General features: G+C 36.5%; 2 protein-coding genes across 3 annotated transcripts; one reads left to right on the forward strand and one right to left on the reverse strand.

Annotated features, from left to right (window-relative positions):
* Positions 1-5215: 5215 nt before the first annotated feature.
* LOC149782530 (fatty acid synthase-like) lies at positions 5216-212857 on the forward strand. 2 transcript variants are annotated; one of them, XM_089933967.1, is made up of 35 exons: positions 5216-5259; positions 8119-8321; positions 9523-9669; positions 16587-16761; positions 26015-26173; positions 27131-27275; positions 32632-32708; positions 34487-34602; positions 45494-45608; positions 49516-49659; positions 51115-51396; positions 63473-63621; positions 71179-71290; positions 76609-76776; positions 81967-82128; positions 83956-84070; positions 86162-86454; positions 91936-92073; positions 101154-101272; positions 106659-106797; positions 112658-112772; positions 122191-122381; positions 123565-123801; positions 130670-130819; positions 137299-137502; positions 150207-150421; positions 155269-155475; positions 176114-176270; positions 180220-180678; positions 183488-183593; positions 184501-184621; positions 189403-189504; positions 200600-200760; positions 202749-202945; positions 211683-212857. In XM_089933967.1, exons 2-35 carry the CDS (start codon positions 8241-8243, stop codon positions 211880-211882), a joined length of 5658 nt encoding a protein of 1885 aa, XP_089790093.1. In that variant the 5' UTR covers positions 5216-5259; positions 8119-8240; the 3' UTR covers positions 211883-212857. The 2 variants fall into 2 exon arrangements, with proteins under 2 accessions (XP_089790093.1, XP_089790094.1); XM_089933968.1 differs by lacking the exon at positions 5216-5259 and adding an exon at positions 5267-5363.
* Positions 212858-237779: 24922 nt separating this feature from the next.
* Positions 237780-238616, reverse strand: LOC149782531 (uncharacterized). Its single transcript, XM_089935152.1, has one exon. The coding sequence runs from the start codon at positions 238614-238616 to the stop codon at positions 237780-237782; it is 837 nt and encodes a 278-aa protein (XP_089791278.1).
* Between the last annotated feature and the right edge of the window lie 41554 nt (positions 238617-280170).

Genomic DNA, 280170 nt, shown 5'->3' on the forward strand with positions numbered 1-280170 from the left:
CATCATCAGCTGACTAAACTTTTGCGCCGAAAATGTTCAATTTGTCATTATGAGCAAGAATTACGCAGAGAATTAACTCATGATACATTCATAATTTTTTTATTGAATACGTTATCACTAAAATAAAATCTGAGAAAGTTTATAACAGATAACTTCAGGATTTTTTTCCACCACAAAATCTGCTTAATTTTCTTGCTCATTAAAATATTACTGAGATCGCTTTGTATTCTAGAGCGAAAATAACAAAAGAGTTAGCATGTTTGCATTGACAGCTATTTCAACCATTCCATCTTTTTATACGCCAACTATAGGGTGCAGTGTATTGTGGTATGATGTCCGTCAGTCCTCCTGTCTGTTACCAATTTAGTTTCTGCACAATAACTCCAACATTTATTGTTACCAAACACTGTGAACTGCTTGCACTTAAGGTAAAGAAAAAGCCTATCAATTTTGGGATCAAAGGTCAAAGGCCAAGGTCACTATGATTGAAAAAAAGACAAATGACTTCTGCACAACATGGTTGGTTTTCACATCATAGACCTAACTAAACTTTGTGGATGACTTACACTTGGGGATAAGGAAAAAGCCTTTTGATGTTAGTGTCAGTCAAAGGTCTAGGTCACTGTGATTGGACGAAACAAATATGGTTGTTTCATACAAGTTAAATTATCTACATACGGGAATATTAATCAAGGGGCAGGCGTATAATGTGCAGTTGTCTACAATCTTATTAAAACTGAGTTGCAAAAATGTTGCGGAGGGGTAATATTGCTGGACTTCTGACGTTTATCTTTAGTCAAATAGTTTTGATTTTAACAGTTGTGTTGCCTTATGATTTACGAGGACAGCATTGGCATATATTCATATTTTGTAGTGGTTAAATGCATTTATTGTAACATCCTTTTACTGAGACACTTTTTCTCAAAGTTGTGACCAAATTGACCGTTTATACTGTTTGAACTAACCAATCAAAGTTTCTAACGAGAGACATATATGTTGTAACCAGTGCTAGAGTATGTGCGTATGCATAAAGTGCCATAAGATAAGAACTCAAAATTAATAACTCAAAAAGTTACTAACTGGAAATTTCGAGATACCTATTGGAAATCTCTAGATACTAAGCCGACATTTCGAAATAAAACCTCGACATTTCGAGATAGTAACTCCAAATTTCGACTTACTCGGTACAAGATAATTAATTTCACTTAGCCCTAATGCTACTTTGTACTTTTTAGATTCCACGGCCTGGCTCTTTCGTGTTCGGTGTACTACGAAAACATTATATTCAACATACATACATACATACATACATACATACATACACCCATCGGGCGGAATCACGTGGCTGAAACTTTGACGCTAGCGCATGTATCCCCTCCTCCGGCACCATTTTTCCCAAGCCCTTTACATCTTTTGTGAACAAGCGACATTTTTTGGGACTTCACCAGCTTCCAGCAACCTGTCAACGTGCTGTCGAAGACGATCCACCTCCTCCTGGAACGTCCGTCCAATATCAACATCAGATGCAGCACAGAACAACTGATAGTGGCAGGGAAACATATCCACCTTTCTTCCCTGTTATTCAAAGAGTATTCTTTCGATTCCTGTTCAGTTCTTCCAAATAATTTGGTACTCGATGCTGCCACTTCGTATTTTGAGGACAACGAATGGTCGTATTCCCATCCATGTCGACGACTATCCGGCTTTTTCTACGACAAAAATGCTTGTTCCAGCATTAATAGTGTGATTATCTACAGTTTCATTCTGTATCAGTACTGGCAAATTCCTTTTCCGGCTCTGACCAGTGTCCTCGAAATTAGGATGTCGTGGCGCTTTCCACCCAAACTTCTGATATTACTCACCATTCCAATTTCCGGAACTGTTGAATACAGCAGCTTGTCAGATTTTCCTGGGATGATCATTTCCTCCATCGCAGGAAAGTTTACTATTTCAGCGACAATTATTCTGGCGCATCCTACCTGTTTTTTTTTTTTTTTTTTTTTAAATGTACAAGGTAAATTCTCCTTGCCGATGGAAAGGCGACTCTTATTAACGTCATGCCGACACGAGTTGAATTTGAGAAACCCCAATACAAACAAATTCCCTCTGCCGATATGTCAGCAACTTGCATTGTATGTTGTCAAAGATCCACATATAGGTTTATTTCGAAATGTCGTTTCACAACAACGCACTTGGATCTTCCGTCTGCGAGACTGACATTTCCTCTTACATGCATCAGGTTTGGCCTTTTCTCAGGTTTGATCGTCTGATAGACTTCTCTAGATAGGATATATACGGTAGCACCCGTATCAGACATGAGGTCGACATCAGTACCTTCACCGGTGCCTGCTACATACAACCAGACGTCCTCGTCCAATGATATGTTTCCACGTCGATAAGTTGCTTTGTTCCTCTTGCGTCTTTGCTTTTTGTTCCTGTCGTATCTCATGCGACTTCGCCAGCTGTGAGGTTGGTTGCGATACACGACTTCTACGCAGGGCAGTCTTGCAATGTCCTAGTTCTCCGCATCTGTAACAAATACGTTCGTCAAGATGATTGTTTCTGCGTCGCTCTCGGACTGGTCTCGATTTCTCCGTACTCATTACGTCACTCTTGAATTCAGCGACCAATTTCCTTAGCTCCAAGATTCGCTCTCTCAATTCTTTGATTGCTGGCCCTTATTCTTCTTCGTGTGCCGACACTCCACGGACATGCTATTTCCTTCCCTGTCGTTGTAGCTCAGCTCTAGCAAATGCCTCTAACTCGAATGCTGTCCGTACATCATAGTTAATCGTCGATGTCTAACATACACTAGAAAGACCATGACCCATTGTATCGAACATATCATTGATGAGGAAAAAAGCTAGCTTTACCTTCCCAGACAGTCTGCATTTGACAACATTCTCAATTCAAACTCGTTAGATACATGGTATATAAAACCATAGTGTCTGTTTTAATACTTTGTAATCGTCGCGTTCCGCGAAAGCTTCATTAGTATGAACAGCAATTTATTTCTTCAATATTCAAACAATAATAACTTAAATAAACTACACGTACGGCTGAATGTCTGAAACTATATCCAAGAAACTTTCAGTTAACCCAAGTGACTTTACTTTTCCTGTCTACAGAGACAGAATACGTGTACAGTGTCATTATTGCTCTAAGCCTTCAAGGGACATATGCAGTCTGCCTCACCATATTCATCAGACACATCCAAACAAATGAACTACTAAAAAAAAAAACACGGACTTTGGCAGCGGAAAGACAAAAGGACAATATTTTACCAACTAAAGCAATGCTAGGAAAGTCTGGCAAATACAGTTTATAGAAAAATGGCTACCGAGGGGACCTATAATTTACTGTCGAACGAAATTAAGTTTAAAGAAACAAAAATCGATATTTTATTCCACAAGCTATTTTAGATCGAAGAAATTTGTATTGTACTGATATATTAAAAGAAATATAACGAAATGGAATTTGAATATGATGTTGTTGACATTTAAAGCAAATATTTTAAAGTCTCAAAGACGAATTTAGAGTTAAGCAGATAACAAAATAACGAAGACTGTCGACTACGACATTGTTGGAAGGCAAATAAATAAATTATCATAACAGAAAAACCTACGAACCGACTTGTGAGTATGCATAGACCAAAACAGATCGCTTGTGAATAGATGAAAAAGCCTGTCGGTTTATCAATCTGTCCGTTTCTATAACGGAAGATTGTTTATTTTTATCGTTTAATTCAGGAGTTCTGTCGCTTATATAGTTTTGAAGATTAAAGAAAAATACATACATGTATTGTGCAAGAACTCTCATTTTCATAACTGTTTTTGTGGAATAATAGATATAACGACCACTACATTTCTTTTACGCAAGTAAGGAGGAGGGTTGTTTGAGGTTGGATGAACAAACTGAGTTGCCATAGTTTCGCTTCATAAACGCACAGATGATCAAAAAGGTATTTGGGTGAGACGACTCTTAAATTCGAATGATGTTTCCATGTCCCCTTAACGAGAAGATTATTGTTCACAGACATTGTTCTCGAACTGAGGAATGAAGGATTAGAAAAACAGCAACACAGGCGGAACATGGTTAGCCAGATTTCTTATTCTAAAATGAATACTGAGCTCTTTTGCACACGAACATAAGAGAACATCTTACTAGTGTTTAAGTGAGTATATGAAAATAAGCCGCTTCAAAACGGCCTCTGCTCATCTATAAACTGATAGCCAATCATGGACGGGTTATATATTTTTATAATTTTGTAGCATTTAGCCAAATGACAAAATTTAAATTGCAATTTACGAGCATGGCGGCTTATTTTGACATTGACCTTGAAACTCAGATACAGTTGCATATGAAATTATCAATTCAATCAAAAAACAATTTACTTGCTGTACAGTTTAATTTTGATTGGAAATTTGACGCAAATCTAAGAACACGTAAATGGAATGTATATTAAAAAGGGGCAATCTTGGCTTTTGTTCTTCACAAATTACATATCAAAACTGAGATGAACAAGTTTGCTTCCGTAAAGTGTACATGATAAGCTTTCTAATGATACTACTTAGCTTATGTTCTTTCTTGAGTATAGGTATGGAGTCAAAACTGTCCCTGACCGGTAACCTATTATTGTCTCTTTTAACTTCCCCGAGAGACCTATAAAAGCTATAAAAAAAACAACGTGTTTATGTACATGTGCTTTAAATAAATATCGTGTTCAGTTTGTAAAGCACGGGACATGCAAGAATATCTCTTGTCTTCAAAAGGATACTTAAAAAAAAAAAAAAAACAGCATTCAACAATCTAGATAAAAGGACCAGGTACATAATATAATTGATATATGCAGCGTAACTTGTATTTGATTTGAAATATGTGTTTCAAAGTACGCAACAATGTGAGTAAAAGGGTAGTGGAATACTATAAAAACGGAAGTGTGTGTGTGTTGCTATTATATTCAAATGAGAGAGAAACGCACAAGAAAGGAAACATCACAATGTATAACTACCAAGAATAAGATGATAAACAAGAATGCAAAGATCTTGAATATACTGGAATTGTTTTAAGTTGACAAGCACTTTTTAAGGAACTTTGCATTTGAAATTGAATCATTCAATATATAATTTGTACGCTATTCTTCTTCGTCGTTTTGCAGGTCTCTGTTGCGGACCGGCAACGTTTCATTGCTCAGTTTTGAAAGATCCCGAAACCTCACAGGCCATGCACGTGGTAAGCGGGGACGCAACTTAAATTGATGTAGGTGGCAAGGAGTTGTTGTTTTGAATCGCTTGAAAGTGATTTTCCTATTTTAATTATATCAGAAGTATTTTTGAGTTGGAATGAAAGACCTTTCCGCCCAGGTTTGAAGGAAACACCATTTATTTTTCATAAGTGTATACTTAAAATTAGGCACAGCCGGTTTAGTTGGGGGTGGGCGTGTGAGTGGGCAGTTGAGGTAGACACGAAAGTGAACATCTTTGTTATGTTATTTAGTTATTGCTGGTTATTATTTAAGCCCCGCCATTAATGTGTAAGGTCCATATGTTACCCATGTTCTTCCGTAAGTCCCATTATCATGTAGTAGTCTGTTCGTTGTGTTGCACACAGAAGGCAGTTTGCCAGATACAGTTGGCCATACATTCGTACAACGTTTTTGTGCTCATTCTTGTTCACGAATACAAAACCATTTCATAAAATCAGACCACTTCGACGTGAAATTAACATGCCGATGAATTGGTAAGTCCTATGTTCGCCCACCTAATGTCCCATGTTGTGTAAATTGTGTTGCATTTCATTGTAAAATCACGGGTTGGATTTGAGTGGGCCAAAATAGGACATTCATAGTACACTATTTTGTGCACCACATTGCTCATATATTTCGTTTGTTCACAAAAGATGGGAGAGAGAGAGAGAGACGGCATTGATGTAATTCATTCTGACATTGAAGCAAAAGTTTGGGAAAAATAAGCAAAAATAATCTTAAAAGGAAATGTGCACAATGTCTTTTTCGTAAACAGCATTACAAGATTTGTTTGTGTACTGAAAATAAGTCCCTTCACCTGCCATATTCCCACATATGTGGCAGGTATAAAAAACTTATGGAGAGTTCAGAAGCAAAACCTGTCTGTTTGACCTTATGATTTTTGTGAGACTGGCATGTCACCAACTTTCTTGGGAAGTGTTAGGTTCAAACCATATTAAAAGAATCCCATGGTCGGGCAATCTATTGCATATCTTTCCATATGTGTGTGTGTGTGTATACGTATATAGACAGACACACACACTGTACATCTCTTGGATTGTCACATGACTTGTGCCTCAATTGTCTCTTTGAGGTGACCACTGTCATGTGTAGCTCTGAGAAGGTAGTTATAAAGTGGCCCAAAATAGGGTACATTTTCTGAAGCACATGGATTCCAGCGATAAATAAATCCATGACGACATGTTGTATCATGGTAATGTACGGCAAATCTCTTTCCAGCAAACCCTGGCAAAAGGTGTTGATTTTTCTAAAGACATCACAAAGTGCAGCAAGAACATGAATTTGTGTGATGAATTGGTTGAATTGCCATAAAGTCTCAACCTTAGACATGCTAAGACCCAGCTGATTGTTGATCATTATCTTAGACATGCCCCACAGCCATCCAGCATACTTGGTGGACCTCTTGGGGGTGTCAGCACTGGGTGCCCAGTAGCCATCCAGCATACTCAGTGGACCTCTTGAGATGATAGCATGGGGTACTCAGTAAATTGTTTATCATAAATCAGAGTACACAAAGATGTGTTGGAGATGCCTTGTAGGTATGAACATACTGAGTCTCTTATGTAGTGCATCTTTGGCAGTCTTAAGGGCACCAATACATGTAAATAAGTCTAAGGATCACACAATGCTTTTAACTAAACAGGGCAAGTTTCTTTAAGAAAATATGACAAATCTCCACTTCATTTTGCTGTAGATTTTGTTTGCATCTAATCCATTCAACTTAAAATGTCTTGGGTGTCTTGATGTAATGGTGAGATCATCAGTGGCTGGTAAATTTTTCAGCTTTTGTTTGACACAGAGGATGTGATTTCCCATTGGTCACATAAAAAATAAAGAAAATCAGATGCATTTTTGCTGCATGATTTGTTGATTTTTCAAGAGTTATTCCAATTGTTTACTGGTGCCTTGGAGTATTCTCCAGCTTTGCAGGCATGATACTAATGAATTCAGAAGAAGATTGATGGCGTGTGGTGATAGTGTTTTTTTGATTGAGAAAGCTCATTGATTGATTCAGAGTTGTTAATAGACATGCTGTCTTTTGCAGCGTACTACTCATTCTTGAAATAAGTGCAAATTGATTCATTCTCTTTCTGCAATATTTTGTCAATGTCAGCGGCTTGTTGTTATTGACCATATTTTCAGTTTCCAACAATCTGACATGGTCTTTGCATGCAGCATGCTCCACACATGCCAATTTTTGGGTGAAAGAGTTGATTTTATGATGTTTGTGACAGAGTTCACAAGGTGTAAAACTGGGGCTGATGTAATGACTTGGCCAAGGACATAGTTTGATTAAATGCTGAAGCTTTCTTAGTTGGGTTGCTGTTTTCATCCCTATTATGTTTACATCTGCATGTAGTCCTTTCTTGGACATGAAAACGTAGATACTTATTATTGGCTCATCTAAATTTTTGCTGAGAAGTCCATCGTTGAAATTTACCAGACCATTGTTCACAAAAGCATCAGGTAGTTGAGCTGGTGCAAACTAAAGTTGGTGAATGCTTGAGTTCCTGGCATTTCATTTTGGACAATGGAGTGTCAGTCTCTGCGAGAGATGATAATAATAATAATAATAATAATAATGACTTATTTAAAGAGAGTGACACGGTTGTATGGAGCTAATCCTCATTGTGGAACTCTATCATAATATATGCATATTTGGAATCAGAATACACATACACACACACACACACACAGACATCTATATTTATATATTGACATAATAAAGTTAGTGAATTTATACTTGTGTTTGTCACTGAATTTGATTATAATTAAATGCATTTATATTTGTTGCTTGTTTTAAGTTTGTTACAATATAATAGTTCTTTCAATGCCTGCTTTTGTATATAAAGGTATTGTATGGCTTTCGGTGAAATGATGTAAAAACCTGAGGAAGAAATCCGAGATTCTCCAATAAACAAGTGTGGAACAGGTTTTAGGGATACACACATTGAATTGTTGCAGTTTGATAGCTATGACTACCATGGGGAATAGAGCACCAAAAGCATACATTGGAGGTCTGGCCTGTAGGCTTCCTATGTCCAGAAATGCAGAGGTAATTGAGTGATATCTAATATTCAGAGAGTAATATTTTTTTGGTCCCATTTTGAAGGTAGCTACAAAATATCATGTTATAATGTGTAATGCATGTATTACCTTGGGTCAGAATATTTTCTTTGATATATGTCTTGACATGATATTCTAAGTATTCCAAGTTCTCTTCTAGAATGTTAAAGACTTTTTCTTCCTTTTTGGAGAAGATATTATGGCATAATTTTCTAGATTTTGCTATGTGCAGATACCATCATGAACTTGGAATATTATCCTTCAAAACTTTGTAATAATATCACTTATTAATAATTGAGATGAATTATTTATAATGTAATTCTTAAAATATGAATAATTTATGGCTTGTGATGTAGAAAAAGATTTTTAGTTTGTAGTTGATTGTTTGGACCATATTAGGAATTCTGGTTATTGTCAGAGAAGCAGTAGTTATTTACAGATTACATTCTGTGGCCCTGAATGGTCTAAAGCGCTCACCGTTATGTATCACTGCCATCTCACCTCTGTCTGCATAGGTTTGAGTCTTGGGCTCAGCCATCGTGGGTATGTGAGAAAGCTTGCTGGTAGCTTCTTATGGGTTGGTGGATCCTTTGGGGTTTTCCCGGGTTCTTCCTCCATCATTGATACTGGCCACCGTGTGTAGCCCATCTTGTGCTGAAAAATGGTGTTAAACCCTACAACAACAACAAGGTACATTCCAAAAGCAAGCTTCAGAAGAAACACTGTTCATTAGGCATTTGAAATATTTGAAACTGGATAATAATATTAATGATAATAATAGTTGCTGTTGTTGTTGTAGGGTTTAACGCCATTTTCCAGCACACGATAGGCTATACATGGCGGCCAGTATTAATGGTGGAGGAAGAACTGGGAAAACCCCGGAAAGAACCACCGACCCACGAGAAGCTAATAATAATAATAGCTGTACTACATATATACTAACTTGTAAGTTAATTCCATCTACAAACAACATAGTAATATATCATCACATTGTGTTCAGGCAGATCAGGATCTGCATTATTTGTTCTACTGAGTACACCTAACAAACTGCGTAGACCCAGGTTTGTTGGCACATTATGTGATAGCAGATCTGAATCTGTTTGCATTTTTACACATAAGTGAGTATATATGGTACTCTATTATTATTTATTTATTTGTTATTATTTAGAATAATCTGATGTGTATTGCAGGAGTTTTGGGAGAACTTGATGTCTGGCGTGGATCTAATTGGTCCCACTAGATGGCCACCAGGTGTGTATGGCCTGCCACCATGCATTGGAACCATCTATGACATTGACAAATTTGACTCCAAATTCTTTCAGATAACAGAGTTTGAGGTAATAACAAACTGTCATACATGCATTAACTTTGAGTATTGTTTATTTTGTCTTTTGTATGCAAGTACAGTTTCAACTGACTCTATAGATAGGTTTCTCACGGAGCTGCATGCAATGAATAATAATGTGGTCCAAAAACTTGAAGATAGTAGGGATGACAGATGAGATTTCATGCATACTATCATATTTACTTGCTTTTAAGACAAGGAAAACTTGATAATGCACAGACCCAGATCTATAGGCACATCTGTGCAGTTTCTTAGGAGTAATCAGTATAACAAGCAACATTGGCCCTGATCTGCATTGCGATACAGCAGATCAGGATTTTTGACGTATAAGTGAGTATAGATGGTAAGAATTTATTTTGATTTACTTTTTGACTATCTTGAAGTCTTGCTTTGTTTTTACATTTTTTGTTTCATTCAGTGATTAGGAATAAAGCTCAAATATAATTTGACATGGCTATATAAGAAATATAATTTGACATGGCTGTATAAGTAACATAATTTGACATGGCTGTATAAGAAATATAATTTGACATGGCTGTACAAGAAATATAATTTGACATGGCTGTATAAGAAATATAATTTGACATAGCTGTATAAGAAATATAATTTGACATGGCTTTATAAGTAATATAATTTGACATGGCTGCATAAGAAATATAATTTGACATGGCTGTATAAGAAATATAATTTGACATGGCTGCATAAGAAATATAATTTGACTTGACATGGCTGTATAAAAAATATAATTTGACATGGCTGCATAAGAAATATAATTTGACATGGCTGTATAAGAAATATAATTTGACATGGCTGTATAAGAAATATAATTTGACATGACTGTATAAGAAATATAATTTGACATGGCTGTATAAGTAATATAATTTGACATGACTGTATAAGAAATATAATTTGACATGGCTGCATAAGAAATATAATTTGACATGGCTGCATAAGAAATATAATTTGACATGACTATAAGAAATATAATTTGACATGGCTGCATAAGAAATATAATTTGACATGACTATAAGAAATATAATTTGACATGGCTGTATAAGAAGTATAATTTGACATGGCTGTATAAGATATAATTTGACATGGCTGTATAATAAATATAATTTGACATGGCTGCATAAGAAATATATTTTGACATGGCTGCATAAGAAATATAATTTGACATGGCTGCATAAAAAATGTAATTTGACATGGCTGCATAAGAAATATAATTTGACATGACTGTATAAGAAATATAATTTGACATGGCTGTATAAGAAATATAATTTGATATGGCTGTATAAGATATAATTTGACATGGCTGTATAAGAAATATAATTTGACATGACTGTATAAGAAATATAATTTGACATGGCTGTATAAGAAATATAATTTGACATGGCTGCATAAGAAATATAATTTGTTATGGCTGTATAAGATATAATTTGACATGGCTGTATAAGAAATATAATTTGACATGACTGTATAAGTAATATAATTTGACATGACTGTATAAGTAATATAATTTGACATGACTGTATAAGAAATATAATTTGACATGACTGTATAAGTAATATAATTTGACATGGCTGTATAAGAAATATAATTTGACATGGCTGCATAAGAAATATAATTTGTTATGGCTGTATAAGATATAATTTGACATGGCTGTATAAGAAATATAATTTGATAAGGCTGTATAAGATATAATTTGACATGGCTGTATAAGAAATATAATTTGACATGACTGTATAAGAAATATAATTTGATAAGGCTGTATAAGATATAATTTGACATGGCTGTATAAGAAATATAATTTGACATGACTGTATAAGAAATATAATTTGATAAGGCTGTATAAGATATAATTTGACATGGCTGTATAAGAAATATAATTTGACATGATGGCTGCATAAGAAATATAATTTGACATGACTGTATAAGAAATATAATTTGACATGGCTGCATAAGAAATATAATTTGACATGGCTGCATAAGAAATATAATTTGACATGACTGTATAAGAAATATAATTTGACATGGCTGCATAAGAAATATAATTAGACATCACTGCATAAGAAAGAACAGATCAGTATGCCTTGAATGGTCAAGTCTAGTCTTAAGTTCAGAAATCAAAGGTCGTGTTGAAGATTATTAAAACAACTTAGAATTATGACATTTTAGGGTCATTAGTTCTAGTTAGTTGCATATTCATAATAGATTATTTTTGTTATTGGCTCACTTGCAGCATGCTAGTTGCATATTTGCTCCATTATTCATGATAGACTGCTCTGGTGGCCTAGTGTCTGCCTTGAATGTGGGAGGTCATGGGTTTGATCCCCGGCAGAGTCATGCCAAAGACTTACAAAAATGGTACTAACATCTGCCTCGCTTGGTGCTCAGCATTAAGAGGTTAGTGTTAGGACTGGTTGGCCTGGTTTCAGGATAATGTGACTGGGTGGGACATCATGCTACATGTCTATGGTATGATGCCCCAGGTACATTAAAAATCCAAATCGCACACACACACACACACACATGATAGACCCATATATCTATATCCATGAATTTCTTCTTTACAATTCAAGCTTCACACTTCCAACTTTGGTCGGTGTTAGTTGTTTTGTAGGTTGTACCAACACCTAATGAAATTTTGACCTTACTTGGATGGGGTGGGGGAGCTAGAGCTAAGGGAGTAGGGATGAGTTTACCTAAAATGTCAAGTAACAAAGTGCTGTACATCATCAGAGTCTGAGAATTGGTGTGTATTATCAGGGATAAAAGTGCCAACATGTTTTAGACTTAAATGTTCAATGCAGGCGCCCCCCCCCAAGTTATGCCTGTGATCTTTCAAAACCCCAAGGAATCTTGCCTCTGGGTCAAAATGTAGAAACTACGAGATAAGCATATATGCATTTATTGGGCATGAAAGACAAATTTCTATATGCAGCATAAATTGGTCTAACAACACTATGACATATATATATATATATATATATATATATATATATATATATATATATATATAGACACACACACACACATAGTGTCAGGAAAAGGCAAATGCACATACCCAACTTGAATTTTCCCCTTGACGAGTTATTACCACCATGGAACTACTTGTACAGGTCTATCTTCTGTGTGGTGGCAAAGACAGTTAACCCTTTACCTCATACAAGCGTCTTTGGACGCCTCTACTCCATTCGCATGGAAGCGCCTTTTGACGCCTCTGCAAGATTCGCATAGAAACGCCTTTTGACGCCTGCTGTAAACATCAGCCATTTTGAGATAGTTTTCGTAGCACCACCTTTGGGGAAAACCCCCCTATTACATACTACATTCATTTCTGCGAATGACAATTACGTCAGATCACGTGGTCGCTATTCATGCACTGGTCGATATCTGCTATTTAAAGTAACTGGGTCGTAATCTCCACTCTCCAAAATGGCAGCCGCGGATTTCATTCAGTACGTACGAAGTTTTCACGATTAGAATAACAACCACGAAAGATTCAATAAATTAGGTAAAGGCTCTGATATTAATGTAGGCAGCAATTAGTTTTTATAAATTATCAAATTCAGATGACTTAGTGATATAGACGCACACGGAAACCTTGTAAATTTCGAGTATCGGAAATGGCAACTACGGTTGATCACGCGGCCTCACTGACATGACGGTGAACGAGTTCTCTCAAGATTTCGAAGCACATAAAAAAATTCTTCTGTGGAAAATAATTACACAGCTATAACAATTGGACATTACTCTAAAATTTTTCCACATATAATATATGTGTACCAAAAATGTAAAATGGTTAAAATTGTTGTTAAACGTAACATACACTAAATTGCTTAACAGTTAACAGGCAGGATTTCATTCTGTACTTACGAAGTTTCCACGAGTAGAATCTCAACCATGAAAAGATTCAATAACTTTGGTAAAGGTTATGATATTTATGTAAGCAGCAAAATTAGTTTTTATTGATTATCAAATTCAGATGACTTGGTGATGTAGACGCAGACGAAAAACGTGTAAATTTCGAGTATGGGAAATGGCAGCTACGGTCGGTCACGCGGCCTCACTGACATGATGGTGAATGAGTTCTCTCTCGATTTTAAAGCACATTAAATATTCTTGTGTGAAAAATAATTACACAGCTATAACAATCGGACTTTACTCTTCAATTTTTCCATATATAATAGATGTCTACCTTAAACGTAAAATGGTTAAAACTGCTGTTAAACGTAACACCACTACATTGCTTAACAATTCACAGGCATGCCTATGCGGATGCGGTCTGCTAGGTAACAGGTGTTCTATTTATAGCGTGCTGCACTTTGTCACTATGCTCTATGAGGTAAAGGGTTAAAGCTCACAGGCCATACTCCAACATTTTCCTGTTTATATCAGATTTGCATTACATGATTAAAAATGGTTATGCTCGCACAAATTGTTTTTATCAACAGTAAAGAAGAAATAATTAAATTACTTGAAATAGAAGTATCCAACGCTGTTACTTCCCCTTAGATACGATTTCCCACTTATAGAGGACGCGACTGGAAATGATGTACATTTATCCCTACAAGACAGAGTACATGCTTCTTGTTGTCGAAATATAAAACCCTATAAACTGTGGATAGGGAATATTTTAAATGAAACTAATGAAAACTAATTTACTGTTCAGCCTTATATCGGTATGCTTGCACAATGCACTAGATTGTGTCGCTTTCAAAACTGTTCCATTGTTTCAATTTATTTTGAAAATTCCTGTAAATACATGTAAAAAGAATCGATGCTGGCTTCCCTGTTGGCAGACTTTATAAAAAAAAAAGATGAAAGAAATCGGCACACTTAAAGAATCCAAAGGAACCAAACTTAACTTCCTTTTGTCTGCTGACTTCAGAAGAAAAAATTGGTTCCCTAAAAAGATACCAAAGTCAATTTTCCGGGATTGGTTTGCATTGTAATAACATAACCTATGTATTTGATATCCTGTCGGTAAGTTTAAACAATGAGTTTATTGCTCCATGCCAGTTGTGTTTATCACCCGGGCTTCTATTTGTTTGCCGTATGTAATCATAATTGATGTTTGCTGGGCAAATATTATACACAATAATAACTTGCTTTAATAATACTTTTGTAACCCATGCTAGCAAAAAGATTATTATTTGCACTCACATTGAATGTATTTTAAAATAATGATTTTTTGTTTGTTTTCAAGATACCGACTTATAGTTAACCTGGATAAAATACAATCTGGGTCAGTTTGCAATAAGTAACTTATCATGCGTAAATGGCAGGTGCCTTCAAGCAATCGGGTGATACTTTCGTCTCATTTGCGATTTTGTTATTTGACATCAGCAGCACACACTACACTAAGGATGCATATGCCAGCCGGCATCCGCTACATATACGGAGTTCGTGGATATATATTTTTAAAAAATAATTTTTGCATAATGAAAAAAGAAGGAATATATGATAACAATGCAATGTTAATTTCTTTCATTTTATTTTCAAACAGGTGTATCAATTTATTTTGTACTGTGAGTGTGTGTGTGTGTGGGGGGGGCACAAATTAAACACAAAATTGTTTCCTTTCTAATTTGTACGGATTAATGGGGCAAATATGATTGACGATACTGACCAGTAATGACAAGCTTTCAATTTACGTGCGCAAACTCTAAGACAAACTTGAAAAATAAAAACAAACAATAAAATTAATTTGTAAGAGCTTCATATTGCAGCAACTAAATACTGACAAAATGCTCAACATTATTCTCTCTCTCTCTCTCATGTGTAATCTAGTATGTATTGTATGCAGCTGTGTTACAACATGAAGCCTAAAATTAAGTATATTTGTTATAATATCTCATGTACACTACCCGTAGCAAAATGTATACGTATTATGTAGAATATTATCTGTTACATATTTTTGTTTTATTAATGATTATTGATAATTTGACCGGAAGACTTAAATTGAGAATGTCATTGTGCAGATGCATATATTTGTTAGCAAAAAAATGTATATAAATATTTTAATTAGAACAAGCAAGATATGTGTTTGTGTTTTCTCTCATAAATATGTACGTTACGAAGTATGATTATTTTCTTTCAAAGAATATCAAAATTGTTTAAATTTAGTTTTTTTTCCCATAAACCTATTTTACATGGCATCTAGTTTTTGTTGAAGAAAATAATAGTTTGGCCGAATTGTATTTCGAGTTGGGCCGAATCGTCTTTGGGCCAAATTCACTATAATCTGGCATAAATGATACAACTTTCCCTTCCCTCCCCTATTTGATCTCACAGATTAAAAACACTTTTTTCTGGTAAACATGGTTTTCGGAAAAAGAAAGAAAGCTTTTGTCCCCATCATCATGCTTTTGGTTACATCCGTATGCAGTACAGTGCACCATATTTGCTGTACAGAAGCATGATCTTATGCTATATCACATAGACATTTACGTGGGGAAATTAAGCACATGAATGGCTAGGTTGAATAGACGGGATAAATGTACGTCATATCTGGTTTTGGCACGTGGAAACTACCGATTGTTTATGGAGATTGCCAAATAATTTTTTTATTTTATGAAGCGGAGATTTAAGTCTAATTAAACATTTTTATGGTGTGCATACATAACCAATGCATTTTGTTTATAACTATAATAATATCACACGTTTGTACAATATAGGTGGCAGGTGACCTTTAAGTGTATGGGTATGCATTTGAAAAAGAATTGTTGCTGTCTTGCTAAAGTTGCAAACAAAGAGCCATGTTTATCAGGATCGAGTATTAAGTGTTGTTTAGTTAAAATATATTTTTTTTCATTTTCTTTAGGACTAAGAATGCATCATCATTGTTTAATAATACTGGTGGTATTTGTCTTCAAGAAAGTATGTCTCACTGTTTTCTGGCAGGCAAACCATATGAACCCAATGCTGCGTCATGTCCTGGAAGTTGTTTATGAATGCATCATTGATTCAGGCCTCACATACCATGAGTTGCAGCGTGAGAGAACTGGAGTCTATCTGGCTGTTTTTGGTTCCGACATGGACTTGCTTGAAACTTCACGCTGTAACAACATGGAACATGGTAGGGAGAAAATACTATTAGAATTACCATGTTTTTATTACATATTCACTCTTCCCTTTTTTGTGACTGTGATCAAAAATGTTTTTCTGCTTTGGCTGCAAGTATAGTTTTCCCACACCAAAACTGCCTACCCTTCTGCATGGCTGCCAACCCTCACTAATTTGGCGTGAATTTCACGACTTTTTCAGCAATTCACGCCGCAAGCCAAAAAATTCACGCATTTTCCAATTCTCAATTATTTTAAATCTTTAATATAAATAAGCGATTTTCCGTTAAGCGCTAGTCGTGATATTCCAGTTGCCGAAACGGTCCAGTACTGCTGGTTACGATATTACTAGAACTAGAGCCGATTAGTACAGTTGGCCCGGTAGCAAACATTTTAGCCTATTTTAATCTATATGTATAAGAGTAGTTTTACAAATACTTTTGAGAGAAACTGGGACCTAACCAGAATTTTGCTACACGCATGCGTCACCAAGACTGATCTGAGTTAACGTTCAGCATCGCATGTAAGATCTTGAAAATGTCTTCACCACCAAGGAAAGAGAAAGGTATTGCTCAAAAAGTGAAGTTTAATTTGGAATATACGTGATATGGGATCAATTCGTAGCCTCAACCACAACAAATCAAGTTGAGGCTACGACATTGTAGCTAGGTTGCAGAGACGATGTGAGGAAGCACATCGGTTGCAGAAAACACGTAGAAGTTGGGAAAATTAAGAATTTGCAGATTTCAGCTCTGGAATATTTTAAGCCATCTGTGGAAGACCTGCAAGCTACCAATGCTGAAGCATTTTTTGCGAGTTTTCATGTTGAACACAATCTACCTTTATCAGCTGGAGACCAGGCTAAACATTTGTTCCGATCAATGTTCCCAGACTTGAAAATTGCTTCCAATCCAAATTTTCCTGTGGAAGGACCAAAAGTGCTGCAGTTCGTGGATTCCTCACAGCAACGGTGACAGCGAAAGAGTACTCTAGTGAGGAAAAATAAGACAGACTTTAGGGCCTCCTTAGCTGCAGAAAATTTGTCAGCAATTTTAGTCCCAAGATCAACCAGCAGGCAAGAAGACTGAACTGTTTAGAAAACAAATTTACGATCAAGCAGTTGAGGATGTTCAAGTCTGCCACAGTTTCATGTCTTGGTAAATAACCACAAGAACAAGTGAAGTTTATGAATACCATAATAAATAGAAATGCAGATATATTTCTGCATATATGTAGTGTTTAGTTTTATATTGTGATCTTGATATAGTGTAGTATTGGTGGTCAGAGTGGATGGAGTTATTGTCATTTTATTTTTCACTAATTCGTGTCCAAATTCATGACTTTTTATCCCTATTTTCACTAATTTTGAGCCTGGAAGGTTGGCAGCTATGCTTCTGCACATGAGATTCTCATGTGAGATCTAACTCTGGTTAGTCTCATATGCATTTTAACATGCAAATTAGGTAGAACTCACATGAGCAGATAGATTCTAATAAGAAAATCACATCTGCAGGAATTGTTAACATGAGCAAGTCTGCTCATGTGAAAATGGCATGCTAATGAGCAAGATTTTGCTCACATGAGCAAAAACAACAAAAACAACTATAGTATTTAGTTTTTATTGAATACATACAACTTTTCACGAATTAAACAGAATAAGATATATTCAAATCTAGTAATCATAAGCATATTTGAGTTCAATTAGTGATCTTTTAATAAGGTTTCTCACGAGAGAAAAGACAACTAGTGCATGTATGTATGTATGTATGTATGTACCTGTTATATTAATACATCACATTTATTCTACAAACTTTAAGGTCCTAATGAAAGATACTGCTGGAAATTTGCTTCACATGAAGACCATTCTTCACTGTTCCAGAAAATTCAAAGCAAACAAAATGTGTAATTGACATACCTGCTTCAGAATTTCATCATGTATACTCATTCATATGCCAGTCTGCAACAATATTTTCACATGGAGCTTGTTCTCTTTGAATCCGTGCACTTTTGTGTTGACCACTGACTTGAAGATAGCAGGCTCTGTTTTGAACTTGAAAAATGAAACCTGAAATGGAAATGAAAAAGTTGGCAGAAGTTTTTTTTCCAATCACGGCATTTGAGAGATTCTGTAAGGTGGATTTTTGTAGATTCATTTGTCAAGGACAAGGCAAAATACATTATTGTAGTTTGGATTAGATGGCACTTTTAACACAGTGTCTATTTCACACTGTGAAAATAGGAACCAACTGTCTGCCAAAGTACAGGCTTAGGCAGTCAACCGAGCCTAAAAATGCATCCCTTGGACTGTGTCTAACTGCTCTACCAATATGGACTGTGTCTAACTGCTCTACCAATAGAGCTACCATAGTTCAGTAGCAAACATAAACTGCACTATTGCCGAGATACCTGTAAGTCATGTCATATTTTCCAAATTTGACTACTTTTGGATAAAGATGCCAATGGGTACCCGGGTGTTCTCCCATTGACAATAACCCGGGTAATAAAACAAACAATCTGGTACCCATTAAAAAAAGTGTTCAAAATTCAGAGCGAGAAAGACTAATGATTACAGTTTGAGGCTCATGTCATATACGCATTTATTCATCATCACATGGGCTCTTATGGTTGCTTACAATTTACTTGTCATACGTATTCTGTATAATAATGTAATCCTTTCTCGAGCAACCTATTTAAGAATCAACAATGATATTTCAAGCTTGATCGTTCTAACTTTGCGCCTGTCTATGCTTTGTGAGCCAATTTTCTCGTGACTTAAACACACTTGTTTTGAGATCCTGATGACATTAACTGGGTCAGTACCTTTCGTCAACAGTGACAGTAACTACGGATTAAAAAATATTTGACAAAATAAAATTTGAATGCTTACTACAGTTCAAATAAAAGAAACACAATATAAATGTACGGTTTAAATAATGCCATTTTTGTCTCCAGTTTGTGGCCTGGAGCGAGTGTTAGCTGTTCAAGTCGGCACCGCTGTTCACATGATTGTTTACGAAACCAATTTATTAGCGGGAAACCCAAGACATATTTTTTATCATGGCAAAGTCAACACAAAAACTTGGCAACCGTAACATGCACTTCTTATACCATGTTAGGAAAAAAATAAACAAAATGGACAACTATAGATACTGAAATTTTTTAGTCAAATATTTAAATGTAAAGGAAAAACATTTGTTAATAACATTGAAATAAAAAATAGAAAAAAAATTCATGTGTATATGTGGTAACTTCTGCATGAATTTTACATCAAACAGTTCCAAGAAAACAGATGGGTTCTTGAATGTGAAACCACTTGCCCTAGATTCATTCTATTATTATACTACACACATAGCAGACCAGCCTAAATTGAAAATAAATGGCGCCAGATATCATAAAAATAACCACAAAAAAAACAAGACGCAAAAAATGGGATGTATCAATGTGACTGCTGGAAGTTATTTGACTGAGAAATGTTAGATAAGAATGATTTTGTTAAACTTTAAAACATGTTGCACCAGACCATTGTAATGGGATGAATCGTAGCAGGTCGAGGATAATACAACAATTATCTTTTGTGTACTTTACAACTATTCACGAAAGTTACTGTAGACTTGTCCATTAGTCGAAGTGAGTGTTACGCACAAATAATTTATCAATTTCTTTTGTCCCTTACTACTAATATCCACATGAATTTAGCCGATTTGTAACAATTTTTTTAACTACATTTACATTTTTTGATGAATTTTTCTGGAATATTGGCATGTAATATATACTCTTTTTATGCTCGGATTACGCTTTTTGCCACTTTCATTAGTAATAATTATGCTTACAGCTCTTTTCAGGGTTGGCACATGTGAACCTACAACAAAGCAGTTCAGGTTCACATTTAATACAATTTCCTTTTGATCGTGTACCCTGGTAACCAGTTGTTAGGACTGATGGGTACCCAGTAGAAATTTCCAAAAATTTTGACATCTCTACTTCTAGAACAGTCCGCAGGGAGATTTCTCCAAAAAGTTTGGTAGAAATTTTTCCAAAATATGTACATTTGCAGTATATAAATAAATTCAAAATCTGGTTTCCAAGTTTTTAACTTAAAAAATAAATCTGTTGGGGGGTCAAATTTTTGAGTCAGAAATGCATATGTATCATGTGTATTACATCAAAAAAGTTGAAGCATCGTTTACCTGCTCCTTACTGGAGTTGGAATTTCCTCTGGCATGGCAATGGGGTTTTGTCTGACTTCTTTCTGTTGCTGTCAGTGTTTTGCATTTCTTTCAAATGATTGCTAACTTTGTTGTGTTGATTAAAATTTCATGAACTTGAAGCAGTTTAACATAAAGAATGCACTGAAATGGGGAAAAGATCTGGTTGGCAAGAGTCCTAGTGTAAGTATAAGCATTAAGAAAAGCTGTAATCCTTATCCAATTAAATCTTTATTTTAAATCTGCCAATCAAAAGACTTGACAGACAGGGCTGAACTTGCTCCACCCAATCAGCAATAAAATAAAATGAACAGTTATGTTTGTCCAAATTCAGATAGGATTTAAAATTCTGAGTGGCTGGGTTACTAATTTTTTGAATTGGTAATGCAAGTGCTCCTCATTAAGGCACCAGCAGAATTATTGGGGAGGGGGAGCCATACATGGTTGCACAGTTGAAGGCGTAAATAAGTATTTAATGATCGTGTAGTGTAATAATTGTTAGCAGCATGAGGTTGAGTTATATATTTAAGTAAAATCTGAAGCAAAACCTTGGCTTATTTTTAAACTATCGAATGTATGCTTACACTTATAAAGTCAATGATTCGGGTTATCCACTTTGATCATTCCATATGTGAAAATTGTAAAAAGAAATAAATAAACTAACTTAACTCTTTCTCTGCAAAGAACCAGTCCTTCATAATCCTTGAATCTTCCCATACTGCACGTCGATGTCTTCTGTTTCATACTGGACATTAACATCGCTTCCTATACAGTGTTGTCCTTGCTAAGTGATCATGGGCTGTGCATAAATTTCTGTCTGTTGGGTTTTAAAGTGTTATTCTACATATACACTGTAGGTCAGCATGCAGCATCTGTCGAGTTCATTTGAGGCGCCAGAAAGGGTGAATTATTAGTAAACATTTTGTTGTACGCACAGGGGCTTATATCGTTGATTACAATATAAATGTCAGTCATACATGTAGTATAAAATAATACTTGTATTATAATTGTGGGGCCCCGAGTGGCCGAGTGGTCTAAAGTGCTCTCCGTTACGGATCACTGCCATCTCACCTCTGTCTGCGTGGGTTCGAGTCTAGGATTTGGCCAATGTGGGTATGTGAGAAAGCTTGCCAGTAGCTTCTCGTGGGACGGTGGTTTTTCCCGGGGTTTTCCCGGGTTCTTCCTTCACCATTAATACTGGCCACCATGCATAGCCTATCGTGTGCTGAAAAATGACGTTAAACCCCACAACAACAACAACAACAACAATTATAATTGTATTATGATAATTGTATAAAATAATACTTGTATTATTTTATACTAATGTATGCCTGACAGTTAAACTAGTTTAAGTGACAATACAGGCCCCTGTAGTTTTGCACTAATAAAGTTTCCAATAAGTATCAATAGAAATATGTCCCGTAATTGCATATTTTGCATAACTGACTTTTTACATTCTCCCATAGACTCCATAGACCTTCTGCAAGTACTTGCTGACCTGCATACTAAGCCTGATATGCAGCCTGCCTTCTGTTTGTAGGCTGAACCCCAGAGCATCTTAATGGCTTCCTGAGTGAGAGTTAGTGCACATGCTGTCTACATTTTCTATATCAATTTTGTCCCATGCAAACTATGTAATTTAATGAAAAATAAAATTTTAAACACTTACCAGAGTTTTGTGCCACTAATTTCCACCAACAGTTACAGTTATAATCCTCTGAAATCAATGTTTATATTCACTAATATTTATAATTAAAAAAATAATACATCAAGATATCTGTTTGTGTTTATAATGTATATTAGATTACTTTTCTCACCACCATTTTGCATAACAATGTGTCCACTATTTCATTACAGATTTGGTAATTTTTTATGATACTGCCTGAAGCACGTAAAAAGAAATCTATATCCTTTGCATTTTCTTTTAAAATAAATGTTGGCCCTGAAACTGCTGTAAGGTTGTCTATGTTTACCTGTCTCGTGTGTTCTGACCAGATTTGATCGTTGCACGTTTCATCCTTGGATTCAGATAAATCTGAAATGTCAGGTGTCGAAACAGAACTTATACTAATGTCCGATCCTTCATCTTGAATCTTATTAAAATCAGTATCATTTGCAATGCCATCACTTTCAAGTACTTCAAAACTTTCATCAGAATCGTCGTCGGAATACAGGAATGTTGCTATTTTGTTTATTGTCACAATAGACCTTATTTTCAATAGAACTTCCTGCTTGTATGCTGTAAAACTATGAAACTTTTATATGGATATATGGGGTTTCCCAACCCTTGGCCGGAAATGCATGTTTGAGCCAACTGAGACAGAGAGAGTATTATTAGTAGCTTGTATATGCGTCTCTGGGGTTACAAGGCTATTTTTATGGTTGCATATATGCATCGGCAGAAGGTAAAGAGCTAGAAGCTATAGTCCACAAAGATTTGCTGAAACGTCATACTGCAGAGGTGTGGGAATACAAAAATTATTTCAGTTCAAATGTTGTGGTGCATTTCCTGTACAAATTATTTTGGTTGATATTTAATGCGAGTTCAGCAAATGAGAGACTTCAGTGTTGACACAGTGGGAGTAAATTGCTTTACCTAGATATGCACCTCATCATTGGTACCTGGCATGAGCTTGGAAGGATTTGAACCTGTGACCATTGGCTTGCAAGTTTGGCCTGTTAAACACTGAGAAGCCATGGCCCCCCTCGTCTCAAAATAAAGCTTTATCTGTTTCACTCTAAAGCTGTTAATTTATAGTAATACTTTTTAGCAATATTTTCCTTTTTTATACTAAGCAACCATTTTTGTCAATCTTGCATTAGTGGGAATCAAGACAGTCACTTTTCCAATGATGTTGGCAACATCAAGAACATTGTTTAGGTTTTATTTAAACTTTTGAATTCTCACACAAGATGATTATCCTGTGTGACATTAATTCTCACACAAGATGATTATCCTGTGTGACATGAATTCTCACACAAGATGATTATCCTGTGTGACATGAATTATCACAAAACCAAGATAGTTCATTCAGCAACATGTTTGCTCAAACATTTTACTCTGGGATCAAGGTCATCATCACAGTGTTGCACAGTGAGCCCAGGTTTGCAGGTTAATACATGTATAATTTTGTATTCCCTTGTGTCACCAGATTTATTTTATCTGTGTGCTTTTTCATCAGGAAAACAAAATGAAAACACCTGCAATTTTTGTTTAGTGCATGTCCATCCATGTATGACTGTTGGGTGCTAACAATGGTCAAGAGTCGCTAAAGGTGATAAGAGCTGTAATATATCAATGAATATAAATTTTTAAACAATGTATCTTGCGACGAAAACGTTTAAGGTTTGTAGTAGTCACACAAGTTGCAAAGTTAATTCTTTGATGGCTGCTAGAGAATATATTTTCAAAGATAAAGTATAGGCCGCCCACAAAAGATAAAGATAGAGTAACATGTATGGCAAAGAATATTAAATTTATCTTGAGGTTGAATTAATGACAAAATTTATACCCATTTTATCATTTAATGAACAATTTATTAGTTTGAAAAGAAAAATTATTAAGAAAACATGGTATAATAGATTATGGAAATAATGATTGAGTTGAAGGAGAGAGCAAGATCCAGAATGAAAAATTCCATGGTGTGGTTTAAATATTCAGAGATGCTGTCAGAGCACATGAGTAAGATCCAGAATGGAAAATTCCATGGTGTGGTTTAAATATTCAGAGATGCTCTCAGAGCACATGAGTGCAGGAATTACACAAAGTTTGTCTGTGGATAGCAGTGAGAACTCATGAAAATTAGTTTTAAGACATGCATATAAAAATGTACCCTATGGTACATTATCAATTTGTATTTAACTGTTAACCCTTAAAGTGCATGTCACAACATAAGTTGCACTGCTTTAAGGGGTTTCATAGTGAATATCATGACATATGTTTCAGCTAGGCAACTGTGTTCTCTATTTGGGGTTCATGAGTTGGACATTATTGGCTGTTAAGCTGAATTTTATTGTCATATTGGGCCCTGGAACAAGCATTCTGTCATTGTCTGAACCTTGCAATGATCAAAGAAGTTTTACAAATGCTTGTTTGAAATATGGGCATTCTAGAAAACTCAAAATGGTTGACTCCAAACATGGTTCATATTCAGGTGACAATTTCATTCTGGAAATACTGGCTGACAATAGCAATACGTTTACAGTTTTGAAAAGTGTATCAGAGCTGGGCAATCAAATAAAGTTGCTGTGGCCTACATGCCAAGCTTCTGGCATTGGTCAAGTATTTGCATAAAGCTCATGACTTGATAGATTTTTCCATGGTGTATATTTATTGTAGTCCTTACAGACCACAGTAGTTGAGTAAGAATAAATATTCTTCATTGGTAGATGTTTGAATATAAATTGCATATTGTGAAAAGCTACTCTCACCAGGTTAACTATGTATTGTACTTTGGATTAATATTGGAATTTGATAAGTGGACTGCATGTTTTTTCATGTGACACTGACAATTATAATGGCTATTTAGTGTAATTACTGAGGCAGGAATTATGATTGTTACGCTTGCAGTCACACCAAGTTTACTCAAAGCCTGCGACATTTACCCAGTAAATTTTGGCTTCTATAGTTGGACAGGTTCTGCAGAAAATTTGCCAATGATTTGAAAAAAAAAAATCTTCGGTTTTTATCTACTCGTTATAGTACCTCTACTATGAGATCATGTCTTGCCACAGTATGGTTGTAAGTATGCATATTATTTAATGGCATGTGAACACAATACTGGTTGTATAATGATTATTAAATGTAAAAATTTAAAGGCAAACAAACACTATATTAAAAAGGGACCAACATCTGGATCACATGAGTCTGACTTTATTTTCTGCATGATGATTAATGACTGCAATGGCTACTGGAGACCAGTAAAAGGTGTGTAGAGGTGATCTCTCAAATTCTTGTTGTTTCAAAGCATTGAAGTCTTTTGACCCTTTCTCTTTTGATGCAAAATGGTACACATGTTTTACAATCACAAATTTAGCTCTTAATGCAAATATTTATTTGCAGTCAGTCTGTCCAGCTTTATGTGCGGGGAGGTGATGAGGCAGTTCCGACTGACTGGTCCAACAGCAACAGTGGACACAGCATGCAGCTCTAGCATTGCTGCATTGGACATTGCAGTCACTGATCTTAAGCAGGGGCGCTGCAAGTATGCTATTGTTGCCAGTGAGTAAAATTAAAGTTTCATTGAAAAACGAAAACTTAAAAGGTTTGGATTCATTAAAATGCAAGCATTTTCCTTGGGCTTCATATGGCTTTACTTAAACAAGAGCAACATTTCATTTCATATCACAAATGTGTAGATTATTATCTAATATCAGGAACTCTAGAGATGAGATTTTCTTTTGTTAGGGTTGTAATAGAACTACATGTGTAGCTTTTTAAACAAAGTTAAGGAGCACAGACAGTAAACATAAAAATTACCCGCAACAGTATTTATTGTGTATTTTCCTTCAGACTGTCGCATTCATATTCTGTGAACATGTTTCAAGCATTTAAAATTGTTTTGCCTCAAATCTGAAGTGCAAAAAAGCGGATTTCAGGATTCCATTGGGGTTTTGATAGAAATTAATTCAACTGTCATTGCATTTGCTTGGAGGGAGTTTAGTCCCATTATACTTTATGGCATAGTGTTTGTTCTGTTACCAAAAAACAGAAATGTATTAGTAATATTAGAAACAGACTTTATGGTCCTAGTAAAATTAGTAGCTAAAATGTATACACTTGCCATGGAAGGTACTTTTTTTATGTTAAGGGAGGCAATTCAAAGTTGGGTAAATAATTATACTTTATTGTAGTTATCTCCATTTGATATTGTTTCACTGATGGTATTACTTAAAACAATATTAGAAAATGGTTTTAAAAGTAAATAGCCCATGATAATACCTCCCATAAAGTTTGAAATGTTCCTATAAATTCCCTTGCAATAAGTATGGAAAAGTTAGACAAATGTTATAAAGATTATCTAGCGCAGTCAGTTTACATTAGTAGAAGGACCATTAAGAGTCACATTTTGTATGTGCTTCCATCTGATCTTGCATTAATTAATATCAATTCATCAGTATTATAAGTACTTTGATTTTGTCTTCCTGCTAACTTGAACCTCTTGTTTCTTTGCTGCAGGTAGCAATTTGATTTTGTACCCCCAGTTCAGTCAGCAAATGTTTGTACTGAACATGCTGAGCCCCAAGGGTCAGAGCTTGGTGTTTGACAAGGATGCAGATGGCTATGTGAGAGCGGAAGGGGTTGCAGCCATTTTACTGACGAGGTATGTTGATACTTTGAATCATAATGTAATGAATAAATATTTTCAGGAGGACAACATTTTTTTGCCAATTTAGAGGAAACTGAATAAGAGAGAATTGACAAACATATATGCAGGGTATATTAGAGGAGCATGTTTACAAGAATAATGCTAATTTCTAAACAATTTACAAAAATTACACCCAAACATTCAGCTCGTGAAAATATAACATATTTTCAAACCCTGCCATTGTTTGCATTAACTCCCCTGCATATTTAGAAGTTTTTTTCTATTTTTAGCTCTGTTGGTCATAAACCATAAGGACTTGTGCTGTGGTCATGGCCCATTGTCTCTTTGTGGACATACATTAGGTATTGCTACTGCTTGTAAACTACAAGGAGGATTACAGGGAAACACTCATTATTACAAGGTCTAATTTGTCTGCAATGTAAATGGTACTGATCTGGCTTCTAGTCTGGCTACCTTGGTAGCCATCATGAAATGTTAACGCACAGCTTCATGGATGGTCATTTTGCAATGGTGTTTTCACCGAATGACTGCTTATATTTGGTTGGTCCTACAAGAAAATGGTGCCCTTTGGACATCAGTCCATTATGTATACTATTGGTAGTCTTGAAAATCCTTGTTATTACTGTGACATCTTTAATGAATCCTTATATCAACATGGGATTTCACTGTAAAGACTTATTATGAGATGTATAGTGGATCCTAAATGAAAACCGTGCCCCATGGACATCTAATATGGCAACTTTGAAAAACTTGTTATCGCTTCCAGTTATGTAACTTGAATTATTTGTTATTGTTTTATTTTCATTATGTGCTATGGATAATTGTATTTTAGACTTGACCTTATCCAAAATCATTTTCATTTTCTAATTGACCCGGATCATTTGGGGGGGGGTACATTTTCTTCAGCTACCTGACTTGGTTGCATATAACACGGTTCGGTATATAATGCGGTAGGGGTTTTATGGCTCCCAACTACCGTGTTATAGCGGGATCACACTGAACTTGGTTCTTATTGAAAATGGTGTCAGTCAGACCTATAATATATCTGTCGTGATAGTGATATTGAAAATCTAGTTGTATCTATACTTCTTTAGAAAAGACGTTCTAGAGTTCCACACCAGAGCCTTTCAAAACATTTAATTTGGTAACAAAGCTGCAAACCAAATCTTACAGAATTTTTCTGTACTGTTTACTGCTTAGTCGCATTGGTAATAAGGGTAATGAAAGGTAAGGGTAATGAAAGGATAGGAAAAGCAGCCAGGGCTGTCACCCATTTCTGAATGGAAGATTCCATTTACTTAATATAAATATTATATAAATCAGCATGTTATATACACTTGTAAAATATGCTAAATGGAACACAAACAAACTTTGCAACATCAAAACCCATTATTGGAGAGTGGCATCCTGATTGCAGAAATGAGGTGGTGGTGTGCAAATCATGTATAGAATACATACCTACTCATAAACGTGTGTGTGTGTGTGTGTGTGTGTCTTGGATTTTAACATAGGTTTACAAATTTGTCAGTCATATCACTAAGAAGTCTGCAGTGTGACAGTTTATAGTAATGTCGAGCACTGGGACATTATGCCACAGACATGTATTGTGATGTCCCACCCAGTCACATTATTTTGACACTACACCAACCAGTCCTAACAATCACTTCAGTGGCCTAGTGGTTAGAGCATCCACCTCGGATGCAGGAATTTATGGGTTCAATCCCAGGTCAAGTCATACCAAAGATTGATAAAAGTGGTACTAACAGCTGCCTCGCTTGGCGCTCAGCATTAAGTGGTTATTGTTAGGAGGGTTGTCCTTGTGTCAGGATAATGTGATTGGGTAGAACATCATGTTACATGTCTGCAGCATGATGCCACACTGCAGACATCATAGCAATATGACTGAAACATTGTTAAGCTACATTAAAAATAAAATCACACACACACACACACACCAGTCCATAACACTAACCTCTTATTGTTGAGCACTAAGCAAAGCAGCTGCTAGTGCTATTTTTTAAATTATTTTGTATGACTTGGCACAGGAATGGTCACTTACTCATAAATACTGCCTAAAGAGAGCACCTTGACCAGAGATCACACCCTTCCAGTGTTCACTGACAGTGAGGCATGCTCTTGTCAAGTGAATTGATATCCAGCTTGTGTGACAAAGTTGTTTACCTGGTCTTCCTTTCGATAGTATAGTTGACCCAATCTTTACGTTAGACAATAATCTAGTGCATGTTCAGAGATGGTGCCAAAGCGTGCAAATCAGCAAAGTTTGTACGAATTCACGCATTTTGAGGGCAGTGATATGTGAGGACTTTCCGCAAATTAGTTAAAAGTCGTGCATATAAAAACATACACAAAGCAGAATACAATTTTTATTGAAACTGTTAACCCTTAAAGTGCTTGTCATGCCATAAGCCAGAAAGAGGTCTCATAGTGCTTATCATGATGACATTTGCCTTGTTTTCAAGTAGGTAACTGTTTACACATTGGGATACTTCAGCTTGACATCAATGGTTGTTAAGCTAAATTTAATTGGTCCATTGCCCAGGAACAAGTATGATGTTGTTCCTTGAACCTTGCATCAGAAGAAGATTTACAAGTGCTCATTGAAAATACAGGTTTCTTAGGAGGAGACCCACAGTGATTGACTCCCAACATGGATCATATTCAGATGATGATTCCATTCAGCATATAGTCGCTGATGACAGTGATTTTTAAACAATTTGAAGTATATCAGATTATTAGAGCTGGGAGAGAGTTACTGGAACTGAGAGTGAGTGATTTTGAACCCAAAAATGACTTTTTTATTATGAGACTAATGTATACTTGGATGGGCAAAACAGACTGCTCTCTGGTCAACTCCCTATGCACTGGTATTTTGAAATTAAACAAAAAACAGGCAGTATAATGTGCCAAATTAAAATAAATGCAATCTAAAAGTTGAGTTCAATTTCCATTTCTTTTCTCATAATTCAGGGACGGGCCCCTAGTGGCCGAGTGGTATAATTTAGCGCTCACTGTTACGGATCACTGCCATCTCACCCCTGGCTCAGCCATTGTGGGTATGTGAGAAAGCTTGCTGGTGGCATCTCATGGGTTGGTTCTTTCTGGGGTTTTCCTGGGTTCTTCCTCCACCATTTCTTCTGGCTGCCATGTATAGCCATTCTTGATTTGAAAAATGGTGTTAAACCCTATAACAACAACAACAGTTCAGGGAGGGATATTGTGCTGCAAAACTATAAGGCCCTCAGAGGGTTGAGAAAATTGAATAAGAATCTAGGAAGGAGTTAAAAAGTATAGATATTTATTTGATCAAAATACCTGTATCTGAACAAGAAGGCTATGGCATCAATGGAATTAACTCATTTGGCCCCGATCCCGTCTGTAGGCGTGATCCGGTTTCTGCATTCATTGGCCGATCCCGCCTGTAGTCGTGAATTGTTTACTGCATTTAATGGCCGATCCCGTCTCCAGGCGTGATGAATGTGTGTTAGATACAACGTCTCTGATTGGTTAGAAATGGTTTATTCCAAGAAATAAACAACTATTAAACCAATCAGAAATGATTTTACTTTCATTTGTGGAAATTTGAATTGTTCTGAAGCAAAAGGCTAAAGTTTGAGAGCGGTTTAACTACACGTGTTCTGTTCATGAAAAATCGTAAATGATGGCGGACGGAAGAGTGATTTTTGATGAGAGCAAAAATTTGGAGTTTCTCGGGTTTGATCTCGAAAATATTGAGCAAGCTGAGGAAAGATATGTTCAGCAGTTGAATATTTTGTGAGATTTAGATTTGGACGTAGAAGTTTCTGAGATTGAATCGTCCGAAAATGATGATGCTGACAGCGATGATGACGGAGTTCTTGCAGATAAATGTTGTGCATAAGTTTGTAAATACTGGGTAAATAAGTTCTGAAAAACTTCGACAAATAGGGAAAAAAATTACATCAGTGTGTCAACAAATTCATTTGAAATACAGTAATACCTCGTGCATTCGCGTTTCTGGATTCGCGAATTCACGGATTCGTGAAATTTTCATTTGTACCCTCTACGTACATGTTTTCTTTATTTTATTGAATTGTACCTTTGTTATATGACTTCTGTGACATATGAAGTTTACCTAGTTTACCTTCCTGACAATGACAAAGAAAACGTCAGTCATTAAGTTTACAGTCCCATTCGTTACTTGGTTTTAACTTACTGTGAGTGCAAAAGAAAACGGCAGCCAATGAATTAGTATAGGGGTAATATTAGTATACATGTACCATACTGTAAATGCGCTAGTGTGGCAAATACCCATTAGGCGATACTGTACTCTATTTTTACATCAACCATTTATTTCTCTTTTTAAGGGTAATGTATTAAGCTAACTTTTAAATGAAATTAAAGTACTTTGGGAGCATGATTTGGGTCATATTTAGGGTTTAAACCCTAGAAATTATTAGCATTTTTAGTGACTTGTACCAAACATTCGCAATTCCTCCTGATCCGCGACTGGTTCTGAAACCTAACCTCACGAATGTTCGAGGTATTACTGTAGATGGTGAAAAATTCGTGGATTTTATTTGGATATAAGAAGAGAAATTAAGGTAAGAGTGAATGCATGTGCACGATGTTTTCAACCAGGTAAAAACTATGGGGCACAAGCAGCTAGACACGGCTTTGTGCTTCTGAGGCATATCAGCAGAGATACTGAAAACAGTGCTGGGGCCGAATGAGTTAAAACCATGATATATCATTATGGAACAGACAACAAATCTGGCAGTAGCAGTCATGAAAGCACTGATTAAAGAAAGTTAAACTTTGACAGCACTCATGTTAGTAAACACAGATCTTATTTTGGAGCAGAGATATCTAAGAAACAGTACCTTTAAGCTGTTCAGAATGTATGTAACACCCATAAAAAAGAGTTTCCAAACTTGTCTAAGCTAGCAGTGCATATGCCCCTTCTGACAGCAGACAGGAAAGAGGTTCTTGGGACAGGACTAGATTCATATACAGTTCCACAGATTAATGCTTATGCAACTAGAGGTGACATCTGTTAGGAATTTTTATTTCAATAGAGATCTGGCAGAGTTGAGCTGAAGAGAGAGAGATATTTAAGTTCTTTTGTAAAAACTGATCAAAGGCCATTTCCTCTGACCTACACCTTTTTATTTTTCTACTTGCTCTTTATTTTGGTGACCAGGTGGGAGCTTCCCCATTGTATAAAAGCATGGCAACATCTCCACATGTTTTAATGTGATGGAAAGCGAGTTGATGATTTTAAAAAAGCATAGTCATGAAATGTTTCAAGATTTTAATATGTGGTGAACTTTGAGTCATTCTCTATTTTCAGGGAAGCAGAATACTTTAGAAGAGTGTATGCCAGTGTAGTGGACGTAGGTATTAACTGTGATGGCTACAAGATGGACGGTGAGTAGACAACTAAGATGAGATTAATTTAATATTTAGCTTTACTGGTCATAGAGTAGAAGAGCTTTTGTGATAATATGTCATATGGAACATTATGTTACATCAACTGTGACCTACATTGTAGGCTTTTGTAGTTATTTGTGATAATATGTCATATGGAACATTATGTTACATCAACTGTGACCTACATTGTAGGCTTTTGTACTTGTTTGTGTTTAGCTGTAGACCAGAGATATCTCATGCTTTAAAATCATTAACCTGTTTAGAAGGCATTTCTGACCAATGCAATAATAATAATAATGTTAATAATAATGACCTTTTTTAAAGAGGGTAACACAATTAGCTAAGAACTAATCTATGTTGAGGCCCTCATACAAAGGAGTTTATTTATTTTATCTGCATCTCTGAAACCACTGGATATATTGGGTTTTGAAGAAGGAAATACAGTGGGCATTTCTAATCTCAACTGGAATACTATTCCAGAGCAGAGTTCAGGAGTATTGGAAACTTTTTTAAAATAACTCCTTATTTGGTTTGGGAAATTTTATACTGTTTGGTAGAAATGGATTGTAGATTGGGAGTATTACCAGGTAGCCTATACTGGAATAATGATTGTAAATATTCAGGAGCACTATTATGGGATATCCTCTACATTAATTTGGCTTTTCTCAAACAGATTCAGTCTGTTATAGGTAATGTTTCTAAATTACCAGCTGAATTTTTCTTGCTTTCTTTCTGGATTGATATTAGCCCTAATACTCTTTTTTGAAGATGTACCAGCTTTGCTATGCTTTTATCATTTGAATTACCCCATACTTTATTGCAGTAATCTAAATAGGGTTGTATGTAATTGTTATAAAATAGTTTTCTGTGTCATCCTACTGAGAAGCCATAAACTTGAATTTACTTTTTTGCTGGTATGTTTGATATGTTCAGTCCATGCTAGGTTATTATCTACAAGAACACCAAGTAGTCTATCATGACAGACCAGTTGCAGATTTGTATCCATTCATGTCAGACATAGTTCATCACTATCAAGATTTGTCCTTTTTAGCTGTGTTGAGATAAGTAATATTTTAGTTTTACCAGTATTTACCAACATGCCATTGCATGTTCACCAGTTTTCCAGTTTGTTTAAGGCATTCTGTAAAGAAATTTCAGGTTCATGCTTTATGTTTTGGATGTCCGACAATGTTGTGTCATCTGCATGGAGATCTGTTGATGATATTGAGTCCCTTAGTAAAAGTGGTAGGTCATTAATAAATAAAATAAATAGTTATGGACCTAGATTTGAGCCTTGTGGTACTCCATATCTAATTGTTCCAGGTTCAGACAGAGCATTATTTATGTAAACATGTTGTGTTCTCTCACTTAAGTATGAAGTAAACCATCTAATTGTTCTTTGATCACATTGGTAGATTTTCAGTTTTTTCAAAAGAATTTCATGATCCACCATGTCAAAAGCTTTCCTGAAATCTACAAATACAGATCCTATTATTCTTCCTTGGTCAAGTGCTTGAAGCCATTTATAAGTATGGGAGATCAAGGCAGTCTCACAGGAATGTTTCTGTCTAAAGCCTGATTGATTAGGATGTAACAGCAAGTGTTTGGTTAAATATGACATGAATGAGTCATGGACATGTTTTTCAATCAGTTTTGACAAGTGAGCTTGTTAACTCATGACCGATATTTTTTCTTTTACAGCATCAGAGGATATTATATTTTAACATGATTATCCCCAAAGTGAACTTAATGAGGTATTTCTTTTCCCTGTACAGGTATAACTAACCCCAGTAGGGAGTCTCAGGTGTCCCTGATGAGAGAATTATACACAAGATCAATGATTGACTTAGAGGCAGTAAAATATGTAGAGGCACATGGCACTGGTACTCAGGTAAGCTCCAAACAGACGCCATTAACTTTCTTGTTTCCAAATTTAACTATTTTATATGCATGCCACTGAGCACTTTATTTATGTTGTGATGTTTTCCATTGGTTTGTTACCATTTTAATTTCTACAAAATAACTAGAGTTGTCTGCTGTTACCAGTTTTTTTGGATAACTTGCATTTGGAGAAAGGAAGAATCAGATCAGTTTTGGGATCAAAGGTTGCAGTTCTCAGTATAATACATATCATTACAACATTATTCTGAATATAACACTATACTACTATGGACCCCAGAACTAAATTCATACCAGTGTATAACAGCTCGGAGAGAAAGAAAATAATATGAAGAACAGTGTTATAACTATTTGTTTTTAGACACCATTATTGAACGCCTTTTTGATTGATACTCTGTAATGTGGTTCAGTATACACTGCTGTTTATAGGATTTTCTGGTTCGGTACATACCTCACTTCTCACTATAATGTGATTTGGAACATAATGCAGTCAACATTTGTGGACCGCAAGTACTGCATTGTAAAGAGGGAGATGTGTACATTACCCAAAGACCAAGGTCATTGACACCTGTTGCTTGACAATCACCAACCTACTATGCTCTGTGAGTGCCTACTAATAAATGTGGGACAGACACATAATGTGCTGTTCTTGGTTCACTTGTTGACATGAAATAAATTAACCTTCAGTAGGTTCCAGAGGAAATGTTTATATAAAATAAACCTCTGTTGTAAAAATGTTACATTGAATAAGTATAGGTTATTGACTGAGTATTGAGAAATATTGGTCCCAAGTGCTCAGACATTCTACGCCACATGAATGAGTCAATACTCAATATATTTTTATTATATACTTCAAACTATCTTAGTAATCATTCTATTATATTGAAAGAATAATACAATTGAAACAATAAAATTATTTTGTTTATTTCATATTTTATATGTTATTCAATTTATGAATGAAACCTGATCACCACGCATTAATATGCACTATTTTACTACTATGAATGTGCGCTTCCACTGTGAACAAAACTTAGCTTGCTGAAAAGAAGGAAATTTTATGTACAATGAAATGTTATGTAGCCAAGAAAAATGAGATATTGATATGAAAAACAACTGATAAAATGTTTTTGTGTCCTTTGATCGATATGACTTTATTTGTTGGCACTCTGGCTTTAGAGAGTGTGGTAACTGTTGTTTTCCTTGTGATTTGTGATTTTACTCTAAAGTCCTGTATTTTTAGCAGCAACATTCCTCAATGTCCCCAGGGTATTGTGTCCCATCGGTCTTGGGTAATGCCTTAACCCTTTACATCATAGAGCATAGTGACAAAGTACAGTGCGCTATTAATAGAACACCTGTTACCTTGTTGACAGCATATGCATAGGCCTGCCTGTGAACTGTTAAGCAATGTAGTGTATGTTACGTTTAACAGCAGTTTTAACCATTTCACATTTTTGGTATACATCTATTATATGTGGAAAAATTTAAGAGTAAAGTCCAATTGTTATAGATGTGTAATTATTTTTCACGGAAAATTTTTTTATGTGCTTTAAAATAGAGAATTCGTTCACTGTCATGTCAGTGAGGCCGCGTGACCAACCGTAGCTGCCGTTTCCGATACTCGAAATTTACAAGGTTTTTGTGTGCGTCTACATCACTAAGTCATCTGAATTTGATAATTTGTAAAAACTAATTGCTGCCTACATCAATATCAGAGCCTTTACCTAAGTTATTGAATCTTTCATGGTTGTGATTCTAATCGTGGAAACTGTACGTACTGAATGAAATCGGCGACCGCCATTTTGTTGAGTGGAGATTACGACGCAGTTATTTTAAATAGCAGATATCGACCAGTACATAAATAGCGACCACATGATCTGAGGTAATTGTCATTCACAGAATGAATGTAGTATCTAATGGGGGGGTTCCCTGAAGGTGGCGCTACGAAAACCAGCTCAAAATGGCTGATGATTACAGCAGGCGTCAAAAGGCGCTTCCATGCAAATGGAGTAGAGGCATCCAAAGACGCTTGCATGAGGTAAAGGGTTAAAGCAAGGATCGTTATTCACATACACGCCAACCATTACACTTTTGGCGTAATCATTATGCTTTTTTCCCCACTAAATTATGCCTTATGCATAACTCTGTTCGGATTATGCGTTTTCGGTATATCCCCCTCCCAAAAAATTAATAATTTGTTTTCTCATTTTTATTAACATCCCATTAATTCCACAGACCTTATTCTAGAAAAGATGGCTTCTTTGTAACTGCAACATAAGAGTACGCTAGTCTGAAGACTTTAATACACTTTGCTAACAGTATTATGTTCTATTTATAGTAATTGAAGAAACATGCTGGTTTCTACTTTCAACTTTTGACCTCGGTTTTTATTTATAGCAGCTGTATGGCTTATAGTTAGGAGAGAATAGACTAGTTTTCTGACTTTCAATCTTCCCTTGCAGATTCTTTGTTCTAATTCAGAACAGAACCAGTCTGTATGGCATTAAAAGTCAAGTCAGATTTATTTTAGAGCAAAAATATTTTTCAAATAATTTCACAGATGGATTAGGAAAAGGTGAAAAACCGATTCAGAGATGAATACATGAATTACACAATACAGCGTTCATTTCTAGGGATCTTCATGCCCATGCAGGGTGTGTGGAAAGGATTTTAATGTTGGTTATGGTGGTAAAACAAAAAACCTTGAATTAGCTCGTTTACTAAATCCAGTACTACGGTAACTTCTTTTTTACAGCAGAACTAAATTGTGGACATGAATTTTATAAATGCAGATGCATTATCTACCGAGTTCTTAATAAAACACGGATAACCGCTAGCAGTAGAAGATTACATTGGTTCTTTGTTTAGATGGATGTTTCCCGATTCCAAAATTGCAGAAAATATGCATGTGCAAGAACAACCTTATCTAATATTGTTAGGTGTTTAGAGGAAGGTGTTTCACTTAAAATTGCAGTAGCCATGAAAATTGGGCCGTTTAGTATTGCAACAGACAGGAGTAGTGATTATGACAAAAAGTTGTAACCAGTCTGTGTAAGAGACTTTGACTACGAAAAGGGCAAAGTCAGAGCGTTCTCCTTTCATTGCTAGAATTAACAGTGGATTCCATTGGAGAAAACATTTATTTGCTTGATAATACTTTGAATAAACTTAAGTTGGCATAATTGTATGGAGGTTTAAGCTGATACTGCTTCAGTGATGACTGGAATTCATGAAGAAGTTGCATTCTATATTTTGAGAAATGTCTCCATCATCGTAATATCAGGTTGTCATATGATGCACCATGCTGCAGGAAAAGCTGCTGATAAATTAGAAAAACTCCTGAAGAATCAAGTTGGCACTCCACTCTACCTGATAATGTACTTAATGCGGACAGAGTTGATTTTTTCATCTTGTTTCCCAGCTAAAAGTAAAAAATCCAATAACTGTACGATATAAATTTCCTCTTCTTTGTCCGGTTATGAAAGGAGTATTGGTTCTTTACCATTCTAATGCTGACTGTGAGAGATTGTTCAGTATTGTTCACAAAAATAAAACTGAATTCAGATCCAGGCTCTCTAACCCAGCACTTAGTGCTTTACTGGTCCGCAAAACATTCATAGTCTCAGCTGGTACAAAGTGTTTTGAAATGTGATATGAGAGTCAGTTGCTTTTTAAGGCTGAAAGGGTTATATACGAAAACTTGAGCAGTAATTGATTGTAAAGGCGGGGATTGTTTCCTGGTCGGTGTCCCGCTTAATTTGGTTTTTGTTATCTAGGGGTTGACCGCCCTTGATGTTATTGCCCGGTTCGAGTAAATATAAATGTAAGTGGTGAAACTTATAGGTGAAATAGATAGAGATCTGAGCAGGTATATAGAACAAACCAACACGAGCCCCCGTACATGTAAACAGACAATTTAATCAATTACATAAAACAAGTGTGAAAAATTCATTACATCAGGAATATACTCTGCTTTTAGAAATCAAACTTTCACCAAATTAGAAAGAAAATGCAAATAGATTTAAATAAAGCAGCTGATCTGTTTACTATTAGATTTAGTTCATCATAGGATCGAGTGAATAATCAAAGTCAACGTCTTGTACGATTGCAAAACCTGCTCGTCCTCAGTTTGTTCTGCTTCCACTGTAGCTGTTCAGAACCTTGGATCTCAGGATGATACTTTCCACCATTCGTCTCAGGATATTCTCAGAATACGTTTCAGAAATTAATACGTCTCAGGATTGCATCACAGGATTATACGTCTCACTGCACTTCTCTCTATACTTCTCAGTATACGTCTCAGGGTAACATCACATCATACGCTCCAGAATAATACATCTCAGGAGCTATTTTCTCCCTTTGCTTTCAACGTTCCTCCCTCTAATCGGCAAATTAGTTCGTCGGTTCCTTTCGACAATAGTCCCCTTTGGACAACAGTTCTTTTACGAGGAATTGCTTGCAAATCCCTGAAGTCCTACTCTTGGGTTTCCTCTTGCAGGAAAGCTTAGACTGATTAAAATTTCCGATGTGGCAACTTTAAAACCTAGAAAATTTTGTGTGGGAAACATGCCCCTTATTTAACGTAACCAATCAGAATCAAATATCTCTGCCGCCTTCTTTCAGAGGTGCCAAAGTCAGGGTCAGCTTGACCTGGTAGTTTGAGTAACAGAGTTTCTGTGATTTCTCAATTGTGACAACTTTACCATTAAAATGAAGTTTACCATGTCCCTAATAGTCTGTCTGGCTGCTGTATAAACAAATGCTTAATTAGGAACAAAATTCTCCCTCCAAAAGGACATTACCGTACATGGTAGTATGGCGATATGATACACGCCTGTCTCAATAAATCGAATTAATGGTTCTTTGGTCTCAACTAATGTATTCTTGTTAGATCGCCAGAAATTTGCCCCTTCACATAGATGTTAAAATTACAGAGGGATAAATATATCATTTTGTACATATGCTCATTGAATTTTTATCATGTTATATGTGGATTAATCTTTTTGTGCTCGGATTACTCTTTTTGTCCACTTGGACTACACTTTTTCCTCACCAGGGGTTGGCATGTATGTGTTCATTTTGAAGTTGCTGTGTTTCATGAGATTCCAAGTACAGTATAAAACAGTGTTATACAGAGTGAATAAAAGTGTACCGTTTAAGAAAAACAGAACATGCTCATGCACCTGATGATTGATACATTGTATCAAGGGTTAGTATGACTTTCTCTCTATTTTTTTCTTGCAGTTCTGTGTTCTTGGATTTGGACCTATTCATGGTTTCTTTATTTAGTTTTGGTGGTGGCTCCATTAGATATTTGTAAATAAAAAAATTCAGTTTGGACGAGAGCTACATCTAGCTGTCACTTTTGTATATAGGATCCAAAAGTTCATAAAGATAGTCATTCAGTAGATCAGGGTGGATTTTTCTATAGTCCTATGCTCTCTGTTCATATTCCATAACCATAGCTGACCTTTTTCTACATCTTGCTGCATTGCCTTTCCATGGTATTGTGCTTTTTCTGATTTTATACAACATTATCCATATTACCTGGCTTTATTTGTAATCATTTGCCTCCACCTTTGTCTCTTCAAATAGTTGAATATATAAATATAACTGTTATGGGCTCGTCTTGAGTAATCAGTTGAAAACATCAAAATTTTGGATGCAGTCAGTGATTTTTGCCAATTTTATTTCAACGTAGACAAAAATAGTTCTTCAAATGCATGCACATTATAACCATATAAGGAAGTGGTGAATGTTTTTACTTGACTCCGGTCAATTCCTCTTGGTATTGACTCATTGCAATGATGTAAAACTAATGAAGTATACAATAAGGACATTTTATTTCATTGGTGATAGAAATAAGGGTCCATTTAGATATCACCTCAATTAAGTAAATTCATCTGCATCACTCTTTCTGTCTTTTGTGGCTGTTGGAGAAACAACAACCTGTAAGACAATTAGAAACTACAGGGTTTCTTTCGGAAAGATTATTAGAACACCTTTGCTGATCTAACAGTTTTGATTAAGCATGGCATTCTAATAATCTACATTACTGATACATAGTTTTGACATCATTGTAATAATAGAGCTGACTAATATACCACTTTGACAAGGAATAGCTTTGTAACAATAGGCCTGGCTGATATACCACTTTGACAAAGAATAGCTTTGTAACAATAGGCCTGGCTGATATACCACTTTGACAAAGAATAGCTTTGTAACAATAGGCCTGGCTGATATACCACTTTGACAAAGAATAGCTTTGTAACAATAGGTCTGGCTGATATACCACTTTGACAAGGAATAGCTTTGTGACAATAGGCCTGGCTGATATACCACTTTGACAAGGAATAGCTTTGTAACAATAGGCCTGGCTGATATACCAATTTGACAAGGAATAGCTTTGTAACAATAGGCCTGGCTGATATACAACTTTGACAAGGCACATCATTATAATAGTATATCTGACTGAGATACAACCTTGACAGTGTATATCATTGGAATATTAGGCCTGGCTGATACATCACTTTGACAAGGCATAGCTTTGTAACAATAGTCCTGGCTGAGATACCATTTTGATCAACAATTTACATATTGTTATAATAGACCTGACTGATATACAACTTTAACAATGTACATCATTGTAATAATAGGCCTGGGTGATGTACCACTTTGACAAGGCACATCATTGTAATAATTGACCTGGCTCACATACAGATTTGACAAGGTACATATACAGCTTTGACAAGGCACATACAGCTTTGACAAGGCACATACACCACTTTGACAAAGCACATCATTGTAATAATAGGCCTGTCTGATATACAGGTTTGACAAGGCATATATACAGCTTTGACAAGGCACATCATTTTAACAATAGGCCTGGATGATATACTTTGACAGTGTACATCATTCTAATAATAGGCCTGGCTGATATACCACTTTGACAAGGTACATCATTGTAACAATAGGATTGGCTGATATACCACTTTAACAATGTACATCATTGTAATAATATGCCTGGCTGATATACCACTTTGACGAGGTACATCATTGTTCCAATTGACCTGGCTGATATACAGCTTTGACAAGGATACAAACTGTAATAATGCTTATGTTGTTGCAGAGATATAAAAATAAATTTACATTTTGATAGACTCCCTAGGATCCAACATGAACAAATCTATTGTTTTCTAATCATTTATGTTGACAAGCTGCCAGTTAACACAGTAAACTCTGGCAACGAGTTTACATGGCAGGAGGTAGTGGCCTACTGCCATGCTCTGTAGCATCAAGGTCATGTATGATACACTAAAGTGGGGGGTACTGTAGAAAGGTAGACAGATGATACAGTGATATTAGATAATCTGGAAGTTCTAACTGCACTACAAAATACAGAGCGAAAAACCTCATTTTTTTTACCCAATTTTTTTCCACGCAAAATTCACCTGTGGTCGGAATTCGATTTTGTATCTGGATTTAAGACTGTTTGGTCTCAGCTCTAAGGCAGATTCATATGAACTGCAAATGAGACAGATGAACCTTTACAAAAAGTAGGATAAGATGGGCATTTGGAATAAAGAGTGGTCTCGATACGAAAATAATGGGTCCGTTAAGCAAAAAAAGAGAAAAAAGAAATAACTTTTACCCGTCTGCTCATGCGCAGGCCAAATTATGAAATAGCCAATGAAAAATGATGTTTCTAACACAACTAGGCATTGGGTTATTGGAAAATCACCTGGAAGTTGATGTATTAAGATGTATTCAGAAATAGCTTTCAAAATGTGTTTCCTACTCAAATTTCAGGTGAAAATGACAAAAACCTTTTGGAGTTAATGTGTTAAGACCTTACTTCTTTCAACAAGGAAAGTTGCTGTCTTTCTAAAATAAACAGCATTTGTTTGGTGTTCCAATGTTGACCTTTTGCATTGACTTAAGTAATGCAAGCACCCATCATCAAAGCAAGCCACATACAATATTCAATGTAAATGATTTTTATGAAAGGAAGTCAGCACCAAACTTAAATAAAACAATGGAATCTGATCAATTATTGCATTTTCCAAAGTGATAGGTGATTGGAACATGTTTAGTTTGCTGTAAAAGTTTCCTTTAAAACAGAAAAAAACTATGCTTATGATGGCTACCAATGGTGGTGCAAAACACAAATTAAATTACTGTCTTTTGTAACTAAATATCTGGCCATTAAGGAAGTTGAAGGTATGGCATCAAGCAAAGATGTATGAAAAGTTTTCACTTGATGATAGGTTTTCATTTCCCTATGAATAGCCTCATTCCCTTGGTAGCTTCATCAAGATGATTCCTTTGTTATTCAGGCAGATGAACATCTAGGCCAATTTAAACACATATAGTACATAAACAAATACACAGCCATGTGCTACCGGTGACAAAGAATATTATAGTGAACTGTTCTTTGAATGTGTTTGTTGATATGAGATATAAATCCAACATACTTGACAGATACATGAAGTTTTTAACATATGACATACAAAATTTATGGATTTTTCATATACATCTACAGTTCTTAACACATAAATTGTATTACACAAAGGTAACACAAATGCAAAGTGTAAATATACATGATTGTATTTCAAACTAGTTTCCATTTCAAACTGGTTCCCATTTAATTTGATCAAAATTTCCATTTTTTATTTTCTCAAAGTTTAAATCCTACTTCTGTGCAAAATTAGATTATTTTCTGCCCCACTTACCCATCAATGATTTCAACATCTGCATGTTGACTATTAACTCTGGTCCGAGGATAAATGAATAGTACTGTCAAAGAAACTTTTCAAATCAATACCATAGGTGTACATTTTCATCTTTGAAAATGTCTGGTATCTCAGGCCATAACAAACACATGATAGTTTTTCAAAATAAATACAATATTGATTCTAGTTCCATACTATACCCTTTTTTATTTCTGTAAAGTAAAATCGATTTTTTTTAGTGAGATCTTTCTCATTATTTGAATTTATTTCAGTGTAATTATCATTATTGCCATATGTCCTCTTGTATTGAAACATGAACTGTTGCAAAGGCTATTATTCTGTTTGACTTGCATAAACTTTGGTTTTATTGTTATAGTCAATTAAAAGTAGACTTTGATTATACAATTAGTTTTACATATTAAATCAAGTAATCAGATTAGAAGAATCAAAATTAAAAGGAATACAAATTCTTCCTGCAAAATAGCAAGCAGCTGTGGTCATGTGTTGATTCAACTCATTTAAGTTAACTGATTGAACACCGAGCACTGCAAGTACATGTAAAGCCTAGTTTCATACATAGGATTCATTAAGGAGAAGTGAGTTCCAAAGTTTTTAAGCATAGTTAAAATTCCCTAACTGGCACTCTGAGGTTTGCTCAAGGATGATCAGAAATTTTGCCACAATTTGCAATGAAATTACTGCTTCATGATAAATGTAACAATAAAATAACATTTAGAGTTTCCGCAATATTGTTTTTCTTGCTCCTTTTTAACTAAGGAATTGTTTTATTTTGATTTTACAGTAACACTATAATGCAGCCACATTCACATACAAAAAGCAGTGATGTAATACTAGATGTTTTTGCTGGTACACGTGATGTGTGTTGAAACCTCTTACAGCAGAGGTGGGCAAACTTTCCAGTGCAAGTGCCGCATGCACAAATTTACACCTAGTCGCATAGTTCATTAAGAAAAATAATATTTGAAATGGCAAAAACAAAAGGTTTTTCTAAATAACATCGTAATTAATTTTCAGTTGTTAATATGTTGTTAATATTTGAAAACTTAAACTTCAAAAGAAGCATATTTATTTGATAAACAGTGTAACATAAACAGAGTCAGTGTGAATGATGACTTGTTCCTAGGCTGCATGAAAACCCTTGGCGGGCCGCATGCGGCCCACAGGCCGTAGTTTGCTCACCCCTGTTTTAGAGTAATGTTTTAGGTGATCTTCCAGAGATCGGTTGTGTTGAAAATAAATGTCATTTGTACAGAAATATGAAGAACTTCATTAGAAAAAGCTATTTACGAATATTCCCAGAATGATTAGAAAAGGAGTATTCATCCACTTAATCTGCCACCTAGCCCCCTTTATCAATGACCATCCATTATCACAGACACCCTGTTAACTTGCAGACTTGTATATGCAGCAGGTATATTGTCTGTGAGTTGTTGTGGGAGAAGTGTACAAGGATAAAATGTGATTGGCTGCCATGTTATGATCAGACTAAGGGATATAACATTTGTGAGCAGGCTAAGGGAGATAACTTTTGTGATCAGACTAAGGGAGATAACTTTTTCACTGCTAAATTATGGTAACTACAAGGGAGTGTATTACTACTTAGGCTAATGAGTCAATAGATTTGGTAGTATAAGGATAAGTTCTGATGGCTGCCACCTAAAGTTGACTAGCCATGATGTGCATGAGATTGTAGTGCTGACCCCAGCAATAATGCACCAGTTCACCGCAGAAAGCACATGGCTGCTGCTGTTAGACACATTAGCCATATTTTATTTGCTATTCCACCCATGTGTACAACCAGTTTTGTTAGATCTATATAAAAATGATAACAAAGAAGGGCATTTTTAAACTTCATATTTAAAAGCTTGAAATGTACTTTGACTAAAAAAGTATTTTCATAATTCAACTTGAGTAGCTTGAAATTTTTTAGATCTGTCCTTTAATTTTCACAACTTTTGGGGTTTTATTTGCAGTCATGCAGCATCAAACTAGGTATGTTAAAAATAGTACAGGTTTTGTGGGATTCTCTTAATAATTTACATTGAACGAAATGACACAAATTGAATAGAACTGATTATAGATTATGGTTCTGTATTCCAATAAACTGTCCAGCATTTAATATAATTTTAGGTGGGAGACACAACAGAGCTTGGTGGATTAGCAGATGTGTTTTGCAAGAACCGATCAGTACCCTTGCTGGTTGGATCTGTCAAGAGCAATATGGGTCACTCTGAGGCTACTGCAGGTGAGCCAACATCTCATGCCTTTTCCACAATTTTGCAGATAGTCAAACCACTGTGAACAGTCATCTGAGTAAAACAGTTGCCTGGTCATAATGACCATTCTGCTTTCCCCCAGGCAAATTTCCAAAATAAATGTCATGTAATCAGTGGTCACCTTTCTTCTGCAGTCAGTTGCCATGTATATCTTAACCAAACAGTGGTCTCACCTGTCTTCTGTGGTCAGCAGCCATCTGTTTCTTAATGTAGCAGTGTTTTCACCCTATCTTTTTCAAGAGCAAGGCATGGTATATATAAAGGGATATTACTTAAACCCATAGCTGCTGGGAGCTTCTTTTCATTCCCTAATCATCAAAGTCTCTCACAAAAGCCATATGTCTTTTGATTTTGGTGAGCTTGAATCAAGCAGTTGTTTGAAGTGTGAACACCTGTTTCCATGATTAATTACACCAGCTGGCCAAATAAAAATTCAATCCTTTGTTTCCCAATCATAGGTGAAGATTGGATGCAAATTAAATAAACTGCTAAAATTGATCAAAATTTTGTTATAAAGATAGGACAGAATCAATTATTATGATTCAGTGGTCTAAAATTAGTAATAGAAAAGGGTGAAAAGCAACAAATTTGATAAATTACACAAATAATTTGTTTCCCCAGAATATGTAAAAATGTCAAAAATGGAACTTGCGGTATTGCGAAATAAACCCCAAATAATCCTAGAACTACAAACACAAATCCTAATGATGAAATTTTGAATATACTTTAGTAGAAATCCAAATTAAATCCAACGCTGGATGTGTTGATGTGCCTGTGGTGGCCCATGCTCTGGTTATGTACCAAGTCTTTTGTTGGATCACAGTAATACAAATCCAAGAATCAAATCCTTATTTGAAATTTCACTTTAAATTCCAGTCTCTATTTCAAAGAATATTATTTTTGAAGAGCATTTGGATTTCCAGAGAAGAATCTTTAGAATTAAATAATCAGAATAATTAAAATTCCAGTCCAACATAAGTACTGAACAGAACACTAATACAACTGATTCTGCATCAGGAATTTATAGCACAAGTAATTCATTTTTAGAAAACAAGATTATATAGTCCTCTACCTGACCTTGGGTCACATTTGACATTATCTAAAAAAAAGACTTTCCAATGGAATGTTTCTTTCTAAAGGTTCATAATGTTTTTAAAAAAATCATAGTTATAATTGGAAGTCTATTACTAAAATTATAATATAAAATGTTTAGTCAACACCAGGTAGGCCCGGCAATTCATGGGGAATTGCCAAAGTTCAAGACTCGGATTGAGATAAACATGTTTACTGCAAAACCAAAATCAGTGATGCAGGTCAAGTAGAAAAACAAATGAACTTGATTTTGAACAAGGTCACGTCCAACATACAATGTTTCATTATAATCAGCATGTAATGAAGAGAAAAAAAGAAAACTAACAACCAATGCAACTTAAATATACATACCACAGCAATGATGTAATGTATATTAGGGATAAGAGTGAGGATATAGTAATCTTTTGTAAAACCTTTTATTTTATTAATTTTTTAAAAATTGCTTCAATAAAATACATGTATCCAGATAGTATACTACTATGCTAATAATACCTGCAAAATAATAATGATACTACTACTACTACTAATAATGCTACTGCTAAATTGGTGCCTATTGCATGCAGTTTGTCAAGTTTGAGAGTTGAACCTGCCTTTGGTGGTTACAGGCCACTTTGTTTTTTTCCCCAAGGGTGAATGTCGTAGACAGGTTTGATTATATGTTAGAATTATTCATGTCGATCTGTAGTCCTTCCATCACTCTTTTGTAAACTAAACACAATCTACATTTTATTTCCTAGAAGGATGGGTTGGGGTTTGATTTAATATTGGTAACACAAAATCTGTTGTTATTTTGTATAGGTAATGTTAATTTCATAAGACTCAGCTGTGTTATGGATGGCATCAGCAATGCATTAGCAGTGGCATACCTCACATGAAAAGAGGCCAATATCTCATGTTCCTTCTTTTTGCTTGGAAGTTTGGAACTGCCTTTGATGGACATCTTTGGAGATCACACTAAGTCCACCACATTCCAGGCAAATGGAATATTCTAGTGGACAACCTGCAGACAAAGATGTGCACTCCTTACCAAATGGTTTCTGCACCAGTTGGGAGCAGAGAGTCTCTTGACTGAGGAGGGAAGGGGCATTTAGTAGACTTGTTTGGAATGAGGCTGGACAAGAAAAAACCATGTCAAGCCTTTAAAGAGCTAAACCAGAGTGTATTAGTTGTTGATGCCTTCAGTTTGAAGTTGAATGAACTAGACAGCTATACCTTCTCACCTTTCAGAATAGTCCATCAAGTTCTTAATAGAGCCATGACTTGTGCATCACTGTCCATCATGATAATCCCCTTGTGGTCATTTTGCAGCAGTCTCCTTGATCTTTGGGTGGACATTCCAAGGAGTTGTGGCAAAGATCTATCCAACATAATTTTCTAGCAAAACTGCAGACTGCATAGCTCAGGTTAGAAGGCAGTTGACCTGCAAGGTTTATGATTCCAAGTAAACAGTATTCTGCAATTCATCTGTTGACAGAGATTTGATCCAATATGTTGCTTTTTGACTGCATTTGCTGCTTTTATTCTTTTATTCCAGTGAAGAAAATTACTCATTTTCCACCATTATAGACTATAGGGCAACTCTTTGATAGCCGTAAGTTCTTGATGGACCCCAGTATATGATCAGACCCTCATCCCTAAGAACTTGTTACATACTTTGAGACCCAGAAAGAAGTCTCTTGCTCTTTAATGCCAAGGCACAATCTTTCATGTGTTCATTGGTCATTTTCTAAACATCCTTGTGAACTTACGAGTAACAAATCTTTTGAGAAACTTGCATTAAAACTTGTCTTCCTTTTGTTTCAAGCATCATCTGAGAGAAGAGTGAAATTATACATTATCAGTGGAACAATTGTGCCTACATTTTGCTGGCAGCTACTGTTCTCGCTGGTTTAGAATCAGTTACATTTGGTAGCCTCTGCACCAATTTAGATCCCTACTCATTTGCAAGGGATGAACAGCCAGGATGGACTTTTTTATCTGATCATAGTCTTTTGCTTCTGTTTGTATAAATCAAAAGCAAAAAGGGATGGTTAGAAAATGTCTTTTCTTCTCTGAGGTGACTCCAATATTTTGGTAGCTCGGCTCACTTATTGTTGGTGTGTGAAATCTTGCCACTAGCACTTCCTGTTGGTCAGTGGTTCCTCCTGGGGTATTCCCTACTTCTTCCTCTACCAAATATTCTGGTTGCTATATATAGCCTATCATGAACTGCCAGGATGCACATTACCAGTGATGGTTGGGCTGAGACTTTGATGATGAAAAATGCTGTTACACCAAACCAAGCCAAAACCAATACTGTTCTTGACTTTTCATCAATAATCAACTTTTTACATTCTTACATGCATTTGCTTTGGAGACTGTTAACATTTTTATTGCAGCAAGGAAAGTATTTATAGTTTATTTGACTTTGAATTCAGACAGTTTCTTAAACAGTTTCTGTACAGCTCTGGATAATTTGTTGATAAATTGTTTTAAAAGTCTTAAATTAAGATTTTGATTTGTAGAGAATTATTATACCATTACAACTACTGTATATACTCACTTATAAGTTTAGTCCAACTGCAGACAGCACAGACTCAGATCCACCATGGCATATTGCTCTGTCAGAACTGGGTCTAAGAGGTTTGTTAGGAATAATCTTTAGAATAAACATGGACCCTAATCTGATAGCACATGCACTGGCAGATCAGGGTCTATGTTGTTTGCAGTTGGACTCAACTTAAAGGTAAATATACAGCAGATTGACTCAAGTCTTTGAACCTACTCTGTATTGATCTTTTCCAGGTCTGGCTTCAATCATAAAGTGTGTTCTGGCCCTTCAGCGTAAAATGCTGCCACCCAACCGAAACTTCAACACCCCAAATCCTAAAATTGATGCCATAATTGACTGGAGAATAAGAGTGGTGGACAAACCAACCCCTCTCAAGAGTATGTTGGTATTATGCCATCTTTTGCTTTTTACATAGCTTGGAAAAATGCAGAAAATGCAGAAGTGTGTTTGGATGGGTATTTGTGAAATACATCAGTCATAGAAATTATATGCTGTTATGTGTACATCGTTATCATTTTGTTGCTTAGAATTATATATATTATTTAATCTTCTGTAAAAGTTTATTATATCAAAATGATTGAAACTTGGTAGAACTTCCAAAATTAATCAACTGCTCTGGTGGCCTAGTGGTTAGAGCATCCGCCTCAGATGTAGGAGGTCATGGGTTTGATTCCCGGCCGAGTCATACGAAAGACTTATAAAAATGGTACTTACAGCTGCCTCGCTTGGCACTCAGCATTAGGAGGTTAGTGTTAGGACTGGTTGGCCTGGTGTCAGGATAATGTGACTGGGTGGGACATCATGCTACATGTCTGCGGCATGATGCCCCAGTGCTAGACATCACTATAAACTGCCACACTGCAGACATCGTAGCGATATGACTGAAAAATTGTTAAAGCTATGTTAAAAATCCAAATCATACACAAACACACACAGAGAAATAATAATTGCCCTTAACAGTTACTTCTTATACCCAACTTACAAGCATATCCAACTGCAAATAACACAGACCCTGATCTGCCACTGCAGTAAGCCCTCACATAATGCACTGGCAGATAAGAGTTGCTGTTATTTGTTCTACTGCTTGCTTCTGACAAACTGCAGTAAGACAAGATCTGGGTGTCTGCAGTATCGGGTGGGTTTGTAAGCAAGTACTAAATGTACCACCTGTCATTTTCTCGCTTGTGATGGCAAATCACAGGTTATGTATTACTTTTTTGGTAGTTACATCATCTTCAACAGTGTTAAAAGTTCTGCGTCAAAATTTCAAAACCCCCATTTATCTGTCTGTCTGTTGTATTTATCAGAAACTTGAACTGGGATAATATTACTTTATGCCCTATCAGTCAAAACTTTGCTACCTCAAACATGGGGTCCATGTGAATGTGTGACTTATAAAGGTCATTAGCCTAATTTATTTTTATATTTGGTTATTACACATTGAAAATGGGACTACTCTGGTTGCCTAGTGGTTAGAATAGATAGATGCAGGAGGTTGCAGGTTCAAACCCCAGCTGAATCATACCAAAGACTCATAAAAATGGCACTATGCATTAAGAAGTTAGTGTTATGACTGGTCGGACCAGTGTCAGGATAATGTGGGACATGATGCCTCAATGCTAGACATCATTTAGATAAACTGCTACACTGCAGACAATGTAGTGATATGGCTGAATTTTTTTAAAAACTACATTAAAAATCCAAATCACATACACACATGCATGCTAACATGTACAAAAGTGTTCTCATTATCATTTCAAAGGGGAGGAGTGGATATTTTAGAATGTTATAATATATTAACTATTTTTATTACAATATTTAATATTTTTTAGGTCAGTATGTTGGTGTTAACTGCTTTGGGTTTGGTGGCGTCAATGGTCATGTGATTTTGGAGCCATACCAGGACCAATTTAGAGAGGATTTTGTGCCAGTGTCTCGTCATCTGCTGGTGCCAGTGACTGGGAGAACTGAGGATTGCATGCAGCAGACCTGGGAGTTTGTGAAGAATAATCGATACAATACCAGTTTGCTAGCCCTCATGTCTGGTTCGCTATTGGCTCGAGATTCAGGGCAGCCATTCAGGGGATATGTTCACATAGGACCTGGGGATCAAGGTTAGTCATAGCAATTATGGTAATAAAATTTTTTATTTGGTCAAGATACATGCATATATAAATAGAAAGTATGTTGTTCATTTTCAATAAATTTATTGTATCAAACATGGATATAAACATTACACACATTTGTTACAGACCTAATTACTGAATAACTGTCAGTACTACTTTAATCTTTCCCACTGTCCTCTTATTTTTGTGCCCCTGCCAAGAAGAACATATATAATGTAATTCTAGATGTTTATAAAATGTGATATGTTCTGTGCAAGCCTCAAAACTTGGATTGCAATTTATAATTGTACATGTACGCATGTATTTTTTTTCTTCAGAATGAAGCATACATTAATAATCTCCAGTCCTGGTGAATTTCTAATTCCAAATATCTTCTGTTTAATCATACTCAGCATGACATTTTATCTCAAGAACTGATCTCTATATCAGGTTTTTTTCCTCAGAATTTGTCTGATAATGAATTAATTGATTTCCAGGTTCTCTAAATTTTCATTACAAAGAGCACATAATAATGATTCAGTGATTTTTAGTTTAAACAATCTACTGTTAGTGTAGAAAATCCAATGAAGAACTTTCTGTTGAAACTCTGAAGGACTGTACCTTCAGTAGTTGAGAGATTAGGGAAAAGATTGATTCCCAATTTTCATACAAGTGATGTCCTACTTCGTCAACAGGACACAAATTGTATCTGCAAATGGAATACACTCCAGCTCAGTTGATCTATGCTGTGGTGTTTCACAGGGGTCTGTTCTTTGACCTGTTCTCTTCATTCTGTACACTCATTCACTCTCAAGTGTCATAGATCATCATCCATTGTCTCACCAATTGTACGCTGATGACACCCAAATATACAAATCTAGCCACCCAACTGAAGTTGATGCTACCATCCAAGGTGTAGAGAGGTACATTTCTGATGTGAAATCATGGATGACATGTAACAAGCTGCAGATGAATGATGATAAAACTGAGGCCATTCTGATCACATCCCAAAGGCTTTCTCATTCACATCCTTTACCTCAAACAATAAATATCAGCAACACCAACATTAAATTCACACAATCAGTACGAAACCTAGGTGTTACTCTGGACAGTACTCATATTTCACCAACATGTCATGAACATATGCAAGGCTGCATATCTTGAGCTGAGACGCATCAGCTCAATTTGCAAATATCTTTCAGTTGATGACACTAAAACACTTGTGTGTTCATTAGTACTTTCAAGACTGGACTATTGTAACTCAATTCTGTCTGGTTCATCTCAATATCTGCTCCAGAAACTTCAGAAAATTCAAAACACAGCTGCTTGGATCATACTTAGAGTACCACGATCAGAGCACACCTCCCTGCTGTTCTGTACCCTACACTGAATATCTATTCAATCCAGAATCAAACACAAAATTTGTTCTCTGTGCTACGTTTCACTGTCGGACTCTAGATCAACATACCTATCTGACCTCACCCATGTGTACACACCAGCAAGATACTTATGCTCCTCTTCTAACAATCGTATACTCATTATTCTCACTATGAAAACAAAGTCATATGGACAGCGTTATTTTGCATACCAGGGCCCAGCAATGTGAATGAATTGCTCACTGAACTTAGACACAAAGACACAGTGATCACATTCAAGAGGGCTCTCAAAACTCATTTATTTCAACTGCAAGAACAAACTTAAAGACCTAATAATGTTTCCTACCTTAAATATTCTCAGCATGTTTTTTAATTTTTTCTAATTTCATGGTGTTTGTTTTTGTAATCATATCATTATATGTTTTTTATCTTATAGGTGTTGTCTCATGTTGTAAAATGCTTAGAGCTTCAAAAGATTAGGCACTATACAAAGTCCTCATTATTATTATTATTACTATTCTGATTTTAAACAGAATTACATTTAGCTTTCGGGGGCCGCAAGTGGTCAAGTGGTCTAAAGCACTCTCCATTCCTGAACACTGCCATCTCACCTCTGTCTGCGTGGATTTGAGTCCAAGGCTTGGCTAGCATGAGTATGTGGGAAAGCCTGCCAGTAGCTTCTCATCGGTCTGTGGTTCTTCCCTGGGTTTTCCAGGGTTCTTCCACCAGTTTTACTGGCCACCATGTATTGCCTATCTTGTGCTGAAAAATGGCGTTAAACCCTAGAACAACAACAACATTTAGCTTCCGTATGAACTGGAAGTCTTTTTTTTTCTCCTTTGTAACTAATGTGTAAAATGATTTTGAAATTTTGTCCTGCACCATGAGAAGATTTAAATTTACTAGAGATGCTGATTTCATAGTAATTTAGATATTCCACTATTGTCAATATTTTGTGGATCTGTACATATCATGGTTCTCCATATAAAATCATTTATTATTATCTGCTCATTTTTTTCCCCATTAACTTTACCTTGTCAGAATCGTTCAGTATTACCTGATACTGAACTTGTGCGACAATAAACGTATAGCATTTGCGTGCATAAAAGAACTACTTTTTATTGTAAACAAACAATGGACGCAGACGCCAGCACTTCTGATTTTGTACACAAATCATGTGCACTCGCATAAGAGGTTCTTTACATTGTGGTTGTTCAAATTTGTTGGAATGAACTAAAACAGATGTTTCGTGGACTGCCAAATACCAGCTGCTTTGGCACATTCCACGTTGATACAATGTTATGGATTTAGGCCAGCTACATTATATAACAGACGCAAGAAAATGTCCTTACAAATAACATACACTTGACACGTCATATACTCTCTTCTTTAGCTGGTGATAAGAATGGCAAAATAAAATGTACTTAGTTTTACATCCTGAATTTCCTCAAAATGTATTTTCTTAATTCTGCAAATCGGAACTCGTTTTGTTGGAAGGATATACTGCACTCCCAAGGTTGTGCAGTATTCCATCCCAAAACTCGTGCATATTTTCCCATAGAAATGCAGTAACCTATAATTATTTGTCATCGGTTATGGACTCTGACTACCATGTTACAACAAGGGAGAGCTGTATGGATATTAAATTTTGTATGAGCTCGTATGGAAAAAACGTGCCATCTTCCTTATGTCATTGATAAATATATAGACTTTTCATACCAATTCTTCTGAAGAATTGTATTATCTTTATCTAGATATATTTACTTACCTGAGTGGCATTGACAAAATGTTTTCAGTGGTGGTTGTGGGGTCATCCAATGCTTGACCAAGCTTAAAAGAGATCTTTCCCAAAAGCATTTAAGGAGTCCTCCTTTCTTTAAAAAAATGTATATTGTCCCCTCCAGATTCTTCAAGTATGTCTACAAGATGTTGTTTCCGTACAGAATGGTTATCCATATATCATCTGATAACTCAAACCTCCAGATCTGTGTTGACACTGATAGATGATGTGTGTGTCTGATATCACCTTTTTATTAAAATATGCAATTTTTCTGCATGCAAATCTTACTGGTGTAATAGTCAAATTTATCACCCTCTGATAGATTCACAGGGGAAAGAATTGACTAGCCAATTTTGTTTCATGGGGGAAAGAATCAGCTGGCTAATTCTTTCCCCAGGGGAAATAGCTGGTCAACTGGCTAGCCAATTCTTTCTCCCTCCAGCTGAAAGTTCCACTGGGGAAAAAATTGGCTAGGTGATTCTTTTCCACCTCCAAAACAATGGGCTAGCCAATTCTTTCCACCTTCAGCTGAAAGTTTCCCTTTGGGGAAAAAAATGACCAGGTGATGCTGCCCTCCCTCCGACAAGTACACTTTTTATACATTAGAGCAATTAATTAGCAAAACTAAATTATAAAAACTGATACTTACTTATTTCAAGAATTTTATGACAACAAATCCCCCCCTGAAAATGAATGTTTATTTTTATAACCAACCATATTAAGATAAATATTTTATGTTACAAATTACCATATTAAAAAATATATTTATACTCATTTATCATTGAGGGGGTTCATATGTTTTTATTATTTTGTTTAGATTTTATATATAATTAGAATTTAAAATGAGCAAATATGACTATTTTAAAGAAATATGATTGTCCCAATTTGTCAGTTTTTATGAGCAGTTTGTGAAATAATTTATTATTTTATTGAAATTGCTAATTAAAAAGAAAACAATTGGAAGTTTGCAACCAATGTTCTCACGTATTCTAGGTGATCCTCACTGTATGTGTATTAAAGGAAAGTGTTACAGGTGTGATGATTACATGTAAAGTCATATATTGGTATAGTATCATATGTTAATGATGGCACCAACCCAGCAAATCTGGCAGCTATCAAAGATCTCAACAAGAGAAAGAGTGAAAAGCACTTCATTCATATTAAGGCTAAAGGATTTACTGCAAGCAATGGTATTCTTTAAAAGAAAACTGCCATGATCTTAGAAGAAATGAATCATTAACAGTCCTAGCAAGCCTTGATTCTGGTAAGTAGTACATTAGAAAATTAGTAATTTTAATAATAATGTGAAGTTCCAGGTTACTCAGATAAAATTTTCAGTGCCTGGGTCTATTGCCAAGAAAGCAATAAAACAATTTAACACTTCTTGCTAAGCTAATTAATATATTGATATGTCCATAGTCTATCAAGATCAATTATCCATCATTATTCAAGTGAGTGATTAGATTTATTTAGAACTGCATATTACTTGGTTAATTAACTGATTCTATCTGTTATTAAACATATAGGGATTCTTCCTTATTAGAGTGTATGCTTGAATATATTTGCTTTTAAAGTTGTTGACTCTCTTCAACACTGTCATCTCTCTGTATCTCTCTCTTTCTCTCCTGCTGCCTTGTCTTTCATCTTTCTCTTGTCCATTCTCTTTTTTTCCATCTCTTTTCCCTGTCTTCCTCTCATTTGTCTTGTCCTCTCACTCCCTTACTGTCTTTTTCTTGTCCTCTTTCTCTCTCTCTCTCTTCCCTCTTCTTCTTTTTCTTCCTCTGTCTTCTATCTCCTCCCCTCTCTTTCTGTTCCTTCTCTCTCCCTCTCTTGCCACCTCCATTTCACCATCTCTCTGGTACTCTAATATATACTCCTCTTTCCTCTGTCTTTCCCCATTGCTCTCTTCCTCTATGTCTTTCTCTTTCTCTATCTCTATTCCTTACTCTCTTCATCTCTATCTCTCTTTCTCTCTAGCTCTTGGTCTTACACACTCTCTCTCTCTCTTCTCTCACTAGCCCTCTCCCTCCTTTCCTCTCTTTTTTGCTCCCTCCAATTTCATCATCTGCCTTAATAGGGCTCTCATATATACTCCCCTCTTTCTCTTTGCAGTACACACAGCACATAATTATAAATTGAAAAACATCCTTTTCTTGTACTGTTGAAGTAAAATTGAATTTTTATATTTTTTTTATAACATGTAAATACACTGGTGGACATACAGGCCATGACAAAATATGTGAGAAATGCCAGGATGGGTATTACTAAAAGGGAATGAAACAAGATGTAATAAAATGTCAGTGACTGCGATAAATGCAGTAAAGTGAATCTAGGACCAATATATGCAGCACCTCCTCTGAATCGTGTACCAGTGCCATCCAAAGTGTAGAGTTTAGTTGGACTCGATATTGTCTGTCCTCTTCCAGTGACACAATGGAAACAAATAAACTGTTGGAGCTGCAGATAATTTTTCCAAGTGATCTGAGGCTGAAGGTCTCTCCAACAAATATCATACGTTGCCTTGGTCCAATAGACTCAGTTATAACTGATCAGGGAAAAGAGTTCACAAACAAGCTCATAGATAACTAAACATGAGTTTAATATAGACCACAGAAATTCCTCTGCATACCATCCACACACCAATGGGCAGAGATGAAATCACAATGGACCCTGAAAGAAATGCTATCCAAGGTAAACAATGACCAAGCACCAAAATTGGGATGTCTGTTTGCCCAGTACCTTGTTTGCATACAGGATAAGTGTACTGTCATCTACCAAGTTCACACCTTTTGAGATTATGTATGGTAAGGAAGACTTATATCATTTCTGCACCTAGCCAAAGCAGAGATTGCAATAAGTTTTCTCATGACGTGCTGGCAAACATTAACAAACACAATTTAGTTTATAGATCAAACTGTAACAGAAAACGTTAAAAATGCACAGATCTGCCAGAAGAGAAATTTTGATAAAAGAAATAAATCCTTTAAAACTTTCAAAAAGGGAGCTCTTGTTCTTGTGAAGAATGCCAAGGCCATCAATGGAAAGAAATTTGGTTGTAGGAAAAAAAAGAATCCTCTGGCTGATTCTGTCCCCCCCCCCCCTTATTTGTCAAGTGATCCATTACATGTATGATATTTAACAAATGGGCATTAAGCATATTACCATTGTCCATTGATGAAAAGAAACTATTTGGTTGTTGAGGTTGGGGGGGGGGGGAGAAAAATAACTGGAGGGGAATCTAATTTATTGTATGTGGGGAAGAAATAACTAGAGGGGGAAAGAATCAGCTTGCCAAGCTGATTCATTCTCCATGGAAACTTTCAGCAGGGAGGAAAGAATTAGCTGACACACTGGTATTAGGTGACAGTCATATCTAGCATGAAATTCAAAATGTCAACAGGTCATAAGGTTGTGCTATTCGACATGGATGTACAAGTTCCCAAAAACAGGACTTTATATGGAAATAGTATTTACATATTGCTAAAACTACAGCCATTGGTAGCTCAACAGCCTTGAGAAATACCGGTAAGTGTATAAAATGTACACCAATATGTGCAGACAAAATTGTCTGCAGATTTTTTTACAGATTTTAATTAATAGGTGATATCAGTCCCTAAATTATCTGTATCAGTGTAGGTGTAGAGCTGACCGTTGGCCTAATCCACATGATCTTAATTTCATGATAAAAAGATTAAATGTGTGGAATATTCAGTCCACCAACTTGATAGTTATTGATTAGAACATTACTTTTAATTTTATCATGTTTCATAAAGGAAGTTATAAAGGACTATTGAATATGTTGCATGATTTCCTTTGATGGGTCAGGAAGTACCATGATACTCTTGAACAGGTAGGTATAGGTACAGCTAAAGAATTAGTTACTGTGATTTTTTCCAGCCATGGACAGATTTTGAATAGACCAGTTAACAAGAAATTTTTATTGATTCAGTTGTCTCTATATATTTACTACAGTAGTACTGGGGTACTGCTTTTTGCAGTCAGATTTAATTCCAAGAAGTGTAAATGACTTGAGTGGTTTCAAGTAATATTTTTAGCGGTTCTTAGTTTTTCCCCATCAGAACACTTTTATGTATCAAGCAATATGCCCTGTTTGACCATATGTCTTGGGACAATTAAAAGATTTCTTTCTATACCATACCTTATGAATAAAGTTGTTTCCCACCTAGATCATATGTCTGAAAACTTAACACCTTAACACCTGGTGACGAGTTTACATGGCAGGAGGTAGTAGCCTACTGCTAAACTCTGTAGCATCAAGGTCATGTATGATACACTAAAGTGGGTGGTACTGCAGAAAGGTAGAAAGAAACATTGCCACTGTTCACAAACTTGTCAGTAATATTTAATACAGATTTCTTAACATTCTCATTCAAGCCAATATGTAAATATTGTTTTTTTCTCCTAAATCTGGCATCTCAGATTTACCTATATCGGGTTGTTCCACTTTATGATCTTTACCTATGTAAATTAACACAATGGGTTCAACCAATGCGTCTTCAAACACAACATACATAACTAATGTCAGCCTGTTATGTAATATGTGAAATAGTGGTTTATACAATTTAAGTATGCTCTTAGATTATGTAAGAAGGAGGAAGTAAAACAGAGCAGACTCGCTAGCACAAAAATTTGAAAATGTCGACCAAAATAAATTCTGGAAACAAGTTGAACAAAATAATACAACAACTTCCAATAAACATCCAATTTGCATTGATGGGAACCATGGTCAGAATAATATATGCAGCATGTGGAAAAATCATTTTGAAGACTTACTCAGTAGTGTAAAAATGAATCGAATAAGAAGCATATGTTCTCATCATTGAATTCTGCTCATATTGAGGTAATCACATTATCTGAGATGCAAAGTGCAGTTACAAGACAAAATGGTGGTAAATGTCCAGAATCAGATTTTTATTTGTAAAACATTTTAAATTTTCAGATGCTAGACTTCATGTGCTGTTGATGATTTTATTTAATTGTATATTTGTGCATAACTTTGTACCAGATGATTTCACAAATGTTACATTTATACCATTACTAAAAAAGCAAACTTGGTAACCTGGCAGACAAAAATAACTACAGACCTATAGCTCTTATGACTATTATTTTAAAAATATTTGCATGCATCATACTGCATAGATGTGAAGTCACAATCTCCAATAATCAGTTTGGTTTTAAAAAGCAGCTCTTTTATGTTTACAATGTTTTTACTTTATATCTTTATTTTAAATTTAGATGTATGGACTATGTAGTCTGAAATAAAGAAATCTTATCCATACCTGACATTTAACTGCCACTATTCAAACTGACCATAGGATAGATTTGTATCAACTCCAATCAGGACTTTTTATCGTTTATACATACTACATTTAATGGGCATACTCTAAACTCATTTTTTCTCAAAGAATAATAAAAAATCATGCTTTTCAATACACAGTTATGTCATGGGGTTTCAACAGTAAGTCTGACATGATGTGTTTTGGCAGGTATGCTGCGTATAATAATACTTTGTGTTATGACAAATGGATTTATTCCAAATGGCCATCTTATCCTACTTTTTGCAAAGGTTCATCTGTTTGTTTGCATTTCATACCGGTTTGCCTTAGATCTGAGACCAAGAAGTCTAAAATTCGGACACAAATCAAATTCCAAACAAATTTGGGTAAAAATAATTGGGTCCCAGAAATGTGGTTTTTCCCTTTTTATTTTGTAGTGCAACTAGAAATTCCAGATTATTTGGTATCATTGTAGAGGTACATCGTCTACCTTTCTATAATACCACCCACTTTAGTGTATCATGCATGACCATGATACTGCAGAACTCGGCAGTAGGCTACTACCTTCTGCCACGTTAACTCATCGCTAGTGGTTAATGTGTTAACTACTGGTGCCAGTGTATAGCTCACTACTGTGCCTGGCTATACCTGGCTGCTGGGGTGACTACCGCAGCCTACTGTATCTGATTTGTGACCTGGCTATACCTGGCTGCTGGGGTGACTACCACAGCCTACTGTATCTGATTTGTGGCCTGGCTATACCTGGCTGCTGGGGTGACTACCGCAGCCTACTGTATCTGATTTGTGGCCTGGCTATACCTGGCTGCTGGGGTGACTACCGCAGCCTACTGTATCTTGATTTGTGGCCTGGCTGTACCTGGCTGCTGGGGTGACTATCGCAGCCTACTGTATCTGATTTGTGGCCTGGCTATACCTGGCTGCTGGGGTGACTACTGCAACCTACTGTATCTGATTTGTGGCCTGGCTATACCTGGCTGCTGGGGTGACTACCACAGCCTACTGTATCTGATTTGTGGCCTGGCTATACCTGGCTGCTGGGGTGACTACCGCAGCCTACTGTATCTGATTTGTGGCCTGGCTATACCTGGCTGCTGGGGTGACTACCGCAGCCTACTGTATCTTGATTTGTGGCCTGGCTGTACCTGGCTGCTGGGGTGACTATCGCAGCCTACTGTATCTGATTTGTGGCCTGGCTATACCTGGCTGCTGGGGTGACTACTGCAACCTACTGTATCTGATTTGTGGCCTGGCTATACCTGGCTGCTGGGGTGACTACTGCAGCCTACTGTATCTGATTTGTGGGCTGACTACCAGAGCCTAATGCTGCTGCAACCAAATGATAACTTTTTAGCTGATGATGTTGGGATATGGGCTAATTGTTCCAGTTATTTTCTGTATAATAAATTGATTTATCGACTAAAACCATGCATAAATAAATGCTATAACTACCTTATGTCTGTTTCTTTCCTGTATCCTTCTGACATCCACAATATTGTACAAAATCCATGAATATACAACACAAAACCATTTGTAAACCCTAAAATTTATGTCTTTTTTTATAGAAAGTTATTCATCAAATATATACATGTAATTAAAAAAAAATGTTCCAGATTATTTGGTATCAATGTAGAGCTACATCTGTCTACCTTTCTATAATACCACCCACTTTAGTGTATCATGCATGACCATGACACTATAGAGCTCAGCAGTAGGCTACTACCTCCTGCCAAATTAACTTGTCGGAAGGATTTTTAAATTTTTTTTTACAAATTGTCATGAAATGGCTACATTTGTAATTTATGTGCAATGTTGATGCACAAGTGATTAAAAACGCAAGAATTATTCAAATTTGGTGACGTCATCAAAATGTACTCTTTAATACACTAACCTCTGTTTTTTTGTTGTCATTTTCACCTGAAATTCAAGTAGGAAGGACATTTTGAAAGCTGTTTGTGAATAGATCTGAAAACACCAAAATCCCAGGTGATCTTTGAATAACATACTGCATAGTTGTGTTAGAAACATCATTGGCTATTTGGCACATGCATGAGCAGAAGGGTAAAAGTTGGAGTTCGTTTTTTTTCTTTTTTTCTTTTGCTAAATGGAGCTATTATTTTTGTATCGAGACCATTCTTTATTCCAAATGCCCATCTTATCCTACCTTTTGCAAAGGTTCATATGTTTGCAGTTCATATCAGTTTGCCTTATATCTGAGACCAAAAAGTCTAAAATCCGGACACAAAATCTGATCCCGACCACGGGCCAATTTTTGATAGAAAAAATCAGGTCTAATAAATGAGGTTTTTCCCTCTGTATTTTGTAGTGCAACAAGAAATTCCAGATTATTTGGTATCATTGTAGAGCTACATCTGTCTACCTTTCTAAAATACCACTGACTTTAGTGTATCATGCATGAACATGATGTTATAGAGCTTGGCAGAAGGCTACTACCTCCTGCCACTTTAACTTGTCGCTTGGGGTTAATATGTGTTAAGAAGAAAGCTTGGTTCATTATTGTGAGCAGTTCTAATGTCACATATCTTGTACATTTTATGCTGCTTTCATTTGACCATAATTACTATAGTTCCCCAGTTGGCATAGTGATCTAAGGCACTCACCATTACAGATCACCAACATCTTGCCTCTGTCCACATTTGTTTGAGTCTCAGGCTTGGACAATGTAGGTATGTGAGAAAGCTTGCCAATAACTTCCCTGGGTCATTGGTTCTTCCTGGGATTTTTCTGGGTTCTTCTACCAGATATACTGGCTGCCATGTATAGCCAATAATGTGCTGAATAATGGCATTAAACCCACAACAACCATCACCATCTAAAGTTTATATGTGCTAATATTCTAGGAGTTCCAGTATTGCCTGTTTTGCCTACATGTAAAAGCAGAAAGCATGATAGTTAAAAATATTTTAAAGTTTTGAAATTCAGAAATCATCAACACAAGTTGATGTTGGCAACTGAAATATTAGGATATGTGTGTAAAGTTTATATGCTGTTATGTGTGGAGTTTCAGTCAATTCAATAAGGTCAACAATGTTCAAGTTTTGTGTAAATGTATATGGATGTTGTGTGGTAGGGTTATAGTGTTAAACATTAATGCAGATGAAACCACAGGTTCCATATTGAAGCAGATAAGAAGCCAGGTTCCATATTGATGCAGATGAGATTCCAGGTTCCATATTGATGCATTTAAGATGCCAGGTTCTGTATTGCTGTAGATGAAGTGCCAGGTTCCATAATGGATGCATATTTTGAGTTCCATATGGATGCAAATGAGATGTCAATTTCCATATTGATGCCAATGATATGCCAGGTTCCATATGGATGTAGATGAAATGTCAGGTTCCATGGAACACTTGTCTTTCCTCTGTGTTACAATTAATTTTATACGAACTTGTCATGACTTCAGAAACCTGTTCAGCTTTTGTCCCACATTTTGCATAAAAAGGTCTTAAAAAAAAGGGACATATAAAAATGGGGTACAATATCAGTTAAAGGTATTTGCTTATTACAAGATTACTTTTAAACAGACTGGTTTCAAATTTGTCATAAAAAAATACTACACATTCTCATGAATTGAATTTTATCTTGTCTTTCAGATGTGACTGTGAAGAGTTACAACTTGGACTTGACACAAGCACCCCCAGTATACATTGTGATAGAAGATTTTATATGGGACATTGTTGAGGTTTCCACAGATCTGCTGGACATTGAGTGTTTCAGGGAATCTGTTGAGGAATCAACCAAGGTATCATCTTTAGCACACAATTTTGTTAAGCCTGTATTTGGAAAATTATAAGTTAAACATAATTTTCACTTTTCCACTTGGCAGTGACAGTTTTAATGTTAACCCTTTACCTCATGCAAGCGCCTTTGCATGCTTCTAATCCTTTGGATGCTTCTGCACCATTTGCATGGAAGCTCCTTTGCATGCCTCTACTCCATTCACTTGGAAGTACCTTTTGATGCCTGCTGTAAACATCAGCCATTTTAAGCGGGTTTTCATAGCGCCACCTTTGGGGAAAACCCCTTATTAGATACTACCATATTTACCGTATATCATGGGACACCATACATTAATTTTAAAAGTAAATTTTTTGTGCACTGAATGTTCTGGGATACATCGGTTTTTTTTGAGTCGTAAGTTGTGGGACACCTTTAAAATCATTCGAAAATTACATGTCGGAAATTGCACTCTGGCTGAAATTTTATTTAAAAAAATATAAAACTGTGTACTTGAGATAAAACTCTTTGATCCAGTGTAGCAGCATCTCATGAACACAACCATTCTCCTGCACGTGTAAGATCTATTCTTTTGGTACATGAATATTTTTTGTTAGCTTTCTCATACCGTGAAAAATTGTTAGAGGCAACACACCACCTGAAGTGGAAACTGCAAGGAAAAAAGTCAGATTTTTTCAAATCTGCACTAGTCTTGCTAATTCTCAACACTTTTGATGTCCATTTTATTGTCAGTCCATCCAGGAATGCGATCAAAGTACACTAGAGTTTCATCCACGTTAATGATCATATTGTCGGCAAAATGATCTGTTCCTCTTCTGGCCTTCACGAATTCATCACGTGATTTTATTTTCTCCAGATCGTCTGGATGATGCTGGGCCATCGATGTTTGTGCATGAAGCACTATATTGTGCAACTTTAAAAACTGTTCCATTGTTTCACTTTATTTTCAAAATTTTCGTGAATAGTGGTGAAAAGAAACCAAAGTTAGCTTTCATATCTTGGCCGTCTTTGTATATTCAAAGCTAAAAAATAAAAAGTATCAGCACACTTAAAAGAATCCAGAGTCGGCTTCCGAGGTCAGCTTGCTTTGCAACAAAATAACCTTTGTATTGAAAAAATTGGCTTCCAAGTCCAAATTCGGCTTCCGACGTCGGCTTGCATTGTAATAAAAACCTTTGTCTTTGCTGTCCTGTCAGTAAGTTCAAAGAAGAAGTTTACTGCTGGCTGCCAGTTGTGTTTATTTACCATCAGGGCTTCTATGTGCTTGGCATCTGTAGTAATAATTAATACAAAGGTGCACTGATGTCTGCTGGTAAATAGTAATGATACTTTTGTAACCCGCGCCATTGAAAAGATTGTCACTTGCACTCAAATGAATGTGTTTTCAAATAATGAATTTTATTTGAGAGATACTATCATACAGTAGACCTGGATATAAATTAATCTTGGCTATTTTGCACCTAACACCGTGCTGTGCGTGAATGGAAGTTGTCTTCAATATATCGTTTGATTATTATTGCTTTGTAATAAAAATAACCTTTTGTCTTTGATGACCTGTCAGTAGGTTCAAAGAAGTAGTTAACTGCTTGCAGCCAGTCATGTTTATTCACCACCAGGGCTTCTATATGCTTGGCATCTGTGGTTACAGTTAATACAAAGGTGCACTGATGTCTGCGGGTAAATAGTAAGGATAATTTTGTAACCCAAGCTGGTGAAAAGATTGTCACTTGCATCCAAGTGAATGTGTTTTCAAATGATGATTTTTATTTGCGACATACTGTCATACAGTAGACCTGGATATAATTAAATCTTGATTATTTTATTTTTCACCCAAAATCGTGTCATGCGTATATGGTGTCTTCAAGATATCGATTGACTATTTCCATCTTGTTTGCAATTTTGTTGGCTCCAGTTTTCAGTCGGATATCACGTTCAAACCTTTGAGCACAACCACAAACAATTGTTTGTCAATGTTCATGTCAGTGAACAACATGGTGTGTGGTATTGGAGATAATTGATACACGCTACAGTATGGAAGCCTATGCCACTTATACGGATTTTGTGGAAATATTTTATTCTTTAATGCTCATGTTGGAAAAAGGAATAAATGATAACAACATAAGGCTAGTTTCTTTCTTTTTATTATCAATTAAGCGTTTTATTTATCTGTTTTATTGCAACATGGGGGTGTATAGCCTATCGTGTACTGAAAAATGGCGTTAAACCCTACAACAACAACAACGACAACAACGACAGCAACATGGGGGGCAAAGCACAAATGCAATACAAATTTATTTCATTTCTTAAGTCTTGGGACATATGACAAAAATGAAAAATGTTTTACCATAAGTTCTGGGACAGGAAAAAAAAATAATTATTTTATTGTGTCCCAACATATGCGGTAAATATGGTACATTCATTTCTGTGAATGACCATTATGTCAGATCACATGGTCACTGTTTATGTTCTTGTCGAAATCTGCTATTTAAAGTAACTGGGTCGTATTCTCCACTCTCCAAATGGAGGTCAGGGATTTCTTCAGTTCTTACGAAGTTTTCATGATTAGAATCACAACTATGAAAGCTTCAATAACTTAGGTATAGGTTATGAAATTGATGTAGGCAGCAATTAGTTTTTATAAATTATCAAATTCAGACGACTTAGTGATGTAGACACGGACAAAAAAACTTTTAAATTTCGAGTATGAGAAATGGCAGCTACAGTTGGTCACGTGGCTTCACTGTTTTGACAGTGAACAAGTTCTCTCAAGATTTTAAAGCACATAAAAACTTCTTCCATGAAAAATAATTACACAGCTATAAGGATCAGGCTTAACTCTTAAATTTTTCCATACATAATAGATGTGTACCAAAAATGTAAAATGGTTAAAATTGCTGTTAAATGTAAGATACACTACATTACTTAACAGTTAACAGGTAGGCCAATGTGTATGGAGTCAAATAGGTAACAGGTGTTCTGTTTATAGCGCACTGCACTGGGTAACTTTGCTACATGTGTATCGAAGGCCTAAAAATCCGTATCCTCTGTGAGGTAAAGGGTTAAGATTCAGTGTTGTATAGTGTGATGTCTGATGTCTGAACATGGTCATTTTCCTAAGTACTTGCAGTTTTAAGTAGGGAGTATAATTCCCTGAACTTGTCTACTCATTGTAAATATATTTTAGTGCCATGGCAAAAAAACTACAAAACATGGATCCATAAAATATTATAGACTTGTAATGATTATAAATTGATCATCAGACTAGAGATTTTCACATTAGTGTTAATAGCAGTAATACATAACATTTTAGCGTTTATCAGTCGACAGACAATGCCTGTAAAGTAGATTGACTCTGGGCTAAATTGATCATGAGTTAGGAAGGAAGGGAGTTGCTTCCCATGTCTGGGGTAGGGGATCAGATCAGCATTCCATTTTTCCCTGTGGGCTTTGCTCCCACCATCTGGAAAATGGATAAGATAGGCATTACCCCCTTCCCCTGTGTTCCCGTTTTATACCTTTGGGATTTGGGGACACCATTTACCTGGTAGTGAGTCTTCCCCTTTCCGAGTTTAAACTCAATTTTCCAACCAGCTTAAACAAGTTTCTTGATGGAAAAATGTTTCAAGATGGAGACTACTGGCTCCATCAGGAACATCATAAGGCTCAAAGACGTGTAGGTCTACATAGATCTGCAAGATGCATACCTTAACATTCTCATCTTCATGCTTCACAGGAGATGCCTTGGTTTTTTCTTGGCCAGGATATTTTAGTTTTTGGCTCCACCAATTAGCCTTGCCTCTGCTCAGAGCCTTTACCAGGGTGATGAGTTCAATAGTAGTTAATTTCACCTGAAGTCTTTAAGGATCCCCCTAACCAACATTTTGATGACTGCTTGATGAGTATCCTTGGATATACACTTCAAAGGAACCTAAATTCTCTCTTTCGGTTGACACAGAATCACCTGGATCTAATCCCCAGCATGTAGAGAAGTTGAATTTCATCCCTTCTTTGGATTTTATGTACATTGGGAAGAATTTCTTGACCTTTCAGGGAAGGTTAGGATCCTATCAGACAGGACTGGTATGATTTTGTGTTTTTATGGCCATCGCTTTGTGGTCAGCTCATCTTTGTAACCTCTCTGTTTCAGAAATTCTGAATGTGGTTGCAGATCTGGTTCCCCGAACAGAGACTTCACTTGCACCCTCTTCATCTGCTGCTTTAAATGTTGTTCTTGAACTTGATGCCTAATGCTGTCATACAGTGGTATATGTTACATTCAATTCTGATTGTTTGTTAAGGTCTATGGTAAAAGTGTACCCACCAGTCAGAACTAACTGGAGCTTATTCACTGCATGACACATTGGAAGCATTTCATCAAAACATGCTGTAGTGTAATGTGTGATGGATTTTTTTCGTCTTCATCTTTACTCCCATGCATGGACACTGACTTATCTAGATAAGATTTTTTTCTTGCATGAGGAATGGTAACTATGATTCAGTTTCTGTTCTTTGTCGACCTGGACTAATGGATAAGAATTGGCCACTTTCATTCTGTCTCAGTCATATATGTATAGGGGATGATCAAGATAGCCTCCTTTGCCCAGTTACAGCCTTGATTGACTTCCTTTAAAGAAAGCATATGAATTGTCTTTTTCTACCTCATAGGTTCCTCTGATATTTGAGCAGCCACCTTTTCAAGACTGATTTCTTCATTATCAAAAGAGCTTATTTAGCTCCCACCAAGGTAGACCCATCTTTCAGGAGAATTTAAGCCCATGAGGTGAGGGCTATTGCTACTTAGGGCCTGTTTGAATCACTCCTCGTTTGCTGATGTTATCAAAAAGCATTGTGGTCCTCTCACTGCCTTTTCATCCTTTTACCATTGATCTTTGGTACACCAGTGCAAAAAGACATTTACTTGTTGGATCATTGGGTGACATGTGGCCAAGTCTCACAATAGTGAACTATCCTATGTAAATAGTAAATGCATAGTATTGTTATACGACATTCCAATAATCGATGAGGGCATCAGACACTTGCCTAACTGGCAGTTTCAATAGTGGCAGTTAATGTATTACTGGTGTTAAAATGTGCTGGCAGGATGAAGAGGGGGTGCTAAAACTAATTATAATTCTGTAATATGACATTGCTTTTGCAAAGATTCCATCCTATCGCCCCACTCTGATGTCATGTAGTCTAAATCCAAGTCAAAAGAGGAAGGTGTATCATATGCATATGCTTATGACTAAGGAATTACTGGGATCATGTTCGTTTGCTATTCTGGACCTTTAGCTGCACAAGAGACTATGTAGCTTGGACTGGATACTTGGCATCCTGGGAAAGGTAAGGAATTCTATAGTATCAGGTAAGTATAACTAAGTTTTATCTCCCCAGAAAGTACATTTCAAACATTTTTTAACTTTTTGGATTTGGCCCTTTTGGGACAGACATCTTCATGGCCTGATTGAGTAATTCAGGTAATTTGGTAGCTAAATATATTTGTATTCAAATGGAAATGACTTAAGTTAGTACATTTTCAAGCCATTGCAGTAATATTTGTTACTACATAATTTGGAACCTTTTGGACTTGAGGGGAACATTGTTAGGACAATTTAGTAAAACCAACTTGAGGTAGACAAATTAAATTTGTTATGTATCTTTGTATTTATATGCAGATGATCTGAATAGATTACCTGTCATAGCAGTATTTCAGATTTGTCTGGGGCTCCAGGTGGCTGAGTAATTTAAAGAGATTGCCTTTAATGAACATTGCCATCTCACCTCATTCCATGAGTTCAGGTCTTGGGCTAAGCCAGTGTGAGAAAGCTTTCCATGGGTCTGATATTCTTATTGGGGTTTATGTGGCTTCTTCCTCCACTACAGTGCAACCCTGCTATGACGCGAATTCAGATATAATGTGGTCGTGGCATGGCTCACAAAATTTAGAATATTCCTTCACACATGAAAAAATATTTTTTTTCCACAGTACCTGTAATAGTGTATAACAAATTTATTACTGGTTCATGAGTAAAGCCAAAGTTGTCTTTGTGATTGTCTTCAATAAATTCTGTATACAATCTTTGCTCAAACAATAGCCAACGTGTTTCTTCTTTAACTGCATACACAACCAAGCAGCAAACAATGGGGTGGTTGATAAAAGATTCTTACAATTTAATAAACATAAAAAAACAAAAGCGGCCAAACATGTTTGCTGGGCTTGGTGGTGTTATTAGATGCAATCAGTTGACCAGTAAATCATGTCCGCTTTATTAGCTGCAGATTGAAAGGGTATGAAATTGTACATGCATTCAGCTTGAAATTTTTGGATAAAAGTGACTCATGACCATTTCAGGCCTACTGCACTTATTTCTCTGGTTTTACATGGGTATGGTGTTTGTTTATGAACTCATTATTAATTTCCTATTTTTAAAAAAAATATTTTACAATTATGGAAAAGCAAGTTCACAAATGTAAGTCGTTCTCTGCACGTTGCGCAATGATTAGTGTAGTAGTTTTCACACGTTTCTTTCTATATTCACAAAATCTGAAGTAACAGTTATGTGCACGCTGAAAGCATGTGTTGATTGTTATTATTCTTGGTGTAGTTATTCAAACGAATAGGCGTACAAGTGTTAATTATTGGAAATTTGCAATGGATAAATGTACATGGAAACACATGAGAAAATGTTAGCAGTATGAAATTTGCACAAACACTGTTCATAGACCCTGGAACGTAATGAACCATGCACGTGCTTAGTCTTTCTTACCCTCATTTTGCTGTTAATTTTTCCCATTCAATTCAGACACATAATGAAGTGTGATAAAATTATTGAATAGTTTAAATATGTATGCAATTTTTGCAATGGAATTACATATATTATGGATTAATTGCAAGCACTGACGGTAACATATCAAAATGTAAGTAAACAGTGTTGATACTCAGTTCATGCTATATATTAGATGTTGAATTCAGACACAATGATCTGGGGAAAAAATGATTGATGATTGTAAATCTCTGCAATTTTTCAGTGGAATTACATGCATTATATAGATGCATGCCATGATGGCACGATAGTAAACGGTGTTGATACCCTATTCATCATATACATTAGACATGAATACACATATATGTGCCAATAAGTTGTTCTCGGAAAAAAGTTAAATACTGTAAAACCTTGCATTAATGTGACCCTAATATTAATGCGATCCAATTTTTTGGACCCCAATTATCACGTTATAGTGAGGTTCCACTGTATTTATACTTGCTGCCATGTATAGCCTATTGTACGCTGAAAAATGGCATTAAATCCACAATATCATCAACATCATATTTCTAAAAAGATTGGAATTTTTTGGTTTTAAGTGCAGCAGTGGGGGCATACATGTTTTACAGACAGCAATCTGGGTTAAGATATTAATACATATTGAGGTAGAGTTCTTGCTTGGTATGAACAAGTCTAGTTTTGGATGTTAACTCACATTAAGATAGAATTCTCGCTTGGTATGTACAAAATATTGCCATTTTGTTAGACTCAGAGAGCTGTTTTATGTTAATTTTCAGATCCTATCCAGGTTTGATCCAGCTATCAATGTTGTGAAGCAGTTACAGAAAAGTCAGTCTTTTCTGCCAGGATCACAAGCAACAACTGTTGTAGCCACAGCTGTTTTGTTTGGTAATTGACTCCTGTATAAAGTACATAGATGTGTTATAAATGTACACAGATGTTATAAATGTACACAAATGTGATATAAATGTACACAAATCTTATAAATGTACACAAAAATATGTTATAAATGTACACAAATATGATATAAATGTACACAAATGTTACAAACATATGTTATAAATACACACAAATATATAACTGTACACAAATGTGTTGTAAATGATTTGTTTGTTTGTGCATTGCATTTTTTATATTTGTCTAATCCGCGTATTTTGTGGTTCTGACCCTGAGACTGGTAATTTAATCAGTGAGATGAAAATGGATTGTTGAAGGAATGCAAACATATTGCATAATGAATGTAAATGAAATCAAATGCAGAATGAGTGCAAACAAGATTGTGGATGCATCTTGAAGAAAATGAGAGTGTAAATGCACAATGTAGAATAATGAATGATGAACAAAAATAAAACAAAATGCAAATGCATTTCTTGAATGGAATTAAAAATAAATGATAATACATTATGCTACATTTCCATGGTTGAAATCCATTTGCATGATAATACATTATGCTAAACTTCCATGGTTGAAAGCCATTTGCATGATAATACATTATGCTAAACTTCCATGGTTGAAAGCCATTTGCACGATAATACATTATGCTAAACTTCCATGGTTGAAAGCCATTTGCATGATAATACATTATGCTACATTTTCATGGTTGAAAGCCATTTGCATGATAATACATTATACTAAACAGCCATGGTTGAAATCCATTTGCATGATAATACATTATGCTAAACTTCCATGGTTGAAAGCCATTTGCATGATAATACATTATGCTACATTTCCATGGTTGAAAGCCATTTGCATGATAATACATTATACTAAACATCCATGGTTGAAAGCCATTTGCATGATAATACATTATGCTACATTTTCATGGTTGAAAGCCATTTGCATGATAATACATTATGCTAAACTTCCATGGTTGAAAGCCATTTGCATGTTAATACATTATGCTACATTTCCATGGTTGAAAGCCATTTGCATGATAATACATTATGCTAAACTTCCATGGTTGAAAGCCATTTGCATGATAATACATTATGCTACATTTCCATGGTTGAAAGCCATTTGCATGATAATACATTATGCTAAATTTCCATGGTTGAAAACCCTTTTGAATGACAATACAGTAAGATTCTTTACTCCTATACACATTGTCAGTCCCTATATGCCAGGACTACGCTTTTGTCAACACATGTAAAAAAAGAACTGCCATTAATGTGATGATGTTATCAGTGGTTTTGTTTGCACAATGTTCATTTGAACAAATCAAAATAATAAATTTTGCTGACACATTCTACAACAAAACTTAAATTTTGCATTGATTACAATTTCTAGTTATTTTAAATTTAGAACTTTTTTTGACATTTTATTACTTCATTTACAATATGGCCTATTTATTGATGTTCATCGACCATTAACAATTGTTATTTTGCAACTTATGATAAAACATTTCTGGATCAATTGCACAGTTTTACAAGAAGCATTCTGGCATTGAGGCCATTTGAATTTGTTAACTGGTTGCCAACCCATCATCCAATATAGTGACCATTCCTAAAAATAGACAGTTTTGAAACAGTGGGCTTTTAAATAAATGATAGCAGAATTAGACCATATTGGATAGAAAGCATCTTTAAAAATTTAAGATGATGCCAATAAACTCTTTACCTCATGCAGGGTTCTTTGGATGCCTCTATGCCATTCACATGGAAGCATCTTTTGATGCCTCTACTCAAGTTGCATGGAAGCGCCTTTTAACGTTGGCTGTAAACATCAGCCATTTTAAGCTGGTTTTCATAGTGCCTCCTTCGGGGAAACCCCCTAATAGATACTACATTCATTTCTGCGAATGACCATTATGTCAGATCACATAGTCACTGTTTATGCACTGGTTGATATCTGCTATTTAAAGTACCTGGGTCGTAATCTCCACTCTCCAAAATGGCGGTCACTGATTTCATTCAGTACTTACAAAGTTTTCACAATTAGAATCACAACTATGAAAGATTCAGTAACCTCGGTAAAGGCTCTGATATTGATGTAGGAGCAATTAGTTTTTATAAATTATCAAATTCAGATGACTTAGTAATGTAGACACAGACAAACACCTTGTAAGTTTCGAGTATGAGAAATGGCAGCTACTGTTGGTCATACGGCCTCACTGATATAATGGTGAACAAGTTCTCTCAAGATTTTAAAGCACATAAAAAATTCTACCATGATAAATAATTACACAGCTATAACAATCAGACTTTACTCTCAATTTTTTCCACAAATAATAGATGTGTACCAAAAATGTAAAATGGTTAAAATTGCTGTTAAACGTAACATACACTACATGGCTTAACAGTTCACATGCAGGCCTATGCGTATGGGGTCAACTAGGTAACAGGTGTTCTATTTATAGCATGCTGCACTTTGTAAATATGCTCTGTGAGGTAAAGGGATAATTAATTAAATTTGACTTGCAATGTTCTGCCATAGTTTGCTTTCCTGTTTGTACAGCTGATGAGTCTGTAATCATATATGGCAGCCAGTACTAAATGTAATGTACTATTTTCATATGTCGTGACTATTTTCATATTAATACATTTATTAGAAAGTATGCATAACAGGCTTACCTCTGGTTGTGAATTATTTAGAAATGATTTTGTGAATCACTAGATCAAAGTTATAACCAGATCTTGTCCGAAATAGATCAGTTAATCTATGCATGACCAAATCTAACATTTCAATAATTCAATTCAGTTAGTAGAACAGAATCTGCACACTTTTTCTCATGATGTTTATAATGGCTTTTTGCTAAAAATCTGTCTAAAGTTTTCTTGGATGGCATATGATTGATATACAAAGCTTATGTATTTCTCTTAGTACCATTCCATCACTGAATGCAACAATTGATCAGATCCTAAAGTAGCTCAGTGTATCATAGGGTTCACATCTTTGTCTTGGAATGTAATAATTCATGTAAAAAAACAAACAATGGTGGGAGGCTTTTACCTATAACATCCTGCCTTTAAATCCTGTAATTTGGACTTCTAATAAATTATGAATCTTTGTATTGTAATGGATATTTGTTTGTTAGTTAGTTTTTAAAAAAAATTGTTTCAGTACTTGCTATTATAATATAACATTGTGTGTTGGAATTGACCTTGTCATTTCATTTCATGTAGACCCAAATTGAATTTTTTATTGATTCATTAAAACCAACTAATACATAGCTAAATTGTTCTCTATGTGTATGGGATTAATATCAGGATCATTATTAATAGAAGTAAATATATTTATTTTATCAAAGTTTTATAATTTCCTAAGTGAATTATACATAATCCAGGTCAATGTTTTGTAAACATCAGGATCATTCTAGAAGGTTTTTTTCTCCATATTTAGGTAATGTTTTAGAAAATGCTAAAATGCTAATTGTGACCTGAAGTCAAATAAAGAACTATATAATCTTCTGACAATGTGAGGACTTGGTCATTTGTGCTTTAACATCTAGTACTTTAGAGTTGTATTATGTTGTGACCAGTTGGGCTGAATTTTATTTTCTTCAAATTATTGAATTCAGGTATTTATTTTCTCTGAAATACAAAAGTGCTCTGATAAAATTCTTGGATAAAGACATTAACTGGAATTTATACTGAATTAAAACCTGGAATTATATTATTGTGATTCAACAAAAGACTGTTGACACATCAACACTCTATAAGCTATAACAGACATGTCATTGCCTTCAGTTTTGGATTTCTTTGGGATTTGTACTGAGTTTTATTCAGGACTTTAAATTATTATGACTTGTGTCTGTACTTCTTGGATAATTTTGGGAGTTAATTTGCAATATTGTACGTTCTTTTTTCTCATTTTCACTTTGTATTGTAGGGAAATAAATTATTTGTTCAATTTTACTAAGCATGTTGTCATTCACTTTTTTCTGTTGCTTATTTTTAGAACATAGACTCGTAACAAAATACATTGAAAAATGACCTAAGTGTTGTCTCATATTTTTCCATAGTGAGAGAAAAAAAGAACCCTAACCTACCTTCACCAGATGTACACACCGTCTTATGCTAGAATCTGGCAGATATAAACTTAAGCATTGAAGATGGAAATTATCTTTTTAACCCCTGTAAGGTTGAAGTTGAAGACCAGTTTCTATTAATAAGGAATGCTTATGCAAATGTGAGAGACATTCGTTAGAGAAATTGTTCCCAACATACCATCATTTCACATGCTTCACAGTGGGTACCTCCTTTGGTTAGATAATAATAATAATAATAATAATAATGAGGACTTTGTATAGCGTCTAATCTTTAGAAGCTCTAAACGCTTTACAACATTAGACAACACCTATATGATAAAAAACATAAAATAATATTATTACAAAAACAAACACCATGAAATTAGAAAAAAATAAAAAAACAGGCTGAGAATATTTCAGGTAGGAAACATTATTAGGTCTTTAAGTTTGTTCTTGCAGTCGAAATAAGAGTTTTGAGAGCCCTCTTGAATGTGATGACTGTGTCTTTGTGTCTAAGTTCAGTGGGCAATTCATAGATAGCAGCACTGCCACAGTGATGTAAATTTGGTGATAAAATGGAGTACATAGTATGCATTGATAACTGCGTCACACTCAATAGATTGCATTTGTGGACCATGTTCACATACTGAAGGCCATATTTCTGATCTGATTTGGATCAAATTCTTGGACACCAGCATCCATGTACAATTAATGAGGTAATCTTGCATGAGGCTAAATGAGCTTGTTTCATTCTGGAGGCCATATTTCTAATCTGGTTTGATCAAAATTGGAATGTGGGCTTAATTCATCAAGATCTCAGATGAGTTAGATAATTGGTAAGATCCATGTGTAATGATGAGGTGATCTTTCATATGATTGGTTGAGTGTGACCATTGTAGAGGACATATTTCTGATCCGACTCAGGCTTGTTATCACGATCTTGGACAAGTTGATAAAGAATTGGCTGAGCATATTACAACTCGGGATGCCATATTTCTTGTCCAACTTATTTAATTTCCTACACATTTGTGAACTTTTTCAACTGACTTTGTTGAACAATATCTTTGCAAAAATAATAAACATAACAACTTGAAATAAAAGATATTTGGTTAGCAAGATTGTATGCAGATGTAGATGATACAACCATTTTGTAAAGTTTAATTGCATTTGGCACCTACTTATATAATGCAATCATTGTAGTGGATGCCAACTTATTTTATATTGTGATATTGTCTTATAGGTTTGCTGAGCTGCCTGCAGAAAGCTGGTGTCCTTTTCTCAGCAGTGGTTGGTTGTGGAGTAGCAGAAATCGTGGCAGCCTATCTTGATGGATGCCTGACTCATGAAGAATGTCTCCATGTGGCTCACACTCTTGGCAGTATTCTTGAGAAGCATGCCTGTGATAAAGGTAAGCCTTGTACAGAATGCCTGTACATGTATAGACCAAGCATGCCAGTGATAAAGGTAAGCCTTGTACAGAATGCCTGTATATGTATAGACTTAGCATGCTTGTGATAAAGGTAAGCCTTGTACAGAATGCCTGTATATGTATAGACTTAGCATGCCTGTGATAAAGGTAAGCCTTGTACAGAATGCCTGTACATGTATAGACCAAGCATGCCTGTGATAAAGGTAAGCCTTGTACAGAATGCCTATATATGTATAGACTTAGCATGCTTGTGATAAAGGTAAGCCTTGTACAGAATGCCTGTGTATGTATAGATTTAGCATGCTTGTGACAAAGGTAAGCCTTGTACAGAATGCCTGTATATGTATAGGCTTAGCATGCCTGTGATAAAGGTAAGCCTTGTACAGAATGCCTGTATATGTATAGACTTAGCATGTTTGTGATAAAGGTAAGCCTTGTACAGAATGCCTGTATATGTATAGACTTAGCATGCCTGTGATAAAGGTAAGCCTTGTACAGAATGCCTGTACATGTATAGACCAAGCATGCCTGTGATAAAGGTAAGCCTTGTACAGAATGCCTATATATGTATAGACTTAGCATGCTTGTGATAAAGGTAAGCCTTGTACAGAATGCCTGTCCATGTATAGGCTTAGCATGCTTGTGATAAAGGTAAGCCTTGTACAGAATGCCTGTCCATGTATAGGCTTAGCATGCTTGTGATAAAGGTAAGTGTTGTACAGAATGCCTGTATATGTATAGACTTAGCATGCTTGTGATAAAGGTAAGCCTAGTTTAGAATACATGTACATATATAGACTAAGTGCATAGGTGCAAACTATTTTGCTTTTTTCACCTAATAATGTTTTATATGTGCATGTATATGGATTACATTTTCTTGGTTATTTCAAAAATAAAATTAAATCAATATAAAGTAGTTCATTTTTCTTATCTTCTTAATCCCACTCCTATCTAAATTTGAGAATATTTGAAACAATGAAGACTTCTGTGTAATAATAGCATGAAAGTACATTTTTCCATTGTAGACCTACATGTGATTTTCTTATTTTCTATCAACTGTATATTACACACTCCCATGCACACAAAAAAAACCATATGGGGTTTATTCAGTTTGAAACTTAGCTGCACAGACTTGTTATATATAGGCAGACCCTACTGATGGCATAAGTGGTTAGAGTGTCTGCCTCGGGTTTGTGTGAGATTGTGGGTTCGAACCCTGGCCGAGCCATACCAAACACTTGCAAAGATGGTACTAATAGCTTCCTCACTTTGCTTCACAGCATTAAGAGGTTAGTATTAGGATAGTTGGCCTGGTGTGAATGATATGACTGGGTGGGACATGATGCCACTTGTTTACAGCATGTTGCGATAATGCTAGACATCACTATAAATGATGAATGCTGCAGACATCATAGCAATATGACTTGGTTTGTTAAAGCTACATTAAAAAAGTCATATTTAGGCAGTGGACCAGCCTATACTATTGAAAAGCAAGCTTATCAGTGAGGCTTGTGGATGCTATATGATGAAAAATGTTAGAGCTCTGTGATCTTTTTAAACTTAAAACCATGTCAGATCATAAAAAGGACAAATTAACAGCTCTTTACAGATTTGAAAAGAACAGTGATATCGATTTAAAAATATATAGATTCAGTTTGAGAACATTTTCAAATAGTGTTATTCATGGATGCATTTTAAAAAGTCTTATACTCTGCAGCAATTCTGATATTTCTGCAGTATTAGTAACTTATGGTCAATAAGTGTATATAGGATAAATACGCAATAGGTAGTGTATGCAGAAAAATACAATAAACTTTTGAGTGCCATAATACCATTGAATCTGTGATATCATTGGAAGCTACTACATGCATAGATTAAGTGTGCTATGGGTAAACCTTGTTTACAATGTCTGTACCTGAATACATGCAGATTTATAGTGGTATAAGTAAGAATCATTTAGAATGCCTATACCTGTAAATATATAGACCAAGTGTGCTAAAGGTAAGCCTTGATTAGAATGGATATGGCCTGTATGCATTTAGTTATAGTGTGCTAAATATAAGCCTTTTTTAGAATGGATATGCCTGTATGCATTTAGTAATAGTGTGCTAAAGGTAAGCCTTATTTAGAATGGATATGCCTGTATGCATTTAGTCATAGTGTGCTAAATGTAAGCCTTTTTTAGAATAGATATGCCTGTACGCATTTAGTTTTAGTGCGCTAAATGTAAGCCTTTTTCTAGAATGGATATGCCTGTATGCATTTAGTTTTAGTGTGCTAAATGTAAGCCCTTTTTAGAATGGATATGCCTGTATGCATTTAATTTTGGTTTGTTAAAGGTAAGCCTTATTTAGAACGGATATGCCTGTATGCATTTAGTTTTAATCTAATAAAGGTAAGCCTTGATTTGAATGCCTAAAACTGTATCCATATAGACAAATGACTTTTAGGTAGTCTGCTCTTTGTTGCTGTTGTTGTAGGGTTTAATGCCATTTTTCAGCACAAGATAGGCTATACATGGCGGGCAGTATAACTGGTGGAGTAAGAACCCTGGAAAACCCCGAGTAGAACCACTGACCGATGAGAAGCCACTATCAGGCTTTCTCATGTACCCACGTTAGATGAGCCTGAGACTCGAACACATGCGGAGGTGAGATGGCAGTGATCCATAATGGTGAATGCTTTAGACTACGCGGGGACTCTTTCTGCTTTTTGTAAAATTTACACCATTCGCAGCTAAAAAATGATGTCATCATTGCATTGACATTATCCATATGTATATTTTTGTCTAGGCATTGTGTGTTTAATTTAATCTTTAAATATCAAAGGCTAAGTTCATTGTGGCTTCAGGAAAAATTGGTTTTGCAGAACAATTTTTGTTTTGGAGCAAGTTCCTTGACCAAATTGTTGTTGTTGTTGCAGGGTTTAATGCCATTTTTCAGCACATGATTGGCTATACGTGGTAACCAGTATATCTGGTTGAGGAAGAACCCTGCAAAACCCAGGGAAGAACCACCGACCCATGAGAAGCTACTGTCAGGCTTTCTCACGTGCCCACATTAGCCAAGCCTGAGACTTGAACACATTCAGAGTTGAGATGGCATTGATCTGGATTGGTGAGCACTTTAGACCACTCAGCCACTCAGAGCCCCTCTGACCAAATGGTGAAGAAGCCTATAGATTCTGGATTCTGAAGTTAGAGGTCACGGTTATGGCCTATAAGAAATGATGCTTACTGCATAAATTTGAGAGAAAGCATTCAAGCTTGAAGGCCATTCAGATTGATTTAAATGATGCCAATCTTTTATTAAATATGGTTGCCATTAATAAAAATAAACATTATGAAAACAGTGTCTTAGATAAAGACTTGACAAAATTTAACATACTTTGACTCAAAACATTATGGAATAGAAGCTTTTCTGTTTATGAAAAATGATGTTCCATCTTGGGGCCTTTCAGTATAGGAAAAATGATGTTCCATCTTGGGGCCTTTCAGTATAGGAAAAATGATGTTTCATCTTGGGGCCTTTCATTATAGGAAAAATGATGTTCCATTTTGGGGCCTTTCAGTAAAAAAAATATAGGAGCCCAGAGTGGTTGAGTCATCAAATACACCTGCCCTTACAAATCACTGCCATCTCACCTGTGTCCTCATGGTTTTTGAGTATGGTTCAGCCAATGTGGGTATGAGAGAAAGCTTGCTAGTAGCTTCCTGTGGGTTGTTGGTTCTTACCAGGGTTTTCCCAGGTTCTTCTTGCACCAGTTGTACTATTATGTATAGCCTGTCTTGTGCTGAGAAATGGTGTTAACCCAAACAAGTAATAACTATAAAAATGCATTACCCAAGTACCGTACATACTACTCTTTGCTGGAGAAATTTGAGATTTTAGTCTATGAGGAAGCATAAGTAGATTTTTCTGTCTTTAAAGGATTATATGAAACTGGAGAGGACAATGGATTAAACATTTTTGAAAAACAGTGATCCCATACCCAAGATCCAACAATGGAGACCACACAATCTTGCACTGACAAAATGTGCATGAGAGGTGTATTCATTGACATGCTTGAGAGGTGTATTCATTGATATGCATGAGAGGTGTATTCATTGATATGCATGAGAGGTGTATTCATTGATATGCATGAGAGAAACCAATATTAGTATGAGGTTGACAGAACAGACTGGCTTTATTGAAGAAAGACCACAGAAGACAATGTATAGAAAAGATTCTGGACATTTTCATGGCAGTCATTTTGAAGAGTTCATTAGTAGCCTAATTAAGTTGTTGTTGTGGGGTTTAACATTATTTTTCAGCACACGATAGGCTATACATGGCAGCCAGTATTAATGGTGGAGGAAGAACCCGGGAACACCCTGGAAAGAACCACCAACCCACGACAAGCTACTGGCAAGCTTTCTCACATACCCACATTGGCTGAATCCGAGACTTGAACCCACACAGACAGGTGAGACAGCAGTGATCCATAACGGAGAGTGCTTTAGACCACTCGGAGCCCTGGCCTAATTAAGATTACAGAAGTAATTATGCACACAAAGCTTCCTGATCTTACATAATTGAATGTTTCAACATAGTTGCTGTTCTACTTAGACAATTGAACTGTCCAGCATAATTGCTATGCTATTTAGACATTTGAACTGTTTAGCATAATTTCTGTTCTTCAGCAATTGAAGTGTTCAACATAATTGCTATGCTATTTATACAATTGAACTTTTCAACACAATTGCAATGCTACTTGGACATTCGAACTGTTAAACATAATTGCTGTTCTACTTGGACAATTGAACTGTTGAACATAATTGCTGTTCTACTTGAACTGTTCAACATAACTTCTGCTATTTAGACAATTGAACTGTTGAACATAATTACTATTCTACTTGGATAGTTGAACTGTTGAACATAATTGATATGCTACTTAGACATTTGAACTATTCAACATAATTGCTATGATACTTAGACATTTGAACTGTTCAACATAATTGCTGTTCTACTTGGACATTTGAATTGTTCAACACAATTGCGATGCTACTTAGACATTTGAACATTTATAATTTGTTTTTGGTATTCAAAAGTGGAAGCAAGAGAAATAAAAGCGATGCAATTTTCACTAAATTGACTTCTTGTATTTAGTTAAAATAAATAGTGTTTGTAGGTTGTGATGTGTACCTGTATGAGGTTAAGCTGGGCAGAGCTGATGAAGCATATCTGCTGGGACCTAAGGTTCATGTCCTCTCAATCATGGATCATGGACAGGTGATCATAGCAGTTGATGTCAGCCATAAGGAAAAAGTGTTGGAATCGATCCACACCAGGGGTATGTACATATATAAATTTTAGCAAGAGATTAGAGCGAATGAAAGAATAGTCAAAGTCTTGTAATTGATTTAAACTTAATAACTTCCATTTGATACACTTGACAGTAAAGTTCTTACAGGAACATATTTTTTCATGCCTCAAAAGTGTACATCCTGGTTTTTGGGAAAACTTGCTTAAAACTAGCAATTCCAAGTGCATGTCTCTATCATGATACTAGAAATTTCACAATTTTCTCAGAACCAACAAGAAGACCAGTGGCTGATGTATCATTTCTTGATGAATGTCTCTATCATGATACTAGAAATTTCACAATTTTCTCAGAACCAACAAGAAGACCAGTGGCTGATGAATGTGCAGTTTAAAATTAGTCTCAGAAATCTATTTTATAGCAAACACCCTCTCCTACCTCCAATTCCTGTATTTTGTGCTAAAGGTGTATGTTTTATTAGGTATGACCATATTGGGAGAGAGAATAAACCTCCAGAATGGAGAGTTGTTAGCATAGACAAAAGAAACCAGCTCTTCCAATATATATTATGAATGCAGTGGGGGAAAATATTCAGAATGACATCAGTGTGTACTTATCATCTTGAGTTTTAATGACATGAAATTTATCCTAAAATAATTTTTAGTGCGCAGTCCGAGTAGAATAAAGCATGTGCTATATTTCGATATTATAAGTGTGTATCTTAACGCTACAGCTAGGTCCCAAAGCTCTAGATAAACACTATATATTTGCTAATTTTATGCAAACATACTGAAAATGCATCAAGACATTTTGAATTCATCCATACTGCACAAAAAAAATTAATTTCAGGCATCAGATCCAAAAGTTGGCATTGTGTTACTTATGCCTTAAGTATTGTTCATGTTTTATGATGGTGCGTTTGATGAATATCAGCTATGCTATGACACTAGTTCCATATGTTCTGTACACATTTGTTTGATCATTGTGATAACGCTAACTCAAACAGATCCATGTAATTAAATGCACTCTAAATTAGTCATAGTCTTTTAGCTGTTTGATGCATTCTAAGTGATTCATACTCCATCAGGTATAAGTTTTTTCTCTTGTTGAGAAAACACCCCAATGAATTATAAAAAGAAGAAAATATAGTTAAAAACCATGTTGTAAAATTCACAATGAAGTCTTGTCTAGAGCTCTGTGTCCACTCTGCAACTTTCACTAAAGACTATTGTTCAGGCTACCTAGTAAACCGTTATATCATGCAAGAAATGATGATGACTTTCTATGCCCATCATGTCTATGAAGGGGTCATAAAGCAGAGTTGCTGCAAGGGCATGCATCTGCACTAATTGTATAAAATTTGTGCACTTAGAGTGATGCTGGAAAAGTCTGCAAATAAGAACTAAGGCCATTTTGTCCTCTCCCCCCCCTCCATTTTCTTTCGCTCCATTATTTTGGTGAAAAGGGGGTAGCTTTTCTGTTAGATAAAATCCTGGTACTGTATTTACTTGCTTGTATGTTGACTTCAACTGAAAACTGCACAGACTTTTTGATTTGCATATTTCACAGGCATATCTTAGTCTGTGCAGTTTGTTTGCAGTCAGATTCAACTTAAAGGCAACTGTAGATGGTATGTATTTGTGTTTTTGAAACATAGCAGTTGAATTACAGGATACGTTCTTAGGAATTTTTTTCCAGATATACATGATACCTTTACAGTTTTGTAGCATACATAGGCAGGTCCCATGACTGAATTTCACCAGATGGGCATATTGTAGGTCATATATGTATGTTTTTGGTTCTCAGATAGGCATAATATAAACTATACTACGATTTTTTGCTTACTATGTTTTTCAGGTGGTTTCTATAGAGAATTGCCATGTAGACTGCCCATGTACAGTAGTTTTATGAGACGTATCAGTGACAGAGTACAGAAAGAACTTCTGGACATAATTGTTGCACCGAAGTACAAGTAAGCTTGAAAAAAATATTTGTATAGTTGAGAAAAGAAGAGATCAACTAAATTTTATAATAAATTTGCTTCAGATTTTCTAGTGAAGGCCATTCATTCTTGCATTATTATTAAAATTGTTTGATGTCGGCAGACATTTTCGTTATGATTGTCAGTACCATGTTTGTACAGAGATTAAAATAACCTGATGAAATGAATGTTTGAATTGCTTTTATGTCTATTCTGATGCAGATCAAGTAATTTGTTACTGTATTAGAAGTTAAGACACTTGTATGCCAAAATAATAGTAGATTAAGGATTTTTTTCAAGTAAAGATAGATAATAATTGCCGGCTAATTGAGAAGAGTTAGTATTGTATGCCTGTCATGAGGCAGTACATATTAAGATGTTGCTCATCTGTTACCAATTCCATTTCAAGACAATAACTTGAGCTAGCCAGGCTTTATGAATGACCAGGTTTTATGAATGACCAGGCTTTATGAATGACCAGGCTTTATGAATGACCAGGCTTTATGGATGACCAGGCCTTATGGATGACTTATACTTTGGATATGGAAGAGTTTTTTGGTCAAAAGCATGGTCACTGTCACAGAAAGATGAAAAATAGTTTCTGTACATTAAGTTTGAGGTAGCAGTCAGCTATGGTTATCAAACTTCTATTGATTTCTGGTCAGAATATCAAAGGTCAAGGTCACTGAGGGAAAAGGAAAAAGGGTTACTGCAGAATAATATTAGTTCTATATTAAATACTTTGACCAAACTTTGTAGATGGCTTGTGCTTGCAGTACAGATGATTTGATTTGGCATTCAAAAGGTCTAATACAAAGGTCATTGGCTGAAATAAAGTAAATGGTTTCCACACCATATCTGTTCTAAATCAAGGAGCTGGACAAACTTGTGGCTGGCATATATGGAGTAAGGAAGAAGTCGACTGAATTTGGGGTTAAAGTTGCCATTTTCATGGTACCTGTGATTGAAAGAAGAAAATAAATTTCTGCAAAAACAATTCACTCCTAACAGAAGATTAGTAAACATGGTATAGATATAATGTTGACTACTCAAAAAAGTAAAATTTTGTGGCCACACCATATCTTCAGATGGAGCTCAGATGTCCAATAATCCAGTTCCATAACATGTTCAGTATCCATACAGTTCAGTCCATTTTAACTGCCTTGGTGTTTCATTGGTAAGAGCATTTAGCTTCCACTTTCAAGGGCCAATAAAGTGTTGAAAATACCCATGAACAGCCAACCAGTCTATCTGTCCTAGGACATTTCATTTCTGCTGAATATTTTTTGAATGAGTTCATGGATTGAAATTTTATATGAAGCTCAACATTCAAGAAAACCACGGTCCATTTTGATTTTCATTGTTTTCAAAGTTTTATAGAGTTATTGCCCATTTGACATGGAATTTTGCCCATCAGTTTTGTTGTTGTTGTTGTGGTTGTTTTAGGGTTTAACGCCATTTTTCAGCACACGATAGGCTATACGTGGCGGCCAGTATTAATGGTGGAGGAAGAACCCGGGAAAACCCCGGAAAGAACCACCGACCCACCATCAGTTTTGTAGCAACTCAGCTTTTGAAAAACATGGATTAAAATTGAATTTGATAGAAGTCATCATTAGGTTAAGCATGATTTGCAACATGTGCCGGCAAAATTTGGTGGAGGAATGTTCTTTTTTATTCTGAACTTTGCCCTTTAATTTTCTTTCTGCTCAAACTTCTAAATGAAGGACTTGATGCATTGAAAAAAAATTTGATTGAAGGCTTTACATCAAGAAGATCAGGGTAAAGTTTGATCTTCACTAATTTCCAGTAAAATGTTACCTATGTTTGGCTTAGAAGTTTAACCCTTCAATTTTTGCTCAGTAATTATTGCAGAACTTCTTGGATTCAAACCAGATTCAGTATTTAGAAGACTTTGGCCAAATTTGAATTTTCCTTGTTTTTCAGCAGGAGCAAAATTTGTATGGAGTTATGGATCCTGATTGACTTGGCCCTTTGTCATTAGATTGTATCATATTGGTAGGGATATCATTGGTATATAGACACATTATAAGTAGATAACTCGTTTTGTTATTCTTGCAGATCATGTCGTCTGCTCAGTGCCCAGTCAACATGGGCCCAGCCCAAAGCAGAAACTCTATGGGATTCAGTTTATTTGAGCGATGTGTTGAGGAAACCAGTAAATGTAAGCAGTGCACTGCAACTTTTGCCGTTGGAGTCCCTCATCTTAAGGGTCAGTGCCTCATCTGGACTGAAGACCATGGAGAAGACAATGGAGGTCAGCGAGGGGACAGAAAGAGGACCAGTACGTGGCCTATGCTGTCGTGCCTCAGCTAAGTCCTTGTGTGAGGTGATAGGCAACATGCATCTGACAGGTAAAATGAGGTTTTTTTTATATATAAAAGAATGTGCTTTTAGATAATGAAGTTTTTATTATATACAGGTATTATTGCGGTTCTTGCAAGCAGGTTCCCAGTAATGAAATGTTGAAATTTGAAACAGTGTCACAAGACATATTGACTAATAATAGGCCGTCAATGTGTTGTCATATGTACTTGCTTTATAAGTCATGTGAAACTGCAAACAGCTGTTTCTTCTACTGATTACTCCTAATAAACTGCACGGGCTCAGATCTGCAAGCATATTTTGCGATGGCAGATCTGAGTTTGTGCAGTTTGCAGTTGGACTTGTCATGTCGGTGAGTATATATGGTATATTGTTCTAGGTTAAAGATAAGGGTCCATAGCATTATGGTTCAGTGGGCTGATGTTTTCTTCTAGACAGTGAAGTGCTGACTTCTTTCACTTTTTTATATTGATATTTAAAGTCTTACAAAATGACAAATTCTGTAAAATGCTTCATTCATTGTTGGAAACGATGTGATCATATTAGGATAAAATCAGTATGCCATGACTATGTGTATCATGTCATTGTGGACTCAGAGACTGGTTGTTGTTTTGGGTTTAATGTCATTTCTGAGCGCAGGATATACTATGCCTGGCAACCAGTATAACTGATAAAAGAAGAGCCTGGGAAAATGCCTGTAATAATCACTGACCCACAGGAAGCTACTGGCAAGCTTTCTCACATACCTACATTAGCCGATCCCCAGACTTGAACTCAGATTGGACATAAAATTACATAGTTGCAAGTGGCCGTGAGTGGCAGAGTGATATAAAGTGCTCACCATTATGGATCACTGCCATCTCACCTGTTTGTGTGGGTTTGAGTCTCAGGCTCGGCCATGTGGGTATGTGAGAAAGCTTGCCGGTAGCTTCTCATGGGGCAGTGGTTCTTTCTGATGTGATAATACTGGTAAAAATGGTGTCAACATTTGCAGACAAAAAAATTGCAATTGATTTTTAACGATTATTTGATATGACATCATATGCACATGGTCATGATGTTAAATTTGGCATTAAAATAGCCATTTTGTGCTGAAAAGGGAACTTTTTTCAAAAGAAATAAGGAAGACTACATGCAGCAACCAAATTCATTTTTTTACAGAATATTAATCTATGCATGAATAACCTTTTACTTCAATATCATTTTGGTTGCTGCATGTGGACCATTTGAAAAATGGTAAAACATTAGTTGACATTATTTGGTACCTTGCATATCAACAGCAGTCCAGTAATAATTAATCTAAACTTATGTTTCTCCTACATTGAACACATAATTTTTACATATACCACAATGACTATATGTTTGCTGTATCATATATACATTTGGTATAGTGAAACAATGTGAAATAAACATTTAATATCATTCCTTTGTAAATGGGTATATGTTCATCAAAAAAAGCAAATTTTACCACATTTCTCTCAAAACCTACTAGCATAATTGCGTATATGTTTTATATTTGGACAGAATACACCTTTATAAAACCTAAACATGCATGCACACCTACGTCTTTTGTACTATCAGTCAAACAATTTGAGTACAAGGTATCATAAAAATGCCCTTTTTCTCCTCTTAATGTTTTAAAACTGAAATTATCACCTGTCTTTTGTATTATTTTTGCCTTTTTCTGATTGCATTTTGGGACATTCTAAGTATTCGTCAGATACGTGTAGCTAAATACAGAAGAGGCACATGAAGGCGGTCAACCCACAAGAACAAGAAAAACTGTTTATGGTCTTTTACTGATTGGGTCTAAAAGATAATGAAATGATGAAAGAATATATATATATATATATATATATATATATATATATATATATATATATATATATATATATATATATATATATATATATATATATATATATATATATATATAGATAGATAGACACACACACAATGTATCTTGTCCTTGCCATGATTGTTTTAAATTGCATCTATTTTGATTTTTATATTCTACCCTTGTATGAAATCACAATCTTGAACTCGGACAAACCTCTTCAGACTACAAAATAATACTTTGAATCATTCATATGCAAAAAGTACTGAAATTAGCTTTGAACAAATTTCAAATGTTTATGTTTTAGGATTATTATTCATTGTTTCCCATTTTATGAATTAATTCACTTCACAACTTTAGTTTTCTTTGCTGAAGATGAGATTTCAGTCTCCAGCTGACAATAAAACAGAAAAACTAACTGAATGCAGTAGTAAGCTGTCAATTTGCTAATTTTAAAGACTCCACATACTGAATGCAGTAGTAAGCTGTCTATTTGCTAATTTTAAAGACTCCACATACTGAATGCAGTAGTAAGCTGTCAGTTTGCTAATTTTAAAGACTCCACATACTGAATGCAGTAGTAAGCTGTCAGTTTGCTAATTTTAAAGACTCCACATACTGAATGCAGTAGTAAGCTGTCAATTTGCTAATTTTAAAGACTCCACATACTGAATGCAGTAGTAAGCTGTCAATTTGCTAATTTTAAAGACTCCACATACTGAATGCAGTAGTAAGCTGTCAATTTGCTAATTTTAAAGACTCCACATGGTGTATAGGTCAAGTGTATGACTGCTTCCAACTACCATTAAATCATAAATATGCATTTTAAGCCTCTAATGGTGGGTAAAGTTTTTTCTTTTATATTTACATATATACGTATATACAAATAAATTTGTTATTTTCCGTCAGTGATTTCCTTATTTCTGTCATTCTTTCTTTCCTCATCAATCTAAGATTTGAATTAGCCTAAAAATAAAACTGAAAACAATTTGTTTTTAAATACAGCAATTTCAACTGGTTGCTTATATTTGTCATGATCTAGCTCATTTGGAGTCTTTCTTTTGCATCTTTGCCCATGTTCATTTCCTGGATTTGTAATGTTATATACCTGTCTGTTGTAATTTAAAATGTAAATACATATTGTATTTGTAGTTGTGGATCCTCAAAATTTGGCAAGATGGTCTACCATGGCTGGTCCATTTCTTTCAAATCAAATTAAAAATGAACAGTTCAGTTGCACCTCACCACTGGTCAAAAGTTTTTCTTATCCTTGAGTAAACATCCTCTTTTAAAAAGTCTTCATGTCCCTCATTACTCATTTTGTATATCCTATGCTAGGTACATGCATGTGAATGCATATAAAATGTATCCATGAACTCCATAATGTTACTGATTATTAACAGAATCTAAAATCTCACCTTAATGTGCTGTCAGTGAATAGAGCCAATGTCATAATTGTACTTCTCACATACACTTTGCATATAGCATGTGCAGTTTAATGTTTTTTATATTAAACATGTTAACATATCACTTTGTGATTTTGATTGGTCCTTAATAAGCCAATGAAATTCTTGCACAGTAATCTCTTTTCTGATTGGCTGTGATTGTGGGAAAAGTTTCTTTACCTGCCTCATGGAACCATTCATTTTTATTAATACTATCAATATTTTGGCAGCCACTTTTTAAAAACTGACTGCGCAAAGGGAATTTGGGGAATAAAGGTCACATCTTTTTGAATATGAAGAATTTACTCCAACTGGGACTCATTACACCATGTATAGTATATAATGCTAGGAACAATGGCATAACCCGTACGATGAGAACAAAAAGTAAAACTAATGGTATTGTTCAGTTGATAGATGGTGTGGAAGTATGAGTGAGTTGTATAACTGTAAGATGCAGTAATAAACTCACTTCTGTTCACAGAAGAATGTGGACATAAACCAGTCTCCCTGTTCATGGAACTTCATCCACCTACAACATATTTACATGGTAAATATGTGATGCAATTCTGACTCAAAATTTGTTGATGTCTTCTGTAGTCTCCTGTTCCAAGTTAACCCTTTACCTCATAGAGCATAGCGACAAAGTGCAGCGCACTATAAATAGAACACCTGTTACCTAGTTGACCACATACGCATAGCCTGCCTGTGAACTGTTAAGCAATGTAGTGTATGTTACGTTTAACAGCAGTTTTAACCATTTTACATTTTTGGTACACATCTATTATATGTGGAACAATTTAAGAGTAAAGTCCGATTGTTATAACTGTGTAATTATTTATCACGGAAGAATTTGTTATGTGCTTTAAAATATGGAGAGAATTTGTTCACCGTCATGTCAGTGAGGCCGTGTGACCAACTGTAGCAGCCATTTCTCATACTCGAAATTTACAAGTTTTTCGTCTGTGTCTGCATCACTAAGTCATCTGAATTTGATAATTTATAAAAACTAATTGCTGTCTACATCAATATCAGAGACTTTACCTAGGTTATTGAATCTTTCATAGTTGTGATTCTAATCGTGAAAACTTCGTAAGTACTGAATGAAATCCACGACCGCCATTTTGGAGAGTGGAGATTACGACCCAGCTACTTTAAATAGCAGATATCTACCAGTACATAAACAGTGACCACATGATCTGATGTAATTGTCATTTGCAGAAATGAATATAGTATCGAATAAGGGGTTTTCTCCAAAGGTGGCGGTACGAAAACCGGCTTAAAATGGCTGATGTTTACAGCCGATATCAAAAGGCACTTCCATGCGACTTTTGCAGAGGCATCAAAAGGCACTTCGATGCGACTTTTGTAGAGGCATCCAAAGACGGTTGCATGAGGTAAAGGGTTAAATAATGCAAATATCCAGTCACAATTACGTTACAGTAATTATGGGAATTTCTGCATCCTTTCATATGAATATTACAGCAATGTAATATTTAGTTGTGAATGTGACACTTCACCACATACATGGATCATCTACTGCACTCTGATACTGGATCAAACAATGTGACATGACATAGATTGGACATTCCATGTTGGAAAAAAAATTGCCTGTGGAAAATGTTCAGTTTATACAGAAGGACGCTTGTTCTTTGAATTATTATTTGTAAAAAGTATTATCTACTTTTATATGTTAATATTTGTTTCACTTCATTTGGGATTATTTTTTATGCACAACAAATGAAAGGTGCAAAATAAAGGAAATTATTTGTTCTTCATTCTATCTAAATAATTTCCAAAGAAATAAAAATAATCTCAAATGGGTAATGATTTGATATTGAAATTATGAAATGAATAATGACCAGCCAAGGCTTGCAAAAGCTGAACATTATTCAATGAGTTTCATAAATTCAGTATGAAATCGTGACTCATTTGAGATCCTCTATATATATAGTACATGATGCTTGACTTGTACTATCATTGTATGCCACTTAATTAATTTCCAAATCACTGTATCCAATAATATATCCATGTACCTTCAATTTTTACCATTTGCAGATCTAAAAGTGAGTAGGAATGATAGTCAAATATATTTATTGATGGTACCTAGTCAAATACATTTATTGATGGTACCTAGTCAAGTATATTTATTGATGGTACCTAATCAAATATATTTATTGATGGTACCTAGTCAAATATATTTATTGATGGTACCTACCTATCTGTTCCAGGTCTTGACCTTAATGTTGGATTTCTCTACAATGTGGCCTACCCACTTGGGATTGAAACACCCTGTATCAGTCCTCTTGTCACCTGGGACCACTCGGTTTCATGGAATATCCCCGAGTGGACAGAATTTGCTTGCAGTGGTAAGATTTCGTAATTAATAGAATTTTGAAATTTTCTTGGTAATGGAACATTTGTAGAAGGACAGACATTGTGGGAACATTTATCCTAAATGATATTAACTCTGGAACCTTAAATGAGCAGTACTCAAAATGATGTAAAATCTTCACAAGGAAGACACACCAAGATTAACGTAAAATCAATAACTTTACAGGGAACATCTACCCTAAAGGATATAAAATAAGCACCTTTGCTTAAAACTTAAGTCATTGTATTGCTTTTATTAAGTGCATGAATGAAATGGAATATAACATATTGCCAAGATATTTTATAATTAGGAGATGGTTAATTGTGCATGCTTTTAACAATTGAGAATTCTGAAAGTTTTGAAATAGGAAGTGTTCTATGATTGGAGTAAAAAGTGAATTAATTAAATACAAATTAGAGTGGTTGTGAAACACATATCCATGTCTTTCCCTTACCTAATTCAGACTCTCACTCTGTGCATCTGGAGCATCAGAGGCTGATATTATTTCCAGATCTTAATTTGTCTACTCATAATAGCCTCTGTGTATGTGTGAGAGAGAGAGAGAGAGAGAGAGAGAGACTGACTGAGACTCTAAAATCTTAAAAGAAAAAATGTCAAAACCAGCAACTTTAGTAAAATCCAGCAAATAATGTATTTCCGTAGTAAAAATTTAAAACAGGAACTTAACAATATTGTGAATTAAATCACAAATACTCCTAAAAGTTCTATCACAAGTCCAGAATGAATTCCAATGGTGTTCCGAATAATTCCAATCCTGTATGTTCTGGTATACCAATAGCCTGTAATAGTTTTGATGTGCTAACAATTTTGGTTTATCATCATAATATAATCCATAATGTCCTTAAATGAATTTATAATAATCCGAAAGTAGTGATTTTGCCCAAGAGTATCACTGAGTCTTTGTAATTCCAATAAATAATTTTAAATAAATAAATCCTCTCAAATTATAACTGAACACAACTAAAAGACTGATTCCACTACAGATGTTAAGTTAGGAAAATTAATAATTGTGATGTAAACAACCTCAATATAAAACCCTATGACACAGTAAGAGGACCAGGATGATTGTTAAAATTTCATTTTCAGAACATTCTAAGTTGTAAACAAGGTCTTTTACTAAACAAGACAGGCATCAGGTTGACCAGGAATTTCCATTGAGAAAACCATTGCCCTGAGTTCAGATCCAAGTAAATGTGTTTAACCCTTTACCTCATGCAAGTTCCTTTGGACGCATCTATTCCATTCTCATGAAAGCACCTTTTGACACCTGTTGTAAAAATATCAGCCATTTTGAGCGTGTTTTCATAGTGCCACCTTCGGGGGAAAAACCCCATTAGATACTACATTTGTTTCTGCGAATGACAATTATGTCAGATCACGTGGTCACTGTTTATGCACTGGTCGATATCTGCTATTAAAAGTAACTGGGTCGTATTCTCCACTCTCCAAACTGGAGGCTGCAGATTTCGTTCAGTACTTGAGTTTTCAGGCTTAGAATCACAGTTTTGAAAGCTTCATTAACTTAAGTAAAGGCTCTGGTGTTGATGTTGGCAGCAATTAGTTTTTATATATGATCAAATTCAGATGATTTAGTGATGTTATTCAGACAAAGAACTTGCAAATTTCGAGTATGAGAAATGGCAGCTTTAGTTGGTCACGTGGCTTCAATGACTTGACAGTGAATGAGCTCTCTCAAGATTTTAAAGCACATACAATATTCTTCCGTGAAAAATAACTATACAGCTATAATAATTGGATTTTACTCTTAAATCTTTCTATACATAATATGTCTACCAAAAATGTAAACTGGTTAAATTGGATGTTAAAGGTAACATATACTACACTACTTAACAGTAAACAGGCAGGCCAATGTGTATGGTGTCGAATAGGTAACAGGTGCTCTATTTATAGTGTACTGTACTGGGTAACTTTGCTACATATAAATTGAAGGGCTAAAAAGCCATATGCTCTGTGGTAAAGGGTTATAAAAAGATAATATTAGCTAGGTAAGCCAAAACTCCAATCCTCAACTCAGTATCAGTACAAGTACAGTTTAATAGTGCTTTATGTTGACATGTTAACATATCACTTTATGTGAATCTAATTGGTCCAAATAAGCCCATGAAATTTTTGCAAAGTATTCTCCTTAGCAATTGCTTGCAACAATGGGACTTTTCCTGGTCCTGTCTTCTTGAATTTTTTCCAATAAAGTATTACTATCAACAGTCTCCAACTTTCCAATTGATTGCTTGAGGGGCATTAGGATAAAAAAAGTTAATCTGTCAGAATATGGCCAATTTAACCCACAGGGCTTGTTACAAATTAAATTAAGAGTAATCGGTCAATGGACAGAGGTCTGATGGACCTGAACACACAACTAGGACAATCGTGGTTTAATTGTCAATCTAAAGGAGCCTCCTTTTTTTAAAACAATAATGAAAAATGCTAAATCATGTAATGCCTATGTCTTGACACAATACATTCAATCTGGAGCTACCATAATATTTAGATTTCGTATAATATTTGGATCCAGTAATCATCCTTTCTCATGAATATCCAGTAACTGGAATGATACATTTTTATATTATATCCACTACTGTATTTTTTTGTGAATGTCCATATTATTGGAATCATCACACATTAGGTGCAAACATTGTAAACAGTCTTATCAAAACCATGTATATGCATGTCAAATACTCCGACTTGATGGGAATCAACTATGTGGCACTATGCAGGAATTTCCATCAGCAATCCAGTATTGAAAATGTTGTTTTGTGTAAAATGTTATGTTCATTTGGAAAGACTGCTCAGGAATTATAATTTGTAAAAGAAAACAATCTACATTTAAATGTTACTGTGTTTGACAATGTATTTAACTTTTCAATTACATACACACAAAAGAACAGAGAAAGCTAACCCTTAGCTTTTGTCCTTATGCTAAGGACTTCATCAGCAGACAGATATGATCTCTACTGACTGTCAACATCACTTGGTGGAATGGTGAGCAGTGTTAACAGATTGTCCCAGATATGTGGCAGGTTATAACAGCCTCCGTCCTTGTTCAGCGTCAGTTGGTAACTGAAAAGTTAAATACATTGTCAAACATGATTACTACACAGTTAAGCTTTCATTCAGTGTTACTTGTTTTAAAATTGCGCATTATAAATTCAACTTGCATCTTTATGTTTACATGCAAGAACTGAATTGTGCATTATAAATTCAACTTGCATCTTTATATTTACATGCAAGAACTGAATTGTGCAACATCTGAGCCTGAATAAACTTGATTATTTCTTTCTTCTATTAAAATAAAACTGTGATACACAGAATCTGAAATGGGTGGTGACTAAATATCAAATTTATGATGTTGTTGTTGTAGGGTTTAACGCCATTTTTCAGCACACGATAGGCTATACATGGCGGCCAGTATTAATGGTGGAGGAAGAACCCGAGAAAATCCAGGAAAGAACCACTGACCCACGAGAAGCTACTGGCAAGCTTTCTCACATACCCACATTGGCCGAATCGGAGACTCGAACACACACAGACAGAGGTGAGATGGCAGTGATCTGTAATGGTGAGCGCTTTAGACCACTCCGCCACTCGGAGCCCCTCAAATTTATGAAGCTTGTTAAATAATTTCCAGTATTTGCTTACCAAGGCTTGCAATTATTCAATGAGTTTCATAAATTCAATATTAAAAAAACACAAGAGGTCCAGGATTTTATTCCTGAATTTTCTTAGTTTCAGAGAGAGCGGAAAAGTTAAACCATACTCTTTACCAATAACACCAAATGGTCTACTCCCAAACATTGTTGAGTGTGGGAACTATCTCCTGGGTACTTGACCCTGGTATAGTTCACATTTTTATTGTTGACAGAAGCCACAAGTTGATTTTAGACCTATAATTGTAATGTACAGTTTAAACAACTAATAATAGCTTCATTATTCTCTATATGTATATCAGAATTTTTTTTCCATGTAAACAAAGAGGAGTAAATATGTTGCTTTGTGTCGGGTTTTGTAGTTTCCTAATTGAATTTTACAGGTTTTTATGTTGTAAATAAACAAGGCTCTTTAGATCATTCTAGAAGGTTATTTTCCATTAGGTAACATTTATTTTTATAGAAAATACTAATCGTTGCCTGAGATCTAGTAGAGAACTATATAATTTTGTAACTGTGAGGATTTTACCATTTGTGCTTTAACATCTAGCACCTTCAAGTTGTATTATGTTGTGACCAGTATGGGGTGAATTTTTCTTTCTTTAAATTATTGAATTCAAGTGATTATTTTCTCTGGAAATACAATAGTGCTCAGATAAAATTCTTAGATAAGACATTCACTGCAATTTATACTGAATTCAAACCTGGAATAATATTTCTGTTTTTCAACAAGAGACTGTTGACAAATCAGCAATCTGTAGGCTATAACAGACACGTCATTGCCTTCAGTTTTGGATCTCTTTGGGACTTGAACTGAGTTTTATTCAGGACTGTAAATTACTAGAACTTAAGTCTGTAATTCTTTGATTAGTTTGGGATTTAATTCGCAATATCGTAAGTTCTTTTTTCTCATTTTCACTTTGACCGCTCTGGTGGCCTAGTGGTTAGAGTGTCCGCCCCAGATGCGGGAGGTCGTGGGTTCGATCCCCGGCCAAGTCATACCAGAGACATACAAAAATGGTACTGGCATTCCGCATTAAGAATGTTATTGTTAGGACTGGTCGGCCTGGTGTCAGGATAATGTGACTGGGTAGGTCATCATGCTACATGTCTGCGGCATGATGCCTCAGAGCTAGACATCACTATAAACTGCCACATTGCAGGCATATAACTGAAAAATTGTTAAAGCTACGTTAAAAATAAAAAATCACATCACATTTTCACTTTGTAATTTTACTAAGCTTGTTGTTTTTCACTCTTTTCTGTTAGTTATTTAAGAGCATAGACTTATAACAGAAAATTGGGGGACTTGTCCGGGATACAAATTTTGCTACAATATTTCAGAAAACTTTGTTTTTGAAATTTAAATTCCCCTAGTTTTGGAGTTTTCAAAAACCCAAGTATTATTTCACATTTTAGAAATCTTTAGTGAAATCAGCAAGCTTTTTACAATATCATTAAAGCAGAGAAGTTTATTTTGAATCCTACCCAGGAAGGGTTGGAAATTATGAAAATGGAAATACAGCTAAAAATGTTGAATTAGAGATAAGACAGGTTCAATTTCAGAAAGAAATTATACAGATGGAAAGAGAGAGGGATGTGAGAAAAATGCAGTTACAAAAAGAAGAAAAACAAATGCAAATGCAGTTGGAGAAAGAGGAAAGAGAGAAACAAATCCAAATGCAGTGAGAAAAGGAAGAAAGGGAATATCAATTTAGATTTAAAAATTTAGAGTTGGCAAGTGAAAAGCACATACCCACTTTACATACAAATTCAAGTTTTGATGTTGCTTAGAATATTAGGTGAGTGCCCCCTTTTAGAGAAAAAAAAGTAGATAAATATTTTACTCATTTTGAAAAAATTGCTGAATATTTGAAATGGCCAAGAGAGCATTGGACTCTTTTATTACATAGTGCACTTTTGGCAAAGCCCAAGGCATATATGCATCTGTGCCAGTACAGCAAAGTGCTGACTATGATCTGGTTAAGGGATGCATGTTAAACGGTTATGAGTTGGTCTCTGAGGCTTATTGAAAATGATCAGGAACTATAAAAAAGAAGCTGGACAAACTCATGTCGAATCTGCAAGAGAAAAAGAGCAGCTATTTGATAGATGGTGCTTAGCCAAAAAAGTTGATCAAGATTATGAACATATATGACAACTTGTATTACTTCAATAGTTCAAGAATTGCATTCATTGTGATGTTAAGACTTATCTTGATGAGCATCAGGTCGAAACCATGGAAAATGCTATTCATACTGCTGATGAGTATTTCTTAGCTCATAAAGTTTCTATTGTAAGTAAGTCTTCCACTCAGCAATCCTCTGTTAAACAAATATTTCAGCCTAATATGAGCCCTTCCAAATCTCATTCTGGCACAACTTTTAGAAATTGGGTTTCTTATAAGATTGATTAAGTTCTTTTCCTATATATGCCTATTGCAAGAAGGGACCCATTATTTCTGATTGCTACAAATTGAAAAGTAAGCAACAGAAACAAGACAGATCTATTCCAAATGCTCTTATTTCTAAGAGGTCAAGGTGAGTCATGTATTGAAAGCAATACATTTGTTGGGTCTAATAATCCCCAGTCTGATTTTATTCTGGAGAATTATGAACCATTCATGTCAAAGGGTCCTATATCACTCATGAATGATTCAGCCAGTCCTATCCCTATTAAAGTTTTAAGGGACACATGAGCTTCTCTGAGTCTTTTATTATTAGGTACTTTGCCCTTTTCTGAGAATTCTTCTAATGTGTTCTTATTCAGGGAGTATAGTGTGGCTTTGTTAATGTTCCTCTCCATTGTGTAAATTTGTCATCAGACTTAGTCTCAGGACCAGTGACAGTCAGAACAGTGTATGCTTTACCCATTGAGGGCATCCATTTATTACTAGGCAACAACCTAGCTGGAGACAAGGTTGTAGTTAATCCATTTGTAACTGACACAACTTGTTTGGATCAGAAAGTCAATCCTATTGCAAAAGAATTCCCTGATTTATTCCCAGCTTATGCAGTTTCTAAAGCTATGGCAGAAAAATCTCTTGAGAATGATGTTGATCAAGAAATATTCTTTTAGCTGACACATGAGGTCACTTTCGCTCTTCGTTTTGATCAATCAGAGGTTATGATCAGTGATCCTCTTTTAACTACTCATTCTCTTTATTCTAATTAGTTTGACAAATGACAATAACATTTTGTCAAACAGGAAAAGATCTTTAGATCTCCTGTTTGTTTCAAAGGGCCATTATTGAAACTGAAGCCACTTAAGTACCTGTTTATTTCATTAAAAATGGGATTTTTATGAGAAAATGGAGGTACCTGCTGGTGATGAGTGGTCAGTGAACTATAAAACTTTAATTCCAAAATCGTACAGACAGGAAATACTTAGTCTGGCCCATGATACTCCTTTGGCTGCTCATTTAGGGATTTATAAGACTTATCACAAGATCTTGAATCACTTCTATTTGCCAAAAATTAAAAGTGATGTTTGTAAATATTGCAGATCTTGTCACACTTGTCAAATGGTATGAAAACCCAATCAGAGGATACCCAAGGTTCATCTGCAACCTATTCCTGCATTTGATGAATCATTTAGCAGAATAATGGTAGATTGTGTTGGTCACTTATCTAAGACCATGTCAGGTAACCAATACTTGTTGACCATAATGCGTGCATCAACAAGATTCCCAGAGGCACTTCCTTTGAGTAATATTAAAACTAAAACAATAGTTGTTGTTGTTCAAGGGTTTGACGCCATTTTTCAGCACAAGATATGCTATACATGGTGGCCAGTATAACTGGTGGATGAAGAACCCTGGAAAACCCAAGGAAGATCCACCCACCCATGAGAAGCTACTGGCAGGCTTTCCCATGTACCCACACTAGCCGAGCCTTTGACAAAACAATAGTAAAAGCTTTGATAAAGTTTATTTTACTCAGTTTGGCCTTGCCAGATCTGTTCAGTCTGATCAAGGGTCAAATTTTATGTTTGGAATATTCCAGCCAATTGTGCTTTGATTTGGCATCCAGCAGTTCAAGTCAAAAAGTGAAATTATGGTTTAACACAACTACAGTGGAGGGAACTTTTGAGTCTGGTGATAGAGTTCTCTCTTGCTCATTCTTAAAATTTTCTTCAGATTGGGTATTATGGCCCTTACAAAGTTAAGAAGTAAATGAGTGAGTTAAATTACAGTAATAGTACTCCTGGAATGTAAATAAATTAAAGGAGTACAGGTGTGTTGAGAGCGATAGCCAGGTTAATCATGTAATTAATTTATGGAATGCAATTCGACTGTGGAGTAACACATCTTCAAAATTCAGAAATTATGAATAATCTTGATCAGAAACTTTCACATCTGCAGCAACAAGAAAAGAATGAATTAACAGTTCTTACTTGAATATGAGCACCTATTTCCAGATGTTCCTGCAAGAACAAATAAAATCTACCATGATGTTGAAATTGTAAATTCCACACCTGGGGAAGCAACACTCGTACAGGATGAACCCTCTCAAACAGGAATGCTTGAAAAAAAGAAATTCATTATTTGATGAGAATGATTTCATAGAGCAGAGTAAATGTGACTGGAGTTCACCCTTTATTCTTGTTCCAAAACCAGATAATACTTTCTGCCTGTGCACTGATTATAAAAAGGTGAACAGTGTGACTAAAACAGATTCATTTCCATTACAAAGATTCGATGACTGCATTGATAAAATTGGAAATGCACAGTATGTCACCAAAAAAATGACCTTCTGAAAGGATTTTGGCAATTCCACTGATGGAAAGGGCAAAGGAAATTACATTTATAATATTTGATCATTTCCTCTGTGTGTGTGTGATTTGGATCTTTCACGTAGTTTTAAAAAAAATTCAGTCATATTATGATGTCAGTTTATATTGATGTCTAGCACTGGGGTAGCATGTGCAGACATGGCATCGTGTCCCATCCAGTCACATTATCCTGACACCAGTCCTGACATTAACCTCTTACTGTTGAGCACCTGGCAAGGCAGCTGTTAGTGCCATTTTTCTAAGTCTTTGATATGACTCGGCCAGGGATCGAACCCATGACCTTCTGCATTCGAGGCAGATGCTCTAACCACTAGGCCACCGGAGCGGTCATCATTTCCTTAAATACTTTTAACTCACTTTGTTTTTTTTACATACCAGTTTTCAAATTTCTTGCTTTCTACAAACCACACATTTGAAGACTTGACAAATAATGACCCCTTTGTGAAAATAAAATGGCTTTTTCTCCATCGATTTTCTCTATAGGAAAATATTTTTTTTGTTAAAGGAAAGAAATGACAAATATTATGTCCATGGAAATGAATGAATTCATAATGTTCATCTTCTCTAAATATCTTGTTCTGATTTTTGTGTTAAGTGAAGGATGAACCCACGTACCAATACACTCTATATGACTACGAGTTAGAGGGAATCCATGCCCCAGTAGCTATGCTGTTGTTTCATGCCTGGCAGGCCATTGCTCAAAGAACACAAAAGGTAAGAAAGGTGTTTCTTCTCCACTATAACACTCATTATTTTATTTGTTCCCTCTTTATAGCACTGATCATGGGGGCCATACAAGTTTTATAACTGAGGGAACCATAAATTGAGGGATGTTAAAGTAAGGCTTTGTCCTTATAGTGAATTGAACACAAAGATATAGTGATGTTCAAACACTTGCTGAGATCTAAAATAAATGAAGTGACAATGATGTATTAAAAATGGGATCCATGACCATACCCTGTATTATTCATTTACCTTCGTGTCTTGGATGTCTCTCTCCCATTCTTGTACATTTCTTGGATGTCTCTGTCCCATTCTTGTACATTTCTTGGATGTCTCTGTCCCATTCTTGTACATGTCTTGGATGTCTCTGTCCCATTCTTGTACATGTCTTGGATATCTCTGTCCCATTCTTGTACATGTCTTGGATATCTCTGTCCCATTCTTGTACATGTCTTGGATGTCTCTGTCCCATTCTTGTACATGTCTTGGATGTCTCTGTCCCATTCTTGTGCAAGTGCTGGAGGATTTGCTTACATGCATGTTTGGATGCCTCTTCACCATCTGAATCGAAGCATGTTTATACACCTATGGTAAACATCTGCCACTTAGAGCTGGTTTTTGTTGTGCCAGCTTAAAGTTAATGGAAAACTCCCAGTTCGCTACTTACAATGAGGTCAATGACTATTATGCAACATTATGTGGTTGATGTTTGTAATGTAGTTGTAACCTATTATGTAAAATAACTGGGTCAGATTCTTCACTTTTCAAAATTGAGGCTGCGGATTTTGTTGAGCTCTTGAGTTTGGATTATTAGAATTATGTCAGATATACAGTATGTTATGATGTCGATATAGTCAACACTGATATTTGATAATTTATCAAATTCAGATGATTTGGCAATGTATAGAAAGAATTGATGGGGAATGAGTTCTCTCAAGAATTTAAAATGATTATAAAAAATTCCAGAAAAATAATTATATTACTATTAGATCAGATTTACTCGTAAACCTTTTATAATAGATGTGTACCAAAAAGGTAAAATGGCTAAAATTGATGTTGAACTTGATGTGTTCTATGCTGCTATAAATTTAACAGGCAGGCCTCTGTGTATTGAGTCACATAGGTAAGATGTGTTGATGTGTTCTGTGCTGCTATAAATTTAACAGGCAGGCCTCTGTGTATTGAGTCACATAGGTAAGATGTGTTTTATTTATAGCAACACGCTGGGTTGCTTTGGAATACATATATCGACTGCATACATAACAACCAACTGAGGTAAAGGGATATACAAGGGGCATTTTATACTGAGGGACTTTATGGTGGGGGACAAATGTACTTGACTTAAAATCTTACTCAATATTCTGATAAATCAAGAGTGTCTGTTTTGAGTTAGATTTTGAAATCACCCCTCCATTTAACCCTTTACCTCATAGAGCATAGTGACAAAGTGCAGCACGCTATAAATAGAACACCTGTTACCTAGCAGACCGCATCCGCATAGGCATGCCTGTGAATTGTTAAGCAATGTAGTGGTGTTACGTTTAACAGCGGTTTTAACCATTTTACGTTTAAGGTAGACATCTATTATATATGGAAAAATTGAAGAGTAAAGTCCGATTGTTATAGCTGTTATTTTTCACAGAAGAATATATAATGTGCTTTAAAATCGAGAGAGAACTCATTCACCGTCATGTCAGTGAGGCCGCGTGACCGACCGTAGCTGCCATTTCCCATACTCGAAATTTACACGTTTTTCATCTGCGTCTACATCACTAAGTCATCTGAATTTGATAATCAATAAAAACTAATTGCTGCTTACATAAATATCATAGCCTTTACCAAAGTTATTGAATCTTTCATGGTTGAGATTCTACTCGTGAAAACTTCGTAAGTACTGAATGAAATCCTGCCTGTGATCTGTTAAGCAATTTAGTGTATATTACGTTTAACAACAATTTTAACCATTTTACAGTTTTGGTACACATATATTATATGTGGAAAAATTTAAGAGTAATGTCCGATTGTTATAGCTGTGTAATTATTTTCCACAGAAGAATTTTTTTATGTGCTTCGAAATCTTGAGAGAACTCGTTCACCATCCTGTCAGTGAGGCTGTGTGACCAACCGTAGCTGCCATTTCCGATACTCGAAATTTACAAGGTTTTCGTGTGTGTGTCTATCACTAAGTCATCTGAATTTAATAATTTATAAAAACTAATTGCTGCCTACATTAATATCAGAGCCTTTACCTAATTTATTGAATCTTTCGTGGTTGTTATTCTAATCGTGAAAACTTTGTACGTACTGAATGAAATCCGCGGCTGCCATTTTGGAGAGTGGAGATTACGACCCAGTTACTTTAAATAGCAGATATCGACCAGTGCATGAATAGTGACCACGTGATCTGATGTAATTGTCATTCGCAGAAATGAATGTAGTATGTAACAGGGGGGTTTTCCCCGAAGGTGGCGCTACGAAAACTATCTCAAAATGGCTGATGTTTACAGCTGGCGTCAAAAGGCGCTTCTATGCGAATCTTGCAGAGGCGTCAAAAGGCGCTTCCATGCGAATGGAGTAGAGGCGTCCAAAGACGCTTGTATGAGGTAAAGGGTTAACTGAACCAGTGATCTGAGTTCCTACCCTTATTGACTATGTCTTGAGTAACATTTATTACTTGAAATCTTGGGTTAACTATAAATATGCCATGTAATATAACATAAGACTATCATAAATCGTAATTATTTACTGGACTTACTTCAATTCGGACATAGAAAAATCTTGATTAAATTTTGTTATTAAATGTGTTGTTTTTATATATATTGCTGATTTTAAACAAATTTATTTTGGTACCATACTTCCAACAGCCAGTGTATTTCAAAGTCATCACTTTAATTGAATGTTCTCCTTTGAATCTCTCCTAGTAGATGTCACCTTGGAATAACCAGCACTTTGGCTGTCCCATTGATCAGAAATTAAAATCATTCAAGTGACAAATACAACATGCATTGATTACTGGTGCAGTAAGACAGAAATGAAAAATTAAGTGTATAGTGAAACTTATTGGGTATGTTTTCTAAGTACTATACCAGCCTACTATATATGTTTAAATGGAACAGCCCTTAGGATTGTATATTCAGATTAGGCATTTCAGTTATAAATGAAGTATGCTTATACAGATTCACATTTCACTTCATTATATATGCATAGTTTAAGTAAGTCCTCAAAGGTCTGGCATATATCACTTGCAAGTCAAAAAAAAGGTATTTCCATTTTTCATGTTCACTTAGAACTGCAAAGTTAATGGAAATTTATTGTCATTTCAAAGTAATTATTGTCATGGCCAGTACAATTAAGCTTTCATGATAATGCAAAAAATCAGTGAAGTTTCTATGCATGGAAATGTAAGTAATCCTACAGCTACTTGTCATGTGTATAAAGTGTATCATTGCATGGAGTATGTACATGCATATACTAATGTTGTGTGTATAAAGTGTATCATTGCATGGAGTATGTGCATGTATATACTAATGTTGTGTGTATAAAGTGTATCATTGCATGGAGTATGTGCATGTATATACTAATGTTGTGTGTATAAAGTGTATCATTGCATGGCGTATGTGCATGTATATACTAATGTTGCATGTATAAAGTGTATCATTGCATGGAGTATGTGCATGTATATACTATGTTGTGTGTATAAAGTGTATCATTGCATGGAGTATGTGCATGCATATACTAATGTTGTGTGTATAAAGTGTATCATTGCATGGCGTATGTGCATGTATATACTAATGTTGCATGTATAAAGTGTATCATTGCATGGAGTATGTGCATGTATATACTAATGTTGTGTGTATAAAGTGTATCATTGCATGGTGTATGTGCATGTATATACCAATGTTGTGTGTATAAAGTGTATCATTGCATGGAGTATGTGCATGTATATACTAATGTTGTGTGTATAAAGTGTATCATTGCATGGAGTATGTGCATGTATATACTAATGTTGTGTGTATAAAGTGTATCATTGCATGGAGTATGTGCATGTATATACTAGTGTTGTGTGTATAAAGTGTATCATTGCATGGCGTATGTGCATGTATATACCAGTGTTGTGTGTATAAAGTGTATCATTGCATGGAGTATGTGCATGTATATACTAATGTTGTGTGTATAAAGTGTATCATTGCATGGAGTATGTGCATGTATATACTAATGTTGTGTGTATGAAGTGTATCATTGCATGGAGTATGTGCATGTATATACTAATGTTGTGTGTATAAAGTGTATCATTGCATGGCGTATGTGCATGTATATACCAATGTTGTGTGTATAAAGTGTATCATTGCATGGAGTATGTGCATGTATATACTAATGTTGTGTGTATAAAGTGTATCATTGCATGGAGTATGTGCATGTATATACTAATGTTGTGTGTATAAAGTGTATCATTGCATGGCGTATGTGCATGTATATACTAATGTTGCATGTATAAAGTGTATCATTGCATGGAGTATGTGCATGTATATACTAATGTTGTGTGTATAAAGTGTATCATTGCATGGCGTATGTGCATGTATATACTAATGTTGCATGTATAAAGTGTATCATTGCATGGAGTATGTGCATGTATATACTAATGTTGTGTGTATAAAGTGTATCATTGCATGGAGTATGTGCATGTATATACTAATGTTATGTGTATAAAGTGTATCATTGCATGGAGTATGTGCATGTATATACTAATGTTATGTGTATAAAGTGTATCATTGCATGGAGTATGTGCATGTATATACTAATGTTGTGTGTATAAAGTGTATCATTGCATGGCGTATGTGCATGTATATACTAATGTTGCATGTATAAAGTGTATCATTGCATGGAGTATGTGCATGTATATACTAATGTTGTGTGTATAAAGTGTATCATAACATGGAGTATGTACATGTATATACTAATGTTACATGTATAAAGTGTAATATTGCATGGAGTATGTGCATGTATATACTAATGTTACGTGTATAAAGTGTAACATTGCATGGAGTATGTGCATGTATATACTAATGTTATGTGTATAAAGTGTAACATTGCATGGAGTATGTGCATGTATATACTAATGTTACGTGTATAAAGTGTATCATAACATGGAGTATGCATATAGAAATAGTTGTTAAAGAGACATTTGAATAAATTTATTGAGGTAAAGTCTAAAACCTTGTTTTAGGAAATGAACAGGAATTTTATTTTGGGATTTATTTGTCTACTATGAACACTGTACTTTATATAGTGATTGCCAGTTAAAACAGTTTTTACTACTTACATCAGTTATTTAATTGTTGCTATGTTAACATTGTGTATTTCTTTTTATGTTACATAGAACTCTGATGATAACTCCCCTGCAATCCGATTGTATGACCTTGTGACTCCAAATGACCAGGAGCTGTCCAAAGACATTCTGCCTGGCTCACTTGTACAGGTGCATCCAGGTCGACACAGATTTATTGTAGTCAAAGAAGGTATGGCAGTCTTGTGTGCAATTTTTAAAAATATTTTGTTGAAGGTAATATTTTTTTCCCTTATTGTTGTTAGATATTGAACTTGCTACAAAACTTGTTTAGATTGAGTAATTCTCAGTATAACTAAGTAAACTCCATCCACAAATAATTCCAATTGTTATGAATTGACTACACATCCTGTACATTGGCTTTCAATGCAAGAAATACTGTTCTGGAATTCTTTACCCATAGCTAAATGAAATGGACTACTTTTGGGTCTCGTTCTGCTTTAATTATATTCTACGTCGAGCTTTATCTGTATCAACTCAGTAGTAATAATAAACATAATAATGCAGTTTGTTTCCCCTTCCTCACTTCCTTGTAACTTCAGGTCACAATTTGCAATACAAGATATAATCACTGCTTAGAAGATAAAGGACTAGTCACCCAGTCAGATGATTGCATTCCATCATTTGCCTCTGTAGCCTAACAAAACATACACCATACAATATGAGCTACTGTACCTTAATTGCTAATAAATAAATTATTGCTGTTTTGCTTCTGTAGTGTGTTCTGATTAGTTGTTTTTCATTGTCATGGCCCTATGACATAATAACAGTGGATCTTGCCAAAACTGAAATCAATTTTTGTTGAAGGAGATAAGAATATAGAAAGTGAGCACCATGGATGCTAAAGATATATTTGTAATATAAAAGTGAGTGTTACCGTCATCAACTGTAGTGTTGGGATTCTGTAGTTTGTATTAGCTTGGAAAAGTTTTTCAGTACACTTAGTTCCACATAATAATGAACAGTGTAGATTGGTGATGAAGATGGGGCCAGCTACAGTACATCTCAAGCAATTTTTAGATTCCTTATACTTCATGGTGGGGGATTTAATCCCCTCCAGTTTTACACCAGGTGGAGTATTGATACCTACAAATCACTACCCACACATCATTGAGGGGTGGGCCAAAATTACTGGTTGACATTTTGAACAGCCACTGAATGAAGACAACCATGGAAAGATGGATATCTAATATGGTAATGTTCAGAACCTACTTGGTACTCTGTTTGTGAACTTGAAAAAACGTTTTCATGATTTTAGGAAGGTTTGCACATCAAGGTACATGGAATTGCCAAATAATAATATCTTACCTGCAAGTCAAAATGGGGGCCCCAAGTGGCCGAGTGGTCTAAAGTGCTCACCATTACGGATTATTGCCAACTCACCTCTGTCTGCGTGTGTTAGAATCTTGGGTTTGGCCAATTGGATATGTGATAAAACTTGCCAGTAGCTTCTCGTGGGTCAATGGTTTTTTCCAAGGCTTTCCCAAGTTCTTCCTCCACCATTTATACTGGCCACCATGTATAGGCTATCTTGTGCTGACAAATGGCATTAAACTCTACAACAACAACAACAGCAAGTCAAATTGGTAAAATGTAAAGAACATGATGTCTATAAGCCATATATTTTTGTTATTAAGCTGTTTCAATACATGCTCACATGTACAGTTCCTAATGTTTGAAACATGATTAAAGAATAAATTATTTAAACTACTATATATTTGGTTCCCATTGGTTAATTTAAGAAGCATCTTTTATTTCAATTATTCATTGGCATTACAAAGTGCACATTGTTACTTTAAGACTAAATCACTATATTTGGATTATTGTAAATTCATTTAGAGACATTTTGGATTATGTCATTGTGATTCATCAAGATTATTAGCACATCAACACTATTCCAGGGTGTTGGTACATCAGCACATTCAAAATTGGAATTCGGAACACTACTGGAATTCATTCCAAATACTTTATACTTTTGGACTTGTGATAGAACTGTCATAACTTTTTAGAATTTAATTCACAATACTGTCAGTTCTGTTTTTAAAGTTTCATTTTGTATTCTAAGGAATTAAATTATTTATTGAATTGTACTATATTTGTTGATATTTGCTCTTTTGTTTTACTTAGTTTAAGACCAAAGAGTTGTAACAACATATAATTGAGACTTGTAATAAAGTGAATCTTCATGTTTTTCACTATCATAAATTAAGAAAATTGCTCCTAGAAGCAACTACAATTAAAGTTAAAACTTTCCTCTTACTGAACTTCTTTAGTAAACCATGCCCATTTTATTGAGACTGTTTCTACTCTGTAGTTGTCATCAGATGCTACTCATGGCGGATAGAGTTATCTGCAAGAAGCCACACCAACTCCATCATTATGTGTTAAGAGCTGGTGGAGTTTCTTTTTTCCTTATCCTCTCCACTCTCTATCCACCCCTATTACGAAGCAAGGGGTATTGAACAGTCACATGAGCTGTACTGAACTCAGGCACCATGTGATGAAAGAAAACTGCATTTTTGTTACAAATAAAATTTGTTGTTGGAATCCATGGATCTGATGAAAGGAGATAAAATGGAATTATAAGGATTAAATGATCATGGTTTGATATTTATCAGAATGCAGATATTAATCATTTGCAAATTTAATTCTTGCAGTCCTTTATTATATGGTTTTTGCTATATTTTCATCTTCACAGATTGAATGGTGCCCCAAAAAATGAGAAACTTTGTCATTCCCTTTATTGTGATGGAAAGAATTAGTTCAGTTTTGATAAATACAATACACATCCTTGAGGTGTCCATTTTGTTGCATAGGAATATCCACATTTTACATTTTATTTCTCATGAGAAGAAAAAAATTATGATTGTTACAAAGCATGGCATTTGAGTTTAGATTAGTGTAATATTTGCCTCTGGAGATTATTTTCTTGTTATCATTTCCATTTGGATTGTATCTTTTATTTTATGACAGTTTTAAAGTAATTTTATTTTATGACAGTTTTAAAGTAATATAATACTCCTTTACTATAAAGCCCATTCATTATAATACCATTATTATAAGGCAAGCATGGGCATGGATCTCATGTTATTAAGTGATAGTAATGTGTGTATAATGGACTTCATTATAAGGTAGTCTTGCTTTATGGTGGTATACTGAGCAGTCTTACAGTGAGGGAGAACTTATTAAAACCTAGCATATTCATCAAATTTATTGAAAGTAAGAGTAGGCCATTTTGTTTCATTGCTTTGCGACTTTAAACTTGTCCCAACTCTGGCACAGAACCAGGATTTTTCAGTGAGGTTGGTACCAGTTTGGAGGACTGCTCTAATGGCCTAGTGGTTAGAGCATCCACCTCGGATGTGGGTGGTTGCAGGTTAGAACCCTGGCTGAGTCATATGAAATACATAAAAATAGTACTAACAGTTGCCTTGCATGGCACTCAGCATTAAGAGGTTCAAGTTAGATCTGGTTGGCCTGGTGTTAGGATAATATGACTTGGTGGGACATGATGCTACATGTCTGCAGCTTGATGTCGTAGTGGTATACTTCACTGTAAACTGCCACTCTGCAGGCATCATGGGGATGTGATGAATTAACAAAAAAATCTGTTAAAAATCCAAATCACATGCATACACCAGATTGGGCATGTATTTGCTCACAAACATTCACACACAAGTCAGCAAGGAGAGTGGGTAGATAAAATATAATAGGTAGTTATAGGTAAAGACAGAATTATTGATACATATAATAGAGATTTTTTTTAGATGGATCAATGAGATTTTCATATTGGGATACATAAGTGAGTCAAATTTAGATACTGGTATATACAAATGCCATGGACACTTAAACCTTCATCTCATATCAGCTGTTGTTGTGTAGGCTGTCAACACACATATGCCAAAACCACAGAGTGCCAGTAGAACACCTTTTACCTAAATGGTTCCATGTGAATAGGCTTGCTTGTACAATTTAGATCAGTGTAAGATTTTTTTCTTTTTTGTACATATTTATCATCTATAGATAGGTGTAAGAGTAATATATGATCTTTATGGTAGTATGATTATTTTTCAAACAGAATTTTTTAAAATTAAATTTTTCTGAAATTGCTTAAAAATCTTGAATTAATTAACTATCTGTCATTGAAGCTATGTGACCAGCTGTAGCTGTCCTTTCAATGCCTCTAAATCCATTGGTTCTTTAAGTCTTTATCAACAGATTGCCTAAATTTGAAAAATTGTCAAAAATCAGTGTTGTCTATATCAGTGTTTTAATTGCTAATATCTGACTTGGTGAAATCTTTATAGTCATTATTTTAATCATCCAGTCTAAAAGTGCAGAAAAAAATTGTGGCCTCCATTTTGGATACTACAGAATCGGACCCAGTTAATTTTAAGTAACAGATTTATATATTGTTAAATAGAAACCTTATGATGTAATGTAATGGTCATTTACCTCAGTGCCTGCAGTTTCTGAAAGGGGGTTTCCTTAAAGGTGGCACAGAATGGCTGATATTTACTGTGGCCATTGAAATGCACTTCTGTGCACATGACAAGTTCGAAGGCATCTAGATATGCTTGCTTGCAAATCAGACATATGCATTGAAAAGCACTTCCACTGGAATACATTGGAGATGTCTAAGGGTACTTGGGTGAAGTAATGGATTAAGTTTGATATTTACCAGGATTAAAATATATGTTACAAATAAAATATAGATTTCACTTTATGTCTTTGAAACATTTGGATTCATAGATTTATAATGTATTTAAGTCCAGTTCATGTCTGTTTCTGTGTGTTCATTAGTACTTTAAGACTGGACTGTTGTAACTCAATTCTGTCTGGTTCATCTCAATATCTACTCCAGAAACTTCAAAAAGTTCAAAACACAGCTGCTCGGATCATACTTAGAGTGCCACAATCAGAGCACACCTCCCTGCTGCTCTGTACCCTACACTGGCTATCCATTCGATCCAGAATCAAACACAAAATTTGTTCTCTGTGCTACATTTCACTGTTGGACTCTAGTTCAACATACCTATCTGACCTCACCCATGTGTACACACCAGCAAGATACTTGCGCTTCTCTTCTGACAATCGTATACTCGTTATTCCCACTATGAAAACAAAGTCATATGGACAGTGTTCTTTTGCATACCAGGGACAGCAACGTGGAATGAATTACCCACTGAACTTAGACACAAAGACACAGTGATCACATTCAAGAGGGCTCTCAAAACTCACTTATTTCGACTGCAAGAACAAACTTAAAGACCTAATAATGTTTCCTACCTGAAATATTCTCAGCATGTTTTTTATTTTTTAATGTTTTTCTAATTTCATGTTTGTTTTTGTAATAATATTATTATGTTTCTTATCTTATAGGTGTTGTTTAATGTTGTAAAGCGCTTAGAGCTTCTAAAGATTAGGCGCTATACAAAGTCCTTATTATTATTATTATTTGATCAGCTTTTGATTATTTTGCAGCTGGCAGTGTGTCCAGGCCCAAGTTTCACTAAATATCTAAAAAAAAAGGTTCCTCAAATTGAGATTTTGAAATATTATCCTTTTTGCATTATTGATGGCAGTAGCACAATGTCCAGCAGGTACTAGGTATTAAAATCAACAACCTTGGTTTATGAAAATCTTTTCTGTTTATTAGACATTATAATCCACTCATTTAAAATGGTCAGTTTTTACCTACTGACCACATAGGTATGGTGGTTGACCAGATTTAATCCTGTAAAACTATTGTCTCGACATCTGCCCACCCCCACCACCCTGATAAAAGGTCATTAGTAGCTTATAAGATAGCTGTTCACAGGTGTAAAACCTATGAGGTCATTTTTCCAAAAGGGTTGTGCTCTGCCCGAAATTATGTTGAAAGTGTTAATTTTATTACTGTAGCATTGTTTTGTATGTTCTAGTCATGGTTGAAAGGGGGAGCTTTGATATAGTGCTGTCTACTAACATGTATAACAGTTATGCTTGGTTTTTCTCTATTTACATTTGTTTTTATTTATGGTCATTTTCAGATGTGGTTTTGATGTCTGGTGCATTTGAGGTCTCCTCTAAAATGGACTTGCCCATAATTCCTGGATATGACGTGGATATTAATTATAACATCTATCTCAACACTTCAAAGGGGAGGTAGTTATGTCTAAAGTGTAATAAAAAATATTCATGAAAATCACTGGATGGTTTGCCTTTGTTTAATATATGCAGCTTTTTTCTTAATTAAAGGTAAAATTAATCTGTAGGACACATTTTTATTAGTGGAGCAATATGCACTTGGGACTTGGGCATTAACCTTGAGCTAGTTAACCCTAGCAAGATGTGTTACAACTGATCTCATTCAAAGTCCTTAATTCCTGTGACAGATTCTTCATACAGCTCCTCTGTTGTAACGCTGTAGTTAGGGTCCATAACTGCTGACCGTGTTTTATACCAGATGAGCATTATAGCAAAAGTGATAAAAAATGTTGAGTGTACTTGTGTTTTTGGCAGGGTAAACAAAACACTAGTCAGTTGTGTAGTAATAATGTTAGTTTATTAAAAACAAAAACACCTCATTTAAAAAATATGCTTGCAAGTTATAATTTCTATCTACAGCTGCCTCATGTTTGAAAGTGATTACAAATAATGTAAAAATTATTACATTAAGGTTGCTCTTGAGGCCAATGCAGCTTGACATTAAAAGCCTCATTCTATTTTAATTAGGAGCTCTCAATCACATGTTTACCACTTCTCCGCCCATTTTGCAATTAAATAAATGAACATCTATCTGCAACAAATGCATGGAGTAATGTCATTTTTTATCAGTAAGATATCATGTTTTGAGTTAAGAATATTGGTTAGATATGATTTAGCTACTAAGTGATTGTCACATTATGTACGACATGCTTTTAGTGATTCAAGAACATGGAATAACAGAAAAAAATGATGACAAACTTGCATACACAGATCCATTTAAAATTCACTGATGTCCAAAACAGACATGTTTGTTTACAAAAAGTACTGATCCAAATCTGATGTGGGTGCATAAGAAAGCTTGCCAGTAGCTTCTCATGGGCTGGTGGTTCTTGTCATGGTTTTTCCAGGGTTCTTCCTTCACCAGTTATATTGGCTGCCATATTATAGTCTGTCTTGTGCTGAAAAATGATGTTAAAACCTACAAAAACAACTAATCCAAATAAACAGTATTCACTCACATACTGGAAGTATTTCGTGATATTCCGTTTTTTGAGACTAGATCATTCTTGTTTTTTTTTATAGCAAAGTCTGCGATATTTCTCAGATGCATAATTTTCAAGGGCTCAGTGTCCTGGCTTTCTAGCACATAGTCCTTTCTTGAATATAAATATAGCATTATAAACATGTTTCTGATGTGTCTTCCTCATGATCGGGATCTAAATTTCTGTTTTGGCACCTAGGAAGAACCGCATATCAGCATCAGTCTTACATTCAACAGTGGTGCAATCCTTATCAATTTTGATCCCATGCTGAAAATATCAAACAAGTTGAAATGTTCACATACTCCTGTAACACAACCTTTTCAGCATCCTCATCTGTGAATCCCTTAAAATCACAATCCTATTAACAAAATAAACTTTCCTTTCGCTAGATGTCTCCATTGCGATATTAAGCATCTTTATTAACTCAAAAAGACTAGCTCACTTTTAAATCTAATTTCACTGGTAAGTGACACTTAATTGTTTGAATGAACCTTATTTTGTACTGTAACAACATCTCTTCTGGGCTGTACTGCAACAGATTACATAAAGCAGCAACATGTTGAAAAGACATCCTTTCTGTGATCTGTTGTGGTCCAGGTGTCAGTGTATATTGCAGCATGTTGAAAAGACATCCTTTCTGTGATCTGTTGTGGTCCAGGTGTCAGTATATATTGGTCGAGAATAAGCTGGTCTTCTGTATAATCCTTGAGCTGTGTTTACATAACTCAAGTCACTGATCTGCCAAGGTTACATAGCTCAAGTCACTGATCTGCCAAGGTTGCTTTAGTGCTTAGCTCTTTAAAATTCGAGTAGGAAACACATTTTGAAAGCTGTTTCTGAATAGATCTGAAACCACCAAATCCCAGGTGATCTTTCAATAACATACTTCCTAGTTGTTTCAGAAACATTGTTTTTCATTGGCTGTTTGGCTCGTACATGAGCAGAAAGGTAAAGGTTGCACATTCGTTTTTTGGGCGCTAAACAGAACCATTTTTTTGGTATTGAGACCACTCTTTATTTCAAATGGCCATCTTATCCTACTTTTTGCAAAGGTCCATCTGTCTGTTTGCAGTTCATACCAGTTTACCTTAGATCTGAGACCAAAAAGTCTAAAATTTGGACACAAATCAGATTCCAACCACGGGTGAAATTTGGGTTTTAAAAAATCGGGTCCTAAAAATGTGGTTTTTCTTTCTTTATTTTGCAGTGCAACTAGAAATTCCACATTATTCGGTATCATTGTAGAGCTACATCTGTCTACCTTTCTGTAATACCACCCACTTTAGTGTATCATGCATGACCATGATACTACAGAGCTTGGCAGTAGGCTTCTACCTCCTGCCACGTTAACTCGTTGCTAGGGGTTAATGTGTTAACTACTGGTGCCAGTGTATAGCTCACAACTGTGCCTGGCTATACCTGGCTACTGGGGTGACTACTACAGCCTACTGTATCTGATTTGTGGCCTGGCTATACCTGGCTACTGGGATAACTACTACAGCCAACTGTATCTGATTTGTGACCTGGCTACTGGGGTGACTACTACAGCCTACTGTATCTGATTTGTGGCCTGGCTATTCCTAGCTGCTGGGGTGACTACTACAGCCTACTGTATCTGATTTGTGGCCTGGCTATACCTGGCTACTGGGGTGACTACTGCAACCTACTGTATCTGATTTGTGGCCTGGCTATACCTAGCTGCTGGGGTGACTACTGCAGCCTACTGTATCTGATTTGTGGCCTGGCTATACCTAGCTGCTGGGGTGACTACTGCAGCCTACTGTATCTGATTTGTGGCCTGGCTATACCTAGCTGCTGGGGTGACTACTGCAGCCTACTGTATCTGATTTGTGGCCTGGCTATACCTGGCTGCTGGGGTGACTACTGCAGCCTACTGTATCTGATTTGTGGGCTGGCTATACCTAGCTGCTGGGGTGACTACTGCAGCCTACTGTATCTGATTTGTGGGCTGGCTATACCTAGCGGCTGGGGTGACTGCTGCAGCCTACTGTATCTGATTTGTGGCTTGGCTATACCTAGCTGCTGGGGTGACTACTGCAGCCTACTGTATCTGATTTGTGGCCTGGCTATACCTAGCTGCTGGGGTGACTACTGCAGCCTGCTGTATCTGATTTGTGGCCTGGCTATACCTAGCTGCTGGGGTGACTACTGCAGCCTACTGTATCTGATTTGTGGGCTGGCTGTACCTGGCTACTGGGGTGACTACTACAGCCTACTGTATCTGATTTGTGGCCTGGCTATACCTGGCTACTGGGGTGACTACTGCAGCCTACTGTATCGGATTTGTGGCCTTGCTATACCTGGCTACTGGGATAACTACTACAGCCTACTGTATCTGATTTGTGGCCTGGCTATACCTGGCTACTGGGGTGACTACTACAGCCTACTGTATCTGATTTGTGGCCTGGCTATTCCTAGCTGCTGGGGTGACTACTACAGCCTACTGTATCTGATTTGTGGCCTGGCTATACCTGGCTACTGGGGTGACTACTGCAACCTACTGTATCTGATTTGTGGGCTGGCTATACCTGGCTACTGGGGTGACTACTGCAACCTAATGTATCTGATTTGTGGCCTGGCTATACCTGGCTGCTGGGGTGACTACTGCAGCCTACTGTATCTGATTTGTGGCCTGGCTATACCTAGCTGCTGGGGTGACTACTGCAGCCTACTGTATCTGATTTGTGGGCTGGCTATACCTAGCTGCTGGGGTGACTACTGCAGCCTACTGTATCGGATTTGTGGGCTGGCTATATCTGGCTACTGGGGTGACTACTGCAGCCTACTGTATCGGATTTGTGGCCTGGCTATACCTGGCTACTGGGATAACAACTACAGCCTACTGTATCTGATTTGTGGCCTGGCTACACCTGGCTACTGGGATAACTACTACAGCCTACTGTATCTGATTTGTGGCCTGGCTATACCTGGCTACTGGGGTGACTACTACAGCCTACTGTATCTGATTTGTGGCCTGGCTATTCCTAGCTGCTGGGGTGACTACTACAGCCTACTGTATCTGATTTGTGGCCTGGCTATACCTGGCTACTGGGGTGACTACTGCAACCTACTGTATCTGATTTGTGGCCTGGCTATACCTAGCTGCTGGGGTGACTACTGCAGCCTACTATATCTGATTTGTGGGCTGGCTATACCTAGCTGCTGGGGTGACTACTGCAGCCTACTGTATCTGATTTGTGGCCTGGCTATACTTAGCTGCTGGGGTGACTACTGCAGCCTACTGTATCTGATTTATGGCCTGGCTATACCTAGCTGCAGGGGTGACTACTGCAGCCTACTGTATCTGATTTGTGGGCTGGCTATACCTAGCTGCTGGGGTGACTACTGCAGCCTACTGTATCTGATTTGTGGCTTGGCTATACCTAGCTGCTGGGGTGACTACTGCAGCCTACTGTATCTGATTTGTGGCCTGGCTATACCTAGCTGCTGGGGTGACTACTGCAGCCTACTGTATCTGATTTGTGGCCTGGCTATACCTGGCTGCTGGGGTGACTACTGCAGCCTACTGTATCTGATTTGTGGCCTGGCTATACCTGGCTACTGGGACGACTACTACAGCCTACTGTATCTGATTTGTGGCCTGGCTTTACCTAGCTGCTGGGGTGACTACTGCAGCCTACTGTATCTGATTTGTGTCCTGGCTATACCTAGCTGCTGGGGTGACTACTGCAGTCTACTGTATCTGATTTGTGGCCTGGCTATACCTAGTTGCTGGGGTGACTACTGCAGCCTACTGTATCTGATTTGTGGCCTGGCTATACCTGGCTACTGGGGTGACTACTGCAGCCTACTGTATCTGATTTGTGGCCTGGCTATACCTGGCTACTGGGGTGACTACTGCAGCCTACTGTATCTGATTTGTGGCCTGGCTATACCTGGCTACTGGGGTGACTACTGCAGCCTACTGTATCTGATTTGTGGTCTGGCTATACCTGGCTACTAGGGTGACTACTGCAGCCTACTGTATCTGATTTGTGGGCTGACTACCAGAGCCTAATGCTGCTACAACCAAATGATAATATTTTAGCTGATGATGTTGGGATATGGGCTAACTGTTCCAGTTATTTTCTGTATAATAAACTGATTTATAGACTAAAACCATTCATAAATAAATGCTATAACTACCTTATGTCTGCTTGATTCCTGTATCCTTCTAACATCCACAATATTGTATAAAATCCATGAATATTCAACACAAAACCGTTTGTAAACCCTAAAATTTATGTCTTTTTTTTGTAGGAAATTAATCATCTAATATACACAAGTAATTACAAACAAATGTTTAACTAGTCACTATGTTCTACTGTTTCCCAAGTATTTCCTTATGGTGTCTAATGAAACAGTTGTGTTTTATGCACAGACGGACACCACACTGTTTGCACATGATGGATACCTCATGCCACCATTTTTCTTTGAAACACATTTTGCATCGCCCTGGTTTCTCAGCTTTTGTGGTCCAATGTGCATTTCCACAGTTATCAATTGTAGATATACTCTTGATCCTCGAAATGTCCCTATCATCTGCTGCGCATGTGCAATTCGTAAGTCAAGTTGTTTCCGTTGGATTTCTTTGTTTTTTTGGTGAAAAGTTTGTGGCTGTGTGACTCCTGCATAGTTATTAACACATTTACGAGAGAAACATCAAAGTAGAACGAGAACAGATATTTCCACCATTTGGTAGCTTTGCCACAGGTAGAGTACTGCATCCTATTCTGGTCTGCCAGGTCAACCCCAAAACATATATTTATTGTAGAGTTCCATGACAAGCGGAGCTGGCACTTCCTGGTAGGTTCCATTTTTTTGTCTCCTATGCACCATCTTGTTCTTGCTTGGCTCACAACTTGTTGAGAGATAATGCCATTTTTTTGTCCTTTCAAGCTATAGCACATAGACTTCCTCTGTTCTTTAATTTGGCAGATTTTAGTTCCTGTGGCATTCCCTTTCTATTCTCTCATACTGTACCGAGGCAATAAATTTGTTCTTTCTTGAGGAATTCAAAGAGTGCTGGACAGGAGAAAAAATTGTCCATGTAAACTACATGAGATTTCCCATGTCCCACGTAAATTTGCTGTCAGATCGGTAACCACACGTGCACCAAGGCCCTCTTCTGTTCCTGTATACACCTGGAACTCGTGCACATAACCATTGTGTGGGTCTGCCCGTTCCCAAACTTTTATTCCAAACTTGGTTGGCTTCACAGGCAAATATTGTTTGAAGGATAATCTGCCTTTATACGCAATCATCCCTTCATCCACACTCTGCTCTTTGTGACCATTATAATTTTGAAGACACGTTTTGGAAATTTCATCAGGAACTGATCTTACGTGACACAACTTGTCATGTCCAGGCTGGCGTCTTGGTGGATTTTGCCTGGTGTCATTTACATGAAAATACTTCTGCAAATTTTCAAAACTTATTCTGGTAATAATTGTGGGAATACTTTGTATCTGGATGGGCCATGTTTATCACCAAGGTTGAACATAGGCCGGAAATGCCAAGATTGACAAAATCAGATGTATTCCTAGAAAGGCCAGCATTTTGTCCATTGTTGTGGGTTGCCATTGTAAATTGGGCTTTTCTTCAATACATCTTGCTGCATATCCATTGGTTTGTGCCACAATGCTCTCAATCAGTGCCTGGGATATTTTTTTACAGAAAAATCAATTTCCTTCTGCCCCTGATCTAAAACAAAAGTAGGATCGATGTTTTCCATAAACTCTGTGACTTCTGGACCTTACTTCAATATCATCATTGTCAGAATTGGGCTCTATTTCTGACAGACTTGACAAAGATGATATCTTAATGTCAGTACCAGCACTTCTGAACTCAAAGTTGTCAAATTCATCTTCCAGAAACACTGAAAATTTGGTACCCGAATCACTCTCATAAGCGGACAACATTGCTAACACTGTAAACTTCAAACATGTATATTAAGAAAATGGTGCTATAACATTGCAAAAAATCCTTGTATTTAGTAACAACAATCATTTGTTAACTTAATTTTTATTGGTTGAATGTTCTTTTCCCTCCAAGTATTGAACAGTAAGACCAATTGTAACATGAACATACAGTGCAGACCTATCAGTCATGGGGGTACAGAATGCAAAACAATGCCTGCGTACATACCAGTCACCAGGACCAGTACTGGATTTCTTCAGCGGCTGATGAATTGGTCACTCTCGAGGCAACTCATATTTATGTGGCGGATATATCTGGCACCAGTAGTTAAAGAGTTACGGCAAATTCGACTGTCACGTGTACATTTGTCAAATACAATAGTTGATACAGAGCATTGACACTTATGGCTTATTGGAAACATAGATAATTTCAGGTGTTCAATAGCCTGTTAGGAATACAATATCTTGTGTTGCCTGAATACAGCAGTGGCTAATCAGTTAAACTGTGACTGTAGAAACACATTCTGGTAATACACAAATCAGTTACAGTAGTTTTGGATAGAAACACATTCTGGTAATACTCAGATCAATTACAGCAGTTTTGGATAGACACACATTCTGGTAGTACACAAATCAGTTACAGTAGTTTTGGATAGAAACATATTCTGGTAATACACAAATCAGTTACAGTAGTTTTGGATAGAAACACATTCTGTTAATACTTAAATCAATTACAGTAGTTTTGGATAGACACACATTCTGGTAATACACAAATCAGTTACAGTAGTTTTGGATAGAAACACATTCTGGTAATACCCAAATCAGTTACTGTAGTTTTGGACAGAAACACATTCCGGTAATACCCAAATCAATTAGAGTAGTTTTGGACATAAACACATTCTGGTAATACCCAAATCAGTTCCAGTAGTTTTGGACATAAACACATTCTGGTAATACCCAAATCAGTTACAGAAGTTTGGACATAAACACATTCTGGTAATACCCAAATCAATTACAGTAGTTTTGGACATAAAGGTTTCAGCTGATAGATGCAGAGAATTATTTTTTTAAAATTTCTTTCGTGAAATTATAATTTTTATAATTTTGATTTTAGGGTCTATAGCACTACTGATTTATATCTGGAATTGCATTATAGTGAAGCATGTTATAACGGGGGAGAGCTGTACTTTTAAAAGACGTACTATATCTTGATCAGGCTTGACTGTGTACACCTTGCATAAGATGGCACTTTCAATGATCAGGCTTGACTGTACACCTTGCATAAGATGAGTTTCAATGATCAGGCTTGACTGTACACCTTGCATAAGATGAGTTTCAGTGATCAGGCTTGACTATGTACGCCTTGCATAAGATGGCACTTTCAATGATCAGGCTTGACTGTGTACACCTTGCAAAAAATGGCACTTTCAATGATCAGGCTTGACTGTGTACACATTGCATAAGATGGCACTTTCAGTGATCAGGCTTGACTGTGTACACCTTGGAAAAGATGGCACTTTCAATGATCAGGCTTGACTGTGTACACCTTGCATAAGATGGCACTTTCAATGATCAGGCTTGACTGTGTACACCTTGCATAAGATGAGTTTCAATGATCAGGCTTGACTGTGTACACCTTGCATAAGATGGCACTTTCAGTGATCAGGCTTGACTATGTACACCTTGCAAAAAATGGCACTTTCAATGACCAGGCTTGACTGTGTACACCTTGCATAAGATGGCACTTTCAGTGATCAGGCTTGATTGTGTACACCTTGCATAAGATGGCAGTTTCAATTTGTGATCCCACTACAGCTGCTCCAGATGTCATGGAAGAGAAAACAAGTAAGAGCAGAAGTTGAACCACATATTAGTTGGTTACAGGGCGATAAGCCATCCAGTCAATCCATGGTTAATATGCAGATACATGGATGGAACTTTTCTGCATCTGAATTTCAGTAAAATAAATTAAGCTTTTTATAGAGTTACTGCTATAAACCATTTTTGTTAATTTGCACATCGACATCCTGAGTTATTTATGCTGATGAAGTTTCAGATTGAAGACACTACATTTCAGCAGGTATCTCCTCTTTTTAGCATTTAGTAGCAAATGATAGTAGCATCTTATAAGCCAGAGGGTAACATAGTATGTCGATCCAAATTAAATCCAAATGCAGTTTGAACATAGAAGCTGCAAGTCAAGCAAAATCTGTGTGTAAAAAAAAAATGTGACATTCCATATCTCTTCTATGATAAATATTAGAATAACATAAACTAAAGTTTTGACCACATAATAGTGCTTAATTTTTTGACATTTTATCTTTTTGTGCTGGAAAATATTTATAAAACAGATTGAAGCAGTAAAGATTTAAAGTTTATTTATTATTATTCCAGTGATGAGGAAATTGAGAGGACTGAGATCTTGTGGGAGGAGAGCTGGGTGGATTTTCTTAACAGTGTCCTAGAGTTTTCAAATCAATCATTTCCAAGCCTCCCTCTAACCCAGATGATCCTAGACCCCTCCTGTCACCTAAAGGAGGCAAAAGAGTGTAGAAACTTCCTGGCTGTCCTTGACAAGTACACAGGTCTGCAGATATATTGTAGTATTATAATGACTTAGAATTCCCCCCCCCCATAAATAAATAATGGTATTTAGTGATTTTGTTCAGTCTGAGAACAGTTTTTCACAAAACATCATAATCATAATGTCAATCCATTTAATGTGTATCATATTTATCATAGTTTTTGAAGGCCAGTATCTCTTGATTGCATCAGTTGATCATCATGTATAGACTTTATTCACAATGGATGGAAAGTTCAAGGCCAGAAGAATCAGTTGTTTTAAAGATGGAAAAGTGAAAGATGTCATTGCTTAATGTTTTTTGATCTTGCCTTTCTCCCATTGGAAAAGGATAAATTGTCATCAGACCTTGCACAGAAGTTCATTATGGACGTAGAGTATATCTTGGGATTTCTGAGTCAGAAGGTTAAAGGTCAGGTTAAAAGTGGCAAATATATTAGATTTTGAAATTTACAAACTTCTGCTTCCATGAATAAGTTTTCATCTGACTTTGCAATGGGGGCTTCAAGTGGCCAAGTGGTCTAAAGCACTCTCCATTATGGATCACTGCTGTCTCACCTCTGTCTGCGAGGGTTCGAGTCTAGGATTTGGCCAATGTGGTTATGAGCGAAACTTGCTAGTAGATTCTCGTTTGTCAGTGGTTCTTCCTGGGGTTTTCCTGGGTTCTTCCTCCACCATTAATACTGGCCACCATGCATAGCCTATCGTGTGCTGAAAAATGATGTTAAACCCCACAACAACAACCATGACGTTACGTTGCACTGAGATTCTTCAGTTTACACAGCAGCCGTTTTGATGACTGACCAAAAATCCTTTGTCTAGGTCACAGGGTAAAATATTTTCATTTTATTTTAAATTTATGGAAATTGTTTTTTGATGTTGCCATGGAGATATAAAAAAATTGAGAATAGAATCATGTAAGGGTGAAAGGTAAAGGTTACAGTTGGGTTGGAACAGGCAAGAATGCTTCCTTTCACTGGTGAAGTTTTAAATTTCCAGATTTTGTTACGGGCAACTGGGACATGTGTTATACTCTTTCTCTTTTTTTGGCAAGAATAGTTGTATTTTTAATAACTTCTTTGAAATACGTCAGCTAGAAATGTAGAAAATTGTTATAATTTAAATGATTTTATACAGGTTTTCTAGTTTGAAAATCTTAAATTAATAATTTGTAACCTTTTTATTAGGTCTGTGTAAAGCAGGGGGGCTGGTATTACAATATCCAGTTACAAAGAGATCACCTGAACCAGAAGAACAGGGAGGTAAACCAGTGAAGGCTGCTTTTGGATTAGACAAGATTTTCGTTTCCAAAGTTATGCTTTACAACCTTCAGGGTCGTGACACCAAGGATAAGGTGCTTATTTACTTGGCATACAAATTTGAGGAGAGCTCCTCCACTTCTGTCATTGGGATAGCAACTCTAGGTAAGGACATGTACCCAGCACTGCTCAACACAGCCAGGTTGAAAACACCACAAATCAGCAACACAAAAGAATGAAAGGAGATATGACAAAATATCAAAAATAATGTAAACAATATTACATGATATTGATCAATAGTAACAAATATTAAAAGAAAGGTCATTTTATCAACACCTCACCTTGGTGTTTACTGTTGCCATTGATTTGTCTCGGTGGATGTATGCATGAAAATGAGAATTTCATTCTTACCAGTTGGAAACATGTTTAACTACGGATGAAATGATTCATCGATATATCAGTGCATCAATACTTTTGCTGAAACGATACATATCGATACAAGAGACAGAGAATACAAAATGACAAATACCATATGCATGTTGTTATAGTCTTTAGCAATCATGGATAATTATTATTAGTTACCTTGTTATTCTGTAACATTATAATCCATCGGAAACAGCATTTGCAGTCACAGGTACTCATGTTTATAAGTAAAGAAAAAAGACTGAGAATACTCACTTGCCTTCTACAAGTTAACACGGTGACATGGTTGGTAATCTTGCCCCCCCCCATTCCATGTAATTATCTTTATCAAGAACTATGTTCAGCATATACCTTCCAAACATCTGCTGCATGTAGAATGAAGTACTTTACTCATCATCAAATAACCACTTTCACATGAAATTTCTACTTTGAATTGTATCTTGACTCCTTTGGTTGATTTGAAAGCTATGCTACCAGTGTGTTGCACGGTGAAATATATTACATTGAATTTTCATTTGTGGTTATTGTTTTTCCGGTCCAGGTTAAACAATAACTACCAATCAGAAATCACTGTAGCTTATTTTCTGTGTGACAAACAGGAGTTATTGGCAAAGCAAGAGGGAGAGACTTCATGGGAAAGTCATTAGGTATGTCAAGTACTTAAGCAGAGATGTTGTCGGGGTGTGCCATTGTGCAAATCATGCAAAATTTATACGAATTTGTGCTCTTGGAGAACAGTGAAACTTGAGAACTCCTGCAAATTCTTTGAAAGTCTCACATATGAAAATGTGCTCTGCAGAGTATACATTTTTATTTTACCCTTGTCGTGACATCTGTTTTTTTTATTTTGGATAGCCGCAGAACCACATCTGGATTCTTCCAGCACAACATGAATGGTTGTGAAACAAGATTTGATTAGCTCAACATGCCTAGGAATAAGCAGTATGACATAGTTTGAAACCATGAAGAAAGTTTTACAAACCTGTGTTTAAAATATGGGCAACCTAGAAAACCCAAAATGTCCAATTCCTGGAATGGTCCATTATGATTTTGTTTGGCATATACTTGCTAATGATAGTGATGGTGACAATAAGTTTTGAAGTGTATCAGATTATTGGAGCTGGGAAAGCATTAATGGAGATACCAGTGACTGATTTTTTAGTCAGAAATTATGTTAAATACAAGTCAGATGTTCTTGCTGGATGGACAGAAAGTAGACGGCAAGACCCTTTCAGTGGTATTTTGAAATTAAATGTACAAAGGGCAGAATTCTGAGCCAAATTAAAAGACAATTTATAAATCTAATGCAGTTGTCATTTTTGTTAATTAATCAGTTTTGCTCTGCGAGTCATGCTACAAAACCATATATATGTATCCACATCAGGGTTAAGACTAATTGAATAAAACAAGGTAAAAAATGAAATTAATTCTTTAACTTCTAGTGCTACTATAGTGGCTCACTGCAATGCCTAGCTGCTGGGGTCGCTACTGCAGCTGATTTGTGGGCTGACTACCAGAGCCTAATGCTGCTACAGCCAAATCATAACCTTTTAGCTGATGATGTGGGGATATGGGCTAATTGTGTTAGTTATTTTCAGATTTATAGACTAAAACCATGCATATATAAAAGCTATAACTACCTACTTATATCTGTTTGATTATTTTATCCTGCTGACATCCACATGAATGATATAAAATCCAGGAATATAACACAAAACATGGTTTGTAAACACTAAAATTTATCTGAGTCTTTTATACAAATTTATTTATCAAATATATACATGTAATTACTAAAAATGTTGCCTAGTCACCGTGTCCTACTATTTTTTAAGTAGTTCCTCATGGTATCTAGAGAAACAGTTACGTTTTATGCATAGACGGATATCACACTGTTTGCACATGATGGACACCTCATGCCGCCTTTTTTCTTTGGTACACATTTTGCATCGCCCTGGTTTCTCTGCTTGTATGGGCCAATGTGCATTTGCACAGTTATCAGTTGCAGATATGACCTTTCTCTTTCTCGATCCTCGAAATGTCCCTATCATCTGCAGAGCAAGTGCAATTCTAAAATCAAGTTGTCTTCGTCGGATTTCTTTATTCTTTTTGGTGACAAGTTTGCGGTTGGGCAACTCCTGCATAGTTGTTGTTGTTGTTGTGGGGTTTAACGCCATTTTTCAGTACATGATAGGCTATGCATGGCGGCCAGTATTAATGGTGGAGGAAGAATCCAGGAAAACCCCGGGAAGAACCACCGACCCACGAGAAGCTACTGGCATGCTTTCTCACATATCCACATTTTCCGAATCCTGGACTCGAACCCACGCAGACAGAGGTGAGATGGCAGTGATCCGTAACGGAGAGCGCTTTAGACCACTTGGCCACTTGGGGCCCCTCCTGCATAGTTATTAATGCATTTACTAAAGCAACATCAAAGCAGAACCAGAACAGATATTTCCACCATTTGGTAGCTTTGTGTCAGGTAGAGTACTGCATCCTTTCCTGGTCTGCCAGGTCAACCCCAAACACGTATTTGTTATAGAGCTTTGAAACGATCGGAGCTGGCACTTCCTGATAGGTTCCATTTTTTTGTCTCCTACGCACCATCTTGCTCTCTCTTGGATTGCAGCTTGTTGATAGATAATGGACAATTTTTTTTGTCCTTCCAAGCTATAGCACATAGGCTTCCTTTTGTCATCAGGACACTGTTGTCTCTGTTCTTTAATTTGGCAGATTTTATTTCCTCTGGCATTCCCTTTCTATTTGCTCGCATGGACTGAGGCAATACATTTTTTCTTTCCTGAGCGATTAAAAGAGTGCTGGACTGGAGAAAAAATTGTCCATTTAACTACATGCGATTTCCCATGTATTTTCGTTGTCAGATCAGTTACCACACATGCACCAAGGCCCTCTTCTGTTCCTGTATACACCTGGAACTCGTTCACATAACCATTGTGTGGGTCTGCCTGTTCCCAAACTTTTATTTAAAACTTGGTTGGCTTCGCAGGCAAATATTGCTTGAAGGATAATCTACCTTTATATGCTATCATCCCTTCATCCACACTCTGCTCTTTATGACCAGTGTAATTTTTGAGACACGTTTTGGAAATTTCGTCTAAAACTGGTCTTACGTGACACAACTTGTCATGTCCGGGCTGGCGTATAGGAGGATTCTTCCTGGTGTCATTTACATGAAAATACTTTGACAACTTTTCAAAACGTACTCTGGTCATAATTGTGGAAATACTTATTATCTGGAAGGGCCATGTTGATCGCCAAGCTAGGTTACATTCTGGAAGTGCCAGGATTGACATAATCAAATGTATTCCTAGAAAGGCCAGCATTTCGTCTATTGTCGTGGGTTGCCAGAGTTAATCGGGCTTTTCTTCAATACATCTTGCCACATATCCATTCGTTTGTGCAACAATACTTTCGATCATTGCCAGGGAAAAAAAAAGTTAAAGTAAAAATCAATTTCTTTTTTCCCCTCATTCAAAACGAAAGTTGAACCGACGCTTTCTGTAAACTAGGTGACTTTCGGGGTACGTGGCTCTCTTGTCCACACTTCGCCGTCTTGAAAATCGGATTCTGTTTCAATTTCTGACAGACTTGACAAAGAAGATAGATCAATGTCACTACCAATGCTTCTTAATTCAATGTGGTCAAATTCATCCTCACAAAAACCTGAAAATTTGGAATCTGAATCACTATCACTGATAACACTATCAATACATGAAATTCATTTCATGTACACAGAAATTCTACTTGTCATCTCTCTTGCAAACTTAACCTTGTGTGAATACTCCGACAGAGTCTGTCAAGTAAAAGTCTACTTCCAGTGGCTGATTCTTATAATTTTCTTCATTTTCTGATCTGATTATTTCCACTATTTTTGCCGCTATCAATGTAAAAGAAATTCCCTTTGTTCAGCAATGTTCACTCTATGTAAGCTAAAATTTTATTGGCTAAGCTGCCTGCATAATTAGGAAATGGCTTGAAATCAACCAGTGGTTTGTGCTGATTTAACTTGTCATGCGGAATACAGGCCTAGACTAATACTGCCACTCAGACTTGGCACTTGGGGAAACAAGCTTGGTAAACTGCACCATGTTATTAGGGCACTAAAGAGAGGTAGAAGGTAAAGTATGACATGTTATAGAGGCAGCAAGGAATGATGAGTTAACATATTAATCCTCATACAGGGGCCCCTAGTGGCCGAGTGGTCTAAAGCACTCTCTGTTATGGATCACTGCCATCTCACTGTCTGCGTGGGTTTGAGTCCAGGATTCAGCCAATGTGGGTATGTGAGAAAGCATGCCAGTAGCTTTTCGTGGGTTGGTGGTTCTTACGGGGGTTTTCCCGGGTTCTTCCTCCACCATTAATACTGGCCGCCATGCATAGCCTATCGTGTGCTGAAAAATGGCATTAAATCCCACAACAACGACAATAATCCTCATACAACTAGAGGTGACATGTGTCAAAGATGTTGATTTCAGTAGAGCTCTAAAAAGGTGGAGCAGGAAGAAAGAGAGACAAATGTTGAAGTTTAGATAAATGTTGACCTATGACCATTTCTTCCTCCCCCTTCTTTTTTCTTTGATAATGTGTGTGTGTGTGTGTCTTCCTTAGGATAAAATACTGTCATCATCTCTCCTTAAAATTGTACATGGGGAATTTGTAATTTCTCTTTTATGCAGAGATATTTAACCAGTGAATGAAGAAACTGATGGAATAAATGAAATTAGCATAGAATGAGCAATAGGGCAGATTTCAATCTGCTTAAGTTTATCATCTTGCTTAAGTTTTAAAAAAATTGTAGAATAGAACTGGGTGTAGTTAGTAGTTTCCATTCTTCACTAACAAATACAAGTACCTGTGGCTGCAGCAGTCTTTTGCATCTGCAGGAAGTAAAATGTGATTATTTTGGTATTCAGCCTTTTTCCAATGCCTGGATTTGTTCTAGATGAGATTTTCCTTGCACAAGGAAATTGCATTATTTCTTCTGTTTTGAAGATAACATTGTAATGTCTTCCAAGTGTAACTGAGACAATGAATTGGTAACAAGATGTTTTCAAATCATTCTTGTTTACAAAACAAAGGGAGTTAAATGGAGCTACAATTAAATCGTGTAAAATGTTGGATAAAACTCACTGCAACCAACAGGTAGTCTGTTTGAATCTGTTTGAAAGTATTGTTGTTATCTTCTCATTAATGAGAATTGCATATAAATATATGATAACTATATTTCTATCTGTCGTCTGCATGCTGGAAATAGGACCAAATGTCTACATGAAAGGTAACCATGTACTTTCCAAAGATGGACAGACCATCAACTTCACATGTATATCGATATGTATTGTATGACAGGTTGCATGGACAGACCATCAACTTCACATGTATATTGATATGTATTGTATGACAGGTTGCATATCGAGAATCATATCGATGCATGGCACAGATGTATCGTTTCACCCCTACATTTAACACTTCTAGACCATGTTAAAGCTTATCTTCTGGACTTGTCAAAACCAAATGAATGATTGCTCTGGAGTCTGTGGTATTCAGTATTACATCAGTCCCTCTCATCACCTTGTGTCACAGTGTGTCAGCACTCACCTTGTGTCACAGTGTGTCAGTACTCACCTTGTGTCACAGTGTGTCAGCACATGATACATTTAGAACAAAATATCTGAAGCCTAGGCCCAAACTAAGAACTGTATTTTTTTACCATCCTCCAAGACTTATTTTTGGATGTGATGAAATAAAACTTCACAATTTGACTTCACCTAAAATCCCCATTTGATTATGTGTTGCTAATTTTCAAGGTAGTTGGTTGGGGTGTTGTCAGTTAGTAGAGAACTTGTGAAAACTAGAGAATAAAATACTGTTTTGGGGTGAAATTCTTTTGTATAGTTTTCAAGACAAAAATGCTTTTTGTAAATAATTACTTTGAGAGGAAACCAGTTATCATGGAAGGATAATAGTAGCAGCAAATCTGGAACCAAAAAGACACATTTTCTAATGTTGTCAGTAATCAGTTACATAAGTGGGTTATTTTTGTTGTTGTTGTCCAAACTTACAAGTCTACAAATATATGACTTCCAGTGTGTTTTTGGGAAATGATGTCCGATTAGAGCCATTAAAATTTCACAGACTATGAAATGGATAAGTTTATTAAAAAATTGTTTTACTCCAAATTTTGCTTTTTAGCCACCTTTACCAGCAAATTGTTCGCAGATGTAAATAGATGTATTTTCTTTGATTGTTGGACTGTCTCTTGTGAGAAAAAGTATCATTGATCAAAAGTGATTAAAAAGAAAGCAGAGATATTAATTAGAAGGAAAAAACATAGCTGGATAGAAATATCTCTATAGTTTGAAGGCAGTTTGTATGATCCAGTTTTGTTTTAATATCTAATAATAATGATTTACATGTAAACTTTAAAGTTGAAGGTGATGATCGAATGTAAAATACATGTTTGTTTTATCCTTTTTTTTAATTTAAAAATGTATATGTATATATATAACCATCATGTTTTGGTGTCCCATAAAATGCACCTCCCTCCCCAAAAATAATGAGACTACATTGTATTAAGATGGATTTTAAACAGGAGGTAGATGTCTGGTGGAGATCCCCATCCCTATAGAGTGGAAGGATGATGACCTTGAGGTTTTAGTGCCTTATTTTCTAGCGGCTCATATCCTGTGTGACGTGGCTCGGGCAGAGGATGGACAGACTGTCCTTGTCTTCCCGCCAATTGGTGAGAATTATAGAATCCATATTGCTGTTAGGCCTGGGATAGGTACATTATAGAATCCATATTGCTATTTGGTCTGGGATAGGTACATTATAGAATCCATATTACTGTTAGGTCTGGGATAGGTGCATTATAGAATCCATATTGCTGTTAGGTCTGGATTAGGTACATTATAGAATCCATATTGCTGTTAGGTCTGGGATAGGTACATTATAGAATCCATATTGCTGTTAGGTCTGGTATAGGTACATTATATAATCCATATTGCTGTTAGGTCTGGGATAGGTACATTATAGAATCTATGTTGCTGTTAGGTCTGGGATAGGTACATTATAGAATCTATGTTGCTGTTAGGTCTGGGATAGGTACATTATAGAATCTATGTTGCTGTTATGTCTGGGATAGATACATTATAGAATCTATGTTGCTGTTAGGTCTGGGATAGGTACATTATAGAATCTATGTTGCTGTTAGGTCTGGGATAGGTACATTATAGAATCCATATTGCTGTTAGGTCTGGGATAGGTACATTATAGAATCCATATTGCTGTTATGTCTGGGATAGGTACATTATAGAATCCATGTTGCTGTTAGGTCTGGGATAGGTACATTATAGAATCCATATTGCTGTTATGTCTGGGATAGGTACATTATAGAATCCATATTGCTGTTATGTCTGGGATAGGTACATTGCTGTTATGTCTGGGATAGGTACATTATAGAATCTATGTTGCTGTTAGGTCTGGGATAGGTACATTATAGAATCCATATTGCTGTTATGTCTGGGATAGGTACATTATAGAATCCATATTGCTGTTAGGTCTGGGATAGGTACATTATAGAATCCATATTGCTGTTATGTCTGGGATAGGTGCATTATAGAATCCATATTGCTGTTATGTCTGGGATAGGTAAATTCCATCAAGCATGCTATACCTCAGTATGATTCATTTTCTTGCTACAAAATTTAGATGTAAAACAGAAAATTACTTGATGAAACATCTTTACAGATGTTTCCATAATAAAGATTTTTGTCTGCTATTCTTTTAGAATGACATTTTTCAAACTTTCTTTTGAACTGGTACCATATAGTTATTAATGATTGTGGACACTGTTTAAAAAGTTGTTTGAGATTTGAATACCCATTAACATAATATAGTTCATACCTCGGTTAACTGTCATGCCAAACAGTTGTACAATGGTCATTGGGGAAGTGTAGCATCCAGCTCCTTCCATGTAACCAATAATTTAGGTGTTATTTATTATATACAGTTTTACATAGATCAGAAAAAGTGTGTTTGCAGTCAACTAACTGTCTGTTTTTCATTGCCAACCGCAGCACTTTTTCCCCAGGGTAAAAAAATAAAAAAATGTAAAAAAATTTAAAATTTAAAAACAAAATTGATTTGTGCTTCTAATTGAGCTGTTTTAGCCCAGTACTTGAACTACTAAATTATATATTTTTATCATTATAGATATATATGTTTAAGAAACCCCACAAAATACTACTTACCTACCCAGTGCAATAGGAAACATATATATTTATTGTTGCCTAGACAAGTTAAATCATAAGTTGGGTCTGTGTCTCTTGGGGATACATTTAACACCAATGTGTTATTGTCAAGTCCATGTTCTGTAGGTTTAAAGAAACTTTCAAAGATGTGTGAACATTATGAATTTGAGGATGATACCTTTAATACACAAATATTGGTGTGGATGGTCTTTCTGTTATCTTCTTTCAAATTACCATCTTTTCCCTCTGTACTTTGTAAAGGCCATTCACTTACATATGTCAGCAGTTAGAAGTATGTGGGCTATATTTATCAGAGGGTGAAGACATTATAGATTTTTGTGTATTCAAACTATTGTTTCTATGTAAATTTAGAAATTGTTCTTTGAATATCAAAATTATATTATCCAGATCTTATACTGCACAATGTACATTGTTCCTCTGTTTAAAATTTTTAGCGAATGTATGAAAAGAAAACTAGTTATTGGTTATAATAACAGTCTTCGTTTTCTGTTTAGCCTTACAAGATAGAACAGTTCCTCTACCATTTTTGTAAACTATTATGTATTCAGTTTTGAAGTAATGAGCAAGTATGTTTTTGGCTATGGAAAGAATATCAGAGAGGAAGTATTATCTTTTGAAATCTTTATGGAACTAGGATATTGGTTTAAAGTTTTAGATTATAGATGGATGGAACAAGTTACTCTTTAAACATTTTACATAATTTTATTCTTAACAGTGTCAAACACATTATGTAGCATTTGATGTATATGTATATTTGTTGATAAGTTACCTATGATCTTTTATTTTGAAAATACTATGTTTTATATTTTAATTTATATGTATGGACAATATAGTCTGAAAAAAGAATTCTTGTTTTTGTTGTTGTTGTTGTAGGGTTTAACACCATTTTTCAGCACACAATAGGCTATACATGGCAGCCAGTATTAATGGTGGAGGAAGAACCTGGGAAAACCACGGAAAGAACCACCAACCCTCGAGAAGCTACTGTCAAGCTTTCTCGCATACCCACATTGGCCGAATCCGAGACTCGAACAAGAATTCTTGTCTTATCACTTCATATATACTCACTTATGAGATGAATTCAACTGCAAACTGCACAGACCTAGATCTGCTGTCACATAATGACCATCAGAACAGGGTCTTTGCATTTTGTAATGAGTAATTAGTAGGACATACACCCTCATCTGCATTATACTATGGCCGATCAGGATGTGTGTTGTTTGCATTTGGACTTGACTTAAAAATGATTATACACAGTATCCATTGTGATCAGTTATGCAGCTACTGTCTGTGTCCCTAATAAGCCAGTTCAAATTCTGCAGCTACTGTGTCCCCAATAAACCAGTTCAAATTCTACAGCTACCTTCTGTGTCCCCAATAAACCAGTTCAAATTCTACAGCTACTGTCTGTGTCCCCAATAAACCAGTTCAAATTCTACAGCTACTGTGTCCCCAATAAACCAGTTCAAATTCTACAGCTACTGTGTTCCCAATAAACACATTCAAATTCTACAGCACTGTGTCCCCAATAAACACATTCAAATTCTACAGCACTGTGTCCCCAATAAACACATTCAAATTCTACAGCTACCGTGTCCCCAATAAACCAATTCAAATTCATATATGCTCATTGAGATCAAGTAGTTTATTGAAAGGACTATATTTAACAGATGGCAGTACTACAGTAACTATCCTTTTTGTCTGTCTGCATTGGCAGGTAAAAATTAAAGCACTTAGCCCATATGAAATAATTAGGCCTATTACACCTGGAACTTGAGCAGACTCCAAGCAGAATCTGCTTAAAATCTTAGAAGTCTATTTAACATGCAGGCAGACATAGAAATTTGGAGAAGTTAAGGGTGAATCTAGAGTCCTTCTTACTGTAAGATGGACTTTTGTCAGAATTTCTGCTAAATTATAACACATCTTTGTGGGTAATTTTGGACTTGGTTTATTTTCCAACAAGCAAACCAGATTTTTGCTTTTAATTCCTGACATCATGTGTTTGTATCTTTCATACATACTGTTTTAACTTAAATCATGAAATGTGGCAAGGCAATGCAGCTTGATGGGCACTGCACCCATGGCACAAAAGTAGGTCACTGACCCCATATTTCAGGCTTCACCAGTTTCAGCTCTTACGATTATTTCTTGAGGAGTGTTTAGGTTACAGTAGATAAACTAGATGATTATATCCGTCTTTACTATTTCTACACCCTTAAAAGCAAAGAAGGTTACATAACCTACATTGCACATTTTTCCAGCCTAGAATAAGTTTTGTGTTTTTATCAGGAACTATGTTAACAATTTTTACATACCATGTACTAGAGATGCATGGTATTACTGGTATACTGGCTTACCATTTTTCCAGTGGTACATACCACTACTTTTTCACTGTACCAGTATGTTGGTGGTTTCCATCAGGAAGGAGTTTGTGGAAATTCCTGAGGAACTTTATGACTTTAATGATGTTTACAACATGTGTTCATTATTCCTGACAAAAATGTTTACAGATGGTTGTGTGTCACAAATTAATGGCGAATATTACAAATATGATTAAGTTATGATTCTTTAATCACATGTTTGACACGTGTCACTTGTATGATCATGGTGGCATAATGGAATGATGAGTTTCCCTGCTATTGTGTAGCTCGAAAATTGTAGGCTTCACTATCAGTACTTCCTGTCTTCATCAATAAGTCCACTAATGTCAGCAAGATAAATTTACAGCATCAACTTTACTATAAGCTAAATCATCCACTTTAGTTACAGCTTCTTGATTACAACTTGTACAACAATCAACATACACATAGCAAATCCATCTACTATAAAGGTACTAATCATTTAAGTTTCAGGGAGGTGGGACTGATTATCTTCTGATAATTGGATGCATCTCTGGTAATGCTATACACACCCTTACAGCCAATGATGATCACTGCGACCTAAATTTTGTAATATTACTAACATACTATGGTGCTTTGTGACTGTGCCAAGCTTAGTAAAAGGCACTTATTAGAGATATTGTTTAAAGATTAAGTGCTGTAATGAACAGCAGTTATTATAGATAAAACAAAAGCAATTACCTGCATCATTGTTCTCACCTTTAAAGGTAACAGTACAAGATTTTTAAATAAGAAAACAATTGCCCTTTTAAAATGAGATCATCAAAACTTTTTGGCATGATTTTAATTAGTAAAAGTTGCTTTGTTTAGAAGTTGGTCGCAAGTTTGTTTAATTGGAGATTATTGCGACCCCAAATGGCTGAGTGGTCTAAAAAAGCGTTCAATTTTGCAGATCACTGCTATTTCACCTCTGACCCCATGGGTTCAAGTCTTGTGCTTTAATAGCCAATTAGGGTATGTGAGAAAGTTTGCCATTAACTTCCCATGGGTTGGTGCTTCTTACTTTGGCTTTCCTGGATTCTTCCTTCACCAGTGATGCTGGCTGCCATGTGTAGCCTATCATGTGCTGAAAAATGGCTTTAAACGAGAAAAGCAGCCACCAATGACTTCAGAGATTATAAATACTATATAGAAAACATGATATAACACATTTTGTTAGAATATCTTCAAATTGACTTGCAATCTACATATGTTAAAACATAAGTATAGCATGAACTTGGGACGGTGTTGTTGTAGCTCAGTTGGTAGTGCAATCAGAGGGTTACAGGTTCGATACCCATTCATGCCAGCCTAGTTTGTCTGCCTTGATGTGTCCTTATAAAAGGCACTTAGCTCCATTTCCTTGGCAAGATACAGCCTGTAATGTATTAAGAGTGCTGCTAAATCTAACAAACAAACGAAAGAAAATTAAATAAACACATGCCAAAGTGAATAAGGTCAGAAAATACATTGTTTGATGCATGATAATGTCAGTAGCCAGAAGCAAGATGTATAACATGGTTGTATCAACATTAACTTTTCTGCAGTATTAAAGTATAATTCCAAGCTCCTCCCATTGATGCCTCAATTAAAAAGTTACCCAAATTTAACAAATATTTCTCATTTTATTGGAGATTTGATCAAACATACACTTAGCAAACTGCACCTTGGATGTTTGATGTATCTAATTAAAAAATGTTGGGAAGCCATTTAAAATGTGAACTTCTTTGATTCAAATATAGAATATTAAATATCAGGTGGAAGTTCAAGATCACAATTACTTTAGTATCCATGTACATGTCCGCATGTATGTACATCCATACTTATAGTTAAGGTCAATGTTAAAGTGACTTAGATTAAGCTTCATATTAAAGTTATTTAGAATATGCTCAGTATTAAAGTTATTTGGATTAGGATCAGTATTAAAGTTACTTAGATTAAGCTCAGTATTAAAGAGTTTTAGATTAAGCTCAGTATTAAAGTTATTTGGATTAAGTTCAGTATTAAAGTTATTTGGATTAATTTCAGTATTAAAAGTTATTTAGGTTAAGCTCAGTATTAAAGTTATTTGGATTAATTTCAGTATTAAAGTTTTTTAGGTTAAGCTCAGTATTAAAGTTATTTGGATTAAGTTCAGTATTAAAGTTATTTAGATTAGGCTCAGTATTAAAAGTTATTTAGATTAATCTCAGTATTAAGTTATTTAGATTAAGCTCAGTATTAAAAGTTATTTAGATTAAGCTCAGTATTAAAAGTTACTTAGATAAGCTCAGTATTAAAGATACTTAGATTAAGCTCAGTATTAAAGTTATTTGGATTAATTTCAGTAATAAAGTTATTTAGATTAAGCTCATTATTAAAGTTATTTAGATTAAGCTCCATAATAAAGTTATATGATACGTAGCTAAATAAAATCATGCTTGACAAATTTTGGTCTCTTGTATAGATTTTCTTGAATCACATTTTGAAACTTCAACTTTTTGGGTCTGCTGTGGGGGCATACTTATTTTCAGACATTTATTCTTTAGACAGAATTTGCTTTTATATAGCAATCAGTGTTGTTTCAGATACGACAGCAGTATACCTGATTTCCCTAGCCTACCAACTGGGCTGTAGTGTTTTTACCAGCACATGGGATTTGGAGATCCGACAGCTTCTGGACAGTATCTTTCCTTTTGTACGAGTCTTACCAGGAGAGAGGCTTGAACAGCACATCAAGCAGCTGACCCAGGGACATGGAGTTGATATTTGTGTCCGCTGCACAGGTGGAGGTAACTCTCAGCCCTTAGAAAATGGGAAATAAATTTTGTTAGTATCAGTAAAATTGAGCAAGCCTGGTTATTTATTTCATCATTTTTCCCTCTCAAGGATGTATTTGATCGATTTTATGTATAGTCAGTTTTATATTTATGTTAAATAAATTGTATGTTAATTGTTTGGACTGTTCACTGGAGTCAAATAATTTTAGTTTTTATATTCTATTTAGGGGTGGGAAATTTATCTATTTCATATTTCCATCATGTGTTTTTCTTTTTGTCAAAGCTGCATGATAACACCTTGTATGTTTTAAAATGACATTGTATTCATCCACATGAAAATTTGTGGAAACTACCATATATTTCAGTCGGTATTAAAAATAATATTAATAATAGATTCATATATATATATATATATATATATATATATATATATATATATATATATATATATATATATATATATAGGGTCTGTAGGGGACCTTGAAAAGCTTTGAAAAATGAATTGGTCATTCAAGGCCTTTAAAATTCAAAATATTGTCTGGGTAACTTGAAAAGCCTTGATTTTCTTGAAACCAAAAGGAATTAATAGTTTTCATTTAACAGAAATAAATAAAAAGAAAAGGGGAAAGAAATGACAAAAAAAATATCTTGCTCAATGTGTGCTGGAACGGAAATTTGTCCACAATTGGCCACTGTGCAGTCATACATTTTGAACTTTCGATTGTATGAAGCCCGGATGTAGCAGTGGTTTAAATTTGAATCATTCGCTTCGACATGGCTGGCTGTTGATTCCAATTTTGGTGGCTAGATGAAGAAAAATATAAAGTTTTGATTATGAGATGTTTCTCAGAGAACTTTACAAAATGCAAATTAGGCCAGGAGGATATTGATTTGTGTGCAGTGGGAGAGAGTGCTCCACATTCACATGCAGCTATATAAAAAACAAGCTCTTGTAATGGTGCTTAATAAAGGCAAAACAAGAACCCTTCAGCATGAAATCATTTTTGACGAAAGAATTACGTCTGTGAATACAGAGATTCAAGTTTTAAAATAGAAACTGTGTATAGTCCTTATTATGAAATTAGTTCATTCAGGTTCTGTTTTGGGATTGAGTCGAAATAGGACATACGATAATTGCAATAAACACAATAAGTCAAAAAATATAAACTAAGCTAAGCTGAGAGAAATAATAATATATCTAATATGAAATAGTTTAAAATATCCATACACTGCTTTTAAATAAACAATAATATAAAAAACATTTTTTGTTTATGGGGATGAGGGGAGAAGAAAGGAAGATACTGATAAAGACATTGAGACAATGACAGCTGCTGATGATGACTGTGCATTGAAAGCAAAGATCCATAAGAAAATGTCCTTTAACATGACATAAAAATAATTGAGAAAAGTGAAAAGGACAAAATCGCTGAATTTGGAGCTTAATGACAAGCTATAAGAACTGAAAAATTCACTCTAAAATATTTTGGACTTTTGTAAATAGTGTAATGTAAACAAAGCAAACTGAACTTTGTTCATTGACTACATTAGGATGTTTAATTTTAATTGGAAAGATATCAATGATCGTACTATTGACATCATGTTTTATTTTGTTTTAAAAAATAAATTTGCAAGAAATGTTCCTCATATGGAGCAATAACTTGTGTTTACATACAGTTTATGTATCCTTTAAAATTATTGTAATAATGGACCTTGAAAAACCTTGCAAATTTTTCATGAAATATGCTACTAACCCTGTATATAGATTTATCTGCCTACATTGAACTTAAAATGCAGACTAAGTGATATATATTTTTTCATTTTTAATTTCTTCTGTTGTTGTTGTGGATTTCAACTTAGCGGACATAAGTGTATTCAATTGAATCATTGGATCCTTTATTTTGGTGGAAATATTCAGCCAGTGCAAGCGTGGACATTCAATCTTATCACTAAGTTGAAATTTATGTTTATTATAACGTGTGTGCTGCCATATGTAAGTTAAATACATACTGTGATAATATAGAGATGTTCCCACATGGTACAGTAATCTGGGTCAGCCACCGTATGCAATTTAATTTACATGATTGGATTGACCAAAATTTTTTATAGGAATAGATAGAGGGAAAGTCAGATAAACATTACAATTTGTAACAATACAACAATAACAGATTGATTTTAATATGCACCGATAACATTAAGTACCATGATAATACAGCATTCCAGGCTACTGTAATCAACCCTTAAAGATACGATGCAATGCTTGTTGCTTGGAAAGTTTTTAGCAAATTTAAAATTGCTGCATCTTTATCTTACCTTAGACTATTTTGGCATTACTGTCTTAGTCTGTTTTGGTGTTGCCATCTTGGTGGTCTATTTTGTTAATATTGTCTTAGCTGTTTTTGTTGTATTGATTGTGGATTCACATCTTTACTTGCTTCAACACTAAATTAAAAAAAAGGGCAAAGATTTCAAATAATATGCAATACATTCCATGCCATTTACTAGTGATGGGAATTGATTACTTGCAAAAAAAATACATGTATCCACATTTATTGCTGAAAAAAAAGAGTGGTTTGGCATGTTAGCCTTTAAAAACAAAAATAATAATCATTTTAATTATGTAACCTGAGATTCTTTGTAAAGTTAAGAGATCAGTGATGCTTGCATTTTTGCAAATTCTGATGCAATAGGTAAAAAATAGCAAGATTAGTATCATGGACGCCATATTTTCTTTTCAATTAGACAAACAAAAGAAATCCAATTTAAGTACTGTACTGTTTAATATCATCAACATATGACATGCATGAACATTAATCTTTTTAATATGGTGCACAAATTTACACCAAAAGAAGGGCATATACCTTCAGGGTTTTCAAGGTCTATAAAGTTGTTAATCAGTGGCCATCATGTGATGTCATGAATCACTATCTCATATCTCAAAGTAGCATACAGCAGCAATTTCAGACAAACACATGGTAATATGGCAGGCCGGTACAATTATTTAAATTATAAAATACTCTACTTAAAGAAAATGGATAAAGTAATATAGCTTTTCATCAGTATACTGAAGCAGTAATGAATCTGATTGATTGCTTTGTAGATTTTCTTGCTGCATAACAACCTATACGCATGGATGTTATGTTTTCCTCTTACATGGCATTAACACTATTCATAAACCTATTCTTCTGATTGAATGCACTATAATAATTATGTACACAGTTATTCTAAGATCCATTTTTGAGTCATTAAATATTTTTCAGATTTTATTGTTCTTTCAATGATTTTAAACATGACTTCATTTTCATGTTTAATAATAATAATAATTAAAACCATTAATTCTTTTCTTCTAAATTCAACTAATGTTAATGGGTTAGTTTGCTTTGCTGTATTGAAAATGGTTAAATAATTTTTATCATTAAAATGTAATATATTCTTGTAATTCACTTCCAGAAAATTACAACTGAATCATACAAAGATAACATTAGAAAAACAACAACAATAATAAGAGATTATTATTATCATTATTATTATGATTATTATCATATATCTATAAGGATTAAACAATGCATAGAAGCAGAAACACCCATACCATTGTTTCACGACAATTATGACATCATACGCTATTTAGTTTGCCAAACAACCCCATTCCCATGAAAAAAAAGACGTAATCGACAGAAAAACTTATGCAGTGTTCAGGGCCTATGAAACAAGAGCCAAAATATGTTCTCATCTTTTTTAAATTTATTGTGTGTGTGTGTGATTTGGATTTTTTTAACGTAGCTTTAACAATTTTGCAGTCATATTGCTACGATGTCTGCAGTGTGGCAGTTTCTAGTAATGTCTAGCACTGGGGCATCATGCCGCAGACATGTAGCATGATGTCCCACCCAGTCGCATTATCCTAATACCAGGCCGACCAGTCCTAACACTAACCTCTTGATGCTGAGCACCAAGCGAGGTAGCTGTTAGTACCATTTCTGTGAGTCTTTGGTATGACTCGGCCGGAGATTGAACCCACGACCTCCCACATCTGATGCGGATGCTCTAACCACTAGGCTACCGGAGCGGTGAATTTATTGTAATAAAAAAAGAAATAAACTTACCTTCAATCCTTCCAATAATCCCTTCTGTAATCCCAAAACTCGGCAACCTTGCAGACACCAAGTCTCCGACTTTGTAATTTTCGAGTGCCTTTCTTGACTGAACAACATTTAGGAGGTTACAAACATTTCTGGTAATAGGATTATCATATGCATAATACAAACAAGTTATGAGATTGATGAATCCACTCCTTTATAACGCAAGTTTTCACAGACCAGTTTGCTTTCAATGGACCACTTTCAAATTTATTATTGTGGCATGTACAAGATTGATTGATGAATCGACTGCTGTGATTGGATAATTCCATGCTCTGCAACCAATGGAAGAATGCGAAAGAAATATTTCCCAGAACTTCCACAACTTAAATATTTTTAAAATTAAAAAGCAGTAAGAAGTAGGTAAGCACCTGCTACAAGCATTACGTAGGGTCCTTCACTTATTGAAATTTTGTTCAATAAGATAAAATTATCTCCCAGATTCCAATCATCCATAGACCGGAAGTGCCATATAAGGCCAAACAAAAGTTCCTGGTTGGCCGACTGTTGCCGTTTAAGCTACCAACTCTAGCACATTTTCCTGTGGTTAAAAAAATTAAATAAAAATATTAAAAATAAGAATAACAATTCCTGACAGAACTTGAAATGCTTAGTACATACATACATACATACATACACACACACACACACACACACACACACACACACAGAGGGGGGGGCATGTGTGGCCGAGTGCTCTAAAGTGCTCTCTGTTATGGATCACTGCCGTCTCACCTCTGTCTGCGTGGATTTGAGTCTTGGATTTGGCCAATATTGGTATGTGAGAAAGCTTGCCAGTAGCTTCTTGTGGGTTGGTGGTTCTTTCCGGGGGTTTCTGGGTTCTTCCTCCACCATTAATACTGTCCGCCATGTATAGATTATCGTGTGCTGCAAAATGGCATTAAACCCCACAAGAACAACATTATATATATATATATATATATATATATATATATATAGACACACACACGCACACACACACACCCTTATTTTAAAACCAGGGCAAATACACATGGGGTGGGGTGGTCTCCTAAACATATATACAAAGGAGGCTTTAACGAAGCACTGACATTATCAGTATTTTAAGACAAGCAAGGTCAAGAAGCAGAATTAACTTATAAATGCATTTGAAGAAAAGAAATAAATTGGAGAAGATGCTATTGAAGTTCAGAGATACCTCCTCCATTGATAAACGTGCCATGTATTTGCAGTTGGCAAACTGTTTGTATACAGAGGAAATATAAAGGGAAGAGTTCATCTTCAGGTGTTAGAATTTAGATGATTAAATTAAAATCTTTATCAACTACAAGTACATTAACACAAGCTTGTGTTTTTCACTTGATCATTTACCACTCACAATTTAGCTACAATTTAACTATTGACATATATTTTCACTTGATCACTGTAAGGATAGATGTGGCTTTGCAAAGCTTATATGAGGATTACAAATGTTGCCTTTTTACTTGGAAAATGTATTTTACAGTACCTTGTTTGTCTGTGTTTCATGAATACTTGAATTGTATATGAACTAATTGCAAATAAAATAGATTTACACCACTTTATACTCAAAATGAAAACATTGTTCAAATTTATGTCATCAGTAACTTTGGAGGTCATTTTTCATGTTATTTAAACATCAAAAGCCAACTTTCTTTGTAAAGTTTAATATTTTTAAAATCCCCAAATGGATTATGTGTTTCAGAGACGGAATCAGTGTTGTACAAGCAGAGTAAAACAGACTCAAGTATTTGGTATATTCTTCCTAAATCATTTTGAAAGGGATTAAACTTCCATGTGCTATTATCAGCTGTCATATTAAAAGTAATAATTAAAAATAGTGCAATGCCAATCATCCATGCAATTTTTTCAGACTCGGTTGTATATTTATAATTATCATTCTCATGATAAATGTGACAAATGAACAGTGTAAGATTTTTAGAAGACATTTTTACACTAATAATGTAATAGTTTATTATTCTTCTAAACTGGTACTTTAAATTATTATTCCTGTAACTAATCCACAAATGTGCTGAAAAATTGCGTTAAACCCTACAACAACAAGAAGAAATTTTAAGAAAGATGTCATGTGACCCCATCAATACTTTACTTTAGAATCAGTTGTTAGAAAATATGTTTACATTTGTCCGGTGTGTACAGGGCATTAGAATTGGGACCACTGTGTTTCACTGATACGATTGTATGGAGTGATTAAAAGTGTATGAATGGTAAGAATTTTTCTAACTTGGGGATTCCAGCATGTATATAGGTTTTGGTTCTTTCTCATATTTTTATCTTCATGTAAATAAGACGTGAAACCAAAATCTGTGATGCCTGAACTAAGATGGTACACTGTAAAACCCATATCAATCAATCAACATTAATTAAGTCAATTTTTTAATTCAAATCCTAGACTTGTTTGTTGTTTTGGTAATGACGAACCTTATTCATTTTAACAATACGTTCAGAATAAATATAGAGAAATTTCAAAGGGCACAGTTGAAACAGACCATGTCAGTGTTCTAGCTAAAATTTTCTAAGTCTACATTTCTGAGCTATGTCCAAGCTAAAAAATGACTAAGTTCTGATTTCTGAGGTTTTTCCAAGCCAAAAAGTTCTCATGTCCAAGGCTTTGCCAATGTATTTCCTAGGTTTTTTTTTAATGTAAGAGATAATGTCCGAGGTTTGCTTATAAAACCTTGGATAATATATCAGCATTGTCTAAGGTTTCCCAGGTTTTCCTAGAAAAACCATGGATAAACCTCGGACGTCCAAGCTTTTAGGTAAAATATTCCAAGTATAACCTTGGAAAATGTACAGCTGGGCAGCCGCCATGTACAGCCTATTCTTATGTTGAAAAATGGCATTAAACCCTTCAACAACAACAGCATTTTCATCTCTCCAGCACTGACCGTTCTAGTAGTTTGAGCATCATGTTGGATGCTGGAGGTTGCAGGTTCAAACCCGAGGCAAGTCATACCAAAGACTTACAAAAATGGTATTTACTACTGCCTCGCTTGGCGCTCAGCATTAAGAGGTTAGTGTTAGTACTGGTCGGCCTGGTGTCAGGATAATGTGACTGGGTGGGACATCATGTTTCATGTTTGTGGCATGATGCTGAATGCTAGACATCAGTTTAAACTGCCACGCTGCAGTGTTCTTGGCGATATGACTGAAAATTTTTTAAAGCATTACAAATCCAAATCACATACACCAACACTGATGAAAGGTCAAGGTTATTTAAAAATGTTTTTGTAGTTTTTCATTAAAATTGCTCTGCATGGTATTAGGACCCTACAAGAGATAGTGGCCTTTATTTGACCATAAAATCAGGAGGTTCTGCTGTTTCATATCCACCCACACCAAAACTGCCTACCCTTCTGCACATTGAGATTCTCATGTGAGATCTAACTCTGGTTAGTCTCATGTGCATTTTAACATTCAAATTAGGTAGAACTCACATGAGCAAAAACGACAAAAAAACAACTATAGTATTTAGTTTTTATTAAATACATACAACTTTTACACGAATTAAACAGAATAAGATCATAAGCATATTCGAGTGCAATTATTGATCTTTTAATAAAGACATCTAGTGCATGTATGTATGTATGTACTTGTTATATTTAATGCATCACTTTCATTCTATGAACTTTAAGGTCATAATGAAAGATACTGCTAGAAATTTGCTTCACATGAAGACCATTTTTCACTGTTCCAAGATATTCAAAGCAAACAAAATGTGTAATTGACATTCCTGCTTCTGAATTTCATCATGTATGCCCATTCATATGCCAGTCTGCAACAATATTTTCACTTGGAGATTGTTCTCTTTGAATCAATGCACTTCCTGTTGACCACTGAATTTAAGTTAGCAGGCTCTGTTTTGACTGTTGAAAAATGAAACTTGAAACGGAAATGAAAAAGTTGGTAGATGTTTTTTCTGATCACAGCATTTTAGACATTCTGTAAGGAAAGAACATTTGTTAATAACGTTGAAATATAAAATAGAATAAAAATTCACATGTATAAATGTAGCAGCTTCTGCGTGAATTTTACATCAAACAGTTCCAGGAAAATAGATGGGTTCTTGAATGTTAAACCACTTGCCCTAGATTCATTCTATTATGTTACTACACACATAGCAGACCAGCCTAAATAAATGGCACCAGATATCATAAAAATAACCAAAGAAAAAAACAAGACACAAAAATATGGGATGTATCAATGTGATTGATGGATGTTATATGACTGAAAAATGTTAGGTAAGGATGATTTTGTTAAACTTTAAAATGCGTTGCACTGGAACAGTGTTATGGAATGAACCATAGCAGGTTGCAGATAATACAATAATAATCATTTGTGGACTTTACAACTATTCACGAAAGTTACTATAGACATGTACACTAGTTGAAGTGAGTGTTAAATACAAATAATCAATTTCTTTTGTCTCTTCTTGTCCTTACTACTAATCCACATGAATTTAGCCGATTTGTAAAAAAAATTTTTTTTAACTACATGTACATTTTTCATACAGTTTTTCTGGAATATTGGCATGTAATATATACTCTTTTTATGCTCAGATTACGCTTTTTGCCACTTATATTGGTAATAATTATGCTTACAGCTCTTTTCAGGGTTGGGATGTGTGAACCTACCACAAAGCAGTTCAGGTTCACATTTAATACATTTTCCTTTTGATCGTGTACCCTGGTAACCAATTGTTAGGACTGATGGGTACCCAGTAGAAATTTCCCAAAATTTTGACATCTCTACTTCTAGAACAGTCCTCAGGAAGATTTCTCCCAAAATGTTTGGGATACATTTTTCCAAAATATGTACATTTGCAATATATAAAGAAATTCAAAATCTGGTTTCCAGTTTTTATATTTTTAAAACAAAAATGTATTGGGGGTCAAATTTTAGAGTCTGAAATGCATATGTATCTTTTGTATTACATCAAAAACTTTGAAGCATCTTATACATACCCTCTACTGGAGTCGGAATTTCCTCTGGCATGGCAATGGGGTTTTGTCTGACTTCTTCCTGTTGCTGTTGATGTTTTGCACTTCTTTCAAATGATTGGTAACTTTGTAGTGTTGATTCAAATTTTGTGACATTCAAGAAGTTTAATCTGTTAAAAGATCAGAGATTAGTATAATTGAACTTTTTTTTAATCTTATACAGAACAGAAAGAATGCACTGAAATGGGGAACAGGTTTGGTTGGCAAAAGAGTCCTAGTCTCTTTTGAAAAACTGTAATCCTTATCCAATTAAATCTTTTTTTTTAAATCTACCAATCAAAAGACTTGACAGACAGGGCAAATGTCTTTTGGAATGAAATCATGAATTAAGCTACTGCATTTGGTTCTCAATCATGTATGCTGATCTTGCTCCACCCAATCAGCAATAAAATAATATGAAGAACATTTATGTTTGTCCAAATTCAGATAGGATTTAAAATTCTGAGTGGCTTGGTTACTAGCTGTTTCAGTTGGTAATGCAAGTGCTCCTTACTAAGGCACCTGCAGAATTATTGGGGAGGGAGGAAGCAGACATGGTTGGACAGTTGAATTGTGGAAGGCATAAATAAGTATTAGATGATTGTGTGGTGTAGATATAACTTTTAGCAACATGAGGTTGAATGATATCTTTTTAGTAAAATCTGAAGCAAAACCTTGGCTTATTTTTAAACTATCGAATGTATGCTTACACTTATAATGTCAATGATTCAGGCTATCCACTTTGATCGTACCATATGTGAAAACTGTTAAAAGAAATAAGTAAACGTAACTTACCTCTTTCTCTGCAAAGAACCAGATTGTGAAAATCCTTGACTCTTCCCTAACCACACGTCGATGTCCTCTGTTTTGTACTGGACATTAAAATCAGTACTGATGTGGACATCACTAGATGTTGATATTGGTTTCTTTTTGTTAACAATGTCTACACTCTTGCCATCACAGAAATATGTAAGAGCAAACATGTTGCAGGAGAATATTAAATAACTTCCTTCCTAAACAGTGTGGTCCTTGCTAAGTGAACATGGCCCGCATGCAAATTTCTGTCTGTTGGGTTTTAAAGTGCTATTCTACATGTACACTGTAGGTCAGCATGCAGCATCTGTTGAGTTCATTTGAGGCACCAAAAAGAGTGAATTTTATTAGTAAACATTTTGTTGTACGCATGTGGACTTGTATCAGTGATTACAATATAAATGTTAGTCATACATGTAGTATAAAATAATACTTTTATTATTTCATACTAATGTATGACTGACAGTTAAACTGGAAGCAATGATATGAGCCCCTGTGGTTTTACACTCCTTTGTACATATTTACTCATGTATTTTAAATATCAAATAAATGGTATTTTTATTATCAGAGGTTTCATAAAAAACCAGCTGTAAATGAATTCCTATCATTGATAAGTTGATTAATATAGACGTAGTTAATTTTGATGTTTTTACAGTAGCTTGTGCTGAGCCATGCCCCACAGGACACTCTAATGGTTCTAACAAGCTGAATCTTCCACCATGTACTCTAATAACCTGGGTCACAGACAAGTTAACAGAAATGTCAGTGATTTGTCTCGTGATTATTTCAGTAGCAAACTTCTTTTATAAACTTTTAAATGACACGATCAGAACATTTAAAAGTCTGCAGATAAGCAAAATTTTCCATTGCCAAGAATATGCACGTGCAAAAGAGTGTGAAACGACTACACAATCAAACATGACAGGATTAGGTTTTTCTTATGGATTTATAAAATTTTATGTACAGTCCATATTTTTTAATGGCAATGATAATTTTGTTTTAGCAATAGTGAATCCACTGACAGCTAACAGAGAAGCTGGATTTGCATTTCCATACAATAAAGTCACTGAAAAAAGACTAATGGAACACATCATTGCCTGTAATAAGCCAAATTACACAATTTAGTCAGTATAAGAGTTTGATGACTTGTGTGTGAAAGTTAGGCATTGAAGAAAACGACGTAGTATATGTAGTTCTCCAAATCTTCTGGAAAATGACTTGAGAGTTTATTAAGCCAAAAGGACTGCACATCAGTGTTTATATTTTCCAGATATGTGGCTATGTATTTGTTTTACAATTTTATAGTGGAGTTTGAGAAATTTGATAAATTCTGAATCAAGAAATTGCATCATATTCTATTTTATATAGCATTCATTTTGGGATCATATGTCTATTTTATATAGCATTCATTTTGGGATCATGTCTATTTTATATAGCATCATTTTGGGGCAAAAAGTTTGTTTGCTTTTTATATTTGTAAACTGCATAATTTTGGGAGAGAATTTATTTTACGAATTACTAAATTAAACATCAACCATGAACAGTTATGCAAGGTATAAGCTCTTTTCTTTGACAGCTGTTAAAGATTAATGGGTAGTCTGGTTATACGAGACCTTAATGCTGAATTGTTTCTTTTTATGAACAGTGAAATGAACCTTAATATGTTCAAATACAAGGAGACTCCTGGGTCAAAATAAGACTAAAAGCCACTGTAAGAAAATAAAGTGACAGATGTTTAAAAGAAAAAAAAAAACCCACAAAGCAACAGCAGGTGCAAAATAGAAATGACGTCTACTTGACAGTCAGGATGCTCGACATTCAATATTTACACAAAATATACAAGTCCAAATTGCTCATGTGATAACTCACATGAAAAAATCCAACTTTGAAAAAATTTGAAATAAGTGTTTAATCAGAATCCGAAGTCCAAGTTTCTCACATAAGAAATTAGAACTCTGCCTTATTTTCAAACATGGTTGTATGTAATGGAAAAGAATGTTTTTTAAGTTCTACTTTCCCATGTGAAAATTTAGATTCTCACATGAGCAGGCTTGTAGTTGCTGCCATTAAAAAAAGACTACTTAGCATTATGAGTATTAACAGTTTATATAATTTTTGGACTTTGAATAAAACCTAGGGTTTTATGAGTAATTGTAATATGTTGATAGGTTAGAAACAAATCATAATCAAGCTAAGTAGACTACTTTGTCATTTGCATAAAACAGTTTGCCATTTTCATCAAACACAAAGTCCTGCTTTGAAAAGGGCACAATATTTGCACTTATGAAATGTTGATTCTTGACTGTGAAACATAAGTAACAGAGGACAGAGACAACATACCACTCTGCATGGGACATGGTACTTTAAATAAACGACTAGGCATCAGTCTCATAAATGAAATGGGGAATGGGTAGGGTGTAAATCGAAGGCCAGATGTAAGAGCAGAGTGTACAGAGTTGGGGTGAATGGGTGCCAAAGATGTCTTTTGCTGCATAGCTTGAACATTGCACATTTACAAGTGAAAACTTCAGTGTCAAGTAGGGGTACTAAGCAGAGGAGACGTAATTCCTTCAAATTTCTTGTCTACTTGATTGTGGTGACAACAAAATGTATTGCCAAAATGTAGTTTAGATTGTGTGACATCAGAATTTAAAGTTAAACCCACTTTACCACATTGGTATGGATGGACTTGCATAAAAAATACAGTACTGTGAAAGTGACGGCAGGTAATACATAGAACATGCATGTTTAATACATGTTGTTTTTCTAGATATATCCTCTGCAATGGGATGTGTGGCCAGCAATGGACAGCTGATTCAGTGCACACCACCTCCAGCCCAAGAACTTTTCCAGATGGGGGTCTTTATGAGAAACACCTCACTGAAGATGGTCCAACCTTTGGAGGCCTTCACTGCTCTGGCTGAAAAGACCACAGAAGACCTTCAGACTCTTCTTTATAACATGCTTGGTGAAGCCATTGGGAAGGTATGCTGTTCATTGGTCACCATTTGTTTTACTAGCATGAATATAGCAGGGCCATATTATATTAGACTTGTCTGTCCATTCTGATTTGAGCTGTAAGCTTCATTGAAGCTGATCATCTTCCTGAGTAATGTGTACACAACAGGGACCAGAAAATAGGCTTCGGCATAAGAAGGGGTGTAAGTTCACAAGAAATCCTCTGAAAAATTAAGGAAGAAAAGAGAAAGGATAGAGTTGGGTTGGGTGGGTAACTACTCGCTTTATAATTGTGATGCGGCTAATTATCAGTAAATAACTTTATTGTAATGAAGTTGTTCACTTTTTTATGCTTTGCCTTTATTTTGAAGGAAACCAATCCAGATATTTTTAATGAAAACAGAATGCCAAGAGGTTTTAATGCACATTATGTGTATAATAACATATATTGTGCATTACATCACTACTTTTGCATATGTGGATACATTCTAGTGATATTCCTGATTCAAAACTAGTACCAGGTTCTTTTTGTTTTTGTCAAAAATAGTGAAGAGATTTAATTTGAGAAACAGCAGAGTTGAAACCTGTGTTTGGTTTTGAATGCACTAAGTAAAATATTGTGCTACGGATGATTTGGCATACTCAAATTAGAATGCCCCAAAAATTGGTAGTTTTCCCTATAACGACCTAAAAATTATAAACAGTCATCAGTTGAGCATGTGTCTTCGAGTATTTAACCGTTGTTTATATATTTTGAAAAGCAAACTTTTGGAAAAAACTTGTCCTGAATTTTATAAAATTGAAATATCCATAAAGATAGATCAGGAACATTAACTAAATTAGAGAAGCAGAATAAACAGAACATGAAATAGACTGTGTCAAGATTTCATCCAACAATATACAAAAGCAGTAAATCCTTAGAACTTTCAAAATGTGAAAATGTCAGACACTTAAAACCAGGAATCTGGAAATTGTACTGGTATTTGATGGACTTTTTGCTTCTTCTGAAGTTTAAATGATGACCTGATATTTGAGAAAATGAATATAAAAACATTCAAAGGAGGTATAACAAGTGGTAACAAAAAAAGGAAAATGTATGCTTTACAAATAATTTACTGGTAAATTGTTCCATGATTGGTTCTGGATTTGCTTGCTTGAGTTTTAGTGTTATGCCATGGTTCACTAATTTTCTTTCAAACCATTTATTCATAAAAAAATTGATTTTTTTCCATTCACTTCACCCAGAAATCTACCATTTATAAAGATTGTTTTAAAGATTAATTGTTAATTGATAACAAGGTGACTTGCTACTTGAAAATGCAAGCACTTCATTCAGTCTAGAGGTAATGTGTCATTTGGTCACTCCTTAATTATACAATTGTTGGATAATGACAATAAAACTTGGTTATTGTTGCTATTTTAATCATAATTTGGGCTGCACATATTTTGTTATAAGTATAATATGAGCCTCCACAGCACTGCAGTCTATATCAGGCATCATTTGATTGCAGAGAGCAGTCACATTAATATTATAAGACTGTCTCCTACATATCTGTTAAGGGGAGTAACTCTTGAAGCTGCTAATGATGATCATATTCTGTCTCCTGACATGCTGGATTTACCTGTCCCAATAGAATCTGCCGTATCCCATGTCTTGCCTTAAATTGGAATCATTATCTATAGCTTATGGTGCTTTAGCTACTTTGAGGAATTTTCTAAGATAAGAACAGGGTGTTCATATGCTGTGTGAACCATGTGTAAATTGCATCAGCTTCCCAAACATTTGTGATCAGTGCACATTTACATTTATTAAGACCATTGCTAGAATCAGTAAATTGCAAGTACAAACAAAATAGATTTGATGTCACATAATGCACTGACAGATACGGGTCTGTGTTGTGTGTTCTGATTACCCTTAAAAAAACGGATGGACCCATATCTGCTGGTGCATCATGCGATGCCAGGTATAGGTCTGTGCAGTTACAATAGTACTCGACTTGCAATCAAGTATAGATGGTAATATAATTCCTGAAATTTCTTTTCATCCTTCAGCTATTATTGAATTGAGAATTTTAAGTTCAGTACAAAGTTTTTGATCTCCCTTCTCCATTATGTACTTGCCTATGAGGCAAAGCTATTTGTGCACTGAGTATCCCATTCACTTGGTTCTATTTCTGACTATAATCATATCTGCCAATGATTTTTGAGTATCCCATTCACTTGGTTCTGTTTCTGACTATAATCGTATCTGCCAATGATTTTTGAGTATCCCATTCACTTGGTTCTGTTTCTGACTATAATTATATCTGCCAATGATTTTTGAGTATCCCATTCACTTGGTTCTGTTTCTGACTATAATTATATCTGCCAATGATTTTTGAGTATCCCATTCACTTGGTTCTGTTTCTGACTATAATCGTATCTGCCAATGATTTTTGAGTATCCCATTCACTTGGTTCTATTTCTGACTATAATCGTATCTGCCAATGATTTTTGAGTATCCCATTCACTTGGTTCTGTTTCTGACTATAATTATATCTGCCAATGATTTTTGAGTATCCCATTCACTTGGTTCTGTTTCTGACTATAATTATATCTGCCAATGATTTTTGAGTATCCCATTCACTTGGTTCTGTTTCTGACTATAATTATATCTGCCAATGATTTTTGAGTATCCCATTCACTTGGTTCTGTTTCTGACTATAATTATATCTGCCAATGATTTTTGAGTATCCCATTCACTTGGTTCTGTTTCTGACTATAATTATATCTGCCAATGATTTTTGAGTATTCCATTCACTTGGGTCTGTTTCTGACTATAATTATATCTGCCAATGATTTTTGAGTATCCCATTCACTTGGTTCTGTTTCTGACTATAATCGTATCTGCCAATGATTTTTGAGTATCCCATTCACTTGGTTCTATTTCTGACTATAATCGTATCTGCCAATGATTTTTGAGTATCCCATTCACTTGGTTCTGTTTCTGACTATAATTATATCTGCCAATGATTTTTGAGTATCCCATTCACTTGGTTCTGTTTCTGACTATAATTATATCTGCCAATGATTTTTGAGTATCCCATTCACTTGGTTCTGTTTCTGACTATAATTATATCTGCCAATGATTTTTGAGTATCCCATTCACTTGGTTCTGTTTCTGACTATAATTATATCTGCCAATGATTTTTGAGTATCCCATTCACTTGGTTCTGTTTCTGACTATAATTATATCTGCCAATGATTTTTGAGTATCCCATTCACTTGGGTCTGTTTCTGACTATAATTATATCTGCCAATGATTTTTGAGTATTCCATTCACTTGGGTCTGTTTCTGACTATAATTATATCTGCCAATGATTTTTGAGTATCCCATTCACTTGGTTCTGTTTCTGACTATAATCGTATCTGCCAATGATTTTTGAGTATCCCATTCACTTGGTTCTGTTTCTGACTATAATCGTATCTGCCAATGATTTTTGAGTATCCCATTCACTTGGTTCTGTTTCTGATTATAATCATATCTGCCGATGATTTTTATGATAATCTATTGATGAATGTTATGTACTAAAATGACGTTGCTTGATATATTTTTAATCTGTATTCAATTGGTCTGAGTTGACCTGATGCGTAAATGTGATATTTAGCTCTGACGTGTCAGATTGGCAAGAATATTTTAACTTTTTTCTTCTACCATCTTTACTTAATTTTATACAAAAGATGTAATTAGTCAAAAGATGTAATCAGTCAAAAGATGTAATTAGTCAAAAGATGTAATCCGTTAAAATATGTAATTAGTCAAAAGATGTAATCAATCAAAAGATGTAATTAGTCAAAAGATGTAATCAGTCAAAAGATGTAATCAGTCAAAAGATGTAATTAGTCAAAAGATGTAATTAGTCAGTTATAACAAACCAAGTAAAACAAGATAAAAAGATGGCTGATATTTAAATAGATTCTCGCAAGTTCTTGGGGACATCGACATGAAGGTTAGATGACTCAGGTCTATGATGATCACATTTAAATCAAATTAAAGGACAGAAGTGAAACCCGAATATTTTGTTTGATGCAACTTCTTTAAATGGTATTTAGTTTTCCATTTTACCATCAGTAGGCATTTACCAACATTATTCATTGATCAGTATGCGTTATTTATTGAAAAACTATATTTTAAAAATGGAAATCAAGCAGAAAATATAATTTCTTCTTAACATTTTCAAATTTCATGACATCAGTTCCAAATATGTATGAACAAAGATCCATTTTTAATTTTAAAATGAAAGATATATTAATCTTCATTTGCCATTTTCACATGAGGTTTTGTTCCTGTTCTGACAGCAGATAGGGGCCTTTTCATGATTGATTTTTAATGGAACTTTTAAGCATGTCATTAGTTCTATCATGCTGAGGGATATGGGAGCAAAGTATGTTTATCATGGTGATCAAAAGCAGTCAACATTTACTGGCCTGGGCTAGTATCAAACTTCAGATCCTTAAATTAAGAGTCGATGCTCGACCAACGGAGTTACCATGTTTCGTTTGCCATTCCTTCAACAAAACATGATCCACACTTGTCTAATTGCACTGTAAGCAGGTTCACAATGAGTTATCTGGGAAGGAAATAAAATGGACTGGTGGAATTGGCAATATTTGCAAAAAGAAATATTGTCACTAGGCTCAAAATTAAATTTTGCAAATATAAGGATCAAGTCAAAAGTGGTCAATAAAAATTATTAAAATGATCTTGGTTCTTTTGAATTCAGAAGAAGTGTTTGCAAATGATGTTTAGTATTAACAAGAGGGTTAAAGAAGTACTTGACAGTGTGATTAAATTTATTCTCTTTGTACATATTTACTCTTTTATTATCATGCAGTTGTCCACTGAGGGTTTTCCAGAAACTAGGGGCTTGCTGTATAGCATGGAAGACAAGGCTAATTTTATCCAGCCAATCAGGTTGGAGTGTCTGATAGATCTGCTTGGGGAGCCGGGACTATGTTTCAGTGAATGTACAGAAGAATTTATGGAGGCAGATGCCATGGCACTGGAAAGACTGCAAATACTGTCTGCTCCTAAACCAACTGTAAGTTCTGATTGTGTGTGCCTTAATGCCATCAAGTTATATTTGTTGTTGAGCTCGTGTTAAAGGCAAAATTAGATGCAGTAAATTTATTTTTAGATGGCAGCATCATCATTATAATCCAAAGTGTTCTTAAGGTTTGCTTAAGAAGTAGAAGTCGTTTTTTCAATAGTGAATGCAGTAGTGGTGACTACATCAACATTAAAATTCTCTATTAACCATTTACCTTGCTTAAAGGAGACCAGAAACCAATGGAAATATAGAATAATAATAAAAGTACTATAGCAGAAAACCTTATTCTGAAGTATCATCTGCGACTGTAATGCCAATATTTAAATATTGGCCTATCTTCTAGGAGCTGAATTTCCGTGACCTCGTATGCAAAATTTCCGCGCCTATTCGGTTACTTTCGGGATGTGACGTCATAGTAGCGACTCCAGCAACCCAAGTGAGAGTTGCCAGAGTAAAAGACAATACCGTTTTGCGTTGCTTATGGGTGTAATAGAACACTAAGAAAAGCCTGTGAACATATTTTTTTTTCTTTTCCGAAAGATAAAGGCATCATGAAAGAATGGGTACATTATTACAAACGAGTCGATTTCAAAGCAACACCATACAGCACTATGTGCTCGTTACATTTCTCAAAGGAATGTTACAAGAGGGATCATGAAAAAATAGCAGCTCAAAGATACGCAAATGCTAGGCCTAGACTAAAAGTTGGCGCTGTTCCAGACATACCTTTGAACATTTTAAATCCTGGGAAAAGAGTTAAACGTGTGAGTTACGAAAATGGGCAGAAGGACGAGTAAGTGACCACAAAATGCAACAATCAATCCACATAGCTTTTATCTAAAACAGCAGTGCTGAAAACAAATCTGATAGCCCGACACCCTGGGCCCCTTCTGGTTTTAGTTCCGGCCCATCCTGTATCCAAAGTGAGGTGCCCGTCAGGCTTGTCGAAACAAAAAGTGTTTGCCTGAGGAAACTTTGATCGCGCTGGTGAAATGAGTAAATGTATTTTCAAGATGTTGACATACATGCCTTAACACGGCACAATCTAAATCAAATCACCTCTGTCGTAGGTGAAATTTAGATTTGATTTTAATCAAATCGAAGCTTTGCTAAAATTAAGATTCTAAACCTGTCGTGTTTCAAGAAAACACAATTTTCAGTAATCTTATAAAAATTAAATTTAAAAAAATGCATTGTATACATGTAGTATGCATAAACGGTAATCTGTATTAATTGGAACTGATATAAAACTATTCCTTGGGCAGTTTAAAAAGGAGCGATTAAAAAAAAAGTCAAAGTTTCACATTAACTGTTTGACAATAGAACGGGGGAGGGACTATTGACCCCCCCCCCTTGCCCCAATGTGCGACCGCCCATTTGACGTGCCTTTTCTCGCTGTGATACGCCTTATTATTCCCCCATGACAAGCCCCTTTTGCATACTCTGGTCAGTTCTGGCTAAATTGCAAAATAGCTAAAGTTTTGATTTAAGTACGCAAACAATAAAGCCTGTGTGACTAATGAACAGAATCCTTATCCTTACATTGATCTTGTGAAAAGGACTGCCCTTCAGACATACTTCCAAGAAACCATGTTCGACAGTGTGTGTATGTATAAGCACCAGCAATTGATTACCAAATAAACGATGCCTATTTTGTTGTTACTTACGATGCCATGGACTTCATTTTAACAGTTCAAATCTGCAGTCACAAGTTACCGTACATCTGGCAACTGTTTTTCTCAAGTTTTATGCCCCACCTTATTTTCTTAGGTTTAAGTCTTAATGCATGTAACACTGTTTGCTGATTAAAATATTTATTCAGAATTAGTTCTTCAGGGCCACATATACTGCATGGTATATTTTGTTTTATTCCTTGTAATTTAATCATGGTAATTAAACTTTTCATATACGGTAGAGGAATGTCAGGTGTTAACTGGCCGAGTTTCTTTGGCGGAAATGGAGATGCGATTTTGTTTGCAGAGAAAATTTCAACGTGATCATTCATTTAAGCTAATTGGTGACAATTTTATTCTTTTAATTATTTTTGTTTTACTATAGTACTGTTGTAGTTGTTCAAAAAATCTGAAATTTACTTGAATAATGTTTAATCTTCACGTTCTATTTACTGAAGAAGAAAAAAAGAAGAAAAAAACTGTTGTATGATATTAATTATTTCGTCCAGTGCCGGGTTTAGACGTGTGTGCGTGTGATTTGAATTTTTAACGTAGCTTTAACAATTTTTCAGTCATATCGCTACGATGTCAGCAGTGTGGCAGTTTAGACTGTGGATTGCATACGTTATATTTAAAAATGGTTTGGGGTTGGGTTTTTTCTTCTGACAAATGAAAATTGACAGACATAATGTAATAATCGGGACTTCGCTGCGCAAAATTGAGAGATATTACGAGATCGGGATGTAGATGAGGAAATACCCCCAAAATCGGGAGGTTTTTCTCCTGGCTTGAGAGTTGACAGGTATGAACTGTCCGGGCTTGTGGAATTTCATTCAGGACTTTAGTTTATTTAAGTCACCAGCCTGGGGCCTGTGCCTAACAAATTTATTTTAGTACTTATCAGTACAGTACATAAACTATTATATCAGACTGCAGATTCAACTTTTGAATGTGCAACCCAAATGTGGTCTCCTGTCTGCCTCGCTCGCCAATGTTTATGTTTGTATTCGAGGACTCGCTAGTATAGCGTCACGGTACCACGTGATCTGTCGTCTCATTAAAACTCGGAAAAACTCGGCAATTTACGGAATCGTGGTATCTTCCACGCAATATAATCACTACCCGCTTACGATATTTCATTTATAAACATTGCAGTCGAATTAAAATCTGTAGAGAATTACATACGTAAAAGGAAAATTTTGATTTCTAGTCTCCTTTAAGCACTTTCAGACATCTCTACTGCTTTCAAGTGTAGGTGCTTTTCGATACCTTGATCCAATTTGCATACAGATGCCTTGATCCAATTTGCATACAGATACCTTGATCCAATTTGCATACAGATGCATTTGGATACCTGTATAATATCTGCATAAAAGTTTTGATGCAGGCAGTGGCCATTTTGAGATGTTTTTTGTGGTGACACTTTCAGGAAAAAACTGTTAGAAAGTACAGGCATTGAAGTAAATGAACTTTGTTATCTCATGTGGTTGCTATTTAAATTGTAATCTCTATTTAAGGTAACCAAGTCATATTCTCTGCTATAATATATGGAGGCTGTGAATTTCATTCAGCACTTTCTCAAGTTTGTATGATGAGAATTATGACTGAAGGCTTCAGTAAGTCCTGTAAAGGACCCAGTATTGATGTAGGCAACATAATTTTCATAATCTTATGTTACAGACTAGATTTAGAGGTTGATAAAAGTCAGCTAAGATGGGTCACACAGCTTCACTGATTTAATAGTGAATGAATTCTCTCAAGATTTTACAGCATATAAAAATTTCTTCCATAAAAAGTAATAACACAATGATAAAGATCAGATTTTACTCTTAAACCTATCTACAGATACCAAATATGTACAAAAAGTTAAAATTTATGTTGAACTCTTACAGGCTTACCTATTCACATAGAATAATTTAGAATAATTTTTATAGCACACTGCATTTGGCACATGTATATCAGCATCCTACACGGTTACAGATGCTATGAGCGATTCATGGATTCACGCCGCAAACCAAAATTTCACGAATTCTCCAATCCTCAATTATTTTAAATCTTTAATAAAATAACCGAATTCCCGTTAATCGCTAGTCGTGATATTCGCAGTTGCCGAAATGGTCCGGTACTGCTGGTCACAATATTAGTAGATCTACAGCCGATTAGTACAGTTGGCTCAGTAGCAAGCATTTTAGCCTATTTTAATCTATATGTGTAAGAGTAGTTTTACAAATGCTTTTGAGAGAAACTGGGGCCTAACTGGAATTTTGCTCTGCACATGCGTCACAACACTGATTTGAGTTACCATTCAGCATCACATGTAAGATCTTGAAAATGTCTTCACCACCAAGGAAAAAGAAATGTATTACTCAAAAAGTGAAGTTTAATTTGGAATATATAAAAAATTGGCTGTACATTCTGCCATTAAACATTGATATTCATCATGCTTTTTGCACTCAGTGTGCCATCGCAGAGACGATGTGAGGAAGAATGTCGGTTGCAAATAACATGTAGAAGTTGGGAAAATTAAGAATTTGCAGATTTCAGCTCTGGAATATTTTAAACCATTGGCGGAAGACCTGCAGGTGACCAATGCTGAAACATTATTTGTGAATTTTCTTGTCGAACACAATCTACCTTTATCAGCTGGAGACCATGCTAAACATTTGTTCTGACAAATGTTCCCGGACTCGAAAATCGCTTCCAAATTTTCCTGTGGAAGAACCAAAAATGCTGCAGCTCCTGTGCATTCCTCACAGCAACAGTGACAGCGAAAGAGTATTTTCTTTAGTGAGGAAAAATAAGAGAGACTTTAGAGCCTCCTTAGCTGCAGAAAATTAGTCAGCAATTTTAGTCACCAAGATCAGCCAGCAGGCAAGAAGTCGGAACTGTTTCGAAAACAAATTTACGATAACAGTTGAGGAGGTTCAAGTCTGCCACAGTATCATGTCTTGATAAATAAATATTTTTGCATATATGTAGTGTTTTAGTTTTATTTTGCGAACTTGATATAGTGTAGTATTGACAGTCAGAGTGGATGGAGTTATTGTCATGGTATTTTTCACGAATTACTGTCCAAATTCACGACTTTTTATCCTTTTTTTCACTAATTGTGAGCCTGGAAGGTTGGCAGCTTTGCAGATGCCATGCAACTATCCTGTTGAAATGCACGAAATGCGAGCATGTATGGTTACCATTATAGTCACACTTTTAATTGGGTGTCATACATATCCAGTCGGGATGGGCCGGTTCCGACAAATCGGCTGGTCACGCCGAGCCCTAGGAAGTCTTTATTTACTCTCTCACCTTCTTTATCTTTCTCCTTGTATCTCTCTTGATACCACCATTGGCCCTATATTCTATTCCTTTATCTTTCCCTTTCCCAAGTCGTAGAAGACTTCCTAGAAGGTGGTGGCTTAACGGGTCAATCGGGGGTAATTTTACCGACCTTAGAAATTGGCGACTTCATGGTCAATCAAAGATAATTTTATCAACTGAGTATGGCATCTGTGTATCCCTGGCACTTGAAAAGTGTCCCATTGCTGGGCTCCTTGGTGGGTGGGGAGCACGGGTGCTGAATTTTAATTAAGCCAACATGGAAAACTAAAAAAAAAAAATCAAAATAAAAGATCGAAACCCTTATCAGAGTCTGACAACGAACCATGCAGTGTGGAGTCATTTCCACGCTTCTTGGTCATACAGTCCAAAGATGCCACAAAACCGCTTGCAGCACTTTCTCCATTTGTCATCGAAAAGACTATCACAGGATTGATTGGCACACCTACAAGTGTTAAAAAGTTGAAATCGGGTTGTCTTCTTTTTGAGTGTGAGCGATGAGGTCAATCAGACAATATCAGGAAAATGAAAATGTTCTTTGATATCCCAGTGACATCATTCGCTCACACCACACTGAATACATCCAAAGGCATGATTCGCTGTCGTGACTTGGCTGGAGTCAGCGACGCTGATATCATTGAAGGAATGAAAGGTGAAGGTGTCACTGCAGTCTGACGAATACGTATTAAACGTAACAACAATCTGCAGGACACCAACACCATTGTACTCACCTTCAACAGGCCAACTGTACCCAAAGTGGTAAAAGTTGGCTTTTTGCAAGTAAAGGTAGAGATTTTCATTCCAAACCCCCTTCGGAGTTATAAGTGTCAAAAATACAGCCATCACGAAGACCGCTGCTCCAAAAGCCAAATATGTGGCCGATGCGGAGACAATGTTCATCAGGAATCCGATTGTAGAGCAACTCCGCATTGCGTCAACTGTGGAAAAGAGCACCACGCAAATTCTAAGGATTGCGATACCTGGAAACAGGAGAAGGAAATTCAGAGGGTAAAATACACAAATAATATTCCCTATCCAGAAGCCAGAAAACTTGTACAGGCGAAAACAGCCCATCCTGGCCCATCCTTCTCCACTGTAGTGAAGAGCAATCCTAAAACAATGAAGGACGCTCAAACACAAACAGAAGCACCCGATTCAACACCAAATTCCAACACGCCCTATTACCAAGCACAGAAAAACACGGCATCTACTCAGACTACATTTAATAATACCCAACCACCGAAATCACCAAAAAGTAAAAAATCTCAAGGAAACAGACAACAAAAGGGGTCAGATAACCCCATCCAACTGTATAACAAGTTTGGAGACATTGAGAGCATGGATGCAGAAGAGTCTGCTCTATGCGCTCAAGGTAGCTCCAGACCTAACACCAAAAAATTCACCCCCGTACTTCCTCCAGAGAAATAACCAGATTGCCTCCGTGAAAGGTCTAACTAGGTCCAGAATCTCCAGAATAAACTTATAATGAAGAACACCATCATACAATGGAACTGTAGAGGACTTAAAGCCAACTATCACGATATTCTTCTGCTTATAAACGAACATGATCCTGCAGTACTATGTCTTCAGGAGACATTTTTGAAAGATACAGAGAACATCACACTCAAAAACTACTCCCTGTTTAACAACCTACTCACAGAATGTTGACAGGGCCTCAGGAGGAGTCTCTGTTATTGTGAACAACAGAGCCCCTCATAGCTTCATCCATTTAAACACCAATTTACAAGCCATTGCTGTAAGCGTCACTCTACATCGAGTGATTACATTTTGCTCTATTTACTTACCACCAAACACTAACCTAGTACCAAACGAACTCGACAATCTTGTTCAACAGCTTCCCGCACCCTTTGTTTTACTCGGGGATTTTATGCCCATAACATTTTATGGGGTCAAATCATATAAGTGACAGAGGTCACAAAGTTGAAGACTTTATTTCTAGACACGATCTGTGTCTATATAACACCAAAACACCGACATATTTACACCCAGGCACGGGTACATACACATGCATCGATTGGACAAGTTGTTCTCCTTTGCTGCTTTTGGACTATGAATGGAAGGTCGCTGATGACCTTCACAGCAGCGATCACTTCCCAATCTCCCTTGTCAATCTTAACTCTACAATTGATGAAGTAATTCCACAATGGAATTTAAAGAAGGCCAACTGGGCCAAGTTTGAAACACTCTGTAAAACTAGGCTGAATGAGGATACAGTTTTTAATGTTAACGACCCCACTCAGCATTTTACATCTATTTTAACCGACATTGCAGAAGAATCTATCCCCAAGTCCTCAACAAACTGTAAAAGAACCCTAAAACCTTGGTTCACTAAGGAATGTAAGGAAGCCATACGATAACGCCGAGAAGCCTTGAAAAAATTTAGCAATCATCCGACGCCCGAGAATTTAAGTAAATATGGTATTCTCCGGGCCAAAGCTCGCCGCACAATCAAAGAAAGTAAACGAGCATCATGGAAGAAATATGTTTCCTCTTTAAACTCGTTCCTCAATTAAGAAAGTTTGGGACACGATCCGCAAAATAAACGGAAAGAGAAAACACAATTCTTTCCGACATCTGAAACTGAACAGTAACAATTTTAGCTCAAAACGTGACATAGCAAATGTTCTTGCTGATACATTCTCTAAAAATTCCTCCTCATCTAATTATTCCGAAGCCTTCTAGAAATTGAAAACTCAAAAAGAAAAGTCACGTTTAAAATTCACATCCATCAACTCGGAAAATTACAACCAACTCTTTTCACTATCAGAACTTATGGAGTCTTTAGACAAGGCCCATGATACTTCTGCTGGGCCTGACAAAATACATTACCAGTTTTTAAAACATCTTCCAGAATCATCTTTAACATCTCTTTTGAAACTCTTCAATGATTTATGGATTACTGGTAATCTACCTAAGATATGGAAAGAAGCGACAGTAATACCAGTTCCCAAACCCGGTAAAGATAGCGAAGATCCTACCAACTATCGACCTATTGCACTCACAAGCTGCATGTGCAAAACAATGGAACGAATGATCAATTCTCGGCTTGTATGGTACCAGAAAACTAACAATTTAATGTCTCCTTTCCAAAGTGGCTTTCATTATGGACGGAGCACCATGCAACGATCATCTGGTTAGACTAGAAACATTCATTCACGATGCATTTATCAAGAAAGAACATTTAGTAGTGGTTTTCTTTGATTTAGAAAAGGCCTATGACACAACATGGAAGTACGGGATACTAAAAGACCTGCACGATCTAGGTCTAAAAGGCCGTCTGCCCTCTTTTATATCCAACTTCCTCTCAGACAGAGAATTCAAGGTACGAGTGGGCTCTACTCTCTCAGATTTGCACGAGCAAGAGATGGGTGTGCCCCAGGGCAGTATTTTATCTGTGACTCTTTTCAATATCAAAATTAATAACATCACCAAGTGTTTGACTCCTGGTGTGGATTGCTCACTATATGTTGATGATTTTCTCATATGTTATCAGTCAAAGCACATGCATACAATTGAAAGACAACTATGGCAAAATATCAACAAGATTCAAAATTGGGCTAGTACGAACGGCTTCAAATTCTCGAAATCAAAAACGGTATGCATGCATTTCTGTCAATTACGACGACACCACGATGAACCTAAACTCACGCTGGATGGAACACCTATTCCAGTTGTTGAGGAAACAAAATTTTTGGGTATTATCTTTGACAGAAAACTGACTTTTATTCCACACCTAAAAAACTTGAAAGCCAAATGCTTAAAAGCACTTGACATACTCGAAGTAGTAGCGCACTCTGACTGACTGGGGAGCTGATAGAATTTATATAGAATGTTTATTCGCTCCAAACTAGACTATGGTTGCGTTGTGTATGGTTCAGCCCGAAAGTCATATCTTAAAATGCTTGATCCAATTCATCATCAAGGAATAAGACTGGCTCTGGGAGCATTTAAAACATCCCCGTGTGAAAACCTTCTAGCTGAAGCGAACGAACCACTGTTATTGCATCATAGAGAAATGCTTTCCGCACAGTATGCTCTCAAATTAAAATCAAACCCTCTGAATCCTGCTTTTTCGGCTGTTTTTCAACCCAAATACAAATCTTTATACGAAAATAAACCAAATGCCATACCTTCCTTTGGCATTAGAATATCATCCAGCCTTGACAGTACAAAAATAGATCTCTCTAGAATTCAGAAAACATCCATCTCCGAAACTCCACCCTGGCTACTTAAACAACCAAAAGTACTTTTTATGCTACATGATGGAAAAAAATCGGAGACAAGTCCTTCTGTCTTCCACAACTCTTACCATGATCTCATCACCGAATTTAAAAACTACACAAGAATTTATACCGACGGCACAAAGGATGAGGGAAAGGCTGCTGCAGCCTTCGTTTGTGGAAATCGCACAACACAAGTTTGCTTACCAAATGGAACATCAGTTTTTTCAGCTGAAATCAGAGCAATAGACCTTGCTCTGCAACATATAGCAAGCAAACGTATTTTAAACAGTATCATCTTCTCTGACTCACTATCAGTACTTCAGTCACTACACAATAGAAAACTGGAGAATCCATTATTGAAAAACATACTCGTCAAAAATACCGAGATGAGTGTCTCCCATGATATAATATACTGTTGGTTACCTAGCCATATTGGTATTAAAGGTAACGAAAAAGCTGATCGCGCTGCTAAAATGGCCCTTACTGTAGAACCATCTGATTTTAAAATACCGTATACTGATTTTAAACCTAGTATCAGAAAGTCCTTACGTCAGAAGTGGCAGGCATCATGGAATGATGCTGTAAATAACAAACTTCATGCAATCAAGCCAACTTTAGGAGAATGGACTCCTTCCTACAGAACCATTCGTAGGGAGGAGATAGTCATTGCAAGAATCCGAATTGGTCATACTTATATCACCCACACCCACATACTAAAAGGTGAAGACCCACCAGAGTGCGTTTCTTGCAATGAACCATTCACTGTCAAGCACTTTATGATAGAGTGCTTTGACCTGCAACCTATGCGCGATCATTATTACATTGTGCATGACATGAAAGAACTTTTTGATACTATAAACATCACTCGTATTATAGAGTTCCTGAAAGCCGTAAATATTTACTCTAAACTCTGATTTTTATGCTATCACCTTGTGCAGTTTTATGCAATATATAGACTGTCCCATTTTAATACCTTTTCATCTTTTTTCATTAACATGGAACATTTACATCTCCCATTGATCGGGAAGCTTTATTTTGCACCATTACCATCTTACCGTTTTTAATTTCAACCATTTGTTCTTTTATATCGCTGATCGATATAGGACCTTTTATAATTTTTAAAAAAAGACTATACAAATAACTTTTTGTTTGGCGCTAAATAGCCTAACAGTGCTGATGTGCCATTAAAAAACAAATCAATCAATCAATCAACATATCCAGTCACTGTCGTGTAACATTCTCTTGGTAGCAGAGTGATGTGAATATTAGAGAAAAAAATCTGACATGAAGGGTGGGTGATTTTTGGATCGACAATACAAATGTTGCATTTAGCTGTGGGAAACAAATTCTGACCTGACACAAAATGCCAAGTGATTTCTTGATTAGCAGTACAAGTGGATGACATACATGAATGAAAATTATCCTGCTCCTTCAATCCTGGAAAGGACCGCTCTGGTGGCCTAGAGGTTAGAGCGTCTGCCTCGGATGCGGGAGGTCGTGGGTTCGATCCCCAGCTGAGTCATACCAAAGACTTACAAAAATGGTACTAACAGCTGCCTCGCTTGGCGCTCAGCATTAAGAGGTTAGTGTTAGGACTGGTCGGCCCGGTGTCAGGATAATGTGACTGGGTGGGACATCATGCTACATGTCTGCGGCATGATGTCCCAGTGCTAGACATCACTATAAACTGCCACATTGCAGACATCATAGCGATATGACTGAAAAATTGTTAAAGCTACGTTAAAAATCCAAATCACATCACAACACATCAATCCTGGAAAGTACGTGTTCAGTGGAAAGTGGTTGTTTGACTACAGTTGGATCAGAAAAGTAAGGGGCAGTAGGAACTGTACATGTTGTCATAAGAATGATCTTGGGAAAATCAGTGAAAGTACACTGAAAAAAGTGTGAAGCACAAAACAGTTGTAAAATGTTCAGAGATGTATTCTCTGTCAAACAAAATCCATGCAGAAATGGTAAGCTGAGAAATGGCTGAGTGTAAAATGGAAACAAAAAATAAAGTAGCAAGTTTAAGTGACTGACATTGTATAAATACAACCCCAACTCCTCCAGCAGCCAGGCATAGTATAAAGTACCTCTTCCAGTGGCATACAAGGTATTGATGGCCTGAAATCTGAAATTTTATGGACATTACAAAAGTTGTGACACATAACTCTTATAAATGCAATGAAAGATCAGTAAGCTTTTCAGGCTTATGTTCTCAGATTGATATTTATGTGATGATAAAAAAAACTTACGTGTTTTCAGCATTGTTGAACACTTTACAACTCTAGTGAAAAAGAAATTAAGAGTTACTTGGTTGTATTGGTTGATGAGATTTTGAACAAACAGAACCCAAGTAGATGGTTTTCATGTAAGGAGACTGTAAAGACTTGGTACTTGGTTCCCATTTTCAGGGCCACTCCTTGGTACTTTGGTTCCCATTTTCAGGGCCAAGACTTGGTACTTTGGTTCCCAATTTCAGGGTCAAGACTTGGTACTTTGGTCCCCATTTTCAGCCCATGCAACCACAGAGGAAGTGGTTGAACATTTTAGAATGAATCACAGATTTGAAAACTTAAAGAAACCCAGACGTTATGAATATCTGTGGATGGCACAAATGTGACTTGGACATTCTTTGATCTTCAGAGCAAGAAAATTCGAGACGGTTATGTTGTCTCTTTAATTAACATTGGGTTGTGTGGGCTGCATGTTGTCCATAGCACATTCAGGATGGGAGTGTTGGCTGCATGTTGTCCATAGCACATTCAGGATGTGAGTGTGGGCTGCATGTTGTCCATAGCACATTCAGGATGGGAGTGTGGGCTGCATGTTGTCCATAGCACATTCAGGATGGGAGTGTTGGCTGCATGTTGTCCATAGCACATTCAGGATGGGAGTGTTGGCTGCATGTTGTCCATAGCACATTCAGGATGGGAGTGTTGGCTGCATGTTGTCCATAGCACATTCAGGATGGGAGTGTGGGCTGCATGTTGTCCATAGCACATTCAGGATGGGAGTGTGGGCTGCATGTTGTCCATAGCACATTCAGGATGGGAGTGTGGGCTGCATGTTGTCCATAGCACATTCAGGATGGGAGTGTTGGCTGCATGTTGTCCATAGCACATTCAGGATGGGAGTGTTGGCTGCATGTTGTCCATAGCACATTCAAGATGGGAGTGTTGGCTGCATGTTGTCCATATCACATTCAGGATGGGAGTGTGGGCTGCATGTTGTCCATATCACATTCAGGATGGGAGTGTTGACTGCATGTTGTCCATAACACATTCAGGATGTGAGTGTGGGCTGCATATTGTCCATAGCACATTCAGGATGGGAGTGTGGGCTGCATGTTGTCCATAGCACATTCAGGATGGGAGTGTTGGCTGCATGTTGTCCATAGCACATTCAGGATGGGAGTGTGGGCTGCATGTTGTCCATAGCACATTCAGGATGGGAGTGTGGGCCGCATGTTGTCCATAGCACATTCAGGATGGGAGTGTGGGCTGCATGTTGTCCATAGCACATTCAGGATGGGAGTGTTGGCTGCATGTTGTCCATAGCACATTCAGGATGGGAGTGTTGGCTGCATGTTGTCCATAGCACATTCAAGATGGGAGTGTTGGCTGCATGTTGTCCATATCACATTCAGGATGGGAGTGTGGGCTGCATGTTGTCCATATCACATTCAGGATGGGAGTGTTGACTGCATGTTGTCCATAACACATTCAGGATGTGAGTGTGGGCTGCATATTGTCCATAGCACATTCAGGATGGGAGTGTGGGCTGCATGTTGTCCATAGCACATTCAGGATGGGAGTGTGGACTGCATGTTGTCCATAGCACATTCAGGATGGGAGTGTTGGCTGCATGTTGTCCATAGCACATTCAGGATGGGAGTGTGGGCTGCATGTTGTCCATAGCACATTCAGGATGGGAGTGTGGGCTGCATGTTGTCCATAGCACATTCAGGATGGGAGTGTTGACTGCATGTTGTCCATAGCACATTCAGGGCTGCATGTTGGCATGTTTCATCTCTGTTGTCAACCTAGTACTATTCTTTTCAAAGATAGACTGCCAGAAAAAAGGGCCACAGAAAGTCACCAACTCCATTATCATGCCAATGAAAATTGTTTCATATCGATGGATGGAAAATGTGCCTGTGTGTAATTGAGAATTTTTAATTTGAGAACTTATTAGCGCATATGAAGAAAGTTGAGACCAAGGAAATTGACAAACCAGCAAATAAGACATAGGTTATATCTGTAGCAGTTAAAATAAAAACAAAAAGTGGAATTGTTAAGATGCAATTCTATTCATTTGCAAATATTCCTTTATAATTTCCAGACAGACTGAACAATGGTACCATTTCTGTTTATAGACTTGATTTATATATTGGGTCACTATGAAGGGTATTAAAACAAAATGTACTTGCCACTGCAATAGAAACAATATTAATCAGCAGTATTGAACCCATCATACCCTAAGGGACCCCACAAGATGATGCATAGGTCACATGACACGGTACTCAAGTCCATAGTGATGTTTTTTCTCATGGTCAAGCCTCTGTAGAGAGTGGTTTTTCTGTAAACAAAGAAGTAGAAGATGAGAACTTAAATGAACACAGTCTTCATTGCACAGAGAATGATTTGTGACTATATACATGATGTTAGGGGTCTTGTGAGCATTTCTGGTGTTACCAAAGAGGTCATTGCAAGTGTATCTCAGGCAAGAAGTAGATATTAAACCTTTTTGGCCCACGAAAGAGAAAAGAAAAATAGCAACACGCATAAAAGAAAAAAGGAGCAATTATTACAGGAAATTTAAGAACTAGAGAGACAGTGCAAACAAGTCAAGGTAGATATTGAAACTCAAAATAACTCTGCTGTTGACAATGCTCTGAATACAAAATAAATGCAAAAAAGGAGAAATGTTACATCATTCATTCCAAACCACTTTGGCAAAAAGCAAAGGAATAATTGGTCTTGTCTATGAAGCTAACCATGAAAAAGGGAAAGTCTTGATGAACTGAGAAATCTGTGCAGTGCGATATTGAGTTAGGAGGGTGGACAAATTTTGTCAATATATTTCTTTCATTGGTTTTGACAGTTGATGCCTACAAAGTAAATGTTGTATATAAAGTGAATTAGAAAGACTGAACTGGTATATGTAATAATACATGTGCAGTGTCAAAAACACAACAATACATTGGTAAAAGTCGAGATTGACTGGTTTAATTGGGCCTTAAAAATGAGTGCTGAGTTCCTTAAACAAAAATCATTAAATTTCAGTATAAAAATTTCTGTATGAACCATGTATTGATGTTGGGATGTCCATTATAGAGCAGAGACAATAGACGTAGTAAATTTGTGTTTTGGTTAAATTTCTTTCATTGAATATTTTCATATCAGTTTGTTTCTGTTATGAATTCATTATGCAGTACTTACTTTGACCTCTAATGAAAGTAGACTTACTGCAGTTCTTTGATCATAGACTCAAGTCACGCATGGCCTACTTGTTTGAGGTTGGAAATCTAATATTAACTAAGCTAAATAGAGCATTATCAGCCAATCATCAGCTACATTAACATCATCTTTTGCGGCTGAGCTGTTTATGTTTACAAGATTCTAACATTTTGTCTTGAATTGTTGCTTGGACTTAACCTAAATTGTACTGCTAATTGGAACAAGCTATTTAAAAAAGATGGAGGGCTGTTAAACATGTTGGTATTTGTAATGACTTTCAAAATGGGGTATCAGCTGATATTATTATAAGAATGACCCGATTTGTCTAAAGGCATCCATGCAGTTATTTAGATATTTTTAAAAATTTAAAATGAAACCCTAAAGAAATGATACCCAAAAAAAGAAGTAAATTCAGAATACATGCTAATATTAAATTTTTTCATGTTCCAAAACTTTTATTTTGTTGCACATTGGTAACTTCTTTTATGTAGTTTGAAGAAAAATATATTCAATAGCAGTAACACATTACTTGTTACTACTGTATTTCTAAATACCATATCTCCAGTCCAAGTTAAATACTCCAGTTAGTAATTGGAAGTTCAGAATTTAAAAGAACATGATACCACTCTGATTCCTTTGTCGTAGTCAACATCTGGAATACCTTCCATTTTATGTGGAGTTTGTATAAGTTATATGTGTGCCAAGATTGCACATAACAATTTGCCCGTATAATTTAAAACATGTTTTTAGCCAATCACGTAGCTTTTGGTGTCAATTGAGTGTCCCCCCCCCCCCATTCTTGCATTAATTGTTTAAGTGTTTTTTGTGTTTTTGAAATGGTCAGCATGCAGTGCTTTTGTTAAATATTAATTCTTTACACTGAGTAAGTAATTTTGATGCTTGTTAATATTAATTGCATTAAACCATGGTTTTTGATGCCTTCAATAAATATCAGCCATTTTTAGCTGGTTTTTGTAGACCACCTTTTTGGGAAAACCACCATTAGATAAACTTGGCATTGAATAAAATGACCATAAGGTCATATCATGTGGTTGCTGTTTAACATGTATGTTAATAAATGACCATGATGTCACATCATGTGGTGGGCCCCGAGTGGCCTGAGTGGTCTAAAGCTCTCTCTGTTATGGATCACTGCCATCTCACCTCTGTCTGCGTGGGTTCGAGTATTGGACTCGGCCAATGTTGGTATGTGAGGAAGCTTGCCAGTAGCTTCTCGTGGGTCGGTGGTTCTTTCCAGGGTTTTCCCGGGTTCTTCCTCCACCAGTAATACTGGCTGCCATGTATAGCCTATCGTGTGCTGAAAAATGGCGTTAAACCCCACAACAACAACATCATGTGGTTGCTATTTAACAAGTAATTTACTAAATCACCATGATGTCACATCATGTGGTTGGCTATTTAACAAGTGTGTTATTAAATGACCATGATGTCACATAATGTGGTTGCTATTTAACAAGTATGTTTATAAATGACCATGATGTCACATCATGTGGTTGCTATTTAACAAGTATGTTAATAAGTGACCATGATGTCACATCATGTGGTTGCTATTTAACAAGTATGTTTCTGTTGTTTAAAGTAACTGGGTTGGATTCTCCCTTATCCAAAATTGAGGCCACAAATATCATTCAGTAATTTCTTGAGTTCGGATGATTAACATTATCACTATGAAGGCTTCAACAAGTCAGATATAGGCTCTAATGTTGTTGTAGGCAACAATGATTTTGACAATTTATAAAATTTTGGGTGATTCATTGATACAGATGCAGAAAATGAACTGGTCAATTTAGAGGTTGAGAAAGGTTGAGTACGGTTGGTCACACAGCTGTAATGAATTAACAGGGAAGGAGTTCTTTGAGTATTTTAAATATCAGACTTTCTTTTGTGGAAAATAATTATGTTATATAAAGATCAAACTGTACTCTTTCACATGTCAATGCATAACAAAGGAGTACAGAAAGTAAAATGGTTGAAATTTATGTTGGTCTTACCATATACACTGATTTCGCAGGCAGGCCTGTTTGGATTGAATCAATTAAATAACATTTGTTTGGTTTATAAAACTCTTCACTTTTTGACTTGGCAAACATTTTGACAAAATACACTTGGCATGTGTAACCTACAGTCCATGACAGGTTGAATCTACTTATTTACATCATAACGTGTAGCTTTAAAACTTGCTTATCCAGCCCATTCCCTGGAGGAAATTGCACATGCAGGGTTAACCCATTATTACTAACCAATCTTCAGGTAAGTATTACCTACACTTACTATCTGGTTATCTTGGTTTTATTGGAGTAATTTGTTTTCTTCCTGAGATCAACATGCCAGACGGTTTTGCTAAATCAGGGCAATATATTGTGGGATACATAAACTCTCAGCCTATCTTGGGCTGGGAATAGAAAGATTATCTCCAGTAATGAGCGACTTTCAGGATCATAATCTCATTAGGTTCTTCTATTGCTTCTGCAGTCTCATATAGTTCAGGAGCTTGCATCTCAGTTTTCCCAGGGTCAAGAGTTCACCACGGGGTTGTTTTGTCCTTTCTTCTTTGCTCCACCTGATGGTGTCTCCAGCTGTCAGGCCCTGTTTGGGCCTTTAAGCCTCACTCCTTGAACTTGTGTTCCAGCTGGATATATAGGCTAGAAAATCTTTTGATTAAGGTTTGAAAACTTGTGATGATTACCTCTCTTTTATGCTGTCTCTTTTAGTCTCTTGAAGAAGGAATCAGTTTCCAGTAGCATTTTAGTGTTTGCTGGAGACATGTGCATTCCTTGGCCATGGTAATCTCTTTAGATCTCATCTACCTTGGCAGGGATTACATCTTGGAGAAATTCTTCTGTTGTCTCAGAATTTGAATGACCAGCAATGCTGGTCACTGGTTGCAACTCCAAGCCCATTAAAAATACCCAGGAAGCATGCACACACTGGCTGATTGTAAGAATCTCCGCAACTGTTCATGAAATGGGGTCTATATCAACAGACATACAGGCAGCTTCAGTGCAGATTAACCTCTCTGTCTCTGACTGAGTGGTCCCCATAGATCAGCAGGATGTGTACCCTCATCTTTCTCATCTTTCTGCTTTGCTGGAAATACCTCCAGTGTTGTCTAAGACAACAGGTATTTCAGTTTCAGGCTCTTCTGTTCTGCTTCATCTCCACATCAAAACCTTTACCATTGTGATGGGGGGAATAGCAGACCATTTGAGGGATTCCCATCCTCCTATATTTTAATGACTGGTTAATGCATAACATTCTCATTTATATTTTTATGAGGGACCTATCCCACTATTGTCTTATGATGGCTTATCCGAGAACCAATTTTCATCACTACCTGAGTTGGTGGCTAGAATGGGATCAGTGACTGGCTCTAGTACCAATTCACAGCCTTGAACCTGACTTATTTCTGTACACAGATGTATCCAATTCAGGATGGCTTGTTCACCTGGAGCTTGAGGGGGACTTTGGTCTTGGGAAGAAGTAATCCTTCTAACCCAGGGTAGGGGAAGTCTGCCTCTTAAGGCATCATTGCATTATACTCCTCTTGTACAACACATGCATAGTAGTGTATTTCATGTGTTGGCCAGGTACACATAACTTCTTCTCTTTACATTGAAGCCTGGAACCTCTGACAGTGGGTATTTCTGGAGATCACTCTGAATCTGTCCTATTCAGGCAAAAGGAATATCTTCATAGAGAGACTGTCTAAATGAGGATATGTGATTTTCATGTAATGGTCTCTGTACCAGTAAGCAGCAGAGGTGCTTTTTCAACTGTGGAAGAGACCATTAGTAGACTTTGTTGCTAAGAGACTGAATAACAAGCTTCCCATTTATGTCTCTCCAGTGCCAGATCAGAGAGCCTGGGCAGTGAAGTCTTTCAGCCACATTTGTTTATCATCTATATGCTTAATGCCTTTCCATATTTCAAAACAATTCAACCGGTTCTCGACCATGTCAGGATCTCCACTATGATCTTGGCTTGTCCTAATAGTTCCCATGTGATCCTGGCTTGTCCTGATAGTCTCCATGTTGGGATCTCCACTGTGATTTTAGCTTGTCCTGATAGTCCCCATGTGATCTTGGCATGTCCTGATAGTCTCCATGTTGGGATCTCCCCATGTGATCTTGGCTTGTCTTGATAGTCCCCATTTGACCTTGGCTTGTCCTGATAGTCCCATTGTGATCTTGGCTTGTCCTGATAGTCCCCCTGTTGGGATCTCCACTGTGATCTTGGCTTGTCCTGATAGTCCCCATGTTGGGATCTCCGCTGTGATCTTGGCTTGTCCTGATAGTCCCCAAGTGATCTTGGCTTGTCCTGATAGTCCTCATATTGGAATCTCCACTGTGATCTTGGCTTGTCCTGATAGTCCCCATGTGATCTTGGCTTGTCCTGATAGTCCTCATGTTGGAATCTCCACTGTGATCTTGGCTTGTCCTGATAGTCCCCTTGTGATCTTGGTTTGTCCTGATAGTCCCCATGTTGGGATCTTCCAATGTGATCTTAGCTTGTGCTGATAGTCACCATGTGATCTTGGCTTGTCCTGATAGTCTCCATGCTGGGATCTCCTCATGTGATCTTGGCTTGTCCTGAAAGTCCCCATGTGATCTTGGTTTGTCCTGATTGTCCCCATATGATCTTGGCTTGTCCTGATAGTCCCAATGTTGGGATCTCCACTGTGATTTTGTCCTGATAGACTCCATGTGATCTTGGCTTGTCCTGATAGTCCACATGTGATCTTGGTTTGTCCTGATTGTCCCCATATGATCTTGGCTTGTCCTGATAGTCCCAATGTTGGGATCTCCACTCATTTTGTCCTGATAGTCCCCATGTGATCTTGGCTTGTCATGATAGTTCCCATGTTGGGATCTCCGCTGTGATCTTGGTTTGTCTTGATAGTCCCCACGTGATCTTGGCTTGTCCTGATAGTCCCCATGTGGCCACAACAGTCATGGTTTGACAATGTATTCAACCTGTTGTTAGGCAAGCCTAGGAGATTGCCTCAGAGGAGGAACCTGATATCACAGCACGGGTTCTCTCAAGCACAATGAATCAGATTTTCTACCTTGGCTTATCTTGAACCCTGCAGATTCCAAGACTACTTTTATGCAAGGTTGTCAGCTGCATCACCAAGGCTATGAAGCAGTCCAGTTCCAAAGTTCATGATGCAAAATGGAGAATTTTGTGTAGTTGGTGCAGCCAGAAACACAGGAATTGAAGACAGTGAGGTCTGGCTGCATGTAGGGCCTACTTGAATCACTCCTTTTGGATGATGGTATGAGATCAGCCATTGAGAGTCTCACCATCTTTTCATTCTTTTACCTTTTAATTTTGGTGCACCAGAGGAAGATGTTTACTCCTGGATCCAGTCATGACAGCACAGCATGTGGGCAAGCTCTCTGGCAGCTTTCAGTAGCAGACTCCTACCATAGTGCATTGTTTCCTCACATCAGTGTTTTTTGGGTGCCATCAGACTCTCTTATAACTGGCAATTTCAGCAATGAAAGTGTAGCAGGTATTGTATTTCTGCCACTAAAATGTAATTTTTGTTGGGTGTAACTAATGTATGTGATACTTACCTGCTACTGTTGCAATTTAAGATTGATTGCCTCTGCCCATCTCCCTTTGATGTCCATGAGTTCTGGTCAAGATCAAAAGAGGCTTAGGTATTCTGCATGTTGGCCATACCTATTGAATTAGACTAGGATCATGTTCTTTTCAGTTCTGTGCCTCCAGTTCCTAATTGGAGGAGGGAGTATTTAATTTTAAGTAGTGACTTGGCATCCCAGAAATGGTAAGCAATGAACTGGTAGCAAGCAAGTATTATATAATTAAAATTAACTCCAGTCCATTTCTCTATTTCCAAAACATATTTTATTTTTTATTTTTCCAGGATTTTTCCTTGGAAGGTGGTTCACTGGATGACACCAGCCAGGACATAAATGAGACCAGCACCAAGCTTCTGGATGTGGGTATGATGGACTCCAGTCTTACACCAGCTGCTGCTCCTGTACCTCCTCCCATTGAAATTCGTATCATAGATATATCAGGTATCTTAAGGGATTCTAGGTGGCAATGCCTGATGAGTTGTTTTTACAAAGTAAAGAATTTTCATGGCTTTTGGAGATTCATAACAGAATGGGACTTTAGTGGAATTTCAGAAAATACTAGGACCAAGATAAATTCCTTTTCAGAAAGGCTGTTGATCAGTGGTTATACTGATGATTTTCTTGAATGTTTCTTTTTGTCAAACAGAATGATTGTAAGCCAGTGAAGTTGGAAAAGGATATAGTGTTTCCCATTAATTCAGTGTTCTTTCATTGGTATATTCATTCATGCTAAGAATTGGATCATAATTCTTACAGAAATGACCCTTAAAATAAACATTTGAGGAATAATACCAAACGTTAGAGAAACACGATTCTTACAGTAATATCTGGAGAATGGCTTGCCAGTGTTTGATTTTGATCTAGGTTTCATATTCAATTCAGGGGCATTAGGGAACCAGACAGATGTTTACAGAAGTCCTTCCAATTCATTATGCTGCAAGAATAATGTCTGTATAATCACGCTTATAAAACTGTCTTTAAAAAGGCATCCAACACATGAATGCTTAAGATGAAAGGGATAATATGCCTCTTAAAATGTTTAAATAGTCAACACAGAAAGGAATATTCAGATCTTTTATTTTAATTCAGGAAAGTGGGGGGGGGCCGAGTGGTCTAAAGTGCTCTCCGTTATGGATCACTGCCATCTCACCTCTGTCTGGTCGGGTTCGAGTCTTGGGTTCGGCCTGTGTGGGTATGTGAAAGCTTGCCAGTAGCTTCTTGTGGGTCGGTGGTTCTTTCCAGTGTTTTCCCAGGTTCTTCCTTCACCATTAATACTGGCTGCCATGTATAGCCTATCATGTGCCGAAAAATGGTGTTAAACCCCACAACAACAACAACAACAACAATAATTCAGGAAAGTCTGTGTGGTTTGTGTGTGTTTGTGTGCGCGTATGCATGTCTGTGTGTGTGTGTTTTGGATTTTTAGGGTAGCTTTAAAAAAAAATCAGTCATATTGCTACGATGTCTGCAGTGTGACAGTTTATAGTGATGTCTAGCACTGGGGTATCATGCTGCAGACATGTAGCATGATGGTCCACCCAGTCACATTATCCTGACACCAGGCTTACCAGTTCTAATACAAAATAACCTTTTAATGCTGAACGCCAAGTGAGGGAGCTGTTTGTACCATTTTTTAAAAGTCTTTGGTATGACTTGGCCAGGGTTCGAACCTGTGACCTCCCACATTCAAGGCAGTTGCTCTAACCACTAGGCCACTGGAGTGGTCTTCAGGAAAGTTAAGTTTATTGTTGATTTGAGTATGATGGTACGAGAGAGGATTTACATTTTGTTCCGTTTTCATGTATTATTCATTGTTCTGCAATCTATATTTTGCATTTACCCTGTTGTCTTAAAAATGCACATATCATTTTGTTTGAATATTCATTCTGCTGTCTGTATGCATTCATTCTTTATTAATTTTTCTTCCCTTCATTTTGCTTTGCATTCTATTTTCATTCTATTTTCATTTCAGAGGTAAAATTACAAGTTTTAGGGTCTGTTTGCCCTCAATATCATGGTCTCTTTTTTCACCTACAAACATGAAAATTGGAATTTGTGGGTGCATCTGAAGAAAGGTAACTAAGTAATAGCAAAACCAGGTCACTGTGACCAACGTTTGTTGATTGGGTGACATGTATTTTCAACTATTTGTTTATTTCACCATAAGATTGGGTGTCCATGCAGAACCAACTAGATATGATAGTTTTGTGGTGACAAGCCCATGTCAATATGACTATCCATTTAGGAGTAGTGATAACAAGATTATCAAGATGGCTGCCATGTTGGTCATATTAAATATCAGGCCAGCACTAATTTCATTTAGGACCAACTAGACATTATAAAAAGTTTTTTATTAAAGCCCCATATTCATATGACCTTATTTTTTGCATTATATCAATATCAAGGGTTTCAAGATGATGCTGTGGTAGCCACACTGGATGTCTCATGGAACCATTTCGTTTAGGACTAACTAGATGTCATAAGTTTTCTTGTGAAAATCCTATGTCATTAGCACTGTCTGTTGTGGAGAAATAGCAATATTAAGATTTTTATGATGGCTGCCGTGATGACCTTTTTGGATGTCATATTGACACCATTTTCATTTAGAACCACCTAGACATTTTAAAAAATCTTGTAGTGGAAACGCATGTTTATGTCACCATCCATTCAGGGAGTGGAATAAGAGAATTTTAAATATGGCCACTCTAGCAGCCGTCATAGATCTCTGAGCAGCAGCATTTTCATTTAAGACCACCTGGACCTAGGAAATCTTGTAGTGAAAACCCCATATTGATATGACCATCCATTCTGGGAGTGGGAATAAAAAGATTTTAAATATGGCTACTCTAGCAGCCATCTCACAACAGCAGCAGCATTTTCCTTTAGGACCAACTAGATCTTGGAATGAATGTGTGCTTTAAATTTCTTGGCAATCCTCCAAGTAATTTAGGAGGAGTAGTGATAATAAAATTGTGCTAACAGATGGTGGATGATGGACTATTGGAGCTAAAAATCATTATACTCACAAGATGAGTCCAACAGCAAGTGGCACAGACCCAGATCTGCTGTTACATAATGCACTAACATTGGGCTCTGTATAGGTTATTAGGAGTAATGAGTAGAACAAACAGCATAGGCCCTGATCTGTAGATGCATTATGCTATGACAGATCTAGATCATTGTTGCTTGCAGTTTGACTTATAAGTGTTTATCTGGAATTATTTTTGGATCTCTTTTGCACTGAATATGGACATAATCATCTATGCTCTAATGTTCATTTTGTGATGAATCCACTGTTATGGATGCAATGACATTGGATGGTAAGTACATTTATCGGTAACTTTATTAAGTTGGCAATAAATTACTCCCCCCTCCTAATTTATTGAACCAAGGGGATGTGCATACATAGAGAATGATTACTTCATAATTGTCTTGTGATACAAAAAAGGTTGACATTTTTACAAGTGGTGACTTTGATATTTTATGATGTGGCACAATACACATCACACACCACACATGTCCCTTGTAAATTCATCTCACTTTCATTAGCTAATCATAAAGGTATCGGTGACTTCAGACAGCAGTGGGATTTCAGTTATCAAATCTGTTGCAGTAAATTACATTTTGTGACATTTTGAATCTGACTGAAAGCATAGAAAATCTGATTTAGCAATGGATCACAGCGGGACAGTTGTTGCTGTCAGTGAAGTTAGGGTGAATTAACTTAAGGGAGAAATGAATGGCATCTAGTCAAATTACTTTAGCAAATTTTAATTTCCATGCCTGAAATGTAATGTAGTTTCTATTTATTGGTTCTAGCTCACAAAGTGCTCATTTTTTTGTGCTTCTGTAGGCACAAACATTTGAGAATGGAATGTTGGGAAATCTTTTTTTTTCCTCGTGAAAAATATTGAAATGAATTTTTTTTCTTCAAATTGCTTTTTCAGCAATTTCCTACTTTTCACACTTAAGGATATAAAGAATCATTTTCTTTTATTCAATGACATGTCATGCTGTTGCCTGATTCATTACATAGAATGTTGATGTCCTGTGGACACCTACTATAATGCTTTAATGTTGTTTCACTGTAATATGTAGTGACACTTTTCATCTGAGGAAGGCCTATGCAAGGTATATGGAAAAGCCGTAGTTAAATCTATGTATGAATGTATGAGTACTTGACAATCCGAGCAAATCTTTTATCACCTAACATTGTCGATAGAAGCCAACATTGTTGGTCACCTCAAGCTAGAGATATTAACATCTTGAGGTCTTATCCACCAAATAGAGACAGCTTTTCTTCAGTCAAACGGGTGGTCTTAGTTGAGAAATTTTATCGTAGTACAATAATGAAACCAGACTAGTTACATTTTTCTTCATTTTATTTTAGGTCCAAACCAAGGGGAGCCAGGTGAATCACCTGTTTCTGGAAGCAGTAGCAACATAAATGGGGTGTTAGTCACCTCAACCCCGACCCCACTTGTTACCTTGACCAGTCCGGACTCCACAAGAACAAGTCAACCTTTGGAGAGAGATGGGCATCATGATTATTATGGTCCTTCAGCATCCAGAATTACAGTAATTCTAGAAGAGGAAGCTTTGAAAAGTGATAGTTGCCTAACTGAGACTGGGACTTTCGAAGATTTTATGCAGAAAAGAGCAAAGCGTGTGCCATCCCGGCTGAACATCCCACGACAGAGAGTGGATCTGATACGTCGTGTCTCACCACACACCCCAATGTCACCCATTATCAAGCAGCTGTTAACACCTACACAAATACAGCAGACCCTAATTACACTGAACTCAAACACAGAAGGGAGACCACTCTACATTGTACATCCAATAACAGGTGTGGAGATAAAAGTTATGAAGACGTTGTCACATAAACCATACACGATATAAGAATAATTGAAAGAAGTTATTAATTAAAATTGACTCCACTGAAGAAACCTATAACTTTTTTGCATGATATGTACATCAACAGAATGTAAATGTGATGGTTATTTTCTTCCACCTTAAAATTCTTCACACAGCTTCACTCTGACCAGGAAAAGAAATTGGGCTTCTACATGGCAACATTTGTTTACTTCACAGGCTTTCACTTTTGTTTACTTCACAGGCCTTCACTTTAGTTTACTTCACAGGCCTTCACTTTAGTTTACTTCACAGGCCTTCACTTTTGTTTACTTCACAGGCCTTCACTTTAGTTTACTTCACAGGCCTTCACTTTAGTTTACTTCACAGGCCTTCACTTTAGTTTACTTCACAGACCTTCACTTTAGTTTACTTCACAGGCTTTCACTTTTGTTTACTTCACAGGCCTTCACTTTAGTTTACTTCACAGGCCTTCACTTTAGTTTGCTTCACAGGCCTTCACTTTAGTTTACTTCACAGGCCTTCACTTTAATTTACTTCACAGGCCTTCACTTTAGTTTACTTCACAGATCTTCACTTTTGTTTACTTCACAGGCCTTCACTTTAGTTTACTTCACAGGCCTTCACTTTAGTTTACTTCACAGGCCTTCACTTTAGTTTGTTTTGATCATCTAAATATGTCTTCACCAACCCATGAAGTAATCATGATTTTGAGAGTTCAGATGGTCTGAGGTTAAGGTTGCTATGAACCAAAGAATTTGTTTTGAATTACAAGACAAGTTGTTATGTTACTTTAGAATAATTATCAAAATTAAAATTGTAAATGTGTATCCCATTGGCAGGGTTAATGATTTCTGCATGGCTTATCTGCCCTTAGCAGTGATACAAGCACCATGTCTAATCCAGTTTAATCATGTGTCTATGACTAACTTGTGTATTAGAGATACACAAAACTAAATAGTTTTAATTATACATATATTTGATCATTAGGGCCTTGCATAAAGAAGTCCCTCCGGTAATCATGTCAGTCCATTGTTAATAATTTGTTTTCTGCAGTTTTTTACATTTATTTGCAGGAGTTATGCCCCCTAATTGTCAGTTCTGCTGACTTAAATTTCTGTATCATAACTTTACTGAGGATTGCTGGATTTCTGCCAAATTGGGTTTCTTGGTTTAATTTCAAGCATTATTCAGTATCATTTACAAGTGTTATGCACCCTGATCATGGAGTGTTCTCGACTTTGGTGGCACAACTTTACCTTTGTTGGATTTCAGGAATGTTGTGTGTGGCATTACGTTGAAGAGACAGATTGAAAGAATTTAGTTTCAAGCATTCCATGACATCATTTTGCAGGAGTTACACTCCCTGAGTGCCTGTCCTGCTGATTGCAGCAGGATTTCAGCAAGGAACACAATTCAGCCAGATATGGAATGTTATCTGGACAAGACCTTTCAACAAGTGTAATTTCCAGCATTCCATATTATCATTGCAGTGAGCTGTAGCTCCTTACTTCCCATTTATCTGTTTAAGGACCTGCTGAGTGAATGGGGATATTTGTCACTGATAGCTTTTACTTGTTATTGTAGAAAAAATTATCTTGTTCTGTCTTTTGAGGGGGCCCCGAGTGGCCAAGTGGTCTAAAGCGCTCTCAGTTACGGATCACTGCCATCTCACCTCTGTCTGCGGCGGTTCGAGTCTTGGATTCGGCCAATGTGGATATGTGAGAAAGATTGCCAGTAGCTTCTCGTGGGTTGCTGGTTCTTCCCGGGGGTTTCCTGGGTTCTTCCTCCACCATTAATACTGGCCACCATGTATAGCCTATCGTGTGCTGAAAAATGGCGTTAAACCCTACAAGAACAACAACAACTGTCTTATGATTTATTTTACAATCTTTTCTTACAGTAAAAATATTGACCTTGGCTTGGAATCTTTGTTGAATGATAGTTTCAGGCCAGTCCTGTGAACCTAAATGGTGTAAAATAAAGAGATCATGTGACATTAATATAGTTGGCCCTCATGTAGGGTGTCTCAGTTTAACTCAGTTCCTTCTATAAGGCTGGTATGTTCCTGTGTCCATGACATTACATGATGTATGAATAATACTTTAAAAAGTACGGCACCCATGACCAGTGTTAAAGTAAGGTATTTATGTACATTACTCCTTTGTTGTAATGCTGTCATTGGGAGCCTTAGATTATACTGTCCACCATATTATTCACTTAAATGTCGAGTTCAACTGCAGACTGCACAGACCCAGCTCTGCCAGTGCATACTTTATACCATAAATATTCACGTATAAGTTGAGTCCAACTGCAAACTGCACAGACTCACCTCGCCATTGCATAATGTGCTGGCAGATCTGGGTCTGTGCAGTTAGATAAGAGTAATCAAATAGAACCAGATATGCAGGCACATTATGCTATGGCAGATCTGGATGTTTGTTGTTTGCAGTTGGACTTGACTTGTAAGCACGTATGTATGGTAAAAGCACAATGAAGTACAGGATACTTGTAATTTTTACTACCACGTGATGAAATGGGATCCATGAACATACCTGCCTTGTAACAGGAACTGTGTCATAATGAATTGCCTTATAGAGGGAGAATACTGTACTACCTTTCCAGTGACAGTGCATGAAACATTGTCAACAGTGTTGAGATTCTATGTTGAGGTTTTGTTGATGAAGTTTTTGAAAGTCATTTAACATGCATGGTAGCAAGTTTTTCAAGCAAGACAAAGGGTTCTGTACAACCACTGTCTTAATGGATAATCTATTGTGCAGATGTTGTGACTGTTTTGAAGCCATTGGGAGCCATCCTGAGCTGTCCTTGTTTTGGAATTCAGAAGACTCGCACTGCACCCACCACCTGTCTGCAGGGCCTTGCCAGGTAGAACATTGTATTATCTTGCTGAAACTTTCAGATAGAGAAGTATTACTCTAATGTGTGTTATCATTAAAAAAGTGTTAGATTTTTTTCTTCTTCAGTCTTTTAGCAAATTGAAGCAATGTATTAGTTCATACATAGTGTTTTAATGGATTAGCATACCTCAGGGATCTCAAACTTTTTATTTGGTGTTCAGATAGAAACTCTTCTTGAATGTATGTGTTTCATGTTTACCTAGTGAATATTGATATCTAAAATGGGGAGGGGGGAGGATTTGGGTTATGAGCAAATATGAAGAATCTTGGTATATGAACATGGGGATTAGTGGGGCCAAAGACTGTAAAAAGGTTTGTAAAGAACCCCTATGCCACTAAAACCATCATTGACAGTCAACCATACATCAGCACTGTCTTGGAAAATTTATTCCACTCCATTTTTTTATTCCTACCTTTCTGGCAAAGCATAATTGCAGTGACCTTGTCTAACTATTTGTCCATAAAGTTTTCCCTATTGATTTTTGGGTCAAAGGTTAAGGCCATTAACTGAAAGAAGAAAAATGTATTTTTTGGACAACACCATTCTACATCACAGACCAGGACCAAACTTTGTTGATGACATGCATTTGGGGTAAGGGCACAATAGCCAGTCTGGGATTATCAAGTGATGGGAATTAATCCTGCACCTTTCTGGTTGCAAGTCCAATATATAATCACCAATCACCTGTGGCTCTTCAGACAGCAAGACATCAGTGTCATTGTTCCAGTGGTCATCATGGCCACAGTGGCCATAGTGTCATCAAGAGAGGTCAGATTATAAATTGTCTTGTGCCAAGTTTTCAAAAGTCGTATATGTACATGATAGTACAGTTCATATATTAAAACAGCTGTCCAAGTTGTCAGTTATTTTTCAGTTACTACAGAAACTCCATTGAACTCCATCAGCCAGAAGGACCATACAGAATTTCAGGTTACTCTTATGGAGCTATGATTGCCTTTGAGATAGCTCTTCAGTTACAAGCAAGTGCCAAACAGGTATATCTTCCATACAAGGGAAAATCCCCACCCCCATTCCATAGTTTATTTCAGTATAAAACAAATGTAGCCAGGGGAAGAAATTTACAAATTATTAACTCCATCTCTTCCTAGTATTTACCTGGGTGAAAGTTCTCCATTGTATGATGGAAATTCTGTCTTCAGAATGTACCCAAAGGTCAATCTTCCATATTGTTGAAATCTGTTGGGGTTAGGGGTAGGGGTTAAAGTGGTGGGAAAGCATTTAGTGGGGGAACAAATCAATGCTTGGAGATGCTAAATTTTAAACTTATGATTTACTGTTGAGAATGCAAATGGAAGTTTTCATATGGTATTCAATTCACTCAGCACCTCAGATGTGTTCTGCTGAAACACAAGTTCATACTTGATTCCAATATTTCATGCCCTCTGCAGAGAGCTAAATAACTCAGTCATTATATTTTGCTGCTATTTGATTCCAACATTTACCTCATGGGAATGAAAGTGGATAGAGGACACTGAATTATTTGAGTGAGATGCCTCAGTTGCTTCTATGCCTTCATGTATATCATTCTACCATTGTTTTCACTACCATATGCCCCCCTTGCTTCATAGAAAGATTTTTTTAAAAAATTATTTGTTGTATTATCTTGACTTGGTAGTCATTGGTCAGGATGATCGGAATTTGGCTTAATTTGCAGACAATGACTACATTTATTTTTTTCTCTCCAATTCAGTACAGCTTCAATATCTGAAAGAAAAGCACAGTCCTCTGATTTGAAACTTCAAAGTGTAACTGACTACTTCTCCCAACTGCTGGTCCTTTATGGAGGGAAAATGCTTTGTTTATTTAGTAGCTTTATACAGTGTATAGAAGCTGACTGACTTTCATAGTGACACTCCAGGTGCAGAGTCATTTAGATAAAGAAAGAAATAACCAGTTTAATCCCAACAGATTTGTGTGGAATAAAAAATTAACTGCCAAGCACGGTAATTTTATCAATATTTAATTCACTTTTAAAAAGTTGAGAATATTTGATAATTTTTTGGTTATCCATTGCAATTATAAGTTTCTTTTTATATTCTTACCATTGGTGTTAGAGCATTTCTGAGATGTATGTACATGTTCCAGGATTTGATTAGCAGCAATTATCTGGTTTGTTGCATAAATTATGTGTTGAGATAAAGGAAGCAGATTTTTTTCTTCAAAATTTACAGAGAAATTTATGTAATAATGATTCAGTGGATGTATGCATCATATTAAAGAATCGGAATTTTAGATCATTGAATTACAATTTTCATGCAAAATAAAATGTGAAAACTACTCCATTTTTAGCTTGACTCCAGGCCTGCTTTTCAGTATTGTGCTTTTCCCAACTTTGACCCATGTAGTTAGACTGCCAGCTGTAAAACCGTGTTAGTATGGCCTTGCATTTGTTGTACATTGACTGCCTGTCTGTCAAACATCACCTGCTATTATTCAGTTGCCAAACTATTCCTGAATATTCTCGTTCAAAAAAGGAAGAAGTTTTGCCACATCATTGATCTTTGTCCCTTTAACAAGTTTATTTATGAAGGTGAAGTGGTACTTTAGATGAGTCCATGGGTAACAGTACAAAATGATAAATTAGATGAGTCTTTAGGTAACTTGTTACAAAATGGTGCTTTAGATGGGTCTATAGGTAACTTGTTACAGAATGATACATTAGATCGGTCTATATGTAACTTGTTACAAAATGGTACTTTAGATAAGTCCATGGGTAACTTGTATTACAAAATGGTACATTAGATGGTTCCATAGGTAACTTGTGTCACAAAATAGTACTTTAGATGGGTCTATAGGTACTTGTGTTACAAAATGGTACTTTAGATAAGTTCATGGGTAACTTATATTACAAAATGGCACAATAGATGGTTCCATAGGTAACTTGTATAACAAAATGATACATTAGATGGGTCTATAGGTAACTTGTATTACAAAATGGTACTTTAGTTGAGTCCATGGGGAACTTGTATTACAAAATGGTACTTTAGATAGGTTCATGGGTAACTTGTATTACAAAATGGTACATTAGATGGTTCCATAGGTAGCTTGTGTCACGAAATGGTACTTTAGATGGGTCTTTAGGTACTTGTGTTACAAAATGGTACTTTACATGGGTCCATAGGTAACTTGTATTACAAAATGGTACATTAGATGGGTCCATAGGTAACTTGTTACAAAATGGTACTTTAGATGGGTCTGTAGGTACTTGTGTTACAAAATGGTACTTTATATGGGTCCATAGGTAACTTGTATTACAAAATGGTACTTTAGATGGGTCTATAGGTAAACTGATTATAAAATGGTACTTTCGATGGGTCTATAGGTACTTGTGTTACAAAATGGTACTTTAGATGGGTCTATAGTAAACTGATTACAAAATGGTACTTTAGATGGGTCCATAGGTAACTTGTTACAAAATGGTACTTTAGATGGGTCCATAGGTAACATGTTTTTTCACAACAAGGAAACATATGTTCCATGTTATTCATGTATCAGTTATCATACACCAGGTAGCAGGGAGGATTTGAGAGATCTTTGAGTTTTCCTTAAGGTAGCACTAACAGGTTTGTATGGTTATCTATGAAATACATTTTTTATGTAGGAGATATCCATACTTTGTCTTTTTCATTCTTTGATCACCTAAGTTTTTGCATTAGCTCATGACCCAAGAGGTGTATTGTACCCTATATACATAATTATAACATGACCAGAATCATGAAACTTGGTGATGGAATATATTTGGCAAGTACTACACCCTCATCATACAAATAGGTCACTTCAACCCGTAGGACAAAATTTTCACAAATACCTTGAAAATAAAATAGAGTAGGAATTAGTCTTTTTTATCGTCATATATTATTTCTTCATATATTATTTTTTTTAAGTACATTGTATTTGTATGAACAGATCATAAAGTATAAATTTTCTTGTATGTGCAGAATAAATTACCCCAAATTACCACCCTTTCAGCAATTTAAAAACAAACAAAAAAATCTCTGTAAACAATTTTTTGGTCAAGTAGCAGAAACAAAGAAAGGGGCATTATTTCAATGTTTGCCAGTTTGGGTTAACCCTTTACCTCATGGGTGCCTCTACTCCATTCACATGGAAGCGCCTTTTGATGCCTCTATTCCATTCGCATGGAAGCGCCTTTTTACACCTGCTGTAAACATCAGCCATTTTTAGCGGGTTTTCGAAGTGCCACTTTCGGGGAAAATCCCCTATTAGATACCTCATTCATTACTGGGAATGACCATTACGTCAGATTATGTGGTCGCTGTTTATGCTCTGATCAAAATCTGCTATTTAAAGTAACGGGCGTATTCTCCACACTCCAAAATGGAGGTTGCGAATTCCTTCAATACATTTTACAGTTAGAATCACAACTATGAAAGCTTCAATAACTTAGGTAAAGGCTCTGATGTTGATGTAGGTAGCAATTAGTTTTTATAAATTATCAAATTCAGATGACTTAGTGATGTAGACGCAAAGAACTTGTAAATTTTGAGTATGAGAAATGGTAACTACGGTTGGTCATGCGGCTTCAATAACTTTATGGCGAATGAGTTCTCTCAAGGTCTTAAAGCCCATAAAAAATTCTTTCGTGAAAAATAATTATACAGCTATAATGATCGGATTTTACTCTTACATTTTTCCAAACATAATAGATGTGTACCAAAAGTGTAAAATGGTTAAAATTGCTGTTAAACGTAACATACACTACACTACTTAACAGTTGACAGGCAGGCATACGTGTATGGAGTCGAATAGGTGTTCTGTTTATAGCGCACTGCACTGGGTAACTTTGCTACATGTGCATCGGAGGGCTACAAAGCCATACATTCTGAGGTAAAGGGTTAAATCTCATGAACTTTTGATGCTAAAATCGTCCAGGTAGATCATGGTATGCATGTCTATTAGTACCACACCATTACAACAAAAGATCACTCTGACCAAGAGTTCAGATTTTTCCTGCATTAAATTAAGTTTTTTGTTTTCTGATCATGACATAAGTTTTTATCTCGGGGAGAAAGAAGGAGTGAGTAAGACCTGGAACTTTAAAATATAATCTTGCTGCTTTAAACTTATGCTAACAACCAGTTCATGTCATTGCTCCAGAATATTTCAAACTAAGCCTAAACTGTTCAGCAATGAGTCTTTCAAGTGACCTTGTCGGGTTAATCATACAATATATGGCTAATGATTTTCTTTTATGTTTGGTTGCATTCACCAATATATACTTTTGTATATAAGTAATGATTTATGGAAGTTTGTTCTGTCACTTATTTTGAGCCATTTTGATCCATGGACTTATTTCACAGTGTTTCAGCTGGACCAGACAAAATTAAAACATGCAGTGAGCTTTTGAATCCTTTGTTTTAATGCTAACCATCTCTCTGTGTAGTGTCCCAATATTGCAGTATTCAATAGCAAGTAATATGTAGGCATTTAAGTGAATTTATTTGTTGGGGTTGGTATTTTATAATTTTACGTGAAAGTTTTTTAAAACTTGTAAGCTATTTACAGTCTTAAAGATCTTTATCCTGCTTTAAATAATAATAATAGATAACAACAATAACAATAATAATGATAATAATAAAAATCCATCTGCGTGAATTTAGGTTAAGCACCAGGTTATGTGATATTATATATAGGGCACTAATATAATCAATCACTAAAGAGAATTGCCTAGCTGTAGCATTATTGCTTTTGGAGGCTTAAGTTTGTTTGTTGGTATTTTTGTCTCTGTATTTAGGTTGAGTGCCTGATTCTGTTGGATGGATCCATTGATTATGTCCAGTCTCAGATTCTGGCAGCCAAGAACAAGAACTTGTCTGTTTCACCGAGTACAAAACAGGTACTGTAGATCACATGAATTCCTTTTGTCTCTTGCTTTCTTGATAACAGAACAATGTTCTCGATGCCAGCAATAAGGCTAGGTTATCGGGATGCTCACAAGATCTTGTGCTATTAACACCCTTAGCAGTGGTGTTGTAAATAGATTATGGAAATATTTCATTGGTTGCTGTATGTGACTGCTAGCTACCTTTCTGACTGAAAGAACATCATTGGTCACAATTCATAACAACTGGGTCAATCAGACTAATGAAATTAACTGTATTAAAGCAATCATAGTTGTGTGCAATGATAATTATTGAACAAGAGCTTTTTGATGCTGGTGTGATTTGAGGTGTTCATATTGGTGTGATTTGTGGTGTTCATATTGGTGTGATTTGTCGTGTTCATGCTGGTGTGATTTGTCGTGTTCATGCTGGTGTAATTTGTGGTGTTCATGCTGGCTACATTTTGGGTTATTGTGTCTATAAGTGTTGGAACACAGAAAAGGTCACATTATTTTACATGCATGCATGTCTTCAGAAACAAAATATAAATAAGTTTTTTTCTCCATCCCAGGACTTGCTATTCATCAAGCAACCTGTATATCCTTATGTCCAGTCCAACTGCAAACTACATAGATTCTGATCTGCCTTGACATAATGCAGGTCTGAATCGATGTTGATTTTTCTCCTGATTACTCCTAGCAAGCTGCATAGACCCATATCTGCTGGCAAATTAAGTTTCTTCAACTTTGAGAGATGCAACTATAACACATCCATATATGGTTGAGTTTCTAGTTTACCTTCGTGGCATATCCTATACATTGTCTTGTAAGTTTGGTCCAATTGCAGACAACATAGACTCAGATATGCCATCACATATTGAATTATTAGATCAGGGTCTGTGCTGTTTATTTTACTGATTAGTCCTAACAAACAGCACCAACCCAGAGCTGGCAGTGCATTGTACAATGGTGATATGGGTCACTGCTCTCTGCAGATAGATCAAACTCCACTGTACTGCAAAAGTTTGAAAATAAATTAAAAGAAGGATAACATTTTTATGATTTTGATTTCTACTCTAGCTTTTTTGTGAAAATTTGGGACTTTTCCAAACCAATCTTGAGGAGAGACAACACCTTTTGCCAGCAAAAGATGGTCAATCATGAGAGATGTTCTCATTAGAGGTCATTAGATTGAATAAAACATTTGATTCATGCAGTGAAAAATCTGTTTTTTCACTACAGGTTCTATTGTATTTGTTTCTTATTACAAATTAAGTCTTGCTAAATGTTCTTTATAAATTTGGTCCTAGTTTTTAACTTTTGCTATTTTTATAAAAAAGGAAAATTACATGGTTTGTTCAGACCAATATAACTTGTTCTCATTGATTCCAGTCTTGATGTATTATTAGGTGGTAAGAAGAGAACCTGGACAATAGTACCAGTCTAATACAGGCAGCTCTGTCTTAACTATGATACAATAAAACCTGTTATATGTGATCACCTGTCATTTCCAACCACAATTATAATGCATGGAGTGATTTTATTATATAAACACTGTCATGAGCAACCACCTGCTGAATATGACAAGCGACCACGACGCCTTGGCAAATAATGCATTTTACCACTGAACGACTGCGTTGCAAAAACAGCTGAAATTTATTTAATCCCTGTAACAATGACTGCTTACACCATTCTTACCTCCCCCCCAAAAAAAATAGACTGGCTACCAATATCTGAAATATTTTGGGTATGCTTAAAGTGTTTATATTTTCTATTGTAAAGCAGACCAAAGTAGATTATTCCAGCACTTAGCCTGGTTCCCAGCCTTGTCATTCATAACACTCACATTTACATGCAAGACCCAGTATTCCTATGAATGACCATATTGCAAAAACAGAGGCACCACTGAGCTTTATATAATCATTTGTAACAACGACTGCTTTAATACTAAAGATTGTTCTGATAAAAAACAAACATGCAAGAAAAAAACAAGAGAAAACAGAGACTGGCTGCCAGTTTGTATATAGTGGGAGATGATATAGTCCATAAACCAGGTGAATGTTTAAGTCACGAATTGCCATTGTTACAAATGCCAAAATTAAGGTATTGGTCACATTGTTTTGTCTTAATCATTTGAGTTAATCCGTATTGCCTGGGGGTGCGTAAGGTAAAGATACCTCCATAAAGCTGAGAGGCTCTGGCTTTCCACCAGACTCACTATTCATAAGCAAATCTATGTAGCCGCTAAGAAGAATGTCACAAATATAGTCCATGCAGTGAAATCAGCCCATTACACTACTAAGATCATGGAAAGTTCCAGCTGCAAAGAGCTCTTCGAGATTACTAACAAGCTAATGTCAAGGAAAAAATCTACACCACTTCCAACTACCTTCTTTCCAGTTGACCTTCCAGACATGTTTGCAAATTTCTTCCATGACAAAGTACAAACCATTAGAGATGAACTTGACAACAAAATTTCAATTGACTTGTCAACATACAGTTGGGATACAGAATTTCAGCGGCATCCATTAGCAGCATTTGAACCTGTCTCTATGGATTTCGTACGTACAATCCTGATGAAGAGTGCACCAAAGTCTTGTGAACTTGAACCAATTCCAACATCACTCCTGCTTGAGTACTTAGATCCAGTATTGCCTTCACTAACTGATGTTATTAATACCTCTCTCTTTCATTCAGGGAATTCCCATCATTTTTCTAAACTGCCATTGTAAAGCCTCTGCTGAAGAAACCAACACCCGACCATAATGATTTAAGGAACTACCACCCAGTTTCTAATCTCCCATTCATATAAAATATCTTAGAAAAGGTTCTATCCCAGCTTGTATCTCATCTGAATTCAAATAGTCTTTTCAGCAAAGTACAATCTGCATATCGCTCTTGCCACAGTACTGAAAGTACTCTTCTAACAGCAGTTAATGACATTCTCTCTGCGTTGGATAGCGGAAAGATTACAGTCCTCGTCCTCCTTGATTTGTCTGCAGCATTTGACACAATAGACCATGATATATTACTTCACTGTCTCCAGCATGTATTTAGCATTCATGACACAGCCTTACTGTGGTTCAAGTCCTACTTTGTCAACAGGACACAAATTGTGTCTGCAAACTGAATACACTGCAGCCCAGTTTATGTTGTGGTGTTCCAGAGGGGTCTGTTCTTGGACCTGTTCTCTTCATTCTATACACTCAGTTGCTCTCAAGTGTCATAGATCATCATCCAGTGTCTCACCAGTTGTACGCTGATGAGATCGAGATATACAAATCTAGCCACTCAACTGAAGTTGATGCTACCATCCAAGGTGTAGAAAGGTGCATTTCTGATGTGAAATCATGGATGACATGTAACAAGCTGCAGATGAATGATGATAAAACTGAGGCCATTCTGATCACAACACAAAGACTTTCTCAGTCACATCCTTACCTCAGACAATAAATATTGGTAACACCAACATTAAATTCAGACAGTCACTACAAAACCTAGGTGTCACACTGGACAGTACTCTCACGTTGCACCAACATGTCATGAACATATGCAAGGCTGCATATCTGGAGCTAAGATGCATCAGCTCCATTCGCAAATATCTTTCAGTTGATGCCACTAAAACACTTATGTGTTCATTAGTACTTTCAAGACTGGACTATTGTAACTCAATTTTGTCTGGTTCATCTCAATATCTGCTCCAGAAACTTCAGAACGTTCAAAACACAGCTGCTCAGATCATACTTAGAGTACTACGATCAGAGTACACCTCCCCGCTGTTCTGTACCCTACACTGGCTATCCATTCCATCCAGAATATAACACAAATTTTTTTCTCTGTGCTACGTTTCACTAACGGACTCCAGTCCAACATACCTATCTGACCTCACCCATGTGTACACACCAGCAGGATACTTACGCTCCTCTTCTGACAATCGTATACTCATTATTCCTACTATAAAAATAAAGTCATATGGACAACATTCTTTTGCATACCAGGGCCCAGCAACGTGGAATGAATTGCCCACTGAACTTAGACACAAAGACACAGTGATCCCATTCAAGGGTGCTCTTAAAACTCACTCATTTCAACTTAAAAAACAAACATAAAGACCTAATAATGTTTCCTACCTTAAATATTTTCAGCGTGTTTTTTTTGTTTTCTAATTTCATGGTGTTTGTTTTTTGTAATCGTGTCATTATATATGTTTTTTATGTTATAGGTGTTGTCTAATGTTCTAATGTACTTAGAGCTTCTAAAGATTAGATACTATACAAATTCCTCATTATTATTATTATTATTATTATTATTATTATTATTGCCTATTAAACCAGTAAGTCAGAATCTTTTGCGGATTGGATTGATAGAGTTTAAAGGATTGTGATGTTTGTTCTTTTTTCCCCCCGATGTTACAGTGATTACACTTCAATCACCAAGCTGTCATCTATTCCAGTTGGTGTGACTGGGTTATACATTTTGTTTATAGAGTTGTTTCCTGTATGTCTTCTTTGAATTAAGCCGTTTACTTTTGTCTATGAGTAAATGATTCTGTTTCTGGATGAGACAGCTGTTTCTTTTATTTACGTTAATTGTTAGATATGCATCATACATGTATAGATTTTTCATATTTCTATCCCGTCCAAGTCGTCTTTACAGTCGATATTACAACTGAGCACAAATAATGTTAACACCTAGTACCATTAACTCATTCGGCCCCAGCACTCTTTTCAGTATCTCTACTGCTATGCCTCAGAAGCACAAAGCTGTGTCTAGCTGCTTGTGCCCCATAGTTTTTACCTGTTTGAAAACATCGTTCACATTCATTCATTCTTGCCTTAATTTCTCTTTTTATATCCAAACAAAATCCACGAAATTTTCACCATTTATTTCAAATGAATTTGTCGACACATTGATGTAATTTTTTCCCTATTTGTCGAAGTCTTTCACAACTTGTTTATACAGTATTTACAAAATTATGTGCAATGTTTATCCGCAAGAACTCCATCATCGCTGTCAGCATCATCATCTTCGGACGATTCAATCTAAGAAACTTCTATGTCCAAATCTAAATCTCACAAAATATCCAAGTGCTGAACATATCTTTCCTCAGCTTGCTCAATATTTTCAAGATCAAACCCGAGAAACTCCACATTTTTGCTCTCAACAAAAATCACTCTTCAATCTGCCATCATTTACGATTTTTCATGAACAGAACACATGTAGTTAAACCACTCTCAAACTTTAGCCCTTGGCTTCTGAACAATTCAAATTTCCACAGATGAAAGTAAAATCATTTCTGATTGGTTTAATAGTTGTTAAGTTCTTGGAATAAACCATTTCTAACCAATAAGAGACATTGTATCTAACACACATTCATCATGCCTGGAGACTAAATCGGCCATTGAATGCAGTAAACAATTCGTGACTACAGGCGGGATTGGCCAATGAATGCAGAAACCAGATCACGCCTACAGACAGGATCGGGGCCAAATGAGTTAATAACAATGGAAGTACCTCCAACTAAAAGGAAATAAATTTTAACATTGGAGAAAATAATTATTGTAACTGAAAGAAATGAAAAAGAGCAGACCACTCAAAAATAGAGGTTTAAACATCGGTAAAATAAATTTAGGGTGTTTTAAGGGAAATGGAGTAAATCAGAAATGATTTCGTATGCAAATACATGTACATATGATCTTCAGATGTAAGTATATCTTTGTTGTTGTATAATTTTGTTTTCAGATGAATGCATGCAATATTTCACCAAGAAATATTAATAAAGAATAGAATATATGTGCAGTGGTTGTGGTTTTTTTTTCTTTAAATTGTTCTGAAACTGGACCTTGGAAATTGGTATTTTTTTACATACCTGTTACCTATTTTTGTTGGCAGAAGGGGCGGTCTCTCATAAAAGGTTTTACTGTACATGTGTACAAATAGGATCCTATAGCAGACTGGACAGAACCAGATCTGCTGGCACATAATAAGCTGATAGATCTGGGTTTATGCAGTTTGTTAGTAATAAGTTGAACAAACAACTTAGACCCTGATTTGCCAGCATATTATATGATGACAGATCAGGGTCTGTGTTTAGTGCATTTGGACCAGACTTATATGTGAGTATAGGTGGTACCTTGCACTCACTGCAACTAGCAGTTAAAGAACTGAGGACAGAAACCGTGCATGGCATATATACAACTGCTGTGCTGTCTAGGCATGTATGTGTGCACACACACAGAGACACACAGAGGACTGTTGCCTCCCTACTCTTTTTTTATTAAGGCTGCAGAAAACTAATTTTTCTTTGAGCCTCAATAAGTTGAGATGTATTTTGAAATTCAGATCTATCTGAATGTGTGGCTTGTCATCAATCAGTTGTGCTTGGGAAAAAAATAACGAGACTGAACTAGATACGTAAATAGAGAAGGTAAAGAAAAACACCAGCATAAATACAGTTATATTATTGAGTGGAGTACACCACTCCTTCGATAACTCATGCCCTGATAACTCGTGAACCTGCTTATAACACGGTGTCAGGCGTGGATTCCATTTTTTAAACCCAAAAATACCCCAAAAATGTATCCCTATTTGTTGAATTTGAAGAAAATCGCGATCAAAATTGGTAACAGAAACTTTGATGTATCGCTCGTTTTATCGTTGAAAACGGTAGGTAGGACCTGGAAATTTTAATTAATGCTATGAAATATCAAATTTAAAAATAGCTCATAAAATTTTTTACATTTTGTTTTCAAACGACATTCCTAGTACACCACAATTAACGATATTAAGGAAATTTCGATCAATGAAAATGTCACTTATGCCGAATGGAGGCAATACTTTAATAAATATTTACAAATTAAATTTTTTTATCAATTGAAATTTGTGTTCTAGTTCCATCTTTTAGTTCCTTTTAAGTGTTATCATCATAAATGCAATGTGTCCTCTTGTAATTAAGCGTAAAATGGGTCAATCTACTCTAACAGCTATGTCTGCGAGCGTTTCTCTGAAAACCTAATTAAGTGCTGGCAGTGTTTTGACTGAATTGCAGAAGTATTTGTTGTATTGTTGCACTGAATTAAAAGCTGGCCTCCTTTGTATTATCATGTTAATTATGTCTTTTGAATAAAAACAGGAGGTGAATTAAAAGAAAAGTTAAAAGGTGCAAAAATCGGACTAACTTAAAATCTAGTGGCCTTGGTCGTATGTCGGGTGAACTCACTTCATTTGATCAATCGAACACTGTAATAAACGTTATTGTGTATGTAACAGAAACTACCTTAAATTAACCAACTCTTTCATAACTGTGATCAAAGATAACAAGGCAGCCAAGGGAAATGAATACTTTGTAAAATATCGAACATGATTTCACAGATACGAACCATTGTGGGCAAGCGAGATTCAGAGAATTCTTGAACTGGCATTTAGAGATATCCTTAGGGATGATAAGAAATTTCATTATTACTTCCAATTAAATCACGACATTAACATTCTACTAATTGAACAATAAAAAATTGAGTTTCGACGTAGATGTGTCACGAAATAAATGTTGCATGTTTTTGAAGAAAAGGAAACTTGTTTGGTGGTGTATCAACAGTTAGTCTAGTTCCCAAATTATGGACTACCGATTTGGCAAGATACTATTAAACACCACTACGGGAACCAGACTCATCAAGAAAACAAAAAGCAGCGATGTAATACACAGATTTTTCGCGTACGCATGATGGTTATTCAAACCAGCAGGAATGATCTTTCATATGTTGGATATTTTGAGAAAAAGAATGTTATTTAAACTGATAAACCAACAACTTCATTAGAAAAAGTGCATTATTAAAAGTTATTAATGATGTGATTGTAAAATGAGGATTCAGTCATTAAACAGCCCAGTTCCCTAACGCTGATCCCCCCCAATGGTTTTCTCAATGTCAAAGTGATTTTTTTTCCACTTTTTTTAGATCCCTCGGTAACTCGCACCTCGCTTATAGTGCGGTCTATGTTTGTGGACCCCAGTGTGCGCGAGTTATCGAGGGAGAGGTGTATGTCACAAATAAATTGAAAACTTACATTTTGTCTAACTTTGTATAAAAGTCTCCATAATGGTTGAGATTTTGAATCCATTTATATGATAAATCCATGAAATCTGTTTTATGCCACCTGTGTAGAAGTTTTAGCCCTGAATGATCCAGTTCACAGTATCCCATAATATTCCACATGTCCTGCAAATAAACAATGAAAGTCAGCTCCACATCTTTGTCACTCGCAATGTCATGTAAATGTCACTGTCTGGTACAGAGACCTAGAAATTACCCTCATTGTCCTATCGACAAAATAATGTTATGAAGCCTCCATTATCATTCATGGTAAATATTGTCCAACTCGATTCCTCGTCTTTACTGTCGTATACAGGTGCTTATGTGGAACTGAGCATTTGCTCTGTAAGTGAAACTTTGATCTTTCAGTCTGTGAAATCTGTTACAGGATGTATCTGAAGACGTGTCATTTGTGCAGCAAAGATCAGAGTTTAAATAACCACCTTCAGTTACTCCGCTCCATCGATAACTCACACATATCGGGTTCCAAATAAAACACACTGCACTATAAGTGAGAGAGCGAGTTACCAAGGGACCCCCAAATAATATGCTAAACATCCGGAGAACTGCTGGGTTGGGGGGGGGGGAATGGGCTGTTTAATGACTGAATCCTTATTTTATAATTGCTTTGAAAATAATTGTCAATGAAGTACTTTTTGTGATGAAATTGTTCGTTATTCTCTATAAATTCATTTATTTTAAAAATGTCCAACATATGAAAGATTGAATACACGATTACAACTGGTTTCAACAACCAATGCTGTACATGAAAACATTCGTGTATTACGTCACGGCATTTTGTTTTATTGACTAGTCTGGTTCCCAGAGTGAAGTAAAATAGTATTTTGCAAAACAAGGAGTCTACGAAGCAGCGAAGCAGACTAACTGTTGATAGACACCAAACAAGATTCATTTTTATCAAAAACATGCCATATTTATTTTGTGAGACAATCTCAATTTTTGTATTGCTCAACTAGTAAAATATTGATGCAGCGATTTCATTGCAAGTAATTGTGAAACTCCTTATCATCCTTGAGAATATCTTTGTGTGCTAATTCAGGAATTCTCTGAAATTCATTTTCCCCACAATGGTCCATGAAACAGAGCTCTTTATTTTACAAAGTACTCTTGGTGTTTGGTTGCCTTGATATCTATAATCACAGTTAAGATAGAGTAGGTTAATTTAAGGTAGTTTAACTAGATTATGAATACAATAACATTTATAACATTGTTTGATTGATCAACTGAAATGAGTTACCCGACATACAGCCGAGGCCACTGGTTTTTAATCATGTAGGATTTGTATACCTTTTAACTTTTTCTTTCATTCCCCCTCTTTTATTTAATTCAAAAGACAAAATTAATGTGATAATAGAAAAGGAGGCCCGCTTTTTATTTAGTGCAACAATACAACAAATGCTTCTGCTTGTCTGTTATCAAAACACAGTTGGCACTTAATTAGGTTCTCAGAGAAATGCTCACATCATAGCTGTTATGCTAGATTGACACGGTACAATTAATTACAGTAGGACACATTATATTTATGATGATTACGCTTGAAAGGAGCTAAAAGATAGAACTGGAACAGAAATTTCAATTCACAAAAAATATTTATTTGATTGGTATTAATTTAATAAGGTACTGCTTTCACTAGGCATAAGTTACATTTTCGTTGATCAAAATTTCCTTGAAAATCGTTAATTACAGTTTAATAAGGCTGTCATTTCTAAAGAAAATATAACCAATTAATTATATGACTTTTCATTCAGAGTTGATATTTCTTAATGTTGATTACAAATTCCAGATCCACCCTACCATTTTTGATGATAAAACAAGCGATATATAGAAGTTTCCATTACTAAATTTGATCAAAATTTTCTTCAAGTTAAAAAAGTAGGGATAATTTTTTAGTATGTTTGGTTTAAAAAAATGGGATCCATACCTGATTCCGTGTTATAAGTCGGTTCATGAGTTATGAGGGCGTGAGTTACCGAGGGAGCGGAGTACTTGACACTGAACAAGTATGAAACTTGCGGTTTGATGAGAGGATTATCAAATGGGAAAACAAGGTGATGCTTTTACAAGTCAAGGGTAATTTTAGAGTCAAACGTGTACTGGAAGTTGTAAAACTTGACTTGGCAATGAACCGGTATTTCACCACTTGATCAAAAGGATTGTCAACCTGTTAACAAAGTGAGTCCTGGGTTTACAAGCCAACGGCTTATCAGCCCATGTGCAATGGTAGATAACTGAGGAAATTTCACTTAGGAATTAAATCTCACTTCTGAAAAAGGAAAGATATAAATAAAAATAAAACTTTAATTGCATCAAACACTAATAGTATTTATACAGCAAACACAAAATATGATACTAACACAATGGATGTAATATACTTGCTGGTAAACACCAGCAGAAAACAATAATTGACAGACACTTCACTTTGTTTTGGTAATATTTAGTTTATCAGTAATACTTTCAAATTATTGGAATTTAAATAGCTGTTGATACAAGTACTTTGTAATGAATACAGTCGTGAAGCAGATGAACAGTGTATACTTGTATGCAATTCTGAATGGGAATAGGAACATGGAATGTAAAAATAATTTTGTATTGACAGTATTTGCATGTTCTGCAAACATCAAGAGTGTCCGACATTATTCCTGGTTTAAAAAATAAATTTTATGTCATGCTTATCAGATGACATAAATTCTGTTGTTGTTGTTGTTGTTGTGGGGTTTAACGCCATTTTTCAGCACGATAGGCTATACATGGCGGCCAGTATTAATGGTGTAGGAAGAACCCGGAAAACCCCGGAAAGAACCACCGACCCACGAGAAGCTACTGGCAAGCTTTCTCACATGCCCACATTGGCTGAATCTTAGACTCGAACCGCCGCAGACAGAGGTGAGATGGCAGTGATCCGTAACGAAGAGCGCTTTAGACCACTCGGCCACTCGGGGCCCCATAAATTCTGTATGAATAAACATTTTCAAGTGCAATATTCATATCTTTTGATGCTTTAGGCTGATGCTGTGTTGGACACTGGTGCTCTTCTGAACTGGGTATCAATGTACATCCCCAATTTCAATAAGGAAGCAACATTCCAATGGTTGATTCACATTCCCACGCAGGAAAGGAGGATGGAGACTGCAGTGGACATGACATTTGGGGACATTATAGTAAGGTGAGAAGACACTTATTGAAGATGGATCGCCAGAAACTCGTTCTTTGTTTTGTTTCTTTATTGAATAAATGTATCCGGCAGAAACTACACCTCTCCCTAGATAACTTATGAACAAAGGGGTCCCAAAATACTTCACAAGTTAAGTAGAATTTCATGCCCTTTAACTTTTTCAATTTCAATGCCTTTATTTAATTTGACAAAAATTACATAATGTGATAAAACAAAATAGGTCTGCCTTTAATCGAGTTTAAAATACAACAAATACTTCTGCAACTTGGAGATCTAGTCATGGGTGGCACTTGATTAAGTTCTTACAGTAGTGCTTGCAGACACAGCTGTGATGGTAGATTGACCTTTTTCATGTGTGAATACAGAAGGGAATATTGCATCTGTGATAATTACACTGAAACCAAATTAAAAGAAAGAACTATAACAATATTTTCACTTATTTATTTTTTGCCACCGGTAGGTGTTAGTGACATTTTCATTGATCATATCTTAGCTTAATATTGTTATTTACGGTGTGCAAAGAATGTTGCTTGGAAAGAAAATTTAGTAAAATATATGAAAATTTATTGTTGACAATTTCATGATTTTGATTCAGATTTCTTGTCACCATTGTTGTTAAAATGAGGGATATATCAATGTTTCAGTTACCAATTTTGATCTCAGTGTTCAACAAATAGGGGTCAGCTTTTGGGCATTTCTAGTTAAAGAATTTGATCCATACCTGACCTGTGTTATCAGCAGGTTTGAGAGTAAACTGGGCAGAAGATACTGAGGGAGTGGTGTGCTATGAATATACTGGTTTTAAAGGAAAAATTTTGTCCCCAGCTGGGGACATAGTATTTGTTTCTACATATCCATCAGAAATACTTTCATTTCTGCACATATGACTTCAGAACTTGTTGAGATTAAAGAATTCAACTTGATATGCCTCTACCTCATTATTATTGGAAGGTGTCATGTACCACATTTAGGCTGCTATTGTCAGAGTCAAGATCAGTGATCAATGTTCAAGTTTTGCATCTGTCCAGCCACACATGCATCTGTCATTTTTACATATCTGTTCTGTATCTTTGAAGCTATTTGAGAATTAGAGATTAAACTTGCTATACATCATCAATTAAAGGTGTAACAAAATTACTTCATTGTGGGTCTAACATTGAATTACTTCATTCTGGGTCTAACATTGAATTACTTCATTGTGGATCTAACATTGAATTACTTCATTGTGGGTCTAACATGGAATTACTTCACTGTGGGTCTAACATTGAATTTGTTGTGGGTCTAACATTGAATTACTTCATTGTGGGTCTAACATTGAATTACTTCATTGTGGGCCTAACATTGAATTATTTCACTGTGGGTCTAACATTGAATTACTTCATCGTGGGTCTAACATTGAATTACTTCATTGTGGGTCTGACATTGAATTACTTCATTGTGGGTCTAATATTGAATTACTTCATTGTGGGTCTAACATTGAATTACTTCATTGTGGGTCTAATATTGAGATGATTTATTATCATTATGTCTGTACAGTAATTTTGTAACTGTCTTCATTGTCATAGTTAGATTTCATTATTGTGAATTTTTGTGACCTCACCATGGTCAGCAGGGAACAAAAAATTCAAACTCTTTGTAATAGAATGAAATGAATGATGGCATGTTCAAAGACTGGTCTCACCACCAGTGCTTTGATTTCCAATGTTTTGCTTACTCTTGCCAGCTTTTCTATACAGGGGTGCAGGAAATTTAACTGAAACCAGACAGTAATATAGACCGTGTTATTTGATATTGTTAATGCACTAGACAAAAGGTCAGTATATAAATTATGGTAATTTCAAGGACTTTGTAGTTTCTTGCAATACCATATAAGCAGTGTAGATTAGTCTCCCTTTCCTTTTAATGTCAGATGCAGAAAACATAACAGGCAGGACATTCCATCTTGGTTCTAAACTCTAGCTGATCTTGATTTCTTTTAGCCCAAATGTTAGAAAGACAATGTGGCTTACAGCTAAAGAGAAGATTATTAAAAGAGCTGCTGGGTATGGTAGTCCTGGGAGACGGGTCTTCACTGCAGCAAGGGAACTAATGTGGCAAAAGCGGCAAGAGAAAGCCTGTGACTTCCTGACCAATGTACACATGGCCAAAGATTATAAACCATCAGCTGTGTTCCATGGTAAATATCTAATGTTAGTTTTAGTTGATTTATTGGTGTTTAAAAGCATGTCAGCACATGAAAGACTTCTTAGTGTGCCAAGGCATTGGAATTGGAGCCCTGTTCAAGACAGTAATTACCACACAGCCATCCCAGGCTGGTATGGGCAGGATCTGAACCCACAACCCACAAGATGCATGTCTGGTATGCTAACCACAGAGCCAGCATAGGAAAAACTAGAATGCAGGACATGGGTCATACAAATATGGTTGGCCTTATTTATCTGTGTATCTAAACACCGATTCAAGACAGCACAAACCCAGATCTTCTGTCTCATAATGGGTAGACAGACTGTGTCAAACCAAACCTTATATCTCACAATGGATAGGAGATGCAATAAAACCAGATGTAGGCAGACAGCATTAAACTAGAGCTAATATCTCATAATGTGTAGGCAGACAGCATAAATCCAGATCTGATATCTCATATGTGCAGGCAGACAACATTAACCAGGATCTAATGTCTGTAATGTGTAGGCAGACAGCATAAATCCAGATCTGATATCTCATATGTGCAGGCAGACAACATTAACCAGGATCTGATGTCTCTAATGTGTAGGAGATGGCATAAATCCAGATATGGTATCTCCTTTGTGTAGGCAGACCACATTAACCAGGATCTGACATCTCATAATGTGTGGGCAGAGAGCATAAATCCAGATCTGATATCAGACTATGTATAGACAGACAGCATAAACCCAGATATAATATATCATAATGTGTAAGCAGATCATGATGTCTTTTAATAGGTAGGCAGATAAAAATGTTGGCTCATAGTACAGCAGTATATTTGAGTCGATGTATGTGCAGTAATAGAGTCCTGAGGTTGCAATAGCTTCATAATGCAGGTTTAGTAATTACAGATATTTTATCAACATTAAAGCAAATTCTGCAAGGAAACTGTTGAAGATGCATACATGTTTAACTGTGATCAGATTGTATTGGTAATAATGATGTAAACATCGACATGTAAACATTGAAGATGCGTCTCACGTGACATGTATTTGACACAAGTTTAACTAAGAGATAGGTGGTTTTTAAAGATATTTTTCCCAAAGAAGGCAAAATGTGAACCATTATATTCCAAAAATTATATTTGGCCATTGATCATTTGTTTATATTTTATGTTCTTAATGTGATGAGGTGAAATGTTTGCTAAAATTTAATAACAATAAAATGAGTTGGCATCCTAGGCATGCATGCTGATGGTGCCATGCTAGACTCTTTGGAAAGGCATGCAGTGCAAGTTGTAGTTCTGCATTGTATCTACTAAAGATGATAATTAAATTTAAGGAATGAATATGACATGGCACACAGCACAGTAATGGAACAGGTGTGACATAACAGTTCCAAAAGGTTGCTTGCACTAAAACATTGTGATTGGCACAAAAGGGATACTTCAGTTTTGGACTGGTATTAGAAAATATTTCATGAGTGAAGTAAAAACATTGCATAATTACGAGTTGTGCTTACTGGAAAAATATGAGTGATGTAATGTTGCATTATTGAAGTGCACTCCTTGTTCTTCACAATCGTGTTTTGGCAGTCTTCCTAATAAAGACTTGAGTTTGCCTAATTTGGCCATCAGCAGTTTGTTGATGGACACATCAAGTGGTAGTTTTTCAATCTTCATCCTCTTGGAACTACAGCAGAGATGACATTTCCTTTTGTCTGCACCTTCACTGGCTCATTTTTGTGGGTTCCAAATGAAACCATGACAAGGGTGGATCTTCCTCTCAGGGTGTGTTTTAAATACACCTTTATGCACTGCAGCATCTGCAACTCTTCCATCCAGGCTTTCTTCTGTACAGTTACGACCCAGTTCATTTTTATAATTGGAGTTGACAGTGTCATCACATATTGGTGGAATGAGGAAATTTGTCTTTTAAATCCGCTGGATGTTTTGGCTCTAAATACTTAAATTTTGCCTTTTTAAGACTCGCTTTTTGTATCCATATCTGGTTGTTTGTTTTGAATGAGCTCTTTAGCATAAGCACAGATTCAGTAAATAGTTAAAGGGACTGTTATGTCCATCTCAACCAAGAACCTACTTGGTGATTTTAGTGTCCATTTCTTTCCATATGAGACATGCTTTCCACTTCTTGGCAAGTGTCTTAATTTGGTTGTGTATTGTAAAAAGTCTAACTTTGTCTATTTGACAATTTGGGCACATTAAAATGCCCTTCCTCTGCTCTGACTGAAATTATTTAATAAAAGTCAGGAACTTCAAGTGTCAACTTCACTGTAGATGTCTTATAATCTTCATGTTTAGCAATGACACTGTCAGTATCTTCATCATGAATTAGATGTTTTTCTAAATTCACATTTTGAAAAGATACAGTCACAAGTTCAGCTTTGGGCTTTATCTCTGTACTTCACTCTCCTTCCTTCCCATTATCTTGGGGTCCTTTTTTAGTCAGGGTTTTGATGTTGTCAACTTTTATATCTTTATTCTTAGATCATATGTTTACTTGACTTCATTTTTTTAATAAATAATTTTTTTTTACTGGTTAACATCACAAATCCCATGAGAAATTCACCAATCAGCAACATTCTCTTAACCTTTTTACCCCATGCAAGCACCTTTGGACGCCTCTACTCCATTCGCATGGCAGTTCCTTTTGACACGTATCATCCACGTTTAGCGGGTTTTCATAGCGCCACCTTGGAGGAAAACCCCCTATTAGATACCTCATTCATTGCTGTGAATGAAAATTACGTCAGATCATGTGGTCACTGTTTATGCTATGGTCGATATCTGCTATTGAAAGTAACTGGGTCGTTTTCTCCACTGTCGAAAATGGCGGTCGCGGATTTTGTTCAGTATTTTTCTTGATTAGAATCACAACTCTGAAAGCTTCAATAACTTTGGTAAAGGCTCTGATATTGATGTAGGTAGCAATTAGTTTTTATAAATTATCAAATTCAGATGACATAGTGATGTAGATGCAGACAAAGAACTTATAAATTTAAAGTATGAAAAATGGTAGCTACGGTTGGTCATGCAGCTTCACTGACTTGGTGGTGAACGAGTTCACTCAAGGTTTTAAAGCACATAAAAAATTCTTCTGTGAAAATAATTACACAGCTATAATGATCGGACTTTACTCTTAAATTTTTCCACACATAATAGATGTGTACCAAAAATGTAAAATGGTTAAAATTGCTGTTAAATGTAACATACACTACACTACTTAACAATTGACAGGTAGGCATATGTGTATGGAGTTGAATGTGGTCTAAGGTTGACATTGCCCGGGGTGGGAGTGGGAGACAAGCGCCCCAATCCTCCAAAATGCCCCATACGGCCTGCGTCTCTTACTGCCTCTGTCAACTAAAATCCAGCTCCTGGCCTTCGCGAGTGGCTTAGATTTGAAGCCTGGCAGACCATGTTTTCTACTAACAGGAGAAGGGGTGAAGGTGGCCCACTGGCGCCTTAAAACCAGTTGCTTCGGGTAGATGGGACTTGTAAACCTTGGATGGTAGCTCATCTAGGAGAAGGAAAACTCCGATTCCAAACCTCTGCTGCCTTGTGGCTATACCCACTCATGGGAAAGGCTAAGGGAGTAAACCCCGACAGAAAATCCGGAGATGGAGTCCCTAAGGCGGTATGACATTGACTTCAACGTCATTCCGGCAACTCCTGCGACGCCGTTGGTGCCAAGCTGTATCGGCATTCGTCGTTCCCTTGGGCACACCAGCTGCGTGGAGAGGGGGGATCTGCTGCATGGGCAACAGCTGATTCTCCATACCACCCTGCCCAGGCTTCATAGCTCCACTGGAGAGGACACTCCAGCGTCGTTGTACGGCGTCGGCACAACACGAGAAGTAGCAGTTTACCGGTTCTAAGTCAAAGCTCGATTGGCGTAGAGCTTGGCGCCAGGGGTTACTTCTGACGGTGGGAGAGATCATCAGGTCTCACTGGACAGCTACCGCCCGCCTCAAGCTGGGCAGCCCCCAGTCAGTAAGGTGCTGCCCGCCATAGCCTGCCTGCTTCACTGGGTGCGTGGAGCTTAGAGAACCATCTCGACAAGTGGGCCACAAAACTCTGCACCAGGAAAGACTAAAAGAAGAAATAAAAAGACTCCAACTCTTCGTTTTGCAACCTGGAACATCAGGACCATGTGTCCTGGATTGACCACTGACCTACAGCAGATCGACGATGCACGGAAGACTGCCGTCATTGACAGAGAACTCTCCTGACTGAACATCGACATTGCCTGCCTCCAGGAGACCCGACTGGCTGACAGCGGCACCATCTGGGAAGCCAATTACACATTCTTTTGGCAGGGGAAGCCCTTGGATGAACCTAGGCAGCATGGTGTAGGCTTTGCCGTCAAGAACATGCTAATCGCCTTCATTGAACCTCCATCATCAGGTACTGAGAGAATCCTTGCCCTCCGGCTGTCAACATCCTTAGGCCCGGTCAACATCTTCAGTGTGTACGCCCCAACCCTCTACTCCACCTACGAGGAGAAAGACAAGTTTTATGAGGCTCTGGATCAGGCAATATCCAGTATCCCCAACAATGAAAGCCTTTACTTACTAGGAGACTTCAATGCTAGAGTGGGAGCTGACCATGAGGCCTAGTCCACCTGTCTCGGCTTTTATGGAAGGGGCAAGATCAACGAGAATGGTCAGCGACTGCTGGAGATGTGCTGCTCCCACAGCCTATGTGTGACAAACACTTTCTTCAAATGCAAGGAGATCCACCAGGTGTCGTGGAGACACCCATGTTCACGCCACTGGCACCAGCTAGACCTCGTCATCACCAGGCGTGCAGAACTGGCCAGTGTCCTCCTTACCCGCAGCTACCACAGTGCCGATTGTGACACGGACCATTCCCTCGTGGCCAGCAAGGTGCGAATATTACCCAAGAAGCTGCACCACGCCAAGAAGAAGGGTCACCCACGTATCAACACCTACTGTGCAAGCAACCCAGAGAAAACACAGCAGTTCATCAGCAAACTGAAGGAAGCCCTCACCAAAGTGACACCTGATGACACCATTGATTCCAAGTGGTCCCATATCCGTGACTCTGTGTACAAATCAGCCATCACAGCTTATGGGAAGAGGGAGCGAAAGAATGTCGACTGGTATGAGGCAAACTGGGAGGAGATGCTGCCTGTGACTGAGGCAAAGAGGAAAGCCCTTCTGGCATACAAGGCTGCACCTAGCCCCAGAACACTACAAGCCCTCAGGATTGCAAGGAATAATGCCCAGAAGACCGCCCGCCGCTGTGCCAACACCTACTGGCTGAACCTTTGCAACAGTATACAGACAGCTGCTGACACCGGGGATACAAGAGGAATGTATGAGGGTATCAAAAAAGCGACAGGCCCCCCCAGCTACAAGACCGCCCCCCTCAAGTCCAAGACGGGTGAAGTCATCACAGACCAGGGGAAACAACTGCAGCGATGGGTTGAGCACTATCTTGAGCTATATGCAACCCAAAACAATGTCACTGGAACTGCCCTGGACGCCATTCCAGACCTGCCTGTCATGGAGGAGCTAGACACACAGCCCACCCTGGAAGAGCTCGGAAAAGCCATCGATTGCCTTGCCTGTGGGAAGGCTCCTGGAAGCGACGGCATTCCGCCTGAAGTCCTCAAGAGCGGAAAACCAGCACTGCTCCAGCCCCTACACACACTCCTCTGCCTTTGCTGGGAACAGGGATACATCCCACAGGACATGCGTGATGCCAACATCGTCACTTTGTACAAAAACAAAGGAGACCGTAGCGACTGCAACAACTATCGGGGCATCTCCCTCCTCAGCATCGTCGGAAAGGCCTTCGCCTGTGTTGCCTTGGCACGCTTGCAGATCCTAGCCTCCCGCGTCTACCCAGAATCCCAGTGTGGATTTCGAGCTGGCAGGTCAACTGTAGACATGATCTTCTCACTACGTCAGCTGCAGGAGCAGTGTCGCGAGCAGCGGATGCCCCTCTACATTGCCTTCATAGACCTGACGAAGGCGTTTGACATGGTTAGTCGGAGTGGACTCTTCAGACTCCTGCAGAAGATCGGCTGCCCCCCACGTCTGCTTGCTGTCATTATGTCGTTCCACGAGAACATGCACAGCACAGTGTGCTTCAATGGCGCAACATCTGAAGCATTCCCAGTCGTTAGCGGAGTCAAACAAGGCTGTGTCCTTGCACCGACGCTCTTTGCCATCTTCTTCTCCATGCTTCTCCAGTACGCATTCAAGGACTGCAGCGAGGGAGTGTACATCCATACCAGGGCTGACGGCAAGCTGTTCAACATCACCCGTCTCCGTGCTAAGACTAAAGTCACAGAGGTACTCATCCGTGAATTGCTCTTTGCCGACGATGCAGCCTTGACATCACACACAGAAGATGGACTTCAGCAGCTGGTATGCTGCCTCTCCCATGCATGTAAGGAATTTGGACTGACCATCAGTTTGAAGAAAACAAATGTCATGGCACAGGACACAGACTCCCCTCCCTCTGTCTCCATCGATGGGTACAATTTGGAAGTTGTCGAGAACTTCACATACCTGGGGTCTAACATCTCCAGCTCACTCTCCATTGATTATGAGGTGGGCGGCAGGATTGCCAAGGCAGCAGCAGTGATGGCCAGACTTAACCAGAGGGTCTGGAACAACCCCAACCTCACAGAGAAGACCAAACTGCGTGTCTACCAAGCCTGCGTGCTCAGCTCACTTCTCTACAGCAGCGAAACATGGACCACCTATGCAAGACACGAGAGGAAACTCAACAGCTTCCACCTGAGATGTCTGCGGCGCATTCTGCACATCCAGTGGCAGGACAAAGTACCCAACACAGAGGTTCTAGAACGCGCCAACATGAACAGCATGTTCTCCATACTCAGCGAGAGGCGCCTTCGCTGGCTCGGCCATGTCAAGAGAATGGACCCAGGTCGCATTCCCAAGGACCTGTTATATGGGGAGTTAGCAGAAGGTGCACGACCAACTGGACGACCACATCTGCGCTACAAAGATGTTTGCAAGAAGGATATGAAGACAGCAAACATCAGTGTCAACGACTGGGAGAGCTGTGCAAACAACCGTTCCAGCTGGCGTCTAGCTGTCAGGCAGGGAGTTCAAAACGCAGAGGAAAAGAGAAGAATAAAGCAAGCTGAAAAGAGAGCTAAAAAGAAGGATGAGCAAAAGCGTACTTTGGAGCTATGCCATCGTCTCTCGTAGACGGACGGATGCCAAGATATATGGAGTCGAATAGGTGTTCTGTTTATAGCGCACTGCACTGGGTAACATTGCTACATGTGTATCGGAGGGCTAAAAGGTCATACACTCTATGAGGTAAAGGGTTAAACGTTTGTGTATTTCTACTTATCTATATCATTGTTCATACCATGGAAAATGACCACTGTTTGGGGCCAGTTAAAGCAGTTAATTGTCATTGATTAGCATATAATAAACAGTTACCAGAAATGATGCCTAGAAACAATGTTCCCTCTTTACCCAAGCCAGTTTCAGGGTTTAAACAATTAAATTGGACTGCTGCAGTGGCCTAGTGGTTAGAGCATCTGCCTCTGTTCAAACTCCAGCAGAGTCACACAAAAACTTATAAAAATGGTACTAACAGCTGCCTTGCTTGGCGCTCAGCAATAAGAGATTAGTGTTATGGCCGGTTGTCCTGGTGTCAGGATAATGTGACTGGATGGGACATAATGCTACATGTCTGTGGCATAACTCCCCATAGTAGTGATATGGAAAATTGTTAAAGCTATGTAAAATCCAAATAACACACACACACAGAAATGGCCTGGAAAACAAAAAAGAATAATCCACTATTTATTATCGAAAGAAGACACCAAAACAACCAGCTGGCCAAAATCAAAAGGGAATTAATAACATCGAAAATTAATATTGTGTTTAAAGGCAAAACACAATACTAAAATGGATTGATGATGATTTTCAATCTGTATCCATGATTTTATTCTATATTATGATTGACCACTCTGGTGGCCTAGTGGTTAGAACATCAGGCTCAGATGCAGGAGGTTGCGGGGTTTGAACCCAGGTCAATTCATACCAAAGACATATAAAAATGGTGCTTGCAGCTGCCTAGCTTGGTGCTCATCATTAAGAGGTTAGTGTTAGGACTTGTTGGCCTGGTGTCAGGATAATGTGACTGGGTGGGACATCATGCTGCATGTCTGCGGCATGATGCCCCAGTGCTAGACATCACTATAAACTATCACACTGCAGATATTGTAATGATATGACTGAAAAATTGTTGAAGCTATGTTAAAAATCGAAAAAAACACTATATTATGATCATTCTTTTATTAATGTTTTACAGTTGTGTGAATATATGCTAGTTATATGTCTTGTATAATGAAATGTGTCTTTGGTCATACAGATTACATCACCAGGAATGATTGCTTATATTTATGAAAAAAGATATCTCTAGATCACGTAATACCAGGAAGAAACATTCATGGACATATGACTCAAATGTGATTTAAAAGGAGATTTGGTTAAATCTATGAATAAAGCAAAATCTTCATCTAATATTTTTAGAAATAAACAAGGCTATAAGTGGCACTGTAAGTACTGTACACTATTATATATATCTACCATATTTTTGCTACCCTGGTTAATGCTAAGCAGCCAATGAACTCTGAATTCTTTGACATTTATTTCATGATGGAGAAATCAGAAAGTAATTTTTAATTTTTTAATTTTCTCTGCAGGTGATGTTTACCTTCTTCGCATAAAATCAGATCCAGTTTTTGAAGCAGTGACTCTTCCAGCTGATTATGGTTTGAGCTCGTACTGTTCTGGCAAAGTTCAGATACATTTCTTTGATGGGGATCACGAAACCTTCATCAAAAATGAGTCTGCATACCTGCTGAAAGATGCACTTGAGAAAATTCTTTCATTAAAGCAGTGAAAATGAAAAACATTGGCCTACCTCTTTGAGACCATTTCCTAGTAACTTGTGAGGTACAGCCATTTTGAACAAATATCTTATTAATTAGGAATATTGCATTGAGATCAAAAACTTAAAATGTAGTTTTTGTACATGATTCAGACACATTTATTTACTACATTTGCAGTTTTCATTGTTTGTGTAACAGTTTATACAATGTTGCAGCATCATTTGACAGCAGACTGTGTCTCTATTCTGCAGCTGGGTGCATATTATATACATGATCAATGAATAATCATTTTTTTGTAGCTATTAATATCTGTAGACAACATGGTTTTGTTGTTTTTCTTGCACAAAAATCACTGTGCTTGGTTATAAGCGGATTCCAATTGCAACATGAACAGACCCAGCTCTGCTGTCATGTGTGATGTTCTGACAGTTCTGGCAAAACAGGGTCTTGGTTGTGTTCTACTCATTACTCTGTGACTGCACTCTGAATGATATTATCAACATATTGTGGATATTCTGTATTGCAAATCCTGCACTGCATAATAACACCTATTTGTTTGAACACCTATAAGGATTTCATGCAGAAAGTTATTTGAGGATGGCCTGATGCATTTCATTTATATGCTTTGTAAATCATCTCAATTAAAGAATCACATTTAAAGATATTTATTGTCCTTTTCTTCCTGTTTTCAAAACAATTCTCCTTTATTTAATAAATTTTACATTTGAAATGTTTTTTTAAAAGGCTTTTGATCATCAATTATATGGCAAAATTGCTTTGCCCATATGAAGTGTGCTACATATCAAATTTGTACATTTTATCATGGGGTACATTTGTTAGATTTTTTCTTTTTGCATTTTGATTTTGTTTTTGAAATCAACATTTGTGCATTTTTTCTACTCTAAAGATTTCCTCTTATTTTGTTTTGCTTGATTATTTATTTATACTTTTGATATAAAATAAATATTAGTGTTCTGATGGTCTTACTTTTTTGTCATTTATATTTTTGTTAAATTTCTGCAAATTTTCATTTGGAATATCTGATTCCCTTCCAACTATGCATAAAGACATAAACATTAATACAGTGGCCACTAAAAAAATAAAAAAAATAAGATGCACTGGAATCTTCTCTCATCTAAAATGTTCAGCATTTATGTGATCCTCCCAATGAGGATGGTTTTCCACCAATGATGACAGATATCTCCCAACCTTCCAGTCATTTGTTAAGTTTCTCACATACTTAAAAATTATTTAAAACTTCAGAAACAAACATTTTTCTGGTCTTTTTTTTTAATTACACATTGTTTCTACTGTAGTACATGTATATTTGTGGCAAAGACGTCCTGTGATCACATGACTGGAATAATAAGTTTAATCACTAATTTGACAGAAACCAAAATGAATCATTGGATCATACAATATGTGTGAATAGTAGTAATCACTGAATTATTCAATATGTGATCAATAGTAATTAATGGATTATACAATGTGTGATCAATAGTAATCATTGGATTATACACTGATATCAGCAATCATTGGAATATACAGTCACTGTGTGATCAGTAGTAATCATTTGATTATACATTGTTTGATCAATAGTAATCACTGGATTATACAATGTGATCATTAGTAATCATTGGATTATACATTGTGATCAGTAGTAATCATTGGTTTATACTTTGTGTGATCAGTAGTAATCATTGGATTATACAATGTGTGATCAGTAGTAATCATTGGATTATACAATGTGTGATCAGTAGTAATCATTGGATTATACAATGTGCAATCAGTAGTAAAATCATTGGATTTTATAATGTGCGATCAGCAGTAATCATTGGATTCTACAATGTGTAATTAGTAGTAAGCATTGGATTGTACAATGTGATCAGTAGTAAAATCATTGGAGTATACATTGTGTGATCAGTAGTAATCATTGGATTATGCTATGTGTGATCAGTAGTAAAATCACTGGATTATACTATGTGTGATCAGTAGAAATCATTAGATTGTGCTATGTATGATCATTGGTAATTTGGAAAAGGATTGGAGACTTTTTTATGGTTGGATTAGACATTACTAATAAATGTTGTTGTAGGGTTTAACGCCATTTTTCAGCACACGATAGGCTATACATGGTGGCCAGTATTAATTGTAGGAAGAACCCGGGGACACCCTGGAAAGAACCAGCGACCCACAATAAGCTACTGGCAAGCTTTCTCACATAACCACATTGGCTGAATCAGAGACTGGAACCCACGAAGACAGAGGTGAGATGGCAATGATTCGTAACGGAGAGCGCTTTAAACCACTTGGCCACCCCATTACTAATGTTGTTGTTGGGTTTAACGCCATTTTTCAGCATACGATAGGCTATACATGGCGGCCAGTATTATTGGTGGAGGAAGAACCCGGGAAAACCCCGGAAAGAACCACCGACCCTCGAGAAGCTACTGGCAAGCTTTCTCACATATCCACATTGGCCGAATCCGAGACTCGAACCTACGCAGACAGAGGTGAGATGGCAGTGATCCGTAACGGAGAGCGCATTAGACCACTCGGCCACTCGGGGCCCCCAACCATTACTAATGAACTCGGGCAGAATAAAATAACTTTGATTTGGTATCAGTATATAGTGTTTGTCAAAATCAAAGGTGTGCATGACCTCCTGATGCCAATCTAAACAAATGGAACATCACACAAACTTCAGTAATGGGTGAAAATGGGAATTTCACTGGTTGGAATCCAGTTAAGAGGGATATGAATATGGATTCAGCCATTCTTACAGTTTGATTTTAAGAGGAACTTTCTAAATTTAATGTGGGGGCCCTGAGTGGCTGAGTGGTCTAAAGTGCTCACCATTATGGATCACTGCCATCTTACCTCTGTCTGCATGGGTTTGAGTCACAGGCTTAGCTAATGTGGCTATGTGAGAAAGCCTGCCACTAGCTTTTCATGTGTCGGTGGTTCTTCCTGGGGTTTTCCAGGGTTTTTCTCCAGCAGTTACGCTGGCCACCATGTATAGCCTCTCTTGTGCTGAAAAATGGCGTTAAACCCTACAACAACAAAATTTGATGCAGATAGCACCAATCTTGAGACATTCTGCCAGGCAATCAGCAACCTGGATCTACCCATAAACAGGAAACAAACTTCTTGGTGTCTTGGTAGAGTTTTACTAACATTCCCACACCAGTGCAGACAGACAATGAAAGGACATTTTCCATTGTGAGTGAAATTCAGACAGACTCCAGAGGAAACCTTGATTTAGTAAGCATGCATCATCTCCTAATGTTTAGTTCAACTATGATGAGAACTGCCACAAATATAATCCAGATTGTGATCTCCTTAGAATTGCTAAAATTACTTGTACATATAAGGATAAGGGCAACAAATTGCTATGATAGGAATGATCTGATGAGATGATGTGCATATATTAATATTTAAAAATGGAAATATCTTCAATAGTTATAATTGTTGACCATTTGCATGCATCAAGTTGGGTTAATGAAAATTTCACATTATGAAGTCAAGTAGCAGAGGGGGTGAACAGAACTTTGATGAAACAACATTTTTGAAAAATAAAGCTTCCTGCAGAAATGAAAATATAAGGTAAATAATGCCAAACCAAAGCCTCTTACAGAGAGTTTCCCTAATTGGGCTACTTTTTTTGTTACTTTATCATTGTCGTTAGTGTTTTTTAAAAAGAATGCTTGTTCGTTTACCAACTGTGATACTTCATTGAGGTCACACACCCTCTGCTGCTGTAATTAAGTCATTGTTATATCAGTAATGGCACCAGCTATGGAGCCTTATACAGCTAGATTAGCTCGAGAGATTAGAAGCAATACAAAAAATTCTTCCCATTCATGATTCTGTTAGAAAAAAACTTCAAGAATGTCAAGAAACTTGGGTTGAATTTTCAGAAGGTACAGAACAATTGTTTACACCTGTTACAAAGGCTACCAAAGATTTTCCGGTTGAAATGGCAGCAGCAGTTCAACCACAACTACAAGTAGAAATACAAGAAGTACTTGATAGTGCTGACACTGTCTATGAGGTCACCAATGTAAGGGATCTTGTTACACTAAAACCAAAACCACCAACCCGATTTACTGAAGAAGGTCATAGACTACTTCGAGAGAGAACTATAGTGGTTGCCATAACAGGATATCATAATAAATCATTACATCAAAATACCGCCAGTGGTTCAGAAAAGAATTGGGTTCCTTTTGTATTTTGAAAATCCTGTGGTATATCTAGAATCACTGATGAATATATTGATGAATTTGCAAATTTTGAGAAACAAGGCGAAGAGGTTAAACAAGAGCCATTACCTGGAGATATATTATCGCCAGGAATATTGCCATTCAGCCCACCTCGTATTGAGGAAGAAGAAGCAGTTGGAAGTGGTATTGGTTCAGGTACCAGGGGAGTAGCCTTATTACTTCATGTCCTAGCAACGTTCTTGCCGATGTTGAAAGACTAGAAATCCTCAGTGGAGGAAAATGAGCCTGAAATAATTCCTTAGAAATTATTAATGAAGCGGCTGATATTTGTCAATGATTATTTACAGGCGGTATCATGGACATCAATGTTTATCGGTCTGTTATTGGTGAAATTTTTTATGATTATCACAGTAACATAATAAATAAATAATAAGATGATTGTACATAATGCTCAACGTGGACCTGTAATGGTCAGGGTGATGAATTCGCAGATGATGCAGCATACAGAATTGGTGCTTGAGTTGGTTTTGCTATTAATGGTGTCATAGAATTATTTAACAGCGCTATATACATGATTGACGGTAAAAAAATTTGAATTGTGTCTCGAAAACTTCAAAGTTGCCATGACGATACTTGACCTTGCAAGATACAGTGATGAATACTCAAGAACAGCTGGTCCGTCAATGATGTTTACAAAAGATGCAACTGATCATCCAGAAAACAGAAACGTAACACTAAATGCAGCTGGAACTGAAGTTCCATCAGTGATTGAAAATTTCAATGTAGATTTGGCCGCATGTCAATCAATGTTGAACGGCAAGGAAGAGTTTTCATGCCCAATTCCACTGTCTCATTTTTGGATTTTGCAGAAATTTTATAAAGGTTATACTTGACGCTAAACACACCATGGTATTTGTTAGAAAAGCCACTGACAATGATGCAATATGGCATGATGCTGCTGTTAGTGTTGGTAAAGTAACACTTACAAAACTGTTGCTGTGGATGCCAGTAATGACTCCATCGCTTGAAGAACAAAAATTACTTTCTTTTATGAACTCTGGTGGTAAATCATCATTAACATGGCTGACAATGACCACAGATGTATTCAAAGTAATGCTGCTGGGTTATTCACATGGCAGATAGCATCACATCAGCGAGTGTCTGCATCATGACATGTATTCATCGCATTTCGGAAAATGCCAGTGTAAATTCACAGGAAAGAAATCCAGTGGTATTTGACTCACTTGGAGTTTCTGATTGCTTTGAGGATAAAAGGACATCAAGAACCTTCTGAATAAGTGTTGCTGAATTTTGAACACAATCATGTTACACGTGTATATCATCATTTGATGACATTCATGGGGTGTGATCAGAATGTCGATTCTGGTTTGCAGATCTCTGAGCAGGATTTCACAACACTGTATCCAATCTGTTACTTTCCGCTGGAACATTTAGATTTATTCAGGTAATCTGTTGATAAACAATTCCGAGCTCATCATGTGCATGATTATACAAGTAGACGATTTAAAAAGATCTTAAAGTATATTGGTAGATATTTACGGAACATATTCTTTTATAAAAGACAAGAAAGAAAAAAATATTGATTTATCAGATTACGTAAAAAAGATGAAATTATCATCATTATGAACCTTCAGCAGTTGACCGAGATGAAATTGTTGTTTTTCAGGATAATTAGTGTTTTAAAGATGAGTAATATTAAATGGAATGGCATAGTTTGTAGAGTTCTCTGTACTACTATGGATAACATTTGTATTTACTGACGTAGGTAGAATCAGAGACTCAAATATATCAATTGCTACTATTCGAAATGAAATTGCAAAAAGTGTTGCTAATTGTTTACTATCTACTGGTAATACAATGACAGGTGAACTCCACATAAATGGAAATAAAATAGTTATTTTAAGAGATCCACCATCTGATGAAGATGCCGCAACAAATAAAAAATGTAGACAATGACTATAATACAGTAGATACTGAATTAATCACACTGCCAGCTGAATGTTTTCAAATTTCCATAGAAACTTTCGAAAACTTAATGAAATTGCAGATGATTTCTTTGGAAGTCCATTTTCTGTTGACGTAAAACTCTCTGAAATTAACACAAAACTCGGCGTTATTAAAACAGCTATATCAGATATTGAAACGATTAGATCAACCAAACCACCTCATAAAGTCGTGCACGAGTATACCGTGGATAAATTTAACATTTTAAACAATCACTAAAGAATAATGGTTAATATTTACGGAAGATCTCTCGAAAGTAAAGGTAAAAAACTAGACGATGTAGATTTTTCAAAATATGCGACCAAAGATGACATCGACAATCTTCTAACCCTCTCTGGGATAGACCCAGATGAGGTTGTTATTTTTCAGGACCGACATGGCAAGCTAAAATCCAGCAGTTTCAAATGGAATGACATAGTTCGCAGGGTTCTTGGAGCTACCTCGGATAACATCCCTTTGTTTACTGAGAGCGGAAAAATCAGACACTCAGATATATCGTTTATAACCATCAGAGATGAAATCGCGCTGAGAGTTGCTAATCGCTTAAAAAATACTAGTGACACAATGACAGGTGAACTCAACATGAATGGAAATAAAATAGTTGTTTTAAGAGATCCAACATCCGACGAAGATGCCACAACAAACAAATATGTAGACGTTAACTACAGCACCGTTCGTGGTAAATTATCCACGTTGCGGGCCGAGTATGACGTTCACGTCAGCATGTTTACAAATCTCCGAAGAAACTTTAGAAAAATTAACGAAACCGCAGAGGAATTCTTTGGTACTCCGCTCACCATTGACGCAAAATTCTCTGATATCAAAACTAACATTAACACGATCAAGAAAATACTTGAAGATGTCGTAAGTGGAATTCCTGAGATCATTAACGAACTTAGTTTGATTAAAATCCCACCCGGAATTACTGCCGGGCATATTAACAACATAGTGTACACAGTGTCATCTGGGTTCGCAACATGGTCAAAACAAAATAATACTATCAAACATATCGCAACAGTTACTGGTGTGTAAAGGCTGTCTGTGTTCAGTGCTGCAAAATTCGAGATATTTACAACATATCCCTGGCGACATTCCACAGACAAGTTTTCCGGGGTTGTGTCTATCATATTAAATAGCGGAACCGAAGAAACATTTATCCTGGAAGCAGCTAATAATAAATTAACCGCAACATCTTACTGGTGGTGACTAGAATTTGTAGCTGAAGCACCTCAATTAGTTATCGCGTAAATTAATAAATGGCCCTGACGAAGTCAATAACAGCGTCAGCAACATTAGATGTACAACAGTATAGATACGATCAAGTGCGTGAATGGCAGTCAGAGTTAAAAACCATCATTGAATAGTATACAACGAAAGTAAAAAAAAAAATACAAACGGCGCGTAATTGCGCTGGATGCCATAGTTTATTCAGTATTCGCGGTAGTTGCGTCCACCGGGGTAGTATTATCAGCGCTGACACCAGTAAAAACTGCAATAGCAGTAACAATATGCGTTTCATCATCGGCTGCAATCGGAGGTGTTTTTAATATTATCGCGAAAAAGATATCCACGTGCACGAGCACAAAACTCAACGACGCAGTTGTAAAATTAAAAACGGCCACGGGCGCATATTTAAAATTATCGTCGTTATTATCATCAAGCCTCAGCAATGAAAAAATATCAGATTCCGAATTCGCGTTAATGAAAAAGACATACGATGAAGTAATAAACCACCATTTAAAAGAAGAAAAAAAAAATAATGACAGAACTAACTGCGTCAAAAACAACAATATTGATAAGCTTCAACAAGTTTGAATTTTCAACTCTGGTCATCGAGATAAACTCCACCGACCACGATCAGTCATCGATGGAGAGGTCTGAAATAGTTCCACAGACATTACCGATGCCGCCGGAACCTAAAAAGTCTGATTTTACCACGGACAATCAATCATACCACGATGTCAACCCATTTTACAAACGATGATTACTTGATATAAAAAATGCAACGTCGGGTGGTGATTTTGAATTCGACACCCAAGGACCATATTTTTTGGAGGTTTTATCATGAACGAACTTTTGTTCTCTCTTTTCTAAGAGAAATTATTGGATACTTTATAGAAATTAATCAAGATCATGAAACACAACTACAACGACTACGGCAATGCTTCCAGGAATATATTTCTGATCGCAGCGAAACCATTAAACAAATTGTTGTATTAAATCAACTCGTACCCGACATTGAATATATTAACCAGCGAGCAATTCAAGCAATAATTAATACTAAAAAGATAGACCACAAACAACGATTTTTAAATGCGAATTCGATAACAGAAGCCGATCTACCAAATTTTAAACTTCCCGGTATAACGCAGCCGAATTAAGAAAATCCGTTAACGATACCATTGATGTGTTCCTAAAACACCATTTGAAAACAAAGATAATAAATAACAATGGCAATGCCATCGGAGCTACTTCAGCAGATAGCCGCAAACACAACTCCGGTGAAAACCACGATGATAACAATAAGCTCAACCAAGCCTGAATTCAATATTAATTTTCCAACTGCAATTCCGGTAAGCGAGATCGCGTTAGGACAGTTGCGAGTATATCACAGCTGGCCAAATATCAGATCAAAATCAGTTGGTGGATTACCAGCAAATAATTCGTTTGTGTTTGCAAATAAAAATAAACAAGATGGTACAACTGACTGGAATGTTATTGGATTACCAACCGGGAGCTATCAAATCGAAGAAATCAATGAAGAATTATCGCGTAGAATAAAAAATATCATCGGGAAGGAATCCAAAATAGCAATAACAGCTCACGAACCAACGCTGTCATCTGCAATCGAGATAAACTCTCCCGACTACACCGTGGACATGTATCAATCTTCGATCAGAACAGTGTTAGGATGGCCTGAAATAGCCCCGGAATATCAAGGATCACCAGAACCAACCTTGGATAAATTTGAGACTACTGATCAGAATTTTACAACAATTCCAGTATATCGAAATAAATATCCGTGGAAAGAGAGAGGTAAAGATTATTTTGCTAGGTATCCCCCAGTAGTGGGACGATGGTATAACCCTGACGACGATTGTTTTGCTAGTCGTTATCCCAAAATAGTTGGACAATTGTATACCCATGACGATAAATTAGATCCCGTCATCGATGAAAAAATTATCCAATCATTTGCCGATCCTACTACCGCTGAATCCAAAACAATCAATCAGCAAACTACAAAATTTATTTTCCAGTGCTTCACAATACTACAGCGATGATACAAAGCAACAAATCATTGAAATAATACATCATTTCAATCGTGTTATATCGGATCTTGAATACATCAATTATGTTATTATTTTGAACATAAATGACCGGGGTAATGATTTCGTTGACCATCATACAAAACCCAGAACAGCAATGACACTTAAACAATTATTTCTCGATCAGTATAAAATAACTGAGGTGGATTTACCAACATTTAAAATACCCGACTTTAAAATTGACAAACTAAAAAAAATCGGTTAATGATATCATTGATGAGTTTTTTCCTAACATGATCGCTGCATGGAGAAAGATAACATCACCGGCAACTATTCTCCGGCACAACAATGATCCACAGGGGCAAGGACGACTGTATCCCTGAAATCGTAAATATAACCCAGGTGGCCGCGATCAATCTTGTGTGTGATGTAATTGATGGAAGTTACAGCACGGACACAACAATGTCAAATCAAGCGCAGCAAGGATTTATTCTTTATTCATTCACCCAGAAAGAACCACCCGGATTTCTGATTGTACAAGAACCGATCAATCCGTCTATCTACCATGTCATAATCGTTTGTTATCAAGAATAAATTTCAAACTAACTGACCAGTCCGGCCACTTGCTGGATTTGAGAAATGAAACTGCAAATATTAATTTACTTGTGAAATCGTAAAAGTCTACGATTTTCAAGGATTTTCAATCGTAAAAAAATTATTCTCCGTCCTCGTAGATAAAATCAAGCATAAAGTTAACAAGCGGATAGACAAATATTCTTCAGATTTCGCAAGAAAATTTTTTTATATACTGAAAATCAGGCTGATTTCTCAATTCTAAAAGTACTTAGGTAGTCAAAATCGTGCAAATCGTCGGGTTTGTTAATTCTGAAGGGGTAATTTGTAGTCAAAATCGTGTAAATCTACTGATTTGTTAATTCTGAAGGGGTAATATGTAGTCAAAATTGTGCAAATCGTCGTATTTTAGAAGATTTTTAAAATATTTTTTTACTGATAATAGCACCAAAAAATAATTCTCCACCCTTGTCTTTGTGGACTGACATACTACTTTCACTTTCATTTCAACGTACTCGATCATCCTTGATAAAATCAACGAGTCTAACTTTCGTTTTCGATCGTTTCATAATTCTGACATAATTTTTCTTAGTTGCCTCACACGAGAATTAATTATCTTCTTTGCTTCATATTCACGAGATAGATAATTGTGATAATTCATCAGATATATTAATGCCGTTGTGTTCTAATTTGGTATATGATTTAAAAATTATTATGCAGTTACCTTTATGGGAAGTGTAATACAGACAGTACTGAGTAAAATCACTAATTTCTGCACTGATAAACAGTTACATTAGTCCATAAATATATACCTCCGACTGTTTCATCAAATAACCGAAAAATATACTGTATATTTCTGCAACGGATCTAAAAATAACTCACTGTATTATATTGTGCAATGTAACCGCAGTTATTTTGTCTGTAAGTTAGAAACCATAAATATCCTTCTATGTTATTAATTACGACGTTGATAGTTAATTAAATAATTACGACGTATATAGTTATAGTTAGATAGTTGATTACGACTACATCTACGGAGAAAGCTATGTTACAGAATTCTCTCACTTCTTTTAAGTCGAAAAAGAAGTAGTATATAAATGGGAATTTTTGATCAAAAAATAAATGAGTAGTTAGTAAATATAATAAAGTAACTACATCTTAGCTTAACAGTTATCTCTCTTAATGATATTCGAAAATAATGTTTTGTTTATATTTTTTTGAGAATGCGGATTTATATAAATCTTGCCATATAATCCTCAGGAGTTCTTATAACTTTGTCCTTGACAGAGTTGTTATTTTTCTTGTCATAATAACGTTTTAACTCTCTATACCTATTACCACCACAATGCGCACATAACTGTGTTTTACTTCTAACTCCGACACCACATCTTAAACACGGTTGTGGACCAAGACTGCCTTTCCTCACACTTTGCGAATGTTGTCCGCAGAATTCATTTACACATGATTTGCCACTTGGAGTTACAGATCCTACCATAAGCCATTTACAATGATTCATATATATAATATTTTTATTTAAATACTTGTCTTAATTATAATATGAACGAATTCGAGAGATTATCCAGAATCAAGCCTTGGAAAGCTTCTAGATTTGATCTTGACAGACTAACCCCTGACTCGCGGAGACGAGCTCTGACTGATCTGATTAATATTATCAGGGATGCCAAAAAAGAATTTCGTGATGATGGAGCATCTCACACGTGGTCTACATTTAAAATTGTACGTGACACCAAATGTGTCGACGACGTCTTCGACTCTGCCAAGGACTCTATCACTGATGCTACAATGAACGATAACGAGCGAAAACGATTATCGATTACCTTAATCAGAAATATCTTTTCCGAATAAAATTTATTCTGCTAGCAGAAAATTCCGCAACGTGGATTATCCGTGACAAACATGAGCTTGTCCTTGCTAATGAAAAAAACGCTGTATTAAGTAAAGATTCCAAACCAGGAATGTTGACTGGGATTGACAGAATATATTATCCTGTGACCGCGTTTATTTATGGAATTTATCAGCTAAATGATAGACCTAACATTAATGATCTTGCCCCGATGAGATTTTCATCGCTGAATTGTGTAGCCGAGCGAGTAACAGAACATTTTAAAAATGCGAAGCGTGGAAACAGTTTAACTGATCTGCGACATGAAAAAATAGCAAAGTCGGCTGAGCAGGTCAAAGATACAGGAGCGTCAATAAACGATGTCACTGAGTTATCAGGTAAATTAAAATTTCCTATGGTAGTAAAAACGTTAACCGGAGAGTTTTATATAAATCGCCGTATAAATCGAGAGGAGCTCCTATTGAAATTATTGATCATAATGCGCACGCGTGGACCAGCGCAGTAACAATATTTCCACGAGATCGAACAGTAAGATTCTACCCGTCGGAAAACATGTTTGCTTTTATTCACGCGTTAAGTAAAAACGATCCTCTATAAATATGGTTGTTTAAGAGTTCCGAAGATGGAGAATATGATCAATTTGTAAGACCTCACGGCGATTTATATCGTAAAGAATCTCTCCATGGCGCGATGAGAAAACTCGCACAGAGATATTTAGAAAATACTGAGCAATTATTAACTAATTGTTTTACAGTTCCGTCAGTTGCTGCCCACACCGTGAGAGAGAGAAATTCATGGAGACCAACACGCACTAAGTTCCTCGAAGATGTTCAGTTAAGTTGTATCGAATATGGACATGGCGGTTTGTGGAATACCGAATATAACCACAAGGATGTTATTTCGGTGGATATGGTCGCGTGTTATCCGGGAAGTTTTCTCGGGATGGGTGAGTGTGCTGGATATTTTAAAAGATTTGGACATCCTACAAAGGAGATGACACGAGTGGCGATTAATGGCCCATTACCCGATTTTGAGCTGACAGGATTTGCTCGTGTAGTGTCGTTTGAATTCACTAAAAATCTTCATCCTTGTTGTTATGTTTGGTTTGGTAGACACTTTTTAGAAAAACTTTGGGCACCAATAGTTTTATTACGATATATGATCGACAATAAAATATTGATATCGTTGGTTGTCAGTGAAGCAATTATATTATATCGGAAGCAGACTTCGGTTTGGTTACCAACACCGGAGCGTATCAGTGTAGATGAGGTCATCGGAGAATATAAGCGGGAATGTCCAAATACTCATGTTTATGTCATCGTCGATGATGCTTCTAATATTCTCAAGATGAAACTCAGCAACAGCGAAAAAACCGCAAAAGATCTCGGTAGAAGAATAATCGGTAAATTTACTCAAAGTGGAGCATATGATCACAAACGGCATTGTGCAAGATTGATTATTGATGATGTTGAATTAGATTTTATAATTGCTGATGCCGCTGCGAGAAATATATTTTGTGACCTGAGAAACGTTTACTTGTCTGACGGGAAAAAGTTGGGCACAATTGTAAGTTACACTGAAGGTAAATCTCCTCAGTATACACATCTAAGATCTTCAGTGCTTGCTTATGTTTCTATAAATTTGCTATCGATGATAAATAGATTTCCTGACACTGATGTTAGAGTTGCAACGGATTCATTTTATATCGATAAAAAATATTCAGAATTATTGGCTCGCTTTACAAACACTAATGTATTGTGGGGTTCGTGGAGAATGAAACAATAAATATTACATTGCTATTGTAAATCCGCGGAAATTGCGGTTAAAGATAGTTATCGCAGCGATCAGATATCAGAATTATCGTCGGAGCCATCCGTGTATGATCCAGTATCCAGACAAAAAACGGTTTATTTGAACGGACCAGAGGGTTCTGGCAAGACAACTCGGGTAATCGAATTATTTTGACAGAAACATGATGAAATGATTGTGCTAACACCAACACAGACTTTCCAGGGAGATGAAACAACGAGGAGTCAATTCTTGTACTTATCATAGTTTTTTCAAATACAGCGGTGGCACATGGACTCCCTATCGAATGGGAGAGAAATATATTCCAAAGATCATCATTTGGGATGAAGTGTGCACAGTGTCGTTGAAAATAATAAAAATATTTGTCTAGTGGTTGTTATTGAAAAACAGCTGTGATAATGTGTGGCGATCACGGTCAACCACCTCCGTTTGTTGGACCATCTCCACACGATTGGTTCAAGAATTTTGTAGACTACGTTGAAGAAATAACTGATGATCATAGATCTCTTGATGCAAAATTAAGAGAATTAAAAAAATTAATCAAACTGCAACCTAACAAATTTCAATGTGAAATAGCGCGTAAAATAATTCCAGAAACTTCCTTGAACGACTTTTGGGATACGTGGAGATCAAACGATTTGATAGTGGCAAGTAGAAAAATAGTCAGAGACACACTTCAACAGCGGTTATTTCAGTTACGCAAGGAAAAAATAACAGCGTTACGTGTACCGTTGTGTTATAGACCAGCTGGTACGCGACGACATAATATCGACGTTACTATACCAGGACCCTTGACAGAGTCAAGGAAACAGAATCTCGTATTAAATGATGTCGCATTAGATGTCAGTGTTGTTAAGGATGCGATACACGCTAATAAATCACTGTGGACGCTAGGATACATAATGACGATTCACTCATATCAAGGAATAACTATTACTGATACAGTTGTTTGGATTGTTGATGATCATATCGAATGTTCAAACCTGGTTTATCTCGCAGTGTCTAGAGTCAGAAGAATATCTCAGTTGCGGAGAATTGTCATGGACGCGTCAGAAACCATCAGTGATGATATTGACAAGGATATAATAAGAAAAACATTAGCTAGTTATAAACAAAGTGACAAAAAACCGCCACTTTGATCTCTACGTTGAATTTATCATAGCGCAAAACCAGCAGCAGAAAAATCATTGTGCGAGCTGTAATTGTATAATGTTATGGCAGTACTCGAGTAATAATCCAAGACAATTTACAGTGGACAGAAACGATAGTAGTCGCGGTCATACACGAGAAAATACGATGTTGACTTGTCTTGAGTGTAATCGAGTAACGGCGCTAGTTAAGTGATCGGGGTGGTAATTGAGTATCTTCGAGAATGACTTGTAATTGATCACGTGTAAATCCGCGCTGAGGAGCAGTTGAATCCAGTCTGTAGATTGCGGGTCTACCCGTGGATCTTGTTATGTTAGATATATTGTGTGTCGAGATGCTCCAAATAGGATCAGTCGCTCTATTTTTTACCGCCTTCAAGTTCACCGGGCTCATATAAATATCTTAGTCACATTGCCAAGCACTGGCTGTGTTGAAAAATCACGTCGTTGTACGGGTATATGTTTTTTTTTTGTGACCGCGCTAATGGGTTTCATGTTGGTTGTTCGAGTTATCTCATTATTTAACGTGGTTATCAAATATGGTAATCTTGCAACCCATTGGCGAGATCTCTTGTCCTGAATGAATACATTCGCGTACTGATATCCAAATAACCGCTCAGCAAGTGTTCGATTAAATCGTTCAACAATTGCCTGATCGCGGTGAATTGCAGTATGTCCTCGTCTGATGGTGACGTTATGTTGCTTCATCAGCGATGTTACTGCATCCTGAAATAATTCTTTGCCAGGATCAACTTGTAACAGCTGTGGCCATTGCAAGGGTTCACGTTGATAAATTCGTTTAAACGCAGAAGCTACTTCAGTTGCTGTCTTTGTTAATAACGTCTCTGCTTCTTTATATCTACTTGCAACATCAACGACAGTTAACGCATATTTTTATGTACGCGATTGACGTCTATCAATTTTAATAGTATCATGTGGTAGAAATAAAATATCAGCCTGATGAACTTCTTTAGGAACACCAACATCAAAATGTGCAAAGTGAATTTGTTTAGGTGGTGGTAGCTAAATTTGCCATATTGCCTGTTTGGATAACCATTTTTCAGCAGTAACACGTGTAACTTTTGCTGCTTCGGCGAGTTTACTAATCGCTGATCTACGTTTCCAGTATCCTCTTGGGGAATAATAAATCGATTCCATTTATAATTGATTACCAGCACCTATCGCTAATTTACCTTTCATTGAAGATCTTACTAACCAATTAGCCAGTGATTCTTTGAAAGATTTATATGTAATTGAATTTAGCGCGTGAATTAATTTCACATCTGCTATGTGTCTGTGCTGCAGATCTTTACTTTTATAAGCTACATCATTAGCATGACACGCTTTATCAATAGCGTTTATTGGATACTCACTTGGTTTTGGTTAGTCTTGTTTGTCAAGTCTGATATCAAGTCGGGTTCCAGGACCACAGTAATTATATTCTGGGAGATGTTTTTCTCCTGGGTATTTAGCCCACGGAGTCCCTGGTAACTTTGTTAATTTTGCTGCAATATCACCTCCTCGTTTTTTTAAAATAATATTATTTGGCTTTGACTGTGAGGGAATAAATTTAAATTTCTTTGTACCGCATCGTTCACACTTACCCGTAACGGCTGATCTGTTATTTTTTGTTGTAATAGTTGTTAGATCACTTGTTGGTGTACGCGCCCTGCGTTTCACACAATATAAATCCATAATTATTTTATACATAACACGGATATAATTGATTTCTCAGCGACAAGAAAACAAGAGCCGGTCAAACACCATGCAGCGCTACCAAATTATATCCAAAAGATTATCATAGGCCCATCTGGAAGTGGTAAGACGCAACTGTTACTTAATTTGATAATTAGATGGTGAAAATGGGATAAGTTGTATTTAGTAGCACCATCAGTTGATGATCAACGATGTTATGATGTACTCAAGGATTTTAATGAAAACGCAAGATTCTTGGATGACGACGTCAATGAATTTATAACCGATATTGATGAAGCGCCGAATGTTGATGATTTAGACGGATTTTATAATAATTTGGTTGTATATGATGATGTGATGCTGGACAAACAATCAAATCCACCTAGGATCTTTTCTCGAGGTAGACATAAAACCACTGATGTGATTTATGTTACTCAGCGATACACACAACTACCAAAGGTGATCAGAGATAACTGTAATATTTTTGTTATGTTTAATGGAGTCGATACTCATACGTTGCGAAATATTCATCAAACCTGGTGTGGCGATAACATGGATATAAATAAATTTAGAAATTTTTTTTCACGAGCGCAAGATACTCCACACGGATTTATAACAATAAATTTACATGATCCCAGAACAAGATATCGAATCGGACTTGATACAATTTTTGGATAGCAGCAGGGAGGGTGTGACCTCGAGTTGGTTCAAATGTAATAAATATTTATTTCATTTGATGTATTTCCAACGGGGAAAAACACGAATTAAAAATAACGCGGTTAGATGTTTTGAATTCAAGGTCGTTTGATGTCATTTAAATCCATTTTATGGAGGGCTTATTTCGGTGTTTGGAACCTTCTAAAATTTGGTCTGTTCGCCCTCCCTGCTGCTGTGTGTGTGTGTGTCTGTTTGAAGATTTTGTTTATATCGATACTGAAGTTTAGATTGAAATATGTCAGTAAGAAAAAGAAAATTTAAGCATAAAAACACGACAATTAGGTGTTGCTATTGTTTATTTTTAACGGATAATTTTTTAATTTAAAGCAAAGTACAAACGTTTGAAACATTTGTAATAAAGCTTTTTTTCTGAGTCGACATTAAATTTATAAATGTGTCTACTGAACATTTAATATGATACATCTAGTCGAGATATTTTCGTCTTAAATTGGTATAAGAAGTACATATACATACAACATGATACTCATCTTCTACACACTTGTCTTTAAGACATAATTTGCAAACTTTTTATATCTTTCAATTGCATTGTCTCTTCCTCGTTCAATCATGAAAAAAAAGAACTTGTCATGAAAAGATGCAAAGGTTTCTCTGAACATGAAAGGTAGATCTAATGATAAGTATTTCTCAATATCCAATAACGAATTGTATTGACTATAATAAACATATTTTGTACAACCGCCTATTTTACCTGACTAGATCTGTAATGAGGAATCAAATCGACATTGACTGAACATAGCTAGAAAGCTGCTTATGTCATCCATTTGTTACATGAGCCCATCTAACCAAGGTTCCGATAACCCTATCTACACCTTGGCATTTCGAGCAGATAGTTCTGGGCTTCTGGTCTGTGAATTTCATTGGATGCGGCTGCAAGCCACCGTATCCAATCAAAATTAAGTTGTTCAAATGTAAACTCTGTTCCTACGTGATGAGACAAGGGGAGCACACAACTTGAATTGACTGATAAAAATAAACAATTTTCCAGTGTCGGTCCGTGTTTGCACAAATGCCTTTCGCTCAAGTACACCTGTAATGGCTTCCCTCTGGGAAAGAATAATACTTTTTGATGTTAAACTTACAAAGTATCCTTTTTAGGTGAATTGCAACCACCGTTTTTGGTGGATGTAAAATGTACTACGTGATTGGTTAGTTGGCATTAACTAAGGGAGACAACACATGAAATCCAATATATGTCGCTCGGATAAAGCACCGACATAACTTTTCGATCTCCCAAGGTGTAGATAGGGTTATCGGAACTTTGACTAGCGAAGATGACATTAGCCATGCATAACCGAAAACAACGATGGAATAAAACATATTAAACTTTACTGGCCCATGTGTTTTTGCAGGCATCATCCAATTTTTTAAAACATAATATCATGTTGGAAAGGATATATGGTTCTCGGCATGTGTTTAATAATTGTCGTCAGGTACTCAAAGGGTATCGTTTTGTATTCATGTTAGTTATTAATATACTTATTCACAGCATTTGGTACGTTAGGATATCTTTTACAAAATCTGTGTTGAATTGCTTTTATTTCTGGAGAATATTCATGCCCCCCCCCCACTTTCTGAATTATAACACAACATTAGTTTTACCAAAGTGTCACACATTTTACATATATTTGTTGATACCTGAGAGTTCTAGATACTGTTTTCAACGCTTCTGATGCCAACATGTTTTTGCCTTAGTCCAGCTCAACTTCGATGTGAAAAGCAACCCCATATATTTACAAAATGACACTGTTTCAACAAGTTTGCTCCTACCATATTAACGCTCATATTTCTCAGAAAGCCGCCAATTCGAAAGACAATTTTGTTTTTGCTAACAGTTCAAGGGAGGTAACTTCTCGCACATTCATTAACATTCGTGGGTTCTGATATTATATTCTTTCTATAAGATTTCGATCTTTAATAACACCAATGGAAATCTTAAACTAAGTTACAAGTAAAGACACATGTAAAATGCCAACGCACAAATGCATATTTCAATCGGTATAGCATCACCAGTACTATTTAAATTATTTGATAAATTTAAAATTCGTTACATCGTTACATTCTAATTATAAATTGATAATGTCACTGGACACTACTAAAGCAATTTAAATTTAATCAAATGATAAAATTTACCCTGTTCACTATCTAGGAAATTAAAATCTTTCAATCTTGTTTATGTCTTCAAACGTTATAAATGCTTACAAAGATGTGAATGTTTATGTAGAATGCTTGTTTTATATTAATACAACGTGGCCTCATCACCACCGATAGGATAATTACTTTGCTATATTTAAATATTTATGACTTTAACACTATGTGCCCGATTCTGAAAAAGAAAATCTTTTTCTTTGTTCGTATTTGTTCTTTCTATCAATAAAGTGTTAATTTTCAATGTCATTGTACATTATTTGTCAGGCTAGGTACTTATGTACTCAAGTAATTAAGTAGGTGATACTGGTATACTGATTCTATTAATTTCGAAAACAATTCTGCCGCAAATTTTTCGTTAAGTTATAATGTCGTGAACACCAGGGAGAGTAATGGTAGTTATTTATCGTTTCTTATATTTTCTCAGTACTTACCATGTCGGTATTTCATTGGTCACATAATGGCCTAATTGAAACCCAGGTGTTTACTGCGTGCGCTAATTACAATGTATATACTCTACGCACAGAATGTATTTTTTTACGTTAAATATATCCTTGTTTTCCCGGAGAAACATTAACTATGAGGAAAGAAGAGAGTAATGAGCTATCGATCAACGAAGTCGCCTTTAAATTCGCATCTATCGTATATATAATTAATGTATTTAAATATGACCATGGCCCAATGCTACATATACACTTGATCAGAAGTTCACTGTATCAAACCGATATAGAAAAGTTAAACTGACACATGCTTGAAAGGTTATAAAATTTCCTAAAAATGGGGGACATTCGGAAAATAGCCGTCGTCACTGTTTTTGGTCAGGCACAGAGAAGAAAATTTATGGTAAGGTGAATATATTATTCATTTTGTATTGTTATCCGATTTTGTTATCTGCATTTCTGTGAAGAGCATATACAGCTAATGTTGTTTATACTTGTTCATACGCATATGATCTCCTTATTTTAAGCAGCATTGACTTTGCAATCTGAGAAAAATAAAAAAATTTGACATGTCTAATATTCAAATATTTTTAAAAAAAGTTAGTATAGCTTTAAAGGTTAGCGATCTAGATAAATCAACCTTATACATAAAGCTGAAACCTTGATTCACTCGTCGGATTTATTCTAGTCTATGCAGCTGACATCGTGACGAGAAGGTTACGTGATTTGCTTTGCACCCTCACCCCTTTTCTTTCTTCCCAGTGGAACAAAGTCGCTTAGTTCATTCCAAGGCTGTATTTGTTGTTCAAGATTACTTTCTCATGAGTTGACATCATGACAATAAGGTAACATAATTTGCTTTTCAACCCTATGCAGCTGACATCGTGACGAGAAGGTTACGTGATTTGCTTTGCACCCTCACCCCTTTTCTTTCTTCCCAGAGGGAAAAAGTCGCTACGTTCAGTCCAATGCTGTATTTCCTATTGAAGATTGCTTTCTGGTGATTTAATTTGGTGGAAGTGATTTACAGCCGATTAATTTCTTTGCTATATTGAAGAGTTCACTATCGCCAAGTACATACCATATAGTACAGTTTTGTTATTTAATTACTTTCTCACGATTCGATCAATTGGAATCTCGTTGATTAATTTTTTAATCAGCTACATTTAGGAGATAACATTGTAGACGTACATAATATACAGTACAATTGTCGTGTCATTATGACAGGACTCGCAGTACTGGGTCAATATCTTGATAAAAGTAGCAAATCGGGTATAGATTTGTCAATACGGTAAGACCTGTAAGGCAAAAGCACGGTAGCATCATAGTGTTTACATATAAAGTATGAGTAACCGTGTACCATGCTGGGTTTGCTACTCGGTGCTGCGAGATTTATAGTGGAAGGGGTTGAGTTCAGTTTCGAGTGATCAATACGTAATACTATCCAACACATACTCATGCATTATATCATCGCCTGGCAGTTTAAAGAGACCAAAACGCAACCATCTCATATCGAGCACCCCACATCTACTATGTAACACTTTGCTTTAAGTGACCAACACCCACTCATCTATTTACTGATATGTAGTAGTGCTCACACAGACACAAACATAATTATACACTATCGTAAAGACAGAGAAAGAAGCGAAAACAGTAGGAGTGTTAACATACATGCACAAATATAGCCTTCGATAAACATCAAACAAGATGGAGAGAAAAACAAACACACACTTAAGAACAGGCATCAGATTATGTTAGACTCCAACAAGTGCTTTACAATATATCCATTATCAATGTTGTATGTGACCAAGTGTTGTTTAGAGTCTGCAATACTGTATTCATTGTTGTAATTCTCTCATTACACACTAGTACAGCGTTGTTTTTGTAGAAGTAACCAATGTCAATATAATTGGTTAGGTTCTTTTTTAACGAATTTATGGTTATTGTTTCTACCAGAAAGAAATAATGTCGCTTTCTCGACAAAGTCATTGCGTTGGATAGTCAATGTTATATTCAACGATTTGAAAGAAATTATTGAATAACGATTACAAAAAGAAAAAGAAACTGGTGGATCTTATATTTTTCGTTGAATGTTCTCAAGAGACTGAATGTACATTACCAATCACATCCTTGATTTTCTGTGACTCATCGCGCTTGCAATGACTGCATTCAAGAACCTTTATTTTATCACACTTATAATTCTAGAGTAATTCGTTCTGAATTAGCTGAGTGGATTATAGACTCTACCGACGACACTTATGGCTAGGAGCATCCAAAACTCATAAATACGCTACTGTCGTGGCTCAACATTTCATACCAAATGAAAATAAAAAGACCTGACACTGAACTATCATCTGACTCGAATGAAAATATTTGACGTTTTTGAGGAAGCCTTAACGTCAAGCGAAGATCAAGAGCTACCTGTCAAAATGGTGGCTTCTGGCAAGATTGTACGTTTGTAAGATCATCAAATCGTCAGCCAACCCTAGGATCGTCTACAAGAAACGAGTGCAACTTCCTGATCACAACACGTTACATTGCCAGCATGGGTCCTGTCATGTCACGACCTCTTTCATCAGTTTTGCACCGAATTCCGTGAAAGCATTCAAGATTTTATAGATTAGCAAGAACTGGTTCAGCAAGTCGAAACTATTCCTTTGATTTTGTTTGGACGACGTGTCATATGGAGATGCTTGTGACTGCATTTCTTGGATTTGGTTTACTGGCAGACGCACTGTGGCGAAATTATGAACAGTACATGCAAAGACATGACAGCCAAAATGTATATGTGCCCAAGAAAAACTCAACGTGCTGAACGTGCTACTTTTAGTAACGAATACGACCAACTTTATCTGCTTTTTATACTTACCAAGAAGTGCATAATACAAGTTGGATACACCAACAGATTTACGTCACCGGGAAATCTTGGTTTTAACACTTAGAAACAAGAGATGACTGCTTACGCCAAGGACGTCTTGTTTGTGACTGATGAAAAAATTAAACATCAATTAAAAAAATTAAATATTTGTTTTCGTTGCACCATGAAAGAAAATAATACGAACTTTGTAATGTGAATATTCTTTATTTCACAGAAAAAAACATGAACTTTGTTTGCTGCAATGTTAATACATTTTGCTGTACCATGAAAGAAAATAAAACATGGACTGTCTTTCATAATGTAAATTATTCGTACCATAAAGAAAACATGAACTCTATTCTTTGATATGTAAATATTTTTGTTGTACCTTGCAAAAGCATTAAAGGTATATACAAAATGTCGTGTGTTTTTGGTAATTGTTTCAGATAGTTTCACACTACACGGGCGTTATTGCTTCATCCTACGTTCCCAAAGAGATTCACGGAATGGTCAGATTTTGAGTTCCATGGTCAGACGCTGGGTTCCATGGTCAGAGTCTGCGTTGCATGGTTTGATTTTGGGTTCCATGGTCAGATGTTGGGTTCCATGGTCAGAGTTTGGGTTAATTTTCCATAATTTTAAGTCGGAGTATTCACGGGTGGGAATTTCGAATGTCACGTTGTTGGATATAGAAAGTCCCCATTACCACTGACTATGGATTAACAGATTGTTGATACTAGACACGTAAATACAATGTATGTATGTCCGTATGTTTAGGGTCCTTATGGTATAGCAGTTTTGACACAATTTAGCTTTCTGTCAGGTGTTTCGTCTGTTTGAGGTTAAATCTTACAGGCGAAATCTGACAAAAGAAATGGGACGTTTCTTTCTATCTCATACGATTCCAAACAATTTATATATCAGTCTAGCTGGTTATTTTATCTTATTTTTAATCGGACTTATTTTACACCCGCATAAATACCGCTTTTAAAGTAGCGAACATTCTGATAAAAAGCGAAATTTGGTAGTTTTATTTTGTCCTTATTTTATCTAAAAATTTCTTTTACGTACACTCATGCGAATTCAAGTAACTTAGTTATTTTTCTGAAGACACTATTTGAAGAAAAAAGTTTTTAATGGCTGTTAAATGAATTTTTAATTCTTATTTTGAAAACTTTTAATATAGTGGTTTAATTTATTTCCTTTAAATATATTCTACCTCGATTCCTGCTGCTCTGTGCTGATTGTTTTCCTTTCTATTTAAATCTCGGTGTAAAACATTTAGCAAACATTATGACGTCACATTTGAAACGCTTTGCATACATCCAATCAGAGCAACGGTTTGACGTACTGTGTTTACCCATTTGTAAGTTTACAGACTAGCTTGGCGCCCCCTGCTGTGAAATGGAAATCCAATCCAAACTCTCAATGTAGATCCATGCTGAACATGAAAAGTCTATATATAGACGAACGATATAATTTCAGACAAAAGTGATGAGACGGTTGCGTCAAAACTATCCTTGTATCATAGGGCCAGAGAGATTTAGCTATCCGCTAATATAAGGAAAATGTTCATTGGAACGATAGGCTAAGGAGAAGAATCGTCTGTTTGAGAATACGAGAATATTAATGGTGCTCGTAAACGCCCTTTGCGATAGTAAAACCACCATTAATATCTCCAATCCTCAGATTGTTATAACCTGGGCACCAAATTTTTAAACTTTTCATCAAACAGAGGTTTTGCGTTATCTTGCTAATAGTAATAGAGACAATAAAAAATTTACATTCAGGAAGAAATTTTGTGTTGTTTCGTGAAACAAAGGCCAAACATCCAAATATCCCACACACATAACCTAAAATCATAGATGTTAAAAACGTTAAAATTAAAATAAAAAACGTAAAAAAACGCATTTTCTTCTCAATAAATAAAAAACAAAAAAAAAAGTTCCAGTAGATTTTAGGCAACACAAAAATCAATATTTTACTTATTTACACTCTACATACCAGTTTTAAAGTTTCAGTGATACAAATATGAAAAAATGACAAAAGTTTTAAACCGTAGTCCAGATAACATTGAAATTTTTTTCAGTCAATGTCGTTATCACCATCTGACTGATCTAACCACTCTATGGTTTCTTCCATATAATTTTTATTGTCCAGCTTTTCCTTTAGGCGAAGATTTGCATGCACAAACACTATATCTCGCACTCTCTTGCACTGCATACGGTTTCGCTTTTTCGTGTGAATGAAACCAAATGTTGACCAGTTTCTCTCGCAGGCGGAGGCGGACGTCACCTGTGCTAAGACCCTAACCGCAACTTGTTGCAGCTCCGGAACGTGAGCTCCGAATGACATCCACCACCTGTATGCTGGCATTTCTTTAGCAGCTGCAACCGCCATCGGTCGAGCAAATAATCCTTGTCCTGCACGATACACGGCGTGCTGTTGCACGGCTTTCACCTGCGACTGAACGTCGTCACGGTATATTCTTCCTATCATCGCGTGAAAGCCTGAGACGACTTCTTCGTTTTGATGTTGCAAAAAATGAGAATACTCATGATCGAGCACAAAGCCGGCTGCATGTAGATCTGTATGCAACATTTTCCATCTGTCCATAACGAACTGGCGAATTTGTTTTTTTCGTGCTGGTGGTAAATCAGCAGCTTCCACAGATTGATGGATCTGGAACATTTTCCAATATACTTTTCCTGTACAAGGTACTTCTCCGTCAGCCAGTCGCAGTAGCTCAACAATCGGCTCACACACTTTAGTCATTGTTTCCACCGAGCTCCAAAACGTTCCATTCAAAATCATGCTTGTGACTGCCTCGCCTTTCTCTTTATAAACTGTATCATTTAGCCTTTTTTGTACTCACGACTTATCACAGTTTCCTGCAGAGCATCCTTAACTGTACTCAAGCGTTGGAGCATAATAAAGTGAGTAGCAAATCTCGTTTCGCCGGGCTTTAGAAGCTCTAGATGAGAATGATTGCGAAAACATGCCTGGGAATACTGGTGATTCGTGATGAATTTAACGATATCTTTAGAATCAGTAATTACACTATCTATCCATGGCAGCTTCCCTATGTCTTCAAGTAAAAGATCCAGACAGTGAGTCGCGCATGGCTAGAAAACTATATTAGGATATTGCTGCTGTAACATAGTACGAGCTGCAACACAATTTGATGCACTTTCCGTAATAACTTGTACAACACTTTCCATGCCATACGATACAATGCACTTTGATATCTCACCAGCAATAAACGATCCATCATTGATTTCGCCGGAAGTATCCAAAGCATTGAGAAAAATACAGCCGTCACCAGTAGCTGCAAGAAAGTTAACAACGGGCTTGTTCTGCACATTTGTCCAACCATCAGACATAAGCTTAACTCCGTGCTTGACGGCCTCTTCCTTAAAAGAGGCCATAGATTGTTCCACTTGATGTATTTCCTCAGCTAGCACTTCAGTTGAAATTTTGATTCTGCTTGGTGCTTTATAGTGAGGACCACATTTTGCCACGGTAGCTATTGCAGCCTTAAAATAAGTACTGTCGGCAATAGCTAAAGATATGCCGCTGGTATAAAACAAACGAGCGACAGCTTTGTCTGCATCCTTTTTCGTAGCACTCGCGAACATAGAGGGTAACGACATCTGCTTCTCACTCGCCTCACTACTAGCGGCTTTTGTGGATTTATCCAGTGCGTCGAGTTTCCGTTTTTTCGCTTCCGCTTCTAGTCTCACTGACTGCTGCTTCTGTAAGGCCTGCTGCACTTCACATGGAACTTTTGAACATTTCCTGATGCAACACTTTGGATCTCCAAGTAGGTGACCTCTTATACGTACAACACCACCGTGAAATTCTTTATTACAGCAAATGCAACTAACTTTGATCAAAGTGACGTTATCTTTTTCATCTAGTACTAAAACATGTTTCCATTCTTCACTTTTTTCTTTCGGCATTTTAACGGCTATACACAAGAGGTATTTATTTTAATTTCGTAATTTGCTATCAGACAATCTTAACCTCTACTGGTCCGTTAGTTGTGTATGTAAGGCTTCAGCACGAGCCAGTATCTTTCTGTAGCCCAGGCAGCTCGGCCTACGCACCGAGCTGTCGCAGTGGGAAAATCGATTTTCCCACGAAACACTACGACTATTATGTGGAATATCGACTGAAAAGTTTCTAAAAGATGTTTCCGTAGTCAACTAGACCTATAAAAGTATATGAAAATTGTTTAGGCATAGCTTACAGTCAATTTCATTCTATAATTGCTATTTTGTGAAAGATATTTATCCTGATCTGAAGACTAGAAAATACCTAAAAAAAACTTCAAAAATTGGACTTTAAAGCATGCGAAACGTTCCAAAGGGACTGCAAAAGGTTAAACACAGCGTCATCTTCCAATGTATACACGCCTGGCCTACACTACCAGATATCAGCACTATGTTGTAGCATGTTTACGTAAAGTATCGTAGGCTAGCATCATAGATTCATTATTGATCGATATTTGTTATCTAGAGTATGACAGAGGACCGCCTGTATGGCCGATGATTAAAAAAAAATGGAAGTACCAAATATAAAAAACGCAAAAAATAAAAAACGTAAAAAACGCGTTTCTCGAGGTAAAATAAAAACGAAAAAAAAAAACGTTTTTATCATCTATGCCTAAAATGTTTTTCTTCATCGACACGTAAGGTTTCCATCTCCAATATAACGCATAACGAATTCGACCGATTGAGGAAAATAAAATAATGCAGTGTATGCCATCTGAAAAGAACAATTGTCACCAGAATATTCTATTCAAAATAATATTAATTTTGGATACAAGGGATACCACTCCCGTGTTTTCATGACACCCGATATGTCGGCATATTCTGCGCACATTTGGAAAAGATGTAATGTTTATCCATCGGGCTATAAAACGAAATATATTACTTTTGACTGTTTTTGTCAGCAGTTAGTCGAGTAATTAGGTCAGGTTTCTAGCTAGTTTTCCAACATTCAACGTAACAATGCCAATAAATGGCAAGATATATTAAGCAAACTAAACCGATCTTGTAAAAATATTTTTTTTGTAGAATTCAACATTTTAGAAAAAAAAAGTTATTATGTGAAAAAGAATCAACAATGGATATGATACAATGTGTTTACAACGTCTTGTTTATGGAGAAAAATTACTAAAGAATTTAGATATTGACTAAACGCCGGGGAATTTCTTGAGAATCTCTTTCTAGCGGCAACTTCACATGTTGGGTAGCAGACATATTTGTACGTGTGGGACAACTTCTTGCGAAATTGGAAACTTGGATTAAATGCAGAACTTTTGTAAGGTATAAATTTCTATCGTTTATATCATGGATTTATTTGTATGATTCTAAAATATACATAGTAAATTAGGATTATAGGTTCAAGAAGGTCATGGAGTGGGTCTTCATGTTGACATTTAGAAAACACATTTTCATATGCATTATTTCGAGTCGAAATGTGTGATAGTTTTGTGCACTTTATGAATATCTTTTCTTAATTAACTACGTATATGATAGTATTATTTGTTTTAAAATATTAATTATGCCTACTATTATCAAGCATTCTTCTATAGGAATCCAGGGATAACACTTTCCGTTCTGTCTGGTGAATGTTTATAATTCTCTCGATCGATCGATCGATCGATAGATAGATAGATAGATAGATTTTCTTCATTGCGTTGCTGTATACATATGTATTTCCCCAGTCCTTTCCCCAATAGTAATTGTATCTTGTTTTCACGTGACCCCACAAAACGCGTATACTTCCATATCTGCCATTATGATTGTTACGTATATCTGATTATATATATATATATATATATATATATATATATATATATATATATATATATATATATATATATATATATATATATATATATATATATATATATATATATATATATTTAATTTAGTTTGTCAGTTTTTATTATATTATATGATATAATAATGTAAATTTGTTCACTATAGATGATACTTTTTTCAGGAAATGGTTTGACCATGACTGTTAGTTTATAAACAGACGTTGATCTAAATTCTGACTTGGGTCCAGAATTAGTAAACAAAGTTCTATTTTATTTTAAAATTATTGGTTGTTATCAATGTCATGATGAAACTACGTGGGTTAAGAAGTAAACACTTTTTAAAAATTTTTACAGAATTTTCCAGGAAAATAAATTATTTGTTAAATTTTAAAAAGCTTGTTGTTTTCACTCTTTCTGTGATACTGTTTTTTAGAGCCTAAACACGTAACATAGAAATGCATCGGTATTTTTGACTATTGTTTTGTGCGCTCGTGTGTGTGTGTGTGTGTTGGATTTTTGGATGTAGCTTTAACAATTATTAGTCGTATCGCTTCGATGTCTGCAGTGTGTCAGTTTATAGTGATGTTTAGCACTGGGACATCATGCTGCAGACATGTAGCATGGTGCTCCACCCAGTCACATTATCCTGACACCAGGTCATGCAGCTGTTAGTATGATTTTTGTAAGTTTTTGGTATGATTCGGCAGGGGAATGAACCCACGACCTCCCGCATTCCTGTCGGACGCTCTAACCACTAAGCCACCAGAGCGGTTGACTGTTGTTTTGTAGTAGTATAATTATTTGGGTCTTGTCATTGCTAACCTTAATTCCAATTCTAAGGCTGAGGAAATTTATGTCGTAAATAATCAGTACACAGACTGGGATAAGGTTCAAAGAAAATATTTAAAGAAAACAAAGCCTCACTTTAGTCACACACATTTTGTGTAACGCAACATAAGCAACATACAATAGTACCAAGTTTCTTTGTATTTTATTTTTGTTACTTTCTTTTTTTCCTTAGTGTGCTATAAAAGCATAAATGATGCCATATCTATCTATCTCTCTCTCTCTCTCTCTCTCTCTCTCTCTCTCTCTCTCTCTCTCTCTCTATATATATATATATATATATATATATATATATATATATATATATATATATATATATATATATACTTTCTGCATCATTCTTACATGCATTTTGATGGTTGAACAATAACAGGATTGCATGTTTTAATCAATACACATACAGTGGGGGGGGTAGTGCAGTTTTGAAAACAATGTTAAGTATAAATGTTACCCAAGATTATTTCACAAAAATATACTTAAACAAATAATAAAAAACCTTGCATTTGTATGAGAATTACGAATTTGATTAAATTAACCTGCAATCGAAGTTACAACATTAGTATGAGTATGTTAAAATATCGTGATCATCGTGACCTTAAAGATGGATAGCATCGATTTTGCTTATACGTGTTTTCACTGGGAAGATTTTCATGCATGACACTTGATTAAGTTGCTATTCCAGGAAATAAACCTCATCAAAAAGCACGCTTTAAGGCTCTTGCACATAATGAGTATTTAATAAACCATCTGTTAACAATGAAAAATCAATTCCAATTCTCGTGACATGAATCTTATGATTCATATCTGATATAAAACAAGAGCGATATCAAACCCGTTTGATGTCATCATCCCAAACATAATATAAGTTTAAAAATGTTGACATTATTTCACTCAAGGTTTTAAACTAACAAGACAAAATGCCCCTATATTTTGATAGCATTGAAACTAGGCAACATGGACGACTATGGCCTCCCAACGTTTCGCACAAATTATGAATCTGAGATCGTTAGCTGCTTCTCTCACGCAGTCCTAATGCAAATTACCTTTATCAACAATGAGACGATCAACTAGTGAAAAAGTGATTTTTATTATGGACAATTGCTTAAGAAAACAAAAAGGTCAAAATTAAAAGCATTTTGGTAGTGCTGTTATTTTCTTGCAGAAATCTGTTATACTTACCCATATTTACGTACCTATAAACACTTTATATACTTACATATTATGTAAAAAAATAGAGGATACACATTTCAGAACTATGCTAAATCATTGCTGTTTTAAGACACGTGTCTCTTGACTAGGTGCATTTACAATTCGATACTATATTTAGATATTTATTTAAAAAAACGGATGCAGAAACTTACATTCAGGAGAGCATGATGTACAGACCGTCTCCAGTTTCTTCGTTGTCTTTATAGTGTTTTAATTTATTTCATATTGGCAAGTTGCCAATTGAATATGAACAGACACAAGAACAGACACAAGGTGAAAATAATAAACTATCACAATAACTATCTAGGGACATAGCAACAGGGAGCCGATGTGGCTCAGTGGTTAGCGTGCCGGACTCGTGACCAGATCAGGTCGGTTACTGAAGCGCACCCATGAGCAAGGTCCTTTACTTCAATTGCCTCGAATCTAAATAACCTACTTGTGCTGCTGTGCCGTAAAACAGCAAACCAAACAGTTCATGTAGTCTTTTTGCTCTTTTATTTGCATGTTTATGCATAATATATGTGCACTTAAATCAATTTTTATATAACTGGGTAAGGTTTAGGTGGCTTGTGACTTTTTGCCGTTTTTGTTACGTTATGCGTACTCATTAATCTGTATTACACATGATAATTGAGTACAGGTTATTTCTATTTGAAAAGCGCTGCTTTTTTATCGCCTGTATCTGGAAAAATAGTAGATATTAGTGAGAAACGTAACTGCATTTGTTTCAAAACGGATAAAGGTGACGTTTTTTAATGCCATTATTTGTACTTTATTTCGTTCGTAAATTTATTTCAAAGCTTCTTTTAAAAACAAATGTTGCCGATAGTTGGATTTGTAAAATGCATTGTCTTGTGGTAAGTAAATGTTCCGCACTATATAGGCCTACTTTTCTTCTACCACTGAAATAGCTTACAAAATCTGCATCATGACGTAAGAATAAGATTTAGATCAATAATTGGTGTGATGTTTTCAATTTTACCTTCGTACTGAAATAGTATTGATTATGTGTCGTGTTTTGTTTGCAAAAATATCTTTTAAATCATGTTCTATCAATTCCAGCAATTAGCGAACAGAACACATGACATGATCCAAGTCCCATATTATCTTCATCAGACAATATACCTAGCAATGACCAGTCCACTATTAATGATTTGTTGAACAACATCTAATTTGTTTAACACTTGATTGTTTAGACCTTACCACGTGAATCATTCCGGAAATGTAAGTTAATTTAAATGGTTCTATGCCTTATATTTTATATAAATTCATATTGTATATTTATGCTGAACAGCCACAAACCCACATTTGATGACCCTACATGAGGCATAGAAAATATAGTAACACGTCAAATGAAAATTAAATTAGCTTTTAAAAAAATCACGCAATATACGTATCCACTTGAGTATGACCGTGTTTAGCAAATGACATGCTTGTCGAAGATTTCGGAGTAAGCAGCCGAGACACAGACCTATCGATAATGGTGTGTTTTAGTGATCTTATCTTAAATTCCGGTCCAGTTGTGCATTTTATATTCTGTACGGTTACTGAATTACTTTATCGCATATATTCAGCATGCATGAATATTATAATTAAGAAATCAGCAGCTGAAGAAGTAAATTATTGTATTTAAAATTGAAATTTTGAGTCATATTGTGAACGAATGCGCATTGCAACAGCTTTTCCAGTTTGACTGGAATGATTGGAGCTTGTTTTTTTTTTGTTGTTTTTTGTTGTTGATTCTACTCAGTTCCTCTGATTATGGACTGGATTTATTAGATGCGTCAGTTACACACAAAGTATTCGTGTCTGTGATTTGAGCAGGGAGGGACGCATATTGACTCAGGTTCATATGTGTTTCTGTTCTGTTATTGAATGTTTGGAATCATAATGTGGGAAAAATATGAACTCTTTCAGTTGTACTTATCAAAAAGACGCTATAGAATATAAAAAAATTTCAAAGCAGGTAGTGTGTGAGAGTCCATTCTGCCAACGGAAATATAAATTCTTCGTCGTCTTAGCTTATTTGCTCTGAGGTCCTTACCTTTCGACCAAAACCTTCAGTTGCATTTTTCCCCACGAATTTAATACTTTCACTTTTAAAATGGTACGTCTCTCGTAGATGTGCGACAGCCTTTGCCCTCAATATGCATTTCTATGCTATTTGTATATGCCACAGAGAGTGCTGGTCATAGTCTGAACCATTTTATTAACAAAAAGTTGCGAACATTTCTCCTAAATTACTGTTTAAATGATCACGTTTGTTGCGAATATCATGCTAATTCATATGCTTGTTAGAAAGTTTCATATGTGTCTCAGTCAACTCGCCCATATTGTTCGCTTTATCATATCTACTTTCCAATAGACAAAACAGCCGCTTTAGTTCATCCACAAACAAATCTAAACAACTAAAACCAAAATTGCCTCCTACATGAGTATACATAGATTGTTTACAAAGTAGTTCCTAATACACTATACTATTTCTAGGCACACGTGTCATGCACGTGCGTGCGATATCAAGGTGCTCAGTATCGAAAAATAATGTACGATTCTAACAATGTATAGTTAAATTAGAAGAAAAAGGCGTATACTATAAATTTCTTAAGAAAATTTTGATCAGGAGTAACTTATTTATAATAAAATAAAGACATAAACTGTTGTATATATTTGTAGAGATAACTTAGAAAATGTCAAACGGCTGACAAGAAGATAGACTTTTCAAGGGTAAATATCTACATTTCTTCTCTAATTTGACATCCTGAAATGCAGAAGTTCTAAAAAAATGCTAATATAAAATTAAAGTAATCTGATATGAAATGGCTTTGATTGATTATTTTCGTACGATGGGTATTGATTATTTGGCTTAGGATGGATATTGATTTCTTGGCTTAAGATGGATATTGATTATTTGGTTTAAGATGGTATTGTTTATTTGGCTTAAGATGGATATTGATTATTTGGCGTAAGATGGATATTGATTATTTGGCTTAGGATGGATATTGGTTATTTGGCTTAAGATGGATATTGATTATTTGGCTTAGGATGAATGTTGATTATTTTGCTTAGAATGGATATTGATTATTTGGATAAGATCGATATTGATTATTTGGCGTAAGATGGATATTGATTATTTGGCTTAGGATGGATATTGATTATTTTGCTTAGAATGGATATTGATTTTTTGGATAAGATCTATATTGGTTATTTGGCGTAAGATGAATATTGATTATTTGGCTTAGGATGGATATTGATTATTTTGCTTAGAATGGGTATTGATTATTTGGCTTAAGATGGATATTGATTATTTTGCTTAGAATGGATATTGATTATTTTGCTTAGGATGGATATTGATTATTTGGCTTAGGATGGATATTGATTATTTGGCTTAAGATGGGTATGGATTATTTGGCTTAAGATGGATATTGATTATTTGGCGTAAGATGGATATTGATTATTTGGGTTAGGATGTATATTGATTATTTTGCTTAGAATGGATATGATTATTTGGCTTAAGATGGGTATGGATTATTTGGCGTAAGATGGATATTGATTATTTGGCTTAGGATGGATATTGATTATTTTGCTTAGAATGGATATTGATTATTTGGCCTAGGATGGATACTGATTATTTGGCTTAGGATGGATATTGATTATTTTGCTTAGAATGGATATCGATTATTTGGCTTAGGATGGATATTGATTATTTGGGTTAGGATGGATATTGATTATTTGGCTTAGGATGGATATTGATTATTTGGCTTAAGATGGGTATGGATTATTTGGCTTAAGATGGATATTGATTATTTGGCGTAAGATGGATATTGATTATTTGGGTTAGGATGTATATTGATTATTTTGCTTAGAATGGATATGATTATTTGGCTTAAGATGGGTATGGATTATTTGGCGTAAGATGGATATTGATTATTTGGCTTAGGATGGATATTGATTATTTTGCTTAGAATGGATATTGATTATTTGGCCTAGGATGGATATTGATTATTTGGCTTAGGATGGATATTGATTATTTTGCTTAGAATGGATATTGATTATTTGGCTTAGGATGGATATTGATTATTTGGCTTAGGATGGATATTGATTATTTGGCTTAAGATGGGTATGGATTATTTGGCTTAAGATGGATATTGATTATTTTGCTTAGAATGGATATTGATTATTTGGCTTAGGATGGATATTGATTATTTGGCTTAAGATGGGTATGGATTATTTGGCTTAAGATGGGTATAGGTTATTTGGCTTAAGATGTATATTAATTATTCGGCTTAAGATGGGTATTGTTTATTTGGCTTAGGATGGATAAACGCTGTCGGTCTTTCTTTTAAAAGAGGTTACAAGTCTACATTTTACAAAGATTGATTTTTAATAACGTTTATGCGTAACTTTACATACCAGACTAATGGGGTGTATACATGTAAAAGCATCTATTTGATGGAGACTAAATTTGAATCCCTTTTCGCCAGATTTTAGATGTCCTTATAGACTCTAGCTTTATTCTTCAACTGATTATACATCCTTTGTTTATTGAAAACATTTCTATCGCATTCCCACACTACAATATATATATATATATATATATATATATATATATATATATATATATATATATATATATATATATATATGGATTCATTCTCGTGTTCATTCAACGGACAGCTTTTTATGCTTTACAAATCACAAATATAATTGTTTTATTTCGCTTTCGTCCCACTCGTCCTGGAGTGCAAACATATTAAGAAAAACACAATAAATAATCCAGAAAAAGCCACGCATATAGACGTCTTGATCTGGTATATTCAAATTTATAACAACAGCGAGCTCCACAAATTTTAAGTTTCATGCACTAATATATGAAGCTGTGATCAACTATAATAATGATGAATGCAGATTTAGAGAATACGTTATTGACATTTCATTTACAAATGGTGTAAGAAATTATTTTTAATGTAATAAACTTTATTAATGCAGCTATTCAATTTTATCAGTGATATCTCATTATCCAAAGACAACTATAGTTAAATTAATTTAGACATATTTGGGTTATTTAAAACGGATTTCGCTATACACTCTATGCTAATGTCAGTGTATAGAGAACATTCACAGGGGCTGATCCAAGAATATAATTCAGGTGGAAAGTAAAAAAAGAAGGCAAGATATCTGTAGGATGGAACCCCTGGTGAAGGTCCAGGTGGAGAAAATACCGGAAGATCTTGTATTTAGCCCTGATTTCATTAAAGGTGGAACCCACTTTCCAAAATGTTTCACGGAGTGGATTTTCTTTCTCATAATGGAAGCGGCTTGTGCTTTAACCGGTCCGTCAATTTCAATGTGAAGTCGGTGGGAAGTGAATCGAAGTTAAACATAATTCCACATATAAAGCACGTGTAACACGTATGCAGATTAACATAAACATTATCAGAGTGCCACTCCGGTGGCCTAGTGGTTAGAGAGTCCGCATCGGTTGCGGGTTCGAACCCCGGCCGTTTCAGATCAATCACTAACAAAATGGTACTAAAAACTGCCTCGCATGCCATTCAGCATTAAGAGGTTAGTGTTAGGATAGGACGGTCTGGTGTCAGGATAATGTGACTGGGTGGGACATGATGATTTGTGTCGGCCGTTATGATGCCCTGGTGCTAGACATCACTATGAACGGCCACACTGTAGACATCTTAACGATATGACTGAAAAATTGATAAAAGCTACGTTAAAAATCCTAATCACACACACACACACACACACACACACACGCACGCACGCACGCATGCACACACTATCGGAGTTTTGTAATTGATGAGTTCGGAAGGTATTTAACAATCACCATGCCCATCGATTCAATTTGTCTGCAATCAGCAGATAAGTCTTGGTCATCTTCCGTTGAACGGTAATGCAACTAACTATCCATTCAACCTTCCATGCTATCATACATGAATGGTTTAAGTATTTAAATTCTACAGCTATAGATGACAAGTAAGAGCACACATTAAGAACGCAAAAAGTCGTTCCACCTGAAAGTATTCCTTGATATCAGTATGAATTGCCTTGGATCAGTTGGAGGTCATTCTATAATATTAGCTGCATATAGTTGGATGATACAGAATAACCTTTACCTGTATTTTTACCAATGACATCTTCGAAACCCTCACCTGTTCAACGAGTTTTAAACTGGTTAAAACACAAGGAGATGAAAGCAATTAAATGTTTAATAATAATAATAATAATAATAATAATAATAATAATTATTATTATTATTATTATTATTATTATTATTGTTATTATTATTATTATTATTATTATTATTGTAACCAGCAACAAAACAGTGCCAACATTGATGCTTTGAGTTCTTTGCGCGCACTGATACAAAGTACGTGAGGGTACATATAACAAGTGTAGAAGTTTAAATGACACAGTTTACATGTAAACGAAATACAGGTATGAAATTCATGAACATTATAAACCTTCCAAAGTTGTACTTGATGTATACAAACTATTTATTAGGATTAATGTATCAATAATTTACCATTTATGTCACAGATTGTTTTATGTTAAATCCGAAAATATGTTGAAGAAAAAAAGGAAAACAATAAAAAATCGAAAAAGTCACAACAGTTACAGTAACACACTAATATATGAATATCCGTAGTAGCTTTGTACAGTTTTTAAGTTTACATCATATAAGTGAAATAAGTCTTTATCGTGTATATGATACAATTCCTAATTCCTTCTTCTAGAAGATGATATTATGCTATATATTGTAGCGGCTGCTACTGGTGGTGTGGTATTATAGTTGTACCTTCTTATCAGGTGTTCGCTTTATTTGGCTATCGCCATCTAGGGGTTATCGCCCTCGGTATTGTTGCCTGGATCGAGTAAATATTAAAATAAAGTGTGAAATCATAAATGGAATAAAAAGAGATCTAAGCAGATATATAGAGCAGAATGACACGAGCCCCATTTATGGAAAAACAACAGAATTTAATCGATTACATAAACAACTGAGACAATACATTACATTAGGAAGATACACTTCTTTTTGAAATAAATCTTTCACCAAATTTCAAACACAAATATATTTATTTAAATAGTCAGTCTGTTTTAAATGATAGAATTAGTTTATCATATAATCGAGTGAACGATCGAAGTCATTGCCTTGTACAACTTCATAACCTGCTTATTTCCACTCTGACTTAACTATGGTGGTTCTTCTATGTCCTTTCGCTTTTTTCCTTTTCCTACCTGCCTACTGCCTAGCCTCTTTTTCGGCCTTCAAACTTTGTGTGGGTAGGCGGATACATAAGTACGTAGATACTTGGATAAGTAGGTACCTGGATACGTAAATGGATACGTCAGTGGATACTTCAGTGGATACGTCCGTGGATGCGTCCGTTGAGCTATTTCCCCATGTGCTTTAAAGCTTTGTTCGCTTCTACCGCCAAATTGACTTTCCAGACATCCAGTCCCTTTGACCAATATTTTACGAGAATTTTTTTCAAACTTACTCTCGGAGTCCCTTATATTTCCACCCTTGCAGAAAAATTGCAGACTGACTAGATTTTTTCGATGAGGGCAATTTAACCCCAATAATTTTTGTGTGGGAACCACGCCCCTTAGTTAGCGTAACCAATCAGGATTAAATATATTTACCGCCTTTAATAGCTAGGCGCCAAAATTGTGGCCAGCATGACTTATAGAATTCCAAACAACATATCTGGAAAAACTCAGCTTCTGCAGTTCCGATAAAAATCGAAGTTAACCTTCCCTTTCTAGTCGTCTAACGGTTAAGTAAACGAAGGCTTAATTAAGAATCACTTCCTCTCCCGACACAGACATTATAAATCCTTGCAGTATAGCGATTTAACAAGCACCTGTCCCCATCTATCTAATTAACATAATCTAATTAATTGTTCTCTGGCCCAAATTAATGTGTTCTTCAAAGATCGACAGAAATTTGTATCCTCACACGCACACACACACACACACACACACACATATATATATATATATATATATATATATATATATATATATATATATATATATATATATATATATATATATATATATATATATATATACATATATATATATACATATATATATATATATACATATATATATATATATATATATATATATATATATATATATATATATATATATATATATATATATATATATATATGTATGTATGTATGTATATATGTATGTATGTATATATATATATATATATATATATATATATATATATATATATATATATATATATATATATATATAAAAGCAATCCTACCACAAAATAAATAGTTTATTTTGCATTTATGAATGTCTTGTATTTCTTCTTCCCTAGGCATGGATCAAAGTTTATCAGGTACCATTTCACCTTCTGCGTTGATATTTTCATCATTAGCTCCTTTAGAATCATGGTATGCATACATCAATAGTTACGTTTTTATTCTCTAAATTATAATATGGGTGGAACAAATGATATATTACTTCGTTTAATCTTCTCAGCCGCAAGCAATAATTAACTTTGATCGATTCCTGAAAAATATTTCTCAACATGTATGTACATGTTTGCAAGTTTTATTGATAAAGATTATATGCCGGTGAATCAGAAAGTTTCATACGTACTGTACGTTAAAGATGACGTCGAAATAACAATGCGTGCAAGTAAAGTCGAAAATGATGAAACAGAGATTTGTGCTTCAGCACCCAATAGGGTAATCTGTAGTGGCTTATTATTTATATGCACATACCTGATTGCTGACATTTCCTGATTGTTCTTTGAATAAGACGGTGCTGCGTTAAGATGCTAATGGTAAGTGAATCTTTAGATTGATGTATGTAGTATGTATTGCTTGATCTAACCAATCATATTAGAGTCAATTTCGCAATATAAATCAACATATGTGTTATAAATTTTAATCGGAATCATTGAATCTCATAATGATAACTTTATTTGCATCATTTGTTATACTTTGTAATTACTGTTCGTGTTTGAGAAGACGTTTATGTGAGGATTATTTAAATTCTCCTGAGTGGTAAATCAGCGGACGAATACATTTTTTATTGGTAATTCACTCTGTATAAGTGGCATAAACAAGAATATGAGACAAGGAAATTATATAATAGGTCGCCACACCTTACCCAGTTCGTCTGTCATCAATTTATTTTGTGTTCAAACCGAAATGCTACAATCTGTATCAAGATTTGAATTGACTTGTCTTCGTCGATCCAGCACGGAAGTACGTAACCACTATGGCACTATATTCATGTAACACCAGTAGCGTTAAAATGGTCAAAAATCTTAAATGTTGTATGTAGTCCACATATAAGTACCTTAACGTAAGTAAGATATCAGGATTTCTTTGAAGCCTTCCGTGTCTGTTAGTTAATAATTTATTAACTGAACCTGGTATTTTACAGGATTCATGGAGTCATGAAACTTGAAAATTGATTACATACTGCACGACTGACTGCGTCGCAAGGCACATTTTATAATTACAAATTATTAGCTTCTGGCTTTTCTGCTTCATATGATGCCATTGTAACCAGCCTAAATGCATCTTGCACAGACTTCCGCAATTTAGTTTTATAATTATATAAGTCGGGTTAAATGAAAAGGTTAGTTCATTCATACAGATTCTCGGAAAAGTAGCGATAGTGGTAAGTACCCATATTGCAATGGATTTTAATGTAGGCGTCGTCTGCATGCGATATAGTTAATCTTTGGGTCTTTGCACATGGGGTGGACAATTAGCATCTATCTGTTTAATGACTCTTGTATAAAGGTTAATGAAGAGTCTATACTTCCATCTTGTTTGGAGCAAAAGTCAATTGAAAGTTTCCAACATTTATGTAATACTGGTTTCCCAAAACACATGGGATTGCTTTGGGGGCATTTTCATTTTCAAATTCGGTTAAACGGGAGTTCAACTCATCGATGTGAATTTATTTTGACTTCAGACAGACCTGATTCTTCAATATATACAGTGTCTGATACCACTGTCATCATCGAGTTACTCGAATGAAGTAGCTTGCTTTGTATTACAACGGATAGACCACTTTTCGGACCACCTGACTATTGAATTCATTCTCATTAGCTGATTTGGAGCTTATCTGACATACTGACTGGAAGAAAGTTTTGGTATAGAGGTAATAATGCAGACATTTTTTGGGGGCAAAATTATAATTAATTGGCTAAATTGACGTCATATTCTGGATGCAAACGATGTACTGATGCAAAATTTGAATTTTAAAACAACAGCTCACTAACTCTGATAGACATGGTTAATCAACACTTTGTGTATATGATGACCGTAACATACGTGTTTTCATAATTTAACAAATATTTGAGAGTATTCCTTAACCAATCACGTTTAGAAAGAGGTGTCTTATTAGGTTTTGTCTTACAATATTGAAAGTTAATCCTAAAATAGATTGAAAAGCGAGGTTTGAAACTCGAGGATGTTGTTTTAATGTCATCTGATTATACTTCCAGTTTGAGCGAGCGCGGGTCGGGCGATGAGAAGCGATGTTTGCGAAGTGAACTCTGGTAGTAACGGACAATCTGCATAGGTCGCTAGCCAAATTACTGGCACCATAATCATTGTTTTTCAGCGGTGCCAACATTCACTTATACACGCATACACATTTACTTGAACGAAACTATAACTGATTTTTTTCTTCTTCAGGTCTGATGTTATCATGACTTTGCATACATTTCTTGTGTTTATTTAAAATAAATGTGAGAATATTTATGTAAATTGTGCAAATGTTTGTGTAAAATCACTGAAATGCTTTAGTATGGCACTGTTTTATTTCATGCTCTTCAGCATTTTACCGGGTTTCCCGCCATTTTTCATCGATTTCCCTCTTTTACGCCTTATGACTCCGTTGAAGAATTTCAGAGAAGAATTTTTAAATATCAGAGCCTTGAGGTGTCAGATTTAATGGACCGGCTGATATATTTAATGGACCAGCTGATATATTTAATGGACCAGCTGATATATTTAATGGACCAGATGATATATTAATTGGACCAGCTGATATATTTAATGGACCAGCTGATATATTAAATGGACCAGATGATATATTAAATGGACCAGTTGATATATTTAATGGACCAGATGATATATTTAATGGACCAGCTGATATATTTAATGGACCAGATGAACCAGCTGATACAACATTAGTTTCTGGTCTTCAAGTTTAGGTTTTTCATACTTTACTTCGCTCGAAAACACTAATTTTAGAACATTGAAATAAAACAGAAAAAAGTTCGTTTCTGCTATTCATAAATATAATTTAAATAATTATCATACGATGTTATAATCTACGTAATGCAAATGCACATACCTTTGTAAGACCGATACTTCCCACGTGCCATTATGCGACTATTTCCATAGCATCATGCAACATTGTGCCTTTATGTTCCTGAATTTCTCCTGTTCGTGGAGAACCGCGAATGTAGAACGCAAATCGTCGTTTCATCCTACCACAAGCCTTTGCATTAGCTTTAAATCGTTATGTAACAGAAAACATATCTGTACATATGTTTACCGCTGTATGAGGTAATAATTGTACTGTTTTGCAAATGCACAGTGGTATTAGGCCGCTCCAGTGGCCTAAGTGCTTAGAGCGTCCGCCTCGGATGCTAGAAGTCGCGGGTTCACACCCCGGCCGAGTCATATCAAAAATTTATAAAATTGGTACTAGCAGCTGCCTCACTTAGCGCTCAGCATTAAGAGGCTGGTGTTAGGACTGGTCGACCTGGTGTAAGAATAATGTGTGGGACATGATGCTACTGTCTGCGGTATGATGCCCCAGTGCTAGACATCACAATAAATGCCACACTGCATACATCTCTGCATACATCTTTGCAATCTGACTGGCAAATTGTTAATGTTACGTTACAAATCCAAATCACACACACATACACACACACACACACACACATGTACACACACACACGCACGTATACACACACACGCACAGACAGACACACACAGAGACACAGACACACACATACACACATATAGAGACATACACAAAAACACAGACACATACACACAGACATACACACAGACACACACACACACACACACACAAGCAACGGTGGGAATAGTCTCATACCACGGTAAATAACAATACTCCATTTTTTTCTCGCTACAGCCAGACAGATACAGGTATATTTGATTTAACCTACATCATTGTAATTATGCTACTGATAAATCATAACGACTGCTCTCTAATAACTAAATCTGTCTTTATTACTAGTCTGTCCCTCCTTACAGAAGAATGGACCATTCCCACTTCGTTGCCGCCATCATACACATTAACGTATTCAATTGTTAGTGCATTCAGTGTTGCAATCACATGACTTAGCAGCCAAGGCCAAAGGACTCTGAAGAGTATGAAAATGATGCATATACATTTAAAAGCCGTGTAATAACAATTTAAACGTAGGAAAATGATGCAGACACGTTTCAAAGCCACTGAGTGAGATCGTAAAAGTTTTAGAATCAAATCTTTCAACGTGTGGTGTTGTCGTCGATGATGACGAGCTTCTGAACCAGCTCTTGATAACGTAGAAAACAACACTGCATGGCATACAGGCGAAGTATACGACATACGCCTTATCTTAAATAGGTTAGACTCTTAACGATTTTGGAAATATGAATGAATTTACCATACTACAAACCATAGGAATCTACAGAGTTTGTTATGAGTAGGTGCTGGATAGAAAAATTCCACCGCGGGGATAATAGTTTTGGGTTAGATTCGACACCGTGTCTCACGAACAATTTGATCCCGAAGGTGGAGTGTTCCTAATTTACACTGACGCATATTAAGAAATCCATTGTTCTTCATAGTCTGGAAACTTTTCTGAGTCTGGCAAAAGTATTTACCTTTACACATTTAACGTTGAACCCATTTACCTTAACACTAAGAAGGGAATGAGCCATAAAGTGTCTACACTGGCGAAGAATACGTTGACACTTTAAGTGTCTTATATGCCTAAGACAATTAATAACAGGTAAAATGATGCAGAGTAATTTATTTTAAATATCAAACACGTATATTGTTTTTCAATGCATTGCAAATAAGATTATAAATATATCAAGGTGATGAATCTCACCATAAAAATGATATAGTTACAACCGTCTATAGCAGACTATACTGTGTAGAAAAAAGTCCCGCGATTACACCCTATAGTCGAATTGCCCGCTAGCTTTGCTTTTGTATACTAAAATGTTATATATATATATATATATATATATATATATATATATATATATATATATATATATATACCCGTGCGAATATTACTCTGAAAAGTAATACTATATTTTCTGCTGTAATTGCATTTTACCTTTACATATCCATGACGCCTAATTCCTTATTCATACGAAACTAAATACATCAATGATAGACGTATGCGTTATTGTGTGGCTTTCTTTCTGACGATTTTAGACTGTTTTTAATTTGAATTGCCTTATTAGTTGCATTGTGTTATCTTAATAATAAGCGGGGTCTCTTCAAGCTGTTAGAAATACAAGAACAAAGTAACTTGTAAAAAAGTAAGTGTTCCCAAAAGGAATGCTCCTTAATGCCATACTAGGTTGTTTTACTAATATAATTGGCTCTTCTTTTTGTTTGATCCAACATTATCTATTGACTAAGTGGGTTACAAACCATACTCTGAAAGAAAAGACTTGGATCACATAGGATACAGTTGGCTTCAAAGTTAGCAAAGGTGCAGAGGCTCTTTTTAGATATCAATCCTGACCATCAACAACACATATAGACCATTACAATAGGAGTTTATTAAAATGCCTATCGATTGTATGAAGTTTCAGATAAAGCGAAGTAGCGGATGATTATTTCAGACGTGAACTTTACAACTCTAGGTGATCCTCACCTATTGAGTTTATCTGCGCGTTTCAAAGCGATAAAATTTCTACGAACCTATGTATGTTCAAATAACTGAACCAACTGCATTTATGCATTAGGACTATGGTCAACCTGTATCGGCAGTAGATTAACGTACATCCTTTCCTTTTAAAGGATAAACTGATTCCTCAAACTTGCACTTCTCGGTTTTTACCCACCAGTCTAACGAACAAAGTGCGATAAGCCATTTTGTATAATAATCTTTGCATAACTTTGCCAGATTGTTCCGATTAAAATCAATATACCTGATTTGCACGCTGGAGACATGAACCTCCATTACATAAAAGAGGATATCTAATAAGGCTATTAGCTTTTGTCATGGAAACAACGACAGTCATTATTTGAAGGGATTGTATATATGCTTTTAATCAACCACATGTTGAGGTACGTATTATATAACAGTGTGACATGTACAATGGGCGATATTATACACTGGATTTATCATATGTCCTATATTAACTTGTAGATATATCAAAGGATTATAATGCAGGGAAAGAAATTCAGATATCGAACAAATGCAGTAATTCATTTGAGGAATATATGGATATAATTAAGCAGGTGAAATATTCACGTACTCAGAAGATGTTAACTTCAAATTTAAAGCATACCCATTATTTGCAAGTGATTTGTTTCGAAGAAATTTCTTAAATTTCATGATGATGATTTACAGACTGCTGTTTCATAAATATATGTAAGGTAAAATAAGGTAGATTAAGAAACATTTACACGGCACATTCTAAAGTAATGTGACCTTTCAACACGTCGAAGAATAGTTTGGCGCAAATGTGTGGATGCAAAATCACGATTAGTCAAAATTAAGATGTAACGTGATTTCCGTGCTTTAATTTTTATGCAATAATGATGGATACGAAACAGTACAGTTGGAAGCGTCATAAAACAAGAGGCAAGGTAAGCCTAATGTAACTTTTGATGCAAAAAGATAAAATGTTCTATGTAAGCATTTATAACATGTAAAATGCGAACCTGGGTTGACAAAAATATTTAATTTCATGAAACGGAAGTTTTGCTGTTAAATTCAGAGATATGCATACAAGTTTCCTCACTGAAATAATTCTGAGATACCATAAAAGAAACTCAAGACCTTCAAAATTAACTAATGAAAAATTTGTAACATTCAAAACTAACAGGGCTAAAGAATACCTTTTTTCTTCGCAACATTTTTATTCAGATCACGACTTTGTAAAGTTTTGTTTGTATATTTGTTCTATCAAATTATTTTCATTCATTTTCGATAGAGATTATAGAAAATTATTGAAATGAATGCTACATCTGTGTAGGCAATTTGATCTCATATTATTCTGACTTTTAATGCAATAGTTGTGAATACTTTAACAGCCAACATTTGTTGCAAACATAAATTTTGTTTTCTGTCTGAGCGCATCAGTAAATTTTCTTTATTTTTTTTCTCCACAACGGCAGTAACGTATGCGTTTATATTAAAGATAAAATATTTATCGTTTGATTAGTACGTCTAATTGGTTGAACGCCATTTAGTAAGTCTGATTGGTTGAACGCCATTTAGTAAGTCTGATTGGTTAAACGCCATTTTGTAAGTCTGATTGGTTGAACGCCATTTAGTAAGTCTGATTGGTTGAACGCCATTTAGTAAGTCTGATTGGTTGAACGCCATTTAGTAAGTCTGACTGGTTCAACGCCAGTTAGTAAGTCTGATTGGTTGAACGCCACTAAGGCTGATTGGTTGAACACCAACTTTAGCAGAGGTAAAATCGACGCTAAGCTTTCAGACATGTTAACACTATCATGACGTCGTTCTCTCCCCGTGTCGTAGTCTCAAGGAAAATTACATTTTCAACCTTTCTGACGAAATTTACACATGTGGTTCAGAATGTGGACTGGTGTTTTGCTTTGACCGTTTGAGGATGTTAATAGTGGTACCACTGTGACAAAAATTCGTTCCGCAGATACGTCACAGATAAAACTCAGTTCCTGACAGTAAAACCACCAATTAGGTCATTAAACCCTTAAACAGATAGAGCTTATGTACACTTTTTGAGAGGATAAATATACATTATTATCAGTTTCGCGACCTTGATTGCTGGATCACGCCGAGTTCCCACATCAGAAAACCCAGTAGTACTGATGCTAAGAACGAAATGTGATCTAGCAATCAAATCGCATTACAGTGACTGTACATGTTTGTTATATTTTCTGTCAATAATTTTCAGATAATTATAATATTTATGATTTCAAAATTTATTGTGTGGATGGCTCACTGACCTTACCAATTATGTACTTACGTAAATGGGTTGTACTGTAAAACAGTGTTGTAAATACACGATATCCAAACGCGATCTTCTTTTATACGAAAGTTTTGACTATATTATCTACTTAAAATTAATATATGTATTTTTATTGTACTGACAAAATCATGGTTTGGACCTTTCACATATTTTGCACATATTGCAAAGTGTTTTAACTAACGTCGCTGTGATAGCATCGTTTACTGCTAGTATTGGCATTCCATGGCTATGATAGCTGCTATTGCAACCAGGACACCTCGAAGATATAGTAGCTCCAGCCTCGTTTGAGAGTATGTAATACGAAATCATAAAACATTAGTATCATTTTCCTACTTGTAGGAAAAGACTGTAACATTATGTCTCTTTTTGGGGCTGAATATTGACAGGTATACAATAAAAGGAGAGATTTCACATGTGAAGTGGGAACATATTATCAATAGTGTCGAAATATTTCCTTATATCTGCTCAAGAAACGTATATTTGCTCTATTGTATGTATGTATGTATGTATGTATGTATGTATGTGTGTTCAGACGTTTTCAATCATTTTAGAACAGCACAAATTTTACCTGTACGTTTGGTGGAGGAAGAACCCCGGTAGGATCCGGTGTAGTAGGCCAAATTAACCCCTGCCCAGATTAAATCCGGGTATAGTTTGTGAAGGTATATACATACAAGATAAGATTATATATATATGTATCTTGTATGCATATACCTTGACAGACTACGAGTACGACTGAAACATGTCACTTAACTTACCTGACAAAGCTGAATCCTCAATAAAATGTTGAAAAATTAAGTAATTCTTGTGTATATCCCTCAACACTATTGATATCATGGGGGTATAATTTGGCCTGAAGGGTATGAATTGGTGTAGGCCATAATATACCCCAGGGGTATAAATTGGCCCAAGCCATAATATACCTGGGTATAATCTAGCCTAGTCCGCTTTAACCCCAGGTATACTCCGGACTGGGGGTATACTAGTGCCTGTTACACTGGTAAGAGCTTTCTCACACACCCATATTGGTCGAGTCTGAGACTAGAACCCACACAGACAAAGATGAAATACAAGTGATCGGTAAAGACAGGCGCTTTAGAACACAAGTCAGTCCACATCATTAAAAAATTGAGTTAAATTAATTAGTAGTTTACTCGTAAGAATTTCGATTTATATTTCTTTAAAATTTCTGCACTCAGAAGTGATATCTGTGTGTTTCGGCAAGCATGCAGTCCATTTCGTTATCAGATGCTGCTCACATATTTCAATTGTCACTTAAATTTGATTTGCATTCGACACTATTCAATGCCTGATTTCGACATTGTTTTTGAATATATTTATGGTTATGACATTTCAAACCAATATTTAAACATGTATGTATGTATGTATGTATGTATGTATGTATGTATGTATGTATGTATGTAACAGAAACCGAGAGCTAGCGCACCTGTAAAATTGTAAATAAGCGAGATCTTTTTCGTGGGCGTTGCCCAGACACAATCAGTAAAAAAAATCAAACTATTACACATCTCTGTATATGACTAGCATTGAGCTATCATAATGAGAAATTCAAACTGGCACGATCTTTTCCCAACACCAATAACTGATCATATTGATAACATCTTCTTTCAGCTCAGTATATATCCCTACAGTCTATACCGGCTGCTGATGTGTCACCCAGGTGACTTTCAAAATTAGTAAATATTTTTGTTTCGGATTAAATAAAAATGAACACAGTGAGAAATTCTGGTTCTGGCTCTATCTATATCTATCTTCTCTATCGTTCCTGCAAACACTCTAACATATACCTCTAGAACAACGAACACACAAAATACCTGGCTTATTTAAAGTACCCGTTATTGCTTTCTGAAAGTTCACGTAAGGTATGTATGCAAGAATCTACAAGTCCAGTCGTATTCTAAACTTCTTTCCTTACACAAAAACTATTGAGATTCATCAACAGTACTTAGGACATTCACTGCCTCTGATCGTAAATTTAACAATTTATAATTCTTTGCATCTTGTTCAACCCTATTTGTACTAATCAAACAATTAACTACAGACCTTTGTATGTCATGAAAATGTTTAAATCATTCAATTTGTAAAGATCGAAGCTTCATTATGATACCGTAATGTCTTTCGTAACCATTATATGCAAATTGTTTACCACTCAATTACATCCTCTCTGTTGCTCGTATTAAACAACACAAACATTATTTGGAGTTAGAGTTGAGATAACTACACGCAAAGTTTGTTCGTGTTTTATTGCTATTCGCGTATTATATGATGTGTTAGACTACTGAACTCCATGTGCCGTAGGGAGCTATGTATTTACCATACGTCGAGATTTTATTATTTATCTAGATAAAACAATAACGAAAAAATGTGCGGAGGTCACAAGAGCATTTACTTTCTTTTTGTTTCTTAAAACGACCGTGAATATGGTTTTTCTATTTAAAGAAACGTCGGTCACAAAAAGCCCCCCCCCCCCCCAACAAATCAAAAACAAAAATAAATCACCAACAACTGGTAAGCAATATACATACTGACATTGATCACAATGGCAATGCATATTCTACTTTACTCGAACATCAAAAGGCTGGTCATTTATTTTTCGATGTCATAGTTTATTTACGTTTTGCCCTATCATCATAATATTTTAGATCCTGTCTGCCATCATCACAATATGTAAATGTATATAAAGCTTCGTCTAGCTTGTTTAAAGAAACATAGTTCTTTAAAGTTTTCTTTCAAGTAGTCAGGTTCAAGTGTCATTTGCATGTATTCATTTAAATCTCCTATTTTTATTTCTGGTACTATGTATTGTGACAATTTCTTTGCTTTCAGATTTATGTTGATGATATGACTTGAACAGATTAATGCTTCCAGTAAATGATATGACTTGAACAGATTAATGCTTCCAGTAAATGATATGACTTGAACAGATTAATGCTTCCAGTAAATGATATGACTTGAAGAGATTAATGCTTCCAGTAAATGATATGACTTGAACAGATTAATTGCCTGTTATCTATTGCTCCTGTAATAATAACCACGGCAGTTTTATTATGAATAACTAAAGTTTCATACTGCTGTCATATTCTATCATACCTGCTTTTAAAGCAATGGGAACCTCTTCCTTAACTTATATTCGAGATATAAAATATTGATCTTTCTAGAGATACAAACAACGTAAGTCAATAGACATGCATCATTTGCTCTAAACATTTTTAATATCTATCAAACTAAAATGACTACCGCCATTAATAAGTGACTTCCGACATAAGCAATAACATTCTTTCGTCTTAGGCAAACATGGATTTTCAGCTCTACACATTTGTCGAAGTAAACAATCTTCAGAGCATAAAATCGTGAAATAAATGAAAATGAAAAGATATTGTACAAACACCTGCTAGATAACCAAAGCAGCAATAACTAACAAAGCACACATAATGTTGTTTTTTATATATTCACCTGTACTAGGGTCTGTAATAGTATAATCATAAATGTATCTAAATGGAATCTTTATAAATATGATACATATTCCCGTTTATTGTCTCTTTACTGGATATTTTAAAAATGATATTTAGTTCTGTGAAAACTCAAACTTAAACATTCTTAAGTTTTAAAAGATTAGTTATTTGCCAATCAGAATTATCATATCCCCGACGGTACTAAAACAGACCAAACACGGAAGATGCAATTATTGTCATTGTATTGACGGTGATAATATTATGATGTGTTGGAGTTATTTAGCTCGTTGTGATATACTTTTTTTTCTTCTTGTGAGAATACGTTGTCACTATTAGGCATTCACTCTAAGAGATTTCTCTAGACGTATCCTGTACATCTTCATGTTTTCATTTTACTTTCTCATCCCAAAGCATTTTTGGGGAAAGTATATCAAACTGTCATTGATTTATCATTATATTCTTCATTTGTGTGTTTTCATATGCGTGCATGCCAAAAATGTCTGCCTGGCATTTGTCATCACCGTGACTGCATGCTTGCGTAATGTTTAATGTACTGTTAATCATTGTTTCAATTTAGTGCATTTTAGTTTCTTTTTATATAGTTTAATTTGGTCCTACAGTTAATTGTCACTGGAGCAACTGGACTCAGGTTCGGGGAAAAGATACTAAAAGCTGTTCTTAAAAATCATTTATATGGGCATAACATAATCTAGAGAATATATTGAACATAATGCACTGGTTTTTTCCGCTTTCAAAACACCATCATGGAATTGCTATCTACAGCAATTGGTATTGTTAATTCAAGTCTTTCAAACGTGTCAGTGATTTCAGATTTGGAGGTCCTATTGTGCAAGTCAAGTTTCTGTCTCTACCATGTGATGTACTAATCTAAACTTTTGCTGTTTATAAATTTTAACTCCGTTTTGTCAAATTATTGTAGATTTCATTATTTGAACGTTGAAAGACGCTTTTACTCCTTTCTCATGCCGTACTATTATGGTCACTTTAATATTATTGTTGAACCTGGTTATTTCCATTGTATCATAAAATCTGTTTATTTCTGAACCATTGAAGGATATCTCTGTTGGTAATTCAGATCAAGATACAAAACATTTGTATTCTCCTGAATGTTATTTTCTAGCCGAACATGGGGGGGGGGGGGGGGGAGGGGAGAGAGAGAGAATTTGTTAGCCTACGAAAATATGGAATTAATATAAATGTTGTATCTGTTACCACTCTATCTGACAACAACGTATGTGACCATGTCGTTTTCAGTTTAGTTATATATTGTCTGTTATAATCATGTAAGTAGCATAGGTTCAGTAGTTTGCATCTCAGAGGAAGCAAATTAATCATTTCACCATGCGAATTTTCCCTGACTGAACCTGCCCTGACCGTGACCCTAACAATAACCCTAACCATGGTCTGTTCCTTTTCGATTTTCAGTGTCACCTACTGTCAAAATTCCTCATGAATTATGCAAGGGAAACAAATTAAGACACAACGTTTTCACTGAAATATAATAATATTACTTACGCAAACAAACGAGCGTAACCTTTTCGTTATACACAAACCTATCATTGTAAACAATTGAGATAGGAATGGGTGAAAATCTGTCTACAAAATATAAAAAAACTACTATTAGTGGATCAGTAAACGTGTCGATGCTGTATAGTTGAAGTTTAAATGCGAAATTAACAATATTAAAATGAAAACCACAAGTAAACAAGAAAATATTATAATCTTTAGTTTAAATATGTTAAGCTCTGAAGACTGTATTCTTTGAACCCTCTGTGATTGTCAACCTACTCAATCAATATCCACCACATAAGAATGGTGTAATAAAAAAGCATGAAGAAAAAAAAACATTATTCACAGCATCATATGTAGGAGCAGTCATGAAATAAAAATGACATTATTTAAAGAGTTAGATGTACAAGTAATATTTGAAAAAGTTGCAGTCCTAAATTATCGTAAATTTCATAGCATCCCTTATCGACACAGTACAAATACTACTGCATACTCAGTTAATGTATTAATCACACTGACACAGTTAGAATGGGACAAATTCATGTAGATGAAAGCTTCAGCCTTCATTGGTTTGTTGATTGCCAGTATCACGCAATCTACTTCTCAAACGGAGTTACTTGAGTCAAGATTCACACTAGCACAACTGTTCTTTTGTTATTCATCAAGGTATTCTGTATACTATTGCCTAAGTCGGAAACACTGCAAGTCAAACCTACATTGGCCACTGATATTTGAGTGATGTCATTCACACGCATGCTTCAATTTTTTTTTTTTTACCACTGCATTGTTAACATATCTTTTCATGTTCATGGCAAACGAAGGACAAAACAATCTGGTACAAATAACTTTACACGTGTTTAGAAATAGCTTTAAAGTTGCTATTTGTAAAGATTTCGCAGATTTTACGTTTTGTTTGCTGTTTATCTTATATAAATATGTGTTCGACTGCGGTATAAACTCCTTGTAGTATATTTGCCTAGTTACTTGGATACATGCTCATCTTTGCTATCTACCGTGTTTAAGAAACACTTTTTCTTTATCACGATTACCTACAAAAGTGTCGAAGACCGTTATAAAAGCTTGTAAGTAGCCTGCACTCTTACACACGACACAAGTGCAATGAATATATGTTTGTAGTTTACTTGGTCATTAGAAGGCTGTTAAAAATCATTTCTTTGGTGTGGTTTAACAAGTTTTGATTTACCCCAGGAGTCGTTTAAATCAGGTCTACAATGAGCACAGTAGCAGTAAATGGGGGCACCCTAGCGTCAAGGGGAATTAGCATTACAAGACCCCTTGGGCAACTCTAGCGTCAAGGGAAAATTAACATGGAGAAAAATCGTGGGTCAGATTAGCGTCAAGGGAAATTAACATGGAGAAAAATCGTGGGTCACTCTAGCGACAAGGGGAATTTAACATGGAACTATAGTGTGGGTCTGTCTAGCGACAAGGGGAAATTAACATGGGAATAGAGTTTGGGTTTGTCTAGGGACAAGGGGAATTGAATATGGGATTATTTTTTTTTTAAATTTAAATTTAAATTTAAAAAAAGGGGTAGGCAATGGAAAGGCTATCTCTTTTCGAGAAATATGGCTGGCCATGAAAAGGGCCTTTGGGTTTATGTTAATATTAATATTAACATAGATGGCATCTGTCACATCTTCTTCTTCTTCTTCTTAAACTCCTTCTAACTGCCTGTCCATACACAAGTACCCTCTTGAGACATCCTTGTCTTTCTATGTAAACTCTCCTCATCCATTGACTAGTATCTGTCCTATCAACAACAGTCCACTTGGACCTGACATACATGAGCATGTCCGTCCTAAACATCATGGAAGACACAAGGGTGGATGACTCAACTGTGGTCCACATCTTGAAGCGACGAGAATAGGTGAATCAATGCAGTGAACTGCGCTTATTTATAGGTACAGGAAGGATTGAAACGGATTGAATTCATTCACCAATCCGAACACGCGTTACAAAATTCAGTCAGCTCGCATCCAATCCGAAGAGAGCAGTCTGTGACGTCACGTGGTCTATATAGATTCGTTAGCGCTTGTGTGCAGTCAATCTATGCGACAGTGATTCAACATGACGGAAACTCAGAAAACGATCCATTGGGGTGCACCAGCAGGGGAGACTGCCCAAGGGAACCCGGACTTACTTTCAGAAGAGGTACATTGGGATTTTGTGGATTTTCTTACCTCGCAAGAATTTGTTCCGGAACCTTCGTTACCTTCTTCATTACCGCAAGTGGAGAATTTTAGACAGAGACAGAAAGAAGAATTGGAGAAATTTATGCAACGACAAAAGGAAGCGGAACAAGCTTTTCTCCTACAGCAACAGCAACAGCAACAAGAAGAGGTAAGAAAAAAACAACAGCAACAACAGCAAGAAGAAGTAGCAGCAAAGAAACAAGAGGGTGAAAATCAAACGGCTACGGTACTGTTGGACATTTTAGCGGAGTTAAGAAGTCTGAAACAAATGTATCAGACTTCTTTATCACTACCGAAGAGAATACGACCTTCCCGAGCTAAACACGCCAACCCTGTGACTAAGCCTAGTGATTTCAACCCAATCATCAGAAGTAGGCCTTGGCCGTGGCAAAGGCTTAAGGCAGTTAAAGTTGATTGGTTAAACTCACCCCTACACCAAAATTAAAAGGCCCTTTTCAGGGCCACCCACATTTCTCGAAAAGAAATACAATTTCAATTTGCCAATAACTCAAAAATAAACCCCACCCATTTTACCCTTATAGTACGTGTCTGTGTATGAGTGCGTGAGTGTAGCTTCTTATTTTAAAATCAAAACTCAAAGACACTTACCTTATATCATTCATGTATTCTTTTATCCATTTTTTACAATCCAATTCACAGCGCAACACTTTAATTAAAAGTTCATTGACTTCTTCTTTCTCCTTGTTTAGTCTCTCTGTTTTTTGAATTTCTTCACTGTTTTTTCCTCATTTTCTTCCCTTCTTCTTTTCTTCTCCTGTTTCTTTGCTTCTTTTAAATAGAATTGTCTTCTTTCTTCCTCTGAAGAATCACTCTCTTCTTTCGAAGAATCCCTCTCTTCTTCCGAAGAATCCCTCTCTTCTTCTGAAGAATCCTTCTTTTCTTCTGACTCCTCTTGTTTCTTTTTTGGGCAATCTGGAGACCAATGTCCTTTTTCTTTACAATAATAACAGGTATCTTGACTTTTGTCTTTTTTAACCCCTGTTTTTTTTTCTTTTTTGACGGTCTGGACGCTCTGAAGACCAATGCCCTTTCTTCTGACAGATATAGCAAGTATCCTGACTCTTATCTCGAAAGGAAGGAGAGTAGTCTGTCGGCTGGTCTGAAGAGAATTTTCTAATGACCCCTCGCAAAGCTCTGACGAAACGTTCGATTTGGCTAGTCTCTTCCATTGTTCTCCTCGGTTTGAGTGTGAAATGAATAGTGAAAGGACAAGACACACCCTTTTTATATACGCTGGTTTGCCATGACTATAAATTAGTCTATGGTGTTTGAACTTGAGTCATTTGACGTTTTGCACTCAAGATGAAACGATCCTATTCATTCGAGAAGAAAGAAGAAGAAGAAAGTAAGAGGCAGAAACGTGATCTATCGCCTCGTACCAGGGCTGAAATCTTGGCACAAATTCATGCCAGTGATTTTGAAGAGGACATGAGTGAACCAGAATCCGAACCCTCTAAACCAAGTTCACCACCCTTAGTCAACCCTGAAAAGTACTATTCCATTCGAGAGACGGAAAAGCGCTCCTCTAGAAAATTTAGAACCACGGCTTACACCTACACGGTGAAGTTTAAAGATTTCAAGGCCGACGTACCCTTGGAGAAAGCAGAAGGGTTTATCACCGAGATGTGGGATTCTTTGCTCACCGCACTCAAGCGACAATGTCAACCCAAAGAAGACGATCGCTTGACACTATCCATAGATCACGACGGTTTGAAATCCCCTGTTTGGATCGAGTTTAGCAGACCCGCAGAACTAACCCCTTCCAAAATCATGGACAAGATTCAACACGTACAACAATCTAATGACCAGTTTGACATCACCGATGGTAAAGCCATACTGAAAATGGCCCACGTCTCTCTTCCTCAAGGGACAGGACGCAAAAAGATGTTATTGGTGGACAACCTTCGCAACACCAAAACAAGTCTCGTCCGAATTCACAACCCTCAAGACCAGATGTGTTTAGCCCGTGCCATCGTGGTGGGACGAACCTATGCCAACAAGAACGACACGGTAGAATGGAAAAGAACCTGGAAAACTATTCAACAATCCGATCGAGCCAAACAACGAAATGAAGCAGAACTCCTGTTACAACAAGCCGGACTGTCCAAAGACACACCCTGTGGCATTCCTGAGATGCAAAAATTGCAAGATGCCCTAGCTCCACGCTACACCTTGAAAGTGCACCCTCAAGAAATGCGTGGAACTCTGTTGTTTCGAGGCCAATATTTTAAGGACGGAAAATACATTCATGTCTATTATCACGATGAACATTTCGATACCATTACCAGTATCACTGGATTCCTGGGATACAGTTATTATTGTGAGAAATGTGATTATGGTTATAACAATCGAGAGCAACACAAGTCTTGTGGATGGAAATGCCCAGGATGTTTGGCCTCTCCACCCTGTCTGAGCGAAGAACCAGTGCCTTGTTCAACTTGTCTGCGCACGTTTGTCAGCCCTACCTGTTACCAGCAACATTTGAAAACACAAGGTTCACAGAAGAAATGTGCTTGTCAACTCCTGAGATTGTGCCCTACGTGTGGACAAGGCATACGTACCAATAGTACCAAGGCACACGTATGTCGTATTAAAGAAAAAATGTCACATTTGTCACCACATCGTGGACTTGGAACACGAATGTTACGTGCAAAAATACCAACCCCCACCAGAGGAAGAGGACGGTCACAAGAAGAAAGGCAATTTCATCTTTTTCGATTTCGAATGCATGCAAGAGACCGGCATTCACATTCCTAATTTCTGCGTGGCTCATCGAGCGTGCGAGAAGTGCATTCAAGAACCTATCTTCAGTCATTGCCCTCACTGCAGCAAGATTCCTGGAGGACGTGAAAAAATCTTTCGAGGACCAAACACGTTAGCCGATTTTGCCCAATGGGTCTTAGACCCCATCGACAAGACATGGAGCAAACAGGACATCGAACGTTACGGAGATTGTCATCGTCATGCCACGGTGATGGCTCACAATTTCTCCGGATACGATGGACAGTTTCTTCTCAGATACTATACGGAACAAGGCACCGAGCGTCCTAAAGTCACTTTGAACGGAGCCAAAATCATTTTCATGCAAGTGGGACAAGTACAGTTTAAAGATTCGATGAGTTACTTGGCCATGCCTTTGAGTCGAATGCCTAAAACGTTTGGAATGACAGAAATGGCTAAAGGGTACTTTCCACACTTTTTCAATACGGAAGCCAATCAACATGCCGTTCTACCCCATTTACCTGAGGCTCACTATTACGACCCCGACAACATGCGTACCGAACAACGAGAAGCTTTCTACGCTTGGTACCAGGCTCATGCCTCTGACCCCTTCGACTTTCAGGAAGAAATGTTAAAGTATTGTCGTTCCGACGTGGACATTTTACGACGTTGCTGTGGAAAATTTCGAGAACTGTTCATGGAACACGGAGGGGTCGATCCTTTGAAAGAAGCTTGCACCATTGCCAAAGCGTGTTCCTTAGTGTACCGCCAACGATTCATGCCTGAAAACACCGTGCCTGTCATCAGTCCTCAAACGACCCACTATGTCAAGCGTCAATACTCGGTCAAAGCCCTACGTTGGTTACATTACTTGTGCGACAAGGAAGACAAATGGATTCAGCATGCCCGCAACGGAGGAGGCGAAAAGACCATCGGAACGTATTCGGTAGATGGCTGGGACTTAGAAAACCCCAAGATCGTGTACGAGTTTAACGGTTGCTTATTTCACGGATGTCCCATCTGTTACCCTGACCGTGACACTAAAAATCAGTTTTTGCAACGAACCATGGAAGACTTGTACCAGGACACTTGTCAGCGACACCTAAAGTTAGAACAGGAAGGATACCAAGTGGTGGAAATGTGGGAACACGAGTACGATCACCGTTTGAAAACCGATCCCGAGTTTAAACGCCTCGTGGAAAGTTACCAGTTCATGGACCCGCTGAATCCGAGGGATAGTTTGTACGGAGGAAGGACCAATGCCACCTGTTTGCTGTACCAAGCCGACGAAGAGAAAGGAGAAGAAATCAAATTCTTGGACGTGTGTTCGCTGTATCCCTACGTGTGCAAATATTGTCGCTTTCCTGTAGGGCACCCGCAATTGTTCACGGAACACATCGACCTGAAAAACATTCGACAATACGAAGGCTTGATCAAGTGTAAAGTTTTGCCTCCCACGAACCTATACCATCCCGTCTTACCTCACCATTGTCAAGGCAAACTGATGTTTCCCTTGTGCCGTACTTGTGCCGAAACGTGCAACCAGGACCAACCTTGCCATTACAGCCAGGAAGAACGTGCCTTGACGGGAACCTGGGTCAGAGTGGAATTGTTCAAAGCTCTGGACATGGGATACCAACTGTTAGAAGTGTACGAAATTTGCCACTTTCCCAAGACACAACAGTACCACAAGGGTGACCCTACTCAGAAAGGCATTTTCGCCGACTACGTGGATGCCATTTTGAAACTGAAACAAGAAGCCAGCGGCTATCCTTCCTGGTGTCACACTCCCGAAGACCAAATACAATTCAAAGAGAAATACTACGCACAAGAAGGCGTCTCTTTAGACCACATCGAGAAAAACGAAGGCAGGCGATCGTTTGCCAAAGTGATGTTAAATTGCTTGTGGGGTAAAATGGCACAACGACCGTGTTTACCCAAGACGGAATATTTGACAGAACCTTCCCGCTACTTCCAGATGATTCACGACAAAACCAAATACATGAAACACGTGGACGTCGTTCGAGAGGATTTGATCTTGGTCAATTACGAAGAAGATCTGGACTTTGTACAAGACGACCCTTTTGGAAATGTCATCATTGCGGCTTACGTGACAGCTCATGCTCGCTTAAAATTGTACGAAGCTTTAGAACTGTTAGAAGAACGCGTCCTGTACTTTGACACGGACAGTTGCATTTACATCCATCACCCGATTCAACAGCACCCTGACATCGAAGGAGACCGTTTAGGAGCCTGGACAGACGAGCATCCCGACGACAAGATTCTAAGTTTCGTCAGTGGTGGTCCCAAAAATTACGGCTACGAATACCGGGACAAACAAGGAGAAGTGCACACGACGTGCAAAGTGAAAGGACTGACTCTGAATCATCGTACAAGTCGAGTGGTCAACTTTGGGGTATTGAAAGAAGCCTTGCAATCGGGAGAGGATGGAAACTTTAAAGTGACCACTTATCAACCGAACAAGATTGTACGTTTACCCACTCACCACATCGTCAGTCGGCCCCTGGAAAAAATCTATCAAATCGTGTACCAGAAGCGAGTGAGACTTCCCAATCACTTTACGTTGCCGTACGGTCACATCGATATTGGCCAGCATATAAAAAGGGACAACGTCCAAGACCAATAGTTCATTGTTCATTGAAGTAACTTACCATGTCGTTGACGAAGAAGAAACCAGATTGGTTAGGAGTCAAATGTTGGACATCACCGAGACCAGGGTTTTGAGGCTTGGACACAAGAGGTGGCCCAGTATGCACGAGAGTTATTCAAGGAAAAAAGTTACTTTTCAACCTGTGTTAGTGACGGTGCCAGAATAACCCGTCACCCAGGACGGGACTGTCGTGGACAGGCCTGAAAGACCCTTTCGGGAGGACACTTGTGTGACCTTACCCCTACTATAGAACTGGTTAGAACTTTACCCAAAACATGTGGTTGTTGTACAGACACTTGTTTTTTATTCCGCGTTCATGTGCCTTTTATTCTTGTACTTAAGCCTTTGGCTTTTATGTATTTTTGTCTTTCGTATTCATGTTTGAAAAAAACATTCAATAAACGTGTTCTGAAAAAGTATATAAACTCTTGTCTTGTTTGTTTTTTCGTGTCACAAGTGAAATTCCTCACACCATGGCTACCTCTGCTGTCTCTGCTCCCTCTTCCTCTACTGTCAAAGTCATCGACGAACACTTAGATCGTGCCAGTTGGGAGGCTTTGTATCTTCGCCATCCCTTTAACATGCTCATTGCTGGACCTAGCGGTTCTGGCAAAACCGAATTCGTCAAACGTTTGATCGAACATAAACATCATTTGATCGATCGACCCCCTCAACGGATCGTGTGGTGTTACAAAGAGTGGCAATCGGCGTACAGCCTCTTGCGAGAAAGTCAAGGCGATTCCATCGTGTTTGTGGAAGGCATTCCTAAAGAAGACGACGGCATCGTCTCTGACTCCCGTCAAACCCATTTGGTCATTTTCGACGACATGTTAGGAGAAGACGAAGAAGAAATTAAACTGTGGTTCACGCGCAAAGGGCATCACCGTAATGCCAGTGTCGTTTACAGCACCCAAAATTTGTTTCAACAAAGTAAAGCCCATCGCACCATCAGTCTCAATGCGCATTACGTGGTCTTGTTTAAAAGCCCTCGAGATAAATCGCAAGTGCAAGTCTTAGCCAAACAGTTAGGGACACCTTGGCTGACTCAGGCGTACGACGATGCCACTTGAAACCTACGACCCCCGAGGATTTGCGATTTCGTACCCACTTGTTTCACCACTGGTGCCAAGACGGAGGGCCTGTCCTGTACACGTCTCCGTCCTCGACTTCATTTCACTCCCCATAAAAAAATCTATAAAAACCTCAGACCCTTTTTCGTCTGTCTCACACAGTGCGAACATGACGTCCCTTCAGTCGCATCTTCCCGTCAAATTGATTCGTGCCTTGTATGGCATCAGTCGAGAAAAAAATCCACAAACACGAGCTCGTGTCTTAGAAGCTAGTCTCAAAGAAGTCTTACGATGGTTCACGGTGACGGCACGTCAATTACTCCAAGGAATCATTCAGATTCCTCATCAAACCAAACGCTTTTTTGATCGAAACAAAGTCGCTTTGGTCCAACTGGCCGATCCCCGCATCGACACTCAAACCAAAAAACAAATCATTTTGAAACCTGGAGGGAGCGGTACTCTAGGAGGGGTCATCATTCGCTCACTCTTAAGATGGGATCCTAATACCCCCAAAGTTATACCCAAGACAAAAGTCCAACGAAGCCCCAAGAAGAAAAAGACCAGGTCCCCAAGGAGAACTTCTCCAGTGGCAGGACCCTCCTCTGACCAGACACCACCACCACCCCGGAAAAAGAAAAGAAGCCCCCAGAAAAAGAAAAGTCCACAGAAAACTAGTCCCAAGAGAGGCACTTCGGCCAGGACGCAACCTTACACTCGCAAACCACGACCTGCCACGGCGGTGACTGCGTCTCCGGCAGCTTCACGTTTGTCCACTTCTCCGTTAATGACACCCAGAACTGAAGAGTACTTGGAGACGTTGATCACACCAAGAACTTCTCCGTTGATGACCCCCAAAAGAACTTCCCCAGTGGCAGGACCTTCCAATTTAGTGGCTGTGGCTGCTGCTCACAAAGTACCTTCTCCCAAAATCAAAGTTCAAGAAAGATCGGGCATGTTACAAAGTTTACTGGATTTGTCCAAGCAAGAACTGGCTCGATTTAGTCCGTTACGTACCCCTGCACGACGTGTCATGCCTGTCCTCAAACTAATACGACGTAAAGACAATCAGTGGCGACGCGTTCCAGTATAAAAAAGGCCTGTGACCAAGTCGGGTATCAGTGTTTTTTGGTGCTCCTGAAGACTCAAAGATGTCACCCTCCAGAAAACCCCAACGAAAGAAAAGGAAAGGACTGCCACCACGTTTAGCCAAACATGGGGACATGTTATCTGTCCTGTCCAAAGCTTCTCCACCCCTACGAAAAAAACTCATTCAAACAGCCTCCAAAGAGGTCATCGATACCGTGTGCGAATGTTGTTTGAACGTTTTGAAAGGCACGATCCCTTTGTCCAAACACCAGAAACAATGCTTAGGCAAACATCGTCACGTTCTTCGCCAAATGGTTCAAAAGAAAATTCCCATTCGTCAAAAAAAGAAGATGTTAGTGCAACGTGGAGGTATTTTACCTCTCTTGTTAGGCCCCATACTGAAAGGAGTCTTGGGAACCATGTTGGGAGGACTGGTGGGAGCAAGATAAAAAGGCCTTGGAAGTTCCAAGATCTCAGAATCGACCCCTGAGAACCCCATGGAAGGACGAAAACTAGCTTTAGTGCCTTACAAACGATGGATGGAATACCATCGGTGGCAAGAACAACACACCCCGCATTTACCTCCCAATCCCCATTTGAGCGAGATGTCCCAGTTACAACACGAATTGCAGTCCTTGATGGATCGCCAAGATTTGTCCGAAACAGAAAAATCGCAAAAGTACGGTCAACTCTTGCAACGACTGCAACTCTTTCACCAGAAAGCTTTAGACGAAACAGCTCTACCCACTCTGAAAGATTTTAAGACCTTGATGAAAAGTCCAGCACCATCACCAGTACCAGTACCAGTACCACCAGTACCCGTGACCAAGACAGAAAAAGGAGAAGAAGAGGAAGGGTTTCAAACTCCACCAGAAAAAGTACGCAAGTTAACAACACCACCTACCTCCAGAATTGGATGGATTAAAAAGATGGTGGCCACCCCTTCTTCCTCACAAGAGAAAAAGAAAGTGAAGATAGAAGTGAAGACAGAAGTGAAACAAGAACCGATATCCCCCGCTCAGACATCCTTCTCCTCTTCGACACCTATTGCTGGCCGCACACGCAAAGCATTGCAATCCAAGAAAATACCCCAAGAGAAAAAGAGTAGCATCTTCCAAGAGTGGGTGTCTTATTAACACACAAACCAACACAAAAAAATGGAAAAAGTCTTAGCCAGCATTTACTACGATCCCTCCCATCCTGGAGGTTACGCAGGAGTTCAAAAATTGTATCGTGCTGCCAAAACGCGACTGAAAAGTCTCCGTTTACCTCAAGTGCAACGATGGTTACAAGAACAAGCTACCTACACTTTACACAAACCCATTCGACGCAAGTTTGCCAGAAGTCGCACCCGAGTGGAAGGCATCGATCATCAATGGCAAGCCGATTTAGCCGATGTCTCTCATTTGGCCAGCTACAATCGTGGCTACAAATATTTGTTTTGTGTCATCAACGTCTTTTCCAAATTTGCCTGGGTCGTGCCCTTGACTTCCAAATCGAGCAGCGAGTTAGTGCGAGCCCTGCAACGGGTGTTGAAACAAAGCGGTCGTCACCCTCTTCGATGGCAAACGGACAAAGGCACCGAATTTCTGAACCAAGCTTTCCAAAAAGAATTAAAGAAACGTGACATTCATTTTTTTACCACCGAGAATCCCGAAACCAAAGCCAGCATCGTGGAACGTTTTCAACGCACTTTGAAAGAACGCATGTGGAAATATTTTACGCATCACCACACTCTGAAGTACATCGACATCTTACCGAACCTGGTGCAAGCGTACAACCAATCTTACCATCGAAGCATCGGACGTGCCCCGCAAGACGTGACTCCCGACAACGAAGTGTTGGTGTTTGAGCGCCTGTTTGGTACGTCCCCGACGAGGGCTGTCCCCAAGAAAAGTGGAGAGTTGGCCGTAGGAGATTGGGTGCGCATTGGCAAAACCAAACGCACTTTCGACAAAGGTTACTTACCTAACTGGACGACCGAATTGTTTCGCGTCACTGGACGAGTGCATGGCCGTCATCCTGCCGTCTATAAATTGGAAGACATGAACGGAGAAGTGCTCAAAGGAACGTTTTATTTGCCCGAGTTACAACGTGCCACCAAAAAAGAAGACGACGTGTACGACATCGAAAGCATTCTCGAACGCAGAACCCGTAAAGTGGGCAAACGACGTGTCAAAGAAGTCAAAGTACGTTGGAAAGGATATCCGCCCAGTTTTGATTCTTGGATCGACGCTTCGCAAGTCATCGACTATAAAAAGAAGTGACCATCATGCCTTTTCACACAGACGCAGCTACGTCGACCACACCTCCTTCACCCAGTTCTTCTGTGCAAGATTTACAAAAACAACCCTTGTGGGTGTGGTGTGGAGAACGTGTGCCTAAAACGCAAATCGTCTTTTTCTGCCAAATCTTCGTGGTGTATTGTGTCATCGGGGCAGCCATCGCCAATTTGAGTTTGCAACAAGGAGACAAACAATTGTGGACCATTTTATTGAGCAGTTGCATCGGTTACCTGCTTCCTAATCCCTCCCTGAAATTCACCTCGAACGGGAACCACGGGAACCTTGTGTCCAGTGCCAGTGCAAGTCACCACTCCAACCACAACCAGAACCCCATTTTGGGCGGAGACACGCCTCTGACGTCCAGTAACCCCTCGGACAGCCACAGAACTCTGGAATTATGAGTCACCAAAACCAATTTTACTTAACCTTACCCAGTGACAGTTCCATGGAGGTGTTTCCCAAGAACACGTTGTGCTGTTACACGGCCAAATTACCTCAAGCCATCCCCTTAGATCACGAAACCCATTGGGAAGTGGCTTTAGTAGAAATGATTCACCCGACCCAAGTCCTCAATGTCCTTCCCAATCAAAATTTTTTTGATGTGGAAGTTCATGACGAACAATTGCAACAGTGGATGGATAGCAATGTCAAATATGACAAGAAAACCCGGACACAAAAGTACACCACCTATCACTTGTTCATTTCCCCAGGCTATTATTTTAGTGGTCAACATTTGGTCAGCACCATAGCCTCCAGTTTTAATGCCGTGTTTCTGAAAGCTTTGGAGCATGTTAACAAAAGTGTCACCATGGAGTACCACAAAGCAGCTCGCCGCTTCTTGATGAAATTTGAACGGAGTAAAATCCTGTCCATTTTATTTTGTCCTGAATTGTATGACATGTTGGGCGGAGACATGAACCTGAGAATGAGCATGATGAAGAAAAGCGAATTACCCATCGTTTACGACAACGAGTCTTTTAGCAAGTTATTTCGTGCTCCGGTAGAACTGAACCAAGGACTGAATTTGATGTTTGTGTACTCCGATGTGGTGGAGTATAACGTGGTGGGACACACCTCCGTACCGTTACTGCGTGTCATTCCTTTCAAAGTGGATTCTGCCACGAACACTGACGAGGAAGGTGGAAACACTTACCACGTCCACCGCGAATTTGTACATCCTCACTATTTGCCTGTCAGTAAGTCGTATTTGGACACGGTCAACATTACTATAAAAGGAGATTTGGGACAAAATATTCCATTCACCAAAGGAAAAGTCACGGTGAAACTCCATTTTCGAAAACGGTTTTCTCACGATTCGTAAGTCATGTATCCAGTGTACCGAGGGGTTGCTCGACAGCGAGGACACGGTTTAGGAGATATGTTCAAATCGGCCTTTCGTTTGGTGGCCCCGGTGTTGAAACCGATGGTGACACGCGGATTGCACGCCTTGAAAGATGCGGCACTGACGCAAGGCAAAGAATTTCTCCAAAATGTCATCATCGACAAACAAAACCCTAAAGAAGCCTTCATGAGGGCAGGCAAAAATGTCTTGCTGCAAACGGGCAAAGACATTTTGGGTCACCGAGAAACACCTATAAATGCCCTGCACGCTACCGAGTCAGGCATTCAGCAAGGACAAGGCAGAAAGAGACGACGAAGAAAACACCCTTTCACCAGACTTCAAGCTAGAAAGGCCAAGAAAAGAAGAACCGTTCGAGACTTAGACGTTTTCGATTATTGAGAAAAGAGACAAAAAAATGATGCACCGAGAATCTTGCGCTTGTTCCAAGACGGAACTGGATCTGTTTGCCATGCCCCCCACGATGATGACGATGCAAGAATCCCAGTGGGTGGAATTTCACCCCGTCTCCTCACTGACCGATTCCGCTCCCATCGAGTTTGAAATCAAAGGACAGCCCGAAGATTACATCGATCTGAATAGCAGTTACTTGTACCTGAAAGTCAAAATTCTAGATAAGACTGGAGGTGCTATAGACGATGAAGCAGTAGCTCCCGTCAACAATTTCATGCATTCCTTGTTCAGTGGAGTGGACTTGTACTTGAATAACAAACTGGTCAGTAGCAGCATGGATACTTACCCTTATCGTGCCTACCTGGAAAATCTCTTGACGTACGGAATAGATGCCAAGAACACTCATCTCAATGCCTGTGTGGTATGGGAAGCTGACGAACCTACCAAGTTTGAAATATTGGAAACTGATGAAAAGAAAGACAACAATGATGGATTTGTAGAACGAAGAAAGAGAATCACGGGAGCCGACACAAGTTTAGAACTGATGGATCGTTTGCATTTGGACATGTGGTTGCAAGAAAAGTATTTGCTGAACGGGGTGGATGTCCGCCTGAGACTGAATCGTAGCAGTGCCGCTTTCCATTTGATGGCTGATAGTGACGGTTACAAAACCAAAATCCTAGAAGCCAGACTCTACGTACGCCGTGTGGAAGTGTTACCTAAAGTGGGAAACGACATCAGTCAGACGTTGAGCAGAACGACTGCCAAGTATCCCATACGACGCGTGGAAGTGAAAACCTTCACCATTCCCAAGGGACAGCGATCCATGATCGAAGATCATCTGTTCCAAGGACAGTTACCCAAATGTTTGATCGTTGGTATCGTCGAGAATACAGCCTTCAACGGAGCTGCCGAAAAAAATCCTTTCTACTTTCAACACTTTGGTGTGTCCAAAATCGAAGTCAGTCGCAATGGCATGACCTTGTGTACCCGACCTTTCGAACCTGACTTTACCAAGAAGAATTACTTGAGATCGTACTTGTCCCTGTACGAAGCCACCGGACAGTTAGGAACCAATACCAGTCACGGTATTACGTACGAGGATTATGCAGGAGGCTACGCTTTGTGGGCTTTCGATTTCACTCCAGACCAAGGCAGCGACGAGGGACATTTCCACCCTATAAAATCCGGCCAGATTCGTGTGGAAATTCAGTTTAAAGACCGAGACCCTGATGAAACGGTGAACGTCATCCTGTATGCAGAATTCGATAATACCATAGAAATCAACAGTTTGAGAGAAGTCATCCTAGATTACTAGAAACCATGGAAGACTGTAATCCCTCTTTACCTAGTGGAGAAACTTTTAGTGTTGCATTGTTGTTAAAAAATGTTAGAGTTGTTGTTTAGTGTTAAGTGATTTTTGAATAAAAAATGTTGTGTTTTGAAAAATTTTTTGATGTTATATTGTTGGATTATTGTTAAAAATGTTAGAGTTGTTGTTTAGTGTTAAGTGATTTTTGAATAAAAAATGTTGTGTTTTAAAAAAAATGCCTTTGTCTTTTGTTTAGCTGTAAGAATGTTGGATTGATGCTCTTTCATTTCTTACTATCCCTCTCATGACACTCACTAAACGTTGCGACTCAAAAACCGTGTGGGGGATGTTTTCCTTCACGTCCGCGCTTTGACTTTAAGAACCGGGTTGTTTCCAGTCTAACCATCCATTGTCGACTCATCCTCCTAAGAGGATGTGCTCCAAACTAGCTAAACTCAACGAAGCCTACGTGAATTTGCATAGGGTCAGACACAGTCTGATACCGAAGCCAGAAGAAATAGAGAATGTGAGAATGTTAAAAATCACTGAAGACCTGATAGAAGAGCTCTTCAGAGAAGAAATGAACAGGGAAAAAGAAGAATGGACAGAGAAGTACAGACTTCAGAGACAGCAGCAACAACAACAACAAGAGCAACAGCAGCAGCCTGAAGCTGACAGAAGCTTTGTCGATTGTCGTATCGACACCAAAGAGTTCTTCTTCTCTTTCCGAAGAAGCAGACCTATCGCCAGAAAGTCTATCCTCAGAGGACATCGCATTCTTAGAAGCTAAAAAAGAATGCCATAGCAAACAAAAAGAAACAGCCCTTTTCAGGGCTACCCAATACTCTAGAAAAGAAATAACAATCGATTTGCCAATGTGTGTAGGTAGAGTAGTGTGAAAATAAACACTAACTCTTTTTTAAAAAAATGTGAGGGTATGTGTTTGTGTGTTTGTGTTTGTAAGTGGTTAAGTAAGTTGGTATGGATAGTAGATTAAAATGATGTCTTTTTTTTTGGTGTTTGAGGTGTAAATTTGGGGTTAGATTGGATTGCTTTGCGTATGTGGATAGTCTATTGAAGTGATTTATAAAAAATTTTAAAATAGTGATGGGTAGCATAAAAAGTGAGTGAGTGTTTCTTTTAGGTCGGCGCGTTGTTTTATGGTCATGATCTAGGTAAGATCAATTTTATGTTTTTAGGGGATGTTTTCGTTCACGTCCGCGCTTTCACT

Source organism: Sinohyriopsis cumingii, chromosome 15 (assembly GCF_028554795.1).
Source record: "Sinohyriopsis cumingii isolate HCF-2022 chromosome 15, ASM2855479v2, whole genome shotgun sequence".
Classification (NCBI taxonomy): domain Eukaryota; kingdom Metazoa; phylum Mollusca; class Bivalvia; order Unionida; family Unionidae; genus Sinohyriopsis; species Sinohyriopsis cumingii.

Bases quoted from the DNA above. Each gene is read 5' to 3' on its own strand.
- LOC149782531 (XM_089935152.1), bottom strand. From the start codon at position 238,616: ATGCCGAAAGAAAAAAGTGAAGAATGGAAACATGTTTTAGTACTAGAT.
- LOC149782530 (XM_089933967.1), top strand. From the start codon at position 8,241: ATGACTACCATGGGGAATAGAGCACCAAAAGCATACATTGGAGGTCTG. The intron at 71,291-76,608 runs GTAATTGACTCC...ATTGTCTTATAG, and splicing joins AGCCACAGCTGTTTTGTTTG to GTTTGCTGAGCTGCCTGCAG. The intron at 155,476-176,113 runs GTAAGTTCTGAT...TTATTTTTCCAG, and splicing joins TGTCTGCTCCTAAACCAACT to GATTTTTCCTTGGAAGGTGG.